We start from the raw sequence: 223894 nt of genomic DNA on the forward strand, positions 1-223894 counted from the left end.
TGAAATCTTGAAATTGCCTGTCTTGTTGAGTCCTCTTGATGTCTTGAACTTGAAATCTTGAACATTCCTGTGTCTCCTCGAGTCCTCTTGAGTTCTTGAAAATTGATGAGATTCCTCAAGCTGTCTTGAATCTTGCAAACTTGAAATCTTGAAATCATGTCAGTTAAAATCTTGAAATCTACGAGAATTATCTTGAATTTTCACGAGTCTATAAAGTCTTCCTTATCCTCTTGAAATCTTGTAATTTCCTGGATCTTTCTTTAGTCATCTTAAGTCTTGGTGCTTCTAGAGTTTGCGTGGCTTTGCTCAACATCTTCAAACTTGTTGATTTTCCCTGAATCTCTCTTGAAATCTTGACATCTTGACTTGAAATCTTGTGTATTTTATATGTTGAAATTTACCTGATTTTTTTTGTGGGGGTCCCTTGCAGTTTTCATCAGTCCTCTTGAAATCGTGAGAATTTCTGTGTCTTCTCAAGTCCTCTGCAGTTCTTGAAATTTCATGAGTTTTCCTGAAGCTGTCTTGAATCTTGAAATCTTGAAATTGCCTGTCTTGTTGAGTCCTCTTGATGTCTTGAACTTGAAATCTTGAACATTCCTGTGTCTCCTCGAGTCCTCTTGAGTTCTTGAAAATTGATGAGATTCCTCAAGCTGTCTTGAATCTTGCAAACTTGAAATCTTGAAATCATGTCAGTTAAAATCTTGAAATCTACGAGAATTATCTTGAATTTTCACGAGTCTATAAAGTCTTCCTTATCCTCTTGAAATCTTGTAATTTCCTGGATCTTTCTTTAGTCATCTTAAGTCTTGGTGCTTCTAGAGTTTGCGTGGCTTTGCTCAACATCTTCAAACTTGTTGATTTTCCCTGAATCTCTCTTGAAATCTTGACATCTTGACTTGAAATCTTGTGTATTTTATATGTTGAAATTTACCTGATTTTTTTTGTGGGGGTCCCTTGCAGTTTTCATCAGTCCTCTTGAAATCGTGAGAATTTCTGTGTCTTCTCAAGTCCTCTGCAGTTCTTGAAATTTCATGAGTTTTCCTGAAGCTGTCTTGAATCTTGAAATCTTGAAATTGCCTGTCTTGTTGAGTCCTCTTGATGTCTTGAACTTGAAATCTTGAACATTCCTGTGTCTCCTCGAGTCCTCTTGAGTTCTTGAAAATTGATGAGATTCCTCAAGCTGTCTTGAATCTTGCAAACTTGAAATCTTGAAATCATGTCAGTTAAAATCTTGAAATCTACGAGAATTATCTTGAATTTTCACGAGTCTATAAAGTCTTCCTTTATCCTCTTGAAATCTTGTAATTTCCTGGATCTTTCTTTAGTCATCTTAAGTCTTGGTGCTTCTAGAGTTTGCGTGGCTTTGCTCAACATCTTCAAACTTGTTGATTTTCCCTGAATCTCTCTTGAAATCTTGACATCTTGACTTGAAATCTTGTGTATTTTATATGTTGAAATTTACCTGATTTTTTTTGTGGGGGTCCCTTGCAGTTTTCATCAGTCCTCTTGAAATCGTGAGAATTTCTGTGTCTTCTCAAGTCCTCTGCAGTTCTTGAAATTTCATGAGTTTTCCTGAAGCTGTCTTGAATCTTGAAATCTTGAAATTGCCTGTCTTGTTGAGTCCTCTTGATGTCTTGAACTTGAAATCTTGAACATTCCTGTGTCTCCTCGAGTCCTCTTGAGTTCTTGAAAATTGATGAGATTCCTCAAGCTGTCTTGAATCTTGCAAACTTGAAATCTTGAAATCATGTCAGTTAAAATCTTGAAATCTACGAGAATTATCTTGAATTTTCACGAGTCTATAAAGTCTTCCTTATCCTCTTGAAATCTTGTAATTTCCTGGATCTTTCTTTAGTCATCTTAAGTCTTGGTGCTTCTAGAGTTTGCGTGGCTTTGCTCAACATCTTCAAACTTGTTGATTTTCCCTGAATCTCTCTTGAAATCTTGACATCTTGACTTGAAATCTTGTGTATTTTATATGTTGAAATTTACCTGATTTTTTTTGTGGGGGTCCCTTGCAGTTTTCATCAGTCCTCTTGAAATCGTGAGAATTTCTGTGTCTTCTCAAGTCCTCTGCAGTTCTTGAAATTTCATGAGTTTTCCTGAAGCTGTCTTGAATCTTGAAATCTTGAAATTGCCTGTCTTGTTGAGTCCTCTTGATGTCTTGAACTTGAAATCTTGAACATTCCTGTGTCTCCTCGAGTCCTCTTGAGTTCTTGAAAATTGATGAGATTCCTCAAGCTGTCTTGAATCTTGCAAACTTGAAATCTTGAAATCATGTCAGTTAAAATCTTGAAATCTACGAGAATTATCTTGAATTTTCACGAGTCTAAAAGTCTTCCTTTATCCTCTTGAAATCTTGTAATTTCCTGGATCTTTCTTTAGTCATCTTAAGTCTTGGTGCTTCTAGAGTTTGCGTGGCTTTGCTCAACATCTTCAAACTTGTTGATTTTCCCTGAATCTCTCTTGAAATCTTGACATCTTGACTTGAAATCTTGTGTATTTTATATGTTGAAAATTACCTGATTTTTTTTGTGGGGGTCCCTTGCAGTTTTCATCAGTCCTCTTGAAATCGTGAGAATTTCTGTGTCTTCTCAAGTCCTCTGCAGTTCTTGAAATTTCATGAGTTTTCCTGAAGCTGTCTTGAATCTTGAAATCTTGAAATTGCCTGTCTTGTTGAGTCCTCTTGATGTCTTGAACTTGAAATCTTGAACATTCCTGTGTCTCCTCGAGTCCTCTTGAGTTCTTGAAAATTGATGAGATTCCTCAAGCTGTCTTGAATCTTGCAAACTTGAAATCTTGAAATCATGTCAGTTAAAATCTTGAAATCTACGAGAATTATCTTGAATTTTCACGAGTCTATAAAGTCTTCATTTATCCTCTTGAAATCTTGTAATTTCCTGGATCTTTCTTTAGTCATCTTAAGTCTTGGTGCTTCTAGAGTTTGCGTGGCTTTGCTCAACATCTTCAAACTTGTTGATTTTCCCTGAATCTCTCTTGAAATCTTGACATCTTGACTTGAAATCTTGTGTATTTTATATGTTGAAATTTACCTGATTTTTTTTGTGGGGGTCCCTTGCAGTTTTCATCAGTCCTCTTGAAATCGTGAGAATTTCTGTGTCTTCTCGAGTCCTCTGCAGTTCTTGAAATTTCATGAGTTTTCCTGAAGCTGTCTTGAATCTTGAAATCTTGAAATTGCCTGTCTTGTTGAGTCCTCTTGATGTCTTGAACTTGAAATCTTGAACATTCCTGTGTCTCCTCGAGTCCTCTTGAGTTCTTGAAAATTGATGAGATTCCTCAAGCTGTCTTGAATCTTGCAAACTTGAAATCTTGAAATCATGTCAGTTAAAATCTTGAAATCTACGAGAATTATCTTGAATTTTCACGAGTCTATAAAGTCTTCCTTATCCTCTTGAAATCTTGTAATTTCCTGGATCTTTCTTTAGTCATCTTAAGTCTTGGTGCTTCTAGAGTTTGCGTGGCTTTGCTCAACATCTTCAAACTTGTTGATTTTCCCTGAATCTCTCTTGAAATCTTGACATCTTGACTTGAAATCTTGTGTATTTTATATGTTGAAATTTACCTGATTTTTTTTGTGGGGGTCCCTTGCAGTTTTCATCAGTCCTCTTGAAATCGTGAGAATTTCTGTGTCTTCTCAAGTCCTCTGCAGTTCTTGAAATTTCATGAGTTTTCCTGAAGCTGTCTTGAATCTTGAAATCTTGAAATTGCCTGTCTTGTTGAGTCCTCTTGATGTCTTGAACTTGAAATCTTGAACATTCCTGTGTCTCCTCGAGTCCTCTTGAGTTCTTGAAAATTGATGAGATTCCTCAAGCTGTCTTGAATCTTGCAAACTTGAAATCTTGAAATCATGTCAGTTAAAATCTTGAAATCTACGAGAATTATCTTGAATTTTCACGAGTCTATAAAGTCTTCCTTTATCCTCTTGAAATCTTGTAATTTCCTGGATCTTTCTTTAGTCATCTTAAGTCTTGGTGCTTCTAGAGTTTGCGTGGCTTTGCTCAACATCTTCAAACTTGTTGATTTTCCCTGAATCTCTCTTGAAATCTTGACATCTTGACTTGAAATCTTGTGTATTTTATATGTTGAAATTTACCTGATTTTTTTTTGGGGGGGTCCCTTGCAGTTTTCATCAGTCCTCTTGAAATCGTGAGAATTTCTGTGTCTTCTCAAGTCCTCTGCAGTTCTTGAAATTTCATGAGTTTTCCTGAAGCTGTCTTGAATCTTGAAATCTTGAAATTGCCTGTCTTGTTGAGTCCTCTTGATGTCTTGAACTTGAAATCTTGAACATTCCTGTGTCTCCTCGAGTCCTCTTGAGTTCTTGAAAATTGATGAGATTCCTCAAGCTGTCTTGAATCTTGCAAACTTGAAATCTTGAAATCATGTCAGTTAAAATCTTGAAATCTACGAGAATTATCTTGAATTTTCACGAGTCTATAAAGTCTTCCTTTATCCTCTTGAAATCTTGTAATTTCCTGGATCTTTCTTTAGTCATCTTAAGTCTTGGTGCTTCTAGAGTTTGCGTGGCTTTGCTCAACATCTTCAAACTTGTTGATTTTCCCTGAATCTCTCTTGAAATCTTGACATCTTGACTTGAAATCTTGTGTATTTTATATGTTGAAATTTACCTGATTTTTTTTGTGGGGGTCCCTTGCAGTTTTCATCAGTCCTCTTGAAATCGTGAGAATTTCTGTGTCTTCTCAAGTCCTCTGCAGTTCTTGAAATTTCATGAGTTTTCCTGAAGCTGTCTTGAATCTTGAAATCTTGAAATTGCCTGTCTTGTTGAGTCCTCTTGATGTCTTGAACTTGAAATCTTGAACATTCCTGTGTCTCCTCGAGTCCTCTTGAGTTCTTGAAAATTGATGAGATTCCTCAAGCTGTCTTGAATCTTGCAAACTTGAAATCTTGAAATCATGTCAGTTAAAATCTTGAAATCTACGAGAATTATCTTGAATTTTCACGAGTCTATAAAGTCTTCCTTTATCCTCTTGAAATCTTGTAATTTCCTGGATCTTTCTTTAGTCATCTTAAGTCTTGGTGCTTCTAGAGTTTGCGTGGCTTTGCTCAACATCTTCAAACTTGTTGATTTTCCCTGAATCTCTCTTGAAATCTTGACATCTTGACTTGAAATCTTGTGTATTTTATATGTTGAAATTTACCTGATTTTTTTTTGGGGGGTCCCTTGCAGTTTTCATCAGTCCTCTTGAAATCGTGAGAATTTCTGTGTCTTCTCAAGTCCTCTGCAGTTCTTGAAATTTCATGAGTTTTCCTGAAGCTGTCTTGAATCTTGAAATCTTGAAATTGCCTGTCTTGTTGAGTCCTCTTGATGTCTTGAACTTGAAATCTTGAACATTCCTGTGTCTCCTCGAGTCCTCTTGAGTTCTTGAAAATTGATGAGATTCCTCAAGCTGTCTTGAATCTTGCAAACTTGAAATCTTGAAATCATGTCAGTTAAAATCTTGAAATCTACGAGAATTATCTTGAATTTTCACGAGTCTATAAAGTCTTCCTTTATCCTCTTGAAATCTTGTAATTTCCTGGATCTTTCTTTAGTCATCTTAAGTCTTGGTGCTTCTAGAGTTTGCGTGGCTTTGCTCAACATCTTCAAACTTGTTGATTTTCCCTGAATCTCTCTTGAAATCTTGACATCTTGACTTGAAATCTTGTGTATTTTATATGTTGAAATTTACCTGATTTTTTTTGGGGGGTCCCTTGCAGTTTTCATCAGTCCTCTTGAAATCGTGAGAATTTCTGTGTCTTCTCAAGTCCTCTGCAGTTCTTGAAATTTCATGAGTTTTCCTGAAGCTGTCTTGAATCTTGAAATCTTGAAATTGCCTGTCTTGTTGAGTCCTCTTGATGTCTTGAACTTGAAATCTTGAACATTCCTGTGTCTCCTCGAGTCCTCTTGAGTTCTTGAAAATTGATGAGATTCCTCAAGCTGTCTTGAATCTTGCAAACTTGAAATCTTGAAATCATGTCAGTTAAAATCTTGAAATCTACGAGAATTATCTTGAATTTTCACGAGTCTATAAAGTCTTCCTTTATCCTCTTGAAATCTTGTAATTTCCTGGATCTTTCTTTAGTCATCTTAAGTCTTGGTGCTTCTAGAGTTTGCGTGGCTTTGCTCAACATCTTCAAACTTGTTGATTTTCCCTGAATCTCTCTTGAAATCTTGACATCTTGACTTGAAATCTTGTGTATTTTATATGTTGAAATTTACCTGATTTTTTTTGCGGGGGGTCCCTTGCAGTTTTCATCAGTCCTCTTGAAATCGTGAGAATTTCTGTGTCTTCTCAAGTCCTCTGCAGTTCTTGAAATTTCATGAGTTTTCCTGAAGCTGTCTTGAATCTTGAAATCTTGAAATTGCCTGTCTTGTTGAGTCCTCTTGATGTCTTGAACTTGAAATCTTGAACATTCCTGTGTCTCCTCGAGTCCTCTTGAGTTCTTGAAAATTGATGAGATTCCTCAAGCTGTCTTGAATCTTGCAAACTTGAAATCTTGAAATCATGTCAGTTAAAATCTTGAAATCTACGAGAATTATCTTGAATTTTCACGAGTCTATAAAGTCTTCCTTTATCCTCTTGAAATCTTGTAATTTCCTGGATCTTTCTTTAGTCATCTTAAGTCTTGGTGCTTCTAGAGTTTGCGTGGCTTTGCTCAACATCTTCAAACTTGTTGATTTTCCCTGAATCTCTCTTGAAATCTTGACATCTTGACTTGAAATCTTGTGTATTTTATATGTTGAAATTTACCTGATTTTTTTTGTGGGGGTCCCTTGCAGTTTTCATCAGTCCTCTTGAAATCGTGAGAATTTCTGTGTCTTCTCAAGTCCTCTGCAGTTCTTGAAATTTCATGAGTTTTCCTGAAGCTGTCTTGAATCTTGAAATCTTGAAATTGCCTGTCTTGTTGAGTCCTCTTGATGTCTTGAACTTGAAATCTTGAACATTCCTGTGTCTCCTCGAGTCCTCTTGAGTTCTTGAAAATTGATGAGATTCCTCAAGCTGTCTTGAATCTTGCAAACTTGAAATCTTGAAATCATGTCAGTTAAAATCTTGAAATCTACGAGAATTATCTTGAATTTTCACGAGTCTATAAAGTCTTCCTTTATCCTCTTGAAATCTTGTAATTTCCTGGATCTTTCTTTAGTCATCTTAAGTCTTGGTGCTTCTAGAGTTTGCGTGGCTTTGCTCAACATCTTCAAACTTGTTGATTTTCCCTGAATCTCTCTTGAAATCTTGACATCTTGACTTGAAATCTTGTGTATTTTATATGTTGAAATTTACCTGATTTTTTTTTGTGGGGGTCCCTTGCAGTTTTCATCAGTCCTCTTGAAATCGTGAGAATTTCTGTGTCTTCTCAAGTCCTCTGCAGTTCTTGAAATTTCATGAGTTTTCCTGAAGCTGTCTTGAATCTTGAAATCTTGAAATTGCCTGTCTTGTTGAGTCCTCTTGATGTCTTGAACTTGAAATCTTGAACATTCCTGTGTCTCCTCGAGTCCTCTTGAGTTCTTGAAAATTGATGAGATTCCTCAAGCTGTCTTGAATCTTGCAAACTTGAAATCTTGAAATCATGTCAGTTAAAATCTTGAAATCTACGAGAATTATCTTGAATTTTCACGAGTCTATAAAGTCTTCCTTTATCCTCTTGAAATCTTGTAATTTCCTGGATCTTTCTTTAGTCATCTTAAGTCTTGGTGCTTCTAGAGTTTGCGTGGCTTTGCTCAACATCTTCAAACTTGTTGATTTTCCCTGAATCTCTCTTGAAATCTTGACATCTTGACTTGAAATCTTGTGTATTTTATATGTTGAAATTTACCTGATTTTTTTTGCGGGGGGTCCCTTGCAGTTTTCATCAGTCCTCTTGAAATCGTGAGAATTTCTGTGTCTTCTCAAGTCCTCTGCAGTTCTTGAAATTTCATGAGTTTTCCTGAAGCTGTCTTGAATCTTGAAATCTTGAAATTGCCTGTCTTGTTGAGTCCTCTTGATGTCTTGAACTTGAAATCTTGAACATTCCTGTGTCTCCTCGAGTCCTCTTGAGTTCTTGAAAATTGATGAGATTCCTCAAGCTGTCTTGAATCTTGCAAACTTGAAATCTTGAAATCATGTCAGTTAAAATCTTGAAATCTACGAGAATTATCTTGAATTTTCACGAGTCTATAAAGTCTTCCTTTATCCTCTTGAAATCTTGTAATTTCCTGGATCTTTCTTTAGTCATCTTAAGTCTTGGTGCTTCTAGAGTTTGCGTGGCTTTGCTCAACATCTTCAAACTTGTTGATTTTCCCTGAATCTCTCTTGAAATCTTGACATCTTGACTTGAAATCTTGTGTATTTTATATGTTGAAATTTACCTGATTTTTTTTGTGGGGGTCCCTTGCAGTTTTCATCAGTCCTCTTGAAATCGTGAGAATTTCTGTGTCTTCTCAAGTCCTCTGCAGTTCTTGAAATTTCATGAGTTTTCCTGAAGCTGTCTTGAATCTTGAAATCTTGAAATTGCCTGTCTTGTTGAGTCCTCTTGATGTCTTGAACTTGAAATCTTGAACATTCCTGTGTCTCCTCGAGTCCTCTTGAGTTCTTGAAAATTGATGAGATTCCTCAAGCTGTCTTGAATCTTGCAAACTTGAAATCTTGAAATCATGTCAGTTAAAATCTTGAAATCTACGAGAATTATCTTGAATTTTCACGAGTCTATAAAGTCTTCCTTTATCCTCTTGAAATCTTGTAATTTCCTGGATCTTTCTTTAGTCATCTTAAGTCTTGGTGCTTCTAGAGTTTGCGTGGCTTTGCTCAACATCTTCAAACTTGTTGATTTTCCCTGAATCTCTCTTGAAATCTTGACATCTTGACTTGAAATCTTGTGTATTTTATATGTTGAAATTTACCTGATTTTTTTTGCGGGGGTCCCTTGCAGTTTTCATCAGTCCTCTTGAAATCGTGAGAATTTCTGTGTCTTCTCAAGTCCTCTGCAGTTCTTGAAATTTCATGAGTTTTCCTGAAGCTGTCTTGAATCTTGAAATCTTGAAATTGCCTGTCTTGTTGAGTCCTCTTGATGTCTTGAACTTGAAATCTTGAACATTCCTGTGTCTCCTCGAGTCCTCTTGAGTTCTTGAAAATTGATGAGATTCCTCAAGCTGTCTTGAATCTTGCAAACTTGAAATCTTGAAATCATGTCAGTTAAATCTTGAAATCTACGAGAATTATCTTGAATTTTCACGAGTCTATAAAGTCTTCCTTTATCCTCTTGAAATCTTGTAATTTCCTGGATCTTTCTTTAGTCATCTTAAGTCTTGGTGCTTCTAGAGTTTGCGTGGCTTTGCTCAACATCTTCAAACTTGTTGATTTTCCCTGAATCTCTCTTGAAATCTTGACATCTTGACTTGAAATCTTGTGTATTTTATATGTTGAAATTTACCTGATTTTTTTTTGCGGGGGTCCCTTGCAGTTTTCATCAGTCCTCTTGAAATCGTGAGAATTTCTGTGTCTTCTCAAGTCCTCTGCAGTTCTTGAAATTTCATGAGTTTTCCTGAAGCTGTCTTGAATCTTGAAATCTTGAAATTGCCTGTCTTGTTGAGTCCTCTTGATGTCTTGAACTTGAAATCTTGAACATTCCTGTGTCTCCTCGAGTCCTCTTGAGTTCTTGAAAATTGATGAGATTCCTCAAGCTGTCTTGAATCTTGCAAACTTGAAATCTTGAAATCATGTCAGTTAAAATCTTGAAATCTACGAGAATTATCTTGAATTTTCACGAGTCTATAAAGTCTTCCTTTATCCTCTTGAAATCTTGTAATTTCCTGGATCTTTCTTTAGTCATCTTAAGTCTTGGTGCTTCTAGAGTTTGCGTGGCTTTGCTCAACATCTTCAAACTTGTTGATTTTCCCTGAATCTCTCTTGAAATCTTGACATCTTGACTTGAAATCTTGTGTATTTTATATGTTGAAATTTACCTGATTTTTTTTGCGGGGGGTCCCTTGCAGTTTTCATCAGTCCTCTTGAAATCGTGAGAATTTCTGTGTCTTCTCAAGTCCTCTGCAGTTCTTGAAATTTCATGAGTTTTCCTGAAGCTGTCTTGAATCTTGAAATCTTGAAATTGCCTGTCTTGTTGAGTCCTCTTGATGTCTTGAACTTGAAATCTTGAACATTCCTGTGTCTCCTCGAGTCCTCTTGAGTTCTTGAAAATTGATGAGATTCCTCAAGCTGTCTTGAATCTTGCAAACTTGAAATCTTGAAATCATGTCAGTTAAAATCTTGAAATCTACGAGAATTATCTTGAATTTTCACGAGTCTATAAAGTCTTCCTTTATCCTCTTGAAATCTTGTAATTTCCTGGATCTTTCTTTAGTCATCTTAAGTCTTGGTGCTTCTAGAGTTTGCGTGGCTTTGCTCAACATCTTCAAACTTGTTGATTTCCCTGAATCTCTCTTGAAATCTTGACATCTTGACTTGAAATCTTGTGTATTTTATATGTTGAAATTTACCTGATTTTTTTGCGGGGGGTCCCTTGCAGTTTTCATCAGTCCTCTTGAAATCGTGAGAATTTCTGTGTCTTCTCAAGTCCTCTGCAGTTCTTGAAATTTCATGAGTTTTCCTGAAGCTGTCTTGAATCTTGAAATCTTGAAATTGCCTGTCTTGTTGAGTCCTCTTGATGTCTTGAACTTGAAATCTTGAACATTCCTGTGTCTCCTCGAGTCCTCTTGAGTTCTTGAAAATTGATGAGATTCCTCAAGCTGTCTTGAATCTTGCAAACTTGAAATCTTGAAATCATGTCAGTTAAAATCTTGAAATCTACGAGAATTATCTTGAATTTTCACGAGTCTATAAAGTCTTCCTTTATCCTCTTGAAATCTTGTAATTTCCTGGATCTTTCTTTAGTCATCTTAAGTCTTGGTGCTTCTAGAGTTTGCGTGGCTTTGCTCAACATCTTCAAACTTGTTGATTTTCCCTGAATCTCTCTTGAAATCTTGACATCTTGACTTGAAATCTTGTGTATTTTATATGTTGAAATTTACCTGATTTTTTTTGCGGGGGTCCCTTGCAGTTTTCATCAGTCCTCTTGAAATCGTGAGAATTTCTGTGTCTTCTCAAGTCCTCTGCAGTTCTTGAAATTTCATGAGTTTTCCTGAAGCTGTCTTGAATCTTGAAATTGCCTGTCTTGTTGAGTCCTCTTGATGTCTTGAACTTGAAATCTTGAACATTCCTGTGTCTCCTCGAGTCCTCTTGAGTTCTTGAAAATTGATGAGATTCCTCAAGCTGTCTTGAATCTTGCAAACTTGAAATCTTGAAATCATGTCAGTTAAAATCTTGAAATCTACGAGAATTATCTTGAATTTTCACGAGTCTATAAAGTCTTCCTTTATCCTCTTGAAATCTTGTAATTTCCTGGATCTTTCTTTAGTCATCTTAAGTCTTGGTGCTTCTAGAGTTTGCGTGGCTTTGCTCAACATCTTCAAACTTGTTGATTTTCCCTGAATCTCTCTTGAAATCTTGACATCTTGACTTGAAATCTTGTGTATTTTATATGTTGAAATTTACCTGATTTTTTTTGCGGGGGGTCCCTTGCAGTTTTCATCAGTCCTCTTGAAATCGTGAGAATTTCTGTGTCTTCTCAAGTCCTCTGCAGTTCTTGAAATTTCATGAGTTTTCCTGAAGCTGTCTTGAATCTTGAAATTGCCTGTCTTGTTGAGTCCTCTTGATGTCTTGAACTTGAAATCTTGAACATTCCTGTGTCTCCTCGAGTCCTCTTGAGTTCTTGAAAATTGATGAGATTCCTCAAGCTGTCTTGAATCTTGCAAACTTGAAATCTTGAAATCATGTCAGTTAAAATCTTGAAATCTACGAGAATTATCTTGAATTTTCACGAGTCTATAAAGTCTTCCTTTATCCTCTTGAAATCTTGTAATTTCCTGGATCTTTCTTTAGTCATCTTAAGTCTTGGTGCTTCTAGAGTTTGCGTGGCTTTGCTCAACATCTTCAAACTTGTTGATTTTCCCTGAATCTCTCTTGAAATCTTGACATCTTGACTTGAAATCTTGTGTATTTTATATGTTGAAATTTACCTGATTTTTTTTGCGGGGGTCCCTTGCAGTTTTCATCAGTCCTCTTGAAATCGTGAGAATTTCTGTGTCTTCTCAAGTCCTCTGCAGTTCTTGAAATTTCATGAGTTTTCCTGAAGCTGTCTTGAATCTTGAAATCTTGAAATTGCCTGTCTTGTTGAGTCCTCTTGATGTCTTGAACTTGAAATCTTGAACATTCCTGTGTCTCCTCGAGTCCTCTTGAGTTCTTGAAAATTGATGAGATTCCTCAAGCTGTCTTGAATCTTGCAAACTTGAAATCTTGAAATCATGTCAGTTAAAATCTTGAAATCTACGAGAATTATCTTGAATTTTCACGAGTCTATAAAGTCTTCCTTTATCCTCTTGAAATCTTGTAATTTCCTGGATCTTTCTTTAGTCATCTTAAGTCTTGGTGCTTCTAGAGTTTGCGTGGCTTTGCTCAACATCTTCAAACTTGTTGATTTTCCCTGAATCTCTCTTGAAATCTTGACATCTTGACTTGAAATCTTGTGTATTTTATATGTTGAAATTTACCTGATTTTTTTTGCGGGGGGTCCCTTGCAGTTTTCATCAGTCCTCTTGAAATCGTGAGAATTTCTGTGTCTTCTCAAGTCCTCTGCAGTTCTTGAAATTTCATGAGTTTTCCTGAAGCTGTCTTGAATCTTGAAATCTTGAAATTGCCTGTCTTGTTGAGTCCTCTTGATGTCTTGAACTTGAAATTTGAACATTCCTGTGTCTCCTCGAGTCCTCTTGAGTTCTTGAAAATTGATGAGATTCCTCAAGCTGTCTTGAATCTTGCAAACTTGAAATCTTGAAATCATGTCAGTTAAAATCTTGAAATCTACGAGAATTATCTTGAATTTTCACGAGTCTATAAAGTCTTCCTTTATCCTCTTGAAATCTTGTAATTTCCTGGATCTTTCTTTAGTCATCTTAAGTCTTGGTGCTTCTAGAGTTTGCGTGGCTTTGCTCAACATCTTCAAACTTGTTGATTTTCCCTGAATCTCTCTTGAAATCTTGACATCTTGACTTGAAATCTTGTGTATTTTATATATGTTGAAATTTACCTGATTTTTTTTGCGGGGGGTCCCTTGCAGTTTTCATCAGTCCTCTTGAAATCGTGAGAATTTCTGTGTCTTCTCAAGTCCTCTGCAGTTCTTGAAATTTCATGAGTTTTCCTGAAGCTGTCTTGAATCTTGAAATCTTGAAATTGCCTGTCTTGTTGAGTCCTCTTGATGTCTTGAACTTGAAATCTTGAACATTCCTGTGTCTCCTCGAGTCCTCTTGAGTTCTTGAAAATTGATGATATTCCTCAAGCTGTCTTGAATCTTGCAAACTTGAAATCTTGAAATCATGTCAGTTAAAATCTTGAAATCTACGAGAATTATCTTGAATTTTCACGAGTCTATAAAGTCTTCCTTTATCCTCTTGAAATCTTGTAATTTCCTGGATCTTTCTTTAGTCATCTTAAGTCTTGGTGCTTCTAGAGTTTGCGTGGCTTTGCTCAACATCTTCAAACTTGTTGATTTTCCCTGAATCTCTCTTGAAATCTTGACATCTTGACTTGAAATCTTGTGTATTTTATATGTTGAAATTTACCTGATTTTTTTGCGGGGGGTCCCTTGCAGTTTTCATCAGTCCTCTTGAAATCGTGAGAATTTCTGTGTCTTCTCAAGTCCTCTGCAGTTCTTGAAATTTCATGAGTTTTCCTGAAGCTGTCTTGAATCTTGAAATCTTGAAATTGCCTGTCTTGTTGAGTCCTCTTGATGTCTTGAACTTGAAATCTTGAACATTCCTGTGTCTCCTCGAGTCCTCTTGAGTTCTTGAAAATTGATGAGATTCCTCAAGCTGTCTTGAATCTTGCAAACTTGAAATCTTGAAATCATGTCAGTTAAAATCTTGAAATCTACGAGAATTATCTTGAATTTTCACGAGTCTATAAAGTCTTCCTTTATCCTCTTGAAATCTTGTAATTTCCTGGATCTTTCTTTAGTCATCTTAAGTCTTGGTGCTTCTAGAGTTTGCGTGGCTTTGCTCAACATCTTCAAACTTGTTGATTTTCCCTGAATCTCTCTTGAAATCTTGACATCTTGACTTGAAATCTTGTGTATTTTATATGTTGAAATTTACCTGATTTTTTTTGCGGGGGGTCCCTTGCAGTTTTCATCAGTCCTCTTGAAATCGTGAGAATTTCTGTGTCTTCTCAAGTCCTCTGCAGTTCTTGAAATTTCATGAGTTTTCCTGAAGCTGTCTTGAATCTTGAAATCTTGAAATTGCCTGTCTTGTTGAGTCCTCTTGATGTCTTGAACTTGAAATCTTGAACATTCCTGTGTCTCCTCGAGTCCTCTTGAGTTCTTGAAAATTGATGAGATTCCTCAAGCTGTCTTGAATCTTGCAAACTTGAAATCTTGAAATCATGTCAGTTAAAATCTTGAAATCTACGAGAATTATCTTGAATTTTCACGAGTCTATAAAGTCTTCCTTTATCCTCTTGAAATCTTGTAATTTCCTGGATCTTTCTTTAGTCATCTTAAGTCTTGGTGCTTCTAGAGTTTGCGTGGCTTTGCTCAACATCTTCAAACTTGTTGATTTTCCCTGAATCTCTCTTGAAATCTTGACATCTTGACTTGAAATCTTGTGTATTTTATATGTTGAAATTTACCTGTTTTTTTGCGGGGGTCCCTTGCAGTTTTCATCAGTCCTCTTGAAATCGTGAGAATTTCTGTGTCTTCTCAAGTCCTCTGCAGTTTTGAAATTTCATGAGTTTTCCTAAAGCTGTCTTGAATCTTGAAATCTTGAAATTGCCTGTCTTGTTGAGTCATCTTGATGTCTTGAACTTGAAGTCTTGAACTTGAAATCTTGAACATTCCTGTTCAAAGCTGTCTTGTTGATTTTCCCTGAATCTCTCTTGAAATCTTGACATCTTGACTTGAAATCTTGGTATTTTATATATGTTGAAATTTACCTGATTTTTTTTGCGGGGGGTCCCTTGCAGTTTTCATCAGTCCTCTTGAAATCGTGAGAATTTCTGTGTCTTCTCAAGTCCTCTGCAGTTCTTGAAATTTCATGAGTTTTCCTGAAGCTGTCTTGAATCTTGAAATCTTGAAATTGCCTGTCTTGTTGAGTCCTCTTGATGTCTTGAACTTGAAATCTTGAACATTCCTGTGTCTCCTCGAGTCCTCTTGAGTTCTTGAAAATTGATGAGATTCCTCAAGCTGTCTTGAATCTTGCAAACTTGAAATCTTGAAATCATGTCAGTTAAAATCTTGAAATCTACGAGAATTATCTTGAATTTTCACGAGTCTATAAAGTCTTCCTTTATCCTCTTGAAATCTTGTAATTTCCTGGATCTTTCTTTAGTCATCTTAAGTCTTGGTGCTTCTAGAGTTTGCGTGGCTTTGCTCAACATCTTCAAACTTGTTGATTTTCCCTGAATCTCTCTTGAAATCTTGACATCTTGACTTGAAATCTTGTGTATTTTATATGTTGAAATTTACCTGATTTTTTTTGCGGGGGGTCCCTTGCAGTTTTCATCAGTCCTCTTGAAATCGTGGAATTTCTGTGTCTTCTCAAGTCCTCTGCAGTTCTTGAAATTTCATGAGTTTTCCTGAAGCTGTCTTGAATCTTGAAATCTTGAAATTGCCTGTCTTGTTGAGTCCTCTTGATGTCTTGAACTTGAAATCTTGAACATTCCTGTGTCTCCTCGAGTCCTCTTGAGTTCTTGAAAATTGATGAGATTCCTCAAGCTGTCTTGAATCTTGCAAACTTGAAATCTTGAAATCATGTCAGTTAAAATCTTGAAATCTACGAGAATTATCTTGAATTTTCACGAGTCTATAAAGTCTTCCTTTATCCTCTTGAAATCTTGTAATTTCCTGGATCTTTCTTTAGTCATCTTAAGTCTTGGTGCTTCTAGAGTTTGCGTGGCTTTGCTCAACATCTTCAAACTTGTTGATTTTCCCTGAATCTCTCTTGAAATCTTGACATCTTGACTTGAAATCTTGTGTATTTTATATGTTGAAATTTACCTGTTTTTTTTGCGGGGGGTCCCTTGCAGTTTTCATCAGTCCTCTTGAAATCGTGAGAATTTCTGTGTCTTCTCAAGTCCTCTGCAGTTCTTGAAATTTCATGAGTTTTCCTGAAGCTGTCTTGAATCTTGAAATCTTGAAATTGCCTGTCTTGTTGAGTCCTCTTGATGTCTTGAACTTGAAATCTTGAACATTCCTGTGTCTCCTCGAGTCCTCTTGAGTTCTTGAAAATTGATGAGATTCCTCAAGCTGTCTTGAATCTTGCAAACTTGAAATCTTGAAATCATGTCAGTTAACATCTTGAAATCTACGAGAATTATCTTGAATTTTCACGAGTCTATAAAGTCTTCCTTTATCCTCTTGAAATCTTGTAATTTCCTGGATCTTTCTTTAGTCATCTTAAGTCTTGGTGCTTCTAGAGTTTGCGTGGCTTTGCTCAACATCTTCAAACTTGTTGATTTTCCCTGAATCTCTCTTGAAATCTTGACATCTTGACTTGAAATCTTGTGTATTTTATATATGTTGAAATTTACCTGATTTTTTTTGCGGGGGGTCCCTTGCAGTTTTCATCAGTCCTCTTGAAATCGTGAGAATTTCTGTGTCTTCTCAAGTCCTCTGCAGTTCTTGAAATTTCATGAGTTTTCCTGAAGCTGTCTTGAATCTTGAAATCTTGAAATTGCCTGTCTTGTTGAGTCCTCTTGATGTCTTGAACTTGAAATCTTGAACATTCCTGTGTCTCCTCGAGTCCTCCTGAGTTCTTGAAAATTGATGATATTCCTCAAGCTGTCTTGAATCTTGCAAACTTGAAATCTTGAAATCATGTCGGTTAAAATCTTGAAATCATCGAGAATTATCTTGAATTTTCACGAGTCTATAAAGTCTTCCTTTATCCTCTTGAAATCTTGTAATTTCCTGGATCTTTCTTTAGTCATCTTAAGTCTTGGTGCTTCTAGAGTTTGCGTGGCTTTGCTCAACATCTTCAAACTTGTTGATTTTCCCTGAATCTCTCTTGAAATCTTGACATCTTGACTTGAAATCTTGGGTATTTTATATATGTTGAAATTTACCTGATTTTTTTTGCGGGGGGTCCCTTGCAGTTTTCATCAGTCCTCTTGAAATCGTGAGAATTTCTGTGTCTTCTCAAGTCCTCTGCAGTTCTTGAAATTTCATGAGTTTTCCTGAAGCTGTCTTGAATCTTGAAATCTTGAAATTGCCTGTCTTGTTGAGTCCTCTTGATGTCTTGAACTTGAAATCTTGAACATTCCTGTGTCTCCTCGAGTCCTCTTGAGTTCTTGAAAATTGATGATATTCCTCAAGCTGTCTTGAATCTTGCAAACTTGAAATCTTGAAATCATGTCAGTTAACATCTTGAAATCTACGAGAATTATCTTGAATTTTCACGAGTCTATAAAGTCTTCCTTTATCCTCTTGAAATCTTGTAATTTCCTGGATCTTTCTTTAGTCATCTTAAGTCTTGGTGCTTCTAGAGTTTGCGTGGCTTTGCTCAACATCTTCAAACTTGTTGATTTTCCCTGAATCTCTCTTGAAATCTTGACATCTTGACTTGAAATCTTGTGTATTTATATATGTTGAAATTTACCTGATTTTTTTTGCGGGGGGTCCCTTGCAGTTTTCATCAGTCCTCTTGAAATCGTGAGAATTTCTGTGTCTTCTCAAGTCCTCTGCAGTTCTTGAAATTTCATGAGTTTTCCTGAAGCTGTCTTGAATCTTGAAATCTTGAAATTCCTGTGTCTCCTCGAGTCCTCCTGAGTTCTTGAAAATTGATGATATTCCTCAAGCTGTCTTAAATCTTGCAAACTTGAAATCTTCAAATCATGTCGGTAAAATCTTGAAATCTTCGAGAATTATCTTGAATTTTCACGAGTCTATAAAGTCATCCTTTATCCTCTTGAAATCTTGTAATTTCCTGGATCTTTCTTTAGTCATCTTAAGTCTTGGTACTTCTAGAGTTTGCGTGGCTTTGCTCAACATCTTCAAACTTGTTGAATTTTCAGAGTCTATAAAGTCATCCTTTATCCTCTTGAAATCTTGTAATTTCCTGGATCTTTCTTTAGTCATCTTAAGTCTTGGTGCTTCTAGAGTTTGCGTGGCTTTGCTCAACATCTTCAAACTTGTTGATTTTCCCTGAATCTCTCTTGAAATCTTGACATCTTGACTTGAAATCTTGGGTATTTTATATGTTGAAATTTACCTGATTTTTTTTGCGGGGGGTCCCTTGCAGTTTTCATCAGTCCTCTTGAAATCGTGAAATTTCTGTGTCTTCTCAAGTCCTCTGACGTTCTTGAAATTTCATGAGTTTTCCTGAAGCTGTCTTGAATCTTGAAATCTTGAAATTGCCTGTCTTGTTGAGTCCTCTTGATGTCTTGAACTTGAAATCTTGAACATTCCTGTGTCTCCTCGAGTCCTCTTGAGTTCTTGAAAATTGATGATATTCCTCAAGCTGTCTTGAATCTTGCAAACTTGAAATCTTGAAATCATGTCAGTAAAATCTTGAAATCTTCGAGAATTATCTTGAATTTTCACGAGTCTATAAAGTCTTCCTTTATCCTCTTGAAATCTTGTAATTTCCTGGATCTTTCTTTAGTCATCTTAAGTCTTGGTGCTTCTAGAGTTTGCGTGGCTTTGCTCAACATCTTCAAACTTGTTGATTTTCCCTGAATCTCTCTTGAAATCTTGACATCTTGACTTGAAATCTTGGTATTTTTATATGTTGAAATTTACCTGATTTTTTTTGCGGGGGGTCCCTTGCAGTTTTCATCAGTCCTCTTGAAATCGTGAGAATTTCTGTGTCTTCTCAAGTCCTCTGCAGTTCTTGAAATTTCATGAGTTTTCCTGAAGCTGTCTTGAATCTTGAAATCTTGAAATTGCCTGTCTTGTTGAGTCCTCTTGATGTCTTGAACTTGAAATCTTGAACATTCCTGTGTCTCCTCGAGTCCTCTTGAGTTCTTGAAAATTGATGATATTCCTCAAGCTGTCTTGAATCTTGCAAACTTGAAATCTTGAAATCATGTCAGTTAAAATCTTGAAATCTACGAGAATTATCTTGAATTTTCACGAGTCTATAAAGTCTTCCTTTATCCTCTTGAAATCTTGTAATTTCCTGGATCTTTCTTTAGTCATCTTAAGTCTTGGTGCTTCTAGAGTTTGCGTGGCTTTGCTCAACATCTTCAAACTTGTTGATTTTCCCTGAATCTCTCTTGAAATCTTGACATCTTGACTTGAAATCTTGGGTATTTTATATATGTTGAAATTTACCTGATTTTTTTTGCGGGGGGTCCCTTGCAGTTTTCATCAGTCCTCTTGAAATCGTGAGAATTTCTGTGTCTTCTCAAGTCCTCTGCAGTTCTTGAAATTTCATGAGTTTTCCTGAAGCTGTCTTGAATCTTGAAATCTTGAAATTGCCTGTCTTGTTGAGTCCTCTTGATGTCTTGAACTTGAAATTTGAACATTCCTGTGTCTCCTCGAGTCCTCTTGAGTTCTTGAAAATTGATGATATTCCTCAAGCTGTCTTGAATCTTGCAAACTTGAAATCTTGAAATCATGTCAGTAAAATCTTGAAATCTTCGAGAATTATCTTGAATTTTCACGAGTCTATAAAGTCTTCCTTTATCCTCTTGAAATCTTGTAATTTCCTGGATCTTTCTTTAGTCATCTTAAGTCTTGGTGCTTCTAGAGTTTGCGTGGCTTTGCTCAACATCTTCAAACTTGTTGATTTTCCCTGAATCTCTCTTGAAATCTTGACATCTTGACTTGAAATCTTGGGTATTTTATATATGTTGAAATTTACCTGATTTTTTTTTGCGGGGGGTCCCTTGCAGTTTTCATCAGTCCTCTTGAAATCGTGAGAATTTCTGTGTCTTCTCAAGTCCTCTGCAGTTCTTGAAATTTCATGAGTTTTCCTGAAGCTGTCTTGAATCTTGAAATCTTGAAATTGCCTGTCTTGTTAAGTCCTCTTGATGTCTTGAACTTGAAATCTTGAACATTCCTGTGTCTCCTCGAGTCCTCTTGAGTTCTTGAAAATTGATGAGATTCCTCAAGCTGTCTTGAATCTTGCAAACTTGAAATCTTGAAATCATGTCAGTTAAAATCTTGAAATCTACGAGAATTATCTTGAATTTTCACGAGTCTATAAAGTCTTCCTTTATCCTCTTGAAATCTTGTAATTTCCTGGATCTTTCTTTAGTCATCTTAAGTCTTGGTGCTTCTAGAGTTTGCGTGGCTTTGCTCAACATCTTCAAACTTGTTGATTTTCCCTGAATCTCTCTTGAAATCTTGACATCTTGACTTGAAATCTTGTGTATTTTATATGTTGAAATTTACCTGATTTTTTTTGCGGGGGGTCCCTTGCAGTTTTCATCAGTCCTCTTGAAATCGTGAGAATTTCTGTGTCTTCTCAAGTCCTCTGCAGTTCTTGAAATTTCATGAGTTTTCCTGAAGCTGTCTTGAATCTTGAAATCTTGAAATTGCCTGTCTTGTTGAGTCCTCTTGATGTCTTGAACTTGAAATCTTGAACATTCCTGTGTCTCCTCGAGTCCTCTTGAGTTCTTGAAAATTGATGATATTCCTCAAGCTGTCTTGAATCTTGCAAACTTGAAATCTTCAAATCATGTCGGTAAAATCTTGAAATCTTCGAGAATTATCTTGAATTTTCACGAGTCTATAAAGTCTTCCTTTATCCTCTTGAAATCTTGTAATTTCCTGGATCTTTCTTTAGTCATCTTAAGTCTTGGTGCTTCTAGAGTTTGCGTGGCTTTGCTCAACATCTTCAAACTTGTTGATTTTACCTGAATCTCTCTTGAAATCTTGACATCTTGACTTGAAATCTTGGGTATTTTTATATGTTGAAATTTACCTGATTTTTTTTGCGGGGGGTCCCTTGCAGTTTTCATCAGTCCTCTTGAAATCGTGAGAATTTCTGTGTCTTCTCAAGTCCTCTGCAGTTCTTGAAATTTCATGAGTTTTCCTGAAGCTGTCTTGAATCTTGAAATCTTGAAATTGCCTGTCTTGTTAAGTCCTCTTGATGTCTTGGACTTGAAATCTTGAACATTACTGTGTCTCCTCGAGTCCTCTTGAGTTCTTGAAAATTGATGATATTCCTCAAGCTGTCTTGAATCTTGCAAACTTGAAATCTTGAAATCATGTCAGTTAAAATCTTGAAATCTACGAGAATTATCTTGAATTTTCACGAGTCTATAAAGTCTTCCTTTATCCTCTTGAAATCTTGTAATTTCCTGGATCTTTCTTTAGTCATCTTAAGTCTTGGTGCTTCTAGAGTTTGCGTGGCTTTGCTCAACATCTTCAAACTTGTTGATTTTCCCTGAATCTCTCTTGAAATCTTGACATCTTGACTTGAAATCTTGGGTATTTTATATATGTTGAAATTTACCTGATTTTTTTTGCGGGGGGTCCCTTGCAGTTTTCATCAGTCCTCTTGAAATCGTGAGAATTTCTGTGTCTTCTCAAGTCCTCTGACGTTCAAGAAGTTTCATGAGTTTTCCTGAAGCTGTCTTGAATCTTGAAATCTTGAAATTGCCTGTCTTGTTGAGTCCTCTTGATGTCTTGAACTTGAAATTTTGAACATTCCTGTGTCTCCTCGAGTCCTCCTGAGTTCTTGAAAATTGATGATATTCCTCAAGCTGTCTTGAATCTTGCAAACTTGAAATCTTCAAATCATGTCGGTAAAAATCTTGAAATCTTCGAGAATTATCTTGAATTTTCACGAGTCTATAAAGTCTTCCTTTATCCTCTTGAAATCTTGTAATTTCCTGGATCTTTCTTTAGTCATCTTAAGTCTTGGTGCTTCTAGAGTTTGCGTGGCTTTGCTCAACATCTTCAAACTTGTTGATTTTCCCTGAATCTCTCTTGAAATCTTGACATCTTGACTTGAAATCTTGGGTATTTTATATATGTTGAAATTTACCTGATTTTTTTTGCGGGGGGTCCCTTGCAGTTTTCATCAGTCCTCTTGAAATCGTGACAATTTCTGTGTCTTCTCAAGTCCTCTGCAGTTCTTGAAATTTCATGAGTTTTCCTGAAGCTGTCTTGAATCTTGAAATCTTGAAATTGCCTGTCTTGTTAAGTCCTCTTGATGTCTTGGACTTGAAATCTTGAACATTACTGTGTCTCCTCGAGTCCTCTTGAGTTCTTGAAAATTGATGATATTCCTCAAGCTGTCTTGAATCTTGCAAACTTGAAATCTTGAAATCATGTCAGTTAAAATCTTGAAATCTAGGAGAATTATCTTGAATTTTCACGAGTCTATAAAGTCTTCCTTTATCCTCTTGAAATCTTGTAATTTCCTGGATCTTTCTTTAGTCATCTTAAGTCTTGGTGCTTCTAGAGTTTGCGTGGCTTTGCTCAACATCTTCAAACTTGTTGATTTTCCCTGAATCTCTCTTGAAATCTTGACATCTTGACTTGAAATCTTGTGTATTTTATATGTTGAAATTTACCTGATTTTTTTGCGGGGGGTCCCTTGCAGTTTTCATCAGTGCTCTTGAAATCGTGGGAATTTCTGTGTCTTCTCAAGTCCTCTGCAGTTCTTGAAATTTCATGAGTTTTCCTGAAGCTGTCTTGAATCTTGAAATCTTGAAATTGCCTGTCTTGTTGAGTCCTCTTGATGTCTTGAACTTGAAATCTTGAACATTCCTGTGCCTCCTCGAGTCCTCCTGAGTTCTTGAAAATTGATGATATTCCTCAAGCTGTCTTGAATCTTGCAAACTTGAAATCTTCAAATCATGTCGGTTAAATCTTGAAATCTACGAGAATTATCTTGAATTTTCACGAGTCTTCCTTTATCCTCTTGAAATCTTGTAATTTCCTGGATCTTTCTTTAGTCATCTTAAGTCTTGGTGCTTCTAGAGTTTGCGTGGCTTTGCTCAACATCTTCAAACTTGTTGATTTTCCCTGAATCTCTCTTGAAATCTTGACATCTTGACTTGAAATCTTGGGTATTTTATATGTTGAAATTTAACTGTTTTTTTGCGGGGGGTCCCTTGCAGTTTTCATCAGTCCTCTTGAAATCGTGAGAATTTCTGTGTCTTCTCAAGTCCTCTGCAGTTCTTGAAATTTCATGAGTTTTCCTGAAGCTGTCTTGAATCTTGAAATCTTGAAATTGCCTGTCTTGTTGAGTCCTCTTGATGTCTTGAACTTGAAATCTTGAACATTCCTGTGTCTCCTCGAGTCCTCTTGAGTTTTTGAAAATTGATGATATTCCTCAAGCTGTCTTGAATCTTGCAAACTTGAAAGCTTGAAATCATGTCAGTTAAAATCTTGAAATCTACGAGAATTATCTTGAATTTTCACGAGTCTATAAAGTCTTCCTTTATCCTCTTGAAATCTTGTAATTTCCTGGATCTTTCTTTAGTCATCTTAAGTCTTGGTGCTTCTAGAGTTTGCGTGGCTTTGCTCAACATCTTCAAACTTGTTGATTTTCCCTGAATCTCTCTTGAAATCTTGACATCTTGACTTGAAATCTTGTGTATTTTATATGTTGAAATTTACCTTATTTTTTTGCGGGGGGTCCCTTGCAGTTTTCATCAGTCCTCTTGAAATCGTGAGAATTTCTGTGTCTTCTCAAGTCCTCTGCAGTTCTTGAAATTTCATGAGTTTTCCTGAAGCTGTCTTGAATCTTGAAGTCTTGAAATTGCCTGTCTTGTTAAGTCCTCTTGATGTCTTGAACTTGAAATCTTGAACATTCCTGTGTCTCCTCGAGTCCTCTTGAGTTCTTGAAAATTGATGAGATTCCTCAAGCTGTCTTGAATCTTGCAAACTTGAAATCTTGAAATCATGTCCGTCAACATCTTGAAATCTACGAGAATTATCTTGAATTTTCACGAGTCTATAAAGTCTTCCTTTATCCTCTTGAATCTTGTAATTTCCTGGATCTTTCTTGAGTCATCTTAAGTCTTGGTGCTTCTAGAGTTTGCGTGGCTTTGCTCAACATCTTCAAACTTGTTGATTTTCCCTGAATCTCTCTTGAAATCTTGACATCTTGACTTGAAATCTTGGGTATTTTATATGTTGAAATTTAACTGTTTTTTTGCGGGGGGTCCCTTGCAGTTTTCATCAGTGCTCTTGAAATCGTGAGAATTTCTTTGTCTTCTCAAGTCCTCTGCAGTTCTTGAAATTTCATGAGTTTTCCTGAAGCTGTCTTGAATCTTGAAATCTTGAAATTGCCTGTCTTGTTGAGTCCTCTTGATGTCTTGAACTTGAAATCTTGAACATTCCTGTGTCTCCTCGAGTCCTCCTGAGTTCTTGAAAATTGATGATATTCCTCAAGCTGTCTTGAATCTTGCAAACTTGAAATCTTGAAATCATGTCGGTTAAAATCTTGAAATCTACGAGAATTATCTTGAATTTTCACGAGTCTATAAAGTCATCCTTTATCCTCTTGAAATCTTGTAATTTCCTGGATCTTTCTTTAGTCATCTTAAGTCTTGGTGCTTCTAGAGTTTGCGTGGCTTTGCTCAACATCTTCAAACTTGTTGATTTTCCCTGAATCTCTCTTGAAATCTTGACATCTTGACTTGAAATCTTGTGTATTTTATATGTTGAAATTTACCTGATTTTTTTGCGGGGGGTCCCGTGCAGTTTTCATCAGTGCTCTTGAAATCGTGAGAATTTCTGCGTCTTCTCAAGTCCTCTGCAGTTCTTGAAATTTCATGAGTTTTCCTGAAGCTGTCTTGAATCTTGAAATCTTGAAATTGCCTGTCTTGTTAAGTCCTCTTGATGTCTTGAACTTGAAATCTTGAACATTCCTGTGTCTCCTCGAGTCCTCTTGAGTTCTTGAAAATTGATGAGATTCCTCAAGCTGTCTTGAATCTTGCAAACTTGAAATCTTCAAATCATGTCGGTTAAAATCTTGAAATCTACGAGAATTATCTTGAATTTTCACGAGTCTATAAAGTCTTCCTTTATCCTCTTGAAATCTTGTAATTTCCTGGATCTTTCTTTAGTCATCTTAAGTCTTGGTGCTTCTAGAGTTTGCGTGGCTTTGCTCAACATCTTCAAACTTGTTGATTTTCCCTGAATCTCTCTTGAAATCTTGACATCTTGACTTGAAATCTTGTGTATTTTATATGTTGAAATTTACCTGATTTTTTTTGCGGGGGGTCCCTTGCAGTTTTCATCAGTCCTCTTGAAATCGTGAGAATTTCTGCGTCTTCTCAAGTCCTCTGCAGTTCTTGAAATTTCATGAGTTTTCCTGAAGCTGTCTTGAATCTTGAAATCTTGAAATTGCCTGTCTTGTTAAGTCCTCTTGATGTCTTTCACTTGAAATCTTGAACATTCCTGTGTCTCCTCGAGTCCTCTTGAGTTCTTGAAAATTGATGAGATTCCTCAAGCTGTCTTGAATCTTGCAAACTTGAAATCTTCAAATCATGTCAGTTAACATCTTGAAATCTATGAGAACTATCTTGAATTTTCACGAGTCTATAAAGTCTTCCTTTATCCTCTTGAAATCTTGTAATTTCCTGGAACTTTCTTGAGTCATCTTAAGTCTTTGTGCTTCTAGAGTTTGCATGGCTTTGCTCAACATCTTCAAACTTGTTGATTTTCCCTGAATCTCTCTTGAAATCTTGACATCTTGACTTGATATCTTGCGTATTTTATTTGTTGAAATTTACCTGATTTTTTAAGGGGTCCCTTGCAGTTTTCATCAGTGCTCTTGAAATCGTGATAATTTCTTTGTCTTCTCAAGTCCTCTGCAGTTTTTGAAATTTCATGAGTTTTCCTGAAGCTGTCTTGAATCTTGAAATCTTGAACATTCCTTGGTCTCCTATAGTCCACCTAAGTCTTTGAGAGTTGATGAGTTTTCCTCAAGCTGTCTTGAATCTTGCAAACTTGAAATCTTGAAATCTAGCCAGTTAACATCTTAAAATCTATTTGAATTATCTTGAATTTTCACAAGTCTTTAAAGTCTTCCGTTATTCTCTTGCATTCTTGTAATTTCCTGGATCTTCTTTAGTCATCTTGAATCTTGGTGCTTCTAGAGTTTGTGTGGCTTTGCTTGACATCTTCATCTGGATGATTTTGCCTGAGTCTCTCTTGAAATCTTGACTTGAAATATTGTGTATTGTATATGTTTAAATTTACCTGATTGTTTTTATGGGGGGGGGGGGGGGTTCCATTGCAGTTTTCATCAGTCCTCTTGAAATCGTGAGAATTTCTGTGTCTTTTCGAGTCCTCTGCAGTTCTTGAAATTTCATGAGTTTTCCTGAAGCTGTCTTGAATCTTGAAATCTTAAAATTGCCTGTCTTGTTGAGTCCTCTTGATGTCTTGAAACTTGAAATCTTGAACATTCCTGATTTGCCTCCTGGAGTCCTCTTGAGTTCTTGAGAATTGATGAGTTTTCCTGCAGCTGTCTTGAATCTAGCAAACTTGAAATCTTGAAATCTTGTATAGTTAACATCTTGATATCAATGAGAATGATCTTGAATTTTCACGAGTCTTTAAAGTCTTCCTTTATCCTCTTACATTCTTGTAATTTCCTGGATCTTCTTTAGTTATCTTGAATCTTTGTGCTTCTAGAGTTTGCGTGGCTTTGCTTGACATCTTCATACTTGATGAGTTTGCCTAAATCTCTCTTGAAATCTTGACATCTTTACTTGAAATCTTGTGTATTGTATTATGTTAAAATTTACCTGAATTTGTTGGGGTCCATTAAAGTTTTCATCAGTTCTCTTGAGATGGTGAGAATTCCTGTGTCTCCTCGAGTCGTCTGCAGTTCTTGAATTTCATGAGTTTTCCTGAAGCTGTCTTGAATCTGGAAATCTTGAAATTACCAGTCTTCTCGAGTCTTCTTGATGTCTTGAAACTTGAAATCTTGAACATTCCTGTGTCTCCTCGAGTCCTCTTGAGTTCTTGAGAATTGATGAGTTTTCCTCAAGCTGTCTTGAATCTTTCAAACTTGAAATCATGTCAGTTAAAATCTTGAAATCTACATGAATGATTTGAATTTTCACGAGTCTGTGAAGTCTTCGTTTATCCTCTTGAAATCTTGTAATTTCCTGGATCTTCTATAGTTATCTTGAATCTTGGTGCTTCTAGAGTTTGGAAATATCTTGAGTCTTCCTTAGTCGACTAGTCCTCTTGAAATCTGGAAATATCTTGAGTCTTTCTGAATCGAATAGTCCTCTTGAAATCTGAAAATATCCTGAGTATTTCTGAATCCTAATGAAATCTTGAGCTCTCCCGAGTCTGCTTTTATCCTCTTGAAATCTTGAAACCTCCTTAGTATTTCTGATGATTTTTTGATATCGTAAAATCTAAAAATGTTTGACTTTTAATTTCCTGATATCTACCTGAATCATCTTGGGTTTCCCTGTCTCTCAGTATTCTTGAAGTCTTGAAATTTCTGGAGTTTTCGAGAGTCCTCTTGAGATCTTGAAACATCCTGTGTAATCCTGATGATGTCTTGATATTTTGAAAGCTGCAGAAGCGGGAAGCTTGAAATCTCAATTTCCTGATATCTACCTGAATCATCCTGGGTTTCCCTAAACTATGAGTCCACTTGAAGTTTCTCGAGTTTTGCTGAGTCCTCTTGATAGTTGAGCTTTCCCGAGTCGGCTTTAGTCCTCTTCAAACCTTGAAACCTCCTAAGTATTCCTGATGATTTCTTGATATCTGGATATATCTTGAGTATTTCTGAATCCTCATAAAATTTTGAGCTCCCCCGAGTTTTCTTTTGTCCTCTAGAAATATTGAAACCTCCTTAGTATTTCGGGTGATTTCTTGATATTTTGAAAGCTGAAAATGTTTAAAGCTTTACATTTTAATTTCCTGTTTCTGGAGTCTTCCTGTGTCCTCTTGAAATCTTGAACTTTCCTTGGTCTGTTTGAGTCCTTTTTAAATTTTGAAACCTCGTGAGTATTCCTGATGATTTCTTGATATCTGCAAATCTTGAAAGCTTGACGTTTTAATGTACTGATATCTACCTGAATCATCTTGGGTTTCCCTGACTATGAGTCCTCTTGAAATCTTGAAACCTCTCGAGTATTCCCGATGATTTCCTGAAATCTTGAAAGCTGCAAATCTTGTAAGCTTGACATTTAAGTTTTTTGATTTCACATGAATCATATTTGGTTTCCCCGACTCTCAGTCTTGTTGAAATTTGGAAATATTTTGAGTCTTCCTGAGTTCTCTTGAAATATTGGGCTCTCCCGAGTCTGCTTTGGTCCTCTTGAAATATTGAAACATCTTGTGTATTCCTGATGATTTCTTGAAATCTCAAAAGCTGCAAATTTTGACTTTTAATTTTCTGATATCTACCTGAATCATATTGGGTTTCTCCGATTCTGAGGCTTGGCTTCTTGAAATTTCTTGAGTCTTCCCGAGTCCTCTTGAAATCTTGGACTTTTCCAGAGTCTTCGAAGGTGCTTGAAATCTTGAACCTTTCTGAGTATTTTGCTGATCAATAACATTTTATAATCTTGCAATCAGCAAATCCTGAATTCTTGATTGCGTCTTAATAGCGAGTACTAATGGAATCTTAAAAACTTCGGAGTCTTCTGGTTATATTTTGAAACATTTGGAAGTTTTGTGTATTTTACATTTTGAAAGCTACCTGATTCTTTTTCCATTTTCCTCAGTCTTGCTGATCGCTCTTGAAATCTAAAACGTTCTGGGTATACCTGAGTCATCTTGAGATTTCTGGAATCTTCCTGTTTCTTCCTCTTGAAATCTGGAAGCGTCCTGGTGGTGGTAACGGTTGTGCTCTAAGAATCTCACTCAGCCAAACGATTAACCAGATGAAGCAGCGGGCATCCAACCTCTGTATTCTACAGCCTGTAAATAATAAAAGGCGCAATATTTTAAGAGAATGCACCGATTTGGGCTCGAAAACGTGTTTGCCTCGAGTTTTCGAAACTACCGGCTTTGGCTTCGTCTTGGCCCCCAACTTCTCGAACTCCAGCTACATTTTGGTGCCTGTTTGCCTCAGGAACATTCAATCGGTTGGTATGAAGCCACAAGTCAGAATATTCCCATTTGGTTTGCCTCTCAGTGATTCAGAAGTCGGAGGCAAAGCCGAAGACAAAGACGAAGCAAAGGTTTCGAAATCCCCCTAGCCTGGACCAGCTGATCTCCGAATATATCTGGAGCCGTTGTCATATGAAAATCGGACCCCTTTTCCATATCATTGGATAATCCCTCGCACGTGGCAGGTCACTTTCCCGTATGTGATCCTAAAAATAGCATATTCTCGTGCTTACACATGCGCAATACACACCAATGAGTCCGCATTTCATGGGGTCGGATATTCACGCTACCGTACGCACGTACGTACGTTGACAATGTAAATACTGGTTCCCAATCCCGCCATTTGAATGTGGAAAGGGAACCAGTCTCAACCACTCCCCAAAACTATTAAAATAGAGTCGTTTCAAAGTAAACAAAACGTTTTTGATATATAATGTATTTCGTTTTCATTATATTATTATTTTTTAAACAAACATTCTTGGAGTAAAACTAGTTCATGTCCTTTAAAAGAGACATATTTCTTTACAAATATAGTGTTCTTGGAGTGGTAACATGGCGGATGGTGACTTCACTTCTAAAAGCCAATGGGCTATCCAGAGTTTATAATGGAGATCAGTGGACCTGATATTTCAGAGAAGATGGGGGGAAATAACCGTGTGCTTCGGGGTACCCGTCCACCAAATGTCGGTGTTGAGTCTGGCTTCCTGGCTTCAGGAGCCCTGCTGATTGCCACAGTTGTAGCCAGGCGCGATTCAACAACGCGATTTGGCCCGAAATTTGGTGGGCGGGTACCCTGAGGCGCTCGTTTATTTTTTGCCACTGATGCGGAAAGGATCCCTGCTGATTTCATTCGCCCTCATTCGCACGGGCGAAAGCAATTTTTAAAGTTTTTATTCTGTAGCCCCCAAAAAACACGTAGGTCAGAAAATAATGCCGATGCATGACGATTTTAGGGGCTACTCTAAATTAAAGAAAATTACGACAAATCCCAGAGAACTTGAGAGAAAATATCCGAATATTTTGGATCCTGTACATTTTTAATAGATCCCTTTCGCATCTTGCCGCCAGGCTCATATATGAACTAGTGTCCATTTTGTTTAGGCCTAATTATAGCAGAAAAGGGGTGAATATGAATGTATTTTTAATGTTAGTTAACTCGTGTCCTACGAATTTGTGATATAGGCCTACAGATGCATTTTGTACCAGTAAAAGGTGAAACAATACAATGGGGTGCCCGCTATCGTAAAGGTGTGTCACCCTGCGGCCTAGCCCCATAAATGTGGCCAATTTACTGGACTACCTCCGTAAACATAGGCCACACTTCCCCCATGTACAAAAACATGTCGAACTTTGTCAAATTTTTTGATTTTCACATTTAGGCTTAGTTCGTAGGGTTGTTTTGCTTGAGAGGCATACTCCCCCTCTTTATAGGGTAATCAGAAAGTGCTGCCTTTTCCGGATGTCTAATTTTCATGAAATTTCATGTTGAAATTTTGATACGCAAACGTGTGCAAACGAATCTGGAAATTTCACGAAAAATAGACATCTGAAAAAGAAAGCACTTCCTGATTGGCCTATAAAGAGGGCGAGTATGCTTCTTAAGCAAAAAACCCTACAAATTAAGCCTAAACGTGAAAATCAAAATTTGACAAAGTTCGACATGTTTGTGTACATGGTGGATGTGTGGCCTATGTTTACGGAGGTTGTCCAGTATATTGGCCACATTTATGGGGCTACTTGCGGCCCACTCCCCCTCCCCCACCCGTCCCCCCAAAAAAAACATGATCTAGATCCGCCCATGCATGGGAATATGTCATGAACACCATAATTGAATGCATCTAGATCCATTTCAAGGAAAATAAGGGATGTTGGTGTACAACGTCACTAGATCATTTTAATTTTTATCACACCACTCACCGGACTATCAACGGACATTTAGGAAAAATGTTGCTACCTAACGCCAATTCAGCGTCTATGGAGAGTCAAGAAAAAAGTTTCTAAGTATTTCCTAACAAAATTGGAAATGTTTCTCAGTCCCAGATTCATGTCTTGTCATCATTTTTGCAATGACTGACCTTCATTGAGATGATAATATGAAGAAAAAGCAGCGTCAGGTTGCAACATTCTTTCCGAAATGTAAGATAAACAGTTACACACATCAGAAAACCCAATATATTATGTAGGAATAAACCATACTTACGGCCGGACAGATTGTGTCTTGCTTGCCTGTTTTTGTTTTCGGTTGTCTGTAGATAAATCCTGGTTTCAAAATCACCTCTATAGGCCCTACGCCATTAAAATGTGTGTTGCTGGAGATCGACACACCCTATTCTTTTGTTTCGCGGGAATGCACATTTTCTCCAGGCATTACTTGTACGTGACTACCGCGCAATCTTCAAACGCACTAGACTGGGACAACAAACGCAAGAAATAACAAAGGTTACAGAGCTTTATTCAAATTCCGTCATACATATTCATTTCTACAGTGGGCTGATTCGTGCAGAGCACAGGCCATGGCAAAACTCGTGTACACAAACTCAACAGTAGCGTATCCAGCTTTGGATGTCGGGGGGGGGGGGCAACCGCACATCCGCTCCGAAATGTAGACATGATTTTTTTTCTCCGTACACTTGGCCTCCGTAAAATCAAAAAGCGGGGGAGGGGAGGATGGGGGGGGGGGGTGGTTACCACCTTCCAATTGAGTGCGCTCTTCAAAACTGACCATTATTATAATGCAAATTATACTCATTTTCACGGCGCATTGTTATGGTTTTTGAGCGGGTTTTCTTTTTTTGTGATTGATGTCAGAACTCTTAGAATCATTTATTGAAATAATTGCTGAACACAAAATGTTGTGAAAACAAATCCGCCGGGGGGGGGGGGGGGGGCAGAGTGCCCCCTCGGCCCCCCCCCCCCCTCCCCCTCTGAATACGCCACTGATACGCAATCATTATTTTGTTACTATACTGGCACACAGACATAAAAAAACTTGTATGTACAGAATATAACCTCGTTTGGAAAAATACAAGAAAAATACGAAGGGCAAATGTCTTAAATTTAACATCTAGCATAATTGCGCCCTGATATTGGTAAAAGTGTCCATTTTGTCATACAATTCCGCAGCATTAATAGTTTTACAAAATATTTTTAGTTAAATTTCGTGTCATGCAAACCCAGTGGCGCACCCGGGGGCCCTCGGGGGGCTTGAGCCCCCCCCCCCTTGAGGTTGTCTCTTTTTTTTTTGTATTTTTTTAGTCCCACGATTTGGCCTTGGTGATATGAATGTGGCCCATTTTTTAGTAGTAAAATAGGGGTGTAAGTGGCACCACCAACCAACCACAAACGTCAAAATAGGCCGCCCCTGAAAAAAAACACCAATTTTTTCCGCAGCCAAAAATTATGGGCAACATTTTTTTTTTTTATTCAACTTTTAACAAATTTGTAACAAAAATCCTGGGTGCGCCACTGTGCAAACCTTCATTATTTTGTACAAACCAATCTGTGTGTAAAATAAGACGTAAAGACTAAAGGAGAGGGCGTACTCCATGTATGGAAATTTTAGACCGGAAATATTTTGCTTATTAACCAAAAGCTTTTCAGCATGAAGCTTGATGACCAAATTCTTGATTCACTTTTCATCTTTAATGTTACTGGCACTTCGGCACTTCGGGCAACAAATGTAAACAAAAATGTAAAAAAAAAAAACGAATACTTTCATCAACATAGGCTTAATGCCAATTTGCAGACGGTATCATCAAATTTCCATTTGATATATTCTCGTCTTGAAATTAAAGGCTACTAACAATGTTATTTGAAGGGAAATATGATTCCCAAATGAAACCAAATATCTTTTCAGACAGAAATAGCAGGTGGTAAAATGCAACGATTCACGACTATGTGTAAAACAACATCGCTTATTAGCTAACAGAGCAGAAGCAACACTAAGCAAAAAAAACAGCACCTCTTCTGCATTATGATAATTCGATTATGAGCTTGATGCACTGTTCGTGCTATATTCGAATTTTATCAAGAAAATACTGGATTATATTTCCATAAATTGCGTTTTCTTTCTGGGAGTTAATAAAACGGATATTCACTTTTGAATTTTGAATAATTAATGCACACATTTTGAATAGTTTGGGACTTGGCAATTCACTTCGAAGAGAATACACTGATCCCCGTCCTATCTAGTCTTGGACGCTGGTGATCGATAGTAGAGACATGCGGGCCTGGTGTGATCGTCTTATTTAATTGTCCCTCATTTTAGTCAGATGTCTTTCCAGACTGATACAGCCATAAGACTAGTGTTTTTTCGTCTATGCCTCATCATCGTTGTTTTACTAACGCCAGCCGATGTTCCAACATTTTAGACACCAGCGTATCCAAGAAAAGCGTAGGTATAATGATGGCCAACATAGCTCCTAGCAAGATGAAGGTAGCGTTGTAGTATCCTGTGATATTGCGAAGGAGACCTGTGGATGCGAAAAGATGATACGGAAAGTTAGTTTAACAAGTGTGTAGATTTAAAAATGAAGTTCTGAAAATTGGAGGCAGTGAAACAACTAATAATCCTAAGGGGAATCAGGCAGGTCGGTGGAGCGGTGCTTTCTTTGTTCAACTTGTATTTTTCCCCCAATGAAACAACTCCCCCCCCCCTTTTTTTTTTACGTCTGCAAACCTCCGAAAAATGTTTTCTGTTTTGCGCTCAGACTGATCCGCTTGGCGAGAAGACTGGCTCCTAGTCCGTTCAATATTAATACTGATTGTTCGGCGGGAGTTAAATGCCGAGAACGGGGTAGATAAGGGTACATATGTCTCATTTAACAGTGAATAACTTTTGTATGGCTTAAACAATTAGCAATTTAGAAAAGGAATGTATTTTTCGGGATAAAACTTGACAAGAGCACGAGGAATACATATAATGTTGGTACGTAACTGGTCTTTTTTCGGATTGGGTCACGCTGGGTTGGTTTGAGGGTGTTTACAACTGATAAAGTAGTATAACCAACGGATAATGTACCACCAACCAATAATGTCTCACAAATTGACCGATACTGTATCACTATAACCGATAATGTAACAAAACTTGGCTGATAGTGTAGTAAAAAATGTTTATCAGTCAATTTTTGTTACATTATCGGTTAGGACCGATACTGTAACAACAATTGACTGATAGTGTCGTAACATTGACTACACAGACTATCAGTCAATTTTGGCTGATAGTGTAGTAAAAAATGTTTACTACACTATCAGTAAATTTTTGTTACATTATCGGTTAGGACCGATATTGTAACAATAAGTTGACTGATAGTGTAGTAACATTTACTATACTATCAGTCAATTTTTGTTACATTATCGGTTACTGATACAAGTATCGGTCAATTTGTGTGACATTATCGGTAAGTGATACATTATCCATTGATTACTACACTATCAGTTGTAACAGAGGGATTAAATCCTTGGTTTTGGGCATGGCTACTTGAGTTCATCTCTTTTTCTGGACATAGTGGCGGTAACATTACTGGTCCCTCGTGTGTTAGCTGATTTGGTTACTCCACCTTTTTGCATTGAAAGGTTGTCAAACTTCAACCAATTCCTCGGGACCAATAATTTCGGATTACATTGTACTTCACCTGAAACCAGGTTGTATTTTGTACGCCACCTACCGGTTGAGAATCCAAAAAGGAGTCTGAAAATCCCCGAGAAGAGGCCCATCCAGCCGAAGGCCTTTGAGGCGCGTTCTCGTCCTTGAGTTTCAATCGCCAGAGTGACGAAGCTGGGGTTCAGAACAGCCAGCGATATGCCGTACATCACGACGGCAACAAGTATGGCCGAGTAGCTAGTGAGAAGGGGATTCAGAAACAACGCCGTGCTGCCGATGGCAGTGGCCACCGCCGTGACAGGGCGGATACCAGCGATTCCACGGGTGATGATGATGCCCTGAAGCACGCTGAAGATCACGGCAGAGCAACCGGCGGTGATGCTGAAAGTCGTCGCCACGTAATCGTCGAATCCCTTCGAGACGGCGTTGGACACCATGAAGGTGATCCAGGAATCGTTCACGAAAGAGGCCAGCGTGTAGCACACGATCAGCATCCACATGTCCACGCTAGCTAGTAGTTTAACGTCCAGAAGTCCTGCCAGGTGTGTTCTCAGTATATGGCAAGGATGGGATTGTTTCTCGGTCTCTGAAGATGTTATCAGCGCATAGCCTTCGTTTCCCCCTCGTTGTTGGCTACTGATGCCAAAAGATGGGCGCAGTAAGGCTCCACACGCTACGAGGTGCATGGTGAGCGCACTTAGAATGAGTAAAGTCCCCCTTATGCCATACGTGATGCGGAGCAGCTCAGCAAACGCCGGGAAAATGATCAAACCCACCGGTACGCCCATCGTAACAATACTCGAAGCAAAAGCCAGACGTTCGTTGAAGTACAATCCAAGATGAACCTTGCAGACGCACATTACCATCCCAAAGCCACTTCCTGCAAAACAACAACCACAGCTTCAGTTACGACCGATCGATATAGTTTTACGACTTTTTCGAAGTGATATTAAGGGCAAGCTTGAATTAATTCTGCCCAGATTCCTTGCACTCAATGTCCCTTTTTATCACGATTTTATTTATCTAATATTGTGCATGAGTGCGCACTTTCATGACGATTTAAAAATAAACTCGGTGATGGCAGCGAGTATAGAAATTATAGGGAATACAACGATCCTCCTTAATTTGCCAAACTCTCACTCTTATTTTGTTGAGGTCGAGAACGAATCTCTAGCTCTGACTAATATTAAGTTTTGTTCTGCACTTTGTCATCTGTTGGGATCCTTGAGACCTAAAAACAACAATAACGAAATACTCAAAGCTTCGCAACCCTTTGGTTAAACTGGTCCCGACCCTCTTTTTTTCCCCCAGAAATTAGAAGGTCGATACCCCCTTGTTCTTTACCAGTGAGAAAGATGAGCGCTAGAGCAAACTGATAGAGACTGCTGGAGATTGATGCTAACAATAGACCACTGGTTGCCATGAGACCGCCTAGGATGACCACTTGGCGACCGCCAATGAGGATACTCAACACACTACCAAACACAGCTGCAGAGGCGGGAAGAAAGTAGAAATCAGTTATACACTCAACCAAAAAAGAAAGTCCCCCCCCCCACTTTCCAATACTTTATGGCCTAACTCAAAAACTACTGAGCACCTCTCGCTCAAATAACAACTAATCGGTACAGAAAGTCCTTAGCAATCCAGCCATACTCTTTAGTTTATGCAATTTATGACAAATGATACCGAAAACAGTTGCACTTTTGTATACGTGCAACTTGTAGTTCACACCCACCTTGCACGTACACAAAAGTGCAACTTTTTTTCGGTACCATTTGTCATAAATTGCATCATTTTGTACACATTATCACCGTTTTGGGCCAAACAAAGAATATGGCTGGATTGCCAAGGAAGTTTTGTACTGATCAGTCGTACCTTGAGCAAGATGTGCCCAGTAGTTTTTCAGTTAGACAAAAAAAAGTATTAAGGGGGGACTTTCTTTTTTGGTCGAGTGTATTTAAATGAATGTGGGGTCCATTGTTCCACAAACAAGTTTCGTAGGATATTACAGAAAACAAGATATTAGAAATACATAACATTGATGCTTGAAAAGAAAGACTATTTATTTGAATGATCCAATTTCAACAGATTTAGAATGACAAGTCATTTATCACGTCATTGCAAAAGGCGCATATAGGGCTAAGTGTCGAGTGCCGAAGATCCCCTCGAGGGCAAATTCAGGGAGCCAAAATTTAGCGGGTTCCCGTTCTCATGTAACCATTTACCCTTAAAGGATTGACGAGAAGAACCAAGCAATTGCATCTTGAGGACTTTATTATGATGAACTTCATAGGTCTTGTGGTAACTTGTAATGGACTTGATCGACTACAACACTGCCCTCCATTCCAACTTATGGATTTCTTGGAAACTATTGAACTGGGGACATGTTGCTTCTTCAGACTAAAATACAAAGTTATAACAAACTACTCTTCATACAACCCTACATCGGGCCTGAATATTTGGGAATGCTCCTCAGTCCCACAGTCAAGTTTTTGACACGATCATTTACAATGATTAGTCATGCATCAAAGAGGTTGGGTGAAAAAGTGGCGGCAGATACTGACATTTATTACTTTCGGAAAATCCTTGGGCTTTGAAAGAAAAATGTAGGAATGTTACCGGCTATGTTGTTCGTCGCACAAAATGAAGCCGTGATCCAACCCAGAGCTAGGGCATCGGTGTGGTAGAAGTCCATCAGCGACGGCAGGAGAACCCCGATAGTCTTGACAAAGCCCGTCCAGAGAATGAAGACGACGTGACTGCTCGCTACGACTACCCAGCCGTATGGAGGCTCGGTCTCCGGGATAGTCACACTGCCTGACTTCGCCATGATGCAAACAATTTACTCTACCAGGCTTTGCTGTCGATTTAATACACAAAACAACGCATATTCAAATATCAACATTCGATTAAATAATGACATGAAATGAGTCGATCGTTAAGTATAACCGGCACTCCCAACCTGGTTTTCATGGTGTAGATTCAAATTGTCATTGTTGTTCATGTAACTATCACGACACGTTGCGCTGATACATGTACATGTATTCCAACCAGCGGATCCAGACAAACAATCGGAATAGAAGGTGGCCGACCTCCTCAAATGCATGGCGCCTCTTTTTCCATTTTCAGCAGTCAACAGAAATCCCTTGTTCATTGTATTGAAGTGAACAATGACGCTCCCTTTGTGAAAAAAAAACCGAGTGGGGTAATAATAGTAGAGCCATCGCAGGCAACGGTTTGAGTCGGATTATACCCTCCATAATAATTCGTGGGATGATTATGCCGAACTCCGACCTATTATAAGAATGAATTTTTTGCGTCGGGGTGATATAAATCAAATTAGGTTTTGCCCTGCACCGACGTTTAAACACTGTATACTTAGTGGTTACCTCCCGAGTGAAAGTTGGAAAAAATCACTCGGGTGGGACTCAAACCCACGACCTCCTGCTTTCTAGTGCAGATGTCTTACCACTCGACCACCGAGCTAACGGGATCGGTTGGCTGGTTCGAATCTGATGTACATAGCAGCGGGTACCGCGTAAACTATTATAAGAATGATTTTTTGTGTCGGGGTGATATAAATCAAATTAGGTTTTGCCCTGCACCGACGTTTAAACACTGTATACTCAGTGTGTTACCTCCCGAGTGAAAGTTGGAAAAAATCACTCGGGTGGGACTCGAACCCACGACCTCCTGCTTTCCGACCATTTATCCTCCGACCATTTATCCTCTACCTCCGACCATTTATCCTCTACCTAACATAATCACTGTAGCGTAGCAAGTGGGTGTGAAATATAAAAGATCAAGACAGCACCTAGGCCATCAGCCTCGGTCTAAAATTTTGGCCACCGGTATCAAAATAAGGGGAATAATCGTCATAGCGATTTTTGGCAAGGTATACACCTCTAGAGTTGGAAAATATGTGATAGCATTGAAGCGGTGGCAGCTTTTTGGGTGTTATCACCCTTTTTTCCCAAAATGTCCATCATAATGCTTCTTACCACTCTAGGGGTGGTGTACCTTGCGCATGCGCATTATAATCATTTATGCCCTGATTTGATACTGCCCAAACCCCCAGGCTGATGGCCTAACCCTCGGTTCGTTTGCAACAAGAATCACGAGATAACACGTTCAATTTCCTGCAACCTTAAACTTCCGACATCCAAACTGCTCGACTAAATTGTTTATTTTCTGTAAAAAGAAAACCCTAACAAACTTGCAACCAGCTTATCAACTGGGTACAATTTTTCTGTTTACTATTCAAACTTTACTAGCCTATCCGGTTCGTAGGTGACTACGTCATACACGCGCACGCACCACAAGATCCCATTGGCTAAACACGCCCACTACTTTCAATGACTACTGTGTGTGTGTAATGGGCGTGGTTTAAGTTGAAATGACGTCATACTTACTAACCGGATAGAGTGGGTTTTCTTCCTGACATTTTGGCAACTTTCAAATTTCGGCAGCACTCTCTAACTTTCGAAACTCCGCATTTAGTTTCCATATCGACGAAGAAGATACACACTACAACACATATAAACCTCTTAATAAAGAGAACTACTTTACATGAGTGTGATCGGCAACCATGCAGGCCAAGTTCTACGAGGCATCGGTTTCCCGATAGTCTGCGTTGAGTTGCTATCAGTAGCGTAGCCAGGATCTTTTTCATTCGGGGGAGGGGGGGGGCAGGGCCACCAGCATTTTATTAGGGGGAACCAAGGACGGACCGGACCCAACAACATTCCCTCCACATTTCCAGGGACCGTATTCACAAAAAGTCACAAAAAGTAAGCACCCCACTTAACAATGCGACTTACAAGATTCTTAATTTTCATTAAGTGTCCCCTCTTATTTTCGGGGCAATGGGAATTTGTGTCCCCTCCTGGCATTAAGTATTTTAATGACACACTGGAACAAAACGCTAGTATGTCGATACAAGGTATGACCTTGAAAAACGTACATCCGAACTTAGCGAGTCTAAACAGAACATATCTGTTCTTCTTTTGCAAAGACAGAGAGTTGTATCAAGCCAACAATTTGTTTTTATCACGCTTTATGCGATAATCCATGAATAGTAAAATGTTGATCAATCATTGTCAATTGTTTGTTCATATGTACAAGGAACATTGAACGGCCCACATTGTGCTTTCTGGTAAAGATTAACATTTGCGTCAGGGCAAAATGTTTGGACTCACCGCCAAAATATAGGTTTTCCCGGCCAAGTTAGCAGATTTGGCGGCCAGATTGGCAACCAATCAGCCATTTTCGTGAAATGTCCAGATTCGTTTGCACACGTTTGCGTATCAAAATTTTAAAATGAAATTTCACGAAAATTAGACATCTGAAAAAGGCAGCACTTTCTGATTAGCCTATAAAGAGGGTGAGTATGCTTCTAAAGCAAAAAAACTACAAACTAAGCCTAAATGTGAAAATCAAAATTTGACAAAGTTCGACGTGTTTTTGTACATGGTGGAAGTGTGGCCCTTATTTACGGAGGTAGTCCAGTAAATTGGCCACATTTATGGGGCTATTGAAAATCCAAAACGTAAAGAATGTTGCAACCTGACGACACTTTGTTTTCTTCATATATCATCTATAATGAAGGTCAATCATTGCAAAAATTATGATAAGACATGAATCTGGGACTGAGAAACATTTCCAATTTTGTTAGGAAATACTTACAATTTTCTTGACTCTCCATAGACTTTGTACACAACCGCTGAAGTGGCGTCAGGTTGCAACATTCTTTCCTTTTTAAGAATAAAAAAGACCGATGTGTCCTAAATTCCACAACCGCCCAATGTAAGGGTATCACTGTATAACGTTTAACATAACACTGGAAATTATGTACGCACCATTCAAAAGCACACTCAAAGTCGAAAGGTCAGGCTTGCAGTGTGAACCTATCGCCGGGTGATGTTAAAATTTCTCTGGTGTTCAAGAAAGATGCAGTCTCAATCTAATAATCTATACCTATAGATAGGAAAACAGAGCTATCAAAAGGCCTTGGGGCCATTATAATAGCTCATTGGTTCACAGATCCTACACACAAGGATTAACGACTCGGCCCAAGTCCTGGTAGTCAGGTGGCATATGGTCGGAATCGTGACCGACTGGTCCAAAGCACCAAACTTGGCAGATAGATTCTTATAGCCCTAGAGAAGATATTTAGAAGGGGTGACACCTGAAATTCTTTTGGGAAGGGTGCCTAATTTGCATAAATCGTTAATCCCTGCCGTGTAATATATTTATTCCCATATTTGGGTATATTTTTATTTTTTTATTTTTTTGAAAAGTGTATTTTGGTGATTCTACTTGCATATTCTTACTTCAATAACATTTTGTAAAACATATAAGTGACTGAATAATTAGGAGGACATAGTAAAGAACCAAAATTGCTACTATTTTACCCTAAAGTTACGCGCATTTACCTTTTCCTCAGATATCATCAACTAGTCTCGCCAAACGTGGGTATTGATGAGCTTCAAATTAACAAACTTACTTACTGGCATAGTTACCCTAACAAAAACAAGTGGGAAATCAAGTGAAAATTGATAACATCTTGATGTTTAGCCCAAAAGACCAAAAAAGGGGAGAAAATGTGGTGTCCGTAAATTGGGCTAGTACGGGAAGGGTAACGTGGGGACTTAAACAAGTTCAACAAAATCCCACTAAATAAGAGATTATTGTTTTTTACAATAATTTTGTCTACGCCAAAACGTTTTCTCAACAATAATTAGGGGAATTTCCTTGAACTTGTTCCAGTTAGGCAACCCTTCACCTACTTGTTAGCCTAATTTATGGACACCTCGTTTTTTCCCAGTTTTTGTTTTCTGGGCTTAATATCACAATGTTATCATTGTTCACATGATTTTGCATAAGGTTTTAATAGGGTAGATGTACCAGTAAGCTACTTGGTGAATTTGAATCCCCAAAATACACTTTTCAAACAAATAAAAAAAATGAAATATACCCAAATATGGGAATAAATATATTACACGACAGGGATTAACGATTTATGCAAATTAGGCACCCTTCCTAAAAGAATTTCAGGTGTCACCCCTTCTAAATATCTTCTCTAGGTCTATAAGAATATATCTGCCAAGTTTGGTGCTTTGGACCAGTCGGTCACGATCTTGACGAAAATTAGATCTAAGCCACCTGACTATGGTTAGACGCGTGGATAACGGCCTGTACTGGTGGCAAATACCATGACTACTTTTCAACAAAGACCACTGCGGGCGGTGGCTTTCGGATTTGCAAAGCTCTTCGCCCGATCTGGCCTCGAAGTCTGTCAATCCAGCGAAATAAATTTTTGAATATTCATGAGTCTACGTTTTTGGTCTTTATTATTGAATTCTGATAAGTGATAACTACATAACCATGGTAATGCCGAGCACAATATCTTTAGCTTTAAGATGAACAATGAAATGTCGCTTTTATTTCATCGCTTCGGCATCCTATCTCTCCAAACCTTTTTAATAAAAGCCTAATTAGAAACGAAATTTGGGTAAACGGTGTTCTCCTTGAAATTTGACGTTTTTTTCCTGGGTAAATACTTCATCTATGACGACAAAAACTGCACAATACCATCTGTTATATCCTGAAGTATTTATTTTGTAAATAATTTGGAACAATTACATCTTAAATAAGAAGTAGTTTTACTTACAGTTTTATGAATATTTCCGTTTTAGATGTCGTGCAAAAACCCAACACAATGGCACATCTGGAAAATTCGCGATTTCGCGCCAACGAGTATTAATGCCCGTTATCACGCGTCTAACCAATTAAGGCAAGTCCACTGAGTGCATTTTGTACTAGAGCTCAGAATAGTCGTTTATCCTGGTGTCTAGGATCCGTGCTCAAAGTCGACAGGTCAGGCTTGCAGTGTGAACCTATCTCCGGGTGATGTTAACATTTCTCTGGTGTTCAAGAAAGATGAAGTCTCAATCTAATAATCTATACCTATAGATAGGAAAACAGAGCTATCAAAAGGCCTCGGGGCCATTTAATAGCTCATTGGTTTTTCTCACATGACTGATCCGCTTACTGCACAGGCTGCCAGCATTTCTGCTATGAAACATGAAAAGTACGGCTTACGTACACGCTTATAAGCGGGCGTTTTACCAGCACATTGCAACTATTGCGTAACCATCGGTGTAGACATTCGCTGTGTCGCATGTGTAATTTCTGTGGGTTTCAAGATGAAGTACAATGTCAATTGAGTCAAAAGCTGCAACAGTTGGCGTTGAACATGGCATTTTTACAATAATTGTTTTGTTTATCAGTGGAAATTAGCCAGGCAAAGTCAACGTTTTCACCCACATCTACATTGAACTGTGGTGGTATATCAAAAAGCAGCGCAATATGATCATCCGATGTTTACAAGTATACTGCATATAAATGGCTTACTAACTACTTACTTACTAAATATTTAGGTCGTTAGTAAGCCATTGATTTACATCACCCCGACGCAAAAATTCTATCTTATGAATTGCATATAAATGGAAAATAAAAACATTACAAATAAAAACATAACCTCGAAAACCATTTCTTGGGTTTAGGTTAAATAAAAAAAGGGAATCAACGTTTCTTGGAAAATCTTTATGTTGTTGGTAAGCCAGACCATTTCAAACGGGCCGAGGAAATCCAATAGTAAATGGAGAAAAAAATCAGCAAAAAAATGCAAGCCCCCAAACCCCCCCCCCCCCCTAAAAAGAATATATATATACAAAGAAGTTTAGGACTCATAGTTCACGATTGATATGAAACTACTCGAAACATGTATAACCCAATAGGCTACGCCATTTGGTTTTGTTAAATTGTCCTCGTTTTTCCACAAAGGATTTTCGCCCTTCTTGTATTCAGAGAAATATTTATGCCTGGAAGTTCTATTTTTGGATTTTACACAAATATACAATGAATAAATGCAATAATTTTATATTGTTCTAGCCTGCACAACCATTTGTAACTTTAAATGTATCCGATTGTGTGGAACGTATAGAGCCACCCACGCGCTTGGAAACATGGAATTCCCTGAAAGGCTATCGTGGAAACGTGGAATACTGTTATAGCCTATCACAGAAATGTGGAATTCCATGATAGGCTATCGTGGAAACGTGGAATACTGTTATAGCTTATAGCGGAAACGTGGAATATCGTTATAGCCTATCACAGAAACATAGAATTCGGTGATAGGCTATCGTGAAAGCGTGTATTTCCGTGATGAGCTATCGTGGAAACGTGGAACTTTGTGATAGGCTAACGATATCATGGCATGGCATTTATGATGGGACTCTATGTTTCCAAGATATTATCTCAGTAACGCTGCGGCAGTAACGCGGATAGTTACGCTTCCGTAACCCTCACTAGGTTGCCCTTTTCTTGCTACAACTGGATTTTTAACCGTAATCATCCCATGAAGCATTCATGTTGGAATTTTATCTTGGTATTCCTCAAGAAAACAACGATGAGAAACTGTACTTGGAGATGGGTAAAAACGAATTTTGCATACAACCTTTTACGCACCCGGCATTTTCATTCCTATAGGTCTCCTTGTTCGTTATAACGTCGCGTGTGACCTGCATGAGAACGACTATTGAACTTGTTAACGACGCGAAAATTTCCCTAGCTACTACAGTCGATGGGTTATAGATTTGGTTGGGCTGGCTTAAATGCAGTCCTTATCGGCGGTCAATTTAGATATATTTTTTTTCTGTAAATGCTAATGAGTCCTTCAAGTTTATTTATAAAAACTGTATATCCTAAAAGACATTTATAGTCTGTACGTGGGTGAAGATTTCTTTAAACAATCCTGTATCCACACGCAGACCCCGATCACTTCCAAAATCTAATCGATTTGTACCTGTGCCCCGTTCATCAGGCCATGGGACCACGCGGCAGCCGATATCAGCGCTCAATCGGTCCTCGACCCTCACAGGTACCCATTCATACTCCTGGGTGGAGAGAGGCAATTGTAGTTAAGTGTCTTACCCAAGGGCACAAACACCATGTTCCTGGTACGGTTCGAACCAACGCACCTTCGTACATGAGTCAAACACCGTAACCAAGTAGCATAGACTATGGCATATAGGGACATCGAAGCCGTTATGGAAATGGTGCATATCAATCACGTCATTGGTGGATCCAAGGGTGATGGGGATAGCTATTATACTGACCCGATCCACTGTCTACATAATGGAAAAGTGTAGATAACCCTTAATAACATCATATCACTCAATAGTTCACATCTTGATTCATTATTTTAGGCCTTCGGTCTTTTTATGATTTGACTGCAAAGTTGCCGCCTCATTCCGTCATTCCGAAGAATCATATGGACTTCCTAGCACCCGAGCCAAACCCCTCGAAGATCCTGAATCCACTGTTCAGTGTTCATTTTACAGTGTTACTTTGTACTAAACGTTCGAAGCGCCGCGCTTAGGGGCCATTCAGAATGTTCAATGTTTTAAAATTTCGATCTTTTTTCCAAATTGTGGGTGGGTGGGTCAAGCTAAATAATTGAAAATCAAAATTCACTTTCCATGGAAAAAAGATAAAAAAAAACAAAGAAAGATAGATCTTTTGACTTGCCTGAACTACGCGCAAGCGTTCCGATATCGCGATGCGTGTTTCTTTTCCAACTTCGTCCCCTGTGTGTACTGTCAGTGGCGTAGCCAGGAATTTTTCAGTGGGGGGCGCTGGGGGGGGGGGGGGGGGCTGGAACATTTCATGGGTGGGCGTCATGTAGATCAATGATAATTTTTTTAGAAACTCAAAATCTCATTGGGGGAGGCGACTGGGGGGGGGGGGCGCGACAAGGTTTCATGGGGGGGCTACGCCACTGCAGGTCATGCAGTTAAAGTTTATGTAAACTTGATCTATTTGACACCAAGTTTGTGTTAATTTGCCGGAACGCCCTAAAAAATTATCCAGACAAATATGTTTATTTTGTAACATTTTATGTTCGTCTGTCGGTCTTCTATGCTGTTATGTTTACTTTTAGGTACCGTCAATGGTACTATGTTTAATTAACCTGTTCATTTGTTTAATTAAACTAATAACGCACATAGGCCTATAGTTGCCAAATATGGCACTAACAAGTTTGAGGTCGGCAATTTCGTCTTTAAAAATCTGGGTACGTTGGGTTACCGTACACACAATTGTCCTGGAAACAACAGTACCAAAGTACAGAAAGTCGTACGCAAGAGCTCTCCAGCAAGTATCGCTGACGCCATTATGATTCCAAAATTTCTCACTGTGTCACACAGTGAAATAACTAAACAGCGTCGTTGTATTGTGAACACATAAAAGCATTCAAGTCGCGTTCTTGCACACGTTCTCTGCAAGTCGACATAGATATCCTTGAACCACTGCCCCTGCTTTGCATAACAAGTGCACATGAATGCGATTCGACTTTTATTCAAAGTCGAATGGGGACTCTATTCAGTAAAGTCCCCGTCAAAATTAAAGTAGAAAATCAACGTGCATAACGCACGGCTACACCATCGTACAGTGTGGCAGGGACACCAACAAGTAACACAACAACTAAAAAAATTTTTAAAATTGATAAATATTCTGATTGAATTTCGTTAAAAGATACTTGTTGGTGAGGTATCACATATTCTAGCAAATTGATAAAAATGTACAATATTACAATATGCAATTTTGAGGGAAATGGGCAAAATACTGCATAAATAATTTCACTTGATCATATTCATAATCCACAAACCGACAATTTTCATTTTCAGACCCACAACGAGAAATATTGTTAACACTGGGCTTATTGTGAGGAGTTGTGCTGGGAATCCATGAAGATGTTATTTTCAACATAATTTCTAAACAATTTAATGGGACATTCCGTGACATGAGCCTTCCAGATGAAAAGTTTATGTGTGGGAAAGTATGGTACACAAACATGACTGTGTGATTCAAAAGCAGTTGTTGATGCGATCCCTGAATGCACACCAATACATAAATTCCCATAGGCACCAAAGATAAATACCCCAATTTAAACAAATCGGGGAACATACTCTGAACCCTCACAGGTGATCAAAACATACATCAAATGAAAACTGAATTAATCCTCTTTACCTTTTTGGAAATCTTTTTTTTTTGGGGGGGGGGGTTGACCTATGACTTTTAGGTGATTTTTCCCTCCAACGATGATCACCCCATCGCCATTTTGAAGAAAAAAAAACAGACAGATTCCTGCCACTCCATATCAATATAGATTCCATTCAAATGTTTTGTTCAGAAATCCAAATTCAGGAACATGGATCCTTCACTTTTACAAATACACACCCTCACGTGCAGGGGCCAAAATTCTTTATTATTACAGATAAACCAGTATACAAATCGTAATTTGGCCGGATTAGGTCGCGCCTATTTGGGCTGCCTCTCATATGTACTGCGATCGGGAAATCTCCAGCGTAATAAAGACTTGAAGAAACTTTATTTGATTTATTTGATTCAATTATTTTATTTTAAATCTTAAAACATAAAATAAAAGCTAAAAGTTGGACAGGCTGCCACGGATATATAAAAGTAAAAAAAAACAATTGTCATCAGACATTTATCCAAACCCCTGCCAATAAAACAGATTTAAAATTCCATTCATAAAAATTAAAGGACTATTGAAAAGTAAATTGTACAAATCATACGAGACGAGACATGACGAGACATGACGAGACATGACGAGACGAGACAAGACGGGGAGATGAGACAAGACTCAGCAAAAAAATCATAGAGTGAAACATTGGACAAGCCAGACAGATACAAAAATATAAAAACGAACTAATAAATAAATACTCTTACAACCCAACAAACAAACAAACAAACAAAACAAACAACCAGACTCAATAACGGGAATGAATGACAAATGGGCTAAAAAGATTATTACAAACAAAACAAAACAAAACCGAGAAACAAAAACAATCCCATTCCCCAGAGAGAAAAATGCAAACCATAAAAACAAACAACCTAGTTGACATACATAGGTCTGCACTCACATTAAATACACACACTAAAGAAACAACAATACCCGGGAACAAAATGAAATAAGACACAATTTTACATTGACGATAAAATAAATATGACTGCAATAATTCCTCCCTCAGTTTTGAAAGAAAAGATTCACAACCTTCCATAGTTAAAACTTTTTCTAATTTTAACACGGTGACTTCGGAGAACATCAATGAGGCAATTGAACAGTTCTCTTATCTTGTAATCCATGTGTCTATCAGTTCTAAGTTTCAAGTGGTGAAACGTTAAAGGCTGTGCGACGGAGCTGCCCTGCAATTCATTCCTGAAATTATTGTTGCATTCCCTATTAGTTCATTAACTTTATATTAGAATCAACATTATTATCTATGATAGCGAATTTGGCGGGAAACAGAGCTTTCACACAGTGACTTTACTGGTTTATTTAACTTCGTGGGGATTCCTCCAACGTCAGGCTTTTCCTTGGTTTCAACACCGGTGTCGGAGTCTCACAACACTAACTGGGGGAACCAAGTATGCCAAAGATTCTAGCTGAACCGAGTGGACACGGTGCGAGCTTTCGCTTCGCAGAAACGGCCGGACTGAAGCGGGAGCGGACCGCTACAGTGACGGGGAAGCAACAGCTGGACGGGGCCAGCGAGTGTACCGGATCACACTATAGTTCGAGCCATGGTGTGCATGGTCAACCGGGGCCAGTGGCGTAGCCAGGAATTTTTCAGGGGGGGGGGGGGGGCGCTGGGGGGCAGGAACAGTTCATGGGGGGGGGCGTCATGTAGATCAATGATAATTTTTTTAGAAACTCAAAATCTCAGTGGGGGGGGGGGGCGACTGGGGGGGGGGGTGGGGGGGCGACAAGGTTTCATGGGGGGGGGCTGTCGCCCCCCCCCATGCCCCCCCCCCCCCCGTGGCTACGCCACTGTGTACTGTAGGCCTACATGTACGTCATGTAGGCCTACGTGTATACGGGGGGGGGGGGGGGGGTACGAGCGAATGTTTTTCTCAGCTACCTCACGTGACAGGCACAACCTCGTATGTCACATGTCATCCACCTCATCCAGAAAACGACAAAACCACGGTCATCTTTGTGGCTTCCAAAACTGCAACCTGTCATTCCCAACAGCATATCAGCTGGCAAAACACAAGAAAACTGAAGGTCACCAGTGCAAAAGAGGAAGACCGACAACTTCACGCCGTCACTGAACTAGACACACATGTACATGGTGTTCAATTCTGAATGACCCCTTAGCCGTGGCAAAACTAGAACGAACAAAACGAAGGAGATATTTGTAGAGCAAGCATATAGCCTGATGTATAGCGCAGCGGCGCAATTTCAACGTCGTAGAACACTGCTGGCTGGAACACATTTTTGCCCGGGAGTAGGGGGTGCTGAAGTTGGGGGTGCTGCATCACCCCACCCCCCCCCCCCCGTTCCCGTGGGCTTGCTTTATGATGAAATGAAATAGTTACTCACATCAATAAACATGAAGCCCCCACCGAGGCCTCATCAGTAATGGCCAAATGGGTCCCGTGAACACCGGCCGAGCGAGATTGCAGGATCGAGGTGGAGTTGGTGCCGGCCCAGTGAACGCTGACTCCGAGTTAGGCGATTTGGTTTGATGTGGATCGCCTCACAAACACCTCACTCATACTATATCTACCTTCCCTGTCTATGACCGTTGTTGGGCTTACGTATGTAATTATAACTCTGTTTATGCAAAGAACTGGTCCAGCTCCTTCAGCGGTGTCCTAGGAAGAGGAAATTTTGTCTCTCCCTCCCCCCCATGTGCCTCTACCGGTCCTCGATGATGGGCCTCTTCCCCCTCAGGTCCCCATTCTACCCGGCCATTGGCTTGTGGTGGCGCCCACGCCCACCGGCCAAAAGCCGCATTTGTGTCGGAAGTAAGTGGAGTGCTACGAAAACCACTATCAGCAAAACTTTTCTGTCGATAGTGCTTTGCTACCCATTTTTGAGTCTGTTTCTGCCGCCCCTCGCTCTGTGGCGCGGCCGACTCCATACCGGTTTCTACTTTTATCTAAGAGTGATTCTTGTGATTAGCCCCAATTTTCTCCAAATGGACAGGCGTACCGAATTGTTCCTCAATTAAATTTCCTCAGTGCAACAATCCCACTTCTGACACCATTTTGTGGCGGTTTTCCCTGAGGTCAACGAACCCCTGACTCGCCGGGACCAAGTAACCCGGGAGCTGCGCCGCTGGCCGCTCGCGCGTAAATATGGCCAGGGACCGGATCCGTTTGGGTGGAAATATACCGCCCGTTACACTGAGGACAAGGAACTCTGAAAAATGGCACACCCGGAGAGGATTATTCTTATTCTACCGTACTCATGTCTAGCTAATTTATTTGACTCCACTTCCACTTACTCCTTCCGCACGTTATTTACAAGAATGAACACTACTACAATAACACTACCCTCATTAAAATCATGACAACAGCAACAGTATAACTGTAAACTCAGACTACACTGACAATGCCCTAGATCGAGGTATACATGGTTGCATGTGATTATGTACACGTCATCGTACTCACATAAATTATCCTCCAACCCGCTCGATCCAGTTCCAGCACACAACTTAACTGCTAATCAGATGTCCTCCTCAAAAGCTGCAACTACATGCACGAAGTATTTACACTTTATACAAATTGGTCTCACTCCTCTCCAGGACTTCACTCAAACTACTCAGCTCAACAACAACTGACTAATTTACCACTGAGCTCTGCCCCTTTATACCCAGGCAGTCCCAGTTTCTATTATTTTCCCAACTTCCAAGTAATCACTTGAATCCAACCAGCCATGTTTAAAAACCCTATATAAACAGAATTGGTCACCAAATAATGGTCCAAGAATAACCATTTCCAGTTCCCTTCCGCTCATACGATTAATTTTGCAGCCCTTCCTAAAAGTGCTCAAAACATACATGTATCTGTTTGTCTCTTTCTAGCCTAGGTTATTTTACATATCCCCCTTTTACTATCCACAACATCGTTTTACACATCTCAAAACACCCCGTCAGTCTACTGACAGCTACACATGTAATCCTTAACTTATTCCCTATGACTGGACACGGCTGACGTTCCACAGCTCCCAAACATCCAGTCCCAACCCACACGACTATTTTTTGTTATGGAACCTACTCTAGCCACCAGTCTTATACACATTGAATCCAGGCGCTCACCCCGCCCTGCTTCTGTAGTTCACAAGTTCACCAGACCCATTTGCGTTACAATACTATTAGTAAGGGCTGTTTGGGGGTCAAGTACCAAATACCACAGAATACTACATGTGCTGTGCACACTTGTATGGAAAGAAATTAATACTTCAGGTTACTACTTAGTGGTATTTTGTAGCATTGGGGGCGGTTAGGGAGGTTGTTTTGGGGCGGGAAAATGACCGTAAACACACCAGGCATACTCTCGTCTGCTTCACTTGTAAATTAGTTTTATCACTGTAACCAGATCAATTATTATTGAAATCGGGGGAATTATCGAAACATGTGTCCATCCAAATTGAACACTGTTAATATTCGTCAAAATCTCCCCATTGTACTCACTTCGTATTCAAGTTCCCACCAGCTTCAATCCTAACCTCGAAGTCGTCCGGTTACGTTTATCAGTCATAACACTCGGGCAGCCGCGCTCACGTACGAGCTGGGGTAGTGGTTGACAGTTGACGCCACAAGGCAGATATTTATCACGTGATGGCCAAGCGAACAGCCCCGTGTAAGTTTTACTTACACGTGTAAGCTAATCGAACGCACCCATAATAAAAAAAATAGTAATACCGCCCTTTTGTTACTAAATAATTATTTCCCGGAATTATTGTAATAATGCGGGTCTAAATGTAGCATAGTTTGATGTGTAGGGTCGTACGAACAAACGCCCTCGTGTAGTTCTAGGATTATGAAATCGTAATACACTTGATTGAGTTGGAAATAAAATGTAAAACAAATCATGAAAAAAATAAAACACACTAACACACCGACCCCCCCCCAAAAAAAAAACAAAAAAAAAAAGAGGTCTTACATTACGACTTCCATGCCAGTTTGACACACTTCTCAACGATTAATAATAATATAAATACTAAAAGAGAAATAAATAGAGCGCAGGCAAGCCTATGCACTGAAACAATTCAAAGAACAAACATACAAATTGTATTATTTAAGTTAAAAACAAATTAACCGATTCCTTCTGCCATTTTGTTAGACAACAGACATCTTCAGGGGTTTACAGCACAGAACAAAACGATTCAGAATGCCTTCATTTTATTTGTTCAACAAACTTTAATGTTTATCAACATTATAAAAATAAATTCCATATACCAAGCACAAGTTAAGACTTGAAAATCCCTTTTGTCCCCACTTGCTTGGATTGGCAACCACAGCCTTTGCTTTCTCTCTGTGATTAACGACACAACAAAAACCACAATTGAAAAGTGGCGCAATTCTCTTTTCATAAACTTGGTCACTGCTCAGTCAACCGTGAATGTAATGATATGATCACTGGTGTCATTTTAAAGAGGAGATTCAACCCTAACAGAGGATATGTCCCTTTGATTCCCATTATGCCCTACTTCTGTTCCAATTAGCAATAATATCTCGGTTTCGTTTTTTTGTATCCACTCTGTATGTAATGCTTTAACTTCACGTAATGACTTCCAAACTGCTGTAGGGGCTATGCACATGGCAATACAAAACAGTTACTAAATCACGTAATTAGTGAGTTAGTACAATGGTCAACTGGCAGGTTTAAATACATACACGTTGCTCCATCAATCAATATATTTACAAAAATGTATGTGCCACAACTTGCAGAACATGCGCAACCTGTTGCACGCATGGCAAAACCTCAGAAATGCTAGTTATTTTCGTGGATTATTCAGAAGACCAGACTGGACATGAGTAGTCAAGCAACGAGCTGGGGTGGGGAGCTTGTACTTGCCCTCAATACTAAAAAAGGTATGCGTTCTTTCAGCAAAACGAAAACAATTCACACACATCCCTTTGTGATTTGTTTTCGTTTTGCTGAAAGAACACTGAACTTTTATGTGATCCGTGGACAGAACCTTAAAACGGTAGTTGTGTTTGAAATTCTGTAACTTGAAAAGTACATGAGTGATTTGAATGATTCTTGTACTAAAACAAAGCATATGAATTGGGCTTTAAAATCCTATATTTTGAAATGGCTATACATGCAGAACTTCACTAAAGCAATGGTCCAAAAATTTGGGTTTAATTTTTTTTAATCACCCTGTATTTTGAAATAACAAAATGTAAGCAAATCGACTGTCCACAAAAATAGGCCCCACCAATTTCAGTCAGAAGCTTGCACTTGATGACAGTACTGTATCTTGAAAAAAACCTAAAGTTTGTTTTTTCTTTTAATAAAATCTCTTGTACAATTTTGTTCCAACCATGATCTCTCTTCACTTACAAGGGATGCTAGTGCTAAGGACACTGTCTGGTGTTTGCTCCACACTAGACCAAAAGTTGCGGGCTCTTAAAGGGAAAAAAGTCTAGTTGTCAAAACAAAATCTTTGTACTCTGGGGTGAAGCCTTGATCAGATCGAGCTGCAGAGCTATCTCTGTAGCAAGTGTGTAATAATCTGAAACCCTTTGTGGAAAACCTTTGGTTTTCAAACTTAGATCTCCATATACTGGAGTCTGTAGGCCCTATATCAGACAACTTTGCAAAGCATATTACATTGTAGCGAGTGTACAATAGTCTAGGACCCTTGGGGCGTATTAAAAATCATCAGTTTTAAACAAAGGCCTTCCTCTTCAGGAGTCTGAACCCCTGACTTCTATTGCCCATCCAACTCTGCAGGAATGTAACCAGACTATGGTCACCCCGTCAAGCTTGGTGTGCTGTCTGTTCCACTTTCTTGCGCATTTCAGCCGATTCCAGCTGTTCTAGGGTAAGAAGGGAAAGGCCAAGCTGGTCCTCCTGTTGCAAAAAAAGAAAAAAAAAAGAAAGACAATGAAGAAGGCAAAAGTGACCACATATATCATGTCCCAAAGTGACCACTGGACCACTGGAGAGTCCAGTAATTTTTTAATTTAAAGGGAATATACATCATTTGCTTTTGCTATAATTTTCAGAAATGGATGGAATTGGGGGGTTGGAAATATATAGCAAATATAGTTACACTGACTTTTTTGAGGTTTTGGGTTCGAAAATGCTATAAAAACCAAGAAAAACAATCATTTTCCTGTAGTCTGGTTCCCCGACTCCATATAAGAAGAAAAAGAGCAGTTTACATACATTGGGGAATTGTAAGGTCAGGGAACCAATTTAGCTGGCTTGTACCCGTTCATAGGTGTGTAATCGATTGCAAACAAGTGCGATGGTCAATTGGGGCCAGTATTTGAAAAACAGCCAGTTTTTTTCCAACGCTGGTCAGCCGACCAGCGTTGGAAATTGATACAAAAATACCACTTTTCTTGAAAATGACAGTATACCAGGTGCCATGATTTTACAGGATGCTTTACACTGTCATTCACTGACAGTCCAGCAAGGTATTTCAAAATGATTTGGTAGTTTTATTTTTTTGATGTTTGCAAATGTTGTATTTTCCCTTTAAGTCATATTTTTCTCATTACTCATTACAACTAAAGGAGGCTTTTTAAACAGGATGAAACCCTTTTGGGCTTTAAATCACATTTCCAATTAAACGATGACAGTTTGAAAGATCGTTAAAAAGCAGAATATAACTCTAACAAAATTAAGCGTATCATACTCCGTACCCTCCTGAATGGCTGGGCCATATGTCGCAGGAATCTCTTGCTCAGCTGGATAGCTTCGTCAGTGGATAGGTTCAGCACGCTGTCCTTCAGATGTTCCTGGATCCATTTGGGCAGCTTACCCCTTTTGTCAGCTCTGGAAAACCGCTGTTGAAATTACAGGGGGAAAACACAATAATAATAATCAAAGCAGGCATGTACAATGTATATAGCGCTTTTACGCTGCAACGGGGTATCAAAGCGCTTTACAATTATCATTTTCCCTGTTTCAACGGGCAAACACTCCTAAAACCTTCTCAACTCCCTAGGAAGCAAACACGGCCGGTAGGCATTTATTTCGACGCTCTTGGCCATAGTCAACCTCTTACAGTCACCAACACTGCCCTCACAGGTACTCATTACTCCAGGGCGGGGAGAAGCATTAAGTGACAAAGCGCCTTGCCCAAGGGCACACGCACCATAATTCCAGGCTGGACTCGAACCCACAACCTGCAGAATTACCCGCAGACCACAAATTCAATGCTCCAGACCACTAGGCCACGCCACTCCACATAAATGTTATGGCACTGCAGAAAACTGTGTCGACTAGTGTGTCGACTAGTGCGGAAACTTTTGCTTAAACTAAGCACTTTTTCAAGGCGAAAATTTGCATAGGACTTCACACACATGAAGATGTCTATTGTTACTTCTCACATTTTAAGCATTTTTTTCCCCTCTGAAATAGATAGGGCTCTGTTAACAGAAAGTGGTATGTTAACTGGACCCAGTTCTTTGATACAAAGTCACGATGTGGATTATGTGCACAATATTTCTCTAAAAGGTGAAAAGAGAAAGAAAGATTATTATGGACACTTTAGGTCTAAATAGGGCGCTATTTCCCTGTAATAAGAAATGCGGCTTGCAGGGACAACGTGAATTGAATGGGGAGCAAGGGTTAAATAAATCTAAGTCCAAAGTAGGTGCCAGGAAGTGGATACGGGGATACGGGGTGGACTTTATTTTTAGCGGAGGAAAACATTTTTGAGAACGAAGCATCCATATCCATGTTGGCAAATAACAAAGGCAGAGGCAACGTGAGTTGAATGGGGAGCAGGGGAAAAATGTCCAAGTCCAAAGTAGGTGCCGGGAAGTGGATACGCGGATACGGGGATACGGGGTGGACTTTAGCGGACGTGCACACGTGTGGTTTTGGTTGAGCATCCAAGCGTGACTCCGTATCCGCGTATCCGGATACGAGGTGGGATAGGTGAGTGGCGGGGTATTCTGCAATTGTGCCCCACTGTAGCTACCAACGTAACAATTTTAGAGTTTTGCATGATAGGGGGTTTTTGCTGGGATTTAAATCTCGCTGATGTAGATGGAGTAGATAACTATACAAGTTGTGGTTGGGCCTGCCCTGATGGACTGACTCACGTGATTTAAAAGCCATATTTTGTTTTGATGGGGGGGGGGGGGCAGCAAATGAGTTCATTTAAAAGTTTCTTTCTATGTGTAGTGTAACACTAACAGTAATCACTTTAAAAAAAAATCCAATTGCTTTGTGCTCATGCATGTCGTCAAATAAAAGAAACATTTATTAAAATGATTAGAAATTTAATGAAAATATCAGCATTAATGGTTGGCAACTTACCTTATCTGCAAAAATCATGATGCCATAATCTGTTTTGCTCCTAATGGCACGCCCAACACACTGTTAAAAAGAAATTAGCATGTCCACATTAAACGGAAGATACAACATTTGCAAACATCAAAAACAAAATGATCAAATAACAACAAAATTCTTTACTGGACTGTTAGGGAATGACAGTCTAAAGCATCCCGTTCAATCATGTTTCCTGGTGTGCTGACGTTTTTAAGTAAAGTGGTATTTTCATATCAATTTCAATGAGAAACTGGCTTTTTATTTTCAAAAACTGCTCCTCATTTTTCATATTTAGTTATTCCACATTTTCGTTGCAATTGATTACACACCTGTGAAGGGGTACAAGTCAGCTAGAATGATTCTCTGACCTTATAATTCCCCAATGTCTCTAAACTGCTTTGTTTCATCTTAAATTGGGTCATGGAACCAGACTACAAGAACATAATTGCTTTTCTTGGTTTTTTCCAGCATCTACGAACCCAAAACGTGAAACAAGTCTGTGTAACAATATTTGCTTTAAAGGGAATATACAACATTTGCAAACATCGAAAAATAAAACTACCAAGTTTTTACAAAATACCTTACTAGGATGTTGGTTAATGACAGTCTCAAGCATCTTGTAAAATTATGGTCATTTTCAAGAAAATGGTATTTTTGTATACATTTCCAACGGTGGTCGGCCGATCAGCGTTGGAAAAACCTAACTATTTTTCAACTACTGCTCCAAATTGACAATTTTTTCAGTCCAAATTTTGTTTGCTATTGGTTACATGTTCATGAACGGGTGCAGGCCAGCTAAACTGGTTCCATTGCCTTACAATTGTCCATCATCTATAAATTGATCCATTTTATCTTTTGTGGAGTCAGGGAACCAGACTACTTGAACATTTTTGTTTTTCTTGGTTTTTCCAACCTTTTCGAACACAAAACTTCAAAAATGTCAGTGTAACAATATTTGATCTATTATACTAACCCCTCAATAGTTCATTTCTGAAAATTACTGCAAAAGCCAATGATGTACATTCCCTTTAACATACTCTTCCTCCAAATCCATTTATTTCTGAAAATTACAGCAAAAGCAAATTTTGTACATTCCCTTAAGTTGATTATAATTTTTCCCTGAAATTTGTCAGTTCCATATTAACAAATTTGATCTGTTAACCGTATCCCGTGTCAGTGAACTGAGAATATCCGGTGTTGCATCAGTATTCATAAACTCTCAAACAATGACAGCCTGTGGCACACTACCTTTTGCCACCTGGCAAGAATTGCATGAAAACGTACAACTGAATAAATTTCATCGATCTATATCTGAATGACCTTTTTTTTTTTTAAGAGAGAGTGGTTTATTATATCAATTTTTTTTATAAAACTAATATTTGTATTTTCCTCAATAAATAATTTCATATTTTACTGGATAGCCCTCAATGATTATTTTTGTTGTGTCTTCTTTATCCTTTTTTCAGTTACATGGTAATAATTTTGATCCGATAAAAGGATATTGATCTGACAACATCCTGTGTTGGGTCAGTATTCATAATAGCCTGTGGTGCAAGGAATCTACTTTTTGCCAACTGGCAAGAATTCTATAAATATGTGAAACTGTATAACTTTCATTGACAGATATCTCAACATTTTTTTTAAGAAGTTTATTTTTTGTAAGCTGATACTCATATTTCCCTCAATAAACAATATTCATATTCTACTGGACAGCCCTTAGTGACTCGTTTCCATCAAGTAGAAAGTGTTCTTTACTTTGAAAATGTAAGCACTGGTTCTTGGAGTTTCTTTCAGTTACATTGTAACAATTTTGATCCCATACAAGGATAAATTGATCTGACAACATCTTGTGTTGCGTCAGTATGTACATAAAACTCTAATACAATACATGTATAGGTTCAGTCTATTCTGCTACCATTGGTTTCACGCACACACACACTGCATGGCGATCATCATGCAATCAATCAGAGATCCAAACTAATCTCTAAATGCCGTCACAGTGACAATAATAGAAAACCACCGGACCGCAGCAAGAAAAAGTAACCACCCAGCCGTGCAAGCGAAGAAGTCCATTCGCCTGATGATCGCCACGCAGTGTGCGTGTGCCTGAAACCAATGGTAGCAGAAAAGACTGAACCTATATGTTATTATAGTTTCAGCATAGAGCACTATAGCTGAAACTGATATAAACCAAGTGTTATAAAACTCTAGTACATGTATATGACCTTTCCAAATACAGCATGTGGCACACCAGATTTACTTTCTACCACCTGGTATGGGCCACCTGGCAGGAATTGCATAAACACATGAAGCTGCATAATTTTCATTGACCAATATATCTGAATTATTGTTTTTTTCCTCTAAAAACATTTAAAAACACAATCTTTAATTTGAGGACAATATGTGACCTGTCATCACAACATTAGCATACAGTCAAGCTTTGTAAGAACTGAGATGTTTTATATCTGGATTCTGCAAAATAAGAGCTTTCCAATATTTAACATTTAGGGGCACTGACTTCAGTATTAAACAGAAACCTAGACCGCCAACTAATTTGAAGTTTTAAAACTAAACTTTGAGTAAACGGCATTTAAAAATCCAGCTGTTGTGTTAAAGTAAATGTACAGTAAACTAATAAAATTGGATGAATATAGGTTTGAAAGATGTTTGATAGAAAAAAAATGGAAAAAAGGTAGAACAGGACTTACAGATTGAGGTTGACTTGAAAAAAAAAGAAAAATCAACAAACCCTTTGAATTTTGGCTTTGCCCCGCTGTACTTAAAAAAAAAGAAACCCAAATGGCAGGACCAATTATTTATTGAAGTTCTGCTTGTAGCACTTTCAAAATCTAGGATATGAAAGCCCAGCCATTAAGCTTTCTGTTAGTACAAGAACCATTCAAATCACTCATGTACTTTTCAGGAATTTTGAACACAAACACCATTTTAAACTTCTGTCCACGGATCACAAGAAAAGGTAAGTGTTCTTTCAGCAAAATAAAAACAATTCTCATAGGGATGCATGTGAATTGTCTTCGCTTTGCTGAAAGAACACGTACCTTTTTTGTGATCCGTGGACAGAAGTTGAAAATGGAGTTTGTGTTCAAAATTCTGTAACTTGAAAAGTACGTAGGTGATTTGAACGATTCTTGTACTAAAAGAAACCTTATGAATCGGGCTTTCATATCCTAGATTTTGAAAGTGCTACATGCAGAACTTCACTAAAACAATGGTCCCAACATTTGGGTTTCATTTTTTTTTGACTAACCCAGTATAGGTTTGAAAGATATTTGATAGAACAAAAACACTTGGAAAAAGGTAGACCAGATCTTACAGATTAAGGTTCCCTTAAAAACAAATCAAAGAATCGTTTAACCTTTTGAATTTTGGCTTTGTCCCGCTGTTTTGCAAAATGGCAATTTCCGACTTATTTCACGGTCACTGGTCACATATGTTACACAGACATCCTGTTCTGGGAAAAATTTCCATTGCACATTTCTATGACCCACCTGTGCAGCGTGTTTCATGGCATCAAAGGTCAGGAAATCGTTCTCGCGGATCTGAAACTGATCTCGTAGATACTCCAGTCGGGCTTTCAGAATTCGGGACTGGGTGTACACGTAGGGAATACCAAACATGACCACTGCTCGGCCATAGTGGTGATCTGTAACGGCAAAACAAATACAGGACAGAAAAGAAATTCTAGTACACTGATGTAGGTTTTTAAGTAAAAGGTGTACAATGTAGCTGCCTCAGAAAAGTTGGATCCACTTTTCACCAGTGAGCACTGTTTTGTCTTTGTTTAATTCCAATGTAGGATTTTAGTTATATAAAACAACAGCAAAACGAGATTCCCTTACAATGGCAACTGGGATATTAAACACCTTGTCTTCAAGCAAACTTGAATCTTCAATATTGATGGGCAACAACATTGTGGTATTGTTCTCAGAGCCTGTGCAAAAATACATGACACAGTGAGTAATCCCATATTTGAAAACACAAAAAATGTAGTGCTTCGTTTTGGCAAATGTGATGACGATGCACTACGTTATTCCAGTTACGTGTATACAGTGCTTATAAAATAACATCGGTGATAGGCAAAAACCTAATATTACAATTTGCACATGTAGATTAAAAAAAATGGCAATGTCTTTTCTCCACAGAACTGTATTTAATTACTAGAGCGCTGACTCGATGTACAAAGTGATGCCTGCTGGGCGCATCCATGTTTGTGCACAAACTCGAAATGTTGTACGGCTTGTGTACGGCTATTTGCATATCTGCGTTTGATTCTATACAGGTGCGTTATCGAAGCCGATACGCCCAAAACTGAAACGCACAATCAGTCAATGAGCTCTGCGCAAACCACGCAAATGCGTGCGCATATCCGCTGCAGCTGATTTTTTTTACTTGAGAGGTTTTTTAACCGTCATAACGGGCTTAAAGTTGTTTGCGTATGTTGTACAAGTGCGTTGCATTAAGAGTACACTTTAAAAATTCACTCAATCTAATTTCATTATGTTCTGCAAACATGCACATGAATTCAAAATGTCTGCACACAGGAAGGATTCAAAGTATCTCAGCGTGTAAGAATGAGGAGTTAGCTCTCTAGTAATTTGATATAGCTGTATGGTTTTCTCTTAACTGTATGAGAGCAAAGGAATGTCCATGAAATGTATGGAAAACAAGGCTGTGAGGTGATGTACATGCACACAATGACTATCAATGTTGACAATTGATAGCTAACGCTGCTATCCCTATCACACAGATGCTAAAAATGCATCTGCTGTAAGAATTTGATATGTAAACAATCTTCCCTTGACTATCCCTTAACAAGGGAAACATTGTTTAGATATCAACTTGTGAAAGCAGCTGCATTTGTAGGGAGTGTGCAATAGGGATGGCAACTGGCTTTGGGTGAACTTGAATGTGCTTCTAATCAAAGATTCAAAGATTTAAAATTTGTATTCGTCATGTAAAAAAATTACATGAGATACATGTATGCTCCCCTAGGTGCAATCAGTAAAAAGTACATACAGTATTCATAAACAAAAATAAAAATATTTTAGTCAATAAAACATAAGAAACCTAAAAATTTAAATTAAATGAAAAACACACAACATGTTAGAATAAACAAATTAGAAAATGCACACATGAACCAATTAAATTGACAATAACCACTTAATTATGGAATGATTAAGAAACTTCACATTACTGAGGAAATATACAACCCCGCCCCCCTTCCCAAATTCATCACGATTGTAAAACTGTCATGCCTTTCATTGAAAAGAGGGATTGCACTAGGTAAGAACGAGAACCTATGACGGTATGTTTGTTTTTAGTGATGGCATAATTCTACCCGATCTGCTGGAAATGACCTGGGAGCTCAACGGACGGGTCGTATCAGCACAGATCAACTCAAGTTTAGCCAGCAAAGCTTTCTCGTAAATATAATTAACTTCATCGACATTGAGGAAAAATCTCCGTACTGGGCCACCACTTTTTAAAATTAATTTTCAAGCGCCAAAAAGTTGTAGCCTTTATGGTTATTCCCTCCGAACCCCGGACTCTTGCTTGATACATGAGACTTTTAACCGCTAGGCCGCGCACGATCGCTGTTGCAATAATCAATCTATGGACGTATTTAAAGTATCCATTGAAATAAACTAAATATTCATAAGAAAATAAATATTCATAATGACGTATTGTACTATCATTGGTCGGCTCATGCGACGTCATGGTTGTCGATGTCATGCGTATTACGTACCGCTGTCTTTCAGCCAGTTTTGACCGGCTGCTTCAACTTAGTTCTGCACGACGTGTGCATCCAAAATGTGCTCTAAAAACACATTTTGCCTAATTTTTTTTCGCATTTACACAGCTTCCTGGATTCCTCTTGGGTGAAATCACAAGGTGAGGTGAAAATTGATGTGTTTAGCGGCAGGTAAAGTTGTAACCCAGTATGGACATTTTCCCGACATTGAGGCCAATTATTTTACTTGCAATTCTAGTAATTCTTCCGATTTTTGTTAGTCAGACAACTCAAAATCATCCCAAGGGGGAGTCAGGTTGGCGTTGCAGTACTTTCCTCGCCTTCCACCGCTGTGACCCGGGTTCGAATCCCGCCTGGGCCAATATGCGGATTTGGTTTTCAGTCCCTGCCTGATTCCGTGGGTTTTTCCCAGAATATTCTTCTGGGCTTTTCCTCCCACCTCTAAAACTGTAATTTCTTCTCACTGTCTTCTCTCTACATGTTTTGTCAGGCTTTCGGGCTACAGTGCCTAGGGCACTTTTGATGAATCATTGGTTTCATAACCAGAAAGAAAGAAAATAAGAAATAAATAAAATAAATCCCCCAAAATTGATGTAAATGGAACAGGAAATCCCCTTACCGAAATCAATTCCTTCAGACACCTTGCCTCTTGCCACAGACAGTAGGACAGCTCCTCGACCATTCTCACAGGCCTACAAAAAAAAAGATGTAGTCTTATAAACCCAACCAACTTCAAGCAGTAGCAATAAAAAACAAACTGTACTGGAATCGAGTTTAGAACAATGGGTTTTGGCTTTTATGAATATTTATTTTTTTATTTTGTGGGATCCAGACACAAGTATGCCTGGCCTGGCTGACCTTGTAATAATTCTGAAGAGCCACACTGGTCTCTGCTCCGTCCTGCGTTTCTATAAACAGCAGCTTGTTCTTCTGGATGCTGTCAATAATGCCTTGCTCATACCAGCTCGCTACAATGTTCTCCTACAGGGATTGAATGAAAAAAAGAAGAAGTAATTTTGTGACAAGTTAACAAACCATGTAAAAGTCATGCCTGAAGGTCAGCAGTTAAAGAAAGAAAGGCAAACTAACTCGCTGCATATACATGTACATGAACGTAGGTCACTTTATTTTTTTGATTTTGATTTTTCAACAGTCAAATGTGAATACATGTACCGTAGATATAATGTCCTTTTTTTTCACTATATGACTTCTTCACTTCTTTCTCCGTTCTGTCTAGTTTGTGGTCCACACCTTCAAGTGGCCTTGGCCGTTTTTTTTTGTTACAACCACCCCAACTTGACCCCAACCATTCACAAACACAGACAAGACAGACTACATACTGTTGCCAAAGCCAAAGTTTCACTGCTAATGCTAGGTTCACAAATTCCCGATTTCTAAGCCGAATCACCATGAATAGCAATTCTTGAGTAACTCGGGGATGGTTCTTGGCTGCCTCAAGATGATTCTGTTTGTTCGGTGAAAGATCGTTAAAGATCGGGAAGCGCCTGACAAATTTGAACATGTTCAAAATTGTCAGGGCGCAAATTTGTCAGGGCGATGCGGGAACCAATTTCAATTCTTGGTTTATTGAGTGGTCGGGCACAACCCGACCACTGATTGGGGTTGTTACGATTAATCTTCTTTCTTTCTTTCTTTTTTTTCGGACAATAAGTTTCCGCGGCTTTTCTCTTAAACGGTATATGGTATGAACTTGTAACTTTCAACATATATCGACCCTCGTCCCAAGTGGTGCATATTACTCTGACGTCATGATGACGTCATTGGGTGTCAAATTATAAGCGATTTTAGACGAAAAAGTGGGCAAATACTTTCACCTATAACTCTTAAACAAAGTGATCAATTACATTTCAACTTTGCAATCAGATAGACCATTAGATGATAAACATTTTTTGTCGTGTACGTGAACTCGCTTGACCTTTACTTCCGAGTCTACCGGCAGGTCAAAGTTACGTGAACTCAAAATGAAGACTTAAGCCTGAAATTAAAACAAAGCAAAATTTCTTCCGAACGGTTTACGGGATGATCATAAAACCTAGTGTGAATGTGTACCATGTTACGAAGATGTTATGAATTTGGTTACGTCATCATGACGTAATGTAAGGGCAAAGTGATGTAAGGGCAAATTTTGACAAAATAGTTTGAGCTATATCTTTTGAACTCAATAGAGTATCGTGTTCGTTTTTTTCTTGAGGTTGTAGACTATGCCTTGAGTAACATTTCTTGTTCCCGGACACGAAACCGCTTGACCTTTACTTCCGGTGTTACCGGAAGTGCAATAAAAACTGAATATAACTAGAAAGCGGAAGCATTTTACTATATTTTACTACGTTTTACAATATTTGTTGGAACAAATAAGAAAGCGACTGCTTACAATAATAGTACTGCTACCACATAATTTCATCATATTTGTTCACCAGGGACTGCAAAATCACAGCTCTTATAAGAATAAACCCAGGGGAGGATTCAGGAATTTGTACAAAATCACACAAAGCATTCAAAACTAATATTCTAGTCTTTTTCTGATTTCTTTCGGCGTAACTCGCATATCAACACTGATTCTTTAATTCGTACCTTTATGCAGAAATTTAATATTTCGACAGTGTAGCCACAAACTTTTTTTTTCGTTATCTCAGTACAGAATTTTAGGAAGCCCATGCATGCAAAAGACATAAGCCATTTTATTTTAGATATTGAGATAATCAAATGGTGCATATATTAAGCTCCAAACACGTCATAGAGGCTCCCTCAAGTCTACCGATTCCGATTCTGACCATGAATTCAATTCTAATATTCTCGTCCATTTTCTGATATTTTTCGCCATAACCAATTGAAATCGCACCTTGCCAGTTTTTCTCTCATATCTGAATGCTGAAAATTAATATTTCTACAGCGTGTAGCCACAAACTTTTCTGTCGTAACTTCAGTGCAGAATTTCATTATGCCCATGCAAAAGAAAAAAAACCCATAAAAGCCATTTTATGATGAAATTAGCATATGTTGCATAAACTCCAACGACGTTAGAGGCTCCGTCAAGTCTACCGTTGTCATAAACTCAGTGCAGAATTTTATTATACCCATGCAAAAGACCAAGAAAAAACCCAAAATAAAAGCAATTTTATCTTAAAATTAGCATAATTATGTTTCATAAACTTTAACGACGTGAGACGCTCTGTCAATTCTACCAATGTTGTAACTTTAGTGCAGAATTTTATTATGCCCATGCAAAAGACAAAAAACAAAACAAAACAAAAAAAGCCATTTTATTATAAGTCTAGCATAATTCTGTTGCATAAACTCCAACGACGTTAGAGGCTTCGTTAACTCTACCAATAGTCCCAACTGGTTCTATGCTTGAGTAGCCATCCATGCAGCACCAGATGTGCGCTTCCTGATAGGCCTACAAGTCTTGTCAAAGTAGCAACAAGTTCAACTGCAGGTTGTGTGATTTTCTTTGTGAAAAACACAGGGTAATGGATGCAGGGTAAAGGGAGGGGTAATGTGCAGTTCAATTATGATTAAGTCACTGTAAACACAAGAAAATATGCCAGCCCGACCACTCTGCGTTTGTAACTCAACAAACGCGAACCTCTCGTTCTTCTTGTATTCATAACCAATTCGGGAATGTGTGAACCTAGCATTACTAACTGATTTAACTGATCTTTTTTACGCACAAATAGACTTCATTAACTAGTCGGCCATAATAAATTGAAAGTGAGGTAAATTCTTCATTTTTGGAACTTGCGAGTGAAAATGCACAAAATGAAAAAGTTCATTAAAAATTTATGACAGTCTGCTCTGTTGAATAATTTTAAATTTGTGATTAAACATACCCTAATTTTGTAAGCCATAACTTGAAAGTGAGGCTTGGAACGCACTCCAATCATCATAAAATAGTCTGGCCACTCCCATTCAACAGTTTACAATTTATACAATAGATTCAGGGAATATGATCAAAAATGGCTTCCTAATGAATAAGGTCTATAGTGTTAAAACGGGGAAAACCTAACTAAGCTCCATTCTCACCATGTACATATAGCTTGTGAAGAAGCACACCATTCCATCAGGTACTATCTTGCATAATTCCACCAGCAGGTTGCCATAGTTACGAATCACAGCTGTGAAAATTGAATGTATGATTATTTCGTTTTATTGTAAACATAAAAATAATTGATACCTACAGTGCACAATAGTCTTTGTCGTAGACCCTGTTTTCAATTCCAATGTAGTTGATTAACCCTAACCCCCTTGAGTGATTTACTAGGAACCTTCCTCACTCCTGCAAATTCCAACACCAAACTCTACACCCAAACTGTTGGACTCTGATTATGGTGGTATGCCTAACCCCATGTAAAGCATAATCAGTTTACTAGTGCAGTACTCACTCCCAACAGATTCCAACAAACCCTGGTGTTGGAGTTTGACTGGATGGGGATTGTTACTGTTAAAAAAAGGTTGACTGAAGTAATTTAAATGCTCACCAATATCTTCCCTGGTCTCAAATTTGGAGGAAATGGTCACTTGATCATTGCCTTTAGTCACAATCTGTGCGAGGGAAAGAAATATAAAGAACACTTTAATTCAAACTCTTCGGTGTTGATCTTTATTACCATCGTATCAATAATTTTGTGAAATGTACTTGAATGTATAGACTGTACAGTGTCATTACACTTTAAGCTGGATATCAATATTAAAACAAAGATCATCTACACTTGATGAAATTTCATTCATGTGCATGACAGGAGTTGCATTCTTAAGTGTGACTTAAATCCTGACAATCCCTTGTAAAAATTATCTTTATAGTGCACCTATATTGCTGTGTTTCACAGAATCTTTAAACTCACTGGATTCAACAAGAGGCACTTGTTCACACACTACAGGGTGAGTAAAAAAAAAAACGAAACCCAAATGTCGGGACCATTGCTTAAGTGAAGTACTGCATGTAGCACTTTCAAAATCTAGGATATGAAAGTCCAATTCATTACCATTTTTTAGTACAGAAATCATTTAGATTACTAATGTACTTTGCAAGTTACGGAATTTTAAACACAACCACCATTTTAAAGTTCTGTCCACGGATCACAAAAAAAGGTATGCGTTCTTACAGCAAAACAAAAACAATTCACACACATCCCTAACTGATTTGTTTTCGTTTTGCTGAAAGAACACTTACCTTCTTGTGATCCGTTGACAGAACTTTAAAATGGTGGATATATTTAAAATTCCGTAACTTGAAAAGTACATAGGCGATTTGAAAGATTCTTGTACTAAAAGAAAGCTGATGAATTTGGCTTTCCTATCCTAGATTTTGGAAGGAAGTGCTACATGTAGAACTTCACTAAAACAATGGTCCCGACATTTGGGCTTTTTTTTTTTTTTACTCACCCTACATTGGATAATCTTGCATTGAGGAACACGATTTGGGCTGTATGCCAATTAGACTACTAGACAATTGTTGACTGCTGTGATGTGGGATAAGCCGTTTTTAACACCTGAAGGGCGCAATAGCACCGAGGCGAGGCTGAGAGTGCTATGGCCTGCTGAAAAGATCTCATTTTCGTATAAGGTTTTGTTTCTGAGGCAGATAGGTCTTTGAACTCACAATTAAGTTTTACTCACCATTGGGCAAATGCAATTTCTGGCAAGAGTCATCGTAAAAGATGCCATGGTAACGGGTCTGAAGTCCAGGATCTTGGGATACATTTCCAGTGGGGATAGGGTCTGTAAAGCAATGGGAAAAAAGTAACAGCAACTGTACTACGTATTATACGTACAGTGTATTATTATTTAAAGCATTTGAAGTATTGTTGAGATTTTGTAAGCTTTGATTTACATAAAATTTCAAGGTCTTTTCCCTACTGACAATTGATTTCACAACATAATTTCAAGGAAACATGATCAAGACACCAAGCATACTTTATTGTGGCTTTTCTGACAAGTGTGCCCAACTCTTGACACAACTTCTGTGCTGTAGATTGTTATTCTTCGTAATTGCAAACACCTACCCCTGATGTTATGACGACAGACTGGAATCGGTCAAACACTGGCTTGATGGCAATGGAGGCATCCATGCAACTGTAGGTAAAACAAATAATTACACGTATAATGCCATACAACTAAATACAAATTTTTGACATTAGGTTTTTGCCCTTCACCGACGTATAAACACTGTATACTCAGTGTGTTACCTCCCGAGTGAAAGTTGGAACAAAATCACTCGGGTGGGACTCGAACCCACGACCTCCTGCTTTTTAGTGCAGATGTTTTACCACTCGACCACCGAGCTTGTGGGATCGGTTGGCTGGTTCGAATCTGATGTAGCAGCAGGTACCACAATGAAACTATTCATAAGATGAATTTGCGTCGGGGTGATGTAAATCAATATTAGGTTTTTGAGAAAAAAATAAAAAAAGCTGTATCTAGTGAGCCCCCTTTGCTATTGCCCAGGTTTGCAGCTTGTTACTTTGGGTGTGATCCCTGGCTGCATGGCGTGTATGGGTTTATGGCTTCTGACTAGCACCCCTTGAACAAAGACAATGACAAAATGGGGAACCGCCAACATGGCAGAGCACCGGAACAGTTGGTAGAGCACTGGAACAGCAATTCCGGGGTCGCAAATTCAAACCCCTCTTCAAGTCAATATTTTTTTTTCAACTTTCAAATTATTATAATGCACTTAGTCAGTTTCCCTTCGTATTTTTTTTTTTTTAATCCTAAAATTTTGTTCTTCCTGTTTGAAGTGAAAAAAAGAAAGAAAAAAAGAAAAAAAAAACATTTCGGTCCTGCCCATCCAAACCGGTTAAATGCATATTCCTAGATTTGCAAAAAGCATCCAAACTAAAGTTCTTCACTTCTTTTATGTTACAGTGCATGTCCTAAATTAGTTGATTTTATAATTAGTCAATTCACATAGTTTACCAGCAAACATCTCAACCATGGCAAGTCTTAATTCATAATTAATGATGTTCTGTTTTGGCAACCAGGAATACAGTATGTGAAGTACCTGAAATGCAGCACAGGGTTCGGAATGGTAGGCGTCTTATCATCAAATGGCTCAATGATCAGGCTGAATCCTGCAGTAAATACATATCAGAGAAAAATTGTACCAAACATTTGCAATTCCAGGTGATAATAAAATCATTCAATAGAGAACAATGAATAACCATTGTTTGACTAATTCTGATCAAATGCGTTCAATGTAATGACAGTTGGACTAGTACGGACCTCTTCACTAATTGGACAGGCAGCTACACACTGATTACCATTGCGTCTTGAAGCACCTTATCCAACATCTTGGTTCCCCAAAACGTCACGCCAGGAACTACCATTCTGCATTTGTGATTTTTCACTTGAAACAATAATTCCCCAAGGACTCTTTGAGAGAAAAAATATCCAATACCAACTACTAAACAAATCTTGCATTTACTGTACATGCGTCATGGGCGACCAAAGATGGCAGACAGCGGCTTCAATGTATGGGCATTGAAGTATGGAGGCCAAGGTCAGTGTGGATTAGTCTACTTGATAATTTAGAACCAGCCTACTGAGAGATCAGTAACATGCAAATATAACATGGTTTGAGGTACATAGTCGATATTAGCTCCCCCAGGTATTGGAAGTTGACAAACTAGTTCACGAGGCGAACAACCAATACCGAGGGGAGCTAATATCTACTATCCACTCGAAATAAACCATGTTATATTTGTTTTACTATACCTCATGCATATTCAGTTGCCATTACAATTTGCGGCATAAAATCTTTAGAGAAACTTGTCCAGCTCATCAGAAGCATATTGCTCAACCTCAGAAAAGTTCAGTTCTTTTGCAATACAGTAACTCCTACGAGTTTCTACCGCATAGTGGACAACTTTTTTTTGTAGAGGAGGCATTCGTGTGTGTGTACTATGCCCGCGTGATAATTCCATGATTGCTTTGTAAAGCGCGTGCTCAGTGGACTATGCATGGGTAACCCGTGCGATAGTTTACTACGCATGCGTATTAACTCTGTGCGTGAATACTCCCAGCTGGCACGGGATGATTTCTTGGAGTGAGTAGCAGCAGTAGTGTGCATTCCGATGCAGTAAAAATGAGGCAATCTTTTTTAAATGTATATTGAAGTATTTTGTAGTTAAATGAAGGTTGAAATTTGAAAACAAAGTGTCATGCCTAATTACTGCCAAGCAACAATGGAAAGACTTGGCAATCTTAGTTCAAGAGTACCCAAGACTGAAAAAAATGTCATAGCTATAGAGAATAATTTGAAAGAGCACACAATTGTCTCACCTTTGGTATACGTGCTGACTAGAGTTGCAAAGTTGGCTACCAAGGTCAAAGGTGCCATCTCCTGGATTTCCGTCAGCTCTAACGTGCGCAGGAGAGAGTGTAACCTTTCAGCACAAAACCTACAGCCAAATAACAATACCAAGCATTGTTCATTGTTCATTTATTTCCAATATATTCACATATTTTAATTATAGTAATCAATACAAAAGAGGTACTTTATAGACAGATGGTGAAACTGTAGAGGAACCTACTAAGAAGCTAAGCTTGTAATCGTAGGCCCCTTATACAAATTTGAAGTTGCTTTTAATACATAAAACACAGGACAAGCAATAGACAAGGACAATACATGAACTTTACGGGCCAGTTAACAAGCAGGATAAGATTTGTAGCATGAGCAATCTCGAAGTTAATGGGTTACACGAGATCATAATAATTATACAACAGGGTCGATTTATATTTCCGTTTGAAAGTAGACAAATACTTAGATGTTTTCAGGTTCTCGGTAAATGAGTTCCACAGCCTGGGTCCCTCATGCCTAGCAAAGTTGGTCCCACAGTGCAAACACTAGTGGAAGTCTTTTCATGCATCTGGTCTATACAGTGGGCCAGATTTTGATCATCCATTGATATTATGGTGTAATCCTACAGGACTGCCCAGCTCACAAGTGACTGACAGTCAGTCAGGGAGTTGGTGAGTCAGTCAGAGTCAAGTCAGATATTTCAAAAGAGAACTCAAAGTAAAAGTTTTCCACTGTTTGCAACTCTATGAAACTTTTACAACTATCTTGTTATTCAAAATTTGTTTTGGAGGTTTTTTTTCTCAGATAGCAAAAATGGGAAGCTCAAAGATTTGGACTTGGTATTTAAAACACTTCGACTTTTGGCTTAAGTTTATTCATAGTATATCAATCTGCATCTGTATCTCTCTATATCTGCATAGCTACGTTGCAGAAACCTATTCAGGCATTAACGCAACGGAGTATAGGTACTCAAGGTGCTGGGAGTTATGTCTATTATTAGAGACAAGTGACTGAAGTACGTAAGAGATATGAGACCCATTATGTGTTGCACCTTCATAAGAGTTTACAAGGTGCTGCGGCGCATTAAGCTTAGTGTTACTGGGTTCTTTAATGTGCATTATACAACACACAGGACATACGGCTTTACGTCCCATCCGAAGGACGGAACAGTACAAGCACCATGTTCCCACGGTCAGGATTCGAATTGTGTACTACGGCACACGAGTCGAACACCATAACCATTGGACCACAGCGCCCCACCTATAGAGATATTCATGACATAATTGCAGTATTTCTGCATACACTGTAACAATTACCAATATGGACTCTGTGCACAAATACCCCCTCAGCGCAAAGCAATAGTTGGGGGAGACCACTGGGAGGGATGTTCTATTGCATTACACATGTACCTTCGATGCCAGACTCTCATGCGAAGATGCAACTAGTTTGAGTTTGTGCACTCTCATTCACACCGAACCATGTGCAAGCTTAAGTGTCTCTTCCATTGAAGCTTTCGAAAGTGGTGAAACCGCGCCATCTACTGATCGTGCATGGAGTCCATAATTATAACACCCCTGGGGTTAACCATTAGTAAACAAATATAACATGGTTTGAGGGTGGATAGTCGATAGCTCCCCGAGGTATTGGAAGCTGACAAACTAGTTCCAGAGGTGAAGCCGACGGAACTAGTTTGTCAACTTCAAATACAGAAGGGAGCTAATATCAACTATCCACCCAAAATAAACCCCGTCATGTTTGTTTCACTATACCTCATAGATATTCAGTTGTTTTTCTTGGGAGAAACTTTTCCAGCTCACCAGAAGAATAATGCTCAACCTCAGAAACGTTCAGTTCTTTTGCGATACAGTAACTCCTAAGAGATTCTACCACATTGTGTACAACTTTTTTAGTAGAGGATCGGAGGCATTTTGCTGTCCACAATTTTCTCCAGTTCAGCACCATTGAGCTCAAGAAAGCGCTGATTAACAAATTTTTTCATAAGGCCATGTTCGGGCGTGTATACTACACCCATGCGATAGTTCCATGATTGCTTCGTAAGGTGCATGCGCAGTGGACTATCTCACAGGTAACCCGTGTGAAAATGTACTATGCATGCGTATTTACCCTGTGCGGGAATACTCGTATGCGCGCTTGGTAAACAGCAAAAACAGCATCTGGCACGTGATGGTGAATGGATCAGTGAGTATTTGGCTCTCGATCATGAATATGTATGAGGTATAGTAATAATGAATTCTTCCTGACCAAATTTGATCCCAAACTGAAACTGACCTGAGTGGCTTTCTCTCGATGCAGACTTTGCCGTAGACATCTTTGAGGAAGGCCGGGGGACTCTCTGCGACCACATGCTGCACTCGTAACCTGGTCTTGAGATACTCCACAAATCGCCTCATGAAGGCGATGAAATGTTCCGCTTGACGGATATTCCCTGGAACAGCCTCTGGTGAAAATAAATAGCCAATACAATCACAATCATGACTGTTCATGTTTCAAACTATTATATCAGAAGGTTTTACTATGGTATCACATTTTGTACCAGTTACCAAGTATTTCCAGTTATAATGTGTATAATAATACACCAAAAGCCGTAGGCTGCCGTTGGTCATGTTACAAAGAACCATGTTAACCTCTAAAAAAATGTTTAAAGGGAAGATACAACATTTGCAAACATCAAAAAACGAAATGATCAAATTATCACGAAATTCATACTGGATTGTTAGGGAATGACAGTCTACAGCATCCTGTTAAATCGTGGCTCCTGGTGTGCTGAAATTTGCAAGAAAAATGGTATTTTTTCCGATGCTGGTTGGCCGACCAGCGTTGCAGAAAACTGGCTTATTTTCAAAAACTGCTCCTAATTTTTTCAAATTTAGTTATTCCGCATTTTCTTTGCAATTGATTACACACCTGTGAAGAGGTACAACCCTGCCATACTGATTCTCTGATCTTACAATTCCCCAAAGTCTACAAATTGCTCCGTTTCATCTTAAGTTGGGTCAGGGAACCAGACTACAAGAACATGATTGGTTTTCTTGGTTTTTCCAGCATCTACAAGCCCAAAATGTGAAGCTTGTCAGTTTAACAATATTTGCTATAACATTCTAAACCTCCAAATCCATTTATTTTTGAAAATTGCAGCAAAAGCAAATGTTGTACATTCCCATAAGCATGTTGCCTGGCTAGGCACATACATGTATATTCTGCACATGTTCAATTCTTGAGTCGCGTCCAACTCAAGTTTGAAGAAAATGTCACGCATTGTGAACCCCACATGACTTTGCTTTAGCCTACCAGTATAAAAAAGAAGAGGTATTATAAATCAGTCTAAATCGTGACTGACCTTCTAATACAGCATCAGGTAGCACTGGATTGGCCATCTGTGCGTCCATCTCCCTAGCCTGACTAGCATCTCTCAGTCCCTCTACCAGCCTCTGATACTCCTCCTGAAGTCTCTGGGCATCTGTTTCTTTGAGTCTATTCAATAAAAGGGTGATTAACCCATTACATTGGTACTTACATTGTAGTACCTGTACTACATTGTATTACATTGTGTTTATTCCATGATGTTTGTGTTTATTCCATGATGAATCCGTAAGTGAGAGTCAGTGAGAGGTACAAAGATGACCAGCAAACATTTCGCATGGGTAGGATGCAGAGTTGTAATGACTCGAGTTGATGACTTGACTCGAGGCCGACTCGACTCACTATTCTTGGTGACTCGATTCGACTCGAGTCCCTATGGCTAAATGACTCGACGCGACTCACTGCAATCAATTAATGAATCGATTTGACTGGAGTCCCTCATCAGAAGACGTGACTCGAGAAGGCTAATAAGACTTGAGTCCCAAAAATAAAAGCAAAACTTTGCGAAACGTATTTGCAATAACTTACAGTGCAAAAATTATGTTCACGTCAATTTGTGAATACGGTACGGTACAGTAGCCGCTTGTCATGTACAAACATTCAACGTGTCACAGACTGCCACCTCATGGTTCTAGAATGCACAAAATACTATGCAGGAACCGGAGTTTAAACACATTTTCCAATGTGTTGTTGCATTATTGACTTTGAGCGAATTCTTATAAATATATATCTATATATTCGAACGCCGGCTAAATTTATGCCCTCCTTTTATAAATGTTGGTATATAGTGTGCAAATATTCGTGACTCAAATTGACTCGAGCTAAATATTTGACTCGACTCAACTCAACCTTTTTGACCTAATGACTCAACTCGACTCGAGTCACTTCTTTAAAATGACTCAACTCGACTTGAGTCACACAAAATCAGTGACTTGTTACAACTCTGGTAGGATGTAGGCAATGACTTGACTCGACTGAGTCACTTCTTTAAAATGACTCGACTCGACTTGAGTCACTTCTTTAAAATGACTCGACCTGACTCAAGTCAAAAAAATCATTGCCTCGTTACAACTCTGGTTGGATGTAGGCAATCATGGATTCTGACCTTTCAATGTTTCTCTTGATGGCATCTAGGTTGTTCTGGCTTTTGTCCAAGGTTCGGCGTGTGATGTGCACGCTCAGGGAATCAATGCAGACATTATCTGTTGATACAAATTCATCAAATAGACGCACACGCAGAATCAGTGTTGAAGTTGAGGAACATGTACTTGTGATGACCAAAAGTCATCACATACATGTAGTCCATCACAAGTCAATTCCAAGCTTCACGTCCCAAGTCAACTCAAGCTGTCCAAAGTATGACCAAATTAAAGCATTCCTTTGTTATTGTTCATTTCCTGCTACCCTGCTACTTGTATATAAGTGAAATAGCAACAGTAATCAGCAATTTCGTTTGGATTTTGCCAGATTAAGGAAGATACAGCCCGACCACTATTACTTTACAGCCTAAGGCTCTTTGTATATCCTTTTTGAAGATTCTGGAATACCGGCAGTGGTGGGAGCGGAGCCAGTGATTCCAGCTGTGTACAACTTGAGGAGGAGACCAAGGGCAAATGCCTCTAATGAATGAATAAATCATGAGAAAGATTCCTGATGTTGTGAAATAATTACAGCTACTCAGCACTTTCTGACTGCAGGGGTACAAGTAAGGAATCAATGGAAAGCTGATTAAACACCCGTGGAGATACAACTACTCGGAAGGTCATAAATGAAACAAGCCGACAAATTAATTTTGTCTTCAAGTAAACTTGTATTCTCGATTCTGATTGATCGATCCATGGCAACAACAATGTGATATTATACTGTATTGTACATTCCATATCACACCCTGCGTACTGCGCTATTCCAAGATGTGAGCGACATTCCAGCTGCATGCCCTAAACTGCTGAAATATTTGTGTAAAGCGTGCTCGTTCCAACTGTACTGCGCGTCAAGTTTGCTTGAAGATAAATTCGTTATCACGCTTGCGCTCCTGGAACACGGAAAGTGTAGTGCGAGGGCAAATGTGGGACACAGATGCACTACATTATTCCGTGTTCCACTCACGCTCGCGGAATAACTTATATTGGATTAACCTTTTTTTCAAACTCTTACCAATGTTATGAGCTTCGTCAAACACTACCACTGATTTCTTGGAGAGTTCCTTTGAGACCATTTCTGCAATCTTTGGATCCAGCAGATAGTGGTAGCTGTACACTATGATGTTGGCGTGGTATATCTGTGAGAGATTCCAAAAAGACATTAGGGCTGTCGCGAATATTGGATCATCAACTGAATATTCAAATAGCTTTTTGCCGATTTGAATATTCAAAAACAAACACTACGGACACGTGTTCACACACGACTGTGATGTTATTTCATCTTAAACCATTGCTATGACGTCACACTATTGTTAAAAGTGTGGATTCGGATCTACGAATCTCTTACACTGGTCAGAAAGTGTGGATTCGGAACGACAAATCTTTAGTAAAGTGTGGATTCGGAATTACGAATCCACACTTTGAACACGTCGGACAATTGTTCAATTCTCCATAATGAGCATGAATAGGATCGTCTGCGTGAAAATTTGCTTTCCGAAAATTACCAATGCATCTTCACTGTCAGATTTTCCGCCGTCACTGAAAAATCTACTTTTAGTCAGAAAGAAATCGTCGTCTGAACTATCCATTTTGACGTCAGGAGCCTATACACACAAAATGACTTGGTTGTACGGGTGTGGCGATACACATGCTAAACACGCCAGGAAAAAATGTTGCAACCTGACGCCACTTCCGCACTTGTGTACAACGTCTATGGGAGAGTCATTTCAAGTATTTCCTAACAATTTTGGAAACATTTATCAGTCCCAGATTCATGTCTTATCATCATTGTTGCAACGAATGGCCTTCATTGAGATGATATATGAAGAAAAAAAGTGGCGTCAGGTTGCAGCGTTCTTTCCAATACTTCTGTTGACGCAATGGTTTAAGTCGAAGAATACACTCGCAAGTGTGGATTCTTAATTTACGAATTCACTCGGCGCTTCGCGCCTCGTGAATTCTTAAATTACGAATCCACACTTTCTCGTGTATTCTCCTTAACATAAAGTTGCGTTGCTTTATTGTTAGGTGCCCTTTTTTCTGTCGACGGTAACTTTTTTGTCAGTGGTGGTTCATCGTTCACATCCTTACAGTTATAAAATACTAACTGCAACACACTCCAGCGCCCCATATCGATCGCCACACGCAAATTTTAACTTGAACGCTCTTGACGTGTAACTATATACTGGCGCAGTACGCCGTTGCAGCTGGCGGTTTCGAGTATCAGAATCTTCGGTCAAACGCAGTTTTGAGTAATCGAATGCTACATTACTAAAAAATGGACGGTCCTATAAGACATGAGAATGCTATGTGCAGTCAATTTCCTACATGAAGTTCTTACTCCTTCTTAGTTTCTTACTAGTTCCCAATCGCCACTATACAATAAAGCGCAAAGAGTGTGTACGTGTGATCTTGTTAGCTTTATGTCTGAGGTCTTGAGTAACCTGCAATAACAATAACCCTGATGACGTGAGCCCAAGTCTTTTGAAGTTTTTCGTGTACAAACCTTATGGGCATGTCGAGAAAATGTTCAAGTCCAAACAATAGGAACAAACGCAGGGAACAATAAGGTTCCTCAGAAGTATAGTAAAACACGACAACTTGTCATTGTAACTTACCGCATGCCGGGCCATAAAATACGGACACCATCCGTTCTCACGACCAGCTTCTTTTAAGTCATCCAGACTGTATGCGCCGGCAGCCATGGGGATATCTCGTCCTTGGGCATCAAAATCCTGAGCCAAAAAGAAACACCCAGCACGTGAACATTAATAAAATGCTTCAGATAATTGCACAGTTGAAACTTTGGACGAGATTTGCTATTCAAAATGAAGAGGGAAGATTACTGGTAAAGTAAAGGTAAAGGGGACGAACCTGTTTTCACAGGAACGGAGTGCCCATCTCTCTTTCGTTAGCGATTGGGCCAGACTCATATGCTGCTGTGGGGGGATCGCCACACCTCCTCCACAGCGAGTCTGTTACCTTCCCAGCAATGAATAACGCCAGTACCCATTTAACACCTGGGTTGAGAGGAGTAATTGAGGTAAAGTGCCTTACTCAAGGGCACAACACGCATGGCCACGGCGGGGCTCGAACCCACAAACTCACGATCATGAATCCTGTGCTCTACTGCTAGACCAATTTCCATATAAATTCAAGTGATTTTGTCCTAGATACATTGTAGATACCATATTGCTCTGTGTTCGGGCAATTTCTATGGTGTGCACAACATCTCGTCATATGGAGATCTTATCAGTGGTTCTCAGTCACTCGGTTGTAGTCGGCGGTAGAGTGGTGTTTAAACTGTTTAAAACCACCAACGTAAGGGACGTTCAACCAACAGGAATAGGTACACTGTCCAAGATATTTATGAATTAGGATTTAAACCAAACCTAGTACATGTACAAACCTCAAAGAATGAGCAGACTGGCACAGTCGGGTCGTAGTTATGTCTCTCCCGAACAAAGGAGGCAGTCAGCTCGTGGCATTTATGATCTACCAGCTTCCCTGTGTGTTCCTTGCTGACCTGTCAGTGAAAAGAGGAAATACAGTTACTACAAGGCATAACTAGAGCATGCTGGGGAGTCAGGTTGGCGTAGCGGTACTTTCCTCGCCTTCCACCGCTGTGACCCGGATTCGATTCCCGCCTGGGCCAATATGTGGATTGGGTTTTCAGTCCCTGCCTGATTCCGTGGGTTTTCCCTAGAATATTCCTCTGGGCTTTTCCTCCCAGCTCTAAAACTGTCATTTCTTCTCATTCTCTTCTCTCTAAGTTTGTGTGATGTTTCCCCCGGGATGTTTTGCTGACTATATGATACAGATAAAGTAAAGTAGCAGTATTAAACTTGTACCTTCAGACATGCTAAAAGGTAACACAATCTGATGCAAGGTCTGTTCTGGGAGGGGGAAACTTGGGTTTTTCCAGGTAAAAATACTTTCCCTTCTATCCCTGAATCTCTTCTACTCCGCATTGGTGCTTTGCCTTCCACCCGTGCATGCTTTTGTGTCCCCTTGTTTGGTTCTGCCCCCTGTCATTTTGCCTTTGAGAAAGACATTGCCAGGATCGAAACATCATCAGGTCTTCTAACTTTTTTGAAAATTACCTTCATAGAACTTTGTTTTTGTTTTGTACAACATTTAACCAATTTTATCCCAGATTAGTCCATTTTGCAGCAGAACATTGCTATACCGAACACCGCTATACTGAACATCATCCTTGGCTCCAAAATGTACCGAACATTGTTGTTGAAAAATGTCAACAGAGGAGCAACAAGTGGCTATAATTATTTCCCCAAGGAATAAAGGGGAAACCCCCCATTGCTGTAGGTACGTAGTAAGCTCAAAAACTGTTTACATAATTCAATAGTCGGCATGTGTCCAAAGTCGTCTTTCAGTAACTACCAGGGCGTGCAGGGTAAAGTTCTGAAGGGTGCTATTTGTTGAAGAGTACCGGAGCACCAACAGCTTAAAATCGCTATACCGAACGATCGCTATTATGAACAATTTATGTGGATCACAAGATGTTCGTTATAGCGGCATTCCATCCAATATCACATTTCAATGTGACAAGCAATTCATTTCATAAGAGACAATACATGTAGCTTAGGCCCAAAAAAAGTCTCCGGTTTCTGGTATGAAGCTTGCCCAAAAAGTGGTGCGGTGACGCGGTTTTATTTTTTTTACCTGATTTTTTTGCTTCAAATGTCGGCTGATGACTGCAAATGGTGCCCGACTAAACTTAATGCAAATACATGTATATGGGAGTCCAGAGAGGACACATAATGCTTATTCTTGACCATAACCCAATCTAAAAACACGTTAAAATCGTGCAGCAACAGGATTCCAGTCAAACCAGTGAGTTTGGCGGTTTTGAGACATCATCTTTCATTGAAATTTTTTTTTCTTATTTTGCCGACGCGCATGGCTATGGCAACGCGCGCGCATACGAGAAACGGGAGACTTTTTTTTGGCCTTAGTCATTGTTTAACCACTGCTACTACTGATGACTGGTTTGTGATTGAACTTGTGATTTGACCTATAATGGACAGTTTATTCGACTTATCTGACTTGATAGAGAGTTTATTTGTGATTTTACTTGTGATGAGACTTGTGGTGGACTTCACTTGACTACAACTAAAAGTATTCAAGAAAAGCCTGCTGATATTAAATCTGTTAAACATCAAAAGCAGAGCTTACTGTAATTATAGTCCCCAGCCCTCACACCTGCAACCTGGACATCCCAAAATAGGAGTTTGCTTGCAGTATTTATCCAGAACTATCTGCATGGTGAATATTGAACAAAAAAGCTGCACACTTTCTGCCCACCTGTGGATGGATGCACATGTTCTTCCTGGAGCTCAGCACCAGACCAAGAATGTTGGCCGGTTCACCAGTCTCCTTCTCATAGTACTCTACCAATCCTTTCAACTCTTCTAGAACCTGCAAAATATGATAATCAAATTACATAATTTTTTTTCTTCTAATTATTTCAAATTATTATATTTTCCAAAGTGATATATACTGATATAGACACAATGGTCTGCCCTGAGCCATGTGATATTTAACAGCATAGCTAGTTTTAGTTTTAACACGTCTTGTCTTCCTATAAAGCTGCATTATACGCCCACCACTTTGTTTTAAATTTGAAAACAAAATTTGAGATGAGATCTAACGATTCTTTGCTGAATATCAGACGACTATTTATTATATGCTGAATAAATTCATACACAAATCACCGAATTGTGCTATAAATACACCTACGACGTGTCACACCTATGACATGTTTAATTTCGTGAAATGAATCGCACGACGCGTCACAGCACTGCGATGCATCGTAAATTATGAACTTTATGAAATCGGGTGCTGGTTTGAGACTGCACGACTTGTGAATGACTTGCGATGACTGTCGGCGATTTGACTGACTGAGTTGTTTCTTGCACTCATGTTATCAAAAACATAAATAACTTCTCAAAGCCACCGCCTCACACTCCTAGATGTATGTACTGTCAAATTGGTCGACTTTGTTTGGCTTACCTTTTCGATTTCTGGCACCGTCCTGGAGCAGTAGATGAGTTTGGTGAGATCCGAGGGATTGGTCCTCAGGTAGGCAACAATTAAGGACAGGAGGGAGACTGTCTTGCCAGTGCCTGAGGGCATCTCAAGGACGCAGTGACCCTGAGGGAAAATAAATTGAAAGAGCACATTCGTTTATGTTTGGATAACATATGGTGAATGATCCCATGTCCAATGTCTAATACCAACCCTAATCTGCATAGAGTTATGATGAATATAACAGAAAAGGATTAAAGGTACTTATTATTCCCTCAATTTGCATTACCTGTATCTTAAGGCCTTTTCACTCCAGACAAATATTGGGGATGCAGGGTTGACGCAGGATTGAAAACATGTGGCGTATCACACTTGAACATTTTCAACCCTGCACCAAACCTCAGCAACCCCGAGATGGATTTTGCCCGGGGTTGAACTCAACCCTGCTCCAGACCAGGGTTCACCGGAGTGTCGCTGGGTTGAGTTCAACCCGGTTTAGAGGATCTAGTGTGAAAAGGCCTTTACACGTAAGTACATGTAACTCAGTTTATTTTACCTTTTTAACCTATCAAGTGCGATTACAAAATGGATGAATTTGAACAAAATGGCACAGATTTCTATCTAATAAAATTGCACTGATTTCCTAGAGATTTATTAATAATTGGAAACCCAAATACACGCTGGTAAGATACTTGAATTTAAATACCTTGATCCTCAACCACGGCTACTGTGCAATTTATCATGCCAAAAAAAACCCCTTGCCATGAGAACGTGAAATTTGTTTGTCCAGTACACCAAATTATTTTCAGAATAAGCTTTAAACATGGTAAATTTTCAGTCAATATTCACTGAGGGCACTTTGGCCAAGACAGTGACAATGAAAGCACAACTGAAGTGTTGACTCATGCGCATCACAGCGGAACAAAGACCTGTTCCCAGTGGTGATGTCAGAATCAGATGAAGAGGGGTCCATCAGCTTAAAAAAAAAAAAAAAATCAGAATGTGTTACGCCAACTATTCTATCATCCCAACTTACTTTGGGACTGTCCCCACCGTAGCTGGGACTTCCCCAACTTTAATTGGGACTTCCCCAATGTTAGTTGGGACTTTCCCAGCTATAGTTGGGGCCATTGCAATACAATAGTTGGGGCATTACATCTCCAATGTCAAGAACTAGACACCCAAGAATCACCTTTGCATCCAGAGCTCGTTTGAGCTCCAGCATGTACGTGTACTGTTCAGGGTAGATGTAGTCATATGGGAAATACACCAGTAGCCCATCCACGTTTAATCTGAAGAACAAAAGAGAAAAAGTAATTGACAAATTAAAATGATAATATCACCTCTTCAAGTTGGTGTCATTTCAAAAACATGAAATACAACTGCTAGTCTATGGCCCGCACTGGAGTAGACTTAGCCCCATAAATGTGGCCTATTTACTGGACTGCCTCCGTAAACATAGGCCACACATCCACATGTACAAAAATCGTGTCGACTTTGCCAAATTTTGATTTTCACATTTAGGCTTAGTTTGTAGGTTTTTTTGCTTTAGAAGCATACTCACCCTCTTTATAGGCTAATCAGAAAGTGCTGCCTTTTTAGATGTATATTTTTTTGTGAAATTTCCAGATTCATTTTTACACGTTTGCGTATCAAAATTTCAACATGAAATTTCACAAATATTAGACATCTGAAAAAGGCAGCACTTTCTGACTAGCCTATAAAGAGGGTGAGTATGCTTCTAAAGCAAAAAAATCCTACAAACTAAGCCTAAATGTGAACATCAAAATTTGGCAAAGTCGACACGATTTTTGTACATGTGGATGTGTGGCCTATGTTTACGGAGGCAGTCCAGTAAATAGGCCACATTTATGGGGCTAGAGTAGACTCTGCATTCCAGGTTCATACGTACGTTCTCTCAGAAGGTTGGTAATTTGAAATAAAATAAAATTCATGAAAATCATTTGAACCCATACTCCGCATGCGGGTTCATTTACGCTAACCTCTCAATATTTGCCTGATATTAGGACTTCCTCGAGCTTCCTTAAGGTGAAATTTGTCTCTTATTAAAAACTCATTTGTCAATCAAGGACGAAGTGGAAGTTCGTGACAGGCAGCTGAGCTGAGTATAATAAGTAGTCAGTTCTCCCACCAAAAGATTTCCCTTTCTTTAACATACACACATGAACTTCTACTTCGGTTGACAAAACATTAATTTTTCAGAGCCGAATTTCACCAGAAGGAAGCACAGGGAAGTCCTAATTTTGGGCAAATATTGAGAGGTAAGTAACTTAAGTTAACACTAACAGGTTAAGGCATAATGTAAGGTAAAGTGAACCTGCATGCTGAATATACTGAATGATTGCCATGATTTTTTTCAGTTGTCAAACGACTAACCTTCTGAGTGTCTTATACGATTATAAAAAGGTCTAGAATTTCAAAGCTACCAGACAATGACTTACTTCATAATTGTTGTAAAATCTTCAATTTCTGCACTGTCCAAACTCTCTAATCACAGGCTTCATGCACGTAATGCATTGCATGCGCGATCGGTAAATAACATGTGACTTGAGCGCCCTCTAGAGCCTAGACCAAACCCCCCAAAATAAGATAGTTTTCAAACCTCGACTTCGTTTCGAAAGTGGTTCGAGATACAGCTTCTTTATTTAAGACCCCGTACTTGGAAGAATACGGCATAATATAGGTCTTTCGGTTTTCTTAAACATATTAAATGTTATAATGTTAGATGAATATTATGGCATTTCCATTTGTTTTGAATATCAAGGGCTTGTACAGAATTCTGAATCTTTTGATAGCCCAAGTGCATAGAAAACCGGTGTTAATAAACCGTGGACGAATCCAAGAAATTGATGAAGAAGGAATTGCAGAATGGAGATTTGTAGGTTGTTTTCCTCCGTAGATTCAGCCATTTTACAAGCAGATATTTTATACTACATGAAGAATTGATACTTTTTTATATACATTAAATGATATTAGACGAAAAAACACCCGGAAGGCTATTTCAAAAATGGTTAAAACAGCCCTATAAAAATGTGGAGTAATCCAAATTAGTCTTAAGCTAGACTCTTTATGCGATTAAAACGTATACGATTGAATATGGTACCAGTCTTAAATGCATTACGGTCTGGTTCCCATTGTATCCTAACGATTTAACTATATTTGATCAGTACATGAAACCTGCCTACAACATCTGGCATTATCGATTACGCGCGCGGGATGGCCGACGTCGGAGGAAGACCGGACAAAATTCCGGCGAAGTTTTCCCGATTTAACTTCGCCGTCAATCATAACCCCCTCCATCTGGGCATATCAAAGAGTGCATCCAGCCTATTGCTTGGTGAAAAGTTCGATAATTACGTTATCGTGTCCTTAATTCGATCGGGAGAGTCCGTAGAATGTGGGCGTGATGTTGAACTGTTCGTGTGTTTACACATTCTCAGTGATGAGCTGGTACGAAGGTCGATATCACTGTGCCAGGTGTCGGAGAGCCCGGGGACCCTGACGCTGTATGCCAGCGAGCGGTTCCATGGACATTACAGAATTGCCGACTCGGAGGATGTCTTCATCCGAGTAGTCAAGGCTTTTCCTCTGACAAAAGTTGTGTTTGGGGCAAGATCAGCAAGGTGTTACGAGTGGGCCCGAAACCGTCTTTTCAGCACAGAGCTGCTGGTGTCAACATGCCAGCAAAAAGTCCTGGTTCGTTCTGGCGATGAATTCCTTGCACCTGTGATTCACAAGTTTAGTAGGGATGAGACGCACAGTCTCTCAAATTATCAGGACCTGGTTGCCCTTGAGTGTGAACCTGTAATGCAGGGAATCATATCTGTCAATACTTCCATTGTAATCACACACATTGATGACGGTAGGCATTCTCAGGTAGAGGTACCCAGAGGAAAAGAGGAGATTGATGACGAAGCCTTGAGAAATGGTTTTCTCAATGGGTTTCCAGATCCACTTATCATATCTGAATTCGCCTGCCAAAGGGATGCCCCTAATGTGCTTTATCTGAGACCGGTGATTATTCCCAAAATCTCGACCCATGTAACTGCAACTGTCAATCACCTGACATGCACTGAGGACCAGTGCGAGACGGAATTAAGAGTGGGCGTCACTAAAGCCACTCTCATTGAACTCTGTGCCTTAAATGGTAGCTGGGTAGTTGTGTCCATTCCTTGTGGCGAAAACGGCAGAGAAAGTGACACAGAGTTGGTTGAACAACCTGATTCGGTGCCGCAAGAAAAGGGCTGCCAGGATGTCGAGACATCTCCAGAAAGCATGAAAGTGACAGACATCGAGGCTGCGAAGACTGCCAAAGAATCAGCCCATCTTGCCCAGGTGTTTGTCATTGATCAGAAGCAGTTTGGGACGGCCTCTGATTTGAAAGATGGCGATGATAGAAATGTTGCAGATGCATCATACGACAAGGAGAGAAGGGATGGAGAAGATGAATTATTTCCAGATAATGAAGTCTTGTTTCTCTCGCCTCGTCTGTGGTTCAATCTCCAGCATCATCCATCGCGGCTTATACAACCAGACGCGGTGGTTTCAATATGGGTAAGTTTTGACAAATGTTGCCTCGTGAGTAAAAAAAACCATCATAATCATATTGAGCTGAAAATTATGAAAACTACAGGGTTACACGTTCAGTACTGCATACAAATTGGGGTTAAACCCCAGTTTTGACGTTGACTGTGCACTGGCTTCACACAAAATGTTTTTTATATTTACTTCACAATTAATATGCAAATGAGCTGACACTATGTGCAAAGAATGTAACTTTTTTTTGTATCCACAGGAATTCATTCATCTTACAATGTACGTGTACCAAAGACCTGTCTAGACAAGTTTACATATTTTCAGTGCCAGTGATTTAATTTATTTCATTGTTTTAATACCAGTGTTTGTATTTTATGCATAAATGCAAAACAATTTGCATAATTAGCTTTCGCCATTGCCAAGAACACCAAATAATGCAATATTTTTTCATCCAGATTGGCAGGAATTTGTCCAAACGCAGAAAAATGAGGTGTCTGGTAGCAGTGGCCACATGTGTTCAGGGTCAACTGTTACATTAAAAAGCCACAGTTTTAATGCTAATACATATTGCATGATTAAATAAATTAGCTTTTGCCATCTTTAGATGCATAGGCCTATTTAGACTGCGTATTCCGTGCCAACGCAACATACACTGTACATTGTACATGTGCGTGCACATACATTTAGGGTTTGGCTCGTCATCAATTCAGATTTTGATACCAATTAAGTATCATACAGGTCTGAACAATACAATGTATGTACATTGTACATGTACACATGTACATTGTGTTCCTCTATGTGTCAAAAGGATGAATTTCAAGTAGCGTGTCTCATCTCTTTGTCGTTTCTGACCCCATTATTCTGACATTTTCTGGAAAGATTTTCAAGAATTTCAAGAATTTCAAGATTTTAGGGAGAAGCAGGAACTGGAAGATTTCCAGATATCTACATGTATACATTTGTAACTGAAAGATTAAGAATATTTGAAGATTACAGGTTTCAGGAAGACTCCGGATTACACCTCTGTGGATGACCCACTAAGACCCAGATACGCCATTACGATTACGACTACGATTTTCAAGATTTCAAGATTTCAAGATTTTAAGAAGACTCAGGAATTGGAAGATTTAAAAATTTCAAGGCAACTGAAAGATTAAAGAGATTTTAAGATTACAAGGTTCAAGGAAGACTCACGAAGACCCAGAAACTCCACGGAGGTCTCAGATTTTCAAGATTTCAAGAATTTAAGAAGACTCAGGAGTTGTGAGATTTCAAGATATCAGGAAAACTAAGAAGATTTCAAGATTCAAATTTCAGGAAGAATCAGTAAAAACCCAGGAAGACCAGAGGGACTCAGATTTTCAGGAATCTCAAGATTTCTAGATTTAAGGAAGATTCAGAAGCTGCAAGATTTCAAAAATTCAAGATCACTGAAAGATTAATAAGATTTCAAGAATATCTGTTTCAAGAAGACTAGGAGCCAGAAACCAAGAAGGACTCAGATTTCAAGATTTTAAGAAGACCAGGAATTGGAAGATTTCAAGACAACCAAAAGATTAAGAATATTTTACAAATTTTAGAAGAAATTACAAATTTCAAGAAAACTCTCAAAGTCCCAGAAAAACCAAGAATGACTCAGATTTTCAAGATTTTAGGACGACTCCGGCGGAGTTGCAAGATTTCAAGATATCTGGAAGATTAAGATGATTTCAAGATTTGAGTTTCAGGGAGACTCATTAAAACCCCAGGAAGACCCAGAAGGTATCAGATTTTCAAGAATCTCAAGATTTCTAGATTTTAGGAAGACTCAGCTGCAAGATTTGAAATTTTCAAGATCACTGAAAGATGAAGTAGATATCAAGATTATACATGTGAGGAAGACTCACCAAGAAGGACCAAGGTTTCCAAGATTTCAAGAATTTAGGAAGGACTTGGGCCCTGCAAGATTTCAAGATTTCAGATAACTGAAAGATTAGGAAGATTTCAGGATTACACCTTTCAGGCAGACTCGCAAAGACCATAGACACCACGAAGGACTCAGATTTTCAAGAGATTCATGATTTTAGGAAGACTCGGGAGTTGAAAGTTTGAAAGACTTCAAGGTATCTGGAAGATTAAGAAGAGTTCAAGATTCAAGTTCCACAAAGACTCATTCAAAGCCCAGGGAGATCAAGAAGGACTCAGATTTTCAAGAATGTCAAGATTTTAAGAAGTCCCAGGAATTCAACGTTTTCAAGATTTCAAGAGAACTGAAAGATTAAGCAGATTTTCAGATAACAAGTTTCAGGAAGACTCTCGCAGACCCAGAAACACCAAGAGTGACTCAGATTTTCAAGATTTCAAAATTTTTGGAAGCAATCAGGAGCTGCAAGATTTTAAGATTTCAAGATAACTGAAAGATTAAAAAGATTTCAGGATAACACCTCTGAGGAAGACCCAGAAACACCAAGAAGGACTACGATTTTCAAGATTCTCAAGAATTCAAGATTTTAAGAAGACCAGGAATTGGAAGACTTCAAGATCTGAAGACCACTGACATATTAAGAAGATTTTCAGGAAGACCCAAACAGACCCAGAAACACCAAGAAGGACTCACATTTCAAAGATTTCAAGATTTTAGGAACAGTCAGGTAGACTCGGGAACTGGAAGATTTCAAGATGGCCAGATAAGTGAAAGATTAAGACTTTCATAGACCCAGAAACACCAAGAAGGACTCAGATTTAGATTTCAAGATTTTAGGAAGGATTCAGAAGCTGCAAGATTTCAAGGTAGACATGATAGATGAAAGATTAAGAAGATTTTTAAGATAACAGTTTTCAGGAAGACCCAGTAAGACCCAGAAACACCAAGAAGGACTCAGATTTAGATTTCAAGATTTTAGGAAGGATTCAGAAGCTGCAAGATTTCAAGGTAGACATGATAGATGAAAGATTAAGAAGATTTTTAAGATAACAGTTTTCAGGAAGACCCAGTAAGACCCAGAAACACCAAGAAGGACTCAGATTTCCAAGATTTCAAGATTTCAGGAAGGATTCAGAAGCTGCAAGATTTCAAGGTAGACATGATAGATGAAAGATTAAGAAGATTTTTAAGATAGCAGTTTTCAGGAAGACCCAGTAAGACCCAGAAACACCAAGAAGGACTCAGATTTCCAAGATTTCAAGATTTCAGGAAGGATTCAGAAGCTGCAAGATTTCAAGATAACTGAAAGATTAAGAAGATTTTAAGATTACAAGTTTCAGGAAGACTCATTTAAAACCCAGGAAGATCCAGAAGGACTCAAATTTTCAAGAATGTTAAGATTTTAAGATGCCCCAGGAATTCAAAGTTTTCAAGATTTCAAGATAACTGAAAGATTAAGAAGATTTTAAGATTACAAGTTTCAGGAAGACTCTCAAAGACCTAGAAACACCAAGAAAGACTCATATTTAGATTTCAAGATTTTAGGAAGTATTCAGAAGCTGCAAGATTTCAAGATAACTGAAAGATTAAGAAGATTTTAATATTACATGTTTCAGGAAGACTCTCAAACATCCAGAAACACCAAGAAAGACTCAGATATCCAAGATTTCAAGATTTTAGAAAAGATTCAGAAGCTGCAAGATTTCAAGATTTCAAGATTTCAGGAATACCACTGAGGAAGACTCACTAAGCCCCAGAAACACCAAGAAGGACTAAGATTTTCAAGATTCGCAAGATTTCAAGATTTTAAAAAGACCAGGAATTGGAAGACTTCAAGATCTGAAGACAACTGACAGATTAAGAAGATTTTAAGATTACAAGTTTCAGGAAGACTCTCAAAGACCCAGAAACACCAAGAAGGACTCAGATTTCCAAGATTTCAAGATTTTACGAAGGATTCAGAAGCTGCCAAATTTCAAGATAACTGAAAGATTGAGAAGATTTCAGGATTACACCTCTGAAGAAGACCCACTAAGACGCAGAAACACCAAGAAGGACTATGATTTTCAAGATTCTCAAGAATTCAAGATTTTAAGAAGACCAGGAATTGGAAGACTTCAAGATCTGAAGACAACCGACAGATTAAGAAGATTTGAAGATTACCAGTTTCAGGAAGACCCAATAAGACCCAGAAACACCAAGAAGGACTCACATTTTCAAGATTTCAAGATTTTAGGAACACTCAGGTAGACTCGGGAACTGGAAGATTTCAAGATGGCCAGATAAGTGAAAGATTAAGACTCTCATAGACCCAGAAACACCAAGAAGGACTCAGATTTAGATTTCAAGATTTTAGGAAGGATTCAGAAGCTGCAAGATTTCAAGATACATGTAGCTGAAAGATTATGAAGATTTTTAAAACTACAAGTTTCAGGAAGACTCTCAAACATCCAGAAACAGCAAGAAGGACTCAGATTTCTAAGATTTCAAGATTTTAGGAAAGATTCAGAAGCTACAAGATTTCGAGAATTCAAGATTTCAGGAATACCACTGTTGAAGACTCACTAAGACCCAGAAACACCAAGAAGGACTAAGATTTTCAAGATCATCAAGATTCTCAAGATATTAAGAAGACCAGGAATTGGAAGACTTCAAGATCTGAAGACAACTGACAGATTAAGAAGATTTTAAGATAACAAGTTTCAGGAAGACCCAATAAGACCCAGAAAACACCAAGAAGGACTCAGATTTCCATGATTTCAAGATTTTAGGAAGGATTCAGAAGCTGCAAGATTTCAAGATAACTGAAAGATTTAGAAGATTTTAAGATTACAAGTTTCAGGAAGACTCTCAAACATCCAGAAACACCAAGCAGGACTCAGATTTCCAAGATTTCAATATTTTAGGAAGGATTCAGAAGCTGCCAGATTTCAAGATAACTGAAAGATTAAGAAGATGTCAGGATTACACCTCTGAAGAAGACCCACTAAGACCCAGAAACACCAAGAAGGACTATGATTTTCAAGATTCTCAAGATTTCAAGATTTTAAGAATACCAGGAATTGGAAGACTTCAAGATCTGAAGACAACTGACAGATTAAGAATATTTTAAGATTACAAGTTTCAGGAAGACTCACTATACATGTAAGACCCAGAAACACCAAGAAGGACTCGGATTTTCAAGATTTTAAGAAGACCCAGGTATTGGAAGATTTAAAGATCTGAATACAACTGAAAGATTGTGAACATTTTCAGATAACAAGATTCAAAAGGACCCACTAAGACCCAGAAACACCAAGGAGGACTGAGATTTTCTAGATATAAAGATTTTAGGAATACATGTACTCAGATTTAGGAACTGCAAGATTTCAAGAACACAAGTTTCTAGGAAGACTCGCAAAGACCCAGAAACACCACGAAGGACTCAGATTTTCAAGATTTTAAGATTTTAGGAAGACTGGGAAGTTGCAAGATTTCAAGATGTCTGGAAGATTATGAAGATTTCAAGTTCAAGTTTCAGGAAGACTCATTAAAAACCCAGGAAGACCAAGAAGGACTCAGATTTCAAGATTTTAAGAACATCAGGAATTGGAAGATTTCAAGACAACCGAAAGTTTTTAGAAGATTTTAAAATTACAAATTTCAGGAAGACTGTCAAAGTCCCAGAAACACCAAGAATGACTCCAATTTTCAAGATTTTAGGACAACTCCGGCGGAAGGGCAAGATTTCAAGTTATCTGGAAGATTAAGACGATTTCAAGATTTAAGTTTCAGGAAGACTCATTAAAACCCCAGGAAGACCCAGAAGGAATCAGATTTTCAAGAATCTCAAGATTTCTAGATTTTAGGAACACTCAGTTGCTGCAAGATTTCAAAATTTCAAGATCACTGAAAAATGAAGTACATGTAGATATCAAGATTATACATTTGAGGAAGACTCACCAAGAAGGACCAAGATTTCCAAGATTTCAAGAATTTAGGAAGGACTCGGGACCTGCAAGATTTCAAGATAACTGAAAGATTAAGAAGATTTTAAGATTACAAGTTTCAGGAAGACTCTCAAACATCCAGAAACACCAAGAAGGACTCAGATTTACAAGATTTCAATATTTTAAAAAAGATTCAGAAGCTGCAAGATTTCAAGATTTCAGGAATACCACTGAGGAAGACTCACTAAGACCCAGAAACACCAAGAAGGATCAAGATTTCAAGATTTCAAGATTTTAAGAAGACAAGGAATTAGAAGACTTCAAAATTTGAAGACGACTGACAGATTAAGAAGATTTTAAAATTACAAGTTTCAGGAAGACTCTCAAAGACCCAGAAACACCAAGAAGGACTCAGATTTCCAGATTTCAAGATTTTAGGAAGGATTCAAAAGCTGCAAGATTTCAAGATAACTGAAAAATTAAGAAGATTTTTAGATTACAAGTTTCAGGAAGACTCTCAAAGACCCGGATACTCCAAGAAGGACTCAGATTTCCAAGATTTCAGGATTTTAGGAAGGATTCAGAAGCTGCAATATTTCAAGATTTCAAGATAACTGAAAGATTAAGAAGATTTCAGGATTACACCTCTGAAGAAGACCCACTAAGACCCGGAAACACCAAGAAGGACTAAGATTTTCAAGATTCTCAAGATTTCAAGATTTTAGGAAGGATTCAGAAGCTGCAAGATTTCAAGATAACTGAAAGATTAAGAAGATTTTTAGATTACAAGTTTCAGGAAGACTCTCAAAGTCCCGGATACACCAAGAAGGACTAAGATTTTCAAGATTCTCAAGATTTCAAGATTTTAAGAAGACCAGGAATTGGAAGACGACCAAGATCTGAAGACAGCTGACAGATTAAGAATATTTTAAGATTACAAGTTTCCGGAAGACTCACTATACATGTAAGACCCAGAAACACCAAGAAGGACTCAGATTTCCAAGATTTGAGGATATCTCAGGTGGACTCAGGAATTGCAAGATCTCAAGATATCTGGAAGATTAAGAAGATAATAATTTTGAAGTTGAAGGAAGACTCATTAAAAACGCAGGAAGACCCAGATGGACTCAGATTTTCAAGAATTTCATGATTTGAGGAAGATTCAATAGCTGCAAGATCCAGGATTACACCTTTCAAAGTGACTCACTAAGACCCAGAAACACCAAGAAGGACTAAGATTTTCAAGATATCAGGAAGACCCAGGGATTGGAAGATTTCACGATTTCAAGACAACTGAAAGATTAAAGAGATTTTAAGATTACAAATTTCTAAGAAGACTCACAAAGACATAGAAACACCACGAAGGACTAAGATTTTCAAGATTTCAAGATTTTAAGTCAACTTAAAGATCAAGAAGAGTTTAAGATTACATGTTTCAGGAAGACACACAAAGACCCATAAACACCACGAAGGACGTAGATTTTCAAGAGATTCAAGAAGTTAGGAAGACTCAGGAGTTGCAAGATTTCAAATTCCAAGATATCTGGAAGATTAAGAAGATTTCAAAATTACAAGTTTCAGGAAGAACCTCAAAGACCCATAAACACCAAGAAGGACTCAGATTTCAAGATTTAAAGAAGGACTCAGGAGCTGCAAGATTTCAAGATAACTGAAAGATTAAGAAGATTTCAGGATTATGCCTCTGAGGAAGACCCACTGAGACCCAGAAACACCAAGAAGGACTACGATTTTCAAGATTTAAAGATTTTAAGAAGACCCAGGAATTGGAAGATTTCAAGATTTCAAGATAACTGAAAGATTAAGAAGATTTTAAGTTTACACGTTTCTAGGATGACTCACAAAGACCCAGAAACACCACGAAGGACTCAGATTTTCAAGATGTCAAGATTTTAGAAAGACTCATGATTTGTCAGATTTCAAGATATCTGGAAGATTGAGAAGATTTCAAGTTCAAGTTTCAAGGCACATTAATAACCCAGGAAGACCCAGAAGAACTCAGATTTCAAGATTAGTGAAAGATGAAGAAGATTTTAAGATTACAAGTTTCAGGAAGACTCGCAAAGACCGAGAAACACACCACAAAGGACTGAGATTTTCAAGAGACTCAAGATGTTAGGAAGACTCGGGAGTTGCAAGATTTCAAGAAATTTTTAAGATTTAAAGATTTAAGTTTCAGGAAGACTCATTAAAAACCCAGGAAGTAACCAGAAGGACTCGGATTTTAGGAAGACTCCGAAGCTGCAAGATTTCAAAAATTCAAGATCACTAAAAGATTAAGAAGATTTCAAGAATATCTGTTTCAGGAAGACTAGGACCCAGAAACACCAAGCAGGACTGAGATTTTCAAGATTCTTAAGATTTCAAAATTTTAAGGATACTCAGGGTTTGAATATTTCAAGATAACTGAAAGATTAAGAAGATTTTAAGATTGCAAGTTCCCTGAGAATCTCAAAGACCCAGAAACACCAAGAAGGACTCAGATTTCCAAAATGTCAAGATTTTAGGAGGGACTTCAAGATTTCAAGATGACTGAAAGATTAAGAAGATTTTAGGATAACACCTCTGAGGAAGACCCACTATAAGACCCAGAAACACCAAGAAGGACTACGATTTTCAAGATTTTAAGATTTGAAGAAGACCCTGGAATTGGAAGATTTCAGTAGTTTAAGACAACTGAAAGATTAAAGATTTTAAGATTACAAGTTTCTAGGACGACTCACAAAGACCCAGAAACACCACGAAGGACTCAGATTTTCAAGATTTCAAGTTTTTACATGTAGGAAGACTCGGGAGGAGTTGCAAGATTTCGTGATATCTGGAAGAAAAAGAAGATTTCAAGATCAAGTTTCAAGACACATAAATAACCCAGGAAAATCCAGGAGGACTCCTATTTCAAGATTTTAAAAAGACCAGGAATTGTAAGATATCTAAACAACTGAAAGATTAAGATGATTTTTAAATTACAAATTTCAGGAAGACTCTCAACGTCCCAGAAACACCATGAATTACATGTACTCACATTTTCAAGATTTTAGAATGACTCTGGCAGGGGTTGCAAGATTTCAAGATTTCAAGATAACAGAAATACTAGGAAGATTCAGGATAACACCTTTCAGTCAGACTCACAAAGACCATAAACACCAGGTAGGACTCAGATTTTTAAGCAATTCAAGATGTTAGGAAGACTCAGGAATTGCAAGATTTCAAGATTGGAAGAAATCTGGAATATTATGAAGATTGCAAGATTCAAGTTTCAGGAAGACTTATTAAAACCCCAGGAAAACCATGAGGACTCAGCTTTTTTATATTCATGGTCACTGAAAGATTGAAAAGATTTCAAGAATATCTGTTTCGAGAAGACTAAGACCCAGAAACCAAAAAGGACTGAGAGTTCCAAGATTCTTAAGATTTCAAGATTTTAAGAAAACTCAGGAATTTGAAGATTTGAATCTCAGGGACACAGAAACACCATGAAGGACTCAGATTTCCAAGATTTCAATATTGTAGGAAGGACTCAGGAGCTGCCAGATTTCAAGATAAACTGAAAGATTAAAGAGGATTTCAGGATCACACCTTTGAGGAAGACCCACTAAGACCCAGAAACACCAAGAAGGACTACAATTTTCAATATTCTCAAGATTTTAAGGAAACCCAGGAATTGGAAGATTTCAAGACAACTGAAAGATTGAAGAGCTTTTAAGATGACAAGTTTTAGGAAGACTCAAAAGACCCAGAAACACCACGAAGGACTCGGATTTTAGGAAGGACTTACATTGGAACTGAAAGATTGGGAAGATTCAGGATTAGACCTTTTCAGGCAGACACACAAAGACCATAAACACCACGAAGTACTCAGATTTTCAAGCGATTCAAGATTTTAGGAAGACTCAGGAATTGCAAGATTTCAAGATTGGAAGAAATCTGGAGGATTAAGAAGATTGCAAGATTCAAGTTTTAGGAAGACTTATTAAAAACCCAGGAAAACCAGAAGGACTCAGCTTTTCAAGAATCTCAAGATTTCAAGATTTTATTATATTGCGTTGCAAGATTTCAAGATATCTGGAAGATTTACTAGACTTCAAGTTCAAGTTTCAAGACACACTAATTACCGAGGAAGACCCAGATTTTAAGAAGACCAGGAATTGAAAGATTTCAGGACAACTGAAAGATTAAGTAGATTAAATATTACAAATTTCAAGAAGACTCAAAAGACCCAGAAACACCACGAAGGACTCGGATTTTAGGAAGGACTTACATTGTAACTGAAAGATTGGGAAGATTTCAGGATTAGACCTTGCAGGCAGACACACAAAGACCATAAACACCACGAAGTACTCAGATTTTCAAGCCATTCAAGATTTTAGGAAGACTCGGGAATTGCAAGATTTCAAGATTGGAAGAAATCTGGAGGATTAAGAAGATTGCAAGATTTAAGTTTTAGGAAGACTTATTAAAAACCCAGGAAGACCAGAAGGACTCAGCTTTTCAAGAATCTCAAGATTTCTAGATTGTATTATATTGCGTTGCAAGATTTCAAGATATCTGGAAGATTTACTAGACTTCAAGTTCAAGTTTCAAGACACATTAATTACCCAGGACATGCAGGAAGACCCAGATTTTAAGAAGACCAGGAATTGAAAGATTTCAAGACAACTGAAACATTAAGTAGATTAATTATTACAAATTTCAAGAAGACTCACAAAGACCCCAAAACTCCACGAAGGACTAAGATTTTCAGTTGCAAGAATGCACCAAGAAAAATGACTAACATTTTAAAGATTTTAGGATGTCTTGGGCGGAGTTGCAAGATTTTAAGTTTCAAGATATCTGAGAGATTACGACGATTTCAAGATTAAAGATTTTACATTTCAGCAAGACTCACCAAGACCCAGAAACACGAAGAAGGACTAATATATCCAAGATTTCAAGATTTTAGGAAGGACTCGGGACCTGCAATACATGAATTTCAAGATACGTGTAACTGAAAGATTACGAACATTTTAAGATTAATGTTTAAAGACAGGAAAACGACCTACGTGTAGTTTCCAGATATCAATAAAACTCGAGAAGAAAGACAATTTCAAGATTTCAAGAATCGAGACAGCTTCAAGAAAACTGACAAAGTTTCAAGACATGAAGACATCAAGAGGACTCCAGAAGACAAGAAATTTCAAGATTTCAAGAATCAAGACAGTTTCAGGAAAACTCATGAAATTTCAAGAAATCAAGAGGACTCGAGAAGACACAGGAATTGTCAAGATTTCAAGAAAACTGATGAAAAATGCAATGGACTCCAAAATATTGAGGAATATTTTAGCATATAAAATAGACAAGATTTCAAGATGTCAAGATTACAAGAGAGATTCAGGGAAAATCATCAAGTTTTAAGATGTTAAGCAAAGCCAGGCAGATTCAAGAAGTACCTAGATTCAAGATAACTAAAGAAGAACCAGGAAATTACAAGATTCCAAGAGGATGTAGGAAGACTTTTTATAGACACGAGAAAATTCAAGATGATTCCTGTAGATTTCAAGATGTAAACTGACAACATATGAAGATTTCAAGTTCGCAAGATTCAAGACAGCTTCAGGAAAACTCACCAATTTTCAAGGAATCAAGAGGACTCGAGGAGACACAGGAATGTTGAAGATTTCAAGTTTCAAGACATCAAGAAGACTTGACAAGACAGGCAATTTCAAGATGTCAACATGTTCAAGATGCAAGACAGCTACCCTGGCTACAGGAAAACTCATCAATTTTCAAGTATTCAAGAGGACTCTAGGAGACACAGGAATGTTCAAGATTTCTAGTTCGCAAGATTCAAGACAGCTTCAGGAAAACTGGCAAAGTTTCAAGACATCAATCATGTCAATGGGACTCAAGAAAACAGGAAATTTCAATATTTTAAGATTCAAGACAGCTTCAGGAAAACTCATGAAATTTCAAGAATCAAGATGACTCGAGAAGACATAGGAAATTTCCTGATTTCAAGAGGACTGATGAAAAATACAATGGAGAAAAAAAAATTCGGGAATATTTTGGCATATAAACTAGACAAGATTTCAAGATGTCAAGATTTCAAGAAATATTCAGGAAAAATCATCAAGTTTCAAGATGTTACGTAAAACAAGGCAGACTCATGAAGTACCAAGATTCAAGATAACTAAAGAAGAACCAGGAAATTCCAAGATTCCAAGAGGATGTAGGATGATTTTTTATAGACTCGTGAAAATTCAAGATAATTCCTGTAGATTTCAAGATGTAAACTGACGACAACATATGAAGATTTCAAGTTGGCAAGATTCAAGACAGCTTCAGGAAAACTCATCACTTTTCAAGGAATCAAGAGGACTCTAGGAGACACAGGAATGTTCAAGATTCAAGTTCGCAAGATTCAAGACAGCTTCAGGAAAACTGGCAAAGTTTCAAGACATGAAGACATCAAGAGGACTACAGCAGACAAGAAATTTCAAGATTTCAAGAATCAAGACAGTTTCAGGAAAGGTCATGAAATTTCAAGAAATCAAGTGGACTCGAGAAGACATAGGAATTTCCTTGATTTCAAGAGGACTGATGAAAACTGCAATGACTCCAAATGATTCAGGTATATTTAGCATATACAATAGACAAGATCTCAACAGAGATTCAGGGAAAATCATCAAGCTTCAAGATGTTAAGCAAAACCAGGCAGACTCAAGAAGTACCAAGATTCAAGATAACTAAAGAAGAACAAAGAAATTGTATGATTTCAAGAGGATGTACATGTAGAAAGACTTTTTATAGACTTGTGAAACATCAAGATAATTCATGTAAATGTCAAGATGTAAACTGACAATATTAGAAGATTTCAAGTTTACAAGATTCAAGACAGCTTCAGGAAAACTGACAAAGTTTTAAGACATCAATCCTGTCAATGGGACTCAAGAAAACAGGAAATTTCAAGATTTTAAGATTCAAGACAGCTTCAGGAAAACTCATGAAATTTCAAGAATCAAGATGACTCGAGAAGACATAGGAAATTTACTGATTTCAAGAGGACTGATGAAAAATACAATGGAGTACAAAAAAATTCAGGGATATTTTAGCATATAAACTAGACAAGATTTCAAGATGTCAAGATTTCAAGACAGATTCAGGAAAAATCATCAAGTTTCAAGATGTTACGTAAAACAAGGCAGACTCATGAAGTACCAAGATTCAAGATAACTAAAGAAGAACCAGGAAATTCCAAGAGGATGTAGGATGATTTTTTATAGACTCGTGAAAATTCAAGATAATTCCTGTAGATTTCAAGATGTAAACTGACGACAACATATATGAAGATTTCAAGTTCGCAAGATTCAAGACAGCTTCAGGAATCAAGAGGACTCTAGGAGACACAGGAATGTTCAAGATTCAAGTTCGCAAGATTCAAGACAGCTTCAGGAAAACTGGCAAAGTTTCAAGACATGAAGACATCAAGAGGACTACAGCAGACAAGACATTTCAAGATTTCAAGAATCAAGACAGTTTCAGGAAAGGTCATGAAATTTCAAGAAATCAAGTGGACTCGAGAAGACATAGGAATTTCCTTGATTTCAAGAGGACTGATGAAAACTGCAATGACTCCAAATGATTCAGGTATATTTAGCATATACAATAGACAAGATCTCAACAGAGATTCAGGGAAAATCATCAAGCTTCAAGATGTTAAGCAAAACCAGGCAGACTCAAGAAGTACCAAGATTCAAGATAACTAAAGAAGAACAAAGAAATTGTAAGATTTCAAGAGGATGCACATGTAGGAAGACTTTTTATAGACTTGTGAAGCATCAAGATAATTCATGTAAATGTCAAGATGTAAACTGACAATATTAGAAGATTTCAAGTTTGCAAGATTCAAGACAGCTTCAGGAAAACTGACAAAGTTCCAAAACATCAAGAGGACCCAAGAACACAGGCAATTTCAAGATTCAAGGCAGCTCGAGGAAAACTCATGAAATTTCAAGAAAATCAAGAGGACTGAAGAAGACACAGGAATTTTCTTGATTTCAAGAGGACTGATGAAAACTGCAATGGACTCCAATATATTCATGTTTATATTGCAGCATTTAAAATTGACAAGATTTAAAGAGAGATTCAGGGCAAAATACACAAATTTCAAGACGTTAGGCAAAGTCAGACAGACTCAAGAAATACCAAGATTCAAGATCACTAAAGAAGAACCAGAAAATTACAAGATTTCAAGAGGATGTTGGAAGACTTTTTATACACCAGTGAAAAGGAGGAATTCCAATATTTTGGAGGACTTGAAATAGAACATGTACATTACATGTACATGTACAGGTTCATGTACATTGTACACATGAAAGGAAACATGTACACCGACAGTATGCAGCTCTCTTCTTCCTCGGTCTTACATGTACATAAGCTGGTCGCTGCTCTATTGCCAGGTACATGTATTAACCCTCAATTTTGATGAGAACATGTAAATACATGTAAGTACAGACAGTATGTACATTGTAGACAGGAATTGGAAATGCAGTGTACATGCAGACAGTACATGTACCGTACATTGTAGGTTAGTAAACTCCGATATTATGGAGCCCTCAGTAAATATGTATATTTATGTACATGTACATGTACATGTAGGGGAAGGTACATGTAACACCTAACAAGAGGAGTATATTGGGATAATAAGATGTAACAAATACATGTAGCCTATTTAGGAGAAAGTAATAAATCAATTATTTAAACTATCATGGCCTTTAATTATTGTCGTCCCTTTCGAATGAGTGTCATGTGGCTGTACAGAGGTGTACCGGTAGGTGAGTGGTCAACTGTGGTGCCTGGAGGTAGAGGAACTCCAAACAGAGCTACATGCACGTCTCCGACCGCTACTCATCGGGAGGACGAAATTCCTTCAGTCATCATTTGGCAGCATCACCTAGCAGAGTCAGAAGGGCAGCTAGACTGCTGCAATACTAGTACTTGATTCGTGTTCTTTCAAATTTGTTGTCAACCACTCAACATTTTTTTGTTTCAACTCTGACAAAAACATTTACATACACCCATGTACATTGTACCTGTATCATTTAATTAAGAAAACAGTCATCTGAAATATTTTTTAACTACATGTACATTGTATAAGGTAGTCATGTGTGAATGATAATGTCAAACATTACTGTACATGTACTGTAGGTTGTTAGGAATGGCTGATGGAAGATTTACAAGTGGTCTTTTACATAACCTCATTGGAAGTCTTCATGTACTTTCCCTTTTTGTATAGCTTGCCAAGATGGAGTTGGAGCAGCGCGACAGTATCTTAGCCAGTTCCAAGAGCATCTCAACAAGCTGTCAGCCCCCACTGGCCAGGGAAATCCACCTGGGCCTAATCAAATCTCCCGACTACCCAATGACCAGCAAGTTTGATCAGGCCATCAAGAAATACTTCACAGAGGCAAGGTACGAAAGAGTATTGCATCCTCATACCACTTTACAGATTAAAAAAAATACACCTTGTTTTTCAGATAAACAACTGTCATGTTAGCACTTGTAAGCAATTTCTTCACAATTTTTGCAAGAAAGATTTTGGGGACAAATTTTTCCTTGATAATGCATTTTGCCATGTTTATATCGATTAAAAGAGGCCCTCTATGATAATATGTACATGTACATGTAGAAGGCAAGTACATTGTAGAAACACATGCTGTCTCTTTTCAATTTGATGTAAACATTGTCAATTGACATATTTTTCTGAAATCGCTTAAAGGTTTTCAAGACATTTCTTAATACAAGGTATTGTGGCGCTGATCGAACCAGGGCTCCCCAAACTCAGGTCGCCCTGGCCTCCTGACTAAACCTTGGGTAAGCCTAGACGAGCGGTGATCTAGGTGACCTAGGGAATGCGTCCGTTCGGAAGGCCGTATGCCGCCAACACGTACAATATAGTCTCCTTAAGGGTGTTCACTTAAGGGAGGTACTCCAACTGACAGACTGAACAATGAAGGAACAGACACTGACACCTTTATTCATCAGACAACAACGACAATCAAGTTCTTTAATTCTCTATTGGGTTCAATTAGAATGTAAGAGTTAATCAACAATAATTACTGAATGAAACGGCACCTGCGTCAAGGGTGGACTATTCGCAGCGCTCCCCCACGCTCTTTTGCGACTTCCTATCAGGCAACCCCAAGTTACTGGCGGCAGGACTCCCGAGGCCCCAGTGGATACAGCCCACGAGGTAGCAACACACGGACCAAGATTCAGATCCCCGGTGTGTCTCCGGCTACTAACCTCCTGTCCTCGCCCAGTCGTCAGCACGTCAGTGCAGCAACACGACAACGCACACACACACGTCCGTTCTCCACGAGACGCCACCATTCACGTCCGTTCTCAACGACGCGCTGTGATCAACTCCTCCCGCGCAAACGGACCCAACAACAGAGGGCGCTGCGCAAGCTCGCTGCAGCTCGCTCTATAAATAACTCGCTGCAAGCACACCGTTGCGCTACAGTATTAACCCTAACTCCCCAGCCTAATTTGCATGGGAAATTGTACACACACACTGTTGGACTTAGTTTCTGGAGGTATGCCAACCCCATTGTAAAAGACCATCTGTTTAGGGGTACTGTACCTATCCCAACATATTTAAACAAAACCTGCTGTTGAGCTTTGATGGGTGAGTTTGGTTATGGTTAAAGTTATTTTCTGAGAAACAAGCTAAGCTGAAAAGTGTCTTGTGAAGTGTTGGCAGGATTTTTGAAAGAGGGATTACTGAGTGATCAGTTTAAATATATTTCAAGTACCGGTAGGGGATAGGTCATAAGCTAACGACCTTTTATCTCTTTGAAACTAGGGTTGAAAATCAGTCAACCAGAAATGTCTGAAACACTTGTTCCAGACAAACTGTCTCAAATGTGAACAATGGTGATTATATTGCAGACATTTGGTCACCGTTTCAGAATTTTTTAATCCCCTTTTACGCTTGAGACATTGCATCTGCGCTAGTAAACAGGAGGTTGTGGGTTCGAGTCCCACCCAAGTGATTTTTTTTTGCTCACAATCACCAGTGGGTAACACTGTACATTGTTAAAAAATACCCGGTATGTCGGTGAAGGGCAAAAAATTAATTTACATCATGTGAATAAAATGTCTAAATTATAATCGCCATTCTTCCCTTTTCAGACATTTTGTCTGTAACAACAGCATGACAGACATTTCTGGTTCACATTGTATGCATCTATCGCGTATGGAATGGGGATCAAATTAGATCATTAATCTTCCCATATCCTTCAAAATCCATTAGGCTTTTGAATTATTCTGGAAAGTAGATGCCAGGGCATCTGATCTGGCAATTTGTCAAAAGGTGGATCAAGTGGGAACAGGGTCTAAGTGGGGCTAAAAGAGTGTGCCTGTGGTCTCCTTTAACCCTAACAACCCTGAGCCCATCAAGCTCCAACAGCGGGTTTTGCTTGATTTTGGCAGGGTTGGTACCGAACACTGGCCAGCTGGTGTTGGACTTTGATTGACTGGGTACCAAAGGCCCAGGGAGACCTTGTTGAATTTTGTGAGGTTCGGGGCAGAAGGGCATGAGATTTGTGAACACGTTGGAGTTTGAGGGAGTTCACTGGCATTTCTTCGTGGGTATGCTCACCCACGGTCCTCAGCACAGTTTGTGGTCAAATGTGCATGTACATGGGAGTTCACAGGCATTTCTTCGTGGGTACGCTCACCCACGGTCCCCAGTACAGTTCCTGGTCAAATATATTGCTTTATTTTGTTAGGTTTGGTACCATCCCTATCCAATCACTCAACAATGCATAGGCCCATCCATACCAAGTCAATCAAACTCCAACAGTTGGAGTTTGGCAGGTTTAGTACTGTTCCCCGTACAAGGCCTGTTGGAGTTTGGCAGTTTTGGTACCAGTGCTTACAGACCTGTATGCAGCTGTTGAAATTTGTTAGGTTTGGTATCCTTTCTAGTGCAAGAGCCTAGGGGGTTAGGGTTAAAGTGGTGGATTTTGGAGTATACATTAACTCCTTGCAAAGATACCTATAGGGATGTTAATTATCCTTTTACATTTTCAGATTTTAATGATTTCTTTGTTTTCATACCTTATAGTCAAAGTGTCTAAAGCTTAAATTGTTAACTTCTGGCTTCTCTGCATTTAGGATCGTTTCACTGGGTGATGTGGTGACCCTGAGCACCAAGGAGTTTCCAGAATACACACATGACATCAGCGAGGGGGTGCACACTCGTTATCCATTCATCTACTTCAAAGTGATCAAGATAGAACCACAGGTAGAGGAGGCAGTTTCGTACATGGTTGATTCCCTGCATACTACAGTATTTCAGGTAAGGGTGGTTTGCAATTTGAGAATACGTGAACTTTACAGGTTCCAAAACTAGTCCGTAAATTTATTAGAAAGTAGATTCCAAACAGGCCAGTCGCAAATCAATCGCAAGTCCTTCAGTTTTTTTAGTGAAGTCACAAGCTGTACAGGGTGAGTAAAAAAAACGAAGCCCAACTGTTGGGACCATTGTTTTAGTGAAGTTCTTCTGCATGTAGCACTTTTACAATCTAGGATTTGAAAGCCCAATTCATAAGCTTTCTTTTAGTACAAGAATCTTTCAAATCACTCATGTACTTTTCAAGTTACGGAATTTTAAACATAACCACCGTTTTAAAGTTCTGTCCACAGATCACAAAAAGGTAAGTGTTCTTTCAGCAAAACGAAGACAAATCACACAAATCCCTGTGTGAATGATTCTTGTACTAAAAGAAAGCTTATGAATTAGGCTTTCATATCCTAGATTTTTTTTTAGTGCTACATGCAGAACTTCACTAAAACAATTGTCCCGACATTTGTTTTTTTGGTTTTTTTACTCACCCTGTACAAGTAAACTGTGACAAAAACATTTCTTTGTCCTTGTTTATCTCCTGTTACTTGTGAATTTTCTTGAAGTGGACTTGTGAAGGTAATATGAAACAGACAGTCATCTGGTATTAAAACGTGTCATACAGGGAGCAACGTATTGCAGCAGCCAATTTCACGAAACAGTGTGTAACTGACGCTATGCGTAGGACTTATGCAACAAATTGGTTTAACTTACAATCGATTTCATGAAACTTGGCATAGCTGCAGAACGTTTTAAATAATCTAAATATCTTGGATGAGGATAAGAACAGCATATACGACAACTGTTTGTGTTTGTTGAATCACCTTTGCCTGCCATTTTGAAAATACTTTTGTCCGACTTACATTGTACTTTGTGATGTAAATTTGGTGTATATCTCAATGTCATTGATTTTGTCCATGTACATGTAAAAATGTACAAATGTGTCTGTATGGAATCTGTGCAAAAAGTACCCCTTACAAAAGTACCAGTTAAAGGGAGAGTTAGGGGAGACCACTGGGACGGATATTGCATACCTTACATTCGCGAGAAGATGCTACGGGTTTGTGCAGTCAGAGTGAATTTGTCTCGTGTACTCCATTTCATACGGGTGCAAACCACTGCCAGTATGTGCCCGTGGTATGATCCCTCCCACTGCGGCTTTCGAAATTGGTCACAAAGTGGCATCTACTGTTCATGCATGAATCCATATCCGACCAAAGTTCTGGTGTGTTACATTAATCCACATTAAAAACAGTTGAATTCTGTTGTCACCCAGGGAGCTCCTGTATCAAGCTACGTCCCAGCTACCACTGATGCATACAGCAACAGTAAGCTGGACCCTATTTGGGGATCACCAAGCCCTGCTGGAGTCTGGAAGTATGCAGACCAAATAGAAGATCTAATCATTCCGTACTTGATCCCAAAGTAAGTTGATTCATTTAATCACTTGATTTGCACGTGATTTGGCAAGCAACTAACTTGTAGTTGTCTTGTGATTGAATTGATTGCAAATCTGTTGCACTTGTATTCATGTTAATAGCCTTGAAATGAGCCTGGAAAAAAGTAAAGTATTGTCAACTTCATGTGAAGTCGATGTGGATTCGTGCAAATTCAGAACAAATGTTAATATTAGGTGCGAACAAGTGCACACTATGTGTACCTCCTATGGAGCTATCATGGTATACCAATGGTCAAATCATATCAATGAGTTAAATTATACCCCATTCATTTTTTCACCACCAGGTCCCAATGCACCAGGTTGGCTCCTTCCCTCCTGCTGTCAGGCCCGACAGGCTGCGGTAAGGTCACCGTGGTGAGGTCCGTGTGTCGCAGGCTCAACCTACACTGCGTGGTGGCCAACTGTCATGACCTTTGTGCCGACACCACGGCGTCCACTGAGGCTAAAATCAAGAATCTCATGTTCAAAGGTATGTGATTGATGTTGTCATGGATGTTGTTCCAAATCTTCAGCTTTTGGAGATTTTTTTTTGGGGGGGGGAATTCTGCTCGGTATGGGTCCATTTTCTGCTTCAGAAACATGAATCTCATGACATTAAGCAAGCGTTTCAAGTGTTTGGCACATTTATTTGCCTCACCTGCCTTAATCCAGTACAATCCTCGAAAGATTTCCCGATGTATGTAAGTTTCAAATGAAAGTTTCAAACCAAATATTTCCTAAGATCAGTCTAAAGTCTTAGAAATAACTTCCTTATCTTTTAGCACATCACCCCAATTTGCAGAATTTATCCGTTTGTATCATTGCATCTTTCTTGCCCAGGTGGTATGTGTGCTCCCTGTATTCTCGTCATGAGGAACATCCAAGTCTTGGCTCGAGACAGAGACGGCACTGGCGAAGGTGAGTGAAGCTACTTGTGGGGTCATGGTAGGGTCAGTTACCAGCAGAGTTGCAGCCAAGTCATCATGAGGCAATCACAAAATAATCACAAGTCAATCCGGGGCAAGTTCGATCGAGGGCCATGGTTATCAACAGTTCGACTGGCTGATCAAATGCACGCAAGTCAACGATGGTTGGACTGGTCTAGTCGACTATTCAGGACCAGCCTACCGTGGTTGGTAGCGCAACGATTTATAGCTGGTTATCAATAGCAATTTTCATAGCATAGTGCGAGTGTAATAACTTGCAAAAAAATATGGCGGCAAAACGAAACTGCGAGTGCTAAATTTCATTTTCATTGCATAGTCTTTCCCATTTGAGATTACGATTCTGTCACTTTTGTCACCAATGTACAATAATAATTGCGATTATGTAAGGCGTCCTAAACTTCACAATCACTATTATTTGTGTAAATTAACGGAAACATCAAGTGTTGAAAAATTGTGCCACAGCCATTTTCTCACGGTGGTTGACATGACAATAGTTTGAATAGAGTTGTTCGCACTTCAACTTCAGTGCGCATGCACTAGGTACGTCACAAACCAACAACTAGTTAACCACTGGTCCTTGATCGAACTTGAACTCAGTCTCAGTTCAAGTGGCAATAGACCAATACATTAGGCCCAGCCCACATGGACAGCAACACATGCACCTCTCCAGTGCCACACTGCATGTTCCATCTGGGTGCAAACCTGTGAATGGGTCCAGAATTGCCTACGCGGGCCAAATCACAATTTGTGCACCCTCAAATCCCTTGCTATTAGAGCATTTTGTGGGCCATGAACTTGAAGGTTTGTAAAAAAAGATGGGTGGAAGCCGTGCACAGGAGTGTGAGCTCGTATTTCTGTAAAAATTCTCATGAATTTGTGCCCTAAAATTGCTCTATTTTGCAATGGAGAGTAGGCATCATTTTTGACAATGGCGATGGGCCACAGGACTACTTTTCGGGGTGATCATCTTTGGATGGAATTTTCTCCCAAAAGTTATCAGTTAATGGAACATAAATTAACAGAAAATGAAAGATTATGAAATAAGCTTTCATTTGCTTGGTGTATCAAACACCTCGGAGAGTTGTGGGAATTTTAATAATTTTTGGAAGAATGCGTAATTATCACTGAAGTCTATGGGAGTCAATTTGCAGGTCTGCACTCATCTGGTGCATCATATGGGTCATTCTTTAAATTTGGGACTCACTTTTTATCCTGTCCCTGTTACATTTGACATCTGTGGTTTTATAATGATGATCCGCTCCTTAATGCGCTGTTGTCCTCCAAGAGTGATTAGAAATAGCAAACTGACCTACCTGACAGATAGAGAAATTGTTTGAAGTCATTCGTAATGATACTTGAATAGTAAATTACAAGTACCAAGGTAACAGGGACAGGAAAAAGGTCACATTTTGGACCCTAAATTTATAGAATGGCCAACATGCGCGCTTGTCATGTGGATTTTGTGTACACATGTCAAACATACATGTACATGTACATGATGTAAATCACTAGTTCATTGATTGGTTAAATACTATATGGGGGGCCCGTAATGGAGTGGTCTTTACAAATATGTCAAATGAACTGAGTCAGAGGGATCCCTTTGTCATTTTTCATTGGCAGTTTTTTGTGACCTGACTTGGCCTCCGTTTTGCAGTACATGTACATGTATTTCGTGGAACGAACAAGGGCACAAACATAGAATTAAAATGGCAAGGTTTCATGTTGGAATATACAAAGTTGAACACATCTCAACACTGGCAAATTTATCTCCAAATGTTTTATGATGTCAAATTCGCAGAAATCTGTGTTTTCATTTCATTTATTTCATTTATTTCATTTTTCGGGATACAACAAATAATAACATTAAATGAACAGAAATACACATTTATAACCATTTTAGACAAAACGTACAAAGTACAATATTTAACCAGTTCCCACTGGATACCCAAAAGAAACATGGTTTCTGTCGAGGGGCTCTCCAACTGATTAAATATGACACACTGAAAACAATGTTAATAATTTATAACTACGTAAAACTTTAAAGAAATAAGACAATAAAACAAGTCCATAAATGAATAAAACTATGAATAAAAGGATGTGAAGCTAACCCAAGGAAAAATGGATGCATTTTTTTTCATAGATCCCAGAGTTGCAGCATCTTTGAAGGAGGCCATCCAATCACTGTCGAGTACTCACCATGACTACCCTGTGGTTGTCATAGCAACTGCACCTACTACCAAATCAGTACTGACTGATCTGCATGCATGCTTTCTACACCATCAAGAAATGAAGGTGAATTCATTGCATCTATATGAGTTCTTTAATATTGGGTTTTACCCTGATGTATTTTTACAAGCACAGCACACCAAGTGCGGTCTGAAAGCTTGCCAGGAAAATTTCAAAGCTCATTGGGGTGGGACTCAAACTTTAGAAGTTACATTGAAGTTGTAAAATAACCTGAGTGAGCTTGTGTCTTTTTTAGCATGCCCTCAGACAGCACTGAGCATGCAGTGCTTATTAAATTACATTGCTGTAGTACAAAACCCAATATTTACATCATATAATATTGGAAGGCTTTGAGGGGGATACAAGAATCTATTGCGTGGTCTATAACAATATAGGGCTGTGCATCGGAACCGGGTACCCGAGTACCCGAATGTTCATGTCAGGAACCAATTCCAGATTATGGGATAAGGTACCCGTAACCAATTTTACAAATTACTTAGGAACTTCTCAGACAATGAGAAAGAAAGGTTTTGAATGTCATTTGTAGGGAATTTAAAAAATGAAAACCAGGCTACGTTGGAAAACAAAACATATGTTGCAGTTATGACGCTCGCAAAAGTTGCAATGTGAAGCTATAAGCTCACTGTAAACACTTGTATATTGCTGTATTGACGCACCGATGTGGTAGTATTATCGTGCGGACCTTTATGAATAATCTGACCAGCAAGTTCCCAGATATGAAGTTTGGGCCTGTGTTTCTTTTACTGGTTCTTGGATACTGGTGGCTTTTTTTTTATCAATCAGGTACCCGTACTACCAGTAAATGTACACACCTAATATTGCACAAGTTGCAGACGAAATAATTTTTCAGATCTTGTCAGTTGGATTGCATCTTAACTTTTACTTGGTGTTTTTTACAATCATCCGTTGCTTATTGCAGTATCCTTGTAATTACTTCTTGCAGGCTAATAAAGCTTTAAGAATTTTCATTATAGTATAACAAAGCAATTTTTCTTGGTGTCACATATGGTCCAGAAGATTTCTAAACCCTCGTGGTGCAAATGGCACCCTTGGCTTCACCTTATGGCCCATTTACCGTCCTTGGGCATACAAAATGCCATGGACCACATCACAATATTTGTTGGCAGGGGGATCGGGGAACCATATTCCGCAAATATTGTTTGGGTGATGACACCAGTGGTGATGTCAACCCCCGCCCACAAATAATTCATTCCAGCGGATATAGATTTTGTACATATCTTTGTCACTTGTGTATTTCCTGTAAGATATTGCCCCACAATCAACAATTCACTCAACAGTAAATACTGTGGGAATGGGCCCGAAATGCGTATACGAATATGTACATTTGTATGTGCATTCAGTCAGGACAATCCTATTTGAATAGCACTCATTGGAGTAAGGTGACCAGCCCACTATCCCTCTGCTGGACCCTCCATTCCTGACCCCCACCCCCAGCCCTCCTGTGTCCCCATTGTGGGGCCTTCCAATTCGGAGTTTGGGGAAGGCAAACATAAGCTTTTTGAGTGCCCCTTCAGAAAGAGAGGGACCAAACTACACCATTAGAGAAATAATTGACTGGTAATATTGATAAGGTGGAATGATCATATTTTTTTTTTTTTTATCCTGTTTATTCATATAAAGGTGCCTAATGAACAAGAGCGGACTGAGTTACTGCAGGCCCTCAGCGAGAAGGTTTCCCTGGCAACGGATGTTGACATCGCGTATATTGCCAAAAGAACTGCTGTAAGTGTCAAACGTGCAGGAGTTGGAAGTGAAAGGCTGTCATGCTTGCTTTTGAAAATTATAATGAAAACAAATTAGTTAGGGTTTATTTCCTATACACATAGGCATGCAACCAGGGCCCAATTTCATAGCTCTGCCTACCATTAGCGAAAAATCCCTGCTTATCGTAACAGAAAATTCTGTGCTTACGGTTAGCGTATTTCACGGTTAACAAGGAATTTTGGCTTTTGGGCATGCATACAATCCCGAAACTAAGGACCCTTACAGGGTTAGCACAGAATTTTCTGCTAGCGTATAGTTAGCACAAAATGGTGATCATAAGCACAGATTTCTGCGGTTAGCAGAGCCATGAAATGGGGCCCAGGCCTGTGCCACGCGTCCTGCGATCCATATCACAAAACATGTCGTAAGTGCAACACGTCGTAAGTGCGACGCGTTGTATGTGTATTTATAGCACAACTCGATGACTGTTTTATGTATTTAGTCAGCGTACAGGAAATAGTCGTCTGATATTCAACAAAGAGTTCTCGGATCTCAGCTCGAAATTTGTTAAAAACGTAAAATAAAATGGCGGTCGCGCTATGCAATTTTGAAGAAAAACAAGCTCTCAGTGGACTGTATAGCTACTTTGAAATTTCAACTGCAGTTTTCCAGTCTAATTTATAATTATTCAATGCTTTTGCTCTAATTACAACTTTACACACATTGCCTCGGTATTATAATCTCGTTTATGTAATGTTTATGGCATTAAATTGGGACTCTTTTTATTTTGCGATGACCACTAGACACGTCGTAACTTGCGACGTGTTTTAAGCCGTTGTCAAGGAACTTACGACGCGTTTTGTGAAATGGATGAAACGTCATAACTCGAGTTGCGACACGCACTTCGTAAAATCAGGTGCAGGCCTGCTGCAGGCCTGAATTAGGGGGGGGGGGGAGGAGGGGGGTTACCATCCCATACTGTACACATTTTCATCGCAAGTGCACAACATGTGCTGCACCATATCATGCTTTGCAAGTTGTATGCTTTTCCCACTTCAGGAGTTTTATATGCACTAGGTTATTGAAGTAATAATTTTGTGTCCATCATGAGGCCACAAGTACATGAAAAAAACACATGCTGTACGAACTACATGTACTCGTGTGAGGATTACGCGCATGCTTTCAGCACCGTTTCTATGCAAGCGTACGTTTGCGGCTAGTGCGCGCGTGACAAACTTTCTAACAAGTTTGTCTGAGTATGCGCACGTATGGTGCGGAACAAAATTGACGTCATTATTACGGAGTGCTATTTTTGTATATTTCGTCGTGTGCCCGGCAGAAGGGCATATGAGCGTTCTGACGCAAAAAACATTTTCAAAAAAATTGCACTGAAAGGTTCCATTGTTCCCCCGCTTGATTATGAATCCAATGCTCTCCCACACGTAATATAAATCGTACGAATTTGAAATTTGTCACACGTATGAATCATAAGTTCTGGAACAACTTGTATTAATTTCTGACGAAAATGTTTAAATTTCATTAAAATGGAGGCAGTTTTCTGCGTATGCTCTTTTGCTGGGAACATTTTGGTCATTATGCGCTATTGCATAAGGGTATATGCACATATGCCCTTCTGCCGGGAACACGACGATTTGATGTTTATGTTTTTTTCATTTGATGTTTTGCAGGGCTTGGTGCTTGGTGACCTTTGTGCTCTGCTTTCTCATACCATCAGGTCATCCACGGCAAGGGTCATCAGTTCATGGTATGTCATCCTATTTCTTTGTCATGGTGGATCACTAGTCCTGTTCTGCAGAGTTGTAATCAATCACAAGTCAGTCATAAGAAGACTTTGACGAGTCTAAACCACTGATCTCTATATAAAGACTGGATAGCGGATAAAGAGCTGCACAATGAATGAATTTGACGCCATATTGGTGAGACCGGTGAGACCGGCTGGTGATCTACAAAGGACAAGTTGCCGTCTTTATAGACAGTATGATTTCTTTTGTATCATCGCAGTTCACTTAACTTATATTTTGACCACCACCTCTGACAAAGGTTTACAACTTTTCTAACGTCGTGGTTTACTTTTTGTTAGTGCCGCAGTTCACTTTTTCGGCGTTTTGGAAATAATAATCACTACCGAAATGTGTCCTTTTTAGAACATCATAATTTGTGTATGTGACCAAAATGCGCGTCAACTGTTGATACAACGCGCGCTGTATATACGCGTAGAATGTTCGTATTCAACGCGGCCATCTTCGTGAGACCGGGGGCGAATTGGTCAATATGCAAAGTCTACTGTGTGAATGTTGTATGCATATATCCGCTATCCAGTCTTTATATAGAGATCAGTGGTCTAAACTCCGTGTTTTAGGGACCAGACTACTGAGGCTGGTCCCAAAACTGTACTTGGATAGCAAGTCATCAAGTTAAGTGACAAGAATAAATTGTGACTGAAACGACATCGTTCATCCCTCACTTATTTGTGACATGACTTGAAATTTTAGTTGTGATTTGAAATTGATCAGGGAAACACACAATGTATCTCAGCTGTATCAATTAAGCCATGCACCTTTAAAGTGTCCATTAATGTACCATTGAACAATGAGGCAGAAAACATGTAGATGAAAGCAGGTTATTTTTTTTAATCACTTTTTCAAAAGCGTTTATCAATTGATTGAGTTTTGTGGATGATGGGCATTATAGGAACCTGTAAATTCCTTAGCGATGGGTGTAAGTTTGCATGGGGAGATTTAGACACAGTTTTAGACATATCAATATTTTGAAAGTTAAAAAAACCCTCAGATTCAAATAAAACAAATCTGATTTAAATCACATAAATACGATTTTGTTTGTTTAAAAAAAAAAAAAAAAAAAAATCGCCAACCTTGCTGACACTGACAGATGAATTTATTTACCAAGATGAAATTTTGCTCAGAAAATGGCTGAATCAGTTGGCTGGAGTATTAAACCTCTAGGCTCCATGACAATGGTAATACATGTATTGATATTTGTTGCCAAGCAACCACATCATTCTTAATGACAAGCCTTCACAGCTTGATTTAATATAGTTATTACCAATTACCACTAAAAAAAAGACCCAAATTGCTGCATTGTTGACACTTGATTTACAATGCAACCATACCATACAATTTAGCTTGTATTGTTAGAAAGCTAGATTATGAGTATACAACATACATAGTAGCAACTTGCCACGTACATGTAGTTGCCGCTGTGGCTTGACAGAAAAGTTCCACAATAGCCCGGAATTCAATTTGTACCGTCTTGCCATTGTGGTTTGTCGGAACAGTTCCAGGAAAGGCAGCCTATCCTGCCGTTACCCGTTGTCATAACAAATTCCAAAAATAAACTGATTCATGTATTAGCTGATATTATACAACACCTGAATAAATCCCCGTCATCTGATTGGTGGATCGTTGATCACATGCCATTGAATTATTCGTACCAACGCACGGCGTTTTATTGCACGGTGAATAGAACTTCCATTGCACGGTGTCACTGCTGTTGGTAGTGGCGCTGTTTTAAATCGAGATAAATTGAATATGATTGTTCTCAACCTGTTGAACAGTTTGCATTAATGAAATATGATGAGCTTGTCGAACTTTTTAACAGTTTTTAACCTTAATAAATTGGCTATTAAAAATCAACCAATCAGATGACAAGGATTTATTCAGGTGTTATATAAAACAAATAATGATTGTTTCACGTTCGTGCAATGGAAAGAATAATTTCATTCGGTGACAGATGAAATGTTCCATTCCACTCGGCTTCGCCTCGTGAAATGGAACATTTCATCTGTCACCTCATGAAATTATTCTTACCATTGCACTCACAAACATTCATTATTTGTATACCATCCTGCCGTTACCCATTAAGTAAACTGATTCATTAGCTGATTTCGCAACGTAAACAAAGCATTGCTAAGTTACAGTCAAGCCAGCATTGGCATATTTGGATCCGTCACTGAGGCCTCATAAAACCCCTTCACTTATGTTGTTATTCAGAACTACAACAGCTTTGGACTCATCTCAGTGGGGATAAAAGTAAACCTTTTAGAAAGATATTTTTCAGGATGAACCAGTATTTATCTAAAACTGATGCTTGATTTCAAAGGAATTGGGAAACAAATTCTCCTGATGATTCATGTACATATATTGTAAATGTACATGTACCTTAAAAGTCCTCCAACCAAGTGAACATGTATTTTACTTCTACCACAACAGGAACAATACAACAGTGATATAAACTGCCTTCATCTAAAAACTTTTGAATCCAACACTGACAGATTACAGAACAATTTTTGACAACCATATACATTAGGTTGAGCGCAGTTCAAACTTTGATTAAGGGAATAAGTGTGTGCTTGGCTGGTTTGAATGTTTAAGACTGGTTTGGAGTGTGGAAGCTGATAATGACCCGAGCCGGCTTGAGCTGAAGGCAAATTTCATTATCAGCGTCCAGACTGCAAAGTGTTCTTAAAAGTACGTATTTATTCCCATTCATAAATTACCTTTTAGGTCAAACAGTAAACACAAGTACAAAATCATATATTTCCAACGATTTTGTTCAACAAGTTTTTAAAAACACCCCTCTAGCTATGTTGGTATGTGACTCTCCCCAGTAGTCGTAAATGACTCCTTATATGGAGATTGGCATATGGAGATTGGCGTGCGCATTGTGGCACAGAATGCAGCTGTGCCGGTGTAGCGTGAATTTGGACTATGACATAAGGACTCATTGGTAGTACACGTATTGCGCATTCCAAACAGGTTTGTGAACGTTTAACCGATAAAAGGGTATTTGGGACCGGATTTCATCATAGGAGTCAAGTTTCATGTGAGACTGGAAAAGTGTTTAAAAGCCAGCCATGTCTTTATCAACTTTTTAAAACCAGCCACATGACGGGCTCTCGACCAATAGGATTGGGTGTCTTAGGTATTATGAATGTTGGTTACTGGTTGATTCTACAAGATCCTAGTAAATTCATCATTTACATAAAGACTAAGCATTTATACAACTTTAAACTATGACTGGCAAATCTATTAATTTTCACCAACATTTTTTTTTCCAATAAACTATTCTTTACAAGTACATTCATCAAATGTATGACATCACAAACTTAAAGGTAATGGGCACCATTTACAAAAAAAAATTGCATTTTCTTCAGAATCAGGGAACAACAATACAATAAATCTGAAGCAAATTAGTAAAAATCAAACTTCAGTAGGTATACTTTTTCAGTCATACCTTCCAAAATGTGCATTGATATGCTTTGACTTGTACCCTCTTGTGTATGATCCCCATTTTGTCAATCGGATGCATAATTCCAGTTCACGTACATTATGAGACTGATTGAAAACTAAACTAGATTTGGTCAATTGGGAACAGTATTTGAAAAAAAAAAGGTTTTTTCTTTTCTTGCGATGATTTAGTCCTCACCATTGGGAGGAAAAGATAGTAATGACAGCATGGTAGGTCAATCAATTTCACAGGATGCTTGAGCCTATTATTTACTTACAATCAAGTAGGATATTTCATATTATATAACTGACATACCAGTACAGATCCTTGTCATTTGATTGGTGGAACTCACATCACGTGTCATTCGGAATTCGCCCATGGGGAATGGGAAATAGGCCTACTGTTCAACAGTTAGGATCATTCTTGTTCCATGATGCGGTATTTGTGTGCAAATGCATGATGGTGTGCGCGTTCAGCGTTGGGCGTAGCGCGTATTGTTCCAAAGAGCCAGCACTACAGAGTTGGGTTCAAACATTTTCGTGAAGGGGTGGTTTGGAAGAGAGAAATACATTTTCCACTAATTTTGTATTGAAATAAAAGTTCAAATATATCAAATGACAAGGATATACAGCGTCAGTAAAAAAACAACGAAACCCAAATGTCGGGACTATTGTTTTATAGAAGTTCTCCATGTAGCACTTTCAAAATCTAGGACATAAAAGCCCAATTCAAAAGGTTTCTTTTAGTACAAGAATCATTTAAATCACTCGTACTTTTCAAGTTACGGAATTTTAAACACAACCACCGTTTTAAAGTTTTGTCCACGGATCACAAAAAAAGGTGTGCGTTCTTTCAGCAAAACAAAAACAATTCACACACATCCCTATGTGATTTGTTTCCGTTTTGCTGAAAGAACACTGAATTTTGTTGTGATCCATGGACAGAACCTTAAAACGGTGGTAATGTGTTTAAAATTCAGTAACTTGAAAAATAAACGAGTGATTTGAGTGATTCTTGTACTAAAAAAAAGCTTATGAACGAAGCTTTCATATCCTAGATTTTGAAAGTGCTACATGTACATGCATAACTTCACTAAAACAATGGTCTCAACATTTGGGTTTCGGGTTATTTTTACTCACCCTGAATGTCAATATCAAACAAATATTGAGTGGCTTTAAAATGTGAAAAGGGAGGAATATTATCGGTAAAATCTAGACTTTTCCAGTTCACCCGGCTTTGCCTCGTGAAATGGAAAAGTCCAGATTTTACCTTGCGATAATATTCCTCCGATTTCACTCTGAGCTACTCAGTATTTGTATAATATTTTGGCAGTTTCATTTTGAATGTTTGCAAATGGTGTCCATTACCTTTATTTGTATCAGAGTATTAAGTAAAACCACACAACATCACTGCTATTTACAGCAAGCAAACTTCACGCAATATTCAAAGCAAATTAGAAGGTCCATTCTGCAATGTTAGTACATTTCCAATTAAGACTATTCACATTAAGACGTTAAAATTATGTAAAGTGATTAAAACATTTTGGTGACACATGCCATGTATTTCAATTTAATTACATGTACATGTGCGTAGATTATGACATCACTCGTCAGTGCTCATGACTGTTGACAGGTACTGGCCATCATTTTGGCCAATAATTAATAGACACAGTTGTACATGTAACACTGAAATCCAGTGCAGTTCCAAAGTGGTGCTCACAAATCGGAAAGCATACTTTTTTTAGGCAAGAACACTTCGAAAACTACACAGGCTAAAACTGTAATTCAAGCTATAATAATAATAATAACAGGCATTTATATAGCACTTTTAGGCTGCAACAGGGAATCAATTATCAGGCCAAATGAAAAAAACAAAACATGTTTAGCGTCTCCGCCCGCTTCCTTTTTGGAGGCCGCCTCCTTTTTTTTTTTTTTTTTTTTTTTTTTAAACCGAAACAAAAGATAGGCCTAAATTTTAAACAGTGACATCGTTTTGGCCTCTTTGTTGCATCTAGCCCATATAAAGCTGGTATGTCATTTCCTGAGTCCAATGGCGACCATTTAAAAAAAAAAAACTGGCGGCAATCTTGAAAAATAGCCCGGTTTGGTGGCCATTTTGGAGGGGAAAAAAAGGGGCCTCCCGCTTCCTTTTTTTTCAAAAAGGCAGGCCGCTAAACATGTTTTTTTTAATTGGCCTTATTTTCCCTGTTTCAGCAGGCTAACGCTCCTGAAACCTTCTCATCAACTCCCTAGAGTACATGGATACACGGCCAGTATAGGCAGCCATTTCGGCGCTCTTAATCAACCTCTCAAAGTCACCAACACTACCCTTATACATGTAGGTACCATTTACTCCTGGGTGGAGAGAAGCAATGAGTGACAAAGCGCCTTGCCCAAGGGCACATGCACCATCACCCCGGGCTGGACTCGAACCCACAACATGCAGAATTACCCGCAGACCACAAATTCAATGTTCCAGACCACGAGGCCACGGCACTCTACTAGTAACATATGTGGGATACTGGTAGATGACCAGATGTGACTTTCCTTAGTCACTCATGAATTTACGAAACAGTGTCACGTCTCAGGAAAACTTGTCCAAGGTTAAGTGCTAAGTCTCCTACCGTAATGTAATTCCAGGATCATCCAGAGAAGCTCGTGCATGTTTTCTCTGTGTCAATGAAAGGATTCCTGTGCATGTGCATACATTTTAAGATGATGTGCTGCTTGGAAAGAGGCTATTTGGTGAGGTTTTAAGGGTGAAGGCGGCCATCAGAACCCAGAGAGTAGCAGGACATGGCAGAGACTGTGATGCTCGTCTCACATACGGTGAAGCTGTCGTCATTCGGGCAAGGTCTGTCATTCCACATGCCATGCAACTTGATAGATATTACTGCACAATCCTGGTTGCCGTAGTTATTTGGTCGGCCTTTTCTCCAGTTCTCATATTTCATCCTCTTGACACCTTCAGGATAACACACCCATGTGCCCTCAACACTTATATCATTGCAGCCAAGCCAGGCCCTCCTCAGATTTCGATTAATCATTTCTTCAAGAATAAAATGATTCTCTTCATCTGATTCAATGACAAGCAGCATGCCACCAAGCTCTTGGCAGTATGTAGTTGCGTTTTCCCATGTCATCAGATGATCCATGAATTTGTAGCAAGATGAGCCATGTTCTATCCAACCTGGTTTGCAAATGGCATTGACACCAGCATGAAGCAAGAACCAAATAATGACAGCAACAAAAGCTGTCGTTGGGCGAATGAGATCCACAACTACCCTCATCTTCAGTGTTGTTATCACAGCATGGCTCAGAGCATCCTCCACCTGCAGGACCACAGAACCAACTGGTGCATTCGCACACTGTGCACAACTTATATCTCGTTTGCAGTACGTAAGCCGGCTAACCAAGCTTCAGAAATTTAATATCGTCTTGAGATAGACTTCCGTTTAACAACACTGGAAGGTAGAGTCACAATGGACTCATCAGCATTATTGCACTGGAGAGATGACAGCATGTCACGGTTTAGACAATTAAGACTTCTACCGTCAACAACCAACAGACTTAATGAGAAATGGCATGATCCAGTTTTTCAATCAAAGTCAAGTTTTCTGAAGCAACAAAAACCTAGAACATTTCACTCTCTTAGCTTTCCTTGAAAGTGCATAACTATTGACTAAAGTTTTCTGACCCATTTCAATTTGTTGCCACCTACTGTACAGCATACCGGTACATGTAACACACCCATTCGCTCTAAGTGCTCATATCATTGCAGCCCATCCATGTGCTGGGCATCTCTAAATTTGTCACTTTGTCAGTGATAAATTCTTCCTCTTAATCTGACTTGTTGACCAACAGCATACCACCGAGCCTTTGGCAGTATGCACTTGCAGTCTTCCAATTCATGCGATAATCTGTGAACTTGTAGCAAGATGAGCCATTTTCTATCCAACCTGATTTGCAAAATGGCATTAACATCAGCACGAAACAATAACCAAATAATGACAGCAACAAGAGCTGTCTTTGGGCGAAGGAGTTCTAAAAATGCCCCCATCTTCAGTGTTGTTATCACAGCATGGCTCTGAGCATCCCTCCACCCGCATGCCCATGGAACCGGGTGCAATCGCACACTGTGCTCAACTGATGCGTGTCTCTTGTTTGCAGTATGTACATGCCATACCCAGTGGCACACCCAAGGGGGGGGGGCCTTGGGGCTGGGGAGGGGGGCTTGAGCCCCCCCCCCCCCCCCCAAGATGTTGTCAATTATTTTATTTTTGTAATTTGTTTGTATTTTTTTTTATTGTCACACTATTTGACCTTGGTGATATGCCTGTGGCCTATTTTCGAGTAGTATAATAGGGGTGTAAGTGGCGCCACCAACATCAAACGCCAAAATAAAACCCTTTTTTTTTTGGCCAAAAATGTTGGGCAATTAGCACCCCCCAAGCCAAATCCTGGGTGTGCCACTGGCCTTGCCAAGCTTTGGAAATTTAATATCGTCTATAACTTCCCATTAATAACACTGACAGGTGCATCAACAACCACTCATCATTTGAGACTGAGAGACCCAGTTACACATGTGAAGCCTGTCATAGTTTCAACATATTCAATTTATCAAGTCAATAAACTGCCAACTGACTTGATGAAAAATGGCGTGATCCAGTTTTTCAGTCAAAGTCAAGTTTGCTGAAGCTACAACAATCTGAAGCCAAAAAAAAAAATTCACTGTGTTCAAGTAATTTTTCCTTTCTCTCTCTCTCTCTCATTTAGGTGGACTGGTTCATTCTTGGCCACAACATTTACTTTTCCATTTCCAACTCCTGTTCTCCGCAAATAGTATGATTTCACACAACAGTGCTGATGTACTTGTATGTTGCCAGCTGCAGGATTTCATTTGAATCTTATTTTGATGGCATGAGATGACGTTCGTTCTGTTGCTCAATGACTCAACAGTGTTCATAATGATGTAAAAACCTGATTTCTGCTCCCATCAGAGAGGAACCATCATCACTCAGAATCCAAACTCTATGAATCCAGCCCGATCCCACAGAACAAAAAAAAAAATGTGTGTTCTTCTTCTTCCTTACAAGTACAGACTTCATGGTTGAAGATAAACGCATTGTTTCTACATGAAGGCTTGTGGGAGGTTTAAGGGTGAATGCGGCCATCAGAAGCCAGAGTGTAGCAGGTCGTGGTAGAAACTCTTCCAGTGCTTTTCTTGCATACAGTGTACATGTTCTTATTCTTGCAACCTCTGTCCTTCCACTTGCCATCCTCCATTTTTATCGTTGCACAATCCTGATTGCGTATGTTGTTTGGTCGATTTGCTGCCCAGTTCTCATACTTCATTCTCTTGCCACCTACAGCATAACACACCCATTCACCCTCGGTGCTTTCATCATTACAGCCCAGCCAGGTGTTGCGCATCTTTAAATTGTTCACTTTGTGAGTGATAAATTCATTCTCTTCATCTGACTCAATGACCAACAGCATACCACCCAGCCTTTGGCAGTATGCACTTGCATTCTTCCAATTCATGCGATAATCTGTGAACTTGTAGCACGATGAGCCATGTTCTACCCAACCTGGTTTGCAAGTGGCGTTGACACCTGTGATAACAATCATTAGAACTGCAACAGTTTGTTTAAGGTTGTTTAGTTCAGTTAACGATATCATTTTCGTTCTGTCATAAATGCAGTGAATGTATAAGGTTTTTTTCCAAACTTTCAAAAAGTTGAATGGGATAGAATGCACTTCTATTTCACTTCAAAGCAAAACTGAAGTACAGAGAGTTGCACAGATAGAGAACCCATCTTCAAGATGAACCACAAGATAAAACCGATGTGGTGTTTATAAGAACAAGGAACTGTCCAGGTATCAGGTCAAGAGGTGTGGATGCAGACACTGCTGTGGAAATCAGTTAGATCAACACCATGAAGAGCAGCAAGGAATCATCCAGAGCTCAACAAGAAAACAAAGACACTTGAGAAGATGCTGTGACCATGACTGGACCACTAGATGAACAAGCAACTTGTGGACATCGGCATCAGGAGGAGTGAGCTTGTGATGCAATAGAAAGGCTCTCGGTCAAATGATAAAGGAAGGCAATTTTGAATCCAAGCAAGCAGTAATATCAAGCATTTAGCAAAACAGTGATAAACACAAAGCAACACACAAGACAGCCAGAATGAAAACAGTAGCAGAAATTTAATATCTTGTCTACGACAACAGCAATTTGGGTAGAAGCACGATTGATACTGCCTCACTAATTGAGAGAGAAAAAAGCTTGAGAACATATTGAGAATGAACCTTGTTTTCGGTCTATAATAACCACAATGAGACATGAAGATGAAAACTGCCTCAAAGCTTAAATGGGCAATAACAACAAATGAAAACTGCTGCGGCGGTGAAAACCTTGCCTCCCAGTCTAATATAAACATCAAAATATCAATACCAACAATTGCTGGAAATTGGAACAAGTCAGTCTGTTGAGACGTTCTAACAATACTGAATGTTAATGAAAACCTTGCCTTGCCTCCAATATCAGTGTATGAAATAATGAAAACTGCCTCACTTTTGACTAGTACATGTAACTGTCCATATTGGTAATAACACAAACCTGCCTTTTGGTAATCAAGATATCAAAATACAACCATTTAGTAGCCAAATTCATAAACTACATGTACATGTACATGTACATGTACATCAAAGGAACATAGGATCAGCATTTTGTTTTTCTGGAGCAACAAAATTACTCAAAAATGTAATAAAGGTTCCAACAAAAAATAAAAACCCAGTCGAAGTATCAGCTCAGTGGCTACTATAGAAAATGTGTGCACACTTGTCTTAATTGGATTCCATTGCTAGCATTTCCAATTTAAAGCTATAGTCCATCATTTGCTTCTATCCAAAAAGTGACTGACGTAATTATTGTTGAAAAACATACTTGGTTGAAAGATAGTAAGGGAACTAAACTCCCTGTGAAATTATTCTTTCTGGCATGCTGTCATTTTGAAGAAATCAACGAAAGAAGGCCTTTCCAATGGTGCGTCTTAAGAAGCACCGTTGGAAATTTCCGTTAGTAGTTCGTTTTTTTTATACAGCGAAGAGCGCGCAAGCGTTGACACGAAGCACACGCGCACGCGCCCTCTATAATTCATCGGATCAGTGCGCGACATCGCGTAGCTACAATCGGTTAGTGAGAACGTGTCTCGGACGCTGAATTCAGGCCCAATTCAAAACAATGATTCAGCAACTTTTGATTTAAAATCGAGATCTTAGAATGTTGTTTTTCTAAAAAAATACAGCTGAAGCTTAGCTGAAACTTCATCAGCTTAGTTGTTTATCACCCTTCTTTAGATTTTGAGAACGTTTGTTGCTTTAAACGAACAAAATGCACAAATTACAAATGATGGACTATACCTTCAAAGGTTGATGTTACATCATTTTGTTGATCCAGGAAGGGCAGTCTTGTCTCTGTTTGGACCCTTTCTGACTGGCTGACTGATTGATGACTGTCTGACTTACTGACTGACTGACTCCCCGACTGACTGTCACGTGAGAGCTTGGCAGTGCTATTGTATAGGGTTCCCCAAAATGGGCTGAATGCAGCCCATCGTGTAGGCCAGTGTAGGCTTTGCCTTGCTTGCCTACTTCTTGGGAGAATGTTGCTTCTTGTGGCGATTCGCCTTTAAAGGGAATGTACAACATTTGCTTTTGCTGCAATTTCAGAAATAAATGGATTTGGAGGATTAATATGTTATAGCAAATATTGTTAAACTGACTTGTTTCACGTTTTGGGCTTGGTAGATGCTGGAAAAACCAAGAAAACCAATCATGTTCTTGTAGTCTTGTTCCCCGACCCCACTTAAGATGAAACAGAGAAATGTATAGACTTTGGGAAATTGTAAGGCCAGAGAATCAGCCTGGCAGGCTTGTACCCCTTCACAGGTGTGTAATCAATTGCAAAGAAAATGCGGAACAACTTTTATGAAAACTTAGGAGCGGTTATTGAAAAAAAACCAGTTTTCTCCAATGCTGGTCGGCCGACCAGCGTTGGCAAAATACAAATTTTCTGGAAAATGTCACCACAGCCTGAGACACGATTTTACAGGATGCTTTAGACTGTCATTTCCTAACAAACCAGTAAGGTATTTCTTAATAGTTTGATCATTTCGTTTTTTGATGTGTGCAAATGTTGTATCTTCCCTTTAAAGCATGGACAACTGAACACACACGCACACACCCATTGTGCTTTATGGCATAGCAGCGAAGCAGTGATTCTTCATTCGGGTCAAATGCAAAGCAAATTTGATGAAAGTACAAAACAGGCTGCACAGTTTGCCAGAGTGGACATGTGAGCTTGCATATGACTTCACAAATTTCAGTTCAAGCGTGCATTCTCGGCCCATTCAAAATGCAAACAAATTATCGTCAGTGTATAATTTTATTTCTCCACAGCTCCATTGGAAGCAAGTTATCAATTGCTGAAGAAAAAGACCTCTGTACTGCTGGCGTCCAGGTTAACAATGTTGACTTTGAGAATGCCCTCAATCAGCTACAAGCAGCACATGCAGACGCCATAGGGGCACCTAAGGTATGGGTTTATTTGTGAACCGTTTGTATTCCATATCTATTTCATTTCATTAATGTAGACTCTCATGGCCAGCAGGACGCGTTGCAGCTAAATGCACAATTTAAATGGAAACCTCATTATTGACGGTGATCAAATTTAGTTTACCTCGTACATACTCAGTAACCAGAGCCTAATTCTTACCGGCCCATTCACTATCGCATGTCAGTCGCCACTTTTGCGTTTACCAATTGCACACAAGAGGATCCACGCACAAGGTACATGTTAATACGCATACACAGTTGACTATCGCATGGGTTACCCCTGCGATAGTCTACTCAAATAGTCCAAATCCTTTGCACAAGTCTGAGTCCAGTATACTTGGCATTTTGATATAAGATTTTGTCCAAAGTCTCATTTTTTTTACCACGATCAGAAGCCCAAGTGTTCAAAGAAAACAAATCTCTTGCTTACATGTACTTCCTTCTACTGCAGGTTGACCAGGCCAATCCGGCCCGAAATATTATAGATATAGACCGAATCCCAACCGAAATCGATATGAACTCCCTAAAACTGACCCGACCCAACAGAAATTCAAGGAAAACCGACCCGACCCAACCCAAACCGAACTGAACCAAAAAAACCCCTGAATATCTGTCTTGGGCAACTGTGTCTGCTTTTTGTGCCTGAACTTACCCAAAATTGCGTGAAAATCGTCGTCTCTCAGAAACTGAAACATACTGTACGGCACTTGCAACGTGACTGGTGGGCCTACATGTACATGTTATAGACCATGCGTGGTATACTGCAAACCATTTTGGTCGTACCGGGTACAGTGACTCTGCAATAAATATTGCATCGTGTGAATTTCTAAAATGTTTGGGGTTTTTTTTTTCAGTTTATTTCGGTTTATTTCAAGTTTTTCCAAATTGGCCTAACCGACCCGACCCGACCCGACCCAACCCAAAAATTGCATATGCAAAACCAAAACTGACCCTACCCTACTGAAATGATGGACAGACCGACCTGAACTGACCCGAAGTCGGTTCGGGTCAGGTCGGTTTCGGTTTCAGGTTTGCACAACACTAGTCCGCATGTCTCATTTTTTTGTCCACAGATTCCCAATGTATCGTGGGAAGACATTGGGGGCCTGGTGGAGGTCCGCGCCCAAATCCTGGACACCATCCAGCTGCCCTTGCAACACCCGGAGCTGTTTTCAGCCGGACTGCGCCGCTCGGGCGTCTTGCTGTATGGCCCGCCCGGCACGGGCAAGACACTACTGGCTAAGGCTGTAGCTACTGAATGCTCACTGAACTTCTTGAGGTTGGTTTGGAAATCAAAGCCTGTGTCTTAACTTCACGTTTTGGGGTATGGCTGGTAGTATTACACCATGACTATGGGAGTTAGCTTCAGTCACCTCCATCAGTACATGTGTAATTGCAAGCCATGGCCTAATTGTCTGTGATATTTTCGCAAAAAAATTCAGGTCAAGCAATGGCATAAATAAGGGGCGGGGGGGGGGGGGGGGGGGGGGGCAAGTCTTATGCATTTGCAGCCTAATTCTAAGCCTTGTGGATGTTACTTAGCAGACCTCCTTACAAGCAATCAATATATCTGGGTGCCATAGATGGCAGATACAGACGTCGGCGACAACCAGACACTTGATCGTCTCTGTTCGTATATCTCGAGATGGTGGCCAGCGCATTAACTCCAATAGTTCGTGTCATCCAGGTCAGAGGTGTGCAATGCTGTTGGCCCCGTGCTCACCTCCATGCAATCTTTCCCGTCAAGGCGAGATGTTCCAATTGACATTTTCATTGAAGGTTTTCCCACATGACCAAGAAAGCGCACTTGCCGCGTCAGAATGGTTTCCATTAGCTTCCTGTTTGTCAGAGATGAAACTGGCATATGGCAAAAAAATCGGAAAATACGTCGAACAAAAATACGTGTCCGAAATCTGGGCCGCGCTGCAGTTACACACATGTACATGCATGTACAATACACTTCATGCCCAATTTCCGGACACCAACTCCAGCTTAATTATTTTCGATTCAAACAAAATTTTACGATGAAAAAAATTTCAAAAAGTCGGATTTCCGATTAAAATCGGAAAAGTTTCATCTCTGTGTTTGTGTGGGCACGTTCCAGAACTGCCTCATTTCGGGCTTTCTCCACACACGAAATTTGCAGCATTCCCTCCAGAAACCACGGTATGCAACTCCCACTCATTTCTGGTCATTAAACAAGATCTATCTTCTGTTAAATAACCTGCTACTGCAAATGGTCGTGCAGAGGACAAGTTGTATACTGCATTTGACACGGCAACACAGCAACTGCACCTCAATTTGGTGACCTGCAAGACCTGGCAATTGCATCAGAATGAAGCGTCAGCTCCCAACAGCAACGAAGCCATCTTCCAACTATTTTACATGAACTCAGTGACTTGGCAACCTACCGCAGCCATCTTAACCAACTTAGGCTATCAGCTTCGGTCCAAAAATTGGGCCACCGGTATCAAATGATCGAAAGAGCAATGTTCATAGTGATTTTTGGCAAGGTATGCACATCTAGATTTGGAAAATGTGTGATGGCTTTGTAGTGTAAGTGGTGGCAGCATTTGAGTGTTATCACTTTAAAAAAATTTTTTCAAAATGGCCGCCAATATGCTTGAACCGGATTACTTATATATGGTAACAAGCATGTTTTGGCTGCCATTTTTGTTTTACCACTGAGCTTGACAGGGTCGGCTGGCTGGTTCAAATCAGATATAGCCGCAGTAAGCACAATGAAACTATTCATTGTGTGGTTTTTTTTTTTCACGTGGGTGGTACTCGAACCCACGACCTCCTGCTTACTAGCACAGAGGTTTTACCACTGAGCTTGACAGGGTTGGCTGGCTGGTTCAAATCAGATATAGCCGGTTTAGCACAATGAAACTATTCATTGTGTGCTTTTTTTCAACCGGGATATGCATGAGTAGACCTCTGGTGCATTCATTGTTAATTCATAAATACCTCAGACAGTTTAGCCATTCCTATTGGTCGAGAGCCCGTCACGTGGCTGGTCTTAAACAGATGATAAAGACATGGCTAGCTGGTCTTAAACACTTTTCCAGTGTCACAATAAAACGTTCATTGGTTGAACGTTCACAATCCTCACGTAGGCATGCGCAACACTACCAGTGAGTCCGAATTTTATAGTTCTAATTTCAAAACGTAACGCCCCAGGTGCGTTCTGCGCGACATCGCGCAGAACATGCTACGCGCGCGTCAATCTCCATAAAAGGGTTGTTTACATCTTAATCGCCAGCTGAACACTCCATTATTTTGCTATAGGGATGTTTCAAAAAGCTGGAGTGAACTTGTTGATCAAAATCGGGATGTTTTGAACGAATTACTTGATGTTTTTTTTACTGAAAAGGTATTTATTAATGGGAATAAATATGTGCTCAGTCGGTATTAATCACTCTGTTTAAGACTGCTTAGAGTCTGGGTGCTGATAATTACCCTCGCCTCCGGCTCGGGTAATTATCAGCACCCAGACTCTAAGCAGTCTTAAACAGAGTGATTAAAACCTCTCGAGCACACATTTATTCCCTTATTAATGTACATAGCAAAACACACATCAAAGATGGCTGTTGAATGCAGGCAATCTTCAGGGTTTGCAATTGCACTTGTTCAAATCCCAACATTTCATCTTGAAGGATTACTTTTTTGTGACAAGAAGCTTTTCTTCACAAACGTCACTGGAAAAAACGATGTAGTTGGATGGGAAAAAAATTGGGATGTGAAATACTGACACTGATGGCGGAGGGTAAATCAAGCACAAAAACTGCTCAGACGAATTGGACTACATACATTGAGGAACAATCAATGTGAACAGAAACAGACATGTACAGGGGGTCAGATGTCTTACCTAAATTTAAAGTGCACTACTGTACTTACAGTACAAAAGTTCACCCTGTGGGATGGTCACTCTTGTTTCCATTTATATTTTGGATTATTTCTTTTATTATTTATTTCTCAGTGTAAAAGGCCCAGAACTGATCAACATGTATGTAGGACAAAGTGAAGAAAATGTGAGAGAGGGTAAGTAATTTTTGCTTTTTCTTTTATACTCCATTCTGGTGGCACTATAGTGGCTCGTTTTAAATCAAATCAGTATTTTTTTTTTTGTCTGAGGTTGCACAGATTGCATGTATACTGTCTTCAGTGTCATTTGTAAATGTCTGTCTGTTCTTCTTCCTCGTTTTTTGTTGTCTGTTGGCTGTTCTTGTATATCTCACAGAGTATAAAATAAATTTGATAAAGAATTGAATCAATGAAAGCATTGATTACAGTTTTATGGAATTTTCTTGAAAATAAGCTCCTCTAAACAGTCTTTGAAAACATTCTTTGAAAGCAAATTTGAAAGTTGTTTCACACAGGTAACAATTCATCATAATGCAGTTATTTTATAAATACAAAGTAGGACATAATGAAAAACAATAGTTTGTTTGTCTAACACAATTTGTGTTCCAAAACTTTCTATTATGTTCAAATAACAAAGTTAAGTTTTTGCATTTCCCTCTCCACTCCAACAAGAATGACAATAAAGTTTGTTTGTCAGATAAGCTATTGGTTATTCACCCCAACTACCCCCTCCCTCAATCCACTCTAGGCGCGGTAAGACAATTACAGCACATCTGCAATTCCACCCAATTTTTGTTTCGTTTAAAACATTTTGAAAAGTTAATGTTTCTCTTTTTTTATGTGGAGCATTAGGTCTAATGCAGCTATTCTAATGAGTCCTATCAACAACCACCAAGTATGAAATCGACACGTTTAAAATATTTTGAAAATGTAATGTTTCTCTTGTGATGTGGAGCATTTAATGCAGCTATCCTAATACCACAAGTATGAAATTGACGAAGTGGGCAATTAGGCCTAATTACATTTACTTTATTGTACATCCCAAATTATTTTGTGTTAGTGTATTTTTCCACCACTTTGGCCTCGTCTGATATTAAGATTTGTGTGAAGCATTAGGTCTAATGTGAGGCGATTCTAATAAGTCATAAGTATGAAATTGACAAAGTGGGCAATGCGACTTCATTTTCTTCACATCTCACATTTTGTGTTGGTGTATTTTTCCACTTCTTTATCTTCATCTGATATTAAGATTTATGTGAAGCATTAGGTCTAATGCAGCTATAATGAGTCAGTTAAACAAAAAACAAGCATGCAATGGACAAAGTGGGCAATGTGCCTTCATTATATCCCAAATTATTTTGTGTTAGTGTATTTTTCCACCACTTTGGCCTCGTCTGATATTAAGATTTGTGTAAAGCATTAAGTCTAATGTGCAGCGATTCTAATAAGTCATAAGTATGAAATTGACAAAGTGGGCCCATGCGCCTTCATTACCTAACATCCCACATTATTTTGTGTTAGTGTATTTTTCCACAACGTTATACTCATCTGATATTAAGATTTATGTGAAGCATTAGGTCTAATGCGGCTATTTTAACGAGTCAGTTAAACAAAAACCAAGCATGCAATCATCACAGTGGGCAATGTGCCTTCATTATATCACATCCCACATTATGTTGTGTAAGTGTTTTTTTTCCACAACGTTCTCCTCATCTGATATTAAGATTTATGTAAAGCATTAGGTCTAATGCGGCTATTTTAATGAGTCAGTTAACCAAAAACCAAGCATGCAATCATCACATAGGCAATGTGCCTTCATTATATCACACCCCACATTATGTTGTGTAAGTGTATTTTTCCACGACATTATCCTCATTTGATATTAAGATTTATGTGAAGCATTAGGTCTAATGCAGCTAAAATGAGTCAGTTAAACAAAACCCAAGCATGCAATCGACAAAGTGGGCAAAGTGCCTTCATTACGTCACATCCCACATTTTGTGTTAGTGTGTTTTTCCACGACGTTATCCTCATTTGATATTAAGATTTATGTGAAGCATTAGGTCTAATGCGGCTTTTTAATGAGTCAGTTAAACAAAAACCAAGCATGCAATCATCAAAGTGGGCAATGCGCCTTCATTACCTCACAATCTCACATTATTTTGTGTTAGTGTATATTTCCACGACGTTATCCTCATTTGATATTAAGATTTATGTGAAGCATTAGGTCCAATGCAGCTCAAATGAGTCAGTTAAACAAAAAACAAGCATGCAATGGACAAAGTGGGCCTTGCGCCTTCATTACCTAACATCCCCCATTATTTTGTGTAAGTGTAGTTTTCCATGACGTTATCCTCATCTGATATTAAGATTAATGTGAAGCATTAGGTCCAACGCAGTTATTCTAACGAGTCAGTTAAACAACCATGACATCGACAAAGTGGTTAATTATAATGCAGTAACGTTAGTTTTTATTTGCGTTGGTGTATTTTCCACAACTTTTGCCGCATTTGAAATTAAGATTGAATGCATGGGATATTTAGATTGATTGTGAGTGGGCAACGACAGTCTCACATCAGTTGTAATCCGTTCATCCTTAATTTGTCTGGTGGTTGGGCCCATAAACACTCTTGTAACTATTATTTTCAGTATGAACTGTTATCCAAAGGCGTAGTTCAAAGACCTCGAAGTGCAAACATTGCATCCTGAATCTTACCCGTATGCTGATTTTAATAACACAGATGTTGTATTATTTTTGAGAAATTCAGTACTCCAAAGATCTCTGGCAGAAATGTCAGGAGATATTGGATATGATGGTTATGTAACTAAATTTTTGGGGAAAAAATGGTTTGAAGATTAATCAAAACAGTAAGAATGAAGTTCAGTACATGTATGTACAATTCATAATAATCACTGCCCGCTGCAGCTGGTGTGACACCGTATAGTTCTGACTGTTATCATTGTGGCCCCTTGTAAAAATTACCACTACAGTATTGCAAAAAAAAAGTGTTGTCTCATAGTCGTAATAAAAAAAAAACCTGAGCAAAAGGTAATATGTACGGTTACTTGCATGCCACAGTTGTGACAGTTTGTTTGAAAAACAAATCTCAGTACAGCACTAAATAAAGACAAAACAGTAGTGCAGTGTATTTTCGAATAATTTGGTATTTGATTATTTTAACTTGTACTTGATCGAATATTCAAAATGCACCAACCTGACTGACTGCCGATTGGGGTTTGGGTGCAACTGTGCTTGCCGAATGTTTACAAAGAACTTTTTCAAATTATACAAAGAACATCATGTACATGTATGTATCGATATATTTTTCCGAGGTAGCAGATTGGCTGATATTTGACAGATTTTAAAGATGAACTTTGAGCTTAATTTCTCACAGAAGCTGTCAAATCATGTGTGTATTGTAGTATATTTGACGAATAATAAAGCCATCGTGGACACTTTTCATCTCCACAAGACCGCTCACAGTTTTTGAATATTTGAATAAAAAAAACTGTTCAGATATTTGGCGGATGATCGAATATTTAAACATTCAATATATTCGGCACAGCCCTACATGACACAGTGTGAAATTATGGTTAGAGGTCAAACAGTCCCAAAAGTTTACCATATTAATGTGTCCCATAAACGGGTGTGCTAAGTCTGCAGATTAAAGTTTGTAGAAAACAAATATGACACTCTGCATGTGTTGACTCAAATTAATTTCGCAACTTGTTTTATTTTTATTTTTATTTTATTTTTTTTTTTTTTTTTTTTTTTTTTTTTTTGGGGGGGGAGGGGTTTCCACCCCTCTGAGCATATTAACAAACTGGTTATATAATGTACAGGTACATGTACATGCATGATTATTAAGCTTTGACTGTGATATGTGCTTCTCGTTAATCGTTATGCATGTTCATTGAATCAAATTATTTATCTCCAGTGTTTGTGAGAGCAAGGAGTGCCTCGCCTTGTGTCATCTTCTTTGACGAGTTGGATTCCTTGGCTCCCAACAGGGGTCGGAGTGGGGACTCAGGTGGAGTCATGGACAGGTATGGAAGAGGCTCTCCATTTCCAAATCTTAGTTTTGTTTCCAGGAGCTTTCAGGCTCCTGACTTGGCAGACTGCAGCTCTAAACAGGTCCAAGTTTCTCCTTCAGGAACATTGAATCCTGTAACACGAGGCTAAGGTTGTGAATAGTTCCATGTTTGTTTTTTATCAAAGGATTGAGGTTTGACAAGCTGAGGTTTGAAAAGAAAGGTCCTTGTCTCGACCCAGATACATGTACATTTGTACATGTACTTTCATTCAACCTAAAAATGATTCTTAAGCTTGAGCAAACCTGAGGTTTGAAGAAAAAAGGTCCTTGTGTTGACCCAGATACGTGTTCGTGTACTTTCATTCAACTTAAAAATTAAAAGCACTAAATTTTTCCTGTAGGATATTTTGGGGGTTTCCCTTCAACCTGTGACAATGGCAAGAAAGCCTATTGTGACATCCTCAATTGCATTTTAGCAGAATAATGGCAGTGGCCATGGTAACAGATGTACAAATACTTGAAGGTGGCCAGTTTAACAAAGTATTAATAATAACAAAAAAAGTAGGAAAGTGAAGTAAAAAAAATCAGAAGCCAGAAATGTAAATTGAGAATGGCTATATAAGTTTTAATCTGGTCAAGATATAGTGATTTATACAGTCTTCCTTTTTATCAAAATCTGGTTAGGGGTTCTTTAGGCCAAACAAAAAAGTCTCTGGTTTCTGGTATTAGCGTGCGTATAGCCATGCGCGTCGGCAAAATGAAAAGGTTTTTTTTTTCAGTGTAAGATGATGTCTCAAAACCGCCAAACTCACTGGTTTGACTGGAATCCTGCTACTGCACAATTTTAACGTGTTTTTAGATGGGGTTATGATCGAGTATAAGCTTTATGCGGCCTTTCTGGACTCCCACACACATGTATTTTGCACTAAATTTAGTCTGGCACCATTTGCAGTCATCAGCCGACATTTGAAGGAGAAAGAAAAGAAGAAAAAAAAGCTGTTTCGCCGCAATACTTTTAGGGCAAGCTCCATACCAGAAACCGGAGACTTGGTTTTTTTTTGGCCTTAGCTTTGCTTTTTCAGAACTTGCCCCATATTTTGTTTCTTCAAATATGCATTATATTCAGAACACAAATTGCATACTTTGTTGCACAAGTGTTAGATTGACATCACTTTTAATGCTTATTGTGACCCCTTTTTAAAATTGTCATTACTCTTAACAGAGTTGTGTCACAGCTGTTAGCTGAGTTGGATGGCCTGCACAAGTCCACCGACGTCTTTGTGATTGGCGCCACCAATCGGCCAGACTTGCTGGATCCGGCCCTTCTCAGGCCAGGCAGGTTGGTTGGACATTGCTGTAAAGGGTGCCCGGGGGCTTCTTTTTTTCTGCAGCACACATCGTCAATGCCTGTGTGATAAATAATTGTTATACCCAAACATGATTGGTTCAATTATTTTTCCATTGACAAAGTGTGCTGGGGAAAAAAAAAAACTGCTCGGAGCCTATTTCACGCAGCTGCTCAGCAGGAAATAGTCTGGTTCCATCACCTGACAATCACCTGATTCAAAAATAGAGCACATTCAAAAATAGAGCATGACACAGAAAAGCCTTGCCCTTGTACATGGCTACGCCTCGGGGAACAGAAAGCTCCATGGATCACCTCGGGAGGCTAGTTGTACTACACTACTCGAAGCAGTCAATATACTTAGTTACTAGTATACAAATATTGAGTGGCTCAGCGTGGAATGGGAGGAATATTATTGCAAGGTAAAATCTGGACTTTTACTGGAAAAGTCCAAATTTTTCCGAGCAATAATATCATAGGCGTAGCCATCGGAGGGGGTAAGGGGGGTATTTAACCCCCCCCCCCTCCCCCAATATTTTGCAAAGACTGCCTTTTTCCATTCAAATGCCCTTTTTTCAACAGGCTTACCTCCCAATAATTTGTAAAAAGTGCCCTTTTTTTACGAAGTGCCCTTTTTTTCTGAACAAGTGCCCTATTAAAAAAAGAAGTGGTGCTCTTTTTTGTGGCATCTGCCGTTTTGGGTGCCTTTCTCAAAATTTCGCAAATGTATCGCCCTGAAAAGCACCATATATTGGCCCTTTGTGTGCATTATTGTCAGTTTTTAACAGCGCCCCCATCATTTCACAATGGATGTGCAAGTGCCCTTTTCAAACAATTTTACCCCCCCCCCCAATAAAAATGACCGTGCTACGCCCCTGAATATTACTCCCATTCCGCAATTTAAAGCGACTCAATATTTGTTTTATATAACTGACATATAGATCCTTGTCATTTGATATTTGAACTTTTATTTCAATACAAATTTGGTGGAAAATATATTTCTCTCTTCCAAACCACCCCTTTATGAAAGTGTTTGAACCAAACGCTGTAGCGCTGGCTCTTTGGAACAATACGCACTACGCGCAACGCTGAACGCGCACACCAGAATGCATTTGCACACAAATACCGCGTCAAGGCACAAGAATGATCCCAACTGTTCAATAGTATTTCCCATTCCCCATGACTTTTTGAGCCTGGCTTGAATGGGAGCAATAACGAATGTCATGTGATGTGAGTTCCACCAATCAAATGACAGGGATCTGTATGTCGGTTATATAATGAATACCATGTGACATGCTCTCAGCTAAGCAAGACAAAATCTGTACGCAAGGAGTTATAATTGTTGTTGTTATATTACACTTTGCTGGTACAGTATCAATCACATAATCCCTGGGGTGCGTAAGCAGATATAAAACCAATTACTGCAAGGATTTACCCTCGCCCACCACGTTGAGCTATCACTGCGTATATGTTATTTTCACTGTTGTTTATGTTGTGTGTCAGTAGGCAGAACTAATACCGCCTAAGATTTGTATTATATATTTATGGGTTCTTTATTCTATCTGAATATTAAAATAAACCGAAAATGAGTAAATGAATGGGGGAAAAAAAAAAAAAATGAATGAAGAATGTTCAGTTTCAAACTTTGTTTTATCCCTATATACCCATTGGTTTAAGTTATGGTTGCCTGAAAAAAACATTTAGCAACAGGCTTCAATTTTGATTGTTTTCTTTTTTCTTTTCCTTAAATGTTTTTCTTTAGTTTTGCCATGTTTTATCTGCCATCACAGGTTGTTATTTTTTCCTATTGCTTCTATTTACCCTGCAGATTTGACAAGCTGTTATACTTGGGAGTGAGCCAAGATCGCAGCTCCCAGGTCAAAATAATCCGAGCCCTGACAAGAAAGTGAGTAGATTTTGGATACATTTACATGCTTGTTTAGATTCATTTTATTCACATCACCTTTGAATTTAGATCAGTGTCAGACATTCGAGGACTGTTTATGTTAGGCAAAAAAAAAAAAAAATCGGTCTCTGGTCAGCGCGCGCGTCGATTTTAATCATGCGTGTCAATCTTTTTTTTTCTCCAAAATGTTCCGCGGTAGCTCCAACAGCGCCCTCTACTATTGCCGCACCTCCTCAATTTTTTTACCAAAGAGCACCAAGGAACAGGAAATTGCACCAAGGCAAATGATCGAAAGCACCAAGGCAAATTATGGAGGACACCAATGTACATGAGGACACCAAAAAAGCAAAATAGTACCCCACCTTGTCTGTACAATCCAAGCTTGAAGAAAAGAAAAAAAAGCCGCGTCGCCGCGTCAATTCCGGAACTTTGGTCTGACCAGAGACCGAATATTTTTTTTTTTTGGCCTTAAGCCCCCCAAATTAAATGTGAGGTTGTTTAATTGCTGTTTTCTTGGCTTTGATGAGGCCCGTAGAATGCAGTGCGTGGGATATTCCTCCCACATATGAAGCAACAACCGCCAAGTGTGCTCCTCTGAAATGAAGGTGCTTTTCCACTTGCTAATCTATTGAGAATGGATCAAAAATGATGCATCACTGATGAAATTTGCTTGGTTTAGTAGACATTTGTACTTGGTGAAATTCACCCATTAGGCCCTGCCCTGCCCTGCCTGTTACTCCTTAAAGGCATGTTCATGTAGGAAACGGACCTACTCATTTGATGAGAAAAACCTTGCTCGGAGTGAAGATAGAGAATGGAACCAAATATCCTGTGAAGATATTTTGCCTGACATGGTAACTTTTCAGAAGAAAACAGGCATCGAATGTGGTTTTTAAAAATAGTGTGCCCGCTGGCACATTTTGTTTGTTGCATACCTTGGCCATGGAATTCCCAATGTGGTTTTTCTGTTTTCTCGAAATGTATAATTGCTACTGAGCTAAATATCTTCCACAGATATGTTTCACCCTACTTAAGATTTAGAGCAATTTGTTGTTTCAAACCAAAACAAACCCACAAAAAGCAAATGATTCTACCCCTAAATTGCCCTAAACCTAAACCATCCAAGACTACATGTATAATAGTTTCATGGGTTAAATTCATAGTAATAAATACAATGTAATACAATGTACAATGTTATTTAAGTGCTAATAGGTTGAACAATGTTAATACATTAAAAGAGTTTGCACAAGGTATTGGCTGTTCTTTCCTCTCCCTGCTTGAAATACAATGTACAACATGTACCTGCAGTATGAGTGATCAGTACAGAAATATTGCCATTGGTGCCGCAAATCCTGCTTTACCCAAGTGCATCATGGGAAAAAGCCAACATCACCTCTGGAGACATTGCAAAACAGTATTTATTTGCAATATAAGGACTTCGCAGGTTTTGTGGGAATAAAAAAAATTATTCTGTAGCTGAAGTATTTTTGTAACAAGTCTTCAAGTTTGTGTTTGTGTGGTACCTCAGGTAGACGTTGAGGGACAAGAAATGATATCAGGACAAACACTTGTTGATGGTGCACTGTATTGTGAATTGATTGTGAAGGCAAAGAAAGTCAGAGCTGTAACTGCCTCAGTCACAAGTCAACCACGCATCAAACCACAATTCAGGTCACATGTAAAAGGGGTTGAAAGAATGACAGATGCCTTTGCCACATGTAATTTGAAAAGCCAATGCTTGACTTGAGACTTTGTGACAAGTGATTGACTTGTGATGACTTTTGATGACTTGACAACTGAAGAACATCCCTTGTCCCTTGTCCTACAGGCAGACAACCACAGTACTTGTGCTGTGTGGAATTTATTTGTTAATTCCTTCACTTGCTGTTTCAGGTTCACTCTTTCGGCGGACATCACACTGGAGTTGATTGCTGAGAACTGCCCCTTGACAATGACCGGCGCCGACTTCTACGCCTTGTGCTCGGACGCCATGTTGAATGCCGTCAAACGGAAAATTGACCAGCTTCAGTCAGGTTAGTAATTGGTAGTGGTACATACCAATCCAAGCAAGCTGTCACTGTAGTTCAGTGGCCCCTTAATTGCAGTGATGAAAGCATTGTGCTAGCTATTGTACAAAGCAACTGCCTCATGACGGTTTATCCAGACAATAGCCGGCACAATATTTTCGCCATTGAAGGGGGCCTCTTTGAGTGTATGGTAATGGTGTGCTTGGATTGGTTCTTAACATGGAACCAGGGGCGGCATTGAGGCTTTGGATTTTTGAGGCCCTGGAGCAAAAACCCACTGGCATCCCTGCTTTGTTTGCATGACGTTTCTTTTTAAATATCTTCCGGAAAAAATGAAAACAAGCATGTTGTTCATAAGATGGAATTTTTACGTCGGGTGATGTAAATCAAATTAGGTTTTGCCCTTCACCGCCGTATAAACACTGTATACTCAGTGTGTTATGGTACCTCCCGAGTGAAAGTTGGAAAAAATCACTCGGGTGGGACTCGAACCCACGACCTCCTGCTTTCTAGTGCAGATGTCTTACCACTCGACCACCGAGCTAACGGGATCGGTTGGCTGGTTCGAATCCGATGTGCATAGCAGCGGTACCCCATTAACACATTAACTATTCATAAGCATGTTGTTTTTCCCTTGATTTGCCAGTTTGCATGTAGTTGGGATTCATCTACATTTGAGCGCTTATAATTACTTAGTACAAAGTAAAGTAGCCAATATACATCGGGTATCTGTTAATGTTGGGATTTACAAAGCAGGAAAGAGAACAGTTAAATAAGGGTAATTTACCGGTACTTTTAGATATTTAGGGGAAACGAAGGTGTTAAGCTAGTGATACAAGAGTAGTATATGGAGTTGTCCTTCTGAATGGTTGGGATTCAATTTTGTGTGGAGAATTTCTGAAGTTGTGAGGGTCAAGGGTGGCTATATACAGGATAAAATAATCTCCAAAATTTCCACAGAAAGAGGAAAAAAAGAGTGTAACATGGATGTTTAAGTGACGGTACAATCCAATACATTACACTTGGAATTATGGTACAAATCAAATGGATGAATGTAGCGCGAGGAACAGGAACATTGTGAAACAAATACAGTGGCCAGCGTGGGCCAGCTGCACGATTGTTTTGGATTCAACTGATTGGCCTGGAGCAGATCAGCTATATCGGACCATAACCCAACTTTCACTCCTGCTGATCACATGCATCCACCATACAAAAAAAAGCGTCCCCTGAAAAACAATGTTGATCGCAAGCTCTTCCACACCCATTGCACAAGTGAGCGACGTTAGTGACACAGAAGCCGGAGGTTGTGGAGCCTAATCAGGACAAACATTTTACAGTGCTCAATGTAACTTATGCTTCATATCTAGTTTAAAAAAAGATGAATTATTTTTCAGAATTTGTGGTCCTAGTATTGTTAATGCTAATGTGTCAGGCTATGTCTTGCAAGTCTTGCACATGCACTTACATAAAATTTATACTGTCTTTAGTTTACGACAAATTTCAATTTAACTGTACTGTTTTCATTAAGAGAAATATTCAAGAGATAATGTGACCCTTTTGTCAAATTGGGTTTGATTGTTACAGGAGACTCTTCCGACGAAACCAGCGTGGTGGTTGAAGAGCAAGATTTTTTCTCGGCGTTGGAATCACTCGTTCCTTCAGTCTCGGAGCAGGAGCTCCTGCATTATCAGCAGCTGCAGGCCCAAATTAGCAGGGGATTCTAACGTTCTGGTACCAAAACAAAAAGGAAAACAGAATGCCTGCGCATGATGGCCTGACATAAATACATGTGTAGCAACTCAAGTGGACTTTTGGACCCTTGGTAGGCTATCAGCTTTGGTCAAAAAATTGGGCCACCGGTATCAAATGATCGAAAGGAGCAATATGCTTGTAGCGATTTTTGGCAAGGTATGCACATCTAGAGTTGGAAAATGTGTGATAGCTTTGCAGTGTGAGGGTGACAGTTTCTTGGGTGTTTTTTCCCTTCAAAATGGCCGGCAATATGCTTGTTGCCAGATTAATTATATGTGGTAACAAGCATGTTTTGGCTGCCATTTTTTAAAAGTGATAGCACCCAAACAGCTGCTACCGCTGCAGTGCTATCACATATTTTCCAACTACAGGGGTGCATACCTTGCCAAAAATCACAATGATCATTATTCCCCTCATTTGATACCGACCAAACCCCCAGGCTGATTGGCCTATGGCAGTTTCATAGAACTGCTATGGCATCATCTCATTAAATATCGGAATATTGAATCTTGCGGTTATCAGTAGTGTTGACCAATTGTATGATAACTTCACTGAGGAAGGATTCTGGGGAAGTTGCTCAGAATTTTGCAGCAAATACAGGGTGGTTAAAAAAAAAGGACACCCACATTTGACAGCAATTTTCACCTATTTTTAAAAATTATTTTTAACTGTCGATTAGTTTCTATTAAAGTACTGGCCTTTAAGCAAATGTGACGAAAAAATAATTGCATTTGCACATTTTTCGTTGAGCTACTCTAATTTGAACATTTCATGTGCGAAACCTGTTTGTCCACGGAGGTATATTCCCTTCACTTGACTGAGCTCAGCTATCGGAGCTTTATTTGAAAGTGCATGACATTTGATTGTAATGTTATGTAATGTTATGCAACAATGAACTTAAGCCGACAGCTCATTGAGTAGATGATCTTAACACTGACATGAATAATTGAACAGCTTCTGTAAAAGATATTAGGGCAAAATATATTTTGGTGGGAAGTTTTTTTAAAAGTGGGAAGTTTTTTAAGTAGGTGAAAATTGCTGTCAAATGTGGGTGTCATTTTTTTTTAACCACCCTGTACTTCATACAACGGGCCTATATTATGGTTAAGATGACTCCTACATGTAAGCACAAATATTTGCTAAGCACAGAACATTTATGGCTAGCAAAAGCCTCCCTGAAACAATGGACTTCTGAAGATTTTGACGAGGGAAGGAATCTTAAAGCACTAATTTCATGGACCTTCAAGGCACTTGTACCTCTAGAGCATTGAAGTTGATGTAAAAAAAAAAAAAGGTTAATTATCAGCCAAAATTTTAAGAGATGTATATTGCTTTAACCGTTCCTCTCCTTTTAATTTGAAGAATATAACATTGCGGGCAGAAATTTTGGCTGAGCAACTCAATGAAATCGGGTCATGTTGCATTGTGTCGTATTTATTTTGATTATGGTTTGAAAATTTGACTTTAATTAACCAATCAGCATTTCCAGTAGTCTGAATTGAAAATAATGTCCATGGAAACGTTTCCAGTAAATTACGGACTGAGAATGAAGTCCTTTCAAAGCAGATTGGACAGTTAGGAATTCAGAGGGATTTCCTCGAATCCTGTGCACAAAAAAATAAGTACATGTATGATACATTTGTAATGCTTCCTTCAAAATGTAGTATTTGATTATGTTATATTATCTGGAAATTAGAGGCACACCTCAGCTTAGTACCTGAGTCAATATATTGACTGAAGCAAACATACCTTTTATCATATGTAAATTTATCATTTCACTTCGTTTTGAAAATAATTTATTTGATTTCTTTTTCTTTTGTGATTAATTTTTGGGTAATTCTTAAAAAAAAAAAGTAATAATAAGCAATTGAAATAGCGTAACTGACTCTTTCATCACTCAGTCGCTGGCCTCCAAGCCATCTAGTCTACAGTCAGTTTTGAAATTTGTTTTGATGTCATCCGATCAGCCCGTCCATGTCTCCGAGCAGTGACTGCAAATATTTGAGGTAGGAGAGTTGGGACGACCTAGCCCTCGTGTCCTGTTGTGGTGCCATGTAGCTTAAACCTTTCAACATGCCTTCTTCCTTTTTATTTTACGTTTGGGGAATGACATTTTGGGACATTTAATATGTTTTGGGTTCTTTCTTAATATTCTTTTAGTTTGGAGCAGTAATAAATATAATAATCATTTCAGCATATTTAATTCATGCTATGTACAGTGGCTAGCGGTAGCATGAATTGGCATCCCCAAAGGCCTTACATATGCCACCACTCCCCCCCCCCCTCCCCATTTCATATTTTGGATAAGACCAACATTTAGAGTTTTATTGATAACCCATTAATATTGCCCGCCCCAAACAAATGGGCCCCAAAACGCCATTAAAACCCATAATTGTTAAGATGCTCAGTACAATTTCCTCTTAAAAGGACATCAATTGCTATAGGGCCTATACGGCGTTTCTAAATGTGGCTGTTTGGTCGTCGACATTTCAATTGTGCATGACATTTTGATAGACAGGGGTTTTTTTTGAGCTGGTGTTGCACTAAACAAAACTGGTGCGATCACGGACCATGCGATACTATGACTACAATGGAGACGCTCTCCGAAGTGGACAGTATTCATTTTGTTTCCGTTCGTGGTTTCCGTGGTTAAAATCGGGACGGTAATGCATGGCTGCTACAAATATCGATTGTGAGGTGCTGGTGATGCTTTCATTCCCCCCCCCCCCCCCCCCAAAAAAGGCGAGGGGGGGTCCCGGATACGCCACCGAATCACATGTACACGACGTCATAATAGCGCCCTCGTCGGCTTGTTGGCCCATAAAGGAACTGAAAATGCTTTTGATCAATCACGGCTCTAGTTTTGTTTTGTTTTGTTTTGGGTTTTTTTGACCCCCCCCCCCGGCCCCCCCTCCATTTTTTTTTGTAAAATATATATTTTATTGGTCTTGCAGTATGAGTTGCTGTAGGCAGGGCGTAGGGGCGTGGGGATTTTTTTTTTGGGGGGGGGGGGAGTGACAAAACATTTGCCGACAGACTAGACCCAGGAAATTTTGTTTCCGCCAACGGGCGCCGCAAAATCAACAAAAGTGGGTGGGGTTGTGTATCTAGCGTGGGCTTTGTTTGGGGCAGACAAAAAGTACACTATCGGACAGTAGGGGGCCAAGGGCGGATCAAGAACACAATTTTTTGAGGGGCTAAAAAAAAATGTTGGTCCTCCAAACAGTGGGTCCCAAAAATTACGGCGTGGGGTTGGGGGCCCGCTTGAGGGCCTCTGGGAAAAAAATGGATTCTAGATGCTCTGTGGTGCGATTTGAGGCAATTTCTGGCCACTTTAACCATTTTTTTTTGAGGAAAAGATGGTGGTGTACGCAGTGCCTGCCTTTATTGCGACGTCACTTAATTTTTTTTTTTTTTAATGGGTTCGGTTTTTTTTGGGGGGGGGGGCATGGCCCCCGTTGCCCCCCCCCCCCCCTAATCCGCCCTTGTAGGGGCGCTATTTGTTGCTGCATATTTTACTGACAGACAAACAATGTTGCCGTCAGTACGACGATTTTCCCCACAGAAAATATTAAAATAGGGTTGGGGGACCAACTCCCACACCCTTCATTATTCTGCAGCTAGCGTTGAGCCTGATAATTTCACAGTGAACGTCACACCTTTTATGCGGCTCTAAAGGCACAGCTTGGCTCAAAATTCTAATAGGCCTACATGTACTTCTAGTCAAGGCTAAAAACAGTTACCGCGTCATGTACACAAGCGGGGTATTCAATGTTTTCTCTGCAAATGACCGACACTGTTGGTTTCCTGTGACGTAGTAGGCCTGCAATAAGGCCAATCTTAAACATGACATTGTTGACAAATCTAACCGAAGGTGCACCTTTATAATTTCTGTAGCCTCTCATGATTTTTGCGTTTTTTACATTAGGCCTACCTAATGATGTTTCAGCAGATTTTAAGCAGTGTTTTCCCCTCAAGGTCCGACGTATTAATTTGTCCAACCATTTGCCCTCATTCCAAAATAATTTCCATATTTTTCGCAACCCACCTCCAAAAAAGTGATGCTAAACAGAAAGGCAAAAAGTGCAACATCGATCCCAGGGACTACTTCCTTCCCCCTGACTCCCTCTCTTCGGGATTTGCCTTTCATCATATTTTGTAGGACTAATAATGTATGTTGGATGTGTAAGATTATGATCACATTGGAACTTTGGCGATGTGTTTTCATGACCAATTCTTAAGTCTGTATCCTACACGCCGTATTAAAAGGTGACTCGCAAGCAGTGCTGTAAAGGCACCTGACTATGTCCACATGCACCTTATGAGTGCAACAGTGCAAAAAATCCCCATAGCCACTATAGTGCTAAATGCCCATACTTCAAAATTCTTTTAAAAATACTCAGAACTCTCACAGGTATTTAAGCTGCACAGAAAAATGATGATCGACATGTCATCTTTCAATTTCTTTTCATTTTTTGGTGGGTTGACGATTGACTTTTCGAGAAATTCTCGCCCAAAGAAGACGACCCCTATTTTCCCCAAAGCGGAACGGTAGCCATCTTGAAAAACGATCCCTCAACAACATGGCAAAATAGCGCCACTTTCGAGCCCAATTGTATCAAAAATGCTGAGAATTGGAAGCCCCGAGTCCGGGCCAGAGGTTCATTGCCATATCTCTTCAATTCCCCAATGTTATGGCTCTCAGAACTCTCTAATATAGAATATTTTGAGGGTATAACTTTTATTCATGAGCTCGGCGGATGGGTTTAGGCCTATTTACAGGTGTGCACCCTTATTCAATTATCAAAGTTTTTATGTTTAAAATAATCCAGTACCAAAGCAGGAGAGCACCTAGTGATAGCGTACTGCTCGACGCCAGCTATAGGGAGACGAGGTTGCGTAATATGTAATTTTGACCCATTAATATCGCTGAGGTTAACGGCGCGTTGCTTGTGGCTCATTGGAATCAATATGGCGTTTCCTTGGTTACATCATTCAGTGTCGTATATCACACACAGTGCAGGCAAACACGACCGTGTGCAATGCCGGCTGATAGCTGGCGGCTGGTAGTAACCTCGTTAGTGTAAAATTCTGCGCTGGATTTATGATCGAGATCGTTAGAATGAAAGGGTTCATGGTATTTTTTTTTTTTAATGCAATTCATTAAAAACACATTTTCATTTAACCCAGTGCTCAATCTTCAAATTCCCAGTTTCAAAAAGTGTTTTATGCCTTTTGTGTCATGGTAATTGGTATATTGTTTCAGCAAATAACAGTAAACGTAATATAGACAAATGATTTCAATATGTTTCTAGGTCGATTGAGGCATCCCATTATCTTTCTTTGGTTCTTATTTCCGACCTACGCATTTTGGGCTCCCGACCTGAGAAAAAAACAAACTTTTTTTATTACCGCCGACCCCATTCTAGGATCCCATTCACACACAAAAAAATTAACAAATGAAAAAAATAATGAATATTAAATTCAGGCAATCAGTCTCTTTGTTATTTGAAAAGCTATTTAAAATGAATAATAGATTTTTACGCGTATAGTATAGCCATTGTTTGTAGTATTCGTTCTCTGTACTGGTACTCAAGTACTACTCGGGTACCTTTTTTTTTTTTTTTAGTGTACTCGTACTCGTACTCGAAAGTCAAAGTACTCGTACTCGAAATGACGGTACTCGTACTCGGGCAGCAAAGTACTCGTACTCGACATGTCGAAATTGTACTCGATCATCAAGTACTCGTACTCGAATAGCAGTACTGGGGGGGGGGGGGGAACCGGTGTATAGCTTGACTTACCACGGCGTTATTTTATCGATACTTTCAGATTGAATTGGTTGATTGGCTTGCAGAAATCGAAGTTTCTTGATTTTCCTCGGTGCACGTCCAGACAACATACTTACCAGCTAGCCGTGAGTGGGTCTGTGTATCGGTCTGACTGGGCCTTGGCCAATTACGTACAAACAAATGTTTCAAGCAGACAAGTGCATTTTACAAAGCTATTAACCAAAAAAGGGGAATATCTCAATGTTTTCATACCTTTAGGAATTGGGTATTTGCACAAACAAAAATATGTTGCACTGTTGAAGTCAGGTCATGACCCCTTTTTAAAATAAACAGCCGCTGCCTCCGACAGTTAAAGCCCGCCTGCGCTGCCCAACCCCAATGGTTGAATCCTCTCCGTGCTGGAACAGAGAGGGCGTTTTTTCCCACTTTTGAAAGCCCCGTTGAAAGGACACAACGCGTGTATGTACTTTAGCGCGAAATACGCAGGACTATTATTTTATTGTGAATGTGCACAAAGTAACTTGCAGTGTCTTGGCGTTAGCGTAAGGCCAGGCGTCGTCAGTGGTGCGTTCAAATGTCTCACCCATACCGTACCAGTGGTCTCCCCCAACTCTCCCTTTCTTACCAATAAGGGGGTGCACGGAGCCCAGTCTTATAGGAAGATACCCTGGTGTAAAGATTCCCTTATGCTTCATCACTCTCGTATACACAAAGATTAGTAGGGAGCAGAGGATTTAGAGTGAAGTCACTCTTATTATTTTTAAAAAAATCATAATCACCTCAGTCGAAATTCGAGTGAAGACTCGGGGTTTTTTTTTCGATTGCATGAATTCACTTCAAATCATCTTGTCCTGGCGTGGTCACTCTTTTAAAATAAGAGTGCAGCATCAGTATGGGAAAAAAATGGAACTTGTTGGGTGACGATGCATGAGGGGCGAATGCACTTGTGCATTTCACTCTCGAGTAGTTAGACAAAGGGTCGGCTCATAAGATCGCAGACGCAAGTGAGCTCGAAAGCTAAGCAGATTTCTCGGCGCATAAAAGGAAGTAAGTTGAAATTCAATTGTCGCACTCGCCGTTTCATTCACTGACAAATTCGGTTCACTCTTGAATCTACGGTTCGTGGAGAAAGGGAGGGGGATTCAAAAAGAAAAGATTGTCGATGGCTAACCCGAACGAGCTCGACCACAAGCAGTCGTTCTTGCTCTTGGTTGCCGCGCACGTGCTTTACTTATTATCGCGCGCGCTACGAACAACCATAATTTAATCGGGTAAGTGCTAAAACAGCTGTGTCAAAATTAACGCGGTATTTTGAGAGTACAAGAGCCTCACACTAAGTGAATGATCCGTGATATTAAAAGCAGTTAAGGATGAAGGATGGATGGTTTTGACGCAGAGGTTGGGCTGTTAGAAGGGGGTGGGGCGACATATGTCGCTCCTTCGGCACTCCCCGCTGCTACATTTTCAGCTGAGCTTAAATTTTAAGAAAAAATTGCTTTTCAAAAGAAAATGTGGACGAAAATATGGGGTAAAAACAGTCAAAAATGTTATTTTATTTCTCTCAAAGTCAATTGTTTTGCCTAAATCCTCAAAATATTGGGTGTTGCTGCTCCTCTGACTTCCAAAGGAAGTTCTGCATTGTTTGGCGAAAAATCAATTTTTGGCCAACTTTTGATCAAAAATGTAAGGCTAACCACTTGCATTTGTTTTCAATTTTGACCAAAAAATGAATTCCTTGTAACTTGCTGTAAAGATGCCTGGCCCTAGAACACATTCCAACTCCATTTGTAGAAAGATATACTTTTCAAAAGAAAATATGGACGAAAATATGGGGTAAAATCAGTCCAAAATGTTAATTTATTTCCCACGAAATCGATTGTAGTTCTTGCCCAAATTCTTCAAAATATTGGGTGTTTGAGTATTCGTTGGTGCTCCTCTGACTTCCAAAGGACGTTCTGCATTAATTGGAGAAGAGTCAAGTTTGGGCCAAATTTTAATAAAAATGTAAGGCTAACCCCTTGCATTTTTTTTCCAATTTTCACCGAAAAATGAAATTCCTTGTAACTTGCTAGACAGATGCCTAGGGGACCCTAAAACACATTCCAACTCCATTTGTAGAAAGATATACTTTTCAAAAGAAAATATGGACGAAAATATGGGGTAAAATTAGCCAACAATTTTAATTTATTTCTCACGAAACCGATAGTTTTTGCCCAAATCTTCAAAATATTGGGTGTTTGAGTATACGTTGGTGCTCATCTGACTTCCAAAGGACGTTCTGCATTGTTTGGAGAAAAGTCAATTTTTGGCCAAATTTTGATAAAAATGTAAGGCTTACCCCTTGCATTTTATTTTCAATTTTCACCGAAAAATGAAATTCCTTGTAACTTGCTGGAAAGATGCCTAAGGGACCCTAGAACACATTCCAACTCCATTTGTAGAAAGAGATACTTTTCAAAAGAAAATATGGACGAAAATATGGGGTAAAATTAGTCAACAATTTTAATTTTTTTCTCATGAAATCGATAGTTTTTGCCCAAATCTTCAAAATATTGGGTGTTTGAGTATTCGTTGGTGTTCCTCTGACTTCCAAAGGACGTTCTGCATTGTTTGGAGAAAAGTCAATTTTTGGCCAAATTTTGATCAAAAATGTAAGGCTTACCCCTTGCATTTTTTTTCAATTTTCACCGAAAAATGAAATTCCTTGTAACTTGCTAGACAGATGTCTAAGGGACCCTAGAACACATTCCAACTCCATTTGTAGAAAGATATACTTTTCAAAAGAAAATATGGACGCAAATATGGGGTAAAATCAGTCAAAAATTTTAATTTATTTCTCACGAAATCGATTGTTTTTGCCGAAATCTTCAAAATATTGGGTGTTTGAGTATTCGTTGGTGCTCCTCCGACTTCCAAAGGACGTTCTGCATTGTTTGGAGAAAAGTCAATTTTTGGCCAAATTTTGATAAAAATGTAAGGCTTACCCCTTGCATTTTATTTTCAATTTTCACCGAAAAATGAAATTCCTTGTAACTTGCTGGAAAGATGCCTAAGGGACCCTAGAACACATTCCAACTCCATTTGTAGAAAGAGATACTTTTCAAAAGAAAATATGGACGAAAATATGGGGTAGAATTAGTCAACAATTTTAATTTATTTCTCACGAAATCGATAGTTTTTGCCCAAATCTTCAAAATATTGGGTGTTTGAGTATTCGTTGGTGTTCCTCTGACTTCCAAAGGACGTTCTGCATTGTTTGGAGAAAAGTCCATTTTTGGCCAAATTTTGATCAAAAATGTAAGGCTTACCCCTTGCATTTTTTTCTATTTTCACCGAAAAATGAAATTCCTTGTAACTTGCTAGACAGATGCCTAAGGGACCCTAGAACACATTCCAACTCCATTTGTCGGAAGATATACTTTTCAAAAGAAAATATGGACGCAAATATGGGGTAAAATCAGTCAAAAATTTTAATTTATTTCTCACGAAATCGATTGTTTTTGCCGAAATCTTCAAAATATTGGGTGTTTGAGTATTCGTTGGTGCTCCTCTGACTTCCAAAGGACGTTCTGCATTGTTCGGAGAAAAGTCAATTTTTGGCCAAATTTGGATAAAAATGTAAGGCTAACCCCTTGCATTTTTTTTCAATTTTCACCGAAAAATGAAATTTCTTGTAACTTGCTAGAAAGATGCCTAAGGGACCCTAGAACACATTCCAACTCCATTTGTAGAAAGATATACTTTTCAAAAGAAAATATGGACGCAAATATGGGGTAAAATCAGTCAAAAATTTTAATTTATTTCTCACGAAATCGATTGTTTTTGCCGAAATCTTCAAAATATTGGGTGTTTGAGTATTCGTTGGTGCTCCTCCGACTTCCAAAGGACGTTCTGCATTGTTTGGAGAAAAGTCAATTTTTGGCCAAATTTTGATAAAAATGTAAGGCTTACCCCTTGCATTTTATTTTCAATTTTCACCGAAAAATGAAATTCCTTGTAACTTGCTGGAAAGATGCCTAAGGGACCCTAGAACACATTCCAACTCCATTTGTAGAAAGAGATACTTTTCAAAAGAAAATATGGACGAAAATATGGGGTAGAATTAGTCAACAATTTTAATTTATTTCTCACGAAATCGATAGTTTTTGCCCAAATCTTCAAAATATTGGGTGTTTGAGTATTCGTTGGTGTTCCTCTGACTTCCAAAGGACGTTCTGCATTGTTTGGAGAAAAGTCCATTTTTGGCCAAATTTTGATCAAAAATGTAAGGCTTACCCCTTGCATTTTTTTCTATTTTCACCGAAAAATGAAATTCCTTGTAACTTGCTAGACAGATGCCTAAGGGACCCTAGAACACATTCCAACTCCATTTGTCGGAAGATATACTTTTCAAAAGAAAATATGGACGCAAATATGGGGTAAAATCAGTCAAAAATTTTAATTTATTTCTCACGAAATCGATTGTTTTTGCCGAAATCTTCAAAATATTGGGTGTTTGAGTATTCGTTGGTGCTCCTCTGACTTCCAAAGGACGTTCTGCATTGTTCGGAGAAAAGTCAATTTTTGGCCAAATTTGGATAAAAATGTAAGGCTAACCCCTTGCATTTTTTTTCAATTTTCACCGAAAAATGAAATTTCTTGTAACTTGCTAGAAAGATGCCTAAGGGACCCTAGAACACATTCGAACTCCATTTGTAGAAAGAGATACTTTTCAAAAGAAAATATGGACGAAAATATGGGGTAAAATTAGTCAACAATTTTAATTTATTTCTCACAAAATCGATAGTTTTTGCCCAAATCTTCAAAATATTGGGTGTTTGAGTATTCGTTGGTGCTCCTCTGACTTCCAAAGGACGTTCTGCATTGTTTGCAGAAAAGTCAATTGTTGGCCAAATTTTGATCAAAAATGTAAGGCTTACCCCTTGCATTTTTTTCAAATTTCACCGAAAAATGAAATTCCTTGTAACTTGCTAGACAGATGCCTAAGGGACCCTAGAACACATTCCAACTCCATTTGTAGGAAGATATACTTTTCAAAAGAAAATATGGACGCAAATATGGGGTAAAATCAGTCAAAAATTTTAATTTATTTCTCACGAAATCGATTGTTTTTGCCGAAATCTTAAAAATATTGGGTGTTTGAGTATTCGTTGGTGCTCCTCCGACTTCCAAAGGACGTTCTGCATTGTTTGGAGAAAAGTCAATTTTTGGCCAAATTTTGATAAAAATGTAAGGCTAACCCCTTGCATTTTTTTTCAATTTTCACCGAAAAATGAAATTCCTTGTAATTTGCTTGACAGATGCCTAAGGGACCCTTAAACACATTCCAACTCCATTTGTAGAAAGACATACTTTTCAAAAGAAAATATGGACGCAAATATGGGGTAAAATTAGTCAACAATTTTAATTTATTTCTCACAAAATCGATAGTTTTTGCCCAAATCTTCAAAATATTGTGTGTTTGAGTATTCGTTGGTGCTCCTCTGACTTCCAAAGGACGTTCTGCATTGTTTGGAGAAAAGTAACTTTTTGGCCAAATTTTGATCAAAAATGTAAGGCTTACCCCTTGCATTTTTTTTCAATTTTCACCGAAAAATGAAATTGCTTGTAACTTGCTAGACAGATGCCTAAGGGACCCTAGAACACATTCCAACTCCAATTGTAGAAAGATATACTTTTCAAAAGAAAATATGGACGAAAATATGGGATAAAATCAGTCAAAAATTTTAATTTATTTCTCACGAAATCGATTGTTTTTGCCCAAATCTTCAAAATATTGGGTGTTTGAGTATTCGTTGGTGCTCCTCTGACTTCCAAAGGACGTTCTGCATTGTTTGGAGAAAAGTCAATTTTTGGCCAAATTTTGATAAAAATGTAAGGCTAACTCCTTGCATTTTTTTCCAATTTTCACCGAAAAATTAAATTCCTTGTAACTTGCTTGACAGATGCCTAAGGGACCCTAGAACACATTCCAACTCCATTTGTAGAAAGATATACTTTTCAAAAGAAAATATGGGGTAAAATTAGTCAACAATTTTAATTTATTTCTCACGAAATCGATTGTTTTTGCCTTAATCTTCAAAATATTGGGTGTTTGGGTATACGTTGGTGCTCCTTTGACTTCCAAAGGACGTTCTGCATTGTTTGCAGAAAAGTCAATTGTTGGCCAAATTTTGATAAAAATGTAAGGCTTACCCCTTGCATTTTTTTCAATTTTCACCGAAAAATGAAATTCCTTGTAACTTGCTAGACAGATGCCTAAGGGACCCTAGAACACATTCCAACTCCATTTGTAGGAAGATATACTTTTCAAAAGAAAATATGGACGCATATATGGGGTGAAATCAGTCAAAAATTTTAATTTATTTCTCACGAAATCGATTGTTTTTGCCGAAATCTTCAAAATATTGGGTGTTTGAGTATTCGTTGGTGCTCCTCCGACTTCCAAAGGACGTTCTGCATTGTTTGGAGAAAAGTCAATTTTTGGCCAAATTTTGATAAAAATGTAAGGCTTACCCCTTGCATTTTATTTTCAATTTTCACCGAAAAATGAAATTCCTTGTAACTTGCTGGAAAGATGCCTAAGGGACCCTAGAACACATTCCAACTCCATTTGTAGAAAGAGATACTTTTCAAAAGAAAATATGGACGAAAATATGGGGTAAAAGTTGTCAAAAATTTTAATTTATTTCTCACGAAATCGATAGTTGTTGCCCAAATCTTCAAAATATTGGGTGTTTGAGTATTCGTTGGTGCTCCTCTGACTTCCAAAGGACGTTCTGCATTGTTTGGAGAAAAGTCAATTTTTGGCCAAATTTTGATAAAAATGTAAGGCTTACCCCTTGCATTTTTTTTCAATTTTCACGGAAAAATGAAATTCCTTGTAACTTGCTAGACAGATGCCAAAGGGACCCTAGAACACATTCCAACTCCATTTGTAGAAAGATATACTTTTCAAAAGAAAATATGGACGCAAATATGGGGTAAAATCAGTCAAAAAATTAAATTTATTTCTCACGAAATCGATGGTTTTTGCCTAAATCTTCAAAATATTGGGTGTTTGAGTATTCGTTGGTGCTCCTCTGACTTCCAAAGGACGTTCTGCATTGTTTGGAGAAAAGTCAATTTTTGGCCAAATTTTGATAAAAATGTAAGGCTTACCCCTTTCTTGTAACTTGCTAGAAAGATGCCTAAGGGACCCTAGAACACATTCCAACTCCATTTGTAGAAAGATATACTTTTCAAAAGAAAATATGGACGCAAATATGGGGTAAAATCAGTCAAAAATTTTAATATATTTCTCACGAAATCGATAGTTTTTTGCCGAAAAAATGTAAGGCTAACCCCTTGCATTTTTTTTCAATTTTCACCGAAAAATAAAATTCCTTGTAACTTGCTTGACAGATGCCTAAGGGACCCTAGAACACATTCCAACTCCATTTGTAGAAAGAGATACTTTTCAAAAGAAAATATGGACGAAAATATGGGGTAAAATTTGTCAAAAATTTTGATTTATTTCTCACGAAATCGATAGTTTTTGCCCAAATCTTCAAAATATTGGGTGTTTGAGTTTTCGTTGGTGCTCCTCTGACTTCCAAAGGACGTTCTGCATTGTTTGGAGAAAAGTCAATTTTTGGCCAAATTTGGATAAAAATGTAAGGCTTACCCCTTGCAGTTTTTTTCAATTTTCACCGAAAAATGAAATTCCTTGTAACTTGCTAGACAGATGCCAAAGGGACCCTAGAACACATTCCAACTCCATTTGTAGAAAGATATACTTTTCAAAAGAAAATATGGACGCAAATATGGGGTAAAATCAGTCAAAAAATTAAATTTATTTCCCACGAAATCGATTGTTTTTGCCTAAATCTTCAAAATATTGGGTGTTTGAGTATGCGTTGGTGCTCCTCTGACTTCCAAAGGACGTTCTGCATTGTTTGGAGAAAAGTCAATTTTTGGCCAAATTTTGATAAAAATGTAAGGCTAACCCCTTGCATTTTTTTTCAATTTTCACCGAAAAATGAAATTCTTTGTTACTTGCTAGACAGATGCCTAAGGGACCCTAAAACACATTCCAACTCCATTTGTAGAAAGATATACTTTTCAAAAGAAAATATGGACGAAAATATGAGGTAAAATTAGTCAACAATTTTAATTTATTTCTCACAAACCGATAGTTTTTGCCCAAATCTTCAAAATATTGGGTGTTCGAGTATTCGTTGGTGCTCCTCTGACTTCCAAAGGACGTTCTGCATTGTTTTGAGAAAAGTCAATTTTTGGCCAAATTTTGATAAAAATGTAAGGCTTACCCCTTGCATTTTTTTTCAATTTTCACCGAAAAATGAAATTCCTTGTAACTTGCTAGACAGATGCCTAAGGGACCCTAGAACACATTCCAACTCCATTTGTAGAAAGATATACTTTTCAAAAGAAAATATGGACGAAAATATGGGGTAAAATTTGTCAAAAAATTAAATTTATTTCCCACGAAATCGATTGTTTTTGCCTAAATCTTCAAAATATTGGGTGTTTGAGTATGCGTTGGTGCTCCTCTGACTTCCAAAGGACGTTCTGCATTGTTTGGAGAAAAGTCAATTTTTGGCCAAATTTTGATAAAAATGTAAGGCTAACCCCTTGCATTTTTTTTCAATTTTCACCGAAAAATGAAATTCTTTGTTACTTGCTAGACAGATGCCTAAGGGACCCTAAAACACATTCCAACTCCATTTGTAGAAAGATATACTTTTCAAAAGAAAATATGGACGAAAATATGAGGTAAAATTAGTCAACAATTTTAATTTATTTCTCACAAACCGATAGTTTTTGCCCAAATCTTCAAAATATTGGGTGTTCGAGTATTCGTTGGTGCTCCTCTGACTTCCAAAGGACGTTCTGCATTGTTTTGAGAAAAGTCAATTTTTGGCCAAATTTTGATAAAAATGTAAGGCTTACCCCTTGCATTTTTTTTTCAATTTTCACCGAAAAATGAAATTCCTTGTAACTTGCTTGACAGATGCCTAAGGGACCCTAGAACACATTCCAACTCCATTTGTAGAAAGATATACTTTTCAAAAGAAAATATGGGGTAAAATTAGTCAACAATTTTAATTTATTTCTCACGAAATCGATTGTTTTTGCCCTAATCTTCAAAATATTGGGTGTTTGAGTATACGTTGGTGCTCCTTTGACTTCCAAAGGACGTTCTGCATTGTTTGGAGAAAAGTCAATTTTTGGCCAAATTTTGATAAAAATGTCAGGCTAACCCCTTGCATTTTTTTTCAATTTTCACCGAAAAATGAAATTCCTTGTAACTTGCTAGACAGATGTCTAAGGGACCCTAGAACACATTCCAACTCCATTTGTAGAAAGATATACTTTTCAAAAGAAAATCTGGACGAAAATATGGGATAAAGTCAGTCAAAAATTTTAATTTATTTCTCACGAAATCGATTGTTTTTGCCCAAATCTTCAAAATATTGGGTGTTTGAGTATTCGTTGGTGCTCCTCTGACTTCCAAAGGACGTTCTGCATTGTTTGGAGAAAAGTCAATTTTTGGCCAAATTTTGATAAAAATGTAAGGCTAACTCCTTGCATTTTTTTCCAATTTTCACCGAAAAATGAAATTCCTTGTAACTTGCTAGAAAGATGCCTAAGGGACACTAGAACACATTCCAACTCCATTTGTAGAAAGAGATACTTTTCAAAAGAAAATATGGACGAAAATATGGGGTAAAATTAGTCAACAATTTTAATTTATTTCTCACGAAATCGATTGTTTTTGCCCTAATCTTCAAAATATTGGGTGTTTGGGTATACGTTGGTGCTCCTTTGACTTCCAAAGGAGGTTCTGCATTGTTTGGAGAAAAGTCAATTTTTGGCCAAATTTTGATAAAAATGTAAGGCTAACCCCTTGCATTTTTTTTCAATTTTCACCGAAAAATGAAATTCCTTGTAACTTGCTAGAAAGATGCCTAAGGGACCCTAGAACACATTCCAACTCCATTTGTAGAAAGAGATTCTTTTCAAAAGAAAATATGGACGAAAATATGGGGTAAAATTAGTCAACAATTTTAATTTATTTCTCACGAAATCGATAGTTTTTGCCCAAATCTTCAAAATATTGGGTGTTTGAGTATTCGTTGGTGCTCCTCTGACTTCCAAAGGACGTTCTGCATTGTTTGGAGAAAAGTCAATTTTTGGCCAAATTTTGATAAAAATGTAAGGCTAACTCCTTGCATTTTTTTCCAATTTTCACCGAAAAATGAAATTCCTTGTAACTTGCTAGAAAGATGCCTAAGGGACCCTAGAACACATTCCAACTCCATTTGTAGAAAGAGATACTTTTCAAAAGAAAATATGGACGAAAATATGGGGTAAAATTAGTCAACAATTTTAATTTATTTCTCACGAAATCGATTGTTTTTGCCCTAATCTTCAAAATATTGGGTGTTTGGGTATACGTTGGTGCTCCTTTGACTTCCAAAGGAGGTTCTGCATTGTTTGGAGAAAAGTCAATTTTTGGCCAAATTTTGATAAAAATGTAAGGCTAACCCCTTGCATTTTTTTTTCAATTTTCACCGAAAAATGAAATTCCTTGTAACTTGCTAGAAAGATGCCTAAGGGACCCTAGAACACATTCCAACTCCATTTGTAGAAAGAGATTCTTTTCAAAAGAAAATATGGACGAAAATATGGGGTAAAATTAGTCAACAATTTTAATTTATTTCTCACGAAATCGATAGTTTTTGCCCAAATCTTCAAAATATTGGGTGTTTGAGTATTCGTTGGTGCTCCTCTGACTTCCAAAGGACGTTCTGCATTGTTTGGAGAAAAGTCAATTTTTGGCCAAATTTTGATAAAAATGTAAGGCTAACTCCTTGCATTTTTTTCCAATTTTCACCGAAAAATGAAATTCCTTGTAACTTGCTAGAAAGATGCCTAAGGGACACTAGAACACATTCCAACTCCATTTGTAGAAAGAGATACTTTTCAAAAGAAAATATGGACGAAAATATGGGGTAAAATTAGTCAACAATTTTAATTTATTTCTCACGAAATCGATTGTTTTTGCCCTAATCTTCAAAATATTGGGTGTTTGGGTATACGTTGGTGCTCCTTTGACTTCCAAAGGAGGTTCTGCATTGTTTGGAGAAAAGTCAATTTTTGGCCAAATTTTGATAAAAATGTAAGGCTAACCCCTTGCATTTTTTTTCAATTTTCACCGAAAAATGAAATTCCTTGTAACTTGCTAGAAAGATGCCTAAGGGACCCTAGAACACATTCCAACTCCATTTGTAGAAAGAGATTCTTTTCAAAAGAAAATATGGACGAAAATATGGGGTAAAATTAGTCAACAATTTTAATTTATTTCTCACGAAATCGATAGTTTTTGCCCAAATCTTCAAAATATTGGGTGTTTGAGTATTCGTTGGTGCTCCTCTGACTTCCAAAGGACGTTCTGCATTGTTTGGAGAAAAGTCAATTTTTGGCCAAATTTTGATAAAAATGTAAGGCTAACTCCTTGCATTTTTTTCCAATTTTCACCGAAAAATGAAATTCCTTGTAACTTGCTAGAAAGATGCCTAAGGGACCCTAGAACACATTCCAACTCCATTTGTAGAAAGAGATACTTTTCAAAAGAAAATATGGACGAAAATATGGGGTAAAATTAGTCAACAATTTTAATTTATTTCTCACGAAATCGATTGTTTTTGCCCTAATCTTCAAAATATTGGGTGTTTGGGTATACGTTGGTGCTCCTTTGACTTCCAAAGGAGGTTCTGCATTGTTTGGAGAAAAGTCAATTTTTGGCCAAATTTTGATAAAAATGTAAGGCTAACCCCTTGCATTTTTTTTTCAATTTTCACCGAAAAATGAAATTCCTTGTAACTTGCTAGAAAGATGCCTAAGGGACCCTAGAACACATTCCAACTCCATTTGTAGAAAGAGATTCTTTTCAAAAGAAAATATGGACGAAAATATGGGGTAAAATTAGTCAACAATTTTAATTTATTTCTCACGAAATCGATAGTTTTTGCCCAAATCTTCAAAATATTGGGTGTTTGAGTATTCGTTGGTGCTCCTCTGACTTCCAAAGGACGTTCTGCATTGTTTGGAGAAAAGTCAATTTTTGGCCAAATTTTGATAAAAATGTAAGGCTTACCCCTTGCATTTTTTTTCAATTTTCACGGAAAAATTAAATTCCTTGTAACTTGCTAGACAGATGCCAAAGGGACCCTAGAACACATTCCAACTCCATTTGTAGAAAGATATACTTTTCAAAAGAAAATATGGACGCAAATATGGGGTAAAATCAGTCAAAAAATTAAATTTATTTCCCACGAAATCGATTGTTTTTGCCTAAATCTTCAAAATATTGGGTGTTTGAGTATGCGTTGGTGCTCCTCTGACTTCCAAAGGACGTTCTGCATTGTTTGGAGAAAAGTCAATTTTTGGCCAAATTTTGATAAAAATGTAAGGCTAACCCCTTGCATTTTTTTTCAATTTTCACCGAAAAATGAAATTCCTTGTAACTTGCTAGACAGATGCCTAAGGGACCCTAGAACACATTCCAACTCCATTTGTAGAAAGATATACTTTTCAAAAGAAAGTATGGACGAAAATATGGGGTAAAATTAGTCAATAATTTTAATTTATTTCTCACGACACCGATAGTTTTTGCCCAAATCTTCAAAATATTGGGTGTTTGAGTATTCGTTGGTGCTCCTCTGACTTCCAAAGGACGTTCTGCATTGTTTGGAGCAAAATCAATTTTTGGCCAAATTTGGATAAAAATGTAAGGCTAACCCCTTGCATTTTTTTTTCAATTTTCACCGAAAAATGAAATTCCTTGTAACTTGCTAGAAAGATGCCTAAGGGACCCTAGAACACATTCCAACTCCATTTGTAGAAAGAGATACTTTTCAAAAGAAAATATGGACGAAAATATGGGGTAAAATTAGTCAACAATTTTAATTTATTTCTCACGAAATCGATAGTTTTTGCCCAAATCTTCAAAATATTGGGTGTTTGAGTATTCGTTGGTGCTCCTCTGACTTCCAAAGGACGTTCTGCATTGTTTGGAGAAAAGTCAATTTTTGGCCAAATTTTGATAAAAATGTAAGGCTTACCCCTTGCATTTTTTTTCAATTTTCACCGAAAAATGAAATTCCTTGTAACTTGCTTGACAGATGCCTAAGGGACCCTAGAACACATTCCAACTCCATTTGTAGAAAGATATACTTTTCAAAAGAAAGTATGGACGAAAATATGGGGTAAAATTAGTCAATAATTTTAATTTATTTCTCACGACACCGATAGTTTTTGCCCAAATCTTCAAAATATTGGGTGTTTGAGTATTCGTTGGTGCTCCTCTGACTTCCAAAGGACGTTCTGCATTGTTTGGAGCAAAATCAATTTTTGGCCAAATTTGGATAAAAATGTAAGGCTAACCCCTTGCATTTTTTTTCAATTTTCACCGAAAAATGAAATTCTTTGTAACTTGCTAGACAGATGCCTAAGGGACCCTAGAACACATTCCAACTCCATTTGTAGAAAGATATACTTTTCAAAAGAAAATATGGACGAAAATATGGGGTAAAATTAGTCAATAATTTTAATTTATTTCTCACGACACCGATAGTTTTTGCCCAAATCTTCAAAATATTGGGTGTTTGAGTATTCGTTGGTGCTCCTCTGACTTCCAAAGGACGTTCTGCATTGTTTGGAGCAAAATCAATTTTTGGCCAAATTTGGATAAAAATGTAAGGCTAACCCCTTGCATTTTTTTTCAATTTTCACCGAAAAATGAAATTCTTTGTAACTTGCTAGACAGATGCCTAAGGGACCCTAGAACACATTCCAACTCCATTTGTAGAAAGATATACTTTTCAAAAGAAAATATGGACGAAAATATGGGGTAAAATTAGTCAATAATTTTAATTTATTTCTCACGACACCGATAGTTTTTGCCCAAATCTTCAAAATATTGGGTGTTTGAGTATTCGTTGGTGCTCCTCTGACTTCCAAAGGACGTTCTGCATTGTTTGGAGCAAAATCAATTTTTGGCCAAATTTGGATAAAAATGTAAGGCTAACCCCTTGCATTTTTTTTCAATTTTCACCGAAAAATGAAATTCTTTGTAACTTGCTAGACAGATGCCTAAGGGACCCTAGAACACATTCCAACTCCATTTGTAGAAAGATATACTTTTCAAAAGAAAATATGGACGAAAATATGGGGTAAAATTAGTCAACAATTTTAATTTATTTCTCACGAAACCGATAGTTTTTGCCCAAATCTTCAAAATATTGGGTGTTTGAGTATTCGTTGGTGCTCCTCTGACTTCCGAAGGACGTTCTGCATTGTTTTGAGAAAAGTCAATTTTTGGCCAAATTTTGATAAAAATGTAAGGCTTACCCCTTGCATTTTTTTTTCAATTTTCACCGAAAAATGAAATTCCTTGTAACTTGCTAGACAGATGCCTAAGGGACCCTATAACACATTCCAACTCCATTTGTAGAAAGAGATACTTTTCAAAAGAAAATATGGGGTAAAATTAGTCAACAATTTTAATTTATTTCTCACGAAATCGATTGTTTTTGCCCTAATCTTCAAAATATTGGGTGTTTGAGTATACGTTGGTGCTCCTTTGACTTCCAAAGGACGTTCTGCATTGTTTTGAGAAAAGTAAATTTTTGGCCAAATTTGGATAAAAATGTAAGGCTAACCCCTTGCATTTTTTTTTCAATTTTCACCGAAAAATGAAATTCCTTGTAACTTGCTAGAAAGATGCCTAAGGGACCCTAGAACACATTCCAACTCCATTTGTAGAAAGAGATACTTTTCAAAAGAAAATATGGACGAAAATATGGGGTAAAATTAGTCAACAATTTTAATTTATTTCTCACGAAATCGATAGTTTTTGCCCAAATCTTCAAAATATTGGGTGTTTGAGTATTCGTTGGTGCTCCTCTGACTTCCAAAGGACGTTCTGCATTGTTCGGAGAAAAGTCAATTTTTGGCCAAATTTTGATAAAAATGTAAGGCTAGCCCCTTGCATTTTTTTTCAATTTTCACCGAAAAATGAAATTCCTTGTAACTTGCTAGACAGATGCCTAAGGGACCCTAGAACACATTCCAACTCCATTTGTAGAAAGATATACTTTTCAAAAGAAAATATGGACGAAAATATGGGGTAAAATTAGTCAACAATTTAAATTTATTTCTCACGAAATCGATTGTTTTTGCCTAAATCTTCAAAATATTGGGTGTTTGAGTATACGTTGGTGCTCCTCTGACTTCCAAAGGACCTTCTGCATTGTTTGGAGAAAAGTCAAGTTTTGGCCAAATTTTGATAAAAATGTAAGGCTAACACCTTGCATTCTTTTCAATTTTCACCAAAAAATGAAATTCCTTGAAACTTGCTAGAAAGATGCCTAAGGGACCCTAGAACACATTCCAACTCCATTTGTCGAAAGATATACTTTTCAAAAGAAAATATGGATAAAATATGGGGTAAAATCAGTCAAAAATGTTATTTTATTTCTCACGGAATCGATTGTTTTTGCCCAAATCTTTAAAATATTGGGCGTTTGAGTATTCGTTGGTGCTCCTCTGACTTTCGAATGACGTTCTGCATTGTTCGGAGAAAAGTCAATTTTTGGCCAAATTTTGATAAAAATGTAAGGCTAACCCCTTGCATTTTTTTTTAAATTCTGACCAAAAACTGAAATTCCTTGAAACTTGCTAGAAAGATGCCTTAGGGACCCTAGAACACATTCCAACTTCCTTTGTAGAAAGATTTGCTTTTCGAAAGAAAATATGGGGTAAAATCAGTCTAAAACGTTAACTTATTTCTCATACAATTGATTGTTTTGCCCAAATCTTAAAAATATTGGGTGTTTGAGTATTAGTTGGTGCTCCTCTGACTTCCAAAGGACGTTCTGCATTGTTTTGAGAAAATTCATTTTTGGCCAAATTCTGATAAAAATGTAAGGCTTACCCCTTGCATCTTTTGTAGATTTTGACCAAAAATTGAAATTCCTTGTAACTCGCTGTAAAATGCCTAAGGGGCCCTCGAACACATTCCAACTCTATTTGTAGAAAGATTTGCTTTTCAAAAGAAAATATGGACGAAAATATGGGGTTAAATCAGTCAAAAATTTATTTCTCACACTATTGATGATTTTTGGTGTGCTAGTATTTATTGGTGCTCCGCTGTCTTCCAAAAGAAGTTCTGCATTGTTTGGAGAAAAGTCAATTTTTGGCTTAATTTTGATAAAAAAGTAAGGCTTACCCTTTGCATTTTTTTTCAATTTTGATCAAGTTCATCTCGTGCTTAATGCAGACCTGCAAATCCTGGTATTTGGAGCGATTTCTTTTTAAGCTCTTGGATTCGAACGCCGTCTTAATTTATTCTCTCCTTTTAAGAATTCAACAGATGCATGCCCACTTTTAAAAAATCAGAAACAGTTTTGTATAATGCAATTTGGGTTTGATTTTGTCAGCGATGGGCGAAATTCTAGATCCAAAGCCAAACCAGATAGCCATAATACCAAGCCAGATAACCATAAGACTTCTTGTTAACTGTTAGTGATACAAATGACTTTGTTGTCTTAATTATTTTTCTATATAGTTCTCTCTTGTCGTTACTTTTTATATAGTGTTCAAATATTGATGACTCGAATTGACTCGAGCTAGATATTTGACTCGACTGGACTGGACTCGACTACTCACTGTGACTCGACTCGACTCGACTTTCTTGACCTTATAATGACTCGACTTGACTCGAGTCACTTCTTCAAAATGACTCGACTCGACTCGAGTCACACAAATGAGTGACTCGTTACAACTCTGGGGTGTTCACCGGGATGAGACTCTGCTACATGGCCACCTCTTCTTCATTGCGATGATTTTAATAAGGTGTGAAAAAAGCATATTAAGTTGGAGGAGTCAGGTACGTGTTAGGGTTTGATACTTGTAATTTTCCTTCACCGAGAATGAGGTATCTTTTCTGTGACCAAAGTATACATTTCCAACTTGAGAATATCAGTGTGGCCTCTATCTTTTAACCGATATCCGTAAAGTATATGTAGACAAAATAACCCCATGCAGGCGAACCTCTCAGGCTGGCGAATTTTCTTTTCCCAAACGACATCCGCATACATGGTTATTTAGCGCCCTCTATGATACTTTTATGATACGTGCGCAGGTATATAATTATTTCTTCCCCACAGTTTAGCGTGCAGTGCGATAACTCAGTTGATACAGGGTCGTAATTATGCACCGCGAGGTTGCGGGTTTGTAACACAGCTTAATATCCATTTTTATATTTTTATATTAAGTTCGAATTTCAAAACGTTGGAATTCATTTTTTCTTCTATTTTTTATATTTTCTTCTCATGTGTATAGAAAAGTTAAGTCCAAAACGCCATAGCGTACACCCATATGCGGATGTCGTTTGGGAGAAAAAAAAATCGCCTCCGGCTGCGGACAAAAAGCAAAGAAAGAAATAATATAGGACTAATTTACCAGAGGCTTAAGTGCACGACAAGTGCTTCTTTTCAACCATCGCATCATGCCAGTCAGTATGACAATACATTATGATGTTGATGTCATTAATGTGTGTTTTGTTTTAATATAAACAGTTTTAACGCAGGGTTGAAACACTCAGTCGTCGATCAACACGAAAAAAAAGTCGGGAAATACCTTTTTAATTCAGTCAGAACAATCAACCAAGAAATTGGCAATCACGTCATCATATTTTTACGTGTGAAGGAACTGGTATTTACGGGAAACCTTGATTAACAGAGTAGTAAATTTAGTCCCTTCTTTCTTAAACATCAAAACGACATTGAATAGCAGCAGTAACCAAAACAAACCACTGAACGCCTTTAATAATTTGTTCTCGATTGCAATGCCGCTTCATAAAAAACTATGCAACACATTTTCGTCTTGTGATTTTCAATTGTATCTGTAACTACATCGTCTGAAACCGAAATAACCTGCTTTGGCTAACTACCCGCGAACAATACTGCTTTCCTGATTTCCCCCCTGAAACAATTCGACGCCAATCACAACCCTAAGGCAAATGTACGGTACGAGTTGATCACATGGTAAATCATCCGCGAGAACCCGTCTGATGTATTATATGACAAATTATTTAATAAAAGCCTGGCCGTGTGCGGCCAAAACGGGAGATATTTTAAAACACAGGCCCGGGATTGGCCAATTATCCCCCCGGCCGTCTCGCGTCTGTTTGCCCGCGCTCAGCCTGTCCCGAATCACGCTCAAGGACACTTTCCCGGAACCCTGGCGATAATGAATTGTATAAGCACCACAGCCTTATACATACGAAGAGTAAATGTCACGTCCATGGTTGTTGCACTGGGTTTTCTTCTTCGATTTTGCATGAGGTTTTTTTTTTTTCTTCTTCTGTGATGGGTCGTGTCCGGGTTCAAGTCCCACAATCACCGTGACATGCGATCTTCGTGACGGATCTCCATAATGGGAAATGTGAGTGCAACTTCATACGCCACGACAACCTCGAAGCCAACCATGTAAACCGATTCATAAATTTTCATAGAAATTAGAGAGAAACTTCCAGAAATGCACGTAAAAAACGTGCGGAGAAATATCCCTTATAATTTTCCATCGGGCTACATAAAGGATCAGCCGTATACGTCTTATCTCAAAGGACTTCGTGGTGATATATTCCACTCAACGGAAATAGCCCTTTGAAAATATAGCATGAACTCCGAATAGGAATATTTAAAACGTAATTTGGAAAGGTTGATCATTCACTAATGATACGTAATAAGTCCATTTGCCGGCCATTGGGCGGCTCAGAAAGGGTGCATACCTATGTTCGCCAATAGGGCCTACCTATATGTTCCCTAATACCGATGTTCCCTGAAATCCTTACCCTAACCCTAAGGATTTCGGGGAACATCGGTATTGGGGAATATAGGTATTGGGGAACATCGGATAGACCCCGCTCAGAAGCCTATAGAAAATGTGTAGGTAAACCATTCATTTTTCTACGATCCTCCCATCCCATGACGTTGTCTTTCCGAAATCCCTGCTTCGGAAATAAATTGCTAAATGTTATGAGGTCCGCCTAAGGCCAGATAACTGCACCCTTGAGGCCTGCTGGAGCCATTGTAATGTTGGGAGATAATACTTAAAAAGCTGGGTTAGGGAAGTCTCAACCGTATACATGTAAGATGAAATATCAAAACGAATATAAACCACCGTATATAAAAAAAAAAGGGAAAGGATATCAGTCTGAATGTATCCGTAAACCCCTTGCGTTTTGCATGGCGCCATCCTAAAGAGGTACGTTTTTGTGTGTGTGGTGTTCCGAGGGGATAGACCATTAGCATGTTGTGGCCATCTTGATTTTTCCCCATTCAAATCAACGTAACCAACACGAGGCTGGAAGGAAATATAGTCTGGTTCGTTTTGGCACAAAAAACATTATCATTTAGTACTGTTATTGGATACAGGGAACATGACTGAAATAGTGGCAGCATGATAAAGGTCTGTAGGCACACAAGAACTCATGTGCATTCATTGTCCGTGAATTGCAATTACGAAGAAGACAAGCCAAGCTTAAAGTTTGACCCGCAGCGAACAAAATTATGTAGGCCTATGGTTCTTCATGCATCTGCATGCAGGGTCTACACAATGTCTGAACTTATTCATTGTCATTACGGGGTAATCCTATCCGATAGCACTGCCATGCCCGGCTCACTCGTAACAGTCATCCAGTGGGTCATTCAGTTGGCCCTCTGGGACCAGCACAAATGTATCTCAGACGGCTGTTGTATGCAAGGGTATATTCCATCACTGTATGACGGCTGTTGTATGTAAGAGTCTATTCCATCACTGCACGACGGAATGCAAAATAATCGCATATTACTTTGCATTCCCACGGGCAATGATGGAATAGACCCTTGCATACAACAGCCGTCCAAGATACATTTTTGCTGTTTTCACTGTGGGACAAAACGCTCTTCAGAAACGCAAATAAACAACACAATTCACCAAAATACTGATTTCTTTCTTTCTTTTACAGATTTAATCTTAGTTAAGAACCCTCAGAGGAAAATCCAAGAATTTATGATGATAATAATATATAATATATATATTTATAATCTTTAGACAAACATATCTTGCATGATATGATTAAAGAAATACAATTTTTTGGAGGAATGTACACAAAACGATTGAGTGCCAGCTATATCAGAAATGTTCGAGTGCGCGTTGTTTACGTGACGCATATTCTTCGTACAAATTTAACATAACACTAAAAGTGAGATGTCATTTTTTTTTCAAAAATAATTTCGAAGCAGCTCAATCCAGCTGCCGAAGCCATGAAAAGATTGTTTGCGAAATGCCTGTGAATGATTTGCTTGTGTGGCCTATATTTACACATGTTCTAAAAAAAATAGTGACTTTGTGCAGAGCAGTAGCGTGGCGGAGAAAATCAGACAAGGTGGGGTGGGAAAAGGTTTGCCAAATCCCCCCCCCCCCCCCCGAGTGACCGGGGGGCAGTAGTGGACATTCGTAAAGGTGGGGGCGCTGGTCAAAATACACAACATGAAAAATCTATTTTAGGTTCTTTCCATTGTTACAATTTAATACTAAAACTCTAGTAGCAGCTAAAATTACCTTATAACTTCTTGGCTTTTTAGTGTTTTATCTTCTCCTTTAATCGGGCTGGAGGTAGTGGTGGGGTGTCATGGTTAATTAGGGGTGGGGTCAAAATATCCCTCCACCCACCGGACGCTACGCCACTGCTGCTGAACAGTGTGAAATTTACTGCGGGCCTACTTTTTGCCATTGACGTAAAGTGGATTTTTAAAGTAATAATCTACATAAAAAAGATTAACCAAAGACTAAAAACAATTTCACTTTAGAAATCATATACCTTCGTCTACTTAAGAAAACTACGATGATTGCGAAATATGAAAATAAACACCAGGGCCACTGCAACGCCACTTTCCAGACGAATACAAAAAAATAAGTATTTTATATTTATCCATGGCCGTACTGTTGACATTAGGTCATATTACAGTAGGCTAAAGATGAATGCACAAACCGGATGAACTTTCTGTCGGCTATGCCCTTTAATATCGCATTCACACACGCATACGTGCAAAGCATGCAAGGACTTACTCGGTGTCTACATACCTGTTGGTTGTAGGAACCAGTCTTGTGATATCTTTTTTAATGTCAACAACATTGATTATGACCATTTGGCGAAACATCGGCAACAACTTCCAATCCAGTATGAAAGAAATCTCATTATTAGTTGTGCCAGATTTATCCGCAGCAAGCTTATTGTATCGGGTATTAGTTACAGCATTCTAAGTATTCCGATAACTTCAACATACATCCGATGCATTGAGCCTATTGCGGATAATCCTGTCCGCAACTTCTCCGGGATATTTATAGTAATGTGGCTCCTTCATGGATTCTGTGGCCAGTCCCTCAAGGCTCCAGAGTGGTTGTGAAACACCAAAGCCGTACCCGAAAGCCAAAATAGCTTAGTTTTACAACGACTAAGAACCTGAATAATACATATCGGGGGAAAAAAGTAACTGCTGGGTTTTATTTTTAAAAGCCACAATTGCGGAGGATTGGAATCGTTGAAAATTCAGTACAATATGAAACAAACAGTCTGGTATTGCCACTGCTTGAAATGAACGTTTTGACGTGAAGATATCCATATACAACCTATATACTAAGGCACTATGACGCACTCTTAAAACATTTATTAAGCTTAAATAAATTGTACTCAAAATTGGCGGGAAACAATTAATAAGCGCCAATTGACACTCAATTGGTTCGGATATGCAGTTGCATATGCTATGTTCATGGCAAACGTGATGTTGGTTTGTTTCTGTCTTTCATGCATAACTATATCAAACTGCCGGAACTGCTAATTGGCTCTGCTGATGTGATTTCGATGTGGTTTTCGTTTTGTTTTCGTTTTTTTTGTATAGGCCATACCGTCCTTTTTGTTTGTTGGATGCTTTATGTTTTCTGTTGACTTTGGATTATCTTTGTGGCTGTGCTTGTCGCTGTCGTCCATGTCAGTGTCCATCGAACTGTCCCAAAACTGTCATTGTTACCACTATTTTAGTATCGCGTTCATTTCATTACATTTGGATCATTGCTTTGGGAGTCATACATAGCTCAATTAACGTATGTTGCAGATGGCAACACATTATAACGTAATCGAAACCTTAAAATCAATCGGCGAGCGATTTGAGATCAGTTCACCTTTTCCAATGAAAGGCGGCCCGGATAATAACTGCAGTCCTTAATGAATTAGCTTCGATTTTCTCAACAGAGAAAGCATTATGCAAATACGTATAGCTCATAGGTGTCGTTATTTACAGCACGCGTACACGCGGGCGACAGGCGACTCATAGTTTGCTTGATAGTTTGACATTTCCATAAAGCTGATCAATAGCCTTTTCTGTAACCCCGGCTATAGTGGCATTTAAGACCTAAGTAATAGGCGATTATTTATAATCTAATGAAATTTTTCGTGTAGCCAGCTGGTAAACAGAGTGCCGTTTGTGTGGGGAATGTCGGTTTGAAACAGCTGGTATACGTAAAATGATAACTAATGTGAGATCGACAATCATACTGTTCGATCATAACCGATCGATCATACAGCTGTTTATTAGGCGCTTGCTTCTATTCCAATACCATTGTAGCATGGAATTTAATGTCCCTGCACTCACAATGCTTCCGCATTATCGAAGAAGACAAACATGACATTACTTTTTTTTTTCAAATCTTTATCGAGCTCGAAAGTCACTTTCAATTTCGCGACTCGAGTATAAACGACACTAGGATTTACCTAATGTTCAAACACCGTCCGCTAATAGCAAGATGATGCGTTTGACGGAAATCCTCTCATAAATATGAACTCTGGAATTTTTATTAGACGGGCGGGTCTGAGAACTCTCTGGAATGATAGGACGGCAGGTTCAGGTGAATCAACACTCTGTTTTGTTCAAGTGATAGTAATTCCGCAAAGAAGTTTGGCAGAAGCGCGGCGAGTAGCATTTAAGACCCAGCTGGCCAAATGATGTCGCGGCGCGGGCAAACACAGCTTCCTTGCCTTGGCAAACAGTCCGATGTACGCTCTCAAGTTTAATGTTATTTGGGGCGTTCGCCTGGGTTCATTTGTCCGTCTGTTTGTTCGTCACTGTCGTCGGTGTGTCTGTCCGTTAGTTCATTATGTGTACCTTTTGATGATGCGTATATAAACCAAAATCACTTCAGACGATGTGCATGTGAGCTTCTTATTGCAACCCGGAAACAGGACTTTAGTAATTATAATAATAGGCTTTCTTCAAAGTCTTCTGCGGTTCGCCTCGCAGAAAAAAAACAACTAATATAACGGCTGATATTTCGATTTAAGAGACAGAAATGTCTCTGAAATATCTTGCAGTGGACGAGTTTGCTTAGGTACTATACGTAGGTACATTTTGCCAAAAACACAAATTAAGGCTAAAACACACATTATGGGTAGTAATGATGGAGTACCACCATTGTATACCTTGATACTTCCTTATTTTTGTTCTTTGTCTCTGTTGAAATCTCAAATCTCATAAAGCGTTTCACTATAGCCTTGTGAGATCCCATTGTCCCTATCGTTGCTTTCTATTTCCGGTACCTCATAAGGCATATGAATTAACACTGTCACTAATGCTCAGTTATGCCTGCTTGCTACGAGCATATTCATGCATTCTTGTTAAACTCTGCACCCTTTGGGGTCATATTCAGTGCCAGATGTATGCCGGACAATCCCATCTGTGGCTTTGTCTCGATCTTTTCTTTTTGTCTCTCAAAGCAAAATGGTTATTCATAATTTTGAGGGAAAGCATGCATGCCTACGCAACTACTTGCCGTTAATTTTTTTTTCAAGTAGCATGCACAGGCGCGTGAACAACCCAATATCACCTTCCACTTTGTTGCCATGGCAATTTGGAATGGGAAACCTAGCGGAGGTGTTGTGCACAAAAACCAAAGAGGGGAATACTATACAGTTCCGTTCTGAATTCTGCGTTTGTATCAAATTACAAGGCCGAGTCTATCATTTGCAAGGTTTGTTTTTCTTTTGTAGACAGGCATAGATGTGTTGTTGATGGCGTGCATCTGTAAACATCAGGTGTCGATTTCGTGTAAGGAGACACTACTCACGAACATAATATTAATTTCGAAAACAATTTTGATTGTGTCAAGCCAACAAGTCCATATTTTACACTTCAAGAATGCGAGTGCCCGCATATAAAGGTGTCTCTGGTACACAGAGAGACAAAGATCATTGATACTAATGGGGAAAACACCTCATAATCATACCAAATCATACCAAGCCAATTTTAACTTCATCACGCAGGATGAAATATTCGCAATTCACCATCTACTTTACCATTACAGGGAAACTGTCAAACTTGCTCCGATAACCGAAGCGAGACAATGCATTATGCAAACCTAGCCATATTTTGAAGTGCAATATTAAAAAAAACTATATTGAACAAATACCTTTTTTTAATATTCGGGTACTGACGAATTCCAATTTTGAGTTGTTTTATGTGCCTTTTTTTTTACAGTTGAAAATAATGATGTAACGCGAAAAAAATGCAAGATGGCTGACTATATGTTGAGAAGCTTTGCCACGTAAACGCACTGAACATTACCTTTTTTTTTTCTTTTCTTTTCACTTCTTGTTTAATTGAAAGCAATTTGGTTGAATTTTAACTGAAACACTATAGGTACTGTACACTTCCGCGTAATACATTTCACACACAATAATCGTTGAATGTAATTTAGGCTACACACTGTACATGTATAATAAAATATACCCATGAGTTTATAAAACCACGAATATAAATGTTCAAAGCGGCTCTGTCCACGTTGTTCGAAATATTGAGATGATATTCAGATTTGAATGAATTCATTTATGTATATTTCGTAATTAAAGCTGCCTATATTTCGTTGCTTCGGAAGAATAAAAGCGGCGTAACCGAGAGGTGGGACCAAGGGGCATCAAACAATACATTTGTAGAAGGACAAATATCTCATTTATTGAAACTTTGACCAAACCCATACTGTGCTTCCAGAAAATTAGGGGACCAATCACCCCAATTGGACCATATTTACACCACTGTTACCAGTTTTGGCTAAACTTTGAAAACAAAAATCGATTCCTCTCATTTCACTGAAATTTCATTGAAATTAACGAGCCTTGTGGGGAAATTAAATCTGATTGTCCAGTGACCTTTTGATCTTCAAACCAGTTAGAAGTGGTCACTGCAACAGTCAATTTTGAATATCATCGTATTGTAAAGACAAAATGACAATTATTTCAAAATACCAAAAATATAACAAAGGAAAAAAAAAAAGGAAACTACAAATCACTATATTCGCTTCATATACTCATGGGTATACTGTAACATTCACGGAATGATAACAATAATAAGAATATTTTTCTCTGAGGTTATATACAAATCTGAATCATGTTTCTTTAATTTGTTGGGAGTCCACTGGCGCGGATCGAGAAGCGGAGAATGTGAAGCGATTTCTGTCCCCTTGCGTTGAATTACACAAATGTGTACAATTTTAAATCAACAAGAAGGTTGAAGAGCATTGTAGTCATTCTCTCACGAGTCACCACGATTCGATCACAGGTCATCCACTCTTCAATCAAACGACAAGCTCTTGAAATGAACAGTGACCAAACGAAACATTCTTTTTTGCTGTTCACCTCTCCGAGCTCCAGTTACCTTTTAACTGACTCGTGTTTGTCTTGTGATTGATTTGTGATTTGACTTGTGACAAGCCGAGTCACTCGTAATCCATGAGACTACACTTTTCCCCTGCTACCCCCTTTTATCGTCTACCCGAAAGACATAATGATTTTATATCGCTACCGATCCAAGCTGTTGCTACTTCTCCAGAGAACAATATCTCTTGTACTTGATGAACCCAGAAGACAAATCAGCCCTTTCCTCCACTGATTTGACGAATTTGGCTCATAATAACTACCAGCAAATCTTTAGTACTGTATTAGAGAGAATTATTGTTTTAACTGGCAACTAAAGTAAAGTTCTACAGACGTATCGTTTGAAGTTTACTGGTGAGTGCAAGCTACGAATGACAAAAGGCATTTACATGTTGATTCGAATAGTACATAGTGATATATACAGGTATAACTTGAAAAATGTTAAGGCCACTTATTACAAAACTTTTTTTGAATCTTTTGATTACAGCTACAAAAAAGCTAGCAATCTTGCATGAAATACAATAAACAGTGTCGTTCGTTATGACGGGGAAGGGCAGGCTTCGCCTAGCGAAGCGCTGGCCGGTCAACTTAGGTCTGTTGGAAATGTCATGCAAAGCATTCGGGGAATCAGTAATGAGCGTACAACGTCACCAAGTTCGCTCTTGCCTACCCCTTTGAATACCAAAGGGCGCTGGTGACCGCTTATCCCTTCATAAGATCCCCTGGAGGAAATGTAGATGTCGCAATGCAATGTGGGTAGGTCAAATTGTCTTGCACATGTAAATGTATACATGAATTTCGTATGAATGTTTCATGCGCGCCCCAAAGTGATGGCACCGGATGACCAGGTACGAAATCCGTCCAAAGTGAGCTCAGAGAAACTGGAGGTCACCATCTCCTTGGACAGGGCAGTAGGTGCGAGTGCAAGTCATCTGATCTGAATCGGAAGTGGTATAACTTTAGGATGGATTTCGAAACCGTACAGTACTCGCGACAATTCCATCCCTATTACGAGTCAATGCATCACTATATCCTGTGCAATGTTGACGAGGAGCTGATTAGGAGCATCAAACTCCTCGTTTGGATAGTATACGAGCGTTGGTGGCGCTTTCCACATGGCGGCTTGTCATAGCGTCAATCATGGCCGGTCTATCTTTGGCATATCCACAAACGTTAAATGAACACGCTTAAGTTAGGGCATATAGGTAAACCATAGTTCAGATGCGAAGCATATACGTACGTTATCGTCGGGTCCTGTTTCCTATCGCTTGTCATGAATATCACCTCCAGTAATCGGTAGATTGTGGTATAATCCGTTGATAGCAACACCAACTTGAAAATAAATCGCAGTGTGTAGTGTTTTCGTCAAGATGCTGAATAGGCCTACAACATTTCTCCCAAATTGGTTCAATCTTTACAGGTTGTGCGTTGACAAAAATCGATCGGCAACGAAAGAGCAGGTCGTGGACTAACGTAGATTCTTCGTAAGCGTAAAAGCGAAATAACTGTGTCGTGACTTGTCAGGAATAAGACAAACGTCGAGCAAAACCAAGGTTGATATTCTCCAAATAAAAACAAAAAATTAAAAACTATCATTATATGACCTCAATATGCACAAGTCCTTATTCGACATAACTAAGTATCCTGGAGGGGAAAAACAGGAATGTAAATTGTGATGAGGTATGAATTTGCATTCTCACTTCACCGAAGTCATCTATTCGTGACTTTTCCCCCGTAGGTCCTAAGTGACTCTTTTCCCGTAAGCTTTTGTTCACGTTAGTAGTTAAATTCATCGTCACCACGGGAAACTTTCATTCGTAATGTTTGCCGAAACCGTTCTAACTTTGGTACAAGAGAAACCACAGCTGTCGACATCTAATCGTAACCTGACTTTAAAGGCGATACTTGTACAGAAGGCGACATTTTCTTTAGGTTTGTGCTATATCCATATGGATAGTATGCCAACCGGACGTCTGTTTTCGTCGTGTCATTTGTTTTTGCGGTCGGAAAACCTTCTTTCCTTCTCTCCTCAGTGGTAAGGCGTTGCTGAAGGATTCCTAATTCTCTCATGTCGGATATGTTCCGGTGCGGCGATCCAGAAGGGAAAGTGCGTCCACAGTCGTGTCGGAAATTTGATTCTCGAGTTTCGGCTCTCAACGGTCTAACTTTTGTACGGTATTGCTCCAGTTCGTCCTTTTGTTCCGTTACATATATAGAAGCCGGTTTGATGTCAAGACTGGCGATATGAAAATATGTTTGATGTGCACACACGCCTTTTGATCAAAATGTTGTGCCAGAAATCGTTCTGCCTTTGAGTACCGTACGGAAATAATCTCGTCTTGTAATATGAGGCGATGTCCGCAAAAGAAGCAGCAGCTAAAGGAACCTATGGTTGCCCGTGTGTCAGTCTCTCCGTTCCGTTTCTTGTAATTTATTATTTAGCATGGCTAGACCTCCAACGCCCTGGCCGAAAGCACCGTTGCTGTTCGGATGGTGTTTCCTGTGCTGCGAGGTCTCGTAAAGCTGCTTCTGCATGACAGCCAGCGAGACCTTGTTGGCTGCCAAGAAGTCCTTCATGCTAATCATCTCCCCGGACATTCGTCGTCCGTCCGTCTCGCTGTCGTAGTTGCTGTCCACGTCGGTGATGTCCACGCCATTGGCTTGGTTGTTTTGCTGCTGTTGCTGCTGCTGCTGCTGTTTGTTGGCCGAGTTCACCTGTCGTTGCAAGTGGCCAGGCGTGATGGCGTTGCGCCGCGGTCTAGGTTTCCTCCGGTGGCAGCAGCGGCACTCCAGTTTCTTGAGGATCCAGTTCAGGAGCTGTTTGATAACGATGGATACCACGTTATACAGTGAGTATATACAACACACACCGGCTGTCAGGAATACGAAATTCCCGAACCGGTACAGGAACTGCTGGTTGTACATGTTTTTCTGGCTCGTGACGAGGTCGCCAAAGCCGATCGTACTGAAAGCCACAAAACAGAAGTATATGCTGTCCCCATAGTCCCAGCCCTCGATGGGGGAGTACATAGCAGAGGCCACGCAGGCGATAATAGTGGAGGCAACGCACAGGTACAACAGCACATAGTAGACGGAGGGCTTCCAGTTGTCCAAATTGTCATCCGACTGTTGGGAGGGCCTCCTAGCGAGGTTCGGCAGTCCATTCGCGTTCTTCTCCCGTCGGACCTGTCGTTCGTGACACTTTTTCATGATGAAGGCGAGGAAGGTGATCAGGCGCTCCAGGAACAAGTTATAGAACAGAATGCAGGCAGCGCAACCGGGTAGTCCGTAGATGATCAGGGATACCTTGCCCAATGTCGTGGATGGAGAGGTCATACCAAATCCTGCAAGAAGGACACAAAGGGAAAGATTTTATATTCACTTATTAATACTCTCACCCTTTGTGTGGAAGATCGGTTTGCGGTGACATCAGTAAGAAACTTGTGCATCAAAACATTGATGTTATTTATATTAATGGACTTTTGCTCTAGATAAGGTCCAATATCAGACCCCTTGAATCTGTGTGGTGAATTTAGAAGAATGTGGAAAATGGGTAATTTAAGCTCAAGTTCTTACCAAATTTGGGTCAAATATCAATTTCGTATTCTCTTGGAGAAATTCACACAAATCGGCTATTCCATTTTTTTTCTTTTTTGGATTAGCCAAGTACTGGGATAATTTGTGACAAATAATGTTGTCGGGTAAAGAATAGCGTTACGCAACTTTTCAACAACTTTATTTCACAGTGAAAATATGAAGAAGTGCATTGGTTTTGACGTATTGACCCACGAACACATGGTAATTGAATAATACAAAAGTGTGTGTTAATGAAGCCTATATCACGTCCGCTTCGTGATTTTATACGAATGAGAATGTTGTGAAGCAAACGGATAATTATTCATTCATGACGTCTGGCAAACATGTGCAATGATTGTGTCTGTAATCCGTAGCGTACATAGGGTTCAGCTTGCTGTCGGGGGAGCTTAGGGGGTCTCATTTTCGGGAGGGGCACGCAATGAAGTTTTAATACTAAAGAGCTCATTGTTCCTGCCCAAAAATCTGAGCGGGGGAGAGTCACGGGAAGGGGGGGGGGGGGGTTAGATGCCGCGAGCGGGGGCCCGTGCCCCTTACCCCCAAGTAACGCCTCTGTCTTTGATATTTAAAATTGTATTTAATGTCCAAAGAAAAAAACGGCACCACGTTGGCACTGCTGTACCTTTAATCTCGCGGTTCGTCGTTGATTATGCAAACCTGAGTTTGTACCGGTACGGCGCTGCATGCGTGCGTTAGGTAAATATCTGATCTTCATCACGGTATGCATGCACATTTTGGCATTTTTACCTCACGTCAGAGCCTGTTGTCAAATAACACACACGGAGGCGAGTAGAAGAAGAAAAAAAGGTCGAATACACTGACGAGTATTTCGATGGCGCCTGTGCCCGGGGGAAATCTGACTGTGGCCAGGGTGAATCTCAAACTCAGTAATCCATCAAACACGCCACTATAGCATGGGGCGTCGATTACGTCTCGTCGAAATCCAAACCCCAATCGACAGGAACACCGCAGCCGCGGCGTATAACTCTGCGACGAGGTCTATCTAGCTTAGCTCCTTCACGCTAAGTTTTTATGCCGCGGCCCATGGAATTTCAATATCCTCTTTGACGTTCAAGGGTACTGAGTCCTGACTGTCAGAAACGGCATTAGTATATACGACGTGCGCTAGCGGACAACGACACGTCGAGGTGCGGAATAATTATCCCTGTCGCGAATGTGTTTTGTTATTTATCCCAACGAAGTGACTCTTGTTTTCGGTTGGCCCTCTGTCACTCTGGATGATCAGTAAAGTAACCGAGCGGAGGGTCAGTTACCTGCATTTTGCAGTTAGGATTACCGTCCGCAAATCCGCCGAACTGAACACTTGCTGATTCTTTGAAAGAACTGTTTAAAACATTTTGGCCTTTATGTCACGAAAAAAAAAGGCAATTTCTACTTGGTTATCTTGGCAACCACGGAGAGTTACACATGGCACTTGTCTCTTTCTGTTGCACGTTTCTGAATTATCTCGTTTGGGATCGTTTTGTCTCGTACTGTTATTTACTTTGAACGAGTGTAGAACCAGCGCATATAGGCTTATGTCTTGCTTTGTAACTGGTTGTTATAAAACAAACCTTTTGGTACAGTTTGAAGCGACCACCAAATTATTCCTGCACCGGAAGTCATTTTTCTTCACGGAATGATTAGGCTTAATTATTCTTACATCATGACTGCATTATACGAATACTATCTTTTTTTATGGACCGATACACATTAAGGGTAGATCACAATCCAGATCTTGTACAATATAAATTTTTGTGTATGTCTGATGTGATGCCTTGTACGACCTGAAGATTTTACGTTAAATATTGAAACCACGGAGAGTTACACATGGCTTTAAATAGTCAGTCCAGCCGCTTAAAATCTAAGCGCTGGTGGACACTTCTACATACAGTCTTTTTATTTCACAATCAAAAGGGCATGGGCACGTGTTCGTTTAAACTTATCCCGGGCACCCCCGGGGAGATAGATCAGGCCGCCATTGCTGGACTCATCGCACCAGCATACATCATCCATCACAATTACTATGTTCCTCCTTCTACAAAAGCGTATATACAATGCCCCTGAATCAACCATCTCGTTGCCAAGCAACCACGGCCGGATTTGTTCAACCGCATCCCGTTGTTACGGCCTGACTTTTTTTTTTTTATTGTTATGACTCCCGCGCGTGACGTGGGCAGAGACTGTCATGGCGACCTCCATGGCAACGCTCAGCAATTCACGGTGCCTTGCATTTCGTAGTAATCTCCTTACAGACCAAAAAAAATGTATATTACAAGCAGGAAAAGCATTATCATAAAAAAGACAAAAGATATGAAATACGTGAAGTTAGAAACATATTGATATTAAGGTCACGATAATTTTCTTTAACGCCCAACAATTGTTATTTTAAATGCGGACACGCGGAAAATAAGACGTGTTCAGGTGAGTACAAGATTAAAAAGGCTGAGAACTCAAACAAACACAAACCTGTTAAAATAAACTTTAATTCAAAGCCGTTTCTCATGACCACAGTTGACTAAGACACACACACGTCTAAATCAAGGATATACACATTAGCCATTAGTACTCTTATTATTCATATTATTTATGACTTTTAACTTCACTTGACGGCAAGATGGGCTAGGTGTAAATTCAGTTTGAGTGGTATCATTTCTAAACGATAAGGTAGCACTTAGAATATTGCCGGTTAACCTGTGTATTTTGTGTTAAATCGATCCCGGTTATGTTATATCTAGTGAGTGATTACAGAGAAACTTTAAACTAGAGAGAATTTGCGGTAACAACATGTGGAAGAATCTCTTTTGAGAAGATGTGTGCGTCTGAAAATAACCGGTTGGTTGTGAAACTCGACGTTCCGACCAGTATACAAACCCTCACTAGTTTACACCACCGCCATGCAAAGTTAATACCTAAGACAGTTCACCCATTTGTATTTGGTCGAGAGACCGTCATGTGGCCGGTTTTAAACGGTTGATAAAGACCGGCTGGCTGGTCTGAAATACTTTTCCAGTGTCCCATGAAATTTGGGCTCCTATGAAATCCGGTGCCTTTTACCGTTTTACTTGAACGTTCACAATCCTCAAGTAGGCATGCGCAACACTACCAGTGAATCAGTATGTCATCGGGGATTGCTTCGGCTTTGGCTTTGCCGCCGACTTCTGAATCACTGAGAGGTACAGTAAACTAAAATATTCCAACTTTTGGCTTCATATCAACGGATTGAATGTTCCTGAAGCATAACAGGCACGAAAATGTAGCTGGAGTTCCAGAAGTTGGGGGCCTAAAATCTTCTTAAGCCGAAGACGAAGCTAAAGCCGGTCGTTTCGAAAACGCTCTTATTCCTAAATTCACAATAAACCGCAACAGCTGCGTTCTACGCCACTCACGCAGTACGCGCGACGCGCGTGCCAATCTCCGCATAAGGAGTTGTTTACGACTCTTTGCGAGATGGACATATCTACCGGTCATCATCGTGCAAAAGTGCCGAGTCATGCTCATTCAAATATGGATCATGTCAAGATATAAAAACGAATGCAAAATTTAAAATGCAAGGACTACCTACTACCTACCCCCATCTAGCCAATTTGTTTTAAATCCGTTGGTCATATTGTTCCTTGACATGCCCCCTACTCATAATTTATTAACTTTAGCTGTGGCTATCTACTAGCTTTACGTTCTCCTGAGGAGGGCCTAAACTTAAAAAAAAAAAATTTAAACATGTAAAAAAGAAATGTTCATTGATATTCTTAATAATTAATTTCATTTTCGTCTATTTTGAGTAAAATTTTGGGAAGTTGCCTTCTGGTGTAAACTTCAATTAGAAACAACCCAATTGTTGTAGCTATAAATAGAATTCAATTTACGCGGGAAGTGTTTAGTCTTGGAGATGGGCAATGACGTCACAGCAGCGTTGAGAAAGTCCTTAATAGCAACGGGGAAACAATCGTTCGCTATCATCCACCTATATAAAGAAAGAACATGACGTCAAGGAACATGAATGTTGTTGAAAGCACCCTGCAGTATACCCGAGTATATTTTAATGAGCGTATTATGACTAGTTTTGATCGACAATGATTCAGGACTTACAATCCTGTGTAATTTTTACACTAGGAAATTCAATACGATGAACTTGTTCCAGCAAGTAAAATCACTGGTATGGCAGATGCCCCTACTTTACATTACCCAATGTTCGCACTTAAACCTAGGATGCTTTCTATCCTCAATCCAGTACAGACAGGTGGAGATCGATCCACTGTCAAGAGACCTTTCGTACCGACGGAGATGGTGACCGCTTATCCTTTTCACCACGTTTTGGGAAGGAAACTCAGACGCCGCAAAGCATTTTGGGTACTTTTGTACTCTTGTAATATGCCTACGTGTATTCCGTGCGCAAGTGTCATGCTGTGTATATAATCCAACCGGTGAGACCTCAACAGAAATATAAATGTCGCCACCACCCGTGGATAGGGCAATGACATGTTACGGGTACGAGCGAAAAACAAACCAAGCCATCGAAATTTTTGCCCATTCCGTGCTTTCACAAAATTTCCCTCACCCATTTGAGACATCGCCTCCACCTGCCCACATCAGGCCTCATGTTACACCTTTATTGCCATTTTGGTACAGGGCCCAGGACTCATTTTGTGGATAGTGTACCCGAGATTGCCTCTTCAATCCAAAACCTCATAAAGACACTTCGAAAGGGTTCATAATTGTGAGCACTCTGCAGCCGCTTGTCATGTTTTGGTCCCGGACTTTCCCCCCTAAGCTCGCACACGAAAATCGATAACGTCCTCCTCCTCACCCCCCCCCCCAACCCCCCCCCCCCAAAAAAAAAAGGTGGAGCGTTTATCAGAAATGGGAAACACATCAACATGCACTGCAGACTTTATTAGACTTCCACCATGGGGCGACGAAATAAAACTGCAAATATAGGGTTTAAAGGAACGAAGAAGTATCATCTTTACGGACGTACCAAGAAATTAGCTTGATAACGGCCCCTTTCCTACGAAAGCCACGTGCACTTTTTTTAAGCTCTGGCATGAGCTTCTACCAATTACTTGGGTGTAGGTCGGTCGGTCGGTCCCCGAAAAATGACCCAAAATATTTTACCAAAATTTAGCAAATGCCGTCGTCAGTAAATGCACTTTAAAAAGTTGTAACGATTCGTGTTGTTCTTTATGAAAATATTGTAAACGGAGGCAACATTATGTGCAGCATTGTTATAGTCACGTGGTATTTTCTGTAGTGTCTGTAGAACTTGAAGGAGGAAAGGAAAATTGACCAAAAGTATGGTGTTCCATGTGTGACATCGGCGTCGCATTTTTTCGCCAGAGCTTATTGTGCACTCGCACTTGTTTCGGTAGGCATACTTAATTTGATTGAAAACGTCAAGTTCGATTTCTATGGGCCTTTGCATACAGCAACTTAGATGGATTTGGGTTTTTGTTCTATATGAATAGCCTTCATGGAAAGTCTACGCAGAGCATCCCCATGTGACAAATTTGCACTGCGCATCCAAGATGGCTGTCATGTAAACTTTGTATACACCGACTCTAGCTGCCTTTTTCAGTCGTTGATTCTGATGGTTTAGATGTATAGCATAATGAAGCATCACGCTGAGCCGCGAATCACATTTCAAGAATGAACACAAACGCGCGGCCGACTCCTGCTACATCGTTTCAAGGGAAACCGTAGGATTCTCTGCGTTTTAATGCCATGGCCAGAGACCAGAACGCAGCTAACACGTCGCTAGGTCGATCATGCATGCCCGTTGCTCCATCCAGTTGTCGCACAAGACCGATATCCCATTCCGGGCTCGGCCTCAATTATCAAAGCGGCCTCCAATTTACTCAAATTGGATCTGATTGATCCATGGAGCAAGGGGCGTTGGAGCGGTGATGTCGGCAAGATGTCGGCATGCACTGCCACCCCGGTGGATTATCACCGAGCTGGTGTACCTACGGCAAAATCGTTTGCCCCGGTAAGCCCCAGCCTAGCCCCACGGCCGCCCAGCAGTGACATTACTGCAACCCAGAGCACGCCTCCCACCAGCCAAGCGAGCGGCTTAAGGGAAATAACATATTAGCTTGATGCAAGGCATGCTTGATGCGACATGGCGTATATTGATGTTTTAACATGATTAAAACCGGTCCAGCCTCGGGCTCGATCTGATCCGAATTAGAGCGAGTCGGGCAGATGCAGACAAAAGAGAGGCTGCCGAAAGGGGAACAAATACACCAGTGAAGATGGTTTGCGATGAGCTATACCTGCATGCGGTCTGCACACTATGGAAACTTTCCACATTGGCATCGCCATTATAATAATTATAATCAAGAAAGGAATTCAAGTAATGTCTTTGTTTTGTGCCAGTCTAGCCCCGCAGAATATGTTAGGATAAAAGATAACATGAGCTCTCTAACATTCATTTGTAGATTATTATATATATATATATTTTGGGTCGGTATATATTTGACTTATACATTCATTGTATTTAAAATTAACACAGAGTAAACATGTCTACATGTAAGCCTATTGCAAGTTACAAATAATCCATAACAAAAACAACGCCTGGCTGGCTTCGCGTGTGAAACAATTCGTAATATTAAAGGAAAGGCGCAATCACGATGGTGTTTTCGGCACCGTGTAACATCCCACCTCTTATTGATGAAGAGAATTTCCAAGTAAGCGTGACTTTTAAAAGGCCATCTGTTAATTTGAAGGGAAAAAGCAAAATCAAAACACCAATGCTGTTCGACCACAACCAACCACAACTTGATTCACCTAGGCAAATGATGCATTTGTTTTTATCGATTCTTGCCCTTTGTCATCTCGACGTTCACAAAATAACCTAAACGTGGACCCAGTTAACGTAATTGTTCGTAGGCGGGTGCAAATCGTGCATTACGTTTATACACATGTAAATAAAGACTGTTCATGACAACGCTTCAATTATATGTCAGCAATACAACGAGGCTGATTAGCGGTTATTCGATTCTTCGATAATGAGGTCGCACCAGCCAATGCTAACTATGAAAACCACAAAGTGACGTCTTTAACGAATACATTTCTGCCCACCGTTGTCTTACTTCCGTAATAACACGAATCCATACCAGGCAAGGTATTGGGGCAGCAGTTCAAACAATTTAACGTGGGGTTCGATTTATTGCCCATATCTAGACTTAAGTTTAGTCGTCATGAACACACCACTGCCCAGGCGCGGTTCTAGAGCCAATATTTTTTGGGGGGGGGGCTAGCAAGGTGGATCCAGATTTTTTTTCAGGGAGGCGTGCTGAAATGTAGACCGGTTATTTTCTCCGGACACTTCGGCCTCTGAAAATCAGTACGTCGGGGGGGGGGGGGGACGCTCGTGCCATATTTTCAACGGGGGCGCTGATAAAATCCTACAATCAGGCACACTATATTAACTAAAAGTGTACAAATGCACCCTTCTCATTTAGGGGGAGACTGTTCCCATGTACGTCAGATTCTTACATTTTGCTGGTGCATTTTTTTTTATATAACGTGATCTACTCCATAAAACGTGTTCCGTCAATGGACTTTAAGTGGGACATTATTACGCAAAAAAAGCAACGTTATTGGTTTTATGCGACACGCGGATTATATCTCTGGAGGGCGCTAATACCCCCAACCTTTGAGCACTGCATTGTTTAACAACACTCCGCTTCACTAAACCATGTCGCAGTTATAGGACAATGGGACTCACATACATGTACTCTCAACAGGAAACAGTTTACGTATGAACACAGACAAAAAACAACAACACAAATAAGAAACTGCGGACTGAGCTTTTGTATTCAAAGTTTAGCGAATTGATATTCGGAACTCGAGATCCCAAAAAGAAAGGCGTTAACGGCTACCGGATCGCCCTCTCGCGTTTTAAATCGGGTCTGATTTAGCCACTTTACTCTGACTGGAGATGTGAGAGTGGACCGCGATACACAGCGGGGCTTTCAGGTCAAATTATGCACGCAGGTAGACTATTTGGGACTGCCGAGTCCACTGATCCACTCGTCCAAATCTCACTGGAGTTGTATTTGTCGATTCTGACACTTCAGAGTCTGTGCAAATATCGAAACTCTTGAATCGTTTGACCAGCGACTATGGGAGCAGCTCACGTTTCAAATGGGAAAAAAATACAAGGGTCGAGAAAGACAGAGAGAGAAAAAATAGACCGGACAGTGTCCAATATTAGAATTGAATGCCGGATTTTGATACACATCCTTCGCCACTAGAATCTGGCAACGGGCCAGAGAACCAGTGAAACATTATATACTGCCTACAAGCATAAGCAGGGATATAACAAGTTGGTATAGGAGACAAAAATGGGGAAGAAACACAAGTAGAACGGAATGCGGAGACTACATAACATTGCAGACCACCGTACATGAAGCACCTTTCCCGCCCACACATCTATCTTGACTCAACATTGCAAGGGCCGTCAGCATGGCTGCCACGCATACGTAATAATAGTCGTGTTTACAAGACTCAGAGCATATGCCAGCTATAGTTTTGCATAATCATTCCACTGTAGGCCTACGTCGCTGAACATCAACAACACAAGAATGTGTATTCCACGCACTATTCAAGGGAATATTTTCGTTCCACTCATTGACGTAAAACGATTATGGGATGTCTCGCCTTATTTCCAGCAATAACTTTTCTTTTGAAATAAGATGTAAAATTTGTAAAGGTGGCTTCACAGCTATAAAAAACAAATTCTAACGCCAAAGAAAGTGAAGTCGCAAACGTTATTTTTTTTAATTAGTTATAAAACGATTCGATGAAGAATTGGTGTCGTGCAAAATAAATTTTGAACTGCACCAATGTCTTGTACGCAACTGAAAACGATATAGTGAAGATTGACATGCGTATTTGTCACGGCTTCGTTGCTTTAATACTTTTAAATGTCAAGGAATCAATTTTTGAAAGCTTGAGACAATGCCTATATGTTATCAAAAACAGTAAAAAAAAATTATCTAACTTTAAGCTCGTCATTTTTCCAAAAACAAAAGAAATGTAGTATCCAGATGCCACTTCTTTGGTTGTGTACAAAGTATATGGAGGATCAAGTGCAGTTTCGAAGTATTTTCTAAAAAATTGAAAATGTTTCTCAGTCCCAGATTCATGTCTTGTCAACCTTAAATTTTTTTTGCAATAACTGACGATAAAAAAAGTGGCGTCAGGATGCAACAGTCTCTCCAAAACAAGTCCTAGACCTGTTTTTCCTCCAAAGCATATTACTTTTCATGAAATCAGGAAAATCATCCCAGTTATGTAACCTATCACAGACCGGTAAAACGCATCCATTATTCTTGACGTCCCAGTGCAACGCCCAGATGGGGCGATATGATCTTGATGTTTGCATTTCTAATTGCAATCACCCAGAATCAATACTCACTTGTCATCTTGTCCGTGCGTGGTTTTTGTTTTGTTTTTCTTTTTTTCTGCGCGGGGGTGTTTATATTATTATTATTTTTAAACTCTTCATATATATTTTTAGCGTGCGCATTGTGCTAATAATTTCAGCGACACATTTTGGCTCTGAAATTTGGTTCTGAACCTTGGTTCTGAGAAATGAACAGCCAGCCAATTAATGACAGGGTATTGAAAGCCTCGCTATGTCACTCCCAAACACACATGGGGATGCCCGGCATGTTGCGACCAAAAATTCAATCATCGAAATCAAATAAACGAAGACATGGCTGAGCACATCGGCACCGTAATGGCAGACATTAACACTACATTTGGAAACCTTTCTCATCGAGCATTCTGCTGAGTGCATCTCGGGACTTTCATTTCAGGACTTTCAGTTCATTCCAATATACTTTTTTTTTTCGATGTCCGCAGTGCATTCTGGTAACTGAGGGCATACAAACTCGGCCATTTGTGCGAAAACCTTATGGGGCACCGAACTAGTCAAAATTTGCATTTGTTCCCCTCATTATTTATCGAGAAGTTTGTCATCTCTTCGAACACATATCTGCCTTTTGTAATTTGATAATAAAGCCACTTATTTAAAAAAAAAAAAAAAAAAAAGGCTTATCGCTAATCGCTTTTTGGATACCATACAAGCTAGAATTTGAACTATCACCCTATAGAACTATAAATGCAAGCGTATCCTCCTTGGCCAATCAGAAACAAGATAATAGCTGAACAAGGTTCTCACAATCAATCACATGCATTCTTACAAATGGTCTATCTTTGACTGATACGAATCCAGATAATTCCTTTCTATGCTTTGTAAGTTTTAACAATTTCCTGTTACCGTGCATGAGAAATGATGATTAAAACGTTTAGAAATATATATAGATAGCTAAATTATGAAATACTAACACTTACTGCCATTAGATTTGCGCATAAATTCCTGGTTAGTTTATCTACAACAAACTGCAATGCGAATGCAATTCATGTAAAGGAGAAAAAGAGGGGCGATATCTCAACTGGAGGTTGAACTACATAATTATGTAATTATGATCAGGCATTAACAGTAATATATATCTAACAACAGTATATATAGCCCTAATTACATTGAAAAAGAAAAAAAATCGAAACTGTTTTTGCGGCAAAGAAACATAAGCCATCGTGGTATAGCTTTCTGAAAAAAAATCACCCGGATAAATAAAAACAAAAGTAGCCGCTGAGTTTCAATTTGTTTTCAACCAATATTTCTGCCGTTCTTTCCTCTTGGGAGTAAGACATTCATTTCTATAGAAGTCTCTTTTTTTTCTTGCTCGGGCAAAGCCCTGACATTTACAAATTGTGTATGACTGCCTCGTCGTGTCGAGGGGAGGGAAGGTAATGCGATATGGTGGCTACAACGAATATTTCATCCGTAAATCTGCAACAGAAATGGCCTCCAGAAGTATACTGACGTTTGTAAAGGGCACCTGGAATTATGGTTTCACATTTTCTGAGAGCCACGCGTTACAAACAAAATAAGGCGAGAGTACAAAGCAATATATCGAGTTTTCACTTTCACAATGCAAATCACGGGCGTTTAGCGTGTTAAAAATAACAGTCGAGTGCAGGCCACATTCTGTGATGCCTATGTGAAGGCGTGAGTCTCGAAAAATCCATCACAATTCATATTGAAAATGAATCGTTAATATACGAACCCTCTCGTCTTTTGCAAAGACTTTTTCCAAAGATCCAACACATGAATGCAAGCTAATACAATTATTCATCGGCCCATATCAGAACCAGGGCAAGAATTGAATCTATTCATGCTAACGCTAAGTGTACCATTGTAGCAGCACAGAAAAGATTTCCAACTGTATAGCTATAGCGTGCCAAAAAGCCATTTTCCAGTTAACGGATCAAAATGAAAAGGTTTAGCCAGAAATTATTAAAGAAACCAAAACATCCATAAGCAAAATGGCTGCATAAAAAAAAATTGAAAGCGTTTTATAACTCGTAAACCAATACGTGGGCAGGATGTAAATAATGTATCGGCAACCGCATCGTGATCTCTTGTGATCGGGTGGATTTGTTTTGCGGCATCAGCGTTTACCATCCTCTCATAGTTGGTCTTCCCCTGCAAGACCCGAGAAAAATTCAAGTGCACGGCCCACACGAGCTCTCGCCCTGTCCTGATCCTACGGGGCAGTTCCGCGTACGTATTTGTCACGCTGCACCCTTTATTGAAAGCAAGGGGGTGAGGTGAACGTACTGTGAGGGCTTATACAAGGGGGCTTTAATGTGAGTTGATTCACGTCCGTATTTTAATGGAAACCGAGACGGAGCTGCAGGTGAATCAGAAGGGGACGGGTCGGGTCCATTACGGCTAAGCCTTTGGGAACACACTGTGAAAATGCGGTACAAAATATTAGGCGTATGGTTATCCTACCTAACATTTGATATGAGATTTCTGGTATTTCAACTGATGGTTAATTTAAGTGAAGTTTTACCAACGTTTGGGTGGACTTGCGTGGGAAGGTGAAAATTGTGGCAGACGTACGTCGGGCAACTGCTTGTACAATTGCCTCCACCCCTGGGGGGGGGGGGGGGGGAGAGGAGGGGGGTTAGGTACACAGTTCAAGTGGTGGCGTGGAACGGATTTTTCAGAAAAGGCAATTGGGGAGGGTATACTTCAGGAACATCCCCATCCCCTGAAAACACGATTAACCTTTTGGAGTGACTCTGTTTTGGTTCCCATGTTAATTTATGGAGTCATGCACAAACCACGTTCCTGTCACATTCTTCTGTTTTAAATATCGTGTTTTTCCCAACACAATGGGCTCTATTTAATTGACTCCACCGTATCAAATACGGGGAAGGTTACAAAGCCAATTTTACTCTCACGCTGAAAAAAAAGCTATCAGTGCGGGATCAAGAACGACTCAAATGACGAATCGGGACTCACTCTGTGGCGGGATTACCATTCAATTTGTGTCCGCCATTATTCCGTTCCCAGGCCGCGCTGAAAATAGGCCAAGAGGGTCGCAGGAAAATTGACTCTAAACGTCGACCGAGCCGAATTGAGGACTCGACGGTTATTTCCCGGTCCCTCAAGAATTCCCGGTCAATCTTAGCTATCCGCCGACGAAGCTAATGTCGACTCATAAATCGGTGAGTTAAGATTGATGACGGCTTAACCCCCTACCCCACACTCCCGTGGGGTTCATAATAACTCTAGAGCCATTTGCAAAAATGCACATCTTCTCCGCTAACCTGCCTTTCTCATTTCGTTGAACTGACGTAAAGGCTGGCCTTGATAACCTTCGTAATTTGGATTGTTTAAGAGGAAAGCATAATTTGTGTCCTGATTGGAATTCTTTTAATTTGGGTACGGCCTTTTTATTCTGGTAATAAACAACATTTTCCTTTGCTGTAATCCTTTTAGAAATGGATGGATTTGGGGTTAGTATTTCATAGCAAATATTGTTGCACCAAGACAAAAAATGCTGTTCTTGTACTTGTAGTCTGGTTTCCTAACCCTACTTCAGACGAAACTGAGCAATTTATAGACGTCGGGAAATTGCCAGGTCAGGTAACAAGACTAGCTGGCTTGCACCCGTTCACGGATGTGTAACCGATTGCAAGAAAAAAAGTGGACTAACTAAATTTGGTAAACTGGGGGCAGTATTTAAAAAAAAAGTTAATGTTTTTCCAACGAAAGTCGCCCGACCATCGTTGGAAATTGATACAAAACTTTCACTTCTCTTGAAAATGACAGTACACCAGGTGCCATGATTTCACAGGATGCTTGAGATTAATATTCACTTACAGTCAGGTAAGGTATTTCACGATAATTGTATTTTCATGTTTGCAAATATTTCATATTATCTTTAAGCTTAGTTGTCGCCTTATGACGTCCAACTGCTGTGTACAAAAACATTTCTGAAAGGGAAAAGGACTAAATAGCATGATCGACGTGGACATGTAAGTAAGCAAATCCCAACCTCGTCCTCACAGCTGGGAGAAGTTTGTTCGCTACTACAATTAGCTACTCTATCGCCCTTGCACTGGGTCATGTGCATATCCAATTAGTTTGATATTGGTATACGACATAATCTGGCGTCTTTAAAATACCTTAAATCAATATTCATTTTTGATTGTGGTGTCTCGGTTATCAGACCAAAGCAAAATCTCGTCATGTAGGATCGGTGGAAACAAAAAAAACCTCTTCTAAAGTTATAACGTGAAAATCAAACCCAAGCAACCTGCACTTTTGTACTGAAAATGATGAAAACAACTTGGAAAAGGCAGAATTGAGTAAGGTATTCATTGGGTATTCGCATTTGAACCACTTCGAAGAAATTGATAATTTTTCGTCATAGCTGTAACGAAACAACATGAGAAGCAATGGTGTGCCGGCATTATCGAATCCGAGATTGAAATAAGCAGATTCTATGAATAACGAGGTGTGGTTGGTTCTTTGCAAGATGGTGAAAAGACTCCGACTCCGACAATAGAATTGTATTAATATGGATGCGACAAACTATTTTTTCAGGTCACTGATAACTTTCTAATTCAAATTTCCTAGGACTGGCTCGTCTTGACTCTCAATGAAGAGAAATCTGTAAGTCTGAAATGGCATCAGACAAAGTGTTTTCACCCTCGGGTTGTCATGTTCCGTTGCATTTAGTTCCACTATATATAGTTCGAACGTGATGGATTATGTAGGCGTCTTTTGTCTTCTTTAGTCTCGGAAACCCGGCTCTCGAGCCCGGTCGATTCTCAGCCTTGCCCCGACTATTAATTCATGAGTGTCACTCGACAAAATGTAAAATATGATAGACTGAAGACTACATAGTACTGAGACAATGACCTACAGTACTTCCTCGTCTAAAATGTGGAATCGTGAACCAAGCAATACTGTAGGTCGGTATACTCCACTGGACACTCGTGTTTGCATCGATTTCCATCATTGAACTTAGAATGTTGGCAGGGTTAATGCATGGATTCCTCTTGGGGCCACACATCATCATACAGCGACCCCCTCCCCCATATACTTTATTGCAGTTTCAACCGTCTTCGATTTTGTTTTTGAGAGAGAAAAAAATCTGCCTCTGAATTGGTCCCTGGAGGCTACGACACATGCTCTGATGAGAGCGCGTGCTCTGCTAGCGACGTGTTGAACTGATGCTCGGATTTCGTTTTCTGTTGTCAGTCCTTTGGTCCATGGGTCATGTTATCTCCCTATATTCTATTTGCTTTGATTAAAGTTCAGTCTTTTATTTTCTTTATACTTGTCAGACTTTTTTCTCTGGTTGGTTTTATTTTCTTTCCACCAAAACGAGCAATTGAAACCCTTTTCACCAGTTACATGTATTTTTTTTTATGTGTATACGTGTATAATTACTATTATATTGAATTTTTCTAGGTTGGGTCGACAGTTTTTTGTTATTATTGCTATAATAGGGTGACACACCTCAATAGGGCGACAGTATTACTGTCGCCCTTTCCCCTTGAAAAGGGCTAGGGCTAAGGGTTAGCGTTATAGAGTTAGGGTTAGGGTTAGGGATAAGGCTAGGGTAATTTTTTTGTGCAAAAGTCTACGGAAGTGTCGACCTCTTGTGGTTGTTATTACTCTAGCAAATGATACCATTTGGGAGACACTTAAGCGTGGACGGTTTACCTTCGGGAGACATGTGGAATTAGGGAGACATTAATGTCTCCCTAATATTATTTTACTACTGTGATGCAGTTTTCACTAAAATGGATGTTGTTTTACTAATGCATGAAAGTACCGTGCATCCAATTGACTAACAGTCAATGCAATCTCCACTCGGCATCCCGAACAAAGAAATGCTGTTGGAATTTTGCAGCTGAAGTCAGCTAATTAAAGTCACATATTTCTTGAAGTATTGAACTATATCAAAAAAAATGAAATAGTTGCACATAGCGTATGACGTAATAATGTGGCCACTTTCGATGAAAATATGAACATAAAGCTAAGAATTCTCTTATGATGGTGTCTTTTTAACCGGTGGTTATGTTGTTCCGTTATATATTTTAAGGATAATTTTTAACTTATTTTAAATCTTAGAACCTGTATTTTTTTAATGATGTTTTTCTCAATTTGTATGGTATGTATTTTTAACTAATGCTTATTGTATATCGAATCCAACCTAATGGGTGCTAGTTAGAATTTAACCTACTTATATAGTGCCTTAAGGGAAAATTTTCCTTCCCCAATTTTTTTTTCGGGATTATTATCATCTGATTTAATATAACGTCCTCAACACAAGTAACGGTTGTCATGCCGATGATAAGCACACATTCGAAGCTTCACATAGTCCCTCGAGCTGATTCGGCGCGCGCGTCGCTCCATTCGGTCGGTCATAATCTTCCATTTCAATTATTACTTTGAGTAATACCATATCTCCATGGTAATATACATTACGAGTAAATTAGAAAATGGCGAGACAAAATGTCTTATTATTGGAAGTCAACGAGCGACGACAAAGATGTCAACAGATGAATCATTGGCTGGCCACAAAGGCGTATACGCACATCTCTTAATGGCCGTGGAGATCCATTAAATTGGGCTTGGAAATAATGAGAGGAATACATCAACTAGGCAGAGAAAAATGCTTAATCAGAAATCGGATGCGGAGAGAGATAGCAGCAGATGGGAACCCATCCTGCGTGGCCCAGGGGCGGATTTCAATTTCATCGGTCAATTTGTTTTCCAGCCCGCGAAAAGTCATGTGTTCTCACACATGTAGGAGTATATGTGTGCCTATATCTATCAAGTCAGGCTAGTCCTGGCCACGACCAGCATGTTGATGAGGTCAACAGTTAGAAATCAAACTAATGAGTGATCCAGCAGAGAGCTCATTATTTTTTTCTGCAACCAGGTACGGTCACTGGTCACTTCGCGCACGCTCAGTTGTCAACAGGTCTGTTCCCAGACTTTACTTCCCGGACGCGATTTTTTTTTCCGTAGGTGGGTTGCTCAAATGTCATGCATAATTCAGTTTTCCTTTGAATCGTTGCAAGACACCTAGGTAGTCGCTCTCTTCTTTCCCTTAAATTAAAATTATCTCAACGATAAATTCAGAGAAGAAAAACAGTCAATTAAAATGAGCAGCGACGACGTGGATTCGAACCAGGGATCTTTGTATCAATAGCCACCACGCTATCCACTAGGCTACAGTGGTAGCTCGACGACGTCCGTACTTTAAAATGCTTTAAAGGTAACTGGTTGACTAAATAACGACTATACTCTTGATATCATTGTTCTGTTTCATGAATAAACATACTGGCCCAATCGAAACTACTCAATTATTCATGACTTTGGAGCAATCCACCTACGGAAAAGAAATTTTTTTCCGGATTGGCGTCAGAAGCGTTTTCGTTGCGACCTTGTTACAACTTATTCTACTACCGCCACAAACTACAAGCCATGGACTCGATAGGATATATGGCTTCCTTAAAAAATATTCCACTAAAGCCATGCGTCCTCATGAAAAAATGAAATTAAATAGAGCTGTCGGACTTCATTTACTACGGTTGGTTGGATTTTATTTAATACAGTAAAAGGTTGAGTTCATATATTCGGGCAACGGCAAAGACAAATGATCGAACACTGGGAACACGAATCAAAACACACTTGCTGAATTCACAACACCTCATACCAATCGCTTCGATTCAGCCTGGATTTCACAATTGGAACTTTACCAAACATCACGTCACATATTACTTCCGTCATATAGGCCTAATACATCTGCACGTATTATGCATTCACATTATGATTTAGTAGTGACCAATGTCTCGAATGTTCTGATCCGTAATTTTAAAGGGAGGTTAATACTTAATGAACGCATTACGATATCACCCTCAGTGTGCATGTGACATTTAATGGTATATGTTATTTTACCCCCCCCCCCCCCCGAGGGGTGCATTATATACCCGAGGCGAAGCCGAGGGTGCTATGCGCCCCGAAGGGGTTAAAAACGGCATATCCCACACCACTTCAGTCAAATGGGGAAACTTAATGTGTGAGAAGTAAATTAAATAACTGCGATGCAACCTTTGATAATTGAAGGTTTCCATGTCCTGCCGGACATGAGACTGAGTGTTTGACGTTGGAGTTAATTTCATCGCGCAAAGCTAGCGTGCCGGCAGGTTTCCACACACGCGCGCAACGCGCGCAATGAACGCAGTGCGATGTCACCCTCAGTGTGTGACATGCATTTTTATTGTCCAGACACATGGCTGTCATAGACCAATGGAATAACAGTATCCAAACACGATAGAACAAGCAGTGTTATTGTCTAGACACGTGGCAGTCTTACACAAATGAAATTTCAGTATCAAAGCACACGATAATTATATTTGGACCACGAGCAATCGATCTAGCCTCTGAGTTTGCGACACTAAAATTTTGTCTTTAAGTAGGTCTTGTGACATTAGGGAGACATTGAAATTTCTCCTTAATCTTCCTTGCCTCCTTAAGGTATAACATAAGACGACATAATGTCTCCTTAAGGGTGCATTTACCGGAATGTCTTTTGGAAATTGGAAGCCATGAAACCAATCTTAATGATGAACCTCTCTTTCGTTACATCCTTGCACTGTTACGATTCAGCTTAACAAGCCAGCTATGACTGACCTAAGTATGTACATCATAAACAGACTAATCCCTGCGGTAATCCTCTCTCCGGGACGGATTAGTTTTCTAAGTATAGATCGTACAATTAATATTGCAGAGGTATTTACATTGAAAACACCCGTACGGCGATGGCACCTATATTAGGCCTATATATCAGGTTGCGCATGTCCTAATGCACTTATTAAATGTTTCTTTTTAATTATTGCACAAAAACGGGCATTTGTTGACAACATAGTGACAGAAGATACACAATATTGATTACCAGCAGTATTTCCTAAGGTATGGGTCACAGACAAGCCATGATGGCTTCCATTTATGGAGAAAATGTCGAAAAACCATTTGATTTGGAGGCCTTTTATCGCACTGGTTGCAGGTTGCAGGCCTGTAAATATGCCCGAAATTACCTACGGCGGCCAAATCACGATTTGCATGCCCTCATTTTTTATTTATATATTTATATTCTTGCTATTTTTATTTTACAAACTTGAGGGTTTGTAAACAAGACGAGTCGAAGCCATGAACGGGACTGCAAGCTCGTATTTCTGTGAAAGTGCATGAAATTGGGTCCTACAAATGCTCTTTTTTTGCAATGGAGCGCAGGCTTCATTTTCAAAATGGCGATGAGCTTCAGGACTACTTTTAGGGGTGATCATCTTTGCATGGACTATTCTCCCAAGAGTCATTGGTTAACTTAAACTTGAACAGAAAATGAAGACGACGAAATAAGCTTTAATTTGATATAATTATGTCTCATACACCTTGGAGATTTGTGAGTTTTTTTCCAGAATTTCAGAAGTGGGCGTATTTATCAGGGTTTGTGATACTAGTCAGTTAGTCTGCAACCTTATGCGTACCGGCCATCTTAGACTAGACACCCTTTGTTATATTTAATTCAGTTACAATGCACGCACAAAAGGTGCATCACTCATGCAGTCCCAGCAAAACAAGAGCATTGCCCTCTAAGGTGGTTGCTACGCGTAGGGTCCATAAATATGTATTTGCGAATAAAGCCGTCGAATTTGGAGCCAAACTGACAGCATATCAGACTCATAAGATGCATATCACCCAAGAGACAATTCACCGTATCCATGCAATTTGACTATAATTTTTGGCCATTCTATAGCTACGTCACATCCGTTTGAAGGGACTAATGCGTAAACGCTCCATCCTTAGTACTCCGAATTCATTCGGGCGATTATAACACGGACAAGCGTATACGTGTCAGGTACTTATGTTAGTATTAAAAAGAAAAAAAAAAAAGATTATTAAAAATAATTCGTTTCATGAGAAACGTGTTTCAGAGCCCCCAAAAGGCGAAAGTGTCCCATCATCTTATTCAATAGCACTCAACAGATTCAGCTGCTTCCTTAGCACGGCATTTTTGTTGGAAATTCCAGGAATAAACAGATCCACTGACTTAATATAGCATTCCATACCAGTATGACTGTCTTACAGCCCGAAGCCAAGCCGCAAATACAGTCACCGCTGGAACACTCGGCCCATGCCGCGGGGCAGACTCTAAGTAGGCTACCATCACCAGAAGAAGCGACTAATAATATGACGAGATAAATAATAAATGAATCACCACAAGACACAATCCACACCGTGCGGTGACTACGCATTCTGAATAATCAAAACAGAAACAGTTCCCGAACTGAACTGCAAGTCCCCTTTCAAAGCCCGAGGGTGCGTGCGTTGACTCACGTTAGTGGGGACGAATGGGGGGGGGGGGGGGGGGGGGGGCGGAGACAGACCGGAGGGGGGCGTTGCTGCCAAAATGAACGATCATGAGTTGACGCCAGTCCATAAAAAAAAAACCAATTAGACTGGTTACAAGGATTCACCAATGAAATGGGTTACAGTGCATCACCGATAAAGTGGCGGTATAATAAAACAAGTTAGCCAACCTCATTGATATCTGAATGCTTCCAAAATGGTACGGTATTTCTTTAAGCATCAAAATAAAAATGACGTAATAGTCAACATATAGGAAGTCAAGAAAATTCATCTTCCCTTCCTTTTTGTTTGTAAAAACATTCTAACGGCAGATAACGCAGTGAATATATGTATTCCTTCCTTGCTGTCCAGCCAGTTTGCTTATCGGTATTTACCACACAAAAAACCCTAAGAGCATTATTAAAATGGCAATGCCCGATGAATGCATAAGTTTGTTGCCTTACGTATCCAACGAACGTATGGTCACTTCAAACCACAAAACTTGAATATTATTGAAATGTTAGTCTTAATATTATGCTAACTGTGTATGCTAATGAGTTAGCGCTCATGAATATATGAACACCAAGTTTTAGTGGCTCAATCAAGTGGCTTAATCGCCTTTCATTGCAACATTGGATACAAACAATTTGGTACTGCAATGGAACCCAGACTTCTCTTTAATTGTGCTATCTTTTCACAGTCTTTTCGTACCTAGAGCCTTTTCGAAACCTCAGCTTCGTCTCCGGAGATTTTAGACCCCTAATTTGGCCAACTCCGGATCAATATGGGTCCAGTCATGGTTAACAAACAACATATCTTATAATGAGGTGTGCCATTGCGGATGTGATTGAAGTAGAGGACCAGAAAGCCCCAATTTAGTCGTCCACCTATCAGTTGGCAGGCACACCCCTTTAAGATCAATCCTAATGGTAATCACTGTACCAATTCTCATTGGTCGATGTAATTCCAAATTAATGAGTACCAGCCCGACGCCAGACGTCTCTTAAATATTGAAGTAATTATCTTCTTGTCCAACCTAATGTGCTTAAAATTACCCTCGCAAATCCATTCGATATACGTGGTGCGGCGGATTCGAATGTAATGCCATATAAGCTCCGCGGTCTGCAGCGTTTTATCTCAAACAATCTTCGGATATAATTCACCCAGTGACCAAAAGAAAAAAAAAACAGGACGTAATTTGAGTCATTTTTAACAAGCGCAGATGAAAAACGATATTATCATTAGTGCATTAATAAAAAATGAAAAGGCGAGGGGGAATATGTGTCGCCGTATCGCACTTAAAGTGACGATTGAAGATTTTCTATACTGACGATTCAACAATACTAAATTCAATAAGATAATTTTTGTCATCATTTATAATGAATAGGGTTTCTTTCAAGATAGGATAACACCCAAACACGGCTGCTAAGTTATTGCCGTGTCTAATTTCGTTTTTAGACTCGATACTACTTAGAAATTCAATCTCTGTCCGTAAAAGTTAATTAACAGTGCGATAAATTAAAAGAAAATTAACAGAAGTGACTGTTCGGTGTGCCCTCGATATACTTTATTCACGAGTCGGCCATATCAACTGAAAGCGATGTAAACTCTTCATTTTTGGAATTTGCGAGTAGAAACAAATGCAATGAAATAAAAAGTTCATTACAAATTAGTCTGCTCAGATGAATAATTAAAACAAATTGTGATTAGACATACCCTTATGTTTCAAGCCACATTTAAAAAAAATTAAATTGAGGCTTGGGATGCACCCAATCATAAAATAGTCTGGCACCATCCCATTCAAAAGTTCACAATGAATACAATAGATTCAGGGAACACGATCGAAAGTGGCTTCCTGGTGAATAATTTTGATACACGGGAGGCTATTTGAGTAGTACTGTAAGACATTAATCTCTCCACAGAATTGCATTATTCTTGCGAGGTCTGAAATTAGATCGCATCGCCAATTTGCCTCCCACTCCATTTCCACCAAAATGGCACATCTTTCATTGCGAACAAATTATCTATCGGCAAACACAAACGACTTTCCTGATAGGGTTGTATTAGCGTATGCCTGCACTTTAGGTCTATATACGCGTTATGGTGACAGATGGAATTTTAAAATGAGCGTCCTCAATTCGGACTGTTGTTTCGGGTTAGCATGAAAAAAAGTGTTTCTTATAAGCTGTTAAAATAGAAATTGACATACAACAAATTGCAAAGTGGTTGCTATTGCGACACTGTGCACCATAAACTTCCTAGCTATAGAAGCGGGGGGAAAGGTGTTGATTCAATTTTACGGAAGTTATCCAGCAAGTGGTGTCGACGTTTCCACCCAAGCTGACTAAATTGACACGGAGCAGTGAGGTTAGGTAGAAGACAGACATAAAAGCAAGTGCGAGAACCAGTAATGGGCAACTGCGGACTTGTCCGTGACTCCATCACCAGAGACTCTGCGTGCACGCAGCGCTGAAACCCGGGCCGTGTTGGCGCTCACACAACACACAGCACACGCGGGCAAGGAGCATGAGAGAAATCAAGCGAGACAAGATGGCGACGATTCAGAATGACAGCCAGTATAAGTGCTGTATTTACATTGAGGGACATGCCAGCGAGATGGCCAGCCGAAGACAAGTCCGTGTCGGCATTATACATCCCCCGCAATGACCTTGGGCAGGTAGACGGTTATTGGCGAATTGGCGTAAATGATCAGGCTACAGATGCAGATATTAATGTCCACACTGGCACAGACCGGGCCTGGTGAACAAACAAACAGCCCTCATTTAATCTCAATGCTTAGTCAAAATGCTTGATTTCACTTGATTTGATTAACATTGCAATCACCATAATGCGATTGCAAACACGTCAAAATCTAATTAACGATCACACGACTTTCTTTTTCTTTATTTCAGATCCAACCACCACAGTTCGTCAACACTTAGAATTCAAACACACTTGCATTCAAATACACTTAAAATCATTCATCGATAAAGATGGCGTCGAATAATTTATCCAAATAATTTGGTACTAGCCCTTTTCGTTTAATCATAACTCTCTCGTAGTAATTTTACTAATGACTTTCTACGCATAGACGGATGAAATCTATTCTCCCTCCACGATTCAGCATACACCTGGGTTGCCGTAGGCCCAAAACAGGGAAAAAACATGATGCACCTCAGTAATGAAATTAGGCGTTTGTCAGCGCGCGCCAAAACGTGACCACAAAGGAGAAATCTGCAACCTAACCCGTTGTTTCGGATCGTGACTACGCTTTACTTGGCCATATCTGGTTGGACACCTTGTGGGTCCCCAAGTTGGTATAATCATGGAGCTATGGTATAATGCGAAGGGCAATCCTTGTGTCTTGCGCCAGTGAGTGATCCACCCCCGGGTCTGGGTGACACAGGAATCCTTGATGGGTATAGGTTACCGAGAAACACGGGCGGTAAACAAGACTAGAGACGACTCGAGACGACCCAGAGATTGATTCGTCGTTCGCCATATGGTTCAATTCTACACTGGATTTCTTTTTGTCTTTCGGGGAGGGGGGGGGGGTGTGTCAGTGCCAGAAGGTATTAAACAAGCGTGCTCTTTGTTCGGTCAAAAAAGTGAGGAAGCATAAATGTACAAGATAAGATAACACGTTTTATGGTTGTTCATTCATGTAGAAGTAATGGAACAATACCTCGTCAATTTGGTGCATTGATTTATGATTAGTTGTTAGTGCGTCAACTGATATACATTCATTAGGACGTGTAAAAATGAGGAATATTGAGTCAAATTTGTTTTCAAATGAATTATCAGAGTTGCGTCACAAAATGCCGTTTGGCGGGTTGGCCCACATGGACACATCAACCGCAACAAAATATAAACTGAAATTAACCGGGTCTTCTTACTCTTAACATTTTCTGAAGACAGAAAAAAAAAACCTGTCAAGTTGGAGTAGAAACCGATGTGCTTGACTGGGGAAAATTGATTTCCTTTCCCGATGCGGGTAATATGTGTGTTTGCGCGCTTCTAACTGCAGACAAATTATTTGGGTTCACCTCGGCGTAGCCTGTCCATTACTTCTTCTTCTTTTTCTTTCTTTCCGTTTTCCCCCCATTCTTCACCTTCGAATTAGACCTGACATTTCCAGCGAAATCAATCCGCCAGCCGGCCAGTGTAATATGTAGAATATGATAATCGTATGCGGGAATTGCCCGGCAACTGCATCGGTGCCTATTCGAAGCTGCATTGGATGCATAATTTCAGATCGGGTATCTTGGGGATTTTTTTTTCCGTCATGCAAAACAAACCAATCGGCTTGGCCATAATAGAGATTTGCTAAGAAGCAAAACAAAATGATATTTTGATAAAAGTACTTCAGATTAAAACGAATTCCTCGCTTCGATTTCCCCCGGCAGTTATGATAATTCGTGTCAATAACTACTCCTTTTATGGTATAAATTGATTTATTTGATTGAATAGGTTAAAATCGTGAATGGGCAATAGTAAAAAAATATATATATATATATTAATAATAATAATAATACAAATTAAAAGTTTATCTAGACAAAAAAAAGAGGAAAACCTTAACTTAGTGGGTAAGAAATAGGCGGTAAAACTGAAGAGCACAGACGGAAAACTCACTGCATAATTAAATGCGTAACGATATAGGGGCGTCATTCTGCGTGATCAATTATTCAAAGGTGATTCTTTAGCGGATGGTTCAAACATTTTTTTTTTCCATCTTGACTTTCGGTGCTATGAAAAGTTACGATTACGCTTACGATTAAGGATTAAACCTCATTTAACGAAAATATGTGGAACACGCTTGGAAATCGACATTCTAATTGTGATAACAAATGGCTTAAATATGCAAAAATTATATACAAACACCAAAAAACAAACAAGGCAACACTCAAACCACTTAAAATCAAAACTTCACTGTCGATACTCGGGATATATTGATTCAAATCTGTTCAATAAGAACTGAGGCTATAATGCGTCTGTCTATGTTCACTTCATCTGTTTTTGTGTATATATTACGAGTCTGTTAGTTATAAGCAAACAAACAAGCGAACAAACACCCCCAACAAACAAACAAACAACCCACAAAACCCTTAATTATCAAACGTGGATTGCAGCCGTGGTATACGTGCAAAGTCGCCCCTCGAAGGAATTCCTATTTTGTAATTTTGTCTGTTACAAAATATACCTTAGGCCTAAGGCATTCACGCAGGAAAGGAAAAAACTGGGAAAAAAATTATGTATTGTTGTTTAACAATGTGCTCACGTTTCGTTAGCGCAGACAAAAATTCTCAAGATGACAAGCGCCAGGCTGAAGAATTATATCAATCCTACAGATTTGTGTGTTTTCTAATCCCATAATGAGATGATCGTAGACCACAATTCGCTAGTTTGGTGTCCGATTTAGCAAATACGGAAACTTGTCTGTCTGAATCCTAGATATTCTGTGATTTGAGTTAATTTATTATTCGAAAAACACAATACAACAAAAGCAGTCGGCCATATTCTTATACTAATTGGCATCTTTGTTCGTTAAAAAAAAGTATCAACATCTGAAAAACAACTATTTACCGGGAAATGGATTATGGTGCTCTGTCAATTTGAACTACGAATATTGCATACTGTTTTTTTTTTTTTGAGTTAACATGTTGTGACAATATTAGAAATCGGCAGATGTACGAGACGAGGGCATTTAGTCCATCTGTTTAACCTCGAAAAACAAAGCCGCATATTGCTTCCGTTGCAGATAATTCTTTAATATTGATAAATGGACGGAACTGAACGTTTTTTGCTGACCTAAGGGCGTCAACGGAGGGATGCTGAACGCCAGAACTATAGCTTGTGACGTTGATAAATGTTACTATTAGGAGAAATAGCAAAAATCACTGCGCCATTGCTTGAGGGCAACATTTTTCATTTTTCGAAGTAAAGTTTGTACCGCTGTATTTCGTATTCTGCTTCTTTTTTTTTTTAAGCTACAAGAAAGGAGATTGAATTTGTGTAGCTTATATTGTAAAAAAAAATATTAACATTCCATCTGATTTTTTAATTCTTTTATTTGCTCAATAAAAATAATTTATGACAATGCATGTTTTGAGTTATCTCGAAAAAAGGTCAAAAGGCTGCCTATTTAGTGGCAAGCTTTACTGTTAACCGGGGACAAAATCCACAAAAAAAGACTGCAGTGGTCAGTGCATTTGCACGTCCGATGCTTCTGTGAACTTGGGAAGAAGGCCGGTCATTAGCGGACATTTCTATGAAAGTAACGGTAGGTGTTTACCGTACCGCGACTGCTCGGTGTCAGGGGAGAAGGTTTGCTTTTCTTTTCGCCCTCGGCCGCGCCGATTTTCGGGGCTCCGGGGGGATTAGGCTGGGTATTAGAAGAGCTAGCACATCACAGGAGCCCCGCCGCGCATTAATTTTTCAAGAAACATCACCGCTTTTAAAGGCAGCGGGTATCGAGTTCCAGCACCACTTTGCAATCAATGTATCTTGCGCCAACAGGTACATTGACTGCCAAGATCCCGGTGACTTAACATGCACGAATCAGAACGCCCAATCCGGCGGCACCATGCTTTACGAAAAGGCCAAGAGTGATGAGGAAAAGTCTCGCGTTTGTTTGCAATTGATGAAAATAGACACCCTCGCAAAAACAAAAGCAGGAATACGTTCGTAAAGTCCAAAGTCAACATCGCGCCAAACGTAGAGAAGGGATCGAAATTTCTAGTCAAATACAATATAGGTTCGACCCAAAAGATGAGTTATTACAAAAAAGAAACAAAGAAAAACACAACAAAACAAAAATAAAACCCCAGGCCACGGATTCAAGTTGGCATGGCAACTGCGAGGTAGTCTCTCCCACGCAATGTCAGTTGTCATGGTAACCCATGAATTTCTTGTCGCCATGCCAACAGTAATTCGCTGAGTTTCTACAGCGAGAGTGTTAACTCCTGGCCATTTGATTGAGCGAGGCTGCTGTGTTTCTCATTAAAAAAATACATATCTTCCCTCTTTAGCATCAAGAAGAAAGATTACGAACACTTACTTGCCACTAATTCGAGGGGAAAAAAACAACAAATACCTGTATGAATGTGCAATAAAACGCTTAATCCACATATTTTATTTTATACCGAATGGCATTTTGTCCCATGCAGAGTCTTGAAAATTTGATAACTCTTAAAAAAAACATTCACCTGACCTCATTAATATTCAGTAGTCAAGGCTGAAACTTTTAATTACACAACTGTATTGGTTTGTATAATTCTCCCATTTAATCATAAAATATGAACGCCACGTCACTTAAAACCCGAGCCTGGGCTCCGCAGCGAGATAATGGATGCACGGGAATGGGCCAAATGAAGCATGTACCGGTGTCTAAACGAGTGTGGATCGCAACTTGCTGGATTATTCAAAGCACAAAATCGCCGGGGAGAGGAGCGAGAAAAGAGGCCCAAAGAAGAAGAAGAGGAAGAAGTAGAAGAAGAAGATGGGGAGGCCCGCGCAGTCGCCGTGTAGAGACTGCTGCACGTAGCACGGACACGAGCCTCAGTTCCGAGTTTGCGTTATCAACACACTAGCCGCCCCGACTGCAACAGATTCAAGTGTTGAAGGATGTGGAATCCAAACCATTTCGGTCACGTCGAGGAGATGCGAATTTGATGGGATAAAAAAAAATTGAAACCCACATTGGGACTCGGAACAAAATTGTTAGCGCATTAACGTGCGATCTAATATTGAAGGCTGGCTCCGAATCCCGATGACAAATAACAAAATTCACGTCACCGGCGGAACCTAAATTGCTGTGGTCGGCAATTTTTGAATGTATTGGTAACTCAAGACAGCTCAGAGAACTGTTGATTAAATTGAAAGGGAATATGTCAGTGTGCGCTGCAGAACAGAAAACACACATTGCTTTTGCCCATAATGTTATCTACTGCTATAGTCTGAGTATCACCCGTTATCTACGGAGCCCAGTCTCCTGTCTAACGTCTGATATATCAAAGCATGCGTGATGACATTTCATTCCGAAATCAGAACTAAGATTGTGATTGGTCAATTTCGATGCCGCGTTCTTGTAATACAACAACCTGTACACAAAACGTTACTCATCGTGGGCATGATGTTTACGCACGCGGGGAGCTCGAATTACGCGCGTATAGAAGGCGCCTGCTGATTGGTCAGTTTCTCGAGATCATACGCAGTCTAGTTGCATAATTAATCTCCGAATCTGTTTATGTATAATAGACCATGGTCTCGGCCACTGAGTACGAAAAAAAATATGAAACCTGGTTGCATGCATAAAACAACTCAATATGAACATACCTGAGAAATTGTATGACTATAGGTTAAAAGGTTTTGGAATTATCGGCTAATTAATTATTCATATGCACCAATGGTAATTCTGTTTTTGTACACTTCATATTAGGAAATTCAGTTTTCACCGAAAGTTTTTTCGCTGTGCGGTAACGCATGGTCGGAATTTTATGTTTTTGGCGTATATCAAAAGATGCGCAAGACTCGAGGCTGAAAAGTCAGGAAAGCTCGGGTCGGGAAAAATATTTTGTTGCATGGGTATCGCGAAAAAAGTTGAGGGGGGGGGCGGATTCCGTCCCGCCCCTTTTAGGGTTAAAGGACACATCAACCTGCGCAAAAGAAAGCATTAAGACTGACATAAATCACAAAAATGAACCTTTAATAAACTCACCGAATGCATTCATGTGCAATGCATTTCATAACAATCAGCGACTTGCCCGAATTCGTCTCTTGAATAGAAGCAGCTTATTGAAGCTAAATTCATCATGAGTTTTGTTGAACAAGCCTCGTTTTCCAAACATGTGCCATCCATTCATATTTGATTTTAAGTCACATAAAAGCTGTTCAATACATAACATTAAAAATGATAGTCACATATGGCCTCATGCAAGTACATGTATGTGCACTGGCTATACATTCGTGAATTCACAAAATGTATCTCTGAATTTTTGAAAAGTTTAGTATCATCTGATCTCATCAGGCTCGGAAATTATCATGGACGAGAGTGGAAAAATGAAGAATAATTATCTTTATCTACACATCAGACTATGCGGCATGAGCGTCGTTTTGCGTGGGCACGACGTCCCATGGGATGCAACCAAAACACGCACCCACACAATCACCTTTTTTTGGATACGAATTAAGTGTTCAGATATGGAAGACATTAAATTACGGAAATCACGAACCACCAATCAACTACATTGGAATGTCTTTACTTTGCTGTATGGTTACGCTGAACATTTCAAGGCGAAGTTAAAACAATGGTTTCGTAATTAAAAAGAAAACCATGATTGAAACTAGAATGCGCTTTGTGCACAAACACCTTCTGTCTCGCATGTCCAAATATAAGTACAAATGAACCAACAAAAATTCAACCCGATCGGACTTACGTCAGAAGAAGGAGGGCTCAGTTGAAAAATGAACTTTCATTTTACGTAACTTGACATCTGATGTCGTTATGATGACGAAAATCCCCATGGACCATTGGGTAGTGGTCTATGTGTGTTAGAAGCCTAGAGTCATTCAGATTTACAAAAGTGCCAAAATGTACTGGTCGAAGAAAAACGTATACAAACTCTACGGAGAAAAAAATGCACCTTTAATGTGACGTAACGTGATGTAACGTCGTCATGACGAAAACCTTCTAGAACAATATGTGGGTAATGGTTTATATACGTGTGAGCCAAGTCTGAAGTCGATCGGACTTACGAAAGTGCCAAAGTGTACTGGCAGAAGGAAACACTGTACAAAACCTATGGAGGAGAAAAGTCTGAAAAGGGAGAAAAAGAAAAAAGAAAAAAAAGAGGGGAAAAAATAACGAACACAAGAGACGTTTCGGCAGATTTGCCGAAACAGCTAAAAATGTGAACAGTTTCATAATTGTAATATAGTATTCTTTTATAGTGACTATAAACAAATACCACAAATGCTTTCTGTTGTAATTAGCAAATATATTGATTTCGTATAGTCCTCAGGACTTCTAATCCATTTTTAATCCAGGCCAACGCGGAGGTGGAATACGAAATTCGATTGCATGTGAGTTTACTTGTGCCTTATGGGGGTATACTTTACACCCTTACTTTTATACGTGATGATTTTTTTCAATGTACACCACTTTGACAAAGCCGGGTTGAGACGCCTTCTTAGCATTCTTACCGAGGTTGAAGGGAAAATGTCCAAACGATTTGAATGGGTGTTGCGAGGAGCATTGCATATTATGTGTATAGGTCAGCAATATCCCGTTTGGTTGAATTTTGCGTCAGAGGGACTAAAATTAGGGTCTTAAAATCTTTGCGAGAAAAATACTTTAATCTTATCTTCTGAGGAAGGACTGGAACCCATGATTGAATCAGGAGGCCATAGGCGATCGAGGAACGTCAGAAAACTCTTGCGATTTTCTTCTCGCAAAATGTCGGCAAACATCGCGTGTATATATTGCTAATAACGTCACTGGGGCAACACCGAATATTAAATGTGACCTGCCATATCATAATGAGGAATAACCCCCAACTTTGACTTTTCAAATTTCGTACATCACGTTAAAGCGCAAATCATTGGCTTTCCAATGATACCAAATTTATTTATGTAGCTTAATTTATTCCAAAGATATGCCACAAGAACTTCAACAGTGTCCCGCCGAACAGCGCCAACCTTATGTCGAGAAAAAAGGCTTTGAAAACAGAAATACGCATCGCACCGCCAATAGTAGTGGAAAACGTTCTTCAGTTTCCAACTTTAGGGATTATTTTTTTCCCAACAAAAATGCGTAGTGTAAATCTTGGATACCTTGGCTACTCAAAAAGAAGAAAAAACCCATATTGATTTTTGCATGATGGTATCCAACTTCAGTCGTGGATTACTCAAAACATGGTTTTGGGGGACATTTCTCATTTTGCCACAGTAGGTCACAAATATCCTCAACCCCCCTATGGTGTTTTTCTTTTCAAAATGTCTACAAACAGTAACAAAACGATTGGGATCTTATATCTCAATTCGGACATCATCCGATATCGACAATCCATGTAGGTCAAAATAAATGACGTACAGTTAGGAATTTGCGGGATTTGATTTGTTGTGGGGCACTTCGGGAAAATTCTGAGTACTCATATCAGCGGATAGCGTGCAGTGAACGACGCAGCTAACACTCATGTTCTTTTTCAGATTTAAGATATTATGGGGCGATGCAAGGGCTCTTCAAGATCACCCCCAAAGGCGAGAAAAAACTAACATTAACATGTTAGAATCTCACCAACGGCGACATAATGCCCTGCCCATCATGATTGTAGTTGTGATTTTGCGTTTCTGCAGGTTGTAACATGCTTGTAGATGCGATGCAAGAAATGTAATAACCGGTGGTTTACCCCCCCCCCCGATTCCTTCAGAAATCCAAAGCACTCATGCAGGGCCTGGGGCATGAGCCTTAGGCGTTTCGACATGCTCAGCGGTCCCAGGTGAGAATTTCACGGCGAAAGAGAGTGGAAGACGGATAAATAGATGTGCTCGGCTCTCCGCGCGGGAACACCGTTCCCCGATGGATACGGATTACCAGTTCTTAACGGCATTTTGTTGAGGGCTTCAGGGGGAAAGACCAAAGCCTTTTTAATGGGAACTGCATGTGTACGGTAATGCGAAAGAGTTGCGTGCACCAGTTATTGTGCTCGTGTTGAGAAACACAATGAACTGTTCTGCACAGCGCGAATGCATTTTTAGCAAATGCATATTACATCAAACTGATATTGTTCGGGACAAAAAAAACTTGAGGTGAAGACCTTTCTTTTGTTAAACTGAACACGATTGTATACATGTCTACGGTGGTCTCCCAAAACAAACCCCAAATAAACAACCAAATTAATGCCAAAATGCATGCAATAACACCCTCTGAATTTAAGAGAGAAGTGTCTTCATTAATTACCGGTTGTTTATCTAGAATTACAATTGTTTTCTAATGATACTTGTTCTGTTCTTTTGTAATAATGACAAGCCTTAATTTGCCAACCAGTGAATTTTAAAGAAGAAAAAATACATACATATACACAACTGTGACATGGGAAAGGGAAGGTTTCTTGTCAATCTTTTGTATAAAGAACCTATAACAGAAAAGCAGACGTCTTTACCTTAATTTGGGTGGTAGAATTATTCGAAACATGCTTCCTGAGATTTTCATGGACCACGAAATGTAATGATTGTTTGAACTGAACAACAATTTAGGAGCGAAAAATATGTATATGGTCATTATGACACAACGGCGGCTCATCCACAAGGATGTTATACCGACAATGTATAGGCCTAGGCCTTCAATTATTAAAGTGTGTATTTCGTAAAGCTTGAAGCCATTACGTGACAGAGATCAGGGCCGAATTTCCTGTATCTGCGGAATTCTGTTCTCACCATCACTAGCTGTTCTCTGTTCACATGCAGCACAACTGAGCACATAACAGGGACCATTGGCAATGGTACACGTACGGGATACGTATGCAGCTCGGCAAAATTAGCTGGTTACACCTCCATTTTGTGTGGTTATTTCACAAATCTCCCATATACATCTTAACATTTTGATGTGAAATGCACATTGCCTATAGTGTGCCAAACGAAATAACCATGTAAAATGGTGATTTGACACGCAATTTTTCCCGTCCATTATATAATACATGTACGTATCCCGTACGCGTACCATTTTCTTATAGTCCGTATAATTGCGCGTATACGGGATACGTAAATACACTCAGATTTTTTTTTTTTTTTGTGGTCAAGTCACCATTTTGCGTGGTTATCTCATTTGGCACAATATTGGCAAATAGCATTTTACATTCAAAGATGTATATGCGTGGGTCCGAGACTATGATATAACCAGCAAATTTCTCCGTCTCCCGTACAAGCACCATTTGTAACGGTCACTAAATTAATCTAGGTACGGGATGTACGCACGCGCACACTTTTAACACGTTGGGCAAAATGGGTTGATATGTAGACCAACGTTGGTCAACATATCAACAGGTTAAACTTTTGGGTAAATTTTTCCCAACTGTTGGAAATTTTTATTTTACCCAAATTGGGTAATTTCAAACCAATGTTTGGTTAAATTATATTGCCCAACAGTGTTTTACCCATTATTTTTTTACAGTGCACAAGCCAATATTCTTTGCTAACCTTAACCTAACTTATACCTAGCTGCTAAGCTAAACACTTTGCTAACCACGAAAACATGTTATCACCCAAAAAGTCATGCAATGAGTATTGCTTATGACTGGTTGTCGGTTTATTTTTTTTAGTCAACAAAGTGGGGTTTTCTGCTACAGTTAGCAAGGATTTCTCTCTTCTTTTTAAGGGCAAATGCAGAACAATACAACTGGATTCGGTTACATTTCAGTTGTCACGGGTCGATACATACTAACCATTAAAGCACACCCTCCCACCAGCACATTTGAACCATCACCGGCTGTTACCAAAGTTTCACGGTTAAAAATATACACGCAAAAGGAAAGCTGTCCATCCGGAATTAATGTGTTTTACCATTATATTCAAAATCTATAATATTTATAGCTCATCCCCTAAGAAGATTGACAATGTTGCTCGTACTTCTTCCTGGCAGTGTATATGAAATTGCTATTTTTGTCGACGTTAATGAAGTGAAATAAAAAAAAACAATGAGTGACAACGTCAAAAGCAGTCTCCCTTAAAAAGCTCTACCCAAATGATTTGCAGTTGGCACACGCAGCTTTGCACGCTAATACGTATATTACATGATAACTACGGAACGCACACCTTAATGTGTGGCAAGTTCATGCTTTTCAATGCACCCACTAAATTTTCTTGTTAGTTCGGGCGGATATAATTGGCACCACGAACTGCACGGCCCGATACACACGTTTGCCGAGTTGCTTTGTGTTTGACGCTATTTGGGGCATTTGTTACAGAAATGATTACCCGTCTCCAAAATTGTACTCGGCAGTGGGGGTAATCACGCACCAATTTAAATAGAAAGTAACTCCAATTCGAACCTAAACGTATAATGTTTGTGGATTTGAAAAGTGAGTTATTTTTTAATTGAATAAATAGGAGAAGAAAATAGTGGGTCGCGGGTAAATTTTTGATCTCTCTCTCCAACGCTCAACCTTATTGAGGCGGTTTTAAATGAACTGATGGGAGTGTTTCATAAACCGATTTCACGCCATTTCAATTGACTGATACAGACAAGACAACTGGTGTTATACTTGGCGAGTAAATTACGTCACACGCGATCAAGAAAGATTATTAAAAAAGGACGAATGACACACTTAGAGTGGACATCACTAATCCGTCACCATGGAGACACGGCCATGCACGCGCAAGGCGTTTGTTGATTAAAATTGACGGCGGCCATCTTTGCTCAGTGATGAGCGGAGCTAGCGTGGATCCAGCGCACGGTCCGTGCGCGATCGCTGCCCACGTATTGCACAGCCGCTGTGCCGCTGGTGTTTGCATAATCCGTCTTGTACAAACTGCGCGCTGGGTTCCTCAAACACGGCGGTAATTAAAGAAATCGAATAGCAAGAAATCAGCTTCGTTAAACCAGCGCAATATATACACTTATTTTTTTTTACAATCTGTTTCTTTGACAGGTCGTCTTCACTATAATTATCCGATATAGCGAAATGCATCTTGTATACAACGCATCACGCGTGTCCAACTGAAGATGTAGGCATATACTCGCTATCGCCGATAACTTAACTTGTTTTCGTTCTTGTTCATTCTCAATCTAGACGGGACTTCATCAAAAGAAATGTCTATTTTTAGCAAATACAAGCAGGTATTGCTACCATGCAATATAATAGTGCTCATTAAGCGCGTTCGTACAAAGCAATCACACTAGATATAAATTAAAAATTAACTCCAAGTTGAGGAAATACACTGAGAGATGCTTCTTTTCGACAGTTCTTTGTCAATAGTCCCAGAGTTGTATGTTGATTACGAAGGCCAAAACGACTCATTATAGATACACGTGATATCTTGAGAATACAAACCCTACCAGCAAAATTCATGCATTAGGAATAATATTATAGGCTTAAGTTGGCATTCATTGTTGTTTCGGCATGACAACTACCAATATTACTCCCTGCTCCCAATATTTTAGCAAACTGATTTACATAAACTGAATAACTCATATAAATAATTTAATAATAATAATATTGACAATTTATATGGCGCCAATGTCCGCCTAAGTTTTTGTTCCCTCAATATGTTTTAGAATTGAGACGCTCAATTTTATTTGTATGTATACAGAAAATTGAGCACACATTCGTATTGGAAAACATGTCTTATAATACACTGAAGAATAAATCCATCAATCAATATGAAGAATCATATTTTTCTCTGATGATGCTGCTTGACCGTGTAGATTTAGTCCCATATCATTTAAGATCATTGGCATATGAACTTCTGATCTAATCTGCTTGATTTTACCAACGAGATTTATTTGAAATGCTGATCCCCCACCTCCCCTAAAAAAAGGAATACATTAACGATAAACCCCATTGTATAGGCTTCAGGTCACAGTACACGATTTTGTGAACAATTGCAACACAAAACCGTGCTCACGTATTTTGCGATTCTTATTTTGAAGCACCTTCCTGTAAAACAAATGCTTTACTTTAACCCGATCGAAGTACCAATGGGATTCGCTGCCTTCACGGAACGGCCACCTTGGTACAAGAGCAAGGCAGCACCAGCGAAGCAGGTCGTTACAATGTATAGGATACTAAGCCCATTGTGTACAGGGTGAGTAAAAAAAAATAACGAAACCCAAATGTTGGGACCATTGTTTTAGGGAAATTCTGCATGTAGCACTTTGTAAATCTAGGATATGAAAGCCCACATCTCTATGTGATTTTGTTTTCTTTTTGCTGAGAGAACACTGAACTTTTTTGCGATCCGTGGACAGAACCTGAAAACGGTGGTTGTGTTTAAAATTCCGTAACTTGAAAAGTACATGAGTAATTTTAATTATTCTTGTACTAAAAGAAAGCGTATGAATTGGGCTTTCATATCCTAGATTTTGAATATGGTACATGCAGAACTTCCCTAAAACATTGGTCCCCACATTTGGGTTTCGTTTTTTTTTTACTCAGCCTGTGTATAAAAGAAGGCCTCCCTTCGAACTAATCATGCCAATACCATACGATAGACGAGAACAACTGGGATGTTTTTTTAAATGCAGAAACTATACGGATGTACATGTATGTCCCAATAAAACAAATCCACGATAACGAGCGTTTGAGTGTGACTATGCATGCGGTCGGTATGCCTAATCGTCACGCTTGGAAGCAGAAAACAAAAGCCTCTGAAGTATATTAGCGAGCAATAATAATAGCTAACGCTGAATGCATTTTACGACCTTGGCACATAATTGTTTTGAATTGGTAATGCAAAAATTGAAAGGCAAAATAATTTCGCAATGATTAAACAGGAAGGTCTTTCCATTTTTTTTTTTTTTTAAGGCGGGCAATATTCTGTCGTCATTTCGCAATGGTTTCCAAAATGCGTCGGGTTACGTCGAAGCACGAAGAAAACCCTACCACAGAGGGGTTTGTTGATGTCGGCATTTATTTATAATCAATATGCAAATCTTGCATAGGGATTTTATGCATCATAGCTCCTTGTCATTTTGGATATTATATGCATAGGCCTACCTACATTTTGTCATAAACTCCGACAGTAAAGTAACGGGTTGGATTTGTTTGGGGTGGTTTTTTTTGGGGGGGGCGAAATGCAGGACAAGTTACGTTCGACGGACGCAACTGCCGGAGACACAGAAGAGAGAAAACAGATATACAAACAAAACCGCGAGACTGATTTATTGCGACTAGGCCTATATACAGTCGAGTCTGCCAATGCGCAAGTATACCACATCATATCAGGCCACCAGCCGGCCATACGGTCGAGGGCCCGCAAAATACGTCCGTGCCCGGGCGAAACGAACCGTGCAGGTTTATACCGTATCGATTTAGTCTCGTTGCGCATTGCCGCTCCGCAATTCGGATCAAACCTCCTACTTTTGGCGGATCTCTGCGCCATTATTAAACGTTGCCGACGTCGCCATGTTCCATATTGAGTCTGTGTATGGGCTGATACCCCGCATTGCCATCAATCGCTGTAAACAAAGATACATGGAAATACTGGAGTAAATGTTAAGTCTGCAGAGTGTATGGAAGGGACCCATGAGCAATGATTTATGTCGGACTCTTTTAAATCTGCGTAAAAGGAAACCAAGGTTGTATTTCACGGGGGAAGATGACTGAGGCGATTGAGTACGCCAGTGAAACAGGAACCCAGGCAATCAATGTAATGGCCACTACAAACTATTACATATACGCCAAATATAGCAACAATAAATTTTGCCCCAAGATCCTTTTCCACTTCACGAAGTCACGCCTGGGACATAAAACAATAAATATGAAAACAGAGACACCATTGTTTTTTTTATCTATAGACTGTGGGTACCGTCAATTAAGGGAGCTAATTAAGGATGATTTGTTCCTATATTTTTAGATGCTACAATGGAAACTATGAAAAAACTGATTTTGTTTTACGCCATGGTTGGAGACAAAGCCAAAAGTAGGCTTGGCAGTGTCAATATCACTCGCTGGAGCTGAACGTCATTGAAATATTGCACGGGAACGGCGTTTATTTATGGATAAAAACACCATCTTGGAATTCCGAGACCAAACACTGACATTTTCTGTAGCTCAGAGCCATAAAACGGCGCTGGAAAGGCCAGACTGTAGCCATGTACAAAACAAACACTTAGCTTCAATAAATGCTGTCCAACCTTTACAAAAATAAACATAAGACGTTCATTGCAGAAGCAAGATGCCATTTGTCAGTTTCTGATTTCTTGATTTCACCCGGACAATGTTTCGGGTGAAAAAAACCAAGCGCGATCGGAAATATCTCGGAAGCTGCGGGCCAACGAATTCGCGTTGATGCATGAGTCACGTGATTGTGCCATGTAACTTGAAGTAGTGCTTTGAGTAAAAATCCCAGGTTTTTGACCCCAGTGACCCCATGATGACCTTTGACCCCAGTTTGGTAATGTGACATGTTGGGGCTGAGCTACTGATACTTTTGACAAAGTTTGGTTGAAATCGGTCAAAATATTTAGGAGCAACAGACAATGTCAACGTATAACTAACTTAACGGAGAGACATGATGATATTTTGTTGAACTGCTATCCCGCAGCTAAACATGTTACCACCGTGTGTCCTTTGTTGCAGTCCTACATATCCGACGCAGGAAAAAAACATTTAAAACTTGATTATTTTTTACATTATCTCGAGCTTTTGTAAATTACCTGGAAACCATGGTATTCCTTCAGCTAAAAAAAGTATGTTTTAAATATGTTATTTTTATATTATTCTTCGTCTTGGCAGTTTGCATACGCATGCGACTCCGTTTGTGTCCGAATCGGCTGAAATTTCTACAACGTCTGTATGGACTCTCGAGTGGTCGAAACAATATTTTAACAAGTTCTAACATATTAAAAATGTGTAAAATATGTTTGGGTATAACAAAGGCTTCACAAAGCCTAAAATAGACGAGTTGGATATATTTCAATTCCCCAAAAAGAGAAGAACTTTACGCAAAAATAAAAAAAAGAGAGAAAAGAACAAACAAACGAACTAAGAAGCGTTCAAAAAGCCCTTTCATTAATACTGTTCCTATTCATGAAAAACATTCTTGGGGTTTTTGGAAGTAAATAACATTTCCGTGTTGAGGGATTTCTTTCAGTGTTTTGTTTTGCAAACCTCGCGTTGCTGCCGACTATGAAAAGCGTTGCTCCGTGCGAAGTGCAGCAGATAGGTGCGTGTGTTTTTGTATTCTTGAAGTATTTCAGTTCCTCTTTGGTTCTTGGTCGTGACATAATTGATTAGGTGGACACTTTTTTTGAGGAATTTTGCATTTTGTTTAGCTTCGCGATTGAGCTGATAAATACGAAGGCGGACACTTTTCTGCGTCTGTCGGTTGTGTGTGTAAGGAAAGTTGCGCGTTACTAATGTTGCGCGCTACCTTTTCATTCCGTAATTTCGGTCTACATTCTCATCAAAGCCTTTGGCGTCTTTATTTACGCCAATGGGGGATTTGGACTCCTGTCCATCACCCTTTCGACTTTTTGTTTGTTAACTTACCAATGGTGGATATCACGGTGCAGACAAAGTAGAAAGCACCAGGGAAATCCCAGCGGTGCCTCTTGGTCGCCAGGAACCCTTTCTTGTCGGCCTCCGAGTATACATGAAGTATGTCATCCAAGTCGGTGCCGTTGATCAGGTGGCCGTACTTCGCCTTAAACTCTTCCATGGTGTTGTTGTACTCGGCCCGGTCCTTGATCTCTTGATTGTACTCGATGAAAGAGAAGATCTGAGCACCGATCAGCATGTATACTAACAACGAGAAGATGAGCAGCACGAAGCGTGCGTTGTCCTCTTTGAGATGGATGGCTGAGCAGCATTTCCCCCGCGCCATACCTGCCTAGCAGACTGCTCGGTATAATGTGCCTCGGTCTCTCTCGGAGTTCAACTTTTCAATGCATCGGGAGTCGCCTCCTCCGCCGTTTTTCACCAAAAATCCTGCAAATTCCGCAGACCATTATATCCGTTGCTGCTCCAACTGTGGGGAGAGGTACTCCCCTTGCTGGGCAAAGAGAAAGAATACATATATATATATATATATATATCAAAGACGCCTGGCTGTCATTTCTGGATACAGCAGTCAGTAATCAGGCGGATCTGAGCAGGAGTGACTATATTTCAAGTGCAAGCAGTTTCGACAAGTAGACAGAAAGACAAAAGAGCCAAATCCACGTCAACCTCCGACGTTCACCACATCAGTGCAAATAGTAGGTACCAGCAAAAGGCAATACCTCTGTACTAAAACCTTTGGACAATCGACGGCATCAGTGAGCGTTTCGCGACAAAGATGGCGTCGCCAAAGCATCACAGTCGATGATATAATTGGCCATAAAAAGCAGTTGGCAATGTCTCTCACAAGCTCGGAGCTAAAAAGGACTTCATGGAGATTAAAGCTTACACTGGGTATTTCGCTCCGTTGATGTTTTTGGTCACTATGTCAACGGTATCCCCGCAGAATCACCAAAATACATATCCAACATAATTTCCACTGGCATTGCGAAAACCGTCAGTGGAAACAATTCGCGATGACGGTTGTCTATGTACAGTAAGGTGTTGTCAACCGAATAGCTGTCGTGTGCGCGCCGATATTGTGGGCAGCAGAGCCTAGTCCGCCCGGTTGAGTCGAAAATGAAAATGGCAATTATCCCTCCGTGCTAGGGTGATCATCATATTGCCATGGTTTCCGAGCACAATCGCCACTCACACCCTTGAGATTTGAATGCTGCTTTCTTACAATGACAATTTGCGGCGGCGTCGGTGGCGGACAGCAGCGCTATAGCGTCGGCCAAGGCAACAGCGGGTAGATAGCCGAAGGGAGAAAATGCAGAAGATGCGGGAAGAGGGAGCTAGGGGAGACGAGACACTCATGAATATGTAAGCAGCTGTGTGTGGTGGCTGCCATCCCTACTGATTTGCCCTTGTCTCATTATGCTAATCGCACAGATGCGCGCACAGCTTCATCACCACGACTACACCATCCGATTGTAATTACAATATTCTGCGTGCGGGTATATGCACATTGAAGTGTCTATTGCTCTATATGCCACAAGCAACTACTGCCTATGCGACCATCGACTAAGCAACTTATGCTGGGTTTACACCTAACGCACGCTTCGTCAGTCACTTGCTCTCTTGATCTTTTTTTTTTGCAACCCCCATCAAAGCTCAACAGGTTGTTGCTGCGTGACTTTTATTATTGTGTACACACACCTTGCCGCGGTAGCGGTTTAATTCTGCGGGAACTAAACCATCTTGTTCCCGGTCAACCATGCCAGAAAGCACCGTGGAATTATCAGTATCCGGTGGGTGAGAATAAAACCAGCTGTGTTTGCCCCCCGCAGATTTCCCCTGCAGGTGCACCGACTCCCACGGTCACGTGATCGCCTCCCGCAAGAAATATTTTTTTCCCCGCCGCGCGTGCCATCGATCTGTATACTACGCGTGCAAGTGACCATACCTGCCGCCTTCTTTCCTTTTCATTGTTGCAATGCAAGTTTAATTAGCTGCGCTTTGTACGCGGCAAACGGCCAAGTTGTACTCGGCGTGTAAAAAAATCAAATATTAATGTGTTTTCGCGAGCCTCGTTTATCAAACACAGGCAGCCGTGAATGAAAGCGAAAATTTCTCATATTTTTTTTTCTTTCAATCGTTTGTGGTGAAAAGGTAATACACATTTCAGTGATTGGTAACGAAAAAAACCCATCCATACAGGACCCCGAGTTATAACAAAAGTGAATATTTCGTAGACCGATATTCTGACCAGCACCACTAAATGGAGCTGCTAAAAAGCACAAAAACATTATCTTACAACAACAGCAACAATGGATACCGACCCAACATAACCATGTAATGCACACTTCTTTTAACTGGTTCTCACTTATTTTTGCTTATGGCAGATAAATGTTGGTTCCATGAAATTGAGCTGGTACTGACTGGAGACGTATCGAGGTGACAGGTGGCCAACGAAACAATCAATTAAACAAAATCAAAAAAAAAAAAACCTTGGCAACGTCAAAAACCTTCTTGCTTCACATTTTGGTTTGAAACACATGAAAGCACAACAATGGGCAAAATGGGAAACAAAACGTCTACGTGTTCATTCATGACGTCATCATTCTTGGTAGGAAAATGCATTTCACTATCATGAATGGGTTTTTTTCTAGGCAATGAGGCGGGAGGTACGGCATTCAATCAAAATAGTGTCTATACAAAAGAAACAATTACAGCACAAACATCTGGCTACTCTGTACAATCAGCTCAAACTGGTACAGCTTGTTCTGTTCATCCTTTGTGAATGTACCACTGATATATCGCAATAAAATCAACTACGAAAGGTCAAGCCTGCACGATGTAAAAAAAAACTTATACAAAAGTCATAATTTCTATTAAAGACTAGAGCTGTATGTCTGTTTGCAAACAGAACACAGGGCTTTTTCGCATTTTACAAATATTTGCTTCGTTTGTCCTTTTGCAGTCACTTTTCAGAGTGCTTTATGCAGTTAAAGGTTGTTCAAAACGCTTAGAATAATTCCTAAAGTATAATTTTATCAAATGATGTCACTTGCCCTGCAATGACGTCATCCTTAAGACCCTTCTCAATGCACATTTTGTCATTGTGATTTTGGTTTGAACCAAGTTTAATGTCAATCCGGTGAAAGAAAGTGTGCAATTTGTGGAAGCACAATAAAATTTAAAATATCTTAAAATTATAAAAACCAAACGATGACGTCATCGTGACGTCACTTTAAACTTTGTATACTAGTACCATTATTTACCTACCCATTAAGTTTCATGACAGTCGGACCTTTCCTTATATGTGTATTTTGAAAATCGCATTTTTATGACGTCATAATGATGTCAGATATTTTGTTCAAAATGTTGTGCAAATACCTATTACCTAACAGGCCAAATACACAAAGAATTTTTAATTTTGCATGTTACGTTCATGAGATATGGCTAAAAGGTCAAAAACCTCAAATATTCATATAAAATCTCCGGATGACGTCATCATGGCGTCACCTAATTGGTTTTTTTTACCTATAACACATCCCGGTCTAGCCACATACCAAGTTTCAACCCAATCAGGCTTACAGTTCTGTAGATATAGGACAACATAATATGCACGTAAATTTTCAAAAATCAATAAACAAAATTGGGTGATGACGTCATCATGACGTCATAGTCTTGGCATAATTTTTGTATGAGGGTCTTCCTTGGCTGTTACATTGATGACGATTCCAGATCGCCAAGTTATAGAAATGGTGGCTTGAAAACGTGTACAAAGTCAATGGGCTAACACGTGTACAAAGTTAACGGGCTAAACAAAATCCCACTGCAGAAAAATTGCACCTTTAATTTGTAATTTGCCTTTGAACTGAAACATTTTTATGAAATATTACTTGATATTCTGACCCTTAGGAATATGTTCAATCGAATGACAGACCGAAAAAAATACGATTTCTCTTTCCTTCTCATAGTAATTCTCGGCTGAGGTTCAGAACTACTCAGTAAGATATCAGTGTTGTATAGGAAAAGGCTTGTGGAAAATCCCACTGCAGAAAAACTGCACCTTTAAATACGTAACATAGGGCTTTTCGGCATTATGATTTTTTATTATACGCCCCTGACTATGCGTATGCATGAACATAAAATCTGTCAAGGTTAGCCGAAAATCGGCTAAAACGGTCACTGTGATGTGGACAGGATTTGACCTCGTCAACACGTGCTCTGCAGGCTGACTGACATACGATGTACAGTATGTGCGTAACGTACGTGTATGTACATGTACATATAGACGTTCTGTGCATGTTTTAGAGCAGAGGTATTGTCAACCTGAAGTTTTAAGCGTGCGCAGGGCATGTCCGAGTTCGCTTATTGCCTCGAAGCTTTGATATGTTTTAGACCTACCCTTAAATCGACAATTAAAGTAAAAACTAACATAAAAACTGCCATGGTTGATTTTTCAGGAATTTTCAAATGAAAAAGGGTCTTTTTATTATAACTTCCGGTCTGATGACGTCATTTAGCTAAAACTTCGCACACGTCTTAAGTGGGTCAAGGTCATTATATACACCAATATTTAGGCGATTCCGACAAACTTCGCCACAGACATCTATTCAAAATACATTTTTGCTAATTTTCAACCTGTCGCTAGAGGGCGCTCGAAGATTGCATGACGTCATTGGTAGATGATTTGAAGAATACTTTTAGCCAAGAGACTAACACCGTTAAAAGCAAGTTCATTTCTATTACCACTTTTAAATAATAAGCCACTTCCGGTTTGGGCCTTTTTCGACCGGAAGCAAGGGTCACGTGATTGCACGCACACTGAATGAAATAAAGACCTCAACCTACTCTACCACTTGCCGGCAACAGAATACTGCGGACGCGGACGGTTGATTTCTTATGCATTTTTAAATATTAAAAGTGTCACAATTTAATTGCCTATAAATAAACACTGGATGACGTCATCATGACGTCATCATTCCACAATGTTGTTTGAATTAGGGTCTTTGCTTGGACAAAGATTGGTGTAAATGAATTACTGGCAAAGAGTCGAAAATGCCCTTTGAAAATCGACAATTTTTTCTTAATTTTTGTGTACAAAGTCTATGGGAAAAATTAAATATTCAAAAATCTATAATAAATTAGTCAATGACGTCACCATGACGTCACTCTTCGGGGCACATCTCTGCTATAAGGACTATGACTATGCTTAATTTGAATGATGTAAGACGAAGATTAATACCAAAAGTGGCACTGAGAAAAAACGTGTACAAAGTCTATGGGATTTAGGCGACAAAAAGAAGAAGAAGAAGAAGAAGAAGAAGAAGATACAAAAAAAATGAGAACAGAAAGAAAGGCTTTTTCGCAAAATTGCGAAAAAGCCAAATACGAACCGATGCATCCACTATATGCTGAAATTATTTCAGTGGCTTTCAACAGGGCTTAATTTGGAAATGTAGCACTACGATTCAGTTTATTTATTAAGGAACTGAAAAGTTGACAAGACTTTCGTTTTTAAGAAACCTGATTCAAATGCCTGCTTAACAGATTTGCAGGTTAGGTTGGGCTTTAGTCCAATGGCAACTACACCAGTCTAACCCTTACAGTTCCTCCAACAGTCTCGGACCAATTATGGTAAAGAAAGGTTGTTCGGTTTAAAGATGGTGCCCCGTGCACTTAATTAATTTTTTTTAAAAGTATACAGCACACACATTTATTTTTGTTCTGTTTTGTATGTGTTGTTTTAACGAAAAACTATCTTTCCCTCCAATTTTCGGTGTCTGCAACTCTCTGAAAAAAAAAGAAAACTTTCGTTTTGAGCGGAAAAGAACCCGCCCTGCGAGAGCCGAATAACGGTGTTGGGCCGCAAATAATTAGAAATTTGTAAAGCAAATAATTCGAATTTTGTAAAGAAATAATTCAAATTTTTAAAGAAAATAATTCCACAATTGAACGAAGTTAATTTCTTTCGTTCGATATACCATGTCTCATTCAAAAGTGAATAACTTATACACTGATATTTCGGTTGTGTAAAAATCAAACGGTTGTGTACTATATGAACCTAGCAACCTGTTGTGTAAACTGTTGTTTACACAACTTGTGTAAAATATTGCACAAGTTGTTCTTTTTTTTTTTTTACACAACTGGTTGCTAGGTTCATACAACCGAAATAACAGTGTATATTGCTGGGGAAACAAATTAAAAACAGTAATATTATTTTCTGGGTGAAACTATAAAAGAAAATGGATTCATCTTTAATATAACATAGTGCCAATGAAAACATGACAAAACTCCCGTTTTGTCATCCCCAAAAGGGGAAATGCAACTAGTATCATTACCAGTAACTAGCAGTCTAAAAGATAAACATTGTTTGAGTAATGTTTGGTGCATCCATAAAATGTTAGAAATCGGGGTAGCAACACACGCAGGTTATGTCACAAAAAAACCGCTGTACTGCATATTAAAAGAATATAAAAGGTACCATGTTGTAAAAAGTGTTCGATAAAGTAATAAATGGAGCTTTGAAAGAAGTAGGAAAAAAAAAATCGCTTTTACTTTTTTCTCCCTTTTGGCGTTTACTGTAATCGAAATTAAAGGAACTAATGACAAATTGAAAAGACGACCTACATTTATCCGCACTTTCAGTAAGATCTTTGCAATTCCAGGGATTTCAATTTCATTTCTTTCTTCCGCCCGTGAAAAGAATTCCTTAAATAGAATTCTCATCCGTGTAATTTTTTTTGTTGGGAGTCAGCTTCCCGGTTGCCGTGACAACAGTTGCTTGGCGTTGCCGGGGCAGCGTGTTATTCAAAACCCACGTCATAATTGCCGTGGATATTTCAAGGCAGGGCCGGTGCATAGGTTAAAGCACTGAACCCGTTTATTAGCCATGCGAATATACATGCACGGCTTGCATATAATACGCTGAACGGAAAGCCACTTCAGTTCATACGATCTTCGGTCATTCTACAAAAACTGCCAAGTGGTTTTGCTGCACCTGAAACGAGATATCTGCGCTCGCTGCGATAAATCCGAGATAATTTACGAATGAAGGATTGGTTATTGCATAGAACTGCATGCATAACTCCTTTTTATTTGAGAGAGGCCGAAAGATAATCTCCTAATGAAAAACAAAAACAAAAACAACGAATGTGAAACAAATGTGATCTAAATGACGTCATTAGATGACGTGCTTGAAATTAAAAGGTATCGAAACTCACAGGTGTTCTGTCTTAACTTTGAGGCCTAATGAGAGTCTACAATGAGCCATTTGCGAGTGACCTATACCCTTTGGGATTTAAATTTAAAAAAACGTCTGGCACACCGACTTGCTCAGAATGCTTGGCTCATTTTAACTTAGACCAAAGACATTGTTGCTAATCACATGATAGGGGCAAGCTCTAGCAGTTACGTAAGAGACGCTCAGCACTAATACATTGTTCACAATGGGTAAGAATGGCACAAATACACCAGACCATGCCAGAGCTTGGGGTTGCTAGCACAAGGCTTGCCCCGAATCACGTGATATAGTAACAGTCTCTTTGGTCGGGAGAATGCAAAGTTAATACGTGCAAAGCACTGAATTAAGTCAGCGTTCCAGATTTTATTCAAATTTAACTCGCAAATGGCTTCTTACTACAAACAGAACCTTATGGTTGCAGTGCTATTAAACACGTTTCGCTTTTCTTGGTTGAGGAAACCGGCACTCGTCCAGAAAAGTGAAATAAAATCCACAAAATACATACAACTGTTTATACAAAAAAAAAATATTGCTATATCGTGAACCTATTCGAGAATAGTGAACTATTCAAAATGTGAACTTGCATCTTTTCAGATTGTCTAATGATGTTCACACTGCATAACTATTAAAGCACATCTGTGCACGGATTTGACAATTGAAAATCAATATTTGCTGGGTTGGTGTTATTATGCTCTCATTGAAAAACACATGGCTGTCAAATAAAATCTCTTTGTTGACTTACTAGCAATTATACGTTCATAAATTGATTATACCCGACACATATTGGATGAAGGCCTAGCTGTTTGACTGTATAATATATAGAAAGCTTCAATCAAATATAGCTTCGTCAAAAGCATTACATTTAGGCCTAAGTTCCATGATTTGGAAAATGGATATGGAAAAAAAAACATATTAAGAACTCAGTTCATCAAAGGTTCCGAAGTATACATGCCGGCCTACATTAAATAATTTGACCCAGAACACATCCTGAATCTTTTGTAAGCATCGACAGCAATACACATGTGCGGGTATGTCACGTCATTGAAAGCACACAATAGTTCGATGGGAATGTTGTAATATTCTCGTGGGGACGTACATGTATCCCGTGTAACTCGCAACTCAATAATATTTTAAATACCAGCTTGAACACGTGCGCATATTGATTTGTGTACCGTGCTGGACGTAGTACTCATGCATAATGATGACACCTAGCGCGTAAGTTATAAAGAGAGCGTCCTCTCACCCTATGAAAGTGTAGATTCTTTCATACATGTACCTGGAAATGCGAGTTCTAACAGCATTAAAGGGGTATTTTAGCGAGAAAGCACCCTATTGAGCGCAAAAAACGCGTTTACCACGAAATCATATTTGGAAAAATCGTTAAAAAGTGCAATACGAACGTTCACACAACTATTCCTTGAACAAGTTGCTGATTTCGTGTAACTATCGCGAAAAGGAATTTCGAAGCTCAAACATGTTTTTAGTCCTCAAAATGTGACACCCATGCCGGTCTCCGACGAAGATGGAACATTACTTGTATAATTCGAAGATGGAACATTACTTGTATAATTCGTATAAAAAGTAAGATCATTATGTGGATTTCCTGTGACCCAGATCTTTGAAATAAGGTTTAAGTACACGATGTAATTATTATCATTATTTTTGCCAAATCTGGATGAATGTTCACCTTTTTAGTGTTAATATATCATTCGATAATTTATTTTTTCTGGACTTTTGCTGTATATGCATGCAGAAACCTCATCTGCTGGAGATTGTCTTGCCCCAACAGAGGGAGGAGACCCCTCAACTACGTTAAGTTTGGTTGCATCCATCTCGGCTGCGGCCGCCCAATGATGATGATGATGAATCCAGCTAAAAAAAAGCGCACTTTACTTTTGGTACAAAAAGACCCACCTCTCATACCGTGCTGGCTATACGGGCCTGCCGAGTTAAGAACGTTCCTTCTTCAAATCCCATCCATACCAATGCGCGATAAAACATCTTACAAACAAAACAAAGCGACTGTCTTTCAGTGTGGGCACATTGATAATGCGCTCCATATTTTCGAAGTTTTGAAAACACAAACCCAAAATGGACTTTTTTTTCCCGAATGCACAATTGGCAGAGCCCCACTGGTATAGGCTTAGGCTAACTTTAATACAACGGTACTACAATCATCGCAAGAAATCAATATTTTGATGACGAGCAATCATGCATACCCTCCATTATTCATCCTGCTCTCATCACTTCACAACTCGTACATAATAAAACAATATATATATAAAATGAGAAGGTTAAAATGCAGGAGTTGACGCTTATCGGCAATCGTTTACAGTTGACAACAGGCATCTACTCTAGCCTTGCAATCGCACCGCAACGACGCGTGAATCAAGCCAGTACCGTCTATCTCTATATAGCCTACGTGTGTGTGAGTGTGTGTGTACCAAAGTCATTCACGGTGACGACTTTCGCGCCTTCCGTAATCGAATCAGCCGACGATATCAACTCACACGCACAAATACCACCTCCGTCAAACCTGGGCCCAAATGTCATGGAGTTGCTAAGCGGGATACAGAATGCTTAGTAAATTAATAAATGTATATATGCTAATCAAATCGTCACCGACACCACGAAGTCCACTTTAGTGTTACTTCGTGAAAACCGCTTAATGACAAATGTTGGTATCACAAAGTAACACTCAAATGTTCGCGCACATCGGACGCTGGTGTGAACGATTTTCGTGTTCACAAAGTTAAAACACTGTTACGGAAATACTATTTGGCTAAAAACGTTTTAAAACGTTTGACAGGAATGTAATTAATCCGTATTCTTGTAGGATTACATTTTATTAATTGATTTTATTAAATGTTATTAATAAGCCTTCAAACTGGTAAAATAAAGACGAGTGTTACTGCGTGAAAACGAAATGACCGATTCAGCGCACAGTGTACATGAGTGTTAAATTACTTCGTGCAAACGAAAATCAATCGGTTCTGTAAAATACGCGCGCGTAGCGCGAACTCCAGTCCACTTGGGTGTTACTTCGTGGTGTCACTGGCAAAATGATCAAATGACATACAATACATATAACATTACAATGCACGACACTGTGGCTAGTTACCTGTTATGGCTATATTAGCAAAATATAATAACTGAATTTCTGTACTTGGCATGCGGCCAATGAAATTGGTTTCCATTCGTGTTCGAGACTCGCTTTCTTGGTCAAACATATACACTTTTGCACAATATCTGGCACGAACGGCAGAAACGAATAAACGAACGCACAAGAAAATGAAACAACACCACTAAAATATCAACATCTGAGGCATAGAAATACAAAGCGTGCTTATCCACAAACAAAATACAAACTAAGACACTTAAAGTTGATTGCCATTCCATGAAACTTTACAGAAAAAAAATCGGCAAAATTCACTGAGGCCATACATTTCAAATTTATTTTTGTTCTTTTCAAATCTTTCGCATAAAAATATAACGATTTTTCTTCATACTATAATGTACATTATAATTACAGTAATACGCTATGTAAAGGCCTTAAGTTCATTTATTATAGATTAGTTTTTAAGCTTTGTACCCTTTGCTCCTCAAATACTGTCTTGTGTCGGTAAAACAGCTGATTAGCTTGAAGAAAAAAATATATGACAAAAATATCCCCTTTTTTATTCTGTACAGAATACTTTAATTCTTCAGATGC

At 39.0% G+C, this 223894-nt stretch overlaps 4 protein-coding genes across 7 annotated transcripts; 1 reads left to right on the forward strand and 3 right to left on the reverse strand.

Moving 5' to 3' along the window:
* Nucleotides 1-32464: 32464 nt before the first annotated feature.
* On the reverse strand, nucleotides 32465-42385 carry LOC119736228 (monocarboxylate transporter 13-like). Of its 4 annotated transcripts, none has more exons than XM_038210288.1 (5): nucleotides 42366-42385; nucleotides 37313-37553; nucleotides 36038-36181; nucleotides 34758-35573; nucleotides 32465-33563 (listed from the first exon to the last, which is right to left on the reverse strand). In XM_038210288.1, exons 2-5 carry the CDS (start codon nucleotides 37521-37523, stop codon nucleotides 33418-33420), a joined length of 1317 nt encoding a protein of 438 aa, XP_038066216.1. In that variant the 5' UTR covers nucleotides 37524-37553; nucleotides 42366-42385; the 3' UTR covers nucleotides 32465-33417. The 4 variants fall into 4 exon arrangements, with proteins under 4 accessions (XP_038066216.1, XP_038066205.1, XP_038066210.1 ...); XM_038210277.1 differs by lacking the exon at nucleotides 42366-42385 and adding an exon at nucleotides 40552-40749; XM_038210282.1 differs by lacking the exon at nucleotides 42366-42385 and adding an exon at nucleotides 40379-40405.
* Nucleotides 42386-52879: 10494 nt separating this feature from the next.
* LOC119736254 (general transcription and DNA repair factor IIH helicase subunit XPD-like) lies at nucleotides 52880-83343 on the reverse strand. Its single transcript, XM_038210301.1, has 22 exons — nucleotides 83219-83343; nucleotides 81949-82048; nucleotides 80742-80882; nucleotides 80034-80147; nucleotides 78118-78234; nucleotides 77327-77443; nucleotides 75724-75847; nucleotides 74675-74771; nucleotides 73547-73680; nucleotides 72478-72646; nucleotides 70170-70288; nucleotides 68890-68959; nucleotides 67892-67961; nucleotides 67506-67607; nucleotides 66368-66431; nucleotides 65913-66004; nucleotides 62727-62849; nucleotides 62488-62560; nucleotides 59605-59759; nucleotides 56084-56143; nucleotides 54457-54600; nucleotides 52880-53656 (listed from the first exon to the last, which is right to left on the reverse strand). Exons 1-22 carry the CDS (start codon nucleotides 83221-83223, stop codon nucleotides 53564-53566), a joined length of 2283 nt encoding a protein of 760 aa, XP_038066229.1. The 5' UTR covers nucleotides 83224-83343; the 3' UTR covers nucleotides 52880-53563.
* Nucleotides 83344-83952: 609 nt separating this feature from the next.
* On the forward strand, nucleotides 83953-139429 carry LOC119736266 (peroxisome assembly factor 2-like). The gene is made up of 17 exons (XM_038210311.1): nucleotides 83953-85331; nucleotides 100435-100610; nucleotides 103323-103506; nucleotides 104828-104976; nucleotides 105295-105479; nucleotides 105830-105907; nucleotides 108077-108228; nucleotides 109825-109926; nucleotides 111597-111673; nucleotides 123642-123777; nucleotides 124871-125076; nucleotides 127780-127841; nucleotides 131603-131711; nucleotides 132921-133037; nucleotides 134872-134949; nucleotides 136843-136982; nucleotides 138561-139429. The coding sequence occupies exons 1-17, from the start codon at nucleotides 83994-83996 to the stop codon at nucleotides 138698-138700; spliced, it is 3429 nt and encodes a 1142-aa protein (XP_038066239.1). The 5' UTR covers nucleotides 83953-83993; the 3' UTR covers nucleotides 138701-139429.
* A 25174-nt stretch (nucleotides 139430-164603) lies between these two features.
* LOC119740373 (potassium channel subfamily K member 13-like) lies at nucleotides 164604-173693 on the reverse strand (the record flags this gene model as incomplete). The annotated part of the gene is made up of 1 exon (XM_038215650.1): nucleotides 164604-173693. A coding segment is annotated over one exon (957 nt), but the record flags the coding sequence as incomplete, so codon positions are not given.
* Between the last annotated feature and the right edge of the window lie 50201 nt (nucleotides 173694-223894).

Source organism: Patiria miniata, unplaced genomic scaffold (assembly GCF_015706575.1).
Source record: "Patiria miniata isolate m_02_andy unplaced genomic scaffold, ASM1570657v1 HiC_scaffold_10, whole genome shotgun sequence".
Lineage (NCBI taxonomy): Eukaryota > Metazoa > Echinodermata > Asteroidea > Valvatida > Asterinidae > Patiria > Patiria miniata.

What these genes read in the sequence shown, in the direction of transcription:
- LOC119736254 (XM_038210301.1), bottom strand. An exon ending in ATCGAGAGAAAGCCACTCAG is followed by an intron (nt 70,289 to 72,477) that starts GTCAGTTTCAGT and finishes ATTTGGCTGTAG; the next exon opens with GTTTTGTGCTGAAAGGTTAC. An exon ending in TCACAAGCTATATGTACATG is followed by an intron (nt 62,850 to 65,912) that starts GTGAGAATGGAG and finishes CAATCCCTGTAG; the next exon opens with GAGAACATTGTAGCGAGCTG.
- LOC119736228 (XM_038210288.1), bottom strand. Translation starts at nt 37,523, where the DNA reads ATGGCGAAGTCAGGCAGTGTGACTATCCCGGAGACCGAGCCTCCATAC. An exon ending in AGCGCTCATCTTTCTCACTG is followed by an intron (nt 35,574 to 36,037) that starts GTAAAGAACAAG and finishes GTTGTTTTGCAG; the next exon opens with GAAGTGGCTTTGGGATGGTA. An exon ending in CCTTTTTGGATTCTCAACCG is followed by an intron (nt 33,564 to 34,757) that starts GTAGGTGGCGTA and finishes TCGCATCCACAG; the next exon opens with GTCTCCTTCGCAATATCACA.
- LOC119736266 (XM_038210311.1), top strand. Translation starts at nt 83,994, where the DNA reads ATGGCCGACGTCGGAGGAAGACCGGACAAAATTCCGGCGAAGTTTTCC. An exon ending in GCAAGGGTCATCAGTTCATG is followed by an intron (nt 111,674 to 123,641) that starts GTATGTCATCCT and finishes ATTTCTCCACAG; the next exon opens with CTCCATTGGAAGCAAGTTAT. An exon ending in ATCCGAGCCCTGACAAGAAA is followed by an intron (nt 134,950 to 136,842) that starts GTGAGTAGATTT and finishes TTGCTGTTTCAG; the next exon opens with GTTCACTCTTTCGGCGGACA.